The following is a 244,500-nucleotide window of genomic DNA, read 5'->3' as shown; positions in this document are numbered from 1 at the left end:
GTAATTTATCAGAGTCAAAATAGTTTAGGCAGTGGATGAAAGCATAATGTTATAGGACAACTGGAGGAAAAATAACAGTTTAATGGCAGCTATTTTTATCCTCTTTATCCTATTTCCCAGTACAATTATTTCTGGATCAGTGTCCTCCTTTCTGCATGCAGGCTTCTGTGAATATACTAATTCTTTTTTTTCCTTTGCTGTAATGTATCCTTTTACTTTGTTTTTTTCCCAGTTTTTATAGCTACCCTTTCTCCATTTCTCACAAAAGCATTCACAGCATTTTTAAACAGTCTTGCTTAATGCTTATATTATTTTGTAAGCACATTATTTCCATTTAGACATGTCAGCCTTTTCTTTCTGACAGTATTGGTATTTCTAATTGAATCTTAAACATGATTTCTTTATGCAAGCATTACAGTTGTAAATAATAAGATACAGATGTTATTCCTCTCCTTTTAATCAGTGTGTTGGCTCTTACTGGCCTTAAGGTCCTGACATAAATTCAGCCTTCTGAAGTCTGAGTGCTTGATTATTTGGGGAGAAGGATATTGATTCCCTTTGAATTGCTTTGAGATCGAAGGATGAAACTGATGATCAGTGGATGAAAATTGTTGTGTATAATTTGTGATCTGATGAAACTGTAATACTGTGTTTGTTATATGCTATGTATGGAAGCTAGATTGGAGAAAGAACAGCTTCTGCCCTATAAATTTTCATCAGGGGAGTCAATTCCACTATCTGTACAGCATATTACGGTGCTTAGTTTTTGCATAATTGCTACTCAAAGTTTAAGTGAATAGAATTCTCTGTTACCAAGCTCTTTTATTCCAGGTAGCCTTTGCTTTAAAAATAGTGTTTGAAAAATACTATAGCAGTAGTTTTTGATTAACTGACTGTTAACTTTTGCCAACTTTCATTGTGTCCAATGAGTTCTGTCCCCCTTTATATGCCAAGCAAATGTCAAGTCTCTCTGCAGACTCATGATCATTTTACATCTGTGAAGCCTCAGCTACCCCAAAATCTGCAATTCATTAGTAGTGCCCTTACCTGCATGTACTATTCTAATTAGAATGCTTTTGAGTGTGAGCCTACAAGCACATGTTTAAGCTCACATAAAAGCAAGAATACTGGTACATGAGGGAGAATTAGCATGTATAAATCTTGCCTTTGGAGAAGGCTATAGCAAAGAAGAAGATGGGGATAGTCTCATAAAGGCTCAGGTCTAAGTAAAATTTGTTTGTGTGTACAGCTTACTGTAAAAGTCCACACTTATGATGGACAAATTATAGTAATAGCCTGTAGGAACTCTTAAGTTTTACCTTGGCTACAGAGAACTTCTGGCTTCCTCCTATGGGGAATGTCTGTAGGCTTTTGAAGTGTTTGCGACCTAGGTCCCAGCAATCATGCTGTTTGCTAAATAGAGGAGCAAGATCTAAACCTTTGGGCTTGTCCTTCCAATAGCAGCTCTAGTGAGAGTGGCCACTTTACATGTCTTATTATCTGGGCTCCCATTAGCCACAGATCAGGAAAGCCCTCTTGGAAAGCTGCAGTAAAGTGGAAGTTTTGCAGAGAATGTCCATGTTTCTGGGTTTTGCTGTCCAGAATAAATTTAAATGTCAAAATCCATTGCAAAAAACCTTTGCTTTTTCTTAGGTCATGATGGTACTGCCTTCCTTATCCTTTCTTTCTCTTATGTGTCTGCCTTACTGATTTAGATTAATTAGCTTGCAGAGGTCTGTTGATAATCTTAGCTTCTACAATGCCTAGTACAATTCAATCTTGTGGTGCTACTGCAGGACAGCCTTTATTGACAGGGTAACATTTATCTACTGAAGCTTTGGAAATTATTCATCAAATACTTCGTGGGAATTGCTAGCTTTCCTCAATAATGTGATTTTATAAGTCAATGGCAGATTTCACAGCTAAATTTCAGTCAAAAATTCTTTCTGTGGGAGTACTGTTGAATGTCTGTCAGTTTCAGCCACCAGAGACTACCAAATAATTCCAGTTATCTTTGTCTGACAAGTAGCGTTTTATCAACAGCCAAAAATACTACTTTGACTAGCATTTCTTCTCAAGTAAAATACCTTCAGACCTTGGTTCTCTTTGTTCTGATTATTTCCTATTACGTCCTAAATATACAGAGTTGCTTTTTCCTTTTGTTAAAAGCATGATATAAATACTTTTTTGTTTCGTATATCTGAAGTAAGAAAAGGAGAAATATACTTTCATAAAATCATAAAATAATTTAAGCTGGAAGGCACCTCTGAAGGTCATCTGTTCTAGCTTTCTTCTCAAAGTTTGGATCCAATTCCAAACTCAAATCAATTCGCTTCAGGTCAAATCCACCTCAGTTTTGAATGTTTGTTTCACAGCTTTTCTGGCTAGTTTGTTCCAGTGTTTGACCTGTCTGCTTGTGAGTTTTCATTCCTGTTTATCTAGCTGGAATTTCCATTCTTGCAGTTTGCATCTCTTCTCTGTTTTCTTCATGGGTTGTATTAGTGCATTAATACAGTTTACCAGAAGTAAAGAAATCAAAATCTTTTCAATGTGTAACATAAAACCTATCTAGAAGTGGGAGGAAACATGCAATTTTGACTAGTCTTCCTGCACTGCATTGAAGGTTAGTCCTGCCATCAGTGAAACTTACTGTGTTTGAAACTTAACCTTCCTGCCCCCCTCTTCTGATCTACCTCATGCATATTGCTGCTGACAGTCTGCACAAGTTAGCTGAAAAGCCAGAAAGCAGTATAACTACTTAATCAGCACTTGGCACTGCTTGTGAACAACAGGAAATAATAATGGCCTACATCACAGAGTATAACAGAGAATGTGAAATTGTAGATGAAAATGGGAAAGAAAAGCAAAGGGTGTAATAATGGGAGAGTAGCAACGAGCTTCCTTTCACCCACAGTGCTCTATCACAATGCAGTTTCAAAAGTATTCCTATTGAATGTACTCTGAACACCTGAGAGACAGAAAACATTCTTAGAAACAACATTAATAAAAGAAAACACTGATCTAGCAAGGTTTTGCAATGGTTTTGACGAATGCAGATACCTAATAAAACAACTGAGTTCAACAAAAGCTGAACAGAAGTTGGTTGCTGTCCACGAACTTCATTTGTTTTCCTATCTCCATCTGCTGGGAGGAGGCTACATTACACCATGGCCTGTAATGACATGTGCGGTTACCTAGACTTTAAGACTAGTTCAGCACTCAGCTAAATTTTCATGCTATACATGACATTAAATGGCTGCAACAACCAATTATAATATGTATGAGGATCAGATTTATTTTTTTTTTCTTGAAGCTATTGTTAGCAATCCTATTTTCAGCTTCCTCTGCCCTATAATTCATAGGCGCAATGAGGTTTTGGAAAGTAGCAATAGAAATGGAATATATTGATCGTGAGTATTAAGGCATTACTGATTTTTATTAATTTGGGCTTGGTTAACAGTACTAATTAATTGTATTAGTAGTAATATGCATTCCGTAAAGCTTTTACAAAAATATTTAGTTTCTTGCAGCAACAGTCTTTAAAGTTTAACAGTTTGGTTATGATCACAGTACCTGATCTTGTGGAATTCCACTGGTAAATTCTCTAAAAGTTGAGGCATTAGTGCTGAAAAATTGCCACAGTAAAATGTGGTTTATTTTCCATACCCTTAACAAAGTTACTTATTATGGCCATTATATATTTCCACAGCAGTGGAAATTTTGATCATGTTCTCTCTTTTCGTTATCCACAATGTACTGAATTCCCTTTTTGTAAGGAAAGAGAAAAGTAGGGTTTGACATCTTTAGTTCACTGGACCAGTTGAGATTTACATGACTGTTCTGCATGATAATTGCTAACCATGTGTTCCAGAGGCACTAGAAACTCCTAGCAGGGCAACTGCTAGTCCTGAAGTTTTTGTGGCACACCAGAAGCCCAATTTGGCTTTATGTAGAGTACTATTTAAGAAAAATAGCTTAATGTGCAGGCTTTGCTCTGTGCCAACTCTTACTTAAATATTTTTATCTGATGTTCATTCAACCACGTGAATCCAACCGGTGATCTGGCTTAACTCTTGTTTGAACTTCCCAGCTTATTTTTACTTCTATCTGAATGTATTTTCTTCTATCTAAACAATGATCAAACTGAAGTTTTGATGTGCATTCATTCAAATATGATAATTTTGATCCAAAGTCAGTAACAATGATGTAAAGATGGTTGTGATGTGAAGAGCATTATATTGGTCTCACATTGCCTTGTGCTGAATTTTGCAGTTTATTTTTATTTGAACAATCAAGTAAGATGGATGTTATATAACAAGCTGAAATGCAGATTGTCTTGGTGTAGATGTATTTCTTGATGTACTCGGCAATAAAGCCTTGGTTTCAAGGCCAAAAATTTCCATATGCATTAAAGTTGAGTCTAGAATTCTATTGTATTTCAAGAACTCATACCAAATATTACAACTTACCTCAGCTGGCCTTAGAGAAATACTAAAATATGGCTACATATGGAAGTGCTACGAAGCCTGTAGGTTTTGCTCTTTGAAGTTATGGATACCCTTTCCTAAGGAAAAGGTACCCATGCCTTAACATTTGAGTTGCACATCTACTGACTAAGCAGGAACATTAAAATGAGGCTTTCCTTTGAAAGGACAATGACTTCAGGTATGACAAATGATTTCTTTCTATATGATGTTACAGATTCTCATTCATGCAAATATAGAAGACAACAAAGTACGAAGTGGCCAATCAGTATTCCAAATGCAAATATTTGTGGTATAATACAAAATAACTGGTAGTCAACAGCTGAGAAATATGATTGAATTATGACAGCTTTTCTCTAGAACTGTATGTTTTGTTCAGGAAATCATTCATGAAGGACAGCTCATCCCTTCGCTAATGCAAAGCATGATCTGTGGTTTGAAATCTAGTTATGATCTGTTATATATTTTTTACAAAACTTACGATAATCCTCTTGAGATCTGACCCCTATGCAAATCAGCAAGTTATGAAAGGATAACACCTGCATGGTACTCCTGTTCTCCAAGGTACTTTTTATAGACTGATTTTTGGGTTTGCAGAGTGGTGTAATTTATGCATGTTATGTTGAAAGTCCTACTTGAAATTATTGACAGCTTGAACTTCTGACTGGGTCAATCAACAGCCACATTTAAGTACATAGCTGAGTTGTATACACTGGGGAAAGTGATTTTATTTTTAGCAGATACCTATCTTCATGCAGAAGTCTCAAGCCAGAATCCTAATAAAAACCTGTTCTATATTTCTAGGACCTATTCAGTGTGTACTACAGGTGTGGGCAATGTTCTTTCTGTCTGCAAAACTTGCCCCATTTAAACCTGAAACTGTCTTTGTGTAACACCTGGAATCCTGCAGTGTCATTCAGCAAGCAAAGCCTCAATTCTGTGATTACCTTGCAACATTTAAATAATCTAATAAAAATGTTTTAGTAAGCTTTTCTGATTTTTCCACTTCTTCTAAATCTTATTACCATCTCTAATTTTTTCAGTAAGAAATAGGCCTTTTTTTTTTTTTTTTCCCAGGATCATAGCACAAATAAATCATCCAATTTAATGAAACATTAAACATGGAGCTTAAATGCAGTTCAGTAAAATCATTAGCTGATCTACAGCAGAGATAGAACATGGTAATGATTTAACTTGGAATCCATTTAGGAACTACCTTGTCGTTTTCAGTACATCTCTACCTAAATAATTGGGGTATAAAGGAGATGGTGGTGTTTGGTTTTGGGTTTTTTTTTTTGTTGTTGGTTTGGTTTTTTTCTTTGTTTAGTTTTTGTTTTGTTTTCTTTTGTTTTCCCTTAATCTTTCAGTTATTCACATAGGGCATAAAGTCACTACCTTTCCTGGATAATGCCAGTGATGACCGAGGAAGAAAATCAGATATTTTGGAATAGATCTTAATGCATAAAAATATAATTAAAACTAAGGGAAGGCTGCAGGTGAGTTAAAAGAAAAGCATATTACTTTTTTGGCATATCTTCCACAGTTGTGTACAGTTACACCTACGCACAATGAATAATTCAGTCCCTTTAAAGACAGTTGTTTCTCTCAGCACACTGGTACATTTATCTTCAATACTGGTGAAGACACTTGTATGTACCTAATTAACTGATTTTTCTTAGCTTCAGTATCTCAGGCTTAGGGTTTTTTCTTGTTTCTTACAGGTGATAAATTCGTTGGCTTTGTCAGAAAATACAGTTTAGGTACTGAAATCTTATTTTTGAGTTAAATGAGAGTGATTTTAACTCCTAAAACTGTGTAAATGGGGCAAGAGGAGACTTGAAAACTTACATTAACTATTCCTTATTTAAAGAACACCTCCATTATGTGAGAAGACTTAGAATTCAGAAGGCTTTGCAACATAAGCAAACTCTTCTAACAAATCTCTCTTCCTCATTCCTAAAAACAATCACTATCCAACCTAGGAGAGAACTCGTTAGGGTGAAAAAACAATCATTGGGTATTAGCGCTGCTTTTATTTTGTAACTCAGTGATATAGTCACCAGAATTATCAAACTGGCTTCTGCTTTGAAATGTCCAAACTAAAAGCTAAAATGGTCTGGGGTTTTTAGAGAACATCCAGTCACTTTCAGAAAAGTGTTCTAGCTTAACTCAGTATCTTCAGAAACTCATGTTTTCATGTGAAGATGCTGCAACAAACAGCTTTGAGGGTGATGTACACAAGTTCAGTACTCTAGAATTTTTCTAACAATAGGTGAAAACTAAAATCACAGAATCACAGAATCCCAAGGGTTGGAAGGGACCTCAAAAGATCATCTAGTCCAACCCCCCTGCAAGAGCAGGGTAACCTAGAGTACATCACACAGGAACTTGTTCAGGCGGGCCTTGAATATCTCCAACGTAGGAGACTCCACAACCTCCCTGGGTTTGTGTCTGCAGCTTTTCTGAGGCTACAAGCAAGCTTCTAAACTATTATAAAATATTTGTAAAGTAATGAACTCTTTGATACGACTTTTACAAGAGAAAGCAGGAAGCTGGGGAAAGGTTTTAGGGAAAGTTTCTGAGGTTTTGGATTTTGTATTTTAGAAAGGGTAATTGGCACCCTAAAATCTGAATAAGAGACTGCAATTCTGCTTAATAATTAAAAAATGTCAGATCTGATATGTGATCTGATTCTCATTTATCTTTTAGAGTTAGTGTAGAAGGTGGTGAGGTAAATTCTTATTGTTTGCTGTTATATAAAAAGTTTAATCCCAAATTCTTAAGGGGAAGAAAGAAGAAATCCAGATAGGTAGTGGAAGATTTTCTTTAACTTTATTTTTTTTTAAATTCCATATCTTTTCACACTACCAATTTAGCCTCCAAATAAAAGAAGCATTTCCATAATCCATCACAAATAATTAATATTAAAATATTAATTGTTTAGACTTATAGAAAAATTCCTCCTTATCACAGTGTTCTCATCTCCGACTGAGTGTAGGAGAGGAACTCATTTGCAAACTTATTAGCACAGTAATAAAAACAATTTTCCAGGAACTAAGGTTGTTAGAAAGTTCAGTAGTCCATGGCCTGATTTGAAGCCCATTGAAATGTTTCCCTTTTGAGAATATGGATCAATCCTTAATATATCTATGGAAGTCATTTCCCAAAAGAGCCATTTCCTTTTACTGCAAACAAGCTTAAAGTCTTGTGCTTTGTTCCCAGACAAAACAGCTTTGTTGAGCTTAAGTCCCCGAGTTAAAGCATAGTGAAGTGGGAATTTAAGTAAATATTTTACATAAACTAATTTATCTATATGAATAAATATCCAGGTTTTGCTAATTCATGGGTTTGCCCTCCAAATTGCATACATAATGCTACTACATTAAAGGAACTAAAACTGATTATTTTGTATGTAAGATATGCTGCCCTGACCACAGGAGTCTTTCACTGTTAAAACTAGAAAGCTGTGGTGTCTTCAGGTATCCTGAATACTAATGGCAATATTTTGAGTGCCTTCAGGTTTCAAAAATATTTTAATTAATACACGTTTGTAAGTATTTAAGGGTATTTGGATGTGAAAATTAAATTTAAATATCACCTATCTCTTAGATGCCAGTCAACCATTTATTCACATTGAGTGCTAGCAAATACTTTGGCCCAAGAGAAGAAAATAGCCTTAACAACTAGGCACATTGTCCAGCAATGCTGAAGCCCAAGAGATGGGTTTATTAGGGGAAGATCTATTTAGGTGTTTGAAGATACAGTCAGATGTTTAACAGAATTATTTAAAAGCATTTAGGCAGCAGTATCTACTTCCCACTGAATTTCACTTAGTTCTGTAAATCTCATATATATCTTCTACATCTGTAGGCACTTTAAATATCTGGCCGAAAAGCAGTTGTACAGCTGAAATCTGTTAAAACTGTGAGCAGACTTCTCTTTTCCACTAATGGAAGAGAATCACATGTCCTTCAAGACTATTGTTCAATGGGGTTATTAAAAATGTCTGTGACATTTAGTCAGTGTGACCTGTTGGAAACATCTGCATGTATTACTTTCTAACATAATTAATTTTGTAAGAAATGTGACCACAACTGCATTACATTTACCAGCTTTCCTTTTTCTCCTTTCTTTTCCCTCTCATTCAGAGATTGAACTATTAAAGATTCCTGGCCGAATACCACTTCTAGTATTTTGTAAAATTAACAAATCATAATTCAACAGAATTATGTTAATAAGTAACCAACAGAATTTTGTTAATTTTCTAAGCAACAAACTCTTACACAATAGGAGACACAAATTATAGTGCTTGGTGTTGGGTTTTGGTTGTTTTTTGGTTGGTTGATTGGCTTGGTTGGTTTGCTTTTGTGGTTTTGGGGGTTTGGTTTCTTTTTATTTTTTTTTTGGAGGGGGTTTTTGGTTTTGGTTTTTTTTGTGGGGGGCTTGGGGGAGGTTTTTTTGGGTTTTTTTGGGGAGGTGGTTTTGCTTGTGCTTTTGTTGTGTTTTTTTTTTTTTTTTCTCCTTTTTTTAATATATCTCTATATACTAAGCTTTTCTGCTTTTTTAAGCTTACGCAGTAATATAGACTAGGAATGAGTAAAGCCCCCAGTCCTGATGGGGGCTTCGATTTTGAGACAAGTATCCAGATCCTTTGATGGTTTATTTAACAGATGATTCATATAACCAACATAATGGCAAGCATTTCTTCCTATACAACCTGCTATGATGCATCTGTTATGATGCTGTGCCAGAACCCAAAAGGGTAGAATGGACAGTGCTTTTCTAGTCTCAATTGACATTACCATTTTTATTTCTTGATATTATCTGACAATGCATGGAAGAGGGTTCCAAATACATCATCTAATATGTTAAATCTGTGCACAAAATATGCATGGCTTCATGACAAATATAAATCTTCATTCTAAAAAAGATAGATATGACTGAATGATAAGATTAGGGAGAGTGTTAGTATGGTCTCAAGCCAGTGTTATTTATTCTTTTTTTAAGCACATATTCTTATAATGAATCAATTCATATAAGAACCAAAAGCTTATAACCCACAAAAAAGTATTCATACTTTAATGTTGAGTTCTCAGGCTAAAGAGGTTTTTTATTATTAATCATTAAGTGTGTCTGAAGATATAAATTCTACAACACTATCTCTGGCCTATTGGTACTTGCATCCTAGTGAGGAAATGCTGTTTCCAAGATTATTAATGAAAAGATAGCACATAAATTTACAGGTTAGTATGCCTGGTAACTACTTGCATGCTTCCTCATAGTTTTTGGGATAATCTAGTCAGGCAATTAAAGAAATATCAGACAACGTAAGTGATGTACCTAAATTAGGTGAAAGGTATGAAGAGTGAACACATAAAGCAAAAGCATGTACTAGTCATAAGTGAGCCAATAGCATTATTTTTGCATACAAATATATAAAACAATAGGTGATCAAATAGTTGACTTGCAAAAACCATTTTATTAGAGTAAATAGCAATATATAGGTCATGCTCACATAAATATAGAGTTGTAAATTGTTTATAGTTTACAGGTGATACATACAGAGATGGTGAGTGACCTTATTAACTCTCTAAGTTGCTATTGGATGCTTAAGCCCAGATGAGGATCTCTCTATTTGTTTTGTTTCTTCTTCTGCTATATTTTTCTAACATGAATTGAATAACCATTTTGTGGTTTATCAACTGATTCTGTAGCTCTATGAAACATTCTGGAGATCATTATTTATAAAGATGACACTCAACTCTTTATCTAACCCAGATCTTACAGTTTTGCTGCTCTTTTGTTAGCTAATTATTAGAAGACTGTGTATAAAAGTGAAATAGCTGTAATTTACTGAGACTGAAATAGGCTTATAGAGATGCATTTAAATTAAAACATAAATGACGAATGGTTAAAAAAAACCCAATAAGGTGCAATACAGCAAGTTGCATCATCTTTGTTAGAGCAGACTTCAACATGTTTCAGGTTTAATGTCTTCATAGATTTGAAAGCTTTGGTGTCTTTGGTACCCAGGGGCTCCTCATATGCAAGATGAAATGTAAGCACTGCAGTGGTTTTCAGAGCAAAGGACTTGTCCTACCTTTTGTAATCTACAGCACAACTATATTACCTTAAATCTACAAGAATGAGCTGCTTTACTCTAATGCTCAGTGGTGATTTGACCAGATGTAAAGAACTCTAGACTGGTCTATCAGAGAATGCTGTTGATCATAGCAACTGTCTACCTGCTAATCTTAATGGTAATGACTTGAGAGGACTGCCTGAAACTGCTTGGTTTATTTTGGTAGTATACCAGGAGTGATAAATAAAACTCAGTGTTGAAAGAAGCTGATTACAAGAATAGCATTTCTAGGAGGGTTGTATTCTATGCTTATAGTGGAAAGCAAGGTATTTTAACGTATTTATTTTACAGACTTGAAAAAGAATTTGATTTATCCTGCATCAGGATGTATATATATATGAGTTGACATTTTCATAAGGCTGTTGCTGATTGCATGGAAGCAACACACTCCATTCTTGCTAATATAATCTATTTTGGTAACAGACATTTGGGTCAATCTGTTCTCATACAAATTCTTAATAAACACATTCTTACCTCTGCCCCCCCATATGCAGCTGAATAGATGGGAAAATGTAAAGCAAATGGGCAAGCTAGAAGAATTGCATTTTTATATTTCCAAGAAATGTTTTTATTGTTTACTACTATATAGTATGAGGACTATAAAAATAAATCTTATTTTTTATTGTATTCTATAAAATTTGAGAGTACAATTTCACAACTGTATTTTCTGAGTCTAAGAATAAAAGCTGGTATTTGTGCAGACAGATGGCTAAGCATGTAGTTATCCTGTCTGCATGTGCAAACAAAGATCATTGCAGTCTCATTGCCTGCATCTTGCTTTAAAACTTTGGCCTTCGTTTTATTTACAGAGCTGTTCATTAAAATATGTAGGAAGTTGACTCGACTGTGCCTCTGTTGCAGGGGTTGTAGAAGATAAATGACTTAGGGTTATGCCCTGAAACCATTTTATCTTACAGCAAGATTTAATATGAAGTACATGTAATTAAAATTAGAACTTGATTGCCAATTTCTGATCTACTCTAATGCTTATATATTTGGTTATCCTAAAGAGTGTTAACATTAAATTTTTTAATAATTCAAAAGTATTATTGCATTTCAAATTATTTAGCTACTACTGCACAGTTATTAAATTTAATAATCTAAACAGTTTGACTAAAATCATTAGAAATCATTAAAAAATCATTTGAGTCTTTAGTACATTTTGAACCACTCAGATCAATCTGTGAGCTTGAAGAGTCAGTTTCATAAGCATCATCAAACAGCGTGTGTCATCCAGCACTTTATAAAACAGAAGATAGTTAAACGCCTATGAAGGATTTGTCTTCATGAACATGAAATATTTCTTTCTAACCACCAAAGAATTGCCCTGTAAGATATTGTAATTGGAGGGCAGAGAGAAGTAGTTCCAGTGACTGGGGTCAGTGGGGGTGTGTGGGTTGGTTGGTTTTTTAAAGGCAGCCTCGCAGACAAAGCAGCTTTTTCCTGATGCAGAAAGCATTCCTCTTTTCTGGAGATCAAAGACTGAGTTTTTGATGAATTCACAAGAAAACCCAAGCCTTGGGATCATATTAGATTCTGAGAAATGTGATATCTAGCCTCTGTATGGCTTTGTACTAAGAAACTTGACTAACAATCTCTGATCAGGAACACTTCTAAATTGGGAAAGCTGTCTCAAGATGTCTCTCAGGAATACCTTCCTGTATCAGAGCCCATTATCAGGTCTAAGCACCTTATTTTTAATAATAACTATTGAAAAAATATTTCAGAACCTGTGTATCGCTTAATCCCAATTTTGAGCCATTCAGTAATAGAAGCTCAGTTTGTCTCTTGAAGATTCATTTTGCTAAGATCATGATTTTCAGAGATATTTTAGGAAAAAGAAACTAGTACCTGAAATTCTGGTGTCAGCACAATGGGTTTGTGGTGGGAAATCCCAACATTTCTTCTCCTGTATATTTAGTTTTGAATGATGGTGCGATGAGAAAAGGGAGGTGAGGGAGTGCTTTTCTAATGGGTAATTTGATAACTCCTTTACATGGAAGTATTATTGACCTTTTTTGTTTGGGGTTGGGCTTTTTTTTTGGTCTAACAACTTAAAGTTCTAGCATAAATCCATGTCAGTATCAGTGTCTTATACTGCATCATGGCAAAGGCAGTTCTCTTGTGCATGGATCACTGACAAACAAGTACCAATTTAATGAAGTATGTACAGGGACAAACAAGAGAAGGTGTTCTAATCATGATAAGTTGCCGCTCTCATTTTCCATGGTTCACCAGAGAAGGGAGGGGACCATACTGTGGCTTCAAGAAGGCTCCGTAGCCCTTCTGAGTCACTGAAGACTAAACTGCTTCATCACTGTCTTTTAATACTGCTTTGGTTTTTTGCAACTGGTTTTGTCAATACTGAGTTAGGGTTTGTAGCATTTTATAATACAAAATCCAAAGTATTGAAAAGAGTGGAAATGCGGCAGCGGTTTTTGTGCAGTTTTCCCACTGTGTGCAGCCCGTGTGGGTATCCTTGTCGGTTACCTTGGAAACTATCGTGGAGAGACAGTTGATTGGCTGCATTCTCCATTGATCATTAAAGTCGTGGGCAGTTACAAGTGGCAGACATCTTATAGGCTGCATAAAATAAGTAGCTCTAAATGATTCACAATTTAAGATTCTTTTATTTTGAAGTAAGCCATGTGAAACAGTACATCTGTAATGCCTTGAAAGTTTGACTGGAATGAGTAATGGATTAAAAATGGCATTGTTTTTAAAGCTGTAGTGCCTTTGGGTTCTCCTTCCCTGATGCTTCTAACTCTTTATTTCATGTCTACAGCGATTCCCTGATTTTTAGTTTGTTTTTGTTTGTTTGTTTGTTTGTTTGTTTTCCTGGCAGTATCTGCTATGGCAAATGCTTCTGGAACTAAGAGGGAGGGTTAAAAAACCCACAAAACCCTAAACAAAAAAAGCTCCTAAACGATCCCAAAACCCCATACTGAAAACTGAACAGATCTTTGTACAAACTTTACTGTTACAAAATATGACCTTATATTTTATATTGTAAGAGGAATTAAGAGCATTTTACATCCTTTGAGCTGCTTATAGTCTTACTTAAGATTTTACATTAAAATTATTTACTAGCCTGTCCTCTTCACATCACTAACTTCATGAATACTGATAGGCTACAAAGTGGTGCATTCAATATCCTTAATTCTGTTTTGCTTATATTTTTTTCAACAATGTAGGAACACATTTTTTTTGTTTTCAACCAAAAATTTGCTAGTGACTAAGGCCTCCTTATGTTAAATTGTCTTAGTAACTTTTGAAAAGGAAAATTGTATGGCATAAAGCTAAAATTCTTTAGAAAGTCATGGGTGATAATGTAGTTCCCGTGTACTGCGGCGCTGTCTGCAGTATCTAATGTTACTTGATCGTCGCTGTCTACCAAAAAGTCAAATATCTGGTCTTAGTGAAGAGTTTATATCACATTGCAAAGAGTTTATGTCCCACATTACTTTAGGATGCTTATATGACTGTATTAGGAGGAAAGAATGAGCATAAAGTAAAATTACTATATCATTTAAAGATATACTTACCATCTTTATTTTTCAGCTCGTACTATCTTAGGAACAGTTTCATTTTTATTCTTGAATGACTCCAATACTTTTTTTCATAATTGTAGACGCTTGGTTAATGCAGGAAAATAATGTGTAGCTAAAGCACATCTTTGCCTTTATGCTCAACCCTGATAGTAGTTAATAGCAATGGAACAGGTTGCCCAAGGAGACTTTGAGGTCTTCATATTTGTAAGTTTTAAAGACCTGAATGGATATTGCCCTGAGAGAATCTCCCTGACATCAGAGCTGACACTGCTTTTAGTAGGAGATTGGACAAAAGAACCATTGAAGTCTCTTCCAGCCTGAATTTATCCTATGCTAGGAACCATCTCCATGATAACTCCGGGTTTTGTTGTTGCTGGTTGGTTGGTTTGGGGGTTTTTTTTGGTCTTTTGTTTGTTTGGTTGGTTGGTTTTGCTACTGTTGATCTGGCTGTAGCTTTTAGCTCCTGGTTTCCATTACTCTGCACTTAGAGACTTGCTTATTGTGAGTGAATACTTAAATAAAACAAGCAAGCTGCCTCTCAGTCTATTTCAAGACAAGCAGCTAAACATACACTTAATTTCTTTATCCCGCAAGTAATTTGCCCTATTTTTCTCTGGACAGGATAGGGGAAAAATATTTAAAGATTTTTGTAATGCATATATTGAGGCTGAATGCAGAGTTACCCTTCTGGATTTTTCAGTGATGCTTGCAGAAGACTTCCGGTTTCAATTTGGTCAAAAATATTCTGAGCAAAGCTCTGAATGGGAAATATTCTGTTCAAATAGCTTTCTATGCATTTTTAAAAATTATTATTTATTTTGTGAAAAAGGGATCTGAAGCAAGCTCCTGTCTTATTTCTTACAAGTTTGTACACCAGCTGGACAGTCAGATGTTAAGCATAGACAGCCAGACACAGGTATCTGCAGGGCTGTTCCCATCTCTCAGCTCCGCTACAGCTCTATCACTTCTTGTTTTAAAGCAGAAAACCCAGGAATTCAAGGACTAACTCTCCAGAGCAATCAGATCCTTTTTTTTTTTTCTGCATGGATGGAGTACAATACTGAATTGTACTGATTTCTGATGCCCTGAAAAAATGAAGTTTATTACATGTAGACAGTTATCTTCATCAATCAAATTTGTAATCTTTTGAAATAATAAAATCCAGCATGTTGTCCGTACCAATTGTTTCTACAATTATGTAGCTGGGAATTAAGTGTTGTCCTACACTTTAATTTGTCAGACTGTTGCAGCAGCTTTCTGATATTTTTGCCAAGATCTGAAGTTGGGCATCTGGCCTGTGGTTACCTGATTGATCCCTCTTGGCATTTTTAGTATGGGCACAACATTGCTTCTCTTCTAATCTTCTGGAGTGTCTCCAGTTTTCCATGATTTATTAGAAAATTAACACTAGCAGACGAGATTTCCACTGCCTCCTCTCCTTTGGTGTTCTTTGGGGGTTCTTGTTAGTTTGTGGGTTTGGGGGTTTTTTTTGTTTGTTTGCTTGTTTTTTCTTCTAAGTTTTCTGATTTTTATAACATTTACCCTTGGTAAGCTTTCCTTAGCATCCTTCCTTGTCAACAAATCACTTTATTTTCCTCTGCAACAACTTGTCCTGTTTTGTGGTTTGTTTGCTCCCCATATAAAGCATTACTGTTGGTGGTTTTTATAGTATCTCTAATTACTATGCTATGAATTGTATAATTTGTTATATATATATTGATCTATATATTTGTTATATATATTATGAAATATATATTGTATGTATATTGCAGCTGTGTTCTTTTCTCCCTCTAGAAAAAATAGAAACTCTATGGAGTTTCTACTTTTCCTGAACCTATAATGAATTATGTAGAACAGCATGCTAAAGGTGATTGCACCTAGGAGGAAAAAAAATCCAATTCTTTTTCCAAATTAAAAATGACAGAATTGACTTAACCTTAGCAATTAAACTGTCTGGAAGAGGATCCTAAATTAAAATCGAGACAAAATAGATTGAGTTGGCTACATTTCTTATCAAAGCATGAAAAACAGAACTTATTAAAGTTTTTTGTACCACTAATCCTAAAATAGCTGAAAAATAAGAATATGCTTAAATATCTTTGGTTTTAGTGGGCAAAAGTCAGTATCCCTACTTTATCTGATCAATTTTCCATGCTTCATAACTTCTAATTTATGTTAGTATGTCCTTTTTCTATTAATCCAATTTCCACTTTCCTTCACCTGATCACTGAAATGGAGCTGTTTCTAGTGTTAATATAAATTTGGAATATTTAATATTCTGGTCTTTAGAAAACTTTGCTTTTTCAATCTTATTTTTCTAAGCTTTTCTTGGTGACCAATAGATTTCTTATTTTGAGGGAAAGAGACCCTTCTTAAGCACTGAAGATGGAGTGCTGCCTGTTTGCCCATTTTGAAAGAAACTGGCCAGATTGGTCTCTAAATGGTCACTGAAGTCCTGAATATCATCAGTTGCAGTGTTTTCTGTGTTTTGAGAACTTAGTAACAATTTAGTACTCTGGCTGCATGAGACTGTGAGAATGAACTTCTGTAATGCACTATTGAGCCCATACCTTCCAGATGTGTGTTGAGGAAATGGCTTTTCCTGTTCCATAGGCTGCTATAGGGATGAGCCTTCTTGGCCTTGATGGAGCATAAAATACGGTTTTATAACTATGATTTCCTTTCAGGTTCAGGTTAGATATAAGGAAGAAGTTCTTACTGTAAGGGTGGTGAGGCACTGGAACAGGTTACCGGAAGAAGTGGTAAATGCTCCATCCCTGGCGGTGTTCAAGGCCAGGTTGGACATAGCTTTGGGCAACATGGTCTAGTGTGAGGCATCCCTGCCCATGGCAGAGGGGTTGGAGTTAGATGGTCTTAATGTCCTTTCCAACCCAAACCATTCTATAGTTCTATGATTTTGAGGTTCCTGGTCCTCTGAAACAAGTGATGAGCTTCCAACTGCGTGCTCAAGGGTCAGTACTGGGACCAGTATTATTTAATATATTCATCAATGATTTAGATGAGGGAATTGAGTGTACTGTCAGCAAGTTTGCTGATGACACTAAGCTGGGAGGAGTGGCTGACACGCCAGAAGGCTGTGCTGCCATCCAGCGAGACCTGGACAGGCTGGAGAGTTGGGCAGGGAGTAACTTGATGAAATATAACAAGGGAAAGTGTAGAGTCCTGCATGTGGGCAGGAACAACCCCAGGTTCCAATATAGGCTGGGGAACGACCTGTTAGAGAGTAGTGTAGAGGAGAGGGACCTGGGGGTCCTAGTGGACAGCAGGATGACCATGAGCCAACACTGTGCCCTTGTGGCCAAGAAGGCCAATGGCATCCTGGGGTGTATTAGAAGGGGGGTGGTCAGTAGGTCGAGAGAGGTCCTCCTTCCCCTCTACTCTGCCCTGGTGAGACCGCATCTGGAATATTGTGTCCAGTTCTGGACCCCTCAGTTCAAGAAGGACAGGGACCTGCTGGAGAGAGTCCAGCGCAGGGCAACTAAGATGATTAAGGGAGTGGAGCATCTCCCTTATGAGGAAAGGCTGAGGGAGCTGGGTCTCTATAGTTTGGAGAAGAGGAGACTGCGGGGTGACCTTATTAGTGTATATAAATATATAAAGGGGGAGTGTCACGAGGATGGAGCCAGGCTCTTCTCAGTGGCAAACAATGATAGGACAAGGGGTAATGGGTATAAACTGGAACACAAGAGGTTCCACTTAAACTTGAGAAGAAACTTCTTCTCAGTGAGGGTGACGGAACACTGGAACAGGCTGCCCAGGGGGGTTGTGGAGTCTCCTTCTCTGGAGACATTCAAAACCTGCCTGGACACATTCCTGTGTAACCTTATCTAGGTGTTCCTGCTCTGGGAGGGGGATTGGACTAGATGATCTTTTGAGGTCCCTTCCAATCTCTGGCATACTGTGATACTGTGATACTCACTTAAATGGATTATAATCAGTTATTTCAATTCTAATAAGCATCAGCATCAATAACACCAATTAGATGTGTGTGTTTCTCATCAATGAGAATTTCCAAATTACCTTTCACGTTAGCCAGTCTTTATCATGGACATAAAAATAAATGAAGCATTCTTTCACTTGTTCTTTATTTATATTTGATATCTTAGTATCTCAGTTACTGTTATATTACATAATACTTTATTAATGATTTTCTAGTCCTAAGAAAGTTAGCCTCTTTGTATATAAAGGTTCATGCTGCTCCATTCAGTCTTTCTTTCTCATGGAACCTTTATTCAATGTTATACAAATCAATACCATTTGCTTTACACCAACCATCCAACAGAGTTTCCTTCATTTTTAAGAGCTATGAAAATGTTACTTGCACTTTTCTCCCTCACTCCTTCCATTCCACCTCAAGTTCTGACTGAAAATGGCATTTCTATATGTTAAATTTAGCAAACTGAACAAGTACTTTACTCATTTTTGCAGTATTACCTTTGTATCCTTTGTTTTGTAAATTTTTAACTTGATGAAATCCTGATGCTTATGGACAATTCTCTAATTGTATCTCAAGGGCCTGGAATGTTGCTTAGTGCTTTCTCTGATGGATATTTAAATGTTTCAAGTCAAATTCTGTACCTGTAGTTTGAGAGGAAATCTTAGCATAGCACATCATGGCAGGAACTGTTGCTGCTTGCTTTGCTTCTATCAAGCTGTTCCATTCATTCTGTTTCTTCTGTCCTGGACAGTCTCTAGACCTCCCTCTTCACTGCTTCTTGCTCTCTTGCTTCAGCTTTTCTTTCTGTTCCTGTTGTTCTCTGTTTCTAAGATTTAGTGGTGCTACTAACTGTGCTCCCATTGCAGATAGGACGGGGCATACCCTAGTAGAACTGTCTGGTCTATATTCTGTGGCAACTTACTAGGGGCCAGTTTATAAATGTATTTATGCTTTTAACTCATTTTGCCATCAATGGGATTTGGACAGCAGAAAGTTATTTTCTTAAAAACAGTTATATGCCTAAATATAGTTAAAACCACTTTTCCTTTGTTTCAGTAGCTTATTCATACCTCAAAGTTTTACACGTGAAGGTTAAGCACCAGAGATTTGGGAGGCACTGAAACACATACCCCAGACAAAAAGTTGCAGTGCCATGCAGCTCTTGAACAACATGCTTGTGCACCAAATGATTCCATGGGATATTAGGTGGTGCTTGTTGGGACAAGTCCCTGTGGCTTTTGTGTGAAGCAGTGAGAATGAAAAAATGCTTTAGGTGGTGTTCTGAATATATAGACTGGGAAATTGTTTCCCGTAACATCTTTTTATCACCAGTTTGCAAGAATGAGTTGACTTAGGAATAGTGCTAACTTGCAGGTTATGCCTGCCTTCAGTTGTGATTTCCCCATTATGTCAGCTGTAAAAATCTCAGTCTGATCATACTTGTATCGGTTCATATTTGCCTCCTACAAAACATCACTGTGATGAACTGGTAGATACAGAGCAGCTGTAACAGCTGTAATGACAAAAAAACAATCCAAAATGAAAAACCACCTTCAAACCCATGAATGTCTATCCATGTTTTGTTTGTGTTCAGGCTGCTTACAGATGCAGCTCAATGAAACACAGTCTTTGCCTGACTGGATTTATGTAAGAAAGGGCAGGGTTGCTTCTTGTAGTCCCAACTTGGTGATAGGCATTGTTAGAATGCAAATGTATGGTGACTGGCTCCATTTAGCAGTACTTTTTCCAGATGAAATAGGTGAATAAAATTGGAAATACTGTTCTGTGTCATGGGGATTCTGAGATGAAGCACGATTTTATCTTTCTCTTACCTGAAATTAGGCAAATTCCTTTACTGAAATATATTTCAGCTACTGAAATAGTTCTGTAGCTGCTTCCTACTTGTTTCTTACCTTTCTGACAAGTAAGCCACTCTGAAGCCTGCTTTCAGTTTATTGTATCTGTGCTATATATATTGTTCCAGACAGCATGTTATATTTGTGATATAGGAAAAATCCAGCCCTCTAGACTTTCTAGAATTAGCTTTCTGTTTGGAACTGCTTTGTCTAATTACTATTACTCACACTCCCAGGCAAGCACGATTGGTCAGGCCTTTGTGTGGGGGGGTTATTTTTTTGTGGTTGTTGTTTTATGGCTTTTTATTTCCCTGCAAACACACACACTTAATTGCTAGATTAATGTTCAACAGAATATTTGATTCAAATTGTGTAAATACTTCTTGAATATGTTATTAAAACCTATTGAAGTTTTAATCTTGCAGAATCTTGCTAATAGAATGGAAAAGGATACTTGCCTTCCCCCCCTCCCCTATTTCTTTCCCAAGTTATACTCAGATTAGTAATAATCTACGGTGGCTTAAAATTCAGAGAACTATTTGTGCTTAAGAAATGTAATTAGATATTTTTATCTGAAACTCATAGCTTAGCGTAATGAGCAGGCACGGTTTTATAGGAAGGCCACACAATTCCAACTTCTGTAAGTTCTTATGGCTATTCTGACTGAAATTGGTCTCATGCTGGGTTTTGAGGGTCAGTTTGAGGATGTCTCTGACTGACTTAGGCATAGTCAAGCAGTACAGAGTGAGGGAATTCAGGAGCTTCCTTCAATCCATTGATGCATATTCCTAGAGCTCACTTAAAAATTCCATCTGCAGATACTGTATCATATCATGTCCCTTTCTACCTTTTTAGAAAGGAGGCAAGACAAAAAGTGGGCAGGCAATGGCCAGTTGTTCAGATTGTAATTCTTTGCACCCTTTGCAAGTTAAAAAACCCCCAAACAAATAGACTCCTGCCGAAAGCTCCCCTGTCTGCTTACTGCATCTTCTATCTGGTCTGGCTAATACAGGGGTTTTCTAAAGCAAAAGCTAACTTTACCATCTAGATTTGACACACTGACTTTTTGCTGGAGTGAACCTAAAGACAAGAAATTCAGAGCAAGTACTTCAGAACTTAGTCAAAGTTTGGGTTTTGTGGGATGCCTATTGTTTCAATGTGGAAATAGTTGTACTTTTGCTACTGTGTTGAAGAATAATGAATGCCTTCTGTAAATTGAACCCAAAGTCAACCCTATCTGAAATTTTAGTTTATCACTACTCTTGAAATCTGTTCATTCTCCAAAGCACTGGATAGTCTTTGCCATTAAGAATATGTGTATAGTCCCAGTGGAAGACAGATTTGTTTTCTTTTTCTTTTTTTTTTTTTTTTGTCTTGTGCTTAATAAAAAACTGTCAGCAGATTTAACCTTGGATGCTGCAGATTAAGCCTGATGTACTGCATTGAATATTAAGTAATTGTCACACATTATATTTGTGATAGTGTCAAAGCCAAAGTTATACATATGAGCTTGGAAGAGATTCTTAACATATAGCTCTTATCAGTTAATGTACTTGTTGTTGATATATGACATCTTTCTATCCATCTTTCTTAACCTGAAGTGTTGAAATATCCTCATAGAAACTGATAAAAAAACCACCCTAATTTGAATTCAAAGGTGTCAGTTAATGCAACTATAATGCTCATTCTGTGATAGACTAGAGCACAAGGATGATAATGGGCAGATGAGCCATTACTTATCTGGCTGGGCTCACTTAGCAATCACTGGAGGCTTCCCACTTTGGATTGCTTTTCCATTGCCCTAACAAGGCAGATTACCTAACGTTATAGTTCTACTTTAAGGGCAGGAGAAGAAAGAGATAGATAAAAATAGGTATGCAGATGGAAACTGTTTCTTTTTTCCATATGCTAATAGCAAACTACTAGGCCTCTTAATCATCCTTCTCATTAGTGGCTGCATTTTCAAAATGGTCTCAAAAGGATCTTTAAATGTGAATAGCCAAAAAGAGATCTGCATACATAAAAATGAGAAAAATTTTGAGGAAGAAAAAATTAGATGCAAACTGTTAGTGGTGTCATGGACTAGCTGGAATGTAATTTAGAGTGTGCAAGTAGCTTGCGTATAATAAAACAAATTTTTAATCTAAAAATATCTTTAAATACCAATATCTTTGAACAGTATAATGGGAAGTCTTTTAAATTATTGTCTATTGTTAATGGTGATAACTTTCTTTAAAAGTTTGAATAAGATTTTTCTTACTTAGGAAATTTTGAGTATTGAAGAAAGGACCAGTCTTAAGGCCAGAGACCCACTGATGGCAAAGAAAGCAAGTTTAAGGAGGTGATCCTGCACCTCTACTCTGCTCTTGTGAGACTTCACTTCGAGTATTGTATACAGTTCTGGTGTCCTCAACATAAAAAGGACATGGAACTGTTGGAACAAGCCCACAGGAGGGCCATGAGGATGATCAAGGGACTGGAGCACCTCTCATGTGAAGATAGGCTGAGAAAGTTGGGGCTGTTTAGCCTGGAGAAGAGAAGGCTGTGTGGAGACCTCATAGCAGCCTTCCAGCATCTGAAGAGGGCCTACAAGGATGCTGGGGAGGGGGTCTTCATTAGGGACAGTAATGATAGGACAAGGGGTAATGGGTTCAAGCTTGAAGAGGGGAAGTTTAGATTGGAAGAAATTCTTTACTGAGTGGTGAGGCACTGGAATGGGTTGCCCAAGGTCACTGGGAATGCTCTATCCCTGGCGGTTTTCAAGGCCAGGTTGGACAGAGCCTTGGGTGACATGGTTTAGTGTGAGGTGTCCCTGCCCATGGCAGGGGGTTGGAACTAGATGATCTTAAGGTCCTTTCCAACCCTTACTATTCTATGATTCTAAGTTATACCACAATGCTGGTGGCAGACAAATGTGATCTCGGTATATCAGTGAATATATGGGACAAAAATTGTAAGTGATGTGTATTAAGACCCTACGTATAGGTGGAGGATTACTGAAAGGAGTATAATACTCAGCAGAATTATCTGTATAAGTACAATGAAAGCCTCAGAATCAAATGCCCAAGTGCATATTGTTCTGAGGAGCAGAAAGCCACTGATTAAAGGTGGGGAAGGAAAAAAAAAACCAAACAACTCCCCAGCATCACACTTTATTGTTGATGCTATCAGTGGTCACTGCACACTTTGTTATTATACATTATTTTAGATCAACAAAAGCTTGTTTGTTTAGAATTTAAGTCAAGATAAAATGTGTTGCATATTTTGTGAGGTGTTATGAATATACAATGAGACAGCTCCATTTTTTCTGTGATTTATAACATGGTTGGATTTCTAAGAGCTATGATATTATGGCAGGCATCACTGACAAGTTTTAGCTGAAATTTTCCTTAGAGTCCCATTACCATAACATGCAATGTCTTAACTTTTCCTTTACTTTGCAAAAAAAATTTATACTGAGGCTTTTAAATGTTAAAATCTTCTTAACACAGATCCCATCTTTTCTGCATTGTGTGTGATAGATTTTAATGGCTTCTGTGGAGCACAGTGAAAACAAATTGTATCTGCCCAGTGAATATTCACCAGTTCTCTGATTTATCTATCCTATTTGTAGATGGACTTTTCTGCTTATGTTTTGAAACAGCCATTTGTAAAAAGGTTCTGTATTAAAAATGAGGTTTTTTCATACTGTAAAAGATTTATTATATCACATAATATGCTATCATCTGAGTGTGTCCATTTCCAAGTACACAGTTCTTTTTTTTTTTTTTATTTTTCCCTTTATTATCTCTGCCCATTGGACTCAATGAAACTTGCCAATTCATAGAATTGGTTTTACGAGCACATCTCAGGACAGTTAGTAATTAGGATGTCACTGACTGCAAAAGTTCAGATAAAACAGAACAAAGTATTTTGGGACCCATCACTGAACATAGCAATATTAAGCACTAGAACATTTTTTCTCAAATCCAAGCAGTTCTCAGAAGATCCAGGGGCTGTGTAGTTAGAAACTCCAGTTCCCCAAGTTATTGGGAAAAGTGTTCCTACTCACTTTAAGTTTAGGAAGCAAATAGGCAACACACAAACTTGTGTTTCTAAAGCTCACACTAAAGATATGCAGAACTTGGAGATATTTGTCTATTTAAATTTTAAGAAAGCTGTTCAAAGTACTGAAACAAATCACCTGTTTTCAATCAACTGATACCTCTTCAGTTATCAAACAGTTTCTAACAGTAATTGCTAATGTTTCAACTCTTGAATTTCTAATCTCGGTTATCACCTGTAGATGTAATTTATTTCTACTTTACCTTTATAAGTTTCCTTCAACTCAGTTCATCTTTATTATTTTTAATAACATACACATACCCCTTAAAATATGTTAATATACTTTTATATAAATAATATTTCTTCTTCCCATATTCTCTACCTCTCATCTCCTTATAATTAATAGTTCCTTATTCTTTGGGTATTTGGAGAGCATTACAAGTCTCTTTTTAGGAAAAAAGCATTGTACCCAATTTGTTGCACAACTTTATAGAACAGCATGGAAAATTTACAATGTAAATGTCAATTTTAGTATATTATTTAAAATTTGTGACTTATTCGTAACTTATTAATTATTTGAACTCTTCAGGCTTCTTTATACAGCCTTATACATAACAAAAGGGTAAAAATCACTATTTTTCAATCCACATTTAGGTTAACCTCAAAACAGTTTATGATTTCCCTGAATCTATGTCATGCTTTCTTTAAATTTATAACTCTTATCTGTAGTACCTCATCCAAATAAATACTGTTAATATACTTCATGCGTCATGGAGCATCTCTTCAGGTCTTTAAGCTTTGGTTTTCACACATCGTTGAGGCCATAGCTTGGAAAAGAATGGGACATTGGATGGAATTACTCCAGAAAGTAAAAGACAGCACCACAATTTTTAAAGTATGTATCTGTTTCCAGAATTCACTGGTCCCTTTTGGTTTTTTTGGGGTTTTTTTGTGTGGGTTTTTTGTTGTTGTTGTTGTTGTTGTTTTGTTTTGGTTTTTTTAATGAGCAAAGCCTATTCTTTAGTAATTACACATTTTTAATGTATCAGAATCAATTTGCCAAGAATCGGCAAGTTGTCTTGTCAGTTTAGTGACACATAGGAACATATTTAGAAGGCATATGGTTGAGAAAGCAGGGTGTGCTGCACCCTGGGAGATCTCTTCCTATCTTCCTGCAGTACTTCACTGAGTAGAGCACATTCATTTAAGGCTATCTTGAATGTGTATTAATTGAATAAAAGAGACCATTTCCTAATGATGAAATATTTTTGCTATGCTCATTTAGATATTTTTTTCCTTGTTTACAAAAGTAACGCCCTAGAACAGTCAGTGTATAGTAACTGCTGGTCTCTTCTAAGAGAATTAAATATCATGCTTTTGTTACTCATGATTCAGTTGGTTTGTGCATGACATACTTTGAGCTGAAGCAAAACCAGGAGTATACGCAGTATTATAGGTGTATGTTTTCTATATCCTCATATAGATATAATGAAGACATAATGTAACATAGTATATGTGTATACCCTGTATTCATCCTCAACTGCCTGACGTCTTGTTTTCAAGCACATTGACACCTGCAATCAAGGGCAAAATGCATCTTTTTGCAGGGTCTCCTATACTGCAGTTGCAACAAGACTAAGCCAGCTTTCTAGGCTAGTACATATTTTCAATACCAGCAATAAGCTGCAGCATCGCAGAGCTCGGTGTGTCCCGCAAGTGCTTTCTGAGAAGCCTGACTAATTAGTGCATGCTGAGTTTCATGCTGCTATAGCTGAGCTCCTGATACCTAGGCTAAATATAGTTCCACAGGAAGCCCCCTCAAAGATATGCTAGTGTGGATGTGTTTTTTGAAAGGTACAAATTCAGAGGCAATGCACTATAGTCTTTCCTGAAGGATTAAATAGAGCTTTGATGGGGTAGGTGTAACAGACCTTTCTGTAGCCCACTAAACATTTCAGTTTGTCTGTTATTCAGTGGAAATCCATCGTGAGGAAAGTAAGCCATGGACTGACTCCAAAGCTAGCAGGAACTAAAAGCAGCATGAGCACTCTGTATACTGCATCTAGACATGAATGACGCAAAGCAATGGTTTTATTGTATGTATTCTATTCTGAACTTATAATAGTAGTCTATCCACTTTAATAGTCAACAACAGAATTTAAAAGGAAGGTGTGAAACCACATGATGCAACTAATTTGGAAGTTTTATCCTATGATTGCATATGACTTGCATTCCAGATTTCATAGCAGGAAAGAAGGCAATAAGTATTCCCCTTTCTACTTTTGACTAGTTGTTTATTCTTGAGAAAGTCTTAGTCTTTCACAGGTGTTTCTGCTGACAGATGGAGATAGTTTGAACTAGTAATAGATGTTATTTTTTATTCATCTTACTAAACATGATGTCCTGGGTTCAGCAGTAGCAGTCATTTTTCTCCTTAGTAGCTGGTGCAGTGCTGTGTTTTTGACTCTCAGCCTGGGAACAGCACTGATAACACTGACATTTTTAGTTGTTGCTAAGTAATGTTTAGTCTGACCAAGGACTTTGTGAGTCTCATGTTCTGCCAGGGAGGAGGGGAAGCCGGGAGGAAGCAGAGACAGGACACCTGACCCAAACTGACCAAAGAGGTATTCCATACCACAGCACATCATGCCCAGGATGTAAAACTGGGAGCAGTTACCTGGAAGGGTTAGATCACTGCTCAGGTCGGGCTGGGTATCGGTCAGTGGGTCGTGAGCGGTTGTATTCTCTTCCCTTGTTATATCCTTTGTCATTATTGTTATGGTGGTAGCAGCAGTGATTTGTGTTATACCTGAGTTACTGGACTGTTTTTATCTCAACCCGTGGGAGTTACATTCTTTCGATTCTCCTCCCCATCCCTCTGGGAGCAGAGGGAGGAAGCGGGGGCGGAGGGGAGTGAGAGAGAGACTGCGCAGTGGCTGAGTTGCTGACTGGGCTTAAACCACGACACATGGTATAAGATTTTACTACAATGTTAGCATACCTTAGAGCCCTTAATTAAAATCCATATAATAAAACATATATGTGTCACTTCAGACTTAACCTGAAAGAACATTCATACTCTGAGGAGTTCTACAGATATTTTCTACCAATTTTCCAAAGAACTCTGAGAAGTTAGAGACATAAAATTCTCTCAAAACCTGGTTTGGTGCATACACATCATGAGGATATCAACTCTGAGTGTCATAGTTTCATAGATAGTCTGAAAAGTGCTTGTTACCACAGTTGTCAGTTCTTTCAAAACTCTTGGATCAAGTAATGTAATTCTTATAACAATTTGATCCCTCCTCTTCCTTCATCCACTGCTCTTGCACTTTTTTATATCGCTATCTTTGGAAATGCTTCAAAAGCTGTTTTCTATTTCACTTCTATATACAGATATCTCATATTCACAATTTCTAAAGAAGTAAGTAAAAAAGATTGTCTCACTGCAAGATCTTTGGGGGTTCCGACGTCCCACGTGGATTCTGCTAGGCTTCCAAATTTTGGGGGTTTTACCATATTTTGCTCCTATTTTTGGAAATCATATTGGAATATGAACTGTTTGGAATCTTTCATTCAGAATCTTTTCCATTCAGAAAAATTGAAGGCCTACAAACATTATATTTAAATCACTTCAGTACCTGCCTTGTTCACTTAATTTTTATTGCTTTGGTATATGAATTTTCAGCTCTCTGCCCTGATTGTCTAACAGAATGGTGTCCAGGCTGCTGCCTATGGATTTTATTTTTCTATTATTTTTACTTCATTGTCTTTTAAACTGCTGTAGCCTACTCATTTAAAAAGAATCTGGCTCCTGAATTTCAGTGTTGCAAACTACCACTTAGTTTGATCTCACGAAACATGTCAAATTGAATTATATTATGCTTTTTCTTTAGCAGTTCAATCATATTTTACTTGCATATTTATTTCAGAAAGTTACTTAAAGCAACATCAAGAATAGCCTATTCTCTTGTATCCTTCAGAATGAGTTGTTCCAAGATGCAACTGTTTATTACTTCCAAAATTGTCTTTCTGATTTACATTGTGATGTGACATCCAACTCATTTATATCTGGTATGATAATTGTCCTAACAGACTTTATTACAGATTGTCCTAATCTCTCTGAAGACCAGCACACACTCTCAACTGTGAGAGTATTCTACACCCTCGATCACGCAGTAGTGTGGACCTACCTAGATTCTGATGTATGACCTACATATACAACATAGTGTACTTAAAAATCTCTGTAAATTGGTCCAAGAAAGACCATCTGGGCAACTTAATCTGGTTCAAGATGTCCTTGCTCATTACAAGGGGTTGGATTAGATGAACTTTGAAGGTCCCTTCCGACCCAAGCTGCTCTATGACTCTATGATCTTAGAATGAGAGTTATACCTCAGGTGCACAGAACCAGAAGTTTCATGTACCATTCCAGTGCCCATCTAGTGGAGGGGAAAAAAAGACAGTAATGTTGGGGTGGGGAGGGTAGACATGACACACTTTTCTCATCACATTGATGCTAAACCATGTATTCAATGCAGTGTGAAAAGCCAACAAATAGGTGTGATCTTCAAAATATTTTAGTGCTGGATTGGATGTATACAGTCATCAACAGTCATGATCATCAGGGCAATGCAAAGAGCCACAGGTAACATTAATAAACAATCTTTGACTTGTAATTTGCAATTTTCTCTTCAGGATACACATCCAACTATGAATATACAATGTAACCACACTACATTCCCAAATGTTTATACAGACCCTGATTTTCTTGGTAGACATGTTTTATGTATTTGTGTCTTTTGTTACTGGCTGAAACTACTTATCTTGTCATGTTTCAGAAGTTCAAACTTTCTCCCAAACCCTGTGAAGCTTATCTTAAATCTTCCCAAATTTGCAGATTTTGGCATTTATTGTACTAATGCTTTTATTTCAAATGGATTTGTTATACTATGCACCATTTTTCTGTTCTGGTATAGGCTGTAGGAATGAGGATTTAAAATCATTTTCTTAAAAGAAAGGCAGGGTTACTAATGAGGATAATCAAAGCAATGACATTGGAAAGCTTGTGTCCCTTGCAAGTGCTAAGTTTATCGTTGCAAATAAATTTATTATGAGAGTGCTAGAAGGTGATGAAAGAGGAGAATGAAATAAAAGGTAGCTGATGGGCTTTGTTTGCCTTTTTTTTTCTCCTCAAAACAATATCTGAAATGAAGGAATGGTGAAAGAATCACTTGGATTTTAGAGGCAGTATAAATTAGAATCATAATGAAATTTATTATTGCAATAACCTGAAGAAAAAAGGTCCTTCATGCAGAATTATATGTGGCGGTAATGGACAAATCTCCTGTGCGTATGGCATGTTTCCCTTTGGGGCTATGAACTCATGCAGCAGCATCAGAAAACTGATAGGTTCAGAAAAAACTTGCAAGTGAATGACAGCAACACCCACCAGCTTTGCCATAAAGAGAAGAATCCTTACCCATAGCCTCAACAGTAAGTTGTGATAGTGTCACCTGTATCTTTTATTTAGTGTAAAATGTCATAATAGGGACAAAGGTGGGAAGAGGCTGCTCAAACCACAAAAAAATTATATTGGACTTAAACTTCAAGAAACTAGAGAAGTGCTTAATTCTTAATTTCTTGACACATTCAAATGGCCCTTGATGCTTATGGTGATGTGAATTATCTATATTTATGAAGTGTGACTGAAGAAATTAAAAGATATTTGAAAGGAAGTCCAGCTGGTTTTGAACTTGAACTCTGAGGCATGCTGGACATACAAGTTATTCATATATAGAGTTAGGATTATTGGTCTTGTTTTGGGAATTTATATAAAGCATACTTAATATTTCAGAGTGAGTTAAACAGCTGTAAATAAAGTAAAGCTAAATACGTAAATAAAGTAAAGCTAAGTACATAAATAAAGATGCATAATTATTTTAATGTACAGAGAAGGTCTTACTCTAAACTCTACTTTTGGGAATTTTTTTTTTGTAATTATGTCAGTTTTGTAGTTACTCCTGATTTACACTGGCATGCGATGTCCAAAATTGCCATTGTAAGACATGAAATGCAGAGTCTACTGTGTAACAACATCAAATCTGGGTATCACTTACATGCTTTTTTCACCTGTGAGAATAAATTTACAAGGTTAATACCATAATTAGCATTACTACCCAGAGCCTCTGTTCTGTTTCCAGTGACAGACTCTTGGTCTGACTGGTTATTTCACAGTTCTTCAAGGCAGCTCTGAAGACAGTTTTACTGCCATGTAAGATCTCACTGAACTGTCCATGTCTGGAAGAGTGATCGAGAATACGAGTTGCTAAAGTGACCTTACTTTGGCATAGGAGAGATGGACACGATATGTTCCTAGACATTAGGAAGAGGTCACCCAAACCAAATTCAGAATGGTAGTTTACTGTCACTTCAGACTCTCTCTGGGTTCCCTCTACCACTGCTTGAGGACTAAGCGTGCCCATAACAAACTTAGACCTCTCTTAAATTAAGATGCATCCTTTTGAAAGCTCTAGCTTCAAAAAATATAAGAACCTGGGGATGTTTGAATTTCCATTTCATGCTTCATTAGATAAAAATTACTAAGTTGTGGGTTTTTTGGGGGTTTGTTTGTTTGTTTGTTTGTTTTGGTTTTCTTTGGTGTTTTTTTTTTTTTTTTTTTTTTCCCTGTGAATGTGGTACAGACCATATTGGTAAGAAGTTAATGGAGAATTGTGACTCTTGGGCACTGTTCCACTTTTCTACCATTTAGTGCTTTGTACAATGGGCCTTGATGCTGCTGTTCCTCAGCTGTATGTGGATTTTGCCATTAATTTCAGTAGGAATTGGCTTGAGTGCTTAGCCAGTGTGTGCTTTGACTACCTCATCTGTGAAATTGGTGTAATAATATTGTAGAAACTTACTTATTTGCATAAATGAAATCTCTTCTAGACCATAGCTGTTTGTAAATTAGAGAGTATGATCACAAAAGAGGGTGGGAGGAGAGAAGGAAAGATAAGTATCTACAGAAATGTTGAGGTACTTTAGAGAGATATTTAGATGTGAAGTGATAAATGCTGACAGTTATTACTAAGTTCTGTTCTGTATATAGTTTATTGAGAGGGATTATTCCACAGTTTTATCATTGGTTTGGGTGGTTTGGTTTGTTTGCTTGTCTGTTTCCCTGTACTGGCATTCTGAATTGCTTTCTCAGGATTATTGTAATTTCCTCTAGGACTGGTGTGCAACAGTGTACTCCATATGAAGTTAATGCTAGCTTTTGTTTTCAAATTCCACTTTTGCGCCTCATTTACTCATCTGGTCTTACCTATTTTGCACTGCTTCAGATGTGTTTTGATGCATAAATACCCGTAAAGTGGAAGTTGCTTCTTCAAGTGCTGTCTATGATGAGCAGAAGCAGTGTTTTTGCATTTGCTGATCAAATGCCTTGCCATCTTCACTGGCCTTCTAGTCCACTTCCACATTACCCTTTGAGTAATAATACCACTTCCGTAGAGAGTAATGCAGCTCTATAAAAACATCCAGACTTAGTAATTGTTGCTGAGCAGAAACATGCCTGTGAAATTTCTACCTTCCAGCATCTGTATATAAGGGCAGATCACATGAAATGAAAGTATTGGTTCAATGAAACTTTTTGGCCTGTATGCACAAGGTTAGAAAGGATCAGTTGGGGGCAAAATGTGTTACAAAATATTTATGCTTACTGCAGCACTGTGGAACATACCACAGCACTACAGAATTGTTAGGGTTGGAAGGGACCTCTGTGGTATCTCTTAAACATGTAAAATACTTTGCATTATTCAAATAGAATCCACTGATTATACTTTGGCTGTTATACACTTGTTACAATTGGTTTTTTTGGCTTTTGTTTTGTCGTGGTTTAAGCCCCGGCTGTAAACTAGAACCACGCAGTCTACTTCCCCCCCACGACTCCCCAGAGGGATGGGGAGGAGAATCGAAAGAATGTAACTCCCACGGGTTGAGATAAGAACAGTCCAGTAACTCAGGTATAACACAAATCACTACTGCTGCCACCAATAATAATAATGATAAGAGAAATAACAAGGGAAGAAAATACGATACCGCTCGCCGGAAAAGAGCCCGACCGAAAAGAGGGTGTGCCCTTCCGGGTAGCTCCCAGTTACATCCCCGGGCATGACGTGCTGTGGTATGGAATACCTCTTTGGCTAGTTTGGGTCAGGCGTCCTGTCCCTGCTTCTTCCCGGCCCCTCCTCCTCCCTGGCAGAGCATGAGACTCACAAAGTCCTTGGTCAGTCTAAACATCAGTATTATCAGCTGTTCCCAGGCCAAAAGTCAGAAACACAGTGCTGCAACAGCTACTAAGAAGGAGAAAAACTGACTGCTACTGCTGAACCCAGGACATGTTTACTTTTATTAAGATAGTTTTCATGTGAAAATACATTTTATAGCTACAAATAGCGTTAGATTAAAAATATCCTGTGAAGTATCCTGATCTACAGGAAAAATAAATTTTAAGTCTCAAAATATTTTATCTGGATCAAAACACTTTTCATAGTTGCTATCACACAACAATTACCTTTCAGTAATCTCCCTTTGTCTACAGAATAAAGAACTGATGTAGGAACTGTCTTTGATTTCTGAGATAGGACTGTTTCATATTTCACATGTTAGTTTAAAGGAGCAGTATTTATTTATTTATTTATTTATTCATTTATTCATTTATTTTAGTCCCTGCTAAATAAACAGCTCTTTTCTCTTCAAACCTCATGTACCATAGTATAACACTTGCCTCCACTAGCCTACCTTCTTTCCTCCTTCACTGCTTGTTCATATGCCCTTTTAATTTACTTATTTAATTTTCCTGTTTCTGTTCCTACTTCTCTTTTTCCCTCTGGTTGTCCCCTCACACAATCAAGTTGGTGGTTAATATGAGGAGGGGTTTTCTGAAGCAGTGAGGTCCTTCCAGTTAAGCAAAATCCAGCTAAAACTACACAGATTTCAATTTTAGTCTTAAAACCTGCATACAGTTATACCAGACCCAAGACTGATGTTTGAAGCTAAATGGCTTTAAAAAGAAAGCAATTTTCATTTTTTCATCAAAAGCTTCCAACCTAACAGTTTTAGAACCCTCACATATTGTTTATAGTAGTATTCTGGAATGTATTACACAGTATAAAAAATTCAGGAAACCAACTCTCTGTTCAAGAGAGCTTAGAAAGAAAGACCAAATCCTGCAATCAATTGATGCAGACAAATGCCACTCCATTAATTTAATAACAGTTTTCTGCAATCTGCTTTCAGAGCTGAATTTTACACAAACAGGATGGAGGAGATTTAGACGCAGAGTGATATAATCTTGGGTACGTTTTGTACTGTCTTAAAAAAGTGTTTTACTATCACTACCCTATGCCCTGCCCTGCTCAGCTTTCTTATCAAAGGAGGCATATACTGTAGATATTACCCAGCTATCTATGTGCCAATGTAGCTAAAATTGAGGAATTCAAAAATTGCTATCTATATAGCTGTTAAACTAATTCCACCATTTTGAAGGAAATAGGGCTTTTTGTGGTGCTTTCATGATTTGATAAAAGGACTGTAGATTTCATTCCATCATAATTCAGACATTTTGTATTTCACTCCAGTCCGCACTGGGTTGCTAACAATTGTCTGCAATCAAAGCACTTGTGGATGTCTCGCACAACCTTTTACTTCCAGTTTGATTTAATCTGTAATTCAATTTCACATTCAAAGACTTTCCTCAACATACATCTAAGATCCATTGATCCCAAGCTATATAGCAGGTCTATAACTTATGAAGTACAGGCTAGGTCATGATCCACAGCAAGTTCTTATCTATAGTGTCTTTAACCCTGTTGGGATGTCGTGCAGAGAGTCACAGAATGAACAAACAAGAGCTCCAGCAAGTAAAGCCTTATATAAGGATACAAACCAATTAGAAACTATTACTTGTCTCTCCCATTTGCTCTTCTCTTGCAGTTAAGTGGAATCCATGCCATATCAAGTGGTACTTGTTTCCTAATTGACTTATCAGCCTCAGTTCCGTACAGTACTGATAATTTCATATTTTTTAAGGGCCAAAACGAGTATAATTGGCAGTCATAGACTATTACTTTTGCATTTTACCACTGGATTTTTTTAGATATACCATAGTTAAAACTTGATATGAACCTAAATTCCTAATGATTGTCACTATGCAAACATAAATTCCATTGCCCATGAAAAGCAGAATCAAGGTACACCTGCATGAATAATAGTTTTTCTGTTTGTGATGTAAAAGGGATCTTTATGCTGACAGACTTACTGCTAATGGGATGGTGTGTGGTGCATGGGCTGTGATGTACTAGATCTGAAGACCTAAAATGACAACTAAAACCAAGATAAAGTATACTTTGTTCAGGAAATGTCTGCAAGAGTTGACTGTATTTTGATGTATTTCACATCAATTTCTAGCTTTATAGGTGTTGGAAATAGAAGACATGTATCAAAATAAATTATTACTAACATTCTCCTGTAAGTTAGAGAATAAAATCTTACCTGATACATGGAAATGACTCTCATCTGAGTGTTTCTGATGCTAGTGCTTCTTACTCAAATGATCAAAACCTCAGGGAGCATCACTGTGATAGAACTATATTCATACCAGGCTGTCCAGGTGCAGTAAAAGAAAACATTGAGTAAGATATTGCCATTGTTACATTACTTGTGATAGAGGATTACTGTTCTTGGCTAGCAAAAATCAGCATCCCTTCTGTCTCAATTGACTTAGTTTCTTGAGTGATCCAGTCACTCTATTTTGAAATTCTTACTCTACCTGAAAGCTTATTTTGCATAATCTATACATTCACAACAAACCATCTGAAAACCACTTTAGAGCAGTTCCCAGTACATGGCCTGAGATACTGTTTGTGGTGACAGGAATACACTGCTACAGTCAAGGATTGACAAGACAAGCAAAGTATGATGCTGCTTATAGCCCATTTCTTGCATAGTATCACATGCTAGTCAGCAAGGATTGTCGGCCATTAATTTAGAGTATTTTGGGGGAGGTGGGGGGTGGGGAGGGGGGATTCTTTTGCACTCCTCAGACTTGGAAGCTAAGAATAACCATAACCTGCATTTGGCATTTAAAATATTACCATCTTTGCTGGCTTCTCTGCAAGATTACGGAACTTGCAATCCAATTGAGATATTTTTGGAGCTAGAAGTATCATATCCAGCTGTGAACCACGCTGTTTCCCCCATTATAAGACACCCAAAATCTTGGATAGCAATCCTTACACATTACGTGAACAGTTCTGCAGTTGCCAGTGCTGGTGTTCACACTAGTTATTGCCTCTCCTTTTCGATCAAACACACAGACACAAGTGAGAAAAAAGAGGAACAATTTTTTTGGCAAGTTGCTTGAAATAAATAGGAGATTTTGAAGGTGCTGAGAAATTCTGAATGACAGAGATAGACCAGAACCCTATGGTCAGAGAAGAAGTGGTACTGTCAAAAGTGCAGAGCAAAGCATGAATCAACTTGCAAAAGGACCAGTCTTGTATGACATTGTACTCTATATCAATATATAGTAATGATGTCTGTGCCACGTAGATTTCTTTGGGCACACAGAGAATAGCTGCAGGGAAGTGTTACTGGTACCGACTTAGACAGTATTGCATGTACAGATAGCAAAAATAAAGTTATGCAGATCATCCCAAGCATGGCTCAGTAGAGCCTGTACACTTCCAAAACCCAAGGATATATATTAATTTCCCATACCTAATGCACCATGATACCCATATGTATTTAATTCTTTGAGGTATGTTCCATTCCTTTTTGTTGAAGTAGCCAGACTGAGAGTAGGTTTGCCTACACATGGCACAGTGGTACTATGGGCCCAGAACAAGTGTTCCCTGATTATTAGTGCATACACCAGATCTCAGAACAAATGCTAGATGTACTGGCATCACTTGAATTCTTTGGGTGTGCTATTCTAACATTCCCATGGAAATAGAGTAGTTTTCTGCTTCTGATTTTATGTTGATATGTCAATCAAAAACTCTTGTCAGTCCAGCACTGAACGTTACTAGCCTTCAGCCCCAGGTTGTTGTTGATACCTGGTTAATCATGGTGAGGAAAACTTTTCTGTGGTATAATGGTAATTTACAGCAGAGACTCAGAAAGAACTCGGAAAGCAGCAGTGTCAGATGTAGTCCCAAGTTGGCACTTGCAGGTGAGTGTCATACTGAAGAATTAGTGTTTTACCTCAAGACCTCCTGTTCTTATCATATGACTGCAGAAGAAAAAAAGTCTTTATCATAGATCTAAAGTAAAATGATTCACTGCACAGAGTAGCCACCATCTTCCTTTCAGGGCTGTATTTCAAGAGGTTTGTCAGTGAGGCAGACTAGCTGTGTGAGAACAGAAACCTCCACTGGTGAACAGGGAGAGTGGCCCTGTATTATTGGCCGTGAAATACAAAGCTGCAAAATAGGGGGGGGGGCGGAGGGAGGGAAGTGGAGCTTGAATTTTAACTGATGCTTAAACATTCTTTAACTTAGTTGTTCGGTTTGGGTTTTTTGGTGTTTTTTTTTTCTCTTTTGAATACAGAAATTAGACATTTTAGGTTCGCCACAGGCATTAAATCTTTTCTGCTTCATCTGGAAAAGTGTATTTTCTCCTGCTGTGTAATTCCAATCGGTACAAATGGGAGAAGGTGGTGAAAATGTCATGGTGAATTCCCCCAGCCTTTTCCTTATGTATTTTTTGTCCTTCTAGAAGCAAACCCCAAGCAGATACTTACTTGGTCGCCAAGGCAGAGAGGGGTGTTTGGAGGCGGTAGCATTGGGGTGGAAGGGGCAGCACAATTTAGCCGCGCTGCTGGGGCAGGGCGTGAGCGGCTCCTTGCCGGAGGGACGCGCAGCCGGGGGGGGGCACCTGGCGGGCGGTGGACGCAGCGGCAGGTGGATGCTGCGGTGCTCGGCGTGGGGCTTCCGCGCTCTTCCGCGCTCCAGACAAGGCAGCTGCCGGGCCGTATTAAATGGCTGCCTGCTTTTCGGTGCTGCCGGCTGCTTTACGGTTTGGCTGTTCATTATCTTAGCAGCCCTGCCGTCTCTCGAGCAGCGCCCCCCCCGGCTCCGCTCCCCCAGGTGAGGCTTCGTCCCACCGCCTCCCTGCACGCCTCCTCCTCAGCCCTTCCCGGGGAGCAGCCGCCGCTTCTCTCCGTGCAGCCGGCCCGGGCCCCTCCCGACTGCACCTGCTGCTCCTGCTCCCGGGTCAGAGCGCGGCCAGGAGCCAGGGCTGGGGCCGCGCACCACCTGGCCCCGACTGCAAGAGGCGGCTCCTTCCGACAACCGCGGAGGGCAGGCGGTGGGGCAGAGCCGAGAGCTCCGGAGCTCCCCAGCCCAGTGTGAGCAACACTTAACAGTGTCAGAGAGGGAGCCAGCTCTCCAGCCCATCCTGCTCCCTGTGCAACAGCCTCACCCTTGTCCCTCCCCTTCCCCCCCCCCCCGCACAGCGAGTTGAGTGTTTCTTTTGTTAATTGATGCCCCAAGTATTCCAAATCCCTTCCCCGCGCAGCCCCGGCCGGCCGAGGACGTGTGCACGCCCAGATCCGCTCCGCCAAGCAGCACAGATCCGCGGGGCCGAGTGGGTATGTGCGGGAGGAGGAGGTGTAAAAGGAGCTACGAGCACAAAGCAGATTTGCGAGGAATAATTTAGCTCCGGTGTTTGTTGTTTTTCTGGGTTTTGTTTTTCCTTCTCTCTCTCCTTTCTGTCTTTTTTTTTTTTTTTTTTTTTTTTCTCTGCTCAGGGTTTAAATGTCACTCAAAGCATCCCCAAATCAGCTTTCCGCTCGTCTCCGGTGTACCCCGAGGCATTAATTGGATCCTACGCTGCCTTTGAAGAGCTTGGGTGTTTTACCCACAAAGGTAAGTGGGCACTGGGTCTGGATGGTCACTGAGAGCGCGACTGCATTTCACGGGGGTGTTTTTCTGCCCCCCACCTCCCCCAGCCGCGTGGTTTAGCTCTGAGGAACTTGCATCCCTGTTTAAACACCGGTCGATATGTGGTAGACGAGCCGCCGGGCTGGGCCGGAGCGGGGCCGCGGGGGCTACGCGCCCGCCCGTCGGGCACCAATAGACGCCCCACAGGAGCCGGCGCCCCCCCGCTCCCTCCCCAAGCCCAGTGCCTGGGTCCTTGGAACAGCGCAGAGCAGCGCAGTGAGGAAGAAGGCAGCCTAAATCCCCTCTTGCGAGAAAATATTCGTCATCATTTTTTTTCTCCCCCGTGAGAAATACCGTAGGCGCCCATCTCCCTTCCTCCCCCCGCCCGCCAGCGCTGCGAGCGCCGGCTCCTTCGCCCGCGCCTCGCCTCGGGCGGCTCTTTCCAGGGACCACAAAGTTGAGCTGCCCCCGTTCGCCCCCACCTGCCCCCGGCACCTTGCGCACGCTGTGCATCCCCTTTTTAACCTGTTCCCCCTCTGGCTCATCCACGTCCGTCCCCTCACCCCCCTTTTAAACTAGGCTGCAAAGCCTCCGCGCCCTGCAACTCCTAAAACTTCTTGCTGCAATTTATATTGTATTCTAACAAAAACGACAACAAAAACACACTCGAGCTTCTTGTGGATGACCTTTTTTTGATTATATTATTATTTTAAATAATGCATTTCCTTCTTCCCCTTTAATTTTTTCTCTCTCTCTCTTTTTTTTTTTTTTTTTTTTTTTTTTTTTTGGCAAGGAAATTTGCTCCATCTCCAGCAGCAACCACTGCTCCTTTTGATGTTGTGGTACGCCGTGCGCATGCGCTTCACATTAGAATTACTGCACTGGCCAGAATAAGTTGGATCTCTTCTTCTCTTCACTGAAACCCTAAATCATATCAAAAACTAAAGGGATGCTGAGAGTCCGGAAAAAGGGTTACTTCGGGATTTGGTCATTCCCTTTAATAATAGCCGTGGTGTGTGCACAGAGGTAAGTGATGAAGGTATCTCTTTTGCTTTACTTTGAATTACATGTATGCTGCCGCTGAGAGGAATGTGCAGCTTGGGTCTGAGAAATAAGAAATAAGAAAGTGTTACTCTCTCTTTTTCTGTAGTGTCAATGACCCTAGTAATATGTCACTGGTAAAAGAGACCGTGGATAGACTGCTGAAGGGCTATGACATTCGCCTGAGGCCAGATTTTGGAGGTAATTTGCCTGCTTTTGAATAGGAGCGATTACATCTCCGGGCTGGGCACCTTTGGCGTGTGGGGTTTTAAACGTGTGGTGGGTGCTGTTGCTTTGGGTTGCGCGTGTGTTGCCATTTTCTTAAGCTGATCCAAAGTTAAGCCCGTTGTTACTCAATTTTCTCAGCACAGGATGCTCTTAATGCGATCACTTAAATCTGGCATATTTGCAGTCGGTCCCTCATTTTGTGTGTGCGCTGATACTTCATTAACCTGTAATTAAACCCTTGGTTAACTGGGTTTATCGAGATGCAAATCTCTTAAGTTTACCCAGCTCTTGCTGCCCTCAGCCTAATGTGCCTGTGATCACAGTTACTATTTTTGAGTACAAGATATGCTGTTAACTGATACAAAAATGTCATTTAACCCCCGGCGCGCTCCTACTTCGAACTACTTTGTTTATTTCGGACGTGTTGGCTGTGGGTGTCCCCTGACACCCCCGCTCCCCCTCCTCCCCCCCCCTCCGCAGCATTCCCCTTCCCCGGGAGCTCGTTGGCCGCCGTCCCCCGGGCTACCCCCTCCGTTGAAGGTGGGGGTGATGAGGACCCGGGTAGCAGCCGCGGAGGCCAGGGCCGCGCTCCACGGCTGGTTCGGGCGGGGGGGGGGGGGAATGTCCCACGCCGCAGGGTTCGATGGGGGGGGTCCCAACGCCGTGGGCCTGGGCGGCCGCGGGCAGCACGTGTGCGCGTTACATAAAGCCCGGCCCCGCTGGCGGGGGGCGCGCTCCCGGTGCAGCTGCTCGGTGGGCGCCTGCTGCGGGGTGGGCGGGGGAGCGTTCTCCCTTCCCCCTGACTTTGTGGGTTTCGTTTGTACGCTGTGAACTCCGGTAAGAACGAGTTAAGTTCTCGGGAGATCACAGTGCGGACCGTCTCGTTGGTTTGCAGGTCCCCCGGTGGCTGTGGGCATGAACATAGACATCGCCAGCATCGACATGGTCTCGGAAGTCAATATGGTGAGTCCTCAGGGCTGGAGCTGGTGGCTCTCTTGAGGGGGCGGCTGTCGCTTCCCCCGCCCCTGCCAAGGCAGAGCGGTGCCGCGGGCGTGCGGGGACCCGGCGCGGCCTCGTGCCCCGGGGTGGAGCACATCGCCTCCCGCGGGGTCGGCAGCGGCGAGCGGGCGGGCGGAGGGTTCAGGTTCCGCCTCGCCGGAGCTGAAGCCGGGGCGGCGAGAGTCGCGTGGCCGGGTCCTGCGGCGGCGCTCCCTAGGCTCGGCCCGCTTTGTTGCGAGCAACGGCGCCCCCTGCCGGCCGCGCTCCCGCACAGCACTCCGCCGCTAGCCGGGCGCGCTGCCGCGCGGAGGGGCCGCGTCCGCGCACCGAGGCCGCGGGGTCACGGAGACGAGGTGTCGGCGGCCGCCCCTGTTCTGCGCCTTTATTGGTTTCGGTTTCTGTTCTGATATTATAAAGGAATTTGCAGTTTTGTCTTAGCAGTGCACTTACGATTAAAAAAAAATTTAAAAAGTTGTGGTTTTTTTGTAGCTTAAATACGATTTTGGATGGTTGTGACAGAGTTAATGATTTAAGAAGTTTTAATTATTCAAGATGTTTGTTTCTCTTAGCTGGTTTGCCCTGACTGTGCTCAAATGCTGAACTTGTTCATGGTGTAATAACTCAATGCTTTCTATGTTTCACTCTCGTTACCTGGGAGACTAATGAAGTGTGGAGAGAATTGGAGAAGTCTCAGATCCATGCTGTAGAAGAAGCTGTTCCTGGCTTACACTAAACTTTCTAACATTTCCTTTTTTTTTTTCTTTCCTTTTTTTTTTTTAATTTTTATAAAAACATTTTTTACTTGGAGATGTTTGGGATCGAGTTTTGAAGTTTTTCTCTTGGTTAAGGACACAGAATTTGGCCTGGTGTTCTAAGGCTTTAAACAAGAAGAACAAAATAAAAACATTGAAACATGGTAGCAGCAAGTGATACAAAATTAATGTGGTTTCATGAAATATTTGTTACTGGTGACAGAAGCTTGTTGTTTGAAGCCAACTCTATTATTCTTGAACATGTTGTAAGGAAGCATCTTTTAAATACAAATATGGTTATAAGGATAGTGCTGAAGCTGCAATGAAGCATTTGAATATAATATTTTGAAAGTTATGGGTTGTATTAATATTACTTTACTACTAAAATATTTTAATTCCTCAGTGGCACCTTTGGGTTCTCAGACATGTTGCACTGAATGAGTTGGCAAACATCTGGTCTCAAACTGGATGCACTGTATGAAATAAAGGAGTTTTCTCATAATGTGAAGTATAGCCTTTGGCTTGATTTGAGGGTGACATTACTAGTGGTTGTGCTGTGAGACTGGGAGGTCTTGATGAGAAAGCTTGGTATTTCTCTTTTTCAAGATACCAGGAAAATACTGAAAAATTTTACCTTGAGCAAAATTACTTGGAAAGTATTTCCAAGTGGCTAAAACGGGCTTCCAAACTGTGTTTTGCCAATCTTGTAATTTAGTTTTCTACCTTCAAGAGCTTTAAGGGCAAAGAAAAAAGATGGCATTGTATTTTAAATTGCTTCATTAAAAGAATTATGGGTAGCAGCGATAAGGATGTACTGGTTATTTCTTAGACAGCCATGAGCAGTGTGGGAATGGTGAGGGTTTTCTTGATGGATTGATGGAACTGCCATCTACTAGGTCAGTGTTATATCCTCACATCTCTTTGAAACTGGAAGGTGGTGACAAATGTTTTCTTCTCTTGTGAAAAGATTGTGAAGATACTTGTGAGTCTTTTCTTCTTTTAATGATTTCTAGAATGTTGGTCTCCAATTAAAGGTGAGAGTGCACTTCCTCTTTTAATGATTTCTAGAATGTTGGTCTCCAATTAAAGGTGAGAGTGCACCAAAATACTGTGATCTGACACTTGCAAACTTACTAAAAAAGTGTATTATATTTAGTGTTCTGTAGTCAGTTTATTGTGTTTCCATAACGGAATGTGACCTTTGCGTGAAAGGTCTTTTCAGGCTATCTGCAGAACTCCAGGGGGAGGGAGGAGGAAATGTATAGGCAATTTTGTCCCACGCATTTGCCTAAAGTGTTTCAGCTCTGGGCTTATTTTACTCTTAAGCTCCCTATTTCTGTAAACCAGGCATTCATTTTACATAGTTTTTGGTGAGGGTTTTTGGGTTTGTTTTGTTTTGTTTTTTTAACTTATAGTTTCAGAGGAGATTCCACAACAAGTTTTTTTCAATCTGCTTATCTGCAAAATGTAACTTGTAACAGTTAATTTTACGATGGTCTGTGTAGCCTAACAAGTGCTAACATACCCTGATAGGCCTGAAAGAAATGAGACATGTATATCAGGTATTTTGTTGTCTACTTGCAAGGTCTTGACTTTGCCTTGCAAAGTCATCAGAATTTGGGGTAGAAACCAGGAGGAATGCCATGGAATGCTAGGTGATGCAAAGCCTTCCGAGATAATAAGAGATGCAGAAAGGATGTTTCGAGTTTACAGACCTGCTTTTCTGAGCCATGGGTTTGCTGTTGCTCTGCTTGTAGTCATGGCAAACACCACTGACTTGAGATGCAGTCAAATCATTGCCTGGGATAATGTATTAACATTAATGAGATCACAACTTGCCTTGAGAGGAAGGCTAAAGAATCATAGTTATTTGGCTTCAGATTGTTTTTGTTAACTCCAGTGTTAACAAACTTGAATATTATCATTCTTGCATTTCTCTTCCAGTCTTGGCATATTCCAACTGCCATATACATTTTTGCTGCTCTGCAGGCAGAAGGCTTGTCTCCAGTGTCATGAAGTAAATCATAAACATTTTACTTTGCTGAACAGGAGAATTTAGATTTACTGTCATAGAAAATGAATGTGTGTTTAGGATGCTCAATAATATTATTGTTGACTTGTATTCTTAAAGAGGTGATAGATACTTCATGTCATGACAAACTCATAGTGTAAGAGGCTTTACAACTGCCTTCCAAATAAGTTGAAGCTGTAAGATGTTTAACCTTTTGTCATCAGAAACGTGAACTGTCATATATCTGAGTTTTCAAAAATGATTTCTAAGTACGGGTACTTGTGACTATAATTCTTTTCAGCTCTGGAGAATGCACTGAACACCCCTAAGAAAAGTGAGAGCTTCAGGCACATGTAGCTGCTGGCAAGTGTCGTGACTTGACTTATTTTTTTGTATTTTGCAAAATAAAAATATCCGTGTGGTAAAATTTTATGCAGTACAATAATGACTATGGCTAATTTCACTTACCTGTCTGGACCAGGCCCTGCAGTAGTGTTGATTGCATGGTTTATGCTAGTGATACTGTAGATTTTCTTAAGGTTTCCCTTATTCAGATAGCAATGGAAAACAAAACATGGAGGGCATGAAAGATACTGAAATGGTTTTCCTGGGCTGATGAATTTGGTCTTACATAAGATTAGCTGTGTTGCAGCAAGTCTAATGCAATGTTCTTAAGATAATTTTCAGGTGTTTCTTACTGTACTTGAATTTTATTTTTAGTGTCTTTTTCCTTAATACTTAGTATTAAGGAAATAATTTATTGAAAAAATGATACTTTCAGAAGGCTTCATAATTTCTTTTTTCCTTTTTTTCTTTCTTTTTTTTTTTTTTTTTTTTTTCCCCCTCTTAATAACTACTGCTAGCTGGGCTGTCACTTTTCCACGTTGTCATCTCCTTATTTAATTATTGAAGTAAAACCCTTGACAACACAACAACTTAGACTCTTCTCCATTCTTATTTTCTCCCTTTTCCTCCCAGCAGTTCCCTCCCTCTGTTTGAAAAAAATTGGTACAGGTTCATTGAGAAAAACACAAATACATTTTCTTCCCTAGACACCACTGAAGATTCTACTTAGCATGTTGTGCATTTGATCTATCTAGATAAGACATGAGGATTTCTATGGATAATGTTGGTCATGTGGTGACTTTCAGCATCTTGGCTTATTCCCTATTAAATAGGTCAACACTTTTTCTTTGCTTTTTTTTAAAATTTATTTATTTTATTTTCTCTTTTTCCCCTTCTTGGTCTGTGGCTATTCTGGGATTATAGCACAGGATGTCTTGAAAAGAGAGAAAAATGTTCTGTGGATATATTTTTTCACCCAGGAAATGTACACATTTTAAGATAAAAGGGTTGTATATTTAAATAAATATAACTATTCATACTATGGGTCATTGGGGGTTTGCAGAGAGGAACTTGAACAGTGTATTTAATTTAAAGTATTTGCTTGCTTATCGTTTTACAGATTTTGGCACGTGAACTCAGTATGTGCACATGGAGTTAAACAGATACAATAGATTGGTTTGTCTTAGTGAGAGCCATTAGGGTTGATTGAGTGCATAATCCTTCCATCAAGTGGGAGTTGGAGAAACAGAGGAGCTGTTATCATCTATCAGGGAAAGGTTTACTTGTTAGTGTATGCCAAGTTCTACACAACAGAATGTAGTAACCTCAGAGCTCTTAAAAAATATAGATTTTAATATTATATTTCATTTCTATATTTGAGATATGCCAAAGCTTCATAAAATAATGTGTAATACTCACAGGTCAGAATATTCTCAGTCCAACAAAGTACAGGCACAGCTATAATTTGCTGATAGACCTCTCTGACTTTCGGATGCTTTTGATGAGACTCACTACTGGTTTTCTTAAAATCTCTGATGTTTTCTGAAGCTATTTTCAGGATGGGGCATTGGCAAAGCTCAAGAGACATATTTAGATTATGAGAACTATGTGTGGCTGCCTCTCAAGTCGCAGCAATTATCCCTATGTGTGTAAAGGGAAGGGCTTGTGGAATGGGGGTTAAGTGGTAAGGAAATAGGGTGGAGCTGTTCCAAAGCAGAGAACTTCAAAAAAGTTATGGGCAGGGGGGAAGCATAAAACAGTAAAAAGCATCCTATAGCCACTGGGACAGAAAGAGGTGTAGAAAATGGTTCCTGTCAACAAGATTTTCTTCTGTCAATCTATTCAAGTTGTACATGTAGCTGTACACAATTCATAGAGAGAATAAGGAGAGGACAGGACTGAAAATGCATTGAAAATGAAACATTAGAAATATCAGGAAGTTGTTGCTTCGATAACCCTAAGTACTTCCTGCTGCTAGACACTGTTGGGTTTATTATTTCCCCTGTTTCGTTGATGCATATGTTTCTTCACTCAAAATTGCATTTCTCAGCAGACAGTTTGGATTTGGCTCTTGCCAAATTATCATGCTTATTACACTTCTGACTCATCCTGAAGTATCTACAGATACTCCTGTGAATGCAGAGCAGGTGATGCGTATCTCAGAAGTGAGAACTTCTTTTACTGCAATCCTTGTATCACCTGTTCCTTCAGTTATTGACTGGGATAAAATCACAAAACCTTTTCTTTTGAACTGGAGTGTATTACATTAGTATGGATTTCCAATTCTTGTTACTACATGTCTCTAATTGAGGCATTTTCTTTTCTTAGCTCTAAGGTATGTAAAAAATAGGTAGGAACTCCCATGTTCAAGTAACATGTTTATTCTTGGGGACCAAAGTGAAATTATTTATCTAGAACATACATGAAGGAATGTAGTGAGTTTGTAGCTGCTTTTATAAGCTAGTTCAGAAGTGATAATGCATATTTATAATATGTGTATCTATATTATATATATTTAGAAGCCTGATGTAATCCTTTTTTCTTTTTAAGGTCAATACAAATGGTTTGTTAATTGGATTGCCCTTTCAATGTGCTACAGTGTTGCAAAACTTAAATCAGTAGAAAATCTTGTTTCTTTGGTGGTCCTGATGCTTGAAAGTGATCACTTGCGTCAGTAGACCAGGGCATGGTTGTCAGTGATTTTAGAGATTGCCTTGGAGGTGGTTTGTGTAACTGAGCTAATCATTAGTGCTGCCTTGTTTTGAGAAAGCCTTGACCTATAAATATTTAAATGATTTGGCTGCTGCCATTGAACAAAAGATATACTCATGTTTAATATGTTTCATGGGTGGTGCTAAAGCATGGGAATGAGCATGAAGCGTACTCTGTTAGCTCCTACTATAGCCTGTTTTATTTCATGACTTCTCTATTGAAAAATCACATAAAATCATTGTAGATGAGCCATGTAGTAGAATGAAAGATTTTTATCTTGTGCTGTACAAACTTGTTACAAGTTTAAGCTGTTCCAATGGTCATGTTTGTGCTTCTTAGTGACTCTAAAAGTCTGTCAGTGCAACATGACTAAATCCTTATTATTCCTTCCTCCTCTTTTGTCCTCATATCTGGTGCAGTTCTCTGCAAGGTTTATAGTACAGCCTTTAGTGTTCCACAGTGTTGAAGCACAGACTTATATAGTAATAATTCTTTAATTTTTCTAGAAGTTATCCAGATTTCTTGTAGGCTTTTAGTGGTTAATGCTGTAGGTCTCTGCAAGTGCATGTATGAATTACGTAAGCAAGATTTAGTCCCTTCATTTCAAAGGAGGGTGTTAATCCATGAGGTAACTTTTGAAAGGTCTCCTTTAAGTAACAGAAGAAAGCATCTTGATTGCCCTTAGAGTTAACTTCAGAAATAGTCAAATGATTAGAGTTATTAATACTGAAAAATTGCCTACTATGGGTGGATCCAATCTGTAATTTAACAATAAATGAATGTGCATAATATTAAAGTTGCAGGCACACTGTGGGTTGTCAAAAAAGATGAACAGGACAGGAGCAGCCTTGATGCTTTGTTGTTAATCACTCCTTTTACTATGCTTCTACAGAGATTCCCACCCAGCTCATGTTTCTTGACAGCAGTGCTATGTACAGCGGACATATCATGGCTGAAATAACACAAGCCTTATAGGAATAGTGACATAGTGGGCATATTCAGTTAGTCTTAACTGCATGAAGGCCAGGTTGTGAAGTATCAGTGCTGTCTGTTTATAGGTTTTGCCTAGGAAGATCTTTGCATGCAAATTGTCTGGCTAAGTATTTTCAAACTAGCTAATCAATGCAAAGATTCTCCCAGCCTTGGAATCACATCTACTGCATATGTCATTTCTGTATGGGTTTTATAAGTAAGCATGTAATTACCTCCCAATCAAAACTAAAATTTCTGTTCTAAATATGAAAAGACATTTAACAGTCAGGAAGTTGAAATGCATGCAACTGAATATAGATTTTGTAGGTCATATTTAACATAGGTTATCGCAGGCCAGATGAAGCATTTAGAGTATGAGCTTTTCCCGTGTCCCCAGACTTAAAGAACAAGGGGACGATTTCTGTTTATTTTGAGCTGCTTTTTGCATATCTCTACCAAGGTTAAATCCTATTAATTTTTATTCTGTAAATACTGACAAGGAGGGATTAGTTCATTAGTTTTGAGGTAATAAGAATTTAACTATGTGAAGAAAAAAAAAAAAGAAACCCTTCAGCGAGATGCGTTTTTGCATTTCAAGTATGTGCTGTTGTAGTAGACACTGTAGCAGTTCAGAGTATGTCCACTGATTTTATTATAGGCAAACTACTGGTTCGCTGTGATTGTGCTGAAAGGCAAATTCAACTCTATAAATTTCAAACAAGTAAAAGGAAAAAAATTACATGGCTTTGGATGGGGTAAATATAATAAATTACCCTAATGAATGAATATTAGAAAATTCATCTGCTTGAAGTGGAAAGTCTTTGTTCCAGTGCCTGCTCTGTGGACCATTTCCTCTTGCTTTCTTTCTGTAATAAATAGGAATTTCTGTTAACTAAGCAACTCTGTGAAAATGGGATAAACCCCAGAATTTTCCTTCACAGTTGAGTGTCCTGCTTGCTGCTCCTGAATGTCTCTTTCCTGTGGTCATGTTTTGAATTCCCTGCTGCATAGCAGCCTGGATGTGGTAAACCTTTATTCTAGATAGCTTACTAGCCACTGATGATTGTGAGTGGAAGTATTCAGCTTGCAGAGGACCAGGAGCAGAGGTCTTCCATGTTCTGAAATAACCTATGAAAGGCTGCCAACATATCCTTTGCTTTCTTCTCTGTTGGAGGAGTAGCCATGACTTGCTACTGTTAGATATGATTTAAGCATACCAGTTTTATCTGTTTTTTTTTTCATGAGATTTAAAAAAACCAGTTTGAATCGGCTTAGGCAGGAACAACCTGTCTGCTCTGCGTGCTCACCTGGAACAGCTCCATCCTGAGTAGAAGTGCACATCTTAAGAATTAGGAAACTAAATAGTCAAAAGGGCAGAATCTTGTGAATGTAACTTTTCAGAGAAAAGTCATCCCAGACAATTCTCTTGAAAAGGTGTTTTGGATTGACATAGGGTGAAGGGCTCTAATGTGCAAATTGTTGTTGTGTGGTGGTTTGTTTTTTTGTTTTTGATGGGTGTTTTTTGGTGGTGCTGTGAGTTTTTTTGTGGGTTTTTTTCTTTGTTTATTTAGTTGTGTTTTGTTGTTGTTGTTGTTGTGGTTTTGCTTTGTTTTTTGGTTGGTTGTTTTTCTAAATGTAACCCTTGGAGAAAAACGTGCAGAAAGTGTAGAGATAGATAAAGGTGATGCTAAACCCATTTGAAATGAGAAGAAAGTCTTTCAGAGAAGTTAGTGACTTTTCGTATACTTGGGTGTCTGAGAACTGGGATTTTTGTGATTTATCTTTTTGGAAGTGATTCTCATTTAATTTTTTCCATTGCATATGGCTGTGAAGTAGCCACAAGTTCCTATTGCTTTCAAGGATTGGAATGCATTTTTTTTCTTGGTGAGACCTGCCTATTAAAGTTAAGTATCTGAGTAAGATACTGAAGCATTTTGAAAACCTAATTGCTGCCATGTTTGAGTGAATAGACCCTGCAGCTCCAAAGGAGTTGTAGAGTGTTGTGGAAATTTTTTCTCTCTCAAGGAATGCTGACCCAGTAGGCTCTGTTGGCTCCCTCAAGGGTGTCACAGTAACAATGTGAATCCATGTCTGACAAGATGTGCACTGAAGGAGTCACAAAATTGAAGTATAAAAAATTAGTTTGAAGACCCAGTAGACCAAGTTTCTAAATTAAATAATTTAGGAGTGTAACTCTCTGATTATTCCTTGTTATGAGGTGATGTATTCTTTTCAGATAATATACAGGGAAGAAGGAAATAGGATTAAACAAATATGCATGTTACTTGCAAATGAAAAGCAGCGTTTTGCAACTAATTGCATCATTGTTTCACTAATCAGATAAGTCCAGAAATGACCAAAGAAACCTTTTAATCAGTCTGAAATTTTCTTAAAATGTATGTGACTGTTCAATCCATTCTACTGTCCTGGTGCTCTTTTTTCACTGATGTCTTGTGATCTGAGATGTTTTTGAGAATTCCATCACTAAGGTAGCATATGCCACCTGAGGGTGCTCAGGATAAAATGCTAACAACTTCAGTAGACAGAAAAATAACTTGCAAAATTACTCTTTTTTTTCAATTCTGAAGGAAGCCTTTCAAAGGTGTAGGATCGTTCACTGAGTTAAGCATAGCTGAGAGCTGTTTTATCAAATTTCAGTCCAAAATATATTATTATAGCTGATGTATAAGTCCCTGAAAAATAGATTTGTAATGGAAATGCCAGGAGACTCTTAACTATAATCATTCTTGTTAGTGTAAATGCCTAGAAATGAATACAGTTTTCATTAATCTGCTATTATGTGAGACAAGTGACCACTTATAGAGAAATCCATAATAATTCAGTTTAACTGGCTGCATTCAAAAATGCACTTAAATGTATCCACCTCTGTGCATAGGCTTTGCAGAATGCTTTTGTGAGCTCAAGTCCCACCTGAGACTTGCTTTGAAGTTTTAAAATGTGTAAATCTGATGCTGATTTTTCCACTGAGGCTATTTCTGCCTGGTTTTCACAGAAGATTTGTAGGTACTTAAATGACTTGAAATACCATACAAGATGCCTCCTATGTCTCAGACATTAAGTGTGAATAGGGACAGTATAGTAGTCTCCAAAATTGTTGCTGTGCAGGTGCTCTTTTGAAGTGAATGGATGTGCTTGGTAGTTTTTATTGGTCAGAAAGTCATAAGAACTTGCTGACGACTTTGATGTAAGGATATGTAAAAGCTGATGAGTTCAATCATACAGATAATGTACCTTTTTATTCTTAGTCTTGTGTCTGTACCATAACCGAATGCATTAGTGAGGCAGCATTAGGAGGCTCGTGTGGTTCCTGCTAAGGCCAATCTTTGCCTGTTCATAAATGGAAGACATCAGTTTACTTCAATATCGTTCTGGCATCATTTTTTGCTTTCACTAAAATGAATGAAAAGGAACCTTTTTGTTCTGAACCATAAAATCATCTTGGGTGAGGAAGATAATAATGCAAAGTCTTAAGTGTAGAATTAAATTTTGACTCTTTGAGAACACAGTGATGTATGAACTTTTGATTCGTAGCATTTGATGCTGTGGAGATAGACATGTATGACACAATAATATGCTGACTAGATAAGTTTTGTAAATGCATGAAGGCAGCAATTCTTTAGTAAAGATACAGAAAGGTTTTGGTTTAGTCAGTTTTATGAGGACACAATTGTTTTTGTAAGGAAGTATCTCATATTTTAGGCAAGTTAGATTATCTCAAGTTAAACTCTGAAAACAAAAAATGTGCATATGTGTTTTTTCATTAAGTAATTCATGCCAAGGAATATTTTCAAATGGAGTATGTAGTACTGCTGGCAGGCAAAATGGTTATTCTTTTGTAATTTTAAATAGTTTGTATTTATTCCTTTCGGTATCTGTTTGGAAATTATATTGGAAAATGCATATATTTTTTTTTTTAACTGGATATCTTGTCATTTTAGGTAAATAATATATTGACTGCAATGTACACAACCTTTTTATCTTTGTAGGTGGTAGGAACTGAAATATTATTTAGCTGTGGAGATTAATATTGCCACTTTCCTCAGGTTCCGTGTAGTAAGATACCACAGCTCTTGAGGTTGGTTGGTTGGTTGGTTTGTTTTTCCTTTTCTGTCCATACTTTACTGTGCCTTTCTTGGTGAACAGCATACAACCACCCTTCTTACATCACCATCGTAGAAGTGAATCCCTGTGTATTTGTGGCTGTTTGTAACTCAGTAAAATTACTGTTTGGCTTTTGAAAAATGATTCTCAGAATTCTGTGCTTGGGGAGAGATTTGCCGTCAAAAGAAACTTGTCTTGGTTTTGGGCTGGTGTGAAGCCTGTGTCTATCAATGCCATTTTGAGATTTAGTATTCAGGACTGCAGGATGTAATATAAGAAGTAATGTGTTGAAATCACACCAAGGTTCAGGTCCAATATGAGTCAAAACTTTCAGTAGTGCAAATACTTGTGGGCTGAAATTGATGATTTAGGTAACTCTTAAAGAACTGCTATGGTTTCATTTGAAAGGTGGTAGGTCTCATCCTGTTTTGAGAGAAAAGGAAGGGGTCAGAAATGCACAGCAGGAGTTCTACATCATAAATACAAGATTTCATTATGTTTGTTTATTTTGAATGATATCTTAAATGGGAAGGAACTGGGTCTGGTAGCCTTAATTACGAAATAAAGGGGTGAGCGAATACCTACATTTCATTAGCTAATGGGGAAATGAATATTAAATAGATTTTTATCGATTAATATTATTAATGCACTGTTAATACATAAATTAATGCTCCTTCATAGCTCTGACGATAAATGACAGACTGCTGTTTTCCACAAATTGAAAAAATAATACTGTATATCTGATGGGCAGATCAGGAAAATAGTGTTGTAACGTATCAGCAGAACAGCCAAACTGAATTGGTTTTGTCTGGCTTCAATTTTTACCTTAAATTTTGATATATTTTTTTCCCCCTAAATTTTTCTGCCTCAAAAAGTATTTTCTTAACATTTCCTTACCTCTTTTATTACCTTTAAGATAAGGAAAAATACAGTTGAGCTTAAGTAACAACAGCCATTAAAAAAACCCAGCAGACATTCTTCTCTATGTAGACATATAGCAAGATCACATTTCTTTAATTGCTGTTTTTTATTTCCTTAGGCCTTGTTAAAAAACGGGTGTCCAGGAGGGAAAGCTTGGTTTGAGAAGGTAGAAAAGCAGACTCTTGAACAAGGGGACCTGAGAGGAATTATATTAGAAGATTATATTAGATTGAAAAAAATGGCTTAGAGTAGTTTTTTTGGCAATAGAGAGCCTATACTGTAGCCTGAAATGGGAGACAGTAATGTTGTTACTAACAGTGATTCTTCTCTTTTGTTTCAGGTTATAACTTAATTGATTTATACTTTATTTTTAAAAACTATTGAAGGATAAATGTTGTTTTGGTCTGGTACCTTTGCCAGATACTGTGGTGGGTACGTTAAAGAAGACCACATAAATTTAGCCATTTGCATATGTTAACGTGTATACTATACCTTACAATTTGAGCCTTGCTTTCAGTGTGTATTTGAGATGTCTACCATTTAGCTTTCCAGCATATATCTCTGCTACAGTCAAGTGATTCTAGTGGTTATTGGGCAGTTATCATGAACATGGTGGTTGCATGTTTGAATACCTACTGATTTTACCAATCATCTTTGCAAGAATACTTTTGTGAGAAAATTTTTGAAATGCATGTGCTGTGGTTATTTGAAAGCATCACTTCATGCTTCCTTATTTTCATGAAATAATGAAGTGTCTTTAAACCTGAGTGGTTCTAGTTGGAATGAGTGTCCCATGGGTCAAATTCACTGAGATCAGAATTGTAAGGGTGACTCTGGTTTTGTTGGAGTTAATATTTATGTTGTATATCTTTTTTCTGGGAGAAAGAAGCTTCCTGCCTTGAAATGTTGTGGGTTTTATGTTGATTTGTATTTTTGGCTGGAGTTTCTGGGGTCAGTCATTATTCCTTTTGCAGACATGCTGACATAGAGGTTTTGCTGTTTTGTTGGTTTTAATGCTAATGTCAGAGTGAGCAATTGTCTGAGGTATGTTCCATGGCCAGCATTGGGTGTGTTGAGACTAATATTTGTGGGAGAGGTAATTTTTTCTTTTTAAAATCATTTTACGGACACAGGCAGTCTGTGAGGTGAGGCTGCGTTTGCAGCATTGGCAATTTGTCTTTTATGAATGACACTGGGACTGGATCTATTGAGGACAGAAGGACTTTGCTACTGTTGCAGTTAATTACAGTAAATAAGTGGTGTGTTGAAGGCAGTCTTGTTCCTGGAATCTTCTTACATCTCATCTACTTATGTTTCAGGAGAATGTTCATTGAGACTGCCTTCTGAGTTGCTACTGATCTTCAGGTTTTAGTGCAATATATATGTATTATATTAGGGACATCTCTTTCCAGATTTTTGAGTTACTTTTGTATTGTTCAATAATAAATTCTTTATATAAATTCTTTAAATATATTTTTGAAACTTGCATTTCAGAACAGGAAGTTAGAACATAATGTTAAAATCTGAGTGGAATTGAATATACTCAGCATCCAGACATATTTTTGATAGATACTGGAATTTGATACATGCATAGTGTTCCGAAGAGCTTGATATATTGTATAAATAATGACTATTTATATTTGAAATCCTCCATTTTGATATATTTAGTTACAAAACCTTAGAATACAGGAACAGACAGTAAGTGATAAAGTGAGAGTGTGTCCAAAGTAACCATGGAAGATATTTCAATCTATGTGTTATGGCTTTGGAAACCCATATTGTAAGTTTATTTAGGATCACTTCCATTTGGTAAGAATAACACAACATCATTTCTACCAACAGAATAGGATCCTAGGTGAAGTCATGATCAAATATTTACAAGAAGCACTCTGGTAAAATCTGAGCTTGTAGAGAAGAGAGAATGAAGTATAGCCATTGTGAAGTAACAGCAGGCAACTTACCAGACTTAGGAAAGTAAGTAAATTATATAAACCAGTTTAACCCACAAATAAACACAAGCTATAACCACAAACCTTGAAAGTCTTTAGTAGTATCATATTCAGATGTGTGCAAGACACCTTTCTAATGCAAGTTTAACATTAGTTTTTAAATGTTTTGTCCTGCTTGGGAGAGAAGTATATTACTCAAATTGGCTTGCAAAGAGAAACGGTTGATCTGTTTTTATTTGGTTTTTGAAGAAACACAATACTATAGAAAAAAGCACTAAAACATGGTGGAAAAATATTCTGTAAAAGATGATTGACTTGTGTGAAGTCATTGACAGAGAAGCATGGAAAAAGATCCCGATGCGTGTGAGAGGCAGAAGGTTTAAACTACTATTAAGAGTATTGTGGAAGGTCAAGGATCTTCTTTATGGCTCACTGAAATATTTTGCCGAGTCATTTATAAATATTTTATTAAAAGTATAACAAATCAATATTTTGTGCCTTTTTTGGCTTTTTTCTTTTTTTTTTCTTTTTTCTCAATACATCACAGAAGCATAATAGAAAAGAGAAATAGCCAAAAAATTGAAGGAACCCAATTTTGTGTTTTTCATCAAGCAGCCCCTTCTGTCCCATGTTGGTGAACTCCTTTGATTCTCCTTATTTCTCCTGTTGGGTATTTCCATTATACTGCTGTTGAAGAAAGAAGCAAGGAGACAAATGCTGAGTGCCATCTGTGATGGCATATCTGTGATGGCATATCTGTGATGGCATATCTGTGATGGCAGCCTTTCTGCTCTGCAAGAAGCAGGATTTAGGGGCTAAATTGGTATGTTCAATAAAGATCTGTTGACTAGTTAGCTGGACAAAGACTGATTTACTTTTTCTCTCTTTTTTTTAACTGCTAGACTTAAACAATCCTAGACTACCCTGGTAATAAACTGTGAACTGGTAATTCTTGGGGTCAGTGTTTCTTAGTGTAGCCGAAGACAATTTACAGGCTGTGCTTATTTTTGTTATTACTCACTGGGCCTGTGGGTGGGAATTGTTGAGGGTGGTTTTGAATGCAGCTTTCCATCTATTATTTTTGAAGATCAGTGTCTCCTGGAGGAGGAGTGTAAGGCTAGGATTGGAGCAGTTCTTCACATATGTGTATCTTTTGTGCCAAAAGCTGAATCTACTTCGCAGAAGTTGGTAATAATCAGGATGTTTTCTGTTCTTTTCTCCAAATAAAGTCCAAGGTTATTAGACTTGTGGGTCTTTTACTGCTAAGGTTAAGACAACCTTTCCTTTTTGAGGAGGTTTCTTACTTGGGAATCCTAAGGTAGGTGATGAACAGCAATTTGCAATTTGCAAAGGTCTGTGAGAAGGATTACAAATACAAGAACAATGTCTATTTATACAAAGATAGAAAAGGGGTTAATAGTTAAGCAGGCACATCTCTGTGTGTAGGGAGGCAGAAGAGAAGAATCATGCTGGCTTTGAAATTTGCAACCCTGGGATGTAGACTGCCACACGCTAGGAAACTGGAAACCAGTGAAGTGGTAGTGAAAGGAAGCAATTGTCCAACTTCAGATTTTTTGTTCCTTTTAGAACTTACGCCAAATAACTGAATAGTAATCAAGACAAATAACAAACCGCAGTAGTTTAACCTCTTGTAATGGAAGGTAAAGTTAAATGATGGCTCCTGTAACAACTTCTAGGATCTAGGGCAAAGTCTGGAACAGTGCTATCAGGTACTATGGAAAAAATAAGGTCTCTTCAATCCTGTGGTCATCTCTCCTTAATAACTGAATTATGGATGAACTGATACTTAAAAGATGGAGTTTTGGAGGCAATGAAAGACAGCCGTAGTAAAAGCAGCAAGAAATTTATAAAGAATAAATATAATAAGTAGCTTTTAGTTAAATTTGTTCTGAATGTTGATATATTGATGTATCTTCCAAACTCAAAATAGAGAAGAGATAAAGTAGTTTTGTATGTATATCTGTATGTATTTGTAGGTTGGAGGAATTTGCTTGATTTTGAAGTTCTAGAATAGAATGCCAGTGTGCATGGCTATCTTTGGATATATACTATGTCATTTTGTAATTAGAGAAACCACATGCTATTACTGCTGTTGTATGTGCTATATAACTAGAATATGTACTTGAATTTTCCCCTCGTCTTCCTTTTGTAAGTAAGAGGTAAGTGAAAGCTTAACTAAGATATTTGAAGGTAGCTTATGAATGGGGTTTTGTGAATTGGCATTTCTGTGATTTAATACAGTCCTACTTGATACAGATCTTGTGTGTCTTTAAAGAGGGAAAATATACAGTTCTGTTTTAAATATGCCACTTACAACTTCCATCCTATGTTAACATAATCATCAATCTGCTTTTGAAATGTCAGTAATATCAATTCTATGAAACATATAGATGGTTTTGAATTTGAAACATTAATTTGCTTTGTAATGCCTGCTATGTAACTGGCAGCTTATTTAAATTTGTCTTAGAAAGGTTCATCTGAGATTTTACTTTAACTGGTATATGCCACTCTTGCAGCGTGCCCTTGTTTTGTATAAAGAGTTACATAACATTTTCTTGAGAACTGTGGCCTTTGGGTTTTTTCTCCTTGTGCAATAGTCTAGTTGTTAGGTTCCCCCCTCTTGACTGTTTTCTGATGATAGTGTATCCTTTTACTGTGGGATGGTAAACCATAACCCAATTTGTTCCTTTCACAGACTCTAGTTGTTGGATCCACATTGTTGGGTCCAGCATGTCTGGGAGGCCTTTCCACATCTGGGTAACAGCCCTTTTTTATTACTAATTACAGAATGAATCTAGGGAGTGGTAGTCTCCTGGAATAAAGTCAGCCCTTGTGACTTTCATAAATTTTCCTGTGATATTTCCTGCTTGCAGTTTGACTGCAGCAATGTTGGGTAATACCTGCACACAAAAAATGCATGTGTGAAAGTTGAAATGCATTCATGAACTTCTTTGCATTGAACGTCAGCTAAGGTGCAAACCTGCCTTCATTGTATCTGCTCTGTGTCTGCACTGTTTCCTCTGGTTCTTACTGCTAATTTTTCATTGATTTCTGACAGTTTGGCCTGACTCTGCAGTGCTTGTTTCACTCTCTTCCCCTTGTATGTGTGTGTAACAGTTCCCATTCTTGCAGTTCCCTGGATCTGTTATGTTTATTCTTGCTGATACAGTAAAATGGTTGAACATCAGTGGTTCAGCGAGTGTAAGCATATTTACAAACAAAAATGTGAAGTTGAATTTGTAGTGTGTGTCTGACCTATGGCCTTAATCCAGGTGGCACTGCTGTTATACCGTGACACTGACTGCAGCAATAACAGCAACCTATGTGCTTACCAAGACAGAGAAAGAAATTCCGTATGTTCTGCCCTTACATCTCCATTTGCTGAGGACAGATATCTGTAAGACATAAGCATGTGCTAGAAGTTAAGCTTGTGTTTTGCTGAACAGTGTCCTTTTGGTCATACTGGCTTCAATCTGCAAAACCGAACAGAGTTGGGAGGTGGAGGAGTTTTACACTGTAACTAATGGTAACGTCATGAACAGGATTATTTCCTGAGTTGTAAGTGGCAGATTAGACAGCCATCGAGAGAAAGTCTGTTTTCCAGCAACTCTTCTCAGTGATAAAGAACCTTAGGAGGGGAAGATAAAATGTGATATTCTGCATAGAAACAATTCTACCTATATATTTTTTCGAGATTTCCCTAGAGGCATCAGCTGTTCTCTGAAGAAGTTCGTTGTGCTTCTGATCAGCTTCCCACACATTCTCACCCACACCACTTTGCTGTGTCATCTTAATGTCATTTTTAAATACTAACAAAAGAAGCATTTTGTTTATAACTCAGAAATAAAAATCTTGAGAGGGGGAAAAAAAATGTCTTTTGTGTTATTTTAGCAGATCAAAGCTGACTCATGAGTAGCAAATATGAAATGCAGTAACAAATGCATTTAAAATTCACAATTCCTGAGTTAAGGATTTGTTTAAGTAGTACTTTGATTATAGTCATCAGATTTCATACACTTTTTTCATATATGAATTGCTATTATTTTTAGAAAGTTTACCTTGCTGTAAAGTATTAAATTTAGACTATATAACAGTATACTAATTTGTAAAACTAGATATAACTGGTGCTTTAAATAGTGTGCTAAATGGAACAGTGGGCAGGTATACTGAGGGCTAAGTGGGGAAACTGGAAAAACAACCTTCCTCTGGGGGTGGTGGTGGGGTGAAGCTATGATATGATTTACGTAGCATGGGAAGTTTTAGTCAACCCTTGTCATTTACAGCCTTTGTGCTGGCCTGATATAGCAAGTTCCTATTAAAACCAGAAATAGTTACTGGCATCATTGCAGGCAAGCACTCGTGCAAACTTTTACACCAAAACTAGACATTTTCAAGACTACTGAACTCTCACTGTGTAGTCTCTTGAAACTGCAAAGTGAAAAAAATATTACTCCTTTAAAAGTCACTGAAGCTTGAACAAGTTTCCTCCTAGGGATAGGAAAAAGCATGTTGATTTTGGAGTATTCCACATACTTTCCAGTTGTATGTGGAAATAACTGGCAGTATATGAATAGCAATGGGAGAAACATTTTTTGTATTAACTGTATCACGTTTTATCAGTAGAACAAGTGCTCTATCGCATCTCTCCTGTCCATTTCTAGACAAGTATCAGTCTAGTTTTAAATTGCAAATTTTTATTATTCTGGTCATCGAAATACTTATCTCCATATTTTGTTGGCTACTGAGAAACTTAATTGGGATTTTGATTGAGCTAGGGTGGTCTTGAGACCAAGGAAGTTAAATCTTCCATAACTATCTGGACAAAAAGAATGTTTAAATTTGAATTAAGATTTGATTCCCTTTATGTAGAAGTTGACTTCAGCTTTTAATTTTTGTTTGACTCTATCATGAGTTTCTTCACACATGTTGTAATAAGAGCTTTCAAATTGTGGGGTGCACAGTGCTGCAGTTGCTGTTTATTTTGCAGCAGCAGCTACCAGCCCTTGCAATGACCCTGTTCTAATAAAGACAAAGATCTTGTGCTTGAAGGAGGTGAAGTGCAATTTTTGTCTCAAAGTGTAACCAATGATTTATCTCCCCTGTTGTCTGAAAAGTTTCTTTTAAAAATACGTGTATAAGCTTACTGGTGAGGAAAGGGCTTCCAGCACCACAGTAGTGTTCTAACTATCCACTGTAGGAACATGTCCTCTAGAGGGGCCAAGGTTTAGCTCACTTGGATTGTCTTTCTGTATTTAAAAGCAAACAAACCAACCCAACAAGGAATCCAGAAAAAAACCCCACTTATTTTCCAGTAACCTTAGAGCACAGTTAAGCCTATGACTTACAAAAGTAAGATAGTTGGAGCTGCTGTTATGGGCAGAGTTTTATTGGCGTGTGCTAGATTTTATTTCTTTTCCCTTTCTCTCTGCTTGTGTAGTTACACTCCTGCTATTAAGAGAACCTGAGACTTAAATGCACTATGTGAAAAGCAATGGTGTGATAGAGAATTAAGGTTTTGATTAATTCCTTCTGTCTGAAGACCTCAAAGGTCATTCTTTTTGAACCCGAGTGTGCTGTTAAGCCTTTCAATTCTGTTTTGAGTTAAACTGATGTTACAGTAGTTTGTTGTTTCCCAGTTTCAAATGCATCCACTTCAAATCTGTCTTACTAAATACTGATTGACTTTCTGCAGCTGGCTATGGTGGGAGAGGGCAGTGGCTTTTTGTTTCCTCTCATTTTACCTTTATATCTACTCACTGGAAAGAACTGGAGAGAGAATGAAGCTGAGTAGTCACTTTAACTGAATGGGCGTTAACTGTAATGTGTGTTGCCTTTTGTTTGTTTTACTATGATGGCAATTGTTGCTTATCATTATCATTAAGATATGATGAAAACTTGCATTTCTTAAGGACACAGCTTTTGGGAAGGTCTCTCAATCCTACCAAGCTTACCAATCCTATTTTATGGAAGGTTGCATGACCACCTTTGTTACACTTTTAGCAAGACAACTGTGTTAATCATCTGATAGTAGTAAGCTTATGTGAGAGTAGACTTTGCATCCCAAGATGCTATTTATATATATTTTTAAGTGGTGTGGAACAGTGGTGCTGTTCACTGTATCACCTCTATACACCTCTGACACAGCATTTTATACAAGTGGCTACATTATAAATGAGACTTCAATTTCATGGCTGCATACCATTATTACTGACTTGAGACAATTTTCCCTTCCTTTAGCACCTAAGTTACAGGAATTAACATTAACAAATATTTTTATTCTAAAAATATTGGTTTCTAATTCATAGCTGGAATTTACATAGATCTTTATTCATGAAGGTGAGAACAATTGTGATGCTGCTTTTGGTTCAAATGAAGCCTTCCTCAGCGGAAAGAAATTGCCATGTTGGGCTGTTTTCCCTCATGTTTTCTAAATATAACTCAACAGCAGTTTGGTTCCCTAAGCCATCTGCATTAATATCTCTAGAGAAAATAAAATGTCATATTAGTAATTTATTTTATAAGTGAGCATAACTTTGCAAAAAAATGAAAATAATTCTTTGTAAGGAAATACCCTTTTAAGTAAAGACAGAGTTCTTAATGTGCTACAGCATAGAGGTTGCATGAGACTACTGATTGTGTTTGTCTCCTGTTTATAGGCACCCAACCGTGGAGGCACTTTCAAAATGTTTTTTTAAGGCCTGGTTTTCAGTGAGTAGTAATTATTCACCTTCCTCTGAGATTTTCACTTCTTCTGTTTTAGCCTAAAGCACTGTATAGTAGGAAAAGGGTAATGATTTCTTTAAAGGTGAACCAGAGCAGCACAAGGGAAGGTTTAAAGTGAACAGGTGGAATTCAGGTAAGCCAATGGTTCCAGCATAACAGCGGTATCAGTTTACTGTAATCATCTTTATGAAAATAGTCTTACAGTGACACAAGCAAAGTAAAATAACCAGCAAGTTATGTTCTCTGTATAGTTGCTAATGTTTTTCTTTATACTCTTTTCTTTTTTTTTTTCCTGTCCTTTCTTTGGTTTGTCGCCTTCATTTGTTTGCTTGTATTGATAAATCACATTCAAATCTTTCTTATCGTTCAGACATGCAAAGATATTCTCAGAATTGAACCATTTAAGAGCAGCATTTGTTGAGTTACCATCACTAGGATTTTACAGGCACATTATTCAGTATTTCTCTTTTCTATTAGGAACAGTTATGCTGTCATTACATTGCAAACCAAAAAACTGGGCTGCAATTCTCCCAGGAATCCATCTGCCTGACAGTGTCATACTAAATCCTCAGTACAGAATCATAGAATAGTTAGGGTTGGAAAGGACCTTAAGATCATCCAGTTCCAAACCCCCTGCCATGGGCAGGGACACCTCACACTAAGCCATGCCACCCAAGGCTCTGTCCAACCTCGCCTTGAACACTGCCAGAGATGGAGCATTCACAACCTCCCTGGGCAACCCATTCCAGTGCCTCACCACCCTCTCACTAAAGAATTTCTTCCTTATATCCAATCTAAACTTCCCCTGTTCAAGTTTGAACCCGTTACCCCTTGTCCTGTCACTACAGTCCCTAATGAAGAGTCCTTCCCCAGCATCCTTGTAGGCCCCCTTCAGATACTGGAAGGCTGCTCTGAGGTCTCCACGCAGCCTTCTCTTCTCCAGGCTGAACAGCCCCAACTTTCTCAGCCTGTCTCCATACAGGAGGTGCTCCAGTCCCCTGATCATCCTTGTGGCCTCCTCTGGACTTGCTCCAACAGTTCCATGTCCTTTTTATGTTGAGGACACCAGAACTGCACACAATACTCCAAGTGAGGTGTCACGAGAGCAGAGTAGAGGGACAGGATCCCCTGATCTCTTTGCCCCATCATTCATGCATTGCTTTTATTTTTCTGCATTCCTTTATATTTCTGTGGTATTTTTTCTGTTTGATTTTAGCTCCACTTTACCTATAGCCTTCTGATTTAAGGTGTGGCAAAAGCAGCAGGGGACTTACTGCAATTTATGATTAAGCACTGGGAGGAAGAAGCTTTGTTGTTACATTTGTTGTTTTCTTGTTTGATAGGTTTTTTTCTTTGGTTTTGTTTGGGTTTTTCTAAACCCAAGTACTTTCCTGGAGGTAATTGTAGTATATATATAATGGTGGGAAATATTTCCTTATGAACCTGTATGTTTTCTATAGTAAATAATGCTACAATGGAGATGGTTTGACTTAGAAAAGCGTTGAGACTGTCAATGCCTTCCTCTTTGGGATTCTGTTGGCACTTACCAGCTTTCTCTCGAGACTGTGTGGTCTGGCTGCATATGTCTCCTTTTGATTAAAACTTAAGATTTTCATTCAGACATCAAATAGCTGTATCAGCCTTCAGACAGTAGATAAGACCTTTAGCTCTATGTGTGTTTTGACATTTTGATTATTTTAAAAGATTTGAAATAACTTGAAGATTTGAAATAACAGTGACTGCCTTTAGAAAGTCCTCATTTTCTAGTGACATCCATACAATAGTAATTGAGCTAGAACTTTTGTGTACTTGGAAGTAGCAACTCTAAAATATCAAGCACCAACTCTAGGTAAATGCTGCCTTTTCCATTTATGGCACTTCTGATGCACACATTTCTATATATTCTATGTAAATAAAGTTTTACAGTGTTTTCATTAATTGCACACTGTTCATGCTATTAGTTTATTTCTTGTACCTTTGTAAAACTTCTTTCAAAAGGATGTCAGTGTGTGGCCTAGGGAAGAAGGAAATAAGGCTGGATTACATCAAGCAATCCTGTGGGCTGACAATATAACCTATGAAGAGTGATTTTAGTGCATTGTATTGGAGCATCTCAGCACTGTCCTGGGGTTCCTCTCAGTTTGCTTAAAAATAAAATAAAATTAAAAAAAAAATAAATGAAACAAAATCCTTTGAATACAGGAGCTGATCCCTGGCTGCTTTTAGCCATATTCCTGCTGTCAATCCCGTGTAGTTTAAATGGCAAATGAGTGGTCTACTTACCTTTAAACATCTAATTATGAACTTCTGTCCTGGCTCTAGTCTGCCTGTAGCACAGAGGGAATCATTGTGGTAATACTTGTTTTGTTAACTAAGAAGTAGTCACAGTAGCACTTAAGTTAGAGGCTACGGTGAGTGTTCTCTAGTCAGCATTCACCAAACAAGGGATGATTTATTAAGTACTACTGATGCATAATTATTTGTTAACAGTTCCTCCAGGTACTGTTAACCCATTTTTCTTAAAAGCTTTTTTAATTTGGTTTTTTAACTTAACACTTCCCAAACCTTTATTACTGAACAAAAACCAAAACAAAACTGTAGGATATGAGCATTAAGAAAGAAGGTGAAAAACATTTGTTTATTCCTATACCTATTCAGTGCTTTGAGAATTTTAATGGAGTACCCATTCATGCTGCCTGTAAGAAACAAAATCCATCAGCAAAGAATATGAGAACATCTGGAGTCCAAGCCAAGTATTTAGGTCAACAAATGACAGTTGCTAAAAAATGGTACAAGTTAAGGCTAGCGGTTGAGCCTTACTTCTGCAGGATTATCTTAAAGTAGTATTTTTTTGTTGTTGTTGTTCAGTGATTTAATTTGTCTTTCCAGTTGCTGGGAGGACATAGTTTTCAGCTTCAGCAGCTTTCCATATGCTGCTATCCTTTGGCTAAGGTAATTTTATTGATCTTATTACTAATGTGCATCAGAAATTATGATGCAACAAACCTTGTCACAAGGGAGCAATGTCTTGAGACACACTTGCTATAAAGGACCATGTGCATTTGATGTCTGAAGAATATTTCTTCAGAGAAGAGGGTTTTTATTTAAATCTTTATAAAGCTCTTAATATGAGATGTTTAAATTGTTTATACCCATAATCCATAGACTTTTTCTTCAGTGCATTCTGGGGTTATTCTCATGTGACTACAGTGCAAGTCAGAGTGGTCTAGATGAGTGGTCTAGATGTATGTGTCATAGGTTAGGTACTTTATACGTAAGTGTGTCAGGTTATACAAAAAGAGAAACAGTGAAGTGAATGAGGGAATCCAGCCAAGTAATAATGGACATGTAAAAGTAATTTGACAAACATGGCAGTCTTTTGATATTAATATTCTACAGTTGTACAGTTTAGACAAATGCCAAGTTGATTTCAGGAGGCTGCCTAAGAGTACTTTTAAAAATTGAAGTGAATATGGTAAAATGTTGCATCCAGTAGAATCTTACCTGAATTTCATAAGTATATTGAAAAAAGAATTGCTATTATCTTAGCTTTATTCCCCAAATAGAATATATGGTGGTTATTTTAAAGTAATTCCAGTTTGGGTTTTATTAAGGCACTTTAATCATATATACATACCATAAGTAGGCCTTTAGAGTTATTACAATCTGGTAGGGAAAGAATTAGTGCAGGAACATGGGTAAGAAAATTAGAACTACAAAATGTTTCTTAAAACTGTGCACTGTAGCTGTCCTCATATTGAGAAGTACCTTCATGTAAAATTCTACTTATATGAGTAAGCTTTTTCTTTTCAGAAGTAAATTATATCAAATTCTGATTTCAAGATATAGTATGTTTCCCTTATTCCCATCAAACACATTAAAGTAATCCACAGCATTTTTACTGAGCTAAGGAACACATTTCTTTCTTTGAATATTTTCTAGCCAGTTGATTAACTGTGATGTAGAAAAGATTGCATGGCACATATTTTAATATGTAGAAAACAATGCAGGAAATAAGTCAGCAGTGAAGCTGTTCTCCACCTAACAAAAAAGAAAAAACTCATTCTTTAAGTATTTGTAAATTATTAGAAAAAAGCCTCTTGAAAATTTTTAATTTTTTTTTTATTTTTTGTATAACAGTAAATAAGGAAAAAACTACAAAAAAAAAAAAAAAAGGCAAAAAGGAATAGAACAAGCTACAATTAGTAACCAGTTATTAATGGCGTGTTTGTTGTTTAGGGCAATGAGCAGCTGACAGTGATGCAATGTGCAGTGATGTGATGACAGACAGCAGGCAATTTCCATTAATACTCCAAACAAAAAGAAACTTTATTTGGTTTCTGTATTGTGGAAACCTCAGTATAACATACATAATCTCCAGAGAAGTTCTTGCACTCCAAACCTCTTCTGGCTCGGTAGGGTTGTTAAATAATTTCATGTTTATTCTCCTGATGATACTGGATGATATTGTCATTTTCACTGAGAGCTGACTTGGTTTTGTCAATCTGTGTTTTCAGTCTCTTGGTTTTTTTCAGGACTAAGTGCTGTGTGGCATCCTTATGGCATGTACTCTAGCAAGGTTCTGGTTCTCCGTTTGTTCTCGCTACCCTTTAGCCAACCTTCCTGAAACACGAAGAGCTGGCTTTCAGCTTTAAACTTTTGGCTTAAGCTGCTTCTGCAGCTCACCCACCTTTGCTACCCCCGTTTTCTGTATGGATCTGTTACCTGATTACTGCTTCCTTCTATTTGCAGGTGCTTCAGTTTGCTTTCCTGCATCTTCCCTGTTTGTTACTCATGGCTCCTCGCAACTTTGCATAGATAGATTGTTAAGGATTTTCTGATAGGAAATGAGAGTTGTGATTTCAGAAACATGTATGTTTTCAAATTAGCAATATTCTTTGAAGCAGATAAGTAGGTATTTGTGTGTCAGAACCACATAGAGCTTGAAGGTTGGTTTCTTTTGAATTGTGTGTTCTCTTGTCTACCTGGCATGTTCTGAACCTTGTTGCGTAAAGGGCATGTTGAGACAAAAGACAAAATGTTGATTTTAAAATGTAAAATGTTTCTGCTTTTGACTGAGGGAAATGATAATTTCTGGGTCATTGTCTTGTGCACATAATGGCACACGTTCCTGTATGTGACTTTACGTTTTAATTCTGGTGCACTACGCTAAGTAGAAAGCCATCTGACCAATGCTGCATAGTGGTCCTATTGGTTTAAAGAAGTAATTTGACTGAAGCGGAACCTATTTTAGAAGGTACGGATGGGTACTTAACTGAGGATCACAACATAAAGCAGAGGACAAAGATGGCATACGGGGAGTCATCCAGAACTGATGGTTTTGTTCAGTGGAGAAAGGCAGTTGTATGTGAAGAGAATATTTCTGTTGTTTGAGATGAAAGTCACTGTGAAGATGCAGCTTTGGCATCTCTGAAGAGCTGAAAGGTGCCATCTTCAACTGTTTTTTTCTGAGGCAGAGACCATTATTTTGTCATGTGTTTGGCCAGTGCCAAACCTACTGGGGCTTTAATTTGTTGCCAGAGCTTTTGAGTGCTAACCACAGGCAACAACATTTGTGCAGATATTGCTGTCAGGCTAAGAATCTGAGGCAAGTGGACTTCAGGAAAAGGCATGAGCATATAAATATATGGATAAAGCAATTAATTACAATCAGATTTATTTGCAGAGCTATCATTATATACCACAATTTAACTTGTAACATTAAGGTGTTTAAATCTACACAGATACATTTAAATGCAATCATTAGTAACAGCAAAGAGGTGTTAGATTGCTAGAAGTTACAGGGTAACAACTGCAAGTCACCTTGCTATAAGATTCAAGTGGCTGCGTAGATATGAATGGAACTATATAGGTCTGAAATGAAGAGAACTTGAAGAAGAGAAAATAGATATTTGATGGAGTCTTTTGGTAAAGGGATGAAGGGACCAATAATTACCATGAAGGAAGAGAATAGTAGTAGAGGAAGAACACAACTATCAAATTTGTGTTGAAAGATTTGGCACTATAATGATGTCACCCAAGTGAAATCTGATGGGAAATTTATACAAGCTTATTTACCGTTTGCTTTCAGTTTACAATGTCTGTAAGTTTTATATTTCATAATTGTTTTTTTCTGGACATGTGAAAGTTTTTTGCCTAGCCCAGCACTGAGTAGTTTAGCAGTGTTAGGTCTAATTGCTGAAAAAAGAGATGCGTTTTTGTGCAACTTCTCACTGTAATGTTCTTTCTTCTCTCATGTCAGATCTCAGATGAGCTAAGCTGCTGCTTGTCTAGAGGGGTACTTAGGTTACAAATTTTAGAGTAACCAATATGAGTCTTCCATGCTTTTGGAGGTATTAAGATACTGAATAGCAATAGTTACAAATCCAAAGCCTCAGATAAAAGCAAACCAATTTTTCACCTCAGTAGCAATAAAGATGCTTTTACATCCCTCCCTTCTGCATCACCCTCACTTCCTCACCCAATCAACAGAGTGAGAAACTCGTAGTAACTTTAACCTGCAACCCTGAGAAGGCTCAGTGTAGAAATAAATGCAGTTAGGAAAATCTGTTTCATTCAGAGGTATGCTTTTAAAGCAAAACAGTTTATATAATAGATGCCAAGGGATGGCTTATGGGAGGTCTTGTTCATAGGGCAGAAAAAGACTGGGGAAGACAAATGTCCTGTCAAGTCAAAGCAGCACCCATTAGCCGCACCATTCTTGTGTGGAATTAAATCCATAATCTTTATCTTCAGGATAAAGAGGTTTGGTTCTTAAGAGTTACTTCAGCATCATCTTGAAAGGGTTTGGGTTTCTTTATTTTTTTTGTGGGTTTGGTGTTTTTTTTTTAATTAGTCCTATGGTGCACATTTCTCAGAGCACATTTGCAGTTAGGTTAACTAGAGTGAAAATTAGGTATCGACGAGTCCTTTAGCTTCAAGGCAGTATCTGCATTAGCATCTGGTTTTGGAAAGAGCGAAAGAATGATGTTCAGAGACTCACATCTTCCTGCAAGGCTTTTGTTAGAAGGAAACACTAACTGAAAGACTGTTGCCTAAACAGGTAGAAGATTTCTTTTTTTTTTTTTTTCTGTTTCTTTTTTTTTTTTTTTTTTTTTTTACCACTCTTTTTCTATAACTACTTTGGAGTCTGCTTGTCTTGGGAAATTGGGTTTGTTCATGCATTGCGCTAGAGGTAACTCACTTTCAAAGACAGCTTTTAAGGATGTTACAGAAATAATTTTCACATTTTATGAATTACTGAGGACATAGGAGAACGCTTCTCTATTCACCTGCATGCATTTTCAGTGGCCAAATTACCATGTATATAGTATGCGCTAATTTCACACCTAATCTGAAGCAGGAGGAATCCAGTCTCCTGTACTCTGAGAAATACGTGTGTATCATGATAGGAGTTGAGAGAATGGTTAGAAATGATCAAAATAGAAGAGGGAAATATATGTGGTTTCAGAGCAATTTTAGCAGAGAATTGGTTGTACTGCAGCTTCTCCGTGTTAGGGGTCTCTTCCAGTTCATTATCCTGCTCTATTTCATGCTTGTAAGTTCATTTGCATTGAGTTAAAATTAAATGAGCCTATTTATGACTACATAAATATGGTCAACTATTTCATTTTAAGTGTCTTCTGATTTTTTTTTTTTCCCTCTGGTATATGGCAAGGCACAAGTACATACATTTGGAGTTTATGATAATACCTTATTAATATACCACCATGTTTTAAAATTAAACAGTTAATACTGCCTCTGTACATTTATTTACTATGACATACTATTAATATTGTGGGATTTCTTTCTGTATACCGGTAACATCACTTAAACATTTCTGCGTCAACGACAGGTTTTAAGTCATTCTCATCATAAGTGCTTTGGACTTTTTAAAATGCATGAGACAGAAAAATGAAAAAAAAGGTAGTGTGTTCCATTTTTGGAAAAATGAGCAAGTTCTGTTCATGTCAATGCTCTCTTCTCATAAAAAAAAAATGTGTTTAAGAAAATAATTCTGGTAAGCATTGCCTTAGTTACAGTCATTCAAGTAGTAACATTATGATAATTTTCTTCCTCCCTATTCTTACAGAGATCTTTATTGTACTTGACTATAATACAACTGCTTAGTTTGTTTAATTCCTTCTGTTTTATTCCTTTAATATCCAAATGCCAAAAATATTAATGTCACAGAACCTATCTGGATAGTAGGCATGTTTGAAAAACCAATGCCATTACATTTATGCTGTGGATGCCTCTGTTCTGTGCCAAGTATGATTTTGGCTTACAGTAGGATAATGGTACCCCTTAATTAAAGGAAGCTATGTTATTATCTTGCTTAAAGCAACATACCTTTTTAGACGGCAAATCAAATGATGATAAAATGTTGCCTGCATGTATTTCTTTATATATAATTCTAATGATGAAAAGCACAATGGTGTGTTGGGGTTATTGCTGCCACATACCTTGTAATGTGGAATGGAAAAAGAGCCATATTCTTCAGATTTCATTGTACAAGTTGTGTCAGAAGTTTTCAAATCAAACATTTGAATAATTGTTATGGCTTCATATGAACATGTTACTCATGGTTATATAGAACATGCTTCTGCTAAATACTGAGGGACTAAAAAGAGCAGATACCCTCAAAATGTAACTTTTTTTATTAATTGTTGTCTTGCACATGAAGATTAATAACAATATATGTAAGTTGCTGGTCAGACAGGGATTTTTAAGAGTCTCATTTGCCTTCTATTTGGATAAGGTTTTATTGTGTACAAAAATTATCACTTCTTAATTTAGTCATGAGACTGTGGATTTACTATAGGTATACAACTATTCCACTGCAAGTGTGATGTCTTCAGAAAATTATTATGCTTATTGAAGGGCTGTGTGGTTTGGGGTTGTTTTGGGTTTTCTTTGTTTTTCTTAGAATCTGAAGCTAACATCCAGGATGTTAGATAACCCCAATCCATTATGAATAAATATTGCTAATGACTGAAGTACTTGAAAGTTTCTTGCTCACACCATCTGCAAAATTTAATGCAGAAGTGGAAATTCTTCTCTATGTGAGATCATTTGGATTTCACAAAAATGAAAAGAGAATTTTGCACTTCCTTAGCATTTATTATTTTCTGACATTAGTAATGCAGCATTTTTCTGTAGATAATCAGGTCAGCTTTTTAGGAGGCAGGCAAAAATTGCCAAGAAAAATTGCACACAGCACTTGGAAACCAAAAAGGTAGCTAGACAATGGGTTTGCAATTAAATAAAGATGTTACCGGCTGTTTTATAGATTGGTCACTGAGGCTCTAATGTGCGATAATTAACTCTACCTTACGTAAGGTAAATTATGCTTTCACTCTTTGGATGCTACTAATGAAAGGACCTTTAGGAAAATGTAAAATGAACTGTAAGATCAAATTTTAAGTCTGCTTTGTGCTGTTTACTTTAGCTACCGCATTACCTTATGCCACAGGGGTATGAGGAAGCAAATAACAATCCTTTATTCAGACATGTATAAACACAAACATGTAGCACATGCAATTTTAGTCTACCTCCAGAGCATTGATGGTTTCTTAGTGTCTGCTGAGATAAGTTTAAGAATCTGTAGATTTCTGTCAAATTGTAGTAAATTTTGGCATGTCCAGGTCTATTTTTAATATATGTGGGACACTTCCCCCAAAAGGAAAATATAGCTTTATTTACCAGATGTCTTAAATAGTTTGTTCCTGATTACAAAAGAAGTTTGGAGAAGGCAGAGGAAGTTAACTGAGGTTTATTGCCCAAATTGCTGGATGATCACTAGACCATCAAATGAGGAATGGAAACTGCATAAAAAATGAGGAGGAGGGTCAAAATACCCTTGGCCTAGCCTGGCCTCCCAGATTAAAAACCAGGGAGGGGGGAGAAATCAATGCTTTCATAAAGATTTTACTGTAGAACTCCTGTAGCTGTTGCTAAAACAAACATGATTATTATTAGAAGAGTCTTGTTTCTTCTTCCAGTGATTGTTACACATGTAACACTGTGGATATGTATGTGTTTCAAGCTCCCAAATTGCAAGATATTTTTAGTAGCTTCAATGTGAAATGGGTGTTTTGTTGCGCCTTTGTTGTTCTTAAGTGCATGCTGTCTGAATTATAGGCAAGTTTAGTCTTGTACTGTATTCATCTGGACCACAGGGGAATCCTCACTTTAATTAGCAAATTGCTTTCCAGTTATGTGTTTCCATAAACTAATCATGGTTGAGTTTTCATTGTGTTGTGGTGCTTATCCACTCTGTCAAGTTTGTGTTAGGAGATCAGCTCACCAGCTGTGAAGGAAGGAAGGAAACCAACGAGTAGGTAGTACTTAAATCCAGAGGTGTTTATTCATCACTGAAACACCAAGCTATGAATTAATGTACAGAAAGTTTCAGATTCTTCAGCTTTCATCTCCTGATACTAGAAACTCGGAAGAGTCTCTTGGCCACAGCTTTGTCACCTGTGTGCAAGCCATCATGTGTCTCAGAAGGGATGCTGTTAACCCTCACTTGTGTGCCATAAACCAGCCAATAGCACTGAGCTAGTTCTTCACTAGCAGTCGTTTTTGGAAGTTGCTACTGCTGTTGCTGAGGATTTTAGCCCCTAAAGCTTTGGACTCCCTGCTGGGTTTCCATTTTATTTTGAAGAGTCTTTGCACTGTCTTCAAATATTGTGTAAGCATTTTTGTTTTCTTCAACATCATTATCAAAGAGTTAGGCAACTTCCTTGCTTCTTATACAATTTGGGATGGTGCTTTGCTGAAGTGGTGGTTTGCTGAGGCAGTGCTTTGGCTACAGTAGTTCTATCAACTGGTTTTATATGGTCTTAGTAAGAGCTATGGACAAGGCAACGAGGCACTCAACAATAAGCCCTGCCATCCCAATTCTTTCTTTTACATTAGACTGCCCACAGGCCATGGCAAAATCTCCATCCTCCTAAAGAAAATGGAAAACCTTTCTGAAGATACAACCAGTCCATGGATACATAAAACTTGCTTAAATCATCTGCTTTTCCTTCAGGTGAAGAAGGATTGCAGGGCCTTTTCAGGGTGTTGCTTTTTTGTCTGTTTTCTGATTTTCTGCACCGAAATATTTTAGTAGTAGTGATTGAGTCATGCTTCTGAGACATTGAACAAATCTCAGAGTTAAGTTATCATTGCTTTGAGGCCCCTACTGTGCAGGAATGGTGCATGAACAATGAGTCAATGGAAGAGAACAGTCTGCTCTCTTTAGGTACCTGAAATTTTTGAAATATGATGCCCACATGCTCTCCAAACCCTCTTTCTTGACATACAGCATACCTCATTCTGAAGGTTGAAAGGACACCAACTCTTCATGCTGCTGGGATAAAACATACCCAAGTTTTTATGTTCTAGTGAGTGGTTGCAAACCCAAATAGAAAAACATTCCTCTCTCTTAGGGTAAATATTTCTCCATTTATGCTTCTGGTCATTCTGCTAAGCTTTACTGTCAGGTAGGGAAAGTCTTAGTTTCTCTATTTATAAAATGGCCATAAAAATATATATATGATCTTATTTAATACTTAGGTGAGGTTTATATGCTTGGATTAAAGGTTGCAAATGCTGCAGGATTCTGTAGGGGGTCATTTCAAATGTTGAAAGTTCAGAGCAACACATTTGAACAATTGTTGCTTTGTCTCAATATCAGCTTTCAAATCAAATGATGTAATGAACATATCCTATTCAGTATAATAGAAATATCATTTGTAGTAGAATATTGTCATACGATTAATCTCCCTTGCTTTGCAAATAAATGGCTTAGCTGTGCCATGGCATTTAATAGCAGCAGGAGACCATTATCCTCTAACAATACACAATGCTTTGACATTATCTCTTAAGTAACACAGTATTGCAGAAAGAAATTGTCTAGGCGTGTTTCCTTCTACACTGAAAATAAAATGTAAATGTAAAGTATGTTAGTTCATGCAGCTAATTTCTGTTGATCTGCGTCTTTGTTGAGATAGGGTTGTGAGCAGGGACAGTTCTTGACGTGTTTTATTGCTAGGAAACATCTAAGATTTTCTCATATTTTAAACAAAATGAAGAAGGGCAATCTTTTTTTGATGATGCTTTTGTGGGGGTGGAAATAATCTTGAAACTTTAATTAAAAACCACACAAGCTAACTTTTGACTTCTTTCAAAGACAGATTATGATATGTGGTTGTTGGGGTTTGTTGACCTTTTTTTGTTGGTGTGGTTGTTTTTTTTTTGTTGTTGTGTTGGTGTTTTGTTGGTTTTGTTTTGGGGTTTTTTTTTTGACTTCAGCATTGGTAACAAACACGTTTTTTTGGTGGAGGTGGTGTTCCTTGCTATGCAAGGTCCTGGATTCTGCCATGTGCTATATGTGCATACATTTCTCCATTTCTGCAGCAACTTTCTTGGCTCTTTGTCTCTATATTTCACCAAACTAAGTGGTCACTGCCATATCATCTACTAGACTTTAAAATAAATAAATAAATATAAAGCCACTAAGTTAAAACAGGTTGGGAATAAGTTACTCCTGACCTATACTCTCAAAAGCCATAATTTGCTGTCTTTTCCTCCTGTTCTTGTCTTGCTGGCATTTTCCTTCACGGAATTTACAAATAGGTGATTTGTTTTTGTGAAACTAATACTGATAATGTCCTGTTAATTTCATATTTTGTCCAGTTTTGGGGTATGCTTAGCTAGTTGCCAAAAATTGCGAATTTTCTTGGTACAAGAAAATTACATCTCTAAGGATCAGGGATACAGAACATGAGATGTTAACTGCAATGCAGCCACTAAAGTTTGTATGTGAAAGGCTGGAATCAGTCTGCCAAAGGGAGGACGTATCTAAGCTTTCTGAAAGCTTAGTTATGTCTGCATGTAGGCTTCTTGTTCCTGTATGATGATGGCACCTGTGGCTTTCAAAGTGGTCTTTTACTGAGTTTTATGTATGATATATGGTTCTTTTTTTATAAGACATAACAAGGTGTTATAACTGAAATTTGAAACTTACTGTTAAGTTGCTTCAGGGCATTGCTAGACTCCAGACTCTGTTCTATCTTGTAGTCTGGACATTTTCTCATTTTTCTCGTACTGATTTCACATACATGCTGTGGGATATTGTAAGCTGGGTTTGGATAACCTGTTCTGCTGGAGTAGGATGTAGTCATTGAAATCCCATTTTATGGGAAGAAAGAAAAAGGAACAAGAGATTATGTAGACAAATGATCACTGCAAGAAGAAAGAGAAAATCAAAACGCGAACAGCTCTTTAAAATGAATATGTAGAAATATTCAGACACCAGTGTGTGTGGAGGAATTGCTTAATATCCTTGGATCCCTCTAGGTGGAAAAATGAACCATGGTTTGATTTCCCTAGATATTAAAAGCTATCTGTTACAGTTGCTTTATCTCAAGGAAATTTCAGTGACTTAGATTTGATGTAGGTGCTCCACTTAAATGTGTTCAATGCATAATAACGTTATTCTTTATCTAGAACAGTTCTTGGAAAATGCTGTCTTGCGGAACCAGAAACTCGTAAAATTTGGATGCTTTTACAGACAAGTAATTTGTTGTTAAACGCTTGTATCTAGAGGCTTCTTCTGCACATTTGAAAAGGCTTTCTGGCTCTATATGAGAAGATGTGCAGTTCATGTTACATTCCTTTCAACTTCCTGAGCCCTTGAGTCTACCTATTGTGAAATTGTGGTGCATTATGGTATTTAGGCTATGCTGTTGCTCTTATCTTTGATACCAAATGCCATTGCTTGCATAAAACAAAAAAAGACTGAAGTCTTATTATATGGTAATACAGACATCACAGAAAAGAAGGGAGCACTTTTCAGGGGTTTCTTTAGCATTGCTATAGTTAGAGATTTTCCCAGGTACTTCTATATTCATAAGATGTAACATAGAGGTAGGGTAAAAGGTTAATTTTTACAGCAGCTGACATGTGAATGTAGCTGCTGTAATGTGGAAGAAGACCAAATCAAAGCTCTTCTAATCAGTTAGACCCTTGACCTGTTTGGCCGCAGCCTTGCAAACCTGTATTGAGCTTGTACTTTTCTGTAAGAGATCTTAAAATATTTGCAGTAAAACTCTGGCCCTATTAACAACTAAACAGATGGACATTTTAGAAATATATAAGAATAATCCTGTAATGTATAAACCTGTTGAGAAGACAGATACATGAACTGAAGAAATCCAAGAGAATTAAAGTCAACGTACCTTTTCCTTTGAAATGCCAGATGAGGTTATCCCATAGCCCCTGACAATGGGCTGTGGAAAATTTCTCAATGTTTTGAGAATTAATACTAGTTAGCTTTATGGGAAGAAAGAATGGTATATTTAGATAGTATGAGAATATAAACTGAAAGGCTGCATTAACCTCCCAAAATAGGCCTACTGTGCCCAGGTTGACCAGGTATACATGAAGGAAATTCTATCAGTGTTCCAAAACATTGCATGAAAATGCAGAAAAAGTATTTAAGAACAAGTCTGGTTTTGTCAAGAATTTTTTGTAGGTGTGAAGCTATCAGTTCTTTCAGTGCTCAATTTTTGTGTCAGTGAATATATTGCCAATACTGGGGGATTTAAGTAGGTATATTTTTCTACAGTTAACACTGTCTGGTGTAAAAGGATGCAAAAAAATATATTTATCTTCAAAGAAGCAAGAGAATTCTCTATTACCATTTCTAAATGTGAATTTTTGAATGTCATCTGACAGGTCTATGCCATGGCAGGACTGAGTGAAGTCCAGTCCTTAGGGATAACCTGCCTCATCTAACAGTGTATGATAACAGGAAGCAATAATATTCTTTTGGCAGTGTATTTTTTTCAATTTGAGAATAAAATGAGAAAGTTCTTTGGGCAAAATCAGACCATTAGTATCACTTGTGCAGGTTAATACAGTTTTGTGTTAATGCATAAAATTTCAATAATAGGACTGAGGAAAATAAATACAAAATTAAAGTTTATTCTTGGGATTCTCCATTCTAGTTTTTAACATGAAGTACAACTCAGTGGTTGGTTATTTTGAAGCAAAATGATGGCAGCTGTTATCACATTGCATTTATATTCCGTCTCCAAACAATAGAATCATAGAATAGTTAGGCTTGGAAAAGACCTTAAGATCATCTAGTTCCAACCCCCACTGAGGAGCAAATTTGTCCTATGTTAATAGCAATAATAAACTTAAATGGTCAGTATGGAAGAGGATACCCAATACGCAGGCTGCCTTTACAGGCCTTTTAAAATACTTACTGATAGTTAATAGAAGATAGAGACTAATTTACTCAAATTCTCAGTGAACCCTTCCGTATGTGACATGATTATCAAATTTAATAAGTACCTATGAATAGTACTATGGCTATGAGAGATTCAGAATGGGACCTAGAAGAGTATGTACTATGAAGAGATAGTAACACTTAGCTGTCTATTTTATATCAGAAATTCCATAGAGGAATTAAGATGTGCTTTCCGTGCTAACTCCAGTTATAAGTTGTTGTTTACCTCCAGATTAACACAGTTTATATGTGCGTGTTTGCGTGCACACAACCCTAGCACAGGTTAAACTCAAGTTGTCTGTTCTGTCAAAAGACCCAGGTTAAAGCATGAGTACTGTTGGCAGTAAAATAGAAGGGTACCTATTGTCTGCTGCTGAAAGACCACAACAAGCCACTTAAGTCTTGTTCTGCACCATCTGCTCCTACTGCAGCAGTTCTGGCTTCCGCACTGCCTGGAAATAATGCATATTAATGTTAGAGTGGAGAGAACCCTTGAGTGCATAATGAAAGTGTGGGCCTATATAGTGGAACAAAAACCACTGAAGGATCATCTGTAAAGTAGCTGCATTTTTTGTGACATGACATTAGGAAAACAATGAGAAGTTAGCTTGTGTATTTTAAATTATTAGATATTTAGCTATAGATGGAAATACTCACTTAATGTTTCAAGTCAGATGAAACAACGTAAGTTTGGATAGATCGTTTGCTTTTATTTCATTTTTTCTAGAAGTAGATGGAGACTTAATAAACCTTTTGTCAAGGTTGCTTACAACAAGGTGAGTTAACTTCACCAATTTCACCACTTACATTCCACTTTTCCCACGTTCTGTTGAACTGACTTTAAGAGTGGATTACCATTTTGTGACAGTGTAAATACCCCTAAAACTACAAATTAATTGAATTTTTGTGATCTGTGACATTTCTGATAGTACCCTGTATTTTTGAGGTGGAAAGCTAAGACACAAGTCACAGAAGTTCAGGAGAAGTGAACAAGTTTTGCCCTTTTTCTTCTTTCTTAGTTTATTTCCTTTTCTCTTTATATTAGGGGTCTCAGTTCAGATAACTCTTTGCTGGTTGTGTGATGGCACATTGTCCTAAGAAGAACGTTTTTCTATAAAATTTGTTGCATAAGTAATTTTAACTAATGTCAAATACTTATGAATCATCCTCTTATCACTTACAAAAAGAACTTTTAGTCTTCCATCTGCTTCTCCTTAATTTTCGGCTTTATTACACATGCAATTACAATTTTCCTCTTCTAAATAATTCACTACACAGTTCATTTCACACAGAAGGTAAATGAATAAAAATTTGTTTCCTTTAGCACTAGCCTGTTTTCTGTGCATGCCTGGCAGCCAGGAATATTAGATTTCAACATCCAATTTTTAAAAGTGTGAGTTTTGTGTTAATAATAGATAATATGTATGGGTATTGTGTAAATTATCCACTGGTTGGAATCTGAATCATCTTTTGCCTGATTTTGCCCCTTCACTTTGTTGTCTATTCTGTTCTAAGCAGAAAGGCAAATTATACTGAACCAAGATGTAAAAAGTTGTTATTGTACTATAAAGAAGCACAAAGTAATGAATACACTGAGGTTTCTTTATCAACTGGAAAGTTCCTGTGAGATTGCACTGTTCTTGAACACAATTGAAAAACAGGAGTTAAAAAATAAAACATAAATACCACTTCTCTCTCCTGCCCCCAAAAAATCCTGAACAGAAAGACAACCAAGCAAACAAAACACTGACACTGACAGGAGCGGAAAGATGTTTTCTCACAAAATCCAGACTATGACACCTGGAAAGGGTTAAGAAGGGATTTAGAAGTTATCAGCAGATTTCTTAATGCAGTGGATTTAAGGTTCTTTCACTTTGTTTGAAACATCTGCCTGAGGTGTTGGGGGGGAAGAACTCACATTTTTATTATCATGCAGAAGGATCATGTCTGAATGATGACAGAGGAGTCATGTCCTGATTGTGCATCAACAATAATTTTAAAATCTACCAAAATATATAGAGCACCCTCTAAGAAATTCATTCTAAGTAACAGATTAGACCTAACTCATTGAGTTGGCAGTTGACGTACTGCCAAGTTCCAAAGCAATGAAAATCCATACGTTGTGGTACTAAAGCGTCATGGTGTACTTAAGAAATATACTTAGTAATTCAGTACTTCTGTCTGTTTTGTCATAACTTCATTGGGGTAGAAGGGAAGGGGAAAACTCAATTAAATCAATGAGATGGAATGTCATCATAGAAGCTGCGGCCTATGGTATGGAGTTGTACTTTCTTGATTAAGTCATTTAAAAAGTTACTTTACAATTATGCATATATAATATTGAGAAATTTATGGCAGTGGTGTGGGGTTTTTTTTTGTTGGTGTTTTTTGTTTGTTTTTCTTAAGGAATCACACTCATGTAAGGGTTTAGAATAAACTTATACTAGGGAAGAGATTTACTGTTTATTTAACTGCTTAATGGTTATTTTTCTTACAAAGTATGACAGCAATGTAAATAAAATGCAAGTGACATAAAGTTACCAGAAATTGAAAGGGTACATGGAGGCTTTCCTTACACCCAGATTAGAGAAATAATAATCTAAATTGAATCTCAGAATTAAACAGAATCTTAAGAAGCATCTGTTTATAAATATCTCTCATCACGCAGATTTCATTTGAGTTCCCAGTTCAGGAAAGCTCAGAATTGTGACTGTCTGCATTCATAGTCCATAGAATGAAGTTTTTTTTCACAGTCTACCCTGAAGTTGGGCCCTGATTTAAGTGGGTGCAGGTTTACCAGACCTACGTGAAGTTTTGTGCCTAAAATTTCTGGTTCTTCATGAAATAACAAAAGTGAACTATTTTTTGCCTGTGAATTTACCTGGTGGTGTGGTGGGTTTTTTTGTTGGCTTTGGTGGTGGTGTTTTTTGTTTGGAGGTTTTTTGTTTGTTTTTTTTAAGGCCCTTCTCAGTATTTTTTTAGTAAAGTGCTCAAAGCATCCTTGGAAAGCACTGAAAGACATGCTTAGTTTTAAGCACTTAATGTTTTCCTCAGGAGAGCTGCTTTTATGAAGTATTGAGTATGTATTTGCCTTCTGTTTGTGCAAACTTTGCTGTAATTTCCTCCCTATATCATATAAACAGTATTTAATTCTTAAAGGTTCTGAGAGCATCTTCAGTTTTTAATTTTCCTTGCTGAATAGCTCAAACAGCAGATACTAAGATTCAGATTTCAGCGAGTTCCTAGATAAGGGGGTTTGAGAGTGCATGCAGCATAACTCTAAGTCATTAATATGAACTGTTAGAGATAATCATGTTATCCTGTAAGCCAGTTGAGGTCTAGCTTGACTTTTTGAACACTGCAGAGATGAGGAGATAAGAGGAGTACTTAATTGTTATATTTAGTGACATTAATAATAAGTTGCCTAATACAAGAAATTAAGCAATTAATTTTAGGGTGTACTTGTCTCAAAATGTTCACAGAACAGCTCAAGCTGGAAGGGACCTTGAAAGAACAAACATTCTTGCTACCATTCCCTGTTCTTCCTCCACCCCTGCTGAACTCCCTCTCCTCCCTCCCTCCCTCTCTTCTGTTCTGTAGATAAGACCACGAGTTAAAACACCAGCCTCTGTTCCTGGGCTATCAGGCATAGTGTTTTCAGTAGAGATACCAGCGCAATTACAATATATCCAAGCAGTCATAGTATACTGTAGTAAAGAGACGAAAAACTTTAGTACAGGTAGTGAAGAAATATTATATCAAGTAACGAAGCAAAAAGCAAACAGTGAAGAATTTGCATTAGAATTAGAAATCAAAACTTTGAACCACATTGTATGCAAGCAGTCAATGACAATAACTAAGCCACTTGGAGTAAAATCAATAAAGACATTTCCAGGAAGAGCATGTAAGTGATTTTGAACTACTGTTTGAAAATAGTTAGTTACTGTTTGTTTCTTTGGAAAACTTATGTTTGACATATTAGGATTGACTTAGATACTGGGATAGTCATGCCATGGATCAATATAAATGCCTGTTTAAAATAGCAAGATCTATTGAATAGGATTTTGAAAATCCTTTACATGTTTATGATTCTGAAATGGTGCTTGAAAACATTTGATGTGTTCTCATAATATATTTTAGATTTTAAGTCAAACAATAAAATCTAGTCTATGGTAATGATGTGAGATATATCAATTGATCTTATGTACTTTAACTGACTTTTAGACATTTGCAAAGAAGGAGTATTGCTATGGGGAACACCAGTACTTTTCACTAGCATAATGCCTTTTAAAAGGTCTTTAACTAATATACTGTATATGTTATTTATAATAATGATTTTAGATACAGTGATTCTCCTAGGAAAGAAATATAAAAAAGTATAAAACTGCATGTAGAATCCTCATATTTGCCAAGTCGCATTTGCCAGTCCAACTTTCAGCTAAATTTATACCTTAAATTTAAATAATCTAAGATACGTCACTTTTGTCTCAAAACAATTGTTTTATCATCTCCTCTATAATAGCACAGTGCATATAGTTTACTACACATAAATTTACTTTTTTGTTTCTTTTCAGTTTTAATTCCTTTCTTTTGTAATTATTTCACAACAAAGAAAGTATTGAGAGTTTTAGTAGGTAGCTAGGAATCAGCTGGAAATAGTATTTTGAAATACCCTGTCCATAATGGAACTCAGTCATGCTGGTATCAAATGCTGGTTCTGTTGTGTTTCCTTACAAATATGAATTTGAATGCTTTCTCATTTTCACTGTGACTTTCTGGCAAAGATGATGATCAGAATTCAAGAGTAGAGGGTTGATAAGCAAAGCCCAGTAGGAACAAATTTATAGGGTATAAGTACTGCTAAAGGTTTTGTCCTTTCTTGCTTTCTTGTTTGCTTAATGGCGGGGGGGAGGGGGAAATGGGTAAGAGAATGAGATCACTGGCATGTTAGTGAAACAGTTTGTCAAATGCATTACTACTTATGATTTCACTTTTTCAAATCGGACAAATTTATTCTTGAAAGGAAATTTTTAGAGAACTTCTGTATCGTTTAGACATGGTTGAGAATGCACCTCAGAGGTTCTTTAAAAAAAGTCTTAAATTTTAGCTACTTTGTAGCAGTATAAGAATATGTTGTAACATATTTTTGTGACTCTTGAGCGAGAAACAATGCCCTTCTTTTCAAAGAATAGATGTGTCACAAATCAAGCCAGTGAACTGATGTATAAATGCATTTCATGCATGAATTAACCAGCTACTAACTAGCAGATCTCAAATCAATGTGTTGTGCTTGCAGACTAACATGTAGCGTGCTCAGGCAGAAATCCTGTATAAAGCACATGAGTTCATGGTTAGAAATATATGAGCTGCTTGAGATTTTGCTGGTCTAACACCTGCTACAGCCATGTACTTACTGTGATGGCTTAGAGTCTAGTATTTGAAAGAAAAAAACAAAACACTTCAGCTACAGTCTTTTTGAGCCTGTTCAGAAGAAAACATTAAACAAGGTCTTTATGTCAATGATGCAAAAATGAATTTAGAAATCCAGCATTGCAATTTGATCAGGACTGACCAAGCTGTCAGGAGATGGGTCATTATTTTCAGAACAATCTCAGTGGAGTCATCCAGAGCTTTTTCATAATTCTTGTGTGTGTATATGTGTGCTTGAATTGTTCAAAATTGATACTTTTAGTAATGCGTATGCATTCAAACATATTTATACTTACCATGAATTATAGAACTACATACCTGTATTCAACATGTATTATGGAACTGTAATTTTTACAGTGCAGTGGCAGTTTATTTGGTGGGAGAACAGTGAACATCCATAGGGGCATTAGTGACTAAAATCCTATTATGAGTTTTTCTTATCTGTATTTAAATTTTGAAAATGACAGGCAGACATAAGTTAAAGATGAAGGTTTTTTTATTGTGGAAATACAAACATTTCCCTGGAAAAAACAAACAAAACAAAACCCCAACCAAAAAGCAAACAACAAAATATGTTTGACATTCACTGACTGTGGGAAGGCAAGTTCATAATGGCTTTTTCATAAATTTCCGTCTTGGAACTCTTTGGTTAAGTAATCTGGGAAATTAAAACATGTTTTGAGTAAGTTTTGAGGATTCCTGCTCCTACAATCTCAGTCTTTCTTTCTGATCCTTGGATTAATTTGTTTTCCACACATTTCTTTGATTTCTGACAGAGCTCTTAATTTCTTTTTTTTTTTTTTTTGGCAGGAACTGAAACAACAGATTTCATTGGTGGATCTATGGCACAGGCCAGATATTCTCTTATGAACTGTAGAGAAACATTTTGCCATATCTGACTAAATGAAATTCATTTTGAGTTACAGTTTCTGCTCTTTTGTGTTGGTTATTACATCTACCAATTTGTATTGTGTCCAGTTGTGTTTCCTGGGTGAGAGCAGTTCAGGTTTTGGCACTATGGCTGGAAGCAAGTCAGTCCGTTGGTTTGCTGTTCAATGAACCAACAGATACTTGTTTTCTTGAAATGGTGAAAGTGTAATATAAACCAACTCCCTTTAGCTGAATTGATGTTGATACTGCTTCATTGAGCATATATAGCAAATCAGTCTTAATATCTTTTATGATGTGATTAAGTGAAATCTTGTCTGTTTTTTAGCTTTACTTAAAGCTATTTAATTAGGTGAAACATTAATGCTTTGATCCAGTTCTTAATGTGAAAATGGAGGGATTAAGTGGAATGTGTCCTTGAGACTTCTTTCTAACAGAGTACATTGACTGGTTAAGTTTTAATTTTTCCAAATACATGAAGATGTGAGAATGATACTGCAATTCCGTTTGTCAAACAGGAAGCAGGTGCATTGCTTTCTGTTACCCGTGGAAGAAGAACGCTGCTCTTGCAAACTCTGGATTAGCATTCCTTCAGGGGTGAAGAAAAATCAAAACTCAGTTCTCAGTTACTTTTTAAGTATTTGTAGAGTTCATTATTTCCTAGGCACTTCTTCCTGCAGAAATGTCAACAAATATCATGTGAATAAAATACAAAGAAGGCAGAACAGATTGGATCCAGACTGCTGGTTTTGATGCCCAGATAGAAGGAATAATATAAAATGAAGAGTCCCAACAAGTTCTATAAATACCTTCCGTAAGAGTGGTTGGAGGGAATTGCTGGGGAAGTTTGAAGTTCACTCTGCAAGATCTGAAAACTGCTTAAAAACTATCCATGTTTTCAGAAGTGTCTGCTAAATCAAATACATTCAAAGCACGAATATAATGAAGCTCCTTGCTTAGAAGTGGGATCGATTTTTCCTGAATAATTTCCTGCTGCACTTATCTCTGAATTTGTGAGAAAGGATGAAAGTCTGGAACCTTTAATACTTTTATTACCATTTCCACAAAAAGCAGACTGATACTTGTTGTGGAGATTTAGGTATGCTTATTCTTTTAAAATATACTAGATTCCTGTTAATGCCAAGTAAGAAATTCTTTTCATGCCATTCCATTAACCATTTACCTTTCATGTCTTGAAAAAGGTAAGCTTCTGTCTTTTTCTTTGTGTTTCCAGCTGTCAAAGCAGTTATTTCTGTTTGGTCACTGAAGTATAAGCCTGACTCTGGGAGAAATAGTGAACCACAAACAAGGAGGCAAGTTTTGAAGGTTGATAAGATGAGACATTTTAATCTAGTAAGAGACATACAAATAAATCCACTCAGTAATGAAGGCTGCCCATGTATAGAGTATGTTTCTGAGAATTGATAGTTACAGGTGTAATGACGTTAAATTAGTAGGTCTTAATGATAGCTTCAATCTGACAAAGTACAATCAGGATTGTTTACAAAGTAACTATTAGCTATTGTGGCAAATGGAAATGAATTATTTAACTGCATAGCAAGTTCTCTGGCACAGGTAGGAAGCCATTAAGATTGAGAGAGGGAGAACAAAAAAAAAGCTGTCAAAATATATCTACTGTATAGGACCAGGGAATAACTTTATGGGAAGTGAAGTTTGTTGGTGACAGTTGAAGAGCACAGGAAGTACTGAACAATCTATGTATTCAAAAACTCAATGCTAAATGAATTCTGTTGATTTCAAAGTGGCTCAGATAGTTGTGAGACTAAAGAGTAGAGGGAATTATTGAGCAAATGGCACAAAAAGACTGGGCTAATAGTATACTAAACAAAAATGTTTAGAGGTGATGTTTAGTGTGCGATGGTTCTAAGATACGACAACAGTGCTTTTAAATCAAACTGAAATTAAATTTAAATCAAACTGAAATTAAATTAGAACCATTGCTAAAATAGGGTGTTAATCCTGATTTTTCGTTTTTGATGAATAGGGAGTTTCTTTCTAAATGCAAACATCAATTTCATTGTTATTAAAATGTTGTTCTAATCCATATTGAAAGTATGTCTCAATTTTTCAGATTTTTCAAGAGCAGGTTGGGTAAAGCCTGGAGCAATTTGGTCTCACCTCACAGCTGCTTATGCTTTAAGCAGAAGGTTGGACTAGAGACCTCCTGAAGTTTCTTCTAGCCTAGGTTTCCTATGATCTTATGAAAATACTAATGCAGCATTGTCCATGCAAATCTTTCCAGTATCAATCTCCTGTTGATTTTTTTTTAGATAAAATATGCAGATTGTTTGTGGAAAACTAGTGGTGTTCTGTTGTTGTGGGCATTGCAGTTGTTCTTTCCCATAAAGTCTTATGAGCCTGCCAAGGAAAACATACCTTCATAATAGAGGCACTCAAAATGGAGATTCTTCCCTGCGAGATATTCCAATAGGCTTTCGCTTTGCTGAACCATGACCAATTTAAGGTATAATTAATGCAGGTGCAATAACTGTTAACGATGCAGTATTTTCCCAACTGACTCCAGCCCCCTGCCCCTTATTTTTTTGCTTCCTCAGATATAATTATTTTTTTGCCTGCATCACTTATAAATGCTCTACTGTTTTCTCTTTGCTGAAGTGTTGGACTGTCATGCAAATTGGACTTTCTGTCAGTTTCCACAGGCTTGTCATCACTGTGAAAGAAATTATATGTACTAGTTAAAATTGTCCTTTTACTTCAGTGCTGCAGTGCCTGACATTTCTGAGAGAAGGAGCCTGGCGCATCTTGGGTTACAGGGAGGAGAGTGTTTAAAATACAGAAAAAGATCTACATGACAAGATGCCTCTTTTCTTTTTTTTCATCCTCACACTCTTCACTGTTCAAACCCCATGAAATCTGTACATAAGGTTATGGGATTCAAGCGATTATTGGCCAAGGAAGGCAGCTAAATCAAATTATTTGGTCTATTCCCATGAGATTTACATGTAAACAGGCAAAACCCACATTAGTCTGAAGTGCTGCATGTAGCCCCTGGTGTATTAGACCACGGTATATAAATGCTTATAGGAATGTATCTGTGGGAGATTTACACCCTCCAAAGTACGTTGCTTATTTCGAGACATCGGTTTGTCACTAACAGATTAATGAACTGTTTTAGAGAACTTGGGATCAGCAGAGCAGAGAGACGAGGTGTTGCAGGATCTGCGGTGACAGTTCTTCACAGAAGTGAATTGCTGCTGATGCTTCCTATGGGAGTGGAGAATGGCGTTAAAAATACCTGCAGATTACAGTTGCCTAGAATCATTTCTATTTGTTTCCAAAGTGGATGCATTTATACAAATAGTGTGAGGTATCTAGGGTTTCCACCTAAACTTTGTTTCTTTTTTTAGTTACACCTAAAAAAACCACACAAAAATTAGCAAGAAAACAGCATAGAAATGTAGCATTAGTAGTGGTGTGTGAAAAAATGTGTACATAGAGGCAGAGGAAAAAGGACTCTCGAGTTCATTTAGGAGAAAAATAGAGCAAAAATAAGAACAGGAATAATCATGCACATGCCTGGCTGTTTTTCTGCTGTAAATTCCTATGAAGTATCAGCAGTTCTTGGATACCATAATAAGCTAACAAAATCAATTAGTTTAAGTTTAGTTCAGTTACATGGTACATTATTAAAGGAAAAGTTAAGCATCTTCTCATTTCTATAATTCTGAAATGAACTCTGTATTGTGGAGAAAACGTTTGAGTTTTTTCTTGTAGAGAACTTTTTCCTCAAATTCACTTTCTTGCTCTTACTCACTGTCTCTCTTACATCAATATTCTCTGTGAGATTGTTGTTTAATGGGTGTAAAACGTTGCTTTGTGAGCTGACCTTAAAGTTTCCTTAAAAGTTTAAATTTATTATAAAATATGTACCTGGTGGTTTATTTTTAGAACTGGTTACAAATATTAGACAATCAGACTTCTTCTGACAAAATCGTATAATAACTGAATCTGTATCTGGCTAAGGGATACTCCAAGTCAGAACAAGAATATATGGCAGTGATCAGTGTCCAGAAGCACTGAAGAAAGCAATCATTTAATGAATTACTGAGCTATCTGTATTGTATTATCAGACACTTTGTTTAGGGCAGCATTTAGAAAGCACTCTGATTTTGTCCCCTCTTCCAATGCTAATATAACAGGGTTTTCTTGGTTGTTGACTACCTACAATTTCAGTTGAATTCTGAAAAAATTATACGGCTGCCCAACTTGATCAGGAATTTCACTTAGAAGCCCCCTAAAATCTGTCTGACAGAATATGCCAGTCTAAGCTTCTTGTCTCTGTCTTTGTTTTTTTTGTCTTTAGAATAGAAGTGATGTTTAGTAATGGCATAATGCAGATACTGATGAAAATATTGCCTTAGTATTGATTAATATTCATATTTACTCCATCTTTTTTTTAAGAATTCTTATAGTAAGGCTATCTGAAATGTTTTGGCTGTCTCAATGAAAAAGAGCATTTTCACATAGGTTAGTAAGACTTTATTTATCTCTAGCTCACAGATATTACATCACAGGAAGAGCAAAAATTGATAGTGTTTTCACCTGTGAAAGAATTCATAGGAGAAAAATCTTGAAAGACAGAAAATTTATCTGAAAGTCACTTGAAGTGTTTTGCTATTCTGTGATACAGAGGGACTATGAGGTAGGTTTGACAGAGGGTAGCAGTAAACACCAGCACAGCAGAACAGAAAAATTACTTGAGCATATTTAGGAAAATGAAGAATATACATATGCGTGCCTTCTTTAGTGTGTCTGTTGTAGAAATTATCTTGTGGAAACTTCTCTATTGCTGAACTGAGGAGACAGCTAGCTTTTTAACTGAAAGGAAATATGAGCAAAATAATCTGTTCAGTAAAACAAACTAAATAGAGCAAAGTAAATTCCTTTGCCTATAAAAATGATCCAATAAAATATTCATAGAGTATTTTTCTTTTTCTAGAAGTGCATCCTCAGGCAGCCCAATTAAATGGGATCACGGAAAGGATGGATCTTTGTTAGAATATTGCATTTCTCAGTAGCACTAAGTGTACAAATTCTGTCTGAAGATCAGATAATCAGTTTTGTCAGCTTTCTGTTTTTAATATTAAAATTAAATTTGTACTTTTTTCATTGAGATAACTTTGTGTCTTGTTTTAGTATTTCTGAAAGGAGGATTGTGTCATCACTGATAGTGTAGTGACAGGAGTGTTACTACTGCTGTTTTCAATAGGCTTTGCAAGCATTTATGCGATTCCTGTTACTTCATGGCTCCGGAAAGCTCGGAGGTTCACTGTGTCACCCTGAAGCACAAACATACTACCATTTCTTGCAAAACTAAAACAGCAGAAGTGACTCCTTAGTGAGGTAAATCAGGAATTTGCTTGTGGTTTAGTTTGGACTCTAGGGAATTACCATTATTGTAACGTTTCAAAGTTTTGACCTAGTATCTAAAATGATCTGCTTACAGCACTTCTTGAGGCTGGAATATTTTGCATTGTTCATAATTGTTTAACAGTTCAGGGAAAATGAACACTGATGGGTAAGGTTAAGTGAGTTGAGGCAGGACTTCTTAAAATATCAGCAAGTTGTATGTTTAAGGGAAAAACTGTAACTGTTCATGAGGGCTAGACAGGTTTTGTAATGGGCAACTGAATTCTCCAGCAGCCTCAGATTGCAGCAAACTATGAAGGATGTAAACAAGCAACCTGTTCTAGTAGTAAAATGCTGAGTGCATCTCAAACTGTTTCTACTGGACCAAAGCCTGAAGCTGAGAATTTAGGGATTGTTTTACATTATTTTAGATGTGAAAAGGCAGAAAGAGCTAGCTAGCTTATCAACAGCCATGTTAATGGCACTTTTGTCATTGGACTTTCCTTGTCTTGACGACGTGACAACATCTTAATTGAAGGGAGCAAGACCATGTTTGAAAATAGATAGATAAATTCTGGGAATGTTTATTCATTTCAGTATTCTCCTTGAAAGAATATTGCAAAATACTGATTCTAAAAATAAATGCGCTTTACCTGAACATCTATTCATTTTATTATTAAATATTTAAGATGTTCAGAAGTTAACTGCAGTGATAAGGAGCAGCTGCATTAACCTGGCAATTCATTCAGTTTCTAACTATATTCTTTAGGCTTTGTTTATGTGTTAGCAACTCTGGAAATTATAAAGCATCCCAAAAAAGAGGACTCATCCAAATGTTCTGCACCAAAGCAACACCAGAATTCTCAAGTTGCAGTCATATTTAATCTCACTATCAATGACTGTATTCTTATCCTTGTATGTTTTTTGGTTTGGATTGGTTTTTTTTCTTCATTAAAGGTATCAGTAAGACATGTAGGTTTCTGTTACCTGTTCCTGTTTCTTTTAGCATTTGGGTCTTGTCTGTAAAACAATAGCTTAGGCCACCATCTACTCATCAACCTTTCCAATTGAATCCTCAGTTCTGCTTAATCACCAGTTTATTTCCACTGTATTTAAGAAATTATAATTTTGTTGTTGCTCTTCTTTAGCATTTTCAATCATATTTTTAACTCAGTATTATTAATAATAGCCTATGATAAGGGAAGCCTAGTAATAAAAGCAATTTCAATATGATTTCTATTATAGGTATTTACCTTTCTGGAGATCAGTGGGATTGTACGATTGCATAGGAAATGATCTGTGAACTCAGAATCATTTCCCTGTTCTGTCAAATGGCTTGTGATACAAAAGTAAAGAAAAATTTGAAAATCAAATACAAATAAATCTTTTTGATATTTTTGTAGCTTAAAATATTTTATTCTACTTTGAATGCATGACTAAATAACTCTGCACATAATTTTGAGGCAGAAAGTTTCCATAACTTGTCTTGAAAGTGAGTATTGATCACATTTATTAATCTTTGCATTTGCTTTGCTCCTCTGAGAATCCTGCAATGCTGTATAAAGAGGACTAGATCTTTTCCCAAAAGAAAAATCTGAAGCTATCAAGATACATGACTCTCTTGAGCAAATAGCAGTTAGATTACAGTTTTCAGTGCAAGTTCAGTTTAATCAATCTTCCTCTTATCAAAAGGCAGCAAATCAGAAGAGCTAAAAGACACATGGTAGATGCTCTTTGATTGGAATGACACACAGATTGCTGGCTCAGTAAAAGTGCAATATCATGGTTCAGACTGTGTGACATGTCAGAAATTAAAACCGAGTGTCATAGTGGCTTGCTAAATTAATTGACGTTACAAGAAACATATCAAACTGTAACTGCTTTAATTTCAGTGCGTGAAATGTAACGACGCTGCATCACAGTACAATGTATAAATCACTGCATAGAAACAATAATAATACTGGCTACTGTCAGTAGTACCAAGTAGACACGAATTCATGATCTGTCACTGAAATGGTAAACAGTCTCTTACTACAGATTTCGTATAATCAGTGGTTTTATGTCTAGGAGTCAAGCTCTGCTGACAGCTGTTTGGCTTTCATGCACAAGTCTTGCTTGATTCAATTATACTGTCTTTTTCTAAGAACTGTTGTGGGAGATAAACAGCCCTTCTTTGATTATTTGTTCAGCTGAGAAATGAGAATTGCTGATGAATAATTCTGGGGTAGCTGCTGCAGAATAGATGGTAAGCTTACTTGTTAGGATCTTTTCCTTTTTGGAAATATCACAGACTTTAGATCATACAATTCCTGACAAGAAAAACTACCTGGTAACATTTAGGAGACAGAATTAGCTAGAAGTGTTTCATGGATTTGAAGCCAGTCTGGGAAGTAGAACTTGATAGATCAAGAGAGTTCAACTTGAACTCTGTGTAGAGCTCTTGATGTCATTGTAATTTATTTTTTTTTTTGAAGTAAAGATTTGCAGAATGTAAAAAATACTTTTTTGAAAGAGCATATGACAGAATTTATTTTGACACTTCTTTGGTATCCCCCATTCTTTCTACAGTTCATTCAGCTCTTATGTAAGTCACTTTAGTGTCTCCAGTATTAACAGAGCAGACTTCTTGTGTTAACTTTCTTGATGTGTGAGATAGGTAATTATGAATCAAACATTGTAGTGATTGGTTGGTTTTAAATGAAATGAATATTGAAAGGATTGTCAGTCGGCACTCGGGGAAACACATAGCTTTTGAAATAAATCAACTGAAGCTCCTTTAGCCCAAAATACTTTGTTTTGGATTGTTATATAAAACATCAGAGTAGTGAAGTGTGTGCTTCCCACTGTGGAAACTGCACACATCTGTGATAATTCTACTCCTCAGACAAAAAGTTAACATTTGCTTTTTGTTCTTATGTTATAATAGCTTTTAATATATCAAAATAGGTTTTGCAGTGTAGATGTATGCGTTTAATAATTTACTTAATGGCACTTTTAAATATGTTATCAACAGACAGCTTTTTAAATGTACATGGTAAGTAAATACAGTATTCAGGCAAAATCTTTACCATCAAGTGCTTTCAGAAGGAAATGATTTAGCTTTAAAAATGTCAAACTGGGAAACGTAGTGAAGTATTTTTACAATTTAGGAATAACCAGGAAAGTGATGAGAAGCAGATTTAAGCCAAACCACAAATGAGTTCTCCGTTCATTACTGATGAGTAAATAACTTCTTCAGCTCCATGCTGCTATCTGTTACAATATACAGAATATTCGTTCTATTTCTTGTTATCTCCTCCATCGTTTCCTGATTTTAATACCCAAAGTGTTTCAGTAGCTGTGTTATATCCCTGTTACTACAAATGGTGGTGTTCTTTTTTTAATCTGCACTGTCAAATCAGCCCTGTTTTGTGTAACATAGAAGAGTTATATTTTAAATCTTGTTTTTCTCACATTGCACCTTATCCTCATGCTTAGAAAAATTCTACATCTGGTTTTGTATTAGACTCCCACTGTCATTGTGGAAGTTCATGTCGTGGAAGTTCAATCTCTTTCCTTTTTTGCCTTGATCCTTTTTCCAATATAAAAAGAGGACCAGCAATATACATCTGACAGTAACTGGCCCATGGATCAGTTTAGACTTGTGTTCTCATCTTTTTAAACCAGCAACAGTCCCAAACTACTATTTCTTTTTCGGCTTAAAAAACCTTTTATTTGAAAGTATTAATGAAATGAAAGACTATAGAAGTGTGGGCTTTCAGATCTGATGCTTTCCTGCATAGTATCTTTCCTTGGATTGTTAAGTTGATGGTCCTTAACTTACAGCTTGGCTGTCTGTAACAATTCTAACAACTCTATATACCACAATTGAAGGTGAAATCTCCCAGTTTATTTACATTTTCATCAGCTGAAAGTGTTTGCAGACCACCACTGCACAAAGATAAGGTTCAGGAAAAAAGTTACTCATAAATATGCTAATACAAACAAAACCGTTTGTTACTTTTTTTATTCACATAAGAAAAATTGCATTAATATTAACTTTCTCTAATATTTGCTGCTCTTATGTTCATTGTGTGAAGTAAGAAAATTGTGAAACTGAACTTTAACTGATAAGGAAAAGAAAAGAGATCTTTTTGATCAGGACAGAATAGGAGTAACCATGCATTTTCTGTTGCTTCAATTTCTGTGTCTGGGGAAAAAAAATCTATGTGAACAATGCAGTAATGAAGGGTATACAAATGAAAATATTTGTGTATTTACAGAAAATACGGTATTTATTTATAGTCTATGTTTTGCTTAACTTTGGCAATTCTGATAAAATATTGTACACATTCCAAGCTTCAGGTGCTCAGAGTGACTGATGAAACTGTTTAATTCTATTTGTACAATGTGTCTCTTTATTATGCCTGTATTGTAAATAGTCTGTACCTTTGTAGTTTATATATGTGTATTGATATACAATGACAGAATCATCGTGAGGTTTGGTACTTCTTTCAACTCATTAATTACTGCCCTGTGGTAGGCTTTTTAAATGAATTAACTGTTTCATCTTCATACTTAGAGTAAGTTTCTAACAGTCCCGTCCTGTGATTTGTTAGGATGTGAAGACCTTAACAAAATAAAATCATCCTTTATTAGTCAATTCTACTCATCTATTTTTGTTTGCTTGTTTTCCTCTTGACAAGATGTTTGCATGTTTGTTTTGATGTTTATCCTTAGAATAGACAGGGATTCCCATATTTAATGTGAGTTTAACAGACTCTTTTTGTTGTTGTATTTCTGCTAGATGACAATATTCTTAATCTCAAAGTATAGTCTTGGGATCCTTCAGAGACACTTTGTACCTCCACATCATCTTTTTGAATTACTGTTTCATTTGGGATTTTGAAAACAAATGCCTCCCTGCTTTGTAAGGAATGAATTGCACCTACGTGACAGGTTTTCCTTTTTTCTGACTACTCACTTATACTTTGAAATATGTAGCTTGGAACACATTTATTTTTAATAATAATTAAAAACCAAACCAAAACAACCAAAGCAATCAAGGTTGTGAGAGTTTTATAAAAACATTATTTAAGGCATCCTGTTTTGATGATCAGAAACTCTGGTCACATCTGAAAAACTAGGGCCAACGGATGACAAATGATTTTGAGTTGGAACACCAGCTCTGTCTCTGGAACACAGTGTATTTGATTCTGAACTTGAGCCGGGTGGCTTGGCTTTTCTTTCAGCTATACCACTGTTCCAATTTTACAGTTTTATGTAATTCATTTTTATGCACTGAACCATGCATGTTTAGTTTTCTTCCTCCTCCTCTTTTCCGCTTTTACTGAGGTGTAAAGAGGGAAGCATGTTCTATATAAAGGCGATATACTAATACATGTAGATTACTCCTTAGAATAGGAATAAAAAGCAACATTCCAAGGATAACAGGGGAGCAATTGCTACAGCTAATCTACTTTATGTTGTGATATATTAGTATAATGAAGATTAATATATTTTCTTACTGGCAATATATTACTGAACATTTCCTGGTATCTGGTTGTGAATCAGAACAGTGATGAAGCGTAACAGTAAAATTCTTCAGATGTAGGTGGAACGTTCTTGAAAGCAGACTCATCCTGATCCTGAGGGGGTGGGAAGGGAAAGAGATTTCAAATAGTGAAAATTGGTCAGATTAGCATAGTTACCGGGTAAATATATTTGGTAGTAAAATAATTGGAAGAACTTATTTGGTGTAACTTGTAATTATGCAGTTTTGTTAATGTTTGTGACATTCTACCATATATTTTTTAAAATGAAAATGCTTGTAAAATACAGTTATTGCAGATGCTTTTAAAGTATTTAGGCAGGAAGATTAATATTTCTTTGCTAACTGTAATAAAACCAGCTTAAATAGTGGTCTCTCCTTTAAAATATCCAGTAGCTAATGAGAACTAATATTGCAATTTATACATTAAAATGTCCGTCTCTTGCGTACTTTTCTTTGTTATGCACTGCTAGAAATTGGTTTGTGGGATATAGTCACCCTGGTTTATTATTTGTTCTAAATTAGGTGGGATTTCTTGTTTTCAGGTGCATCAGCCTGATGTGTAGATACAGACTTTTATACTCTTACATAGCTGAATCCTGGGGTTGGTTGCTGATAATAACAGCAGCTTTTGTTGGCTTTCTCTTGAAAGCAATCTTTTGTAAGCTAACAGTTCCCACTATTTGATCAAGTACATGTGAAATATGAGTTCTGAATTAAAGTAGGCTGGGGCCTGATCATGATTACTGTAGAACAAGCAAAATAAAAAAATGGGGTTTAGAATTTCCTCCTTTTGGTATTTCTTAAGTAATGTTTTACAGTCTCCAATGGTCTGTGATCAGATATACAACTCCTTTGTATATTATTTATGGCTGTTTTTCTAATATAGGCTAATAGATAATATTCTGCCTCTGCATAACATATCTTAAAAATATAATTTTTGTAATTATATTGTTCTCTAAAATACTACAAGGTCAAACATCTCCAAAGTACTGTATGTTAGACAAAGCAAGTCTCATAATACTGCAGATATTTACCCAAATGCTTAATTGTGCTCTCTGAATTGCTCCACTGAAGTAACCAGAGTTACTTCATCTGTAAAATTAAGTAGAATACTAAGGCTCTGTTGCATAGAAATCTCAGAGACTTCCCATTGATTTCAGTGCCCAGGGGAAAGTTAACAGACTTTGAAGAGATTTTAATTTAGAGAAGTGTTTGGGTGGTAACTGCAACTTCAGAGATACAAGACCTGATCCAGAGCTCTACTGAATACAGTGGAGACCCTGAGATGAAATTCAGATCTGTGAATGTTTCGTTTCTTAGAACTCCAGGCTTCTGCAGTGCTACAGGAATTGCCGACTGCTAAGCATCTACAACACTTTTCCTGTTTTATTTTTAAATACTGAAATAAGAGCTCCCAAGTCATTCATAATATGTAAATACCCCATCTTTTCTGTGTTCTAGTTTCTCCTATTAAGTATTACACAAGATGTTCAGTACTGTAAAAATAAATAAATCAATCCACTTATAGAAATTCTGAATGCCAATGTTTGCCTTTAAAAACAGTTGCAATGAATAGATGTGCATTTGCATAATTTGGTGGGGTTTTTTTTGCATATGTATGCTGTCTGTTTCAATGCAAACTTTTTCTTGTTTTTTATAATCACAGGATTATACCTTGACAATGTACTTTCAGCAAGCGTGGAGAGATAAGAGGCTGTCCTATAATGTAATACCTCTAAACCTTACTCTGGACAACAGAGTAGCTGATCAGCTGTGGGTTCCTGATACCTATTTTCTGAACGACAAGAAGTCATTTGTACATGGTGTCACCGTGAAGAACAGAATGATCCGATTGCATCCAGATGGGACAGTCCTTTATGGACTCAGGTCAGTATGAATCATTTCTGACTCTTCTCTCTTGTTATTTTTAGTCTGTATATCATAGCTTCAAATTAAAATGTATTCTTTACCTTTTTTGTTGCTATTCTTTTTATCGCTGTATTCTGTATAATTTACTATATTCCAGATGCAATTTTAATTTAAGTATGCTAGGAGTGGACAAAGGTTTTTATTCTTATTTTATGTAAATTGTGTTGTTAAACTGCCATTTTTAGTGCAGCTGAGACACTTGTATTAAGGACAGATAAGACTGTAAATATAATTTTAAAAACTCATTCTGGATTAAAAGCCAGGTTTAAAGCTGTTTCCTCATAGGAACTGAAATAAGAAATACAAAATGAGGATTAGAGGTAAAAAGGGAAGATGTATGACAGCTGAATTGATAGTCTAACTAAATGATACATTTCTGTAAACATTTTTGATTGAATAGTAGATTGGTTTGTATGCTACACAGATGAATCAGTTTTCTGATTTTCACTGAGATGAGGCATGACTCAAAAAGCTTTTCAGCCTGGTGGTATTATTGTGTATGACTGTAGGGAGAGTGGTAACTGAAGAAATCAGCAGAACAACTTCACTCTGAAAATTCTGGAAACTGGAGGAACTGTTTATTTAGCAATGGTTATAGAAAAAATAATTTCCAAGACAGTGATTTGCAAATATTGCTGCAAAAGTTGACTGATAAAATGGTGTGAGCAGGTAACAAAATAGAAAGAAAACATTGACCGGGTTAAAAAAAAAACAAACAAACAAAAAAAAAAAAACAAAAACAAAAACAAAAAAAAAAAAAAAAAAAAAAAGAAAAGACAATGCTGCAGAATTTAAATCTAGAATGCCTCTTATTTTGATATTGAGAAAAATATGCAATAATAATTTTGAGTAACATTATTCTTAAAACTTCTGTAAGTGTATTTATTTCATTTTCAGTTGAAATTTCTATTGGCTGTCTGTAACTCTTATGTCAAGAAGCATGCATTATTAACATGGTTATTTTCTACCCAGCTGTAAAGGAAAGTGGCAGAGTCTTCTAGCTCTTAGGTAGAAACTAGTCTCCCTGATACTGAGAGAGCATAGATGAGTGCTGTCACCACTATGCTGGAGGCAGGCTTCAAGTGCCTCCTGTCTGGATGAGACCTGCACTCTTACAGTCTGTGCCAGATCATAGAATCATAGAATAGTTAGGGTTGGAAAGGACCTTAAGATCATCTAGTTCCAACCCCCCTGCCATGGGCAGGGACACCCCACACTAAAGCATGCCACCCAAGGCCTCATCCAACCTGGCCTTGGACACTGCCAAGGATGGAACATTCACAACCTCCCTGGACAACCCATGCCAGTGCCTCACCACCCTAACAGTAAAGAATTTCTTATATCCAGTCTAAACTTCCCCTGTTTAAGTTTGAACCCGTTACCCCTTGTCCTGTCACTACAGTCCCCGATGAAGAGTCCATCCCCAGCATCCTTGTAGGCCCCCTTCAGATACTGGAAGGCTGCTCTGAGGTCTCCACGCAGCCTTCTCTTCTCCAGGCTGAACAGCCCCAACTTTCTCAGCCTATCTTCACACAGGAGGTGCTCCACTCCCCTGATCATCCTCATGGCCACCTCTGGACTTGTTCCAACAGTTCCATGTCCTTTTTATGTTGAGGACACCAGAACTGCACACAATGCTCCAAGTGAGGTCTCACGAGAGCAGAGTAGAGGGGCAGGATCACCTCCTTCAACCTGCTGGTCATGCTCCTCTTGATGCAGCCCAGGATACGGTTGGCTTTCTGGGCTGCGAGCGCACACTGAAGCTGGCTCATGTTCATTTTCTCATCGACCAACACCCCCAAGTCCTTCTCTGCAGGGCTGCTCTGAATCTCTTCTCTGCCCAACCTGTAGCTGTGCCTGGGATTGCTCCGACCCAGGTGTAGGACCTTGCACTTGTCATGGTTAAACTTCATAAGGTTGGCATCAGCCCACCTCACAAGCGTGTCGAGGTCCCTCTGGATGGCATCCTTTCCCTCCGGCGTATCAACCGAACCACACAGCTTGGTGTCATCAGCAATCTTGCTGAGGGCGCACTCAATCCCACTGTCCATGTCACCGACAAAGATGTTGAACAAGACCGGTCCCAGCAGCAATCCCTGAGGGACACCACTCATTACTGGTCTCCAGCTGGACATCGAGCCATTGACCACAACTCTTTGCATGCGGCCATCCAGCCAGTTCTTTATCCACTGAGTGGTCCACCCATCAAATTGATGTCTCTCCAATTTAGAGACAAGGATGTCATGTGGGACAGTGTCAAACGCTTTGCACAAGTCCAGGTAGATGACATCAACTGCTCTGCCCCTGTCCATCAGTTCCATAGCCCCATCATAGAAGGCCACCAAAGTGGTTAGGCAGGATTTCCCCTTAGTGAAGCCATGCTGGCTGTCACCAACCACCTCCTTGTTTTTCATGTGCCTTAGCATGCCTCCCAGGAGAATCTGCTCCAAGATTTTGCCAGACACAGAGGTGAGACTGATTGGTCTGTAATTCCTCGGGTCATCCATTTTCCCCTTCTTGAAAATGGGGGTTATATTTCCCTTTTTCCACTCATCAGGAACTTCACCTGACTGCCATGATTTTTCAAATATGATGGCCAGTGGCTTAGCAACTTCATTCGCCAGCTCCTTCAGGACCCGTGGATGGATTTCATCAGGTCCCATGGACTTGTGTACGTTCAGGTTCTTAAGATGGTCTCAAACCAGATCCTCTCCTACAGTGGGCCCAACGTCTTCATTGTCTCAGTCCCTGCATCTGCCTTCCAAGACTTGGGTGGTGCGGTCAGAGCCTTTGCCAGTGAAGACTGAGACAAAGAAGTCATTAAGAACCTCAGCCTTCTCCAAATCCAGGGTAGCCAGTTCTCCTGATAGCTTCCGGAGGGGGCCTACCTTGTCCCTAGTCTGTCTTTTACTCGCTACGTACCTATAGAATCCCTTCCTGTTATCTTTAACATCCCTAGCCAAGTTTAATTGTAACTGGGCCTTAGCTTTCCTAACCTGGTCCCTAGCTTCCCGGACAACATCCCTGTAATCTTCCCGGGCCGCCTGTCCGTGCTTCCACCTTCTATAAGCCTCTTTTTTCCTTTGAATTTTCCTGAGCAGCTCCTTAGATGGTGATTCACCTCCAGAAAAAGGGAGTGAAAAGTGTGAAAATGTTCAGTTGATAGATACTTTGGTTTTGAGGCACTCTCCTAATGTGCACGATGCCGATTTCATCCTTCATTGTAGAATATTTTGCACTTGGTGGAAAAAAAATTGGTCTTTCCCTGGCTCCTCAGTTTCCTCTATGTTTAAGGAATAGCACTGCCTTTTATAGCTGACAGATTATTTTTCTACTTAAAAAAGTAAAATAAGAAAAATAAAGGGCTGTTATAGCTACTAACAGAAATAAAATTAACTGGATACATTTGGTACACAGCAAAAGTATGCCTTCTTGAAGTGTGACCACAATAGCAAAGTACCTAAGTGCATTTGTGGGCAGCAGCATGACTGTTTTTATGCAGCTTGAGACCAAGTAGAGCATTTTATTAAAAATTGCAAAATTTATTTATTTATTTAGTTAGTTATTGGCAGAAACTGAAACAACAGATTTCATTGTTAGATCTATGGCACAGGCCAGATATTCTCTTATGAACTGTAGAGAAACATTTTGCAATATCTGACTAAATGAATTCATTTTGAGTTACAGTTTCTGCTCTTTTGTTGCTGGTTATTACATCTACCAATTTGTATTGTGTCCAGTTGTGTTTCCTGGGTGAGAGCAGTTCAGGTTTTGGCACTATGGCTGGAAGCAAGTCAGTCCATTGGTTTGCTGTTCAATGAACCAACAGATGCTTGTTTCCTTGAAATGGTGAAAGTGAATTATAAACCAACCCCCTTTAGCTGGATTGGTGTTGATACTGCTTCATTGAGCATATATAGCAAATCAGTCTTAATATCTTTTATGATGTGATTAAGTGAAATCTTGTCTGTTTTTTAGCTTTACTTAAAGCTATTTAATTAGATGAAACATTAATGCTTTGATCCTTTACTTCTCAAAGTTATTTTTTTCAATACTTGCTATCACTGTATGGTATCCAAAATGGTTTTATAATAATTCTGTATGTTGTTCCTATTGCAGAATTTGCACACAGCTCAAAATAAAGCTATATAGAAGAATTTTTTCTTAGGTCAATAGTTTCAGATCAGAAAATAATTTTCTAATGTTCCAGTATACCTGGCAGCCTTGTATTCATGATTATAAATTCTTGCATCACTTTTAAGACTCTGCTTGGTACATTTCAAGTGTTCTCTTTGCCCTGTGAGCTTGTACAAGATGCATGATGGATGTGAATTCTGCCTCTGTTTCCTTTTTGTGCTGGAATGACTTGTATGCTGAGGGCAGTAGCAAGATGACTGTCACCCTGTACTCCCCCTACCTGTCACAAAAGATTAGGGGCTGCAATTGTCATGGATCCAGCTGCAACTATGTACTTGAACAGCAAAAGAGGAAAGGACACCTCTTTTTTCTTGGAGAGGCAGTGTATTCTGGTGTAGAGGCTGTGCAACATGAATTGAAACCTAATAGATGAGTCCATGGCAAGAAGAGGTCTACCTTTTGACCATAAGATATTTATAAAGTCCATTTTGTTTTCTAGTTCAAGAATAAGGAGTCTCTAGTCCTGGCAGGACTATCTGATTAAAGTTTATTAGCTACTGTTAGAAATAAAACAATTATTATTCTTACTTGCATGGAAATGGGGATCTAGTAATGTCAGTTCAGTAATAAAAATCTTTCTTTTCATCATTGTACCTTGTGCTGTAAAAGAAGACTCTCCCTCCTCCTCCTACTTAGACTCAGCCGAGTAGGTCTTGGAAAGGCTTTCTGGCTCAAGTGGCTCTCAAATACTGGTGTGAATGTAGCAAATACACTTGCTGGTAACACAGCAGAATAGTATGATTGGCCATATTCAGCTTTTGCCTTTGCTGGACCATGTAGCAATCAATGACGTGATTCTAATGGTAGGGTTTCAGTTTTATAGCTTTTAAAAGCTTTAACTATTTAATCTAAGATTAATTCAAAATTAATATGATTTAAAGTGTCCAGAATAGTGGTATTTTTAATGCCCGCTTAGTATTAATTTCAACATATCATCTAAAAAAAAACCTTGTGTACTGTTACTGTTCTGAAAATCATTACTGTTATGGATGTGTTAATTTACCTAAGCTTATACTTGCAGTGGTATATCCTGACTTTGAAATGCATGCTACTACATTGAAATTCCTTTAAACCAGTTTTAAGCTTTCATTTTTGCCTCCCCAAACATCTATTTATAAGCATGTATAAATGTATACACATGCACACACAGACATACGTATGTTTCTGTTAATTCGGTTTCATTTACTTTGATTGCTGTAATCAAATTCGTTGAACTCCAAATCATCTTATTACCAAAATGTTAATGTAGAGATGTAACCATCTCATTCTTTTATGCTCCTGTAGTTCAGTTTCTATTTTAGATGTAAGAAGCGGTGATCCCTTAACATTGTTTTTTTGTTTTTCCTAACAGAACCCATGCAGCACATGGTGTCAGATCTGGTTAGGTTAAACATTAAGAAAGTAAATTTCAGGAAGGCAATTTTGTAAGCACCTGCCTTATACTGTCAGCGAAAGAGGAGAGAGAGAAATTGGTACTAATGAACGCAGACATCTATATGGTAGTTATGATGTCCTTGTAGCCTGCCCTATTTACTGCTACAGGGCATAGGTAAGGGTGTAACTGAACCGTGACCAGTTTCTTATAGAGAACATGACGTACTGGTTACTTTTAGGTTTAGAGGGATTTTTATTTCTGAGGGATAGCTGCCAGCTATTTATGTTTTGGGAAAATGCTTTTTTTCTGTATTCCAGTTGCAGTATGGTATTTACAAATACAACCGAACTTTTTTTTTTTTAACCCAATTAAAAGTAAATGTTTTATTTCATATTATTTTCATATTCCATCTGGCAAGAAAATTCTTTGCTGCCAAGACCAGGACATTCAACATATGATATATTTAAATCACTAAAATGATAGAAAATTGCAACATATAGTCTTAAATGAAGAGTCATTTCAGGGAAAATTGCTATCTGTTGGTAGGTAAGATGACTTGCAATAGGATATTAGTGATTTGACAATGTATATATGGAAAAGTCAACTTGGAGGATCAAGATTCAAATCTAGGATAATGATCAGTGTACAGTAGGTTGAGCAAAGCTTGAATGACATATGCAGCCAGAACTCAGGAAAAGACATGGCTTTAACTAAATTTCTGTATCCTGAAATATGTGGTTTATATAATACACACAGCAGAAATAGTTGCTATGATAGATAAGATTTGGTGTTTCTTAAATTTATTTTTGTAGATATGTACATATATATAAAAAAAAAATCCCCTGACTTTTGACATCAAATCTGGTCTGAAATGCAGAGAGAAAATTCAGCTGTCTTCTGGTTTATTCTGTGTTGTTCTGGGGAAGAATTGCTTTTCTGATTTTTGCTGTCTGTGGAAGCACTGGAAGTTTTCCAGGGTTGGAATGCACCTCTTTGCTGGAACAGACCATCTGGGAGTTGTGTGTCAGAATAAGGAGGAAAATAAGTTTAGAATACTATGATTAAATGTAGTTGAATAAGTGGCTGAAGACAAAGGTGTTATATGTGGGTTTGCACCTTTAATAGGCTGGGTTTAGAGATATTTACTCTTGCGTACACTTATTGTAGCTGTCCTCAAAAGTGAACTCTGCAACACTGGGTTAGACAATTAGGAATGATGATTGAATGGCAAAGAGTGCTGTATACTTCTGTACCTATTCAGTTGGCTGTTTTTATGTGTTCTGTAACTGAAGCTTGTGGGTCTTTTTTACTGAAAAATAGAACATACACAAGTTCTGATAGTGTCCACATCCTGTGAAGTGATGACATTTCCATCCTTTTTAGCCAAAAGAAAAACATAAAGAAGTAGAACTGAGTAGTTTTGCTGGAAATGAAAGACTTGTCCCACTTGAAAGCCAAAAACTTTTATTTGCTGAGATTTATTTAATATATTGCAAGCTATAAGTTTCTAACCCAACTAGCAATAATTTGTATTTGACTGATATGATCTAGCAATCTCTTGTAAATGAGTGAATTATATGTACATTGGTCTTGCTTTATCCTGTCTTTATTTCTTGCTACCAGCATTGTGTCATGTGAATTCAAAACAGTCCTGGATGCTTGGATTTAGTGTTCTCAGCTGTGCCTTCTGCTGCCTGCTCATTCAGCTTCAGCTGCTTGAAAATTTTCAGTGTTGCAAGTGAAATAGATTCTCCCACACTTTGCTCTATTAAAATAGCCTTGGGCATTTTTGTTGCATTAATAGACTTGTTCAGCAATTTAACTTCTCATTTGCAGCTTATTATCTACAAAATCTGATGGACAGTTTACAGAGCAATTGCCTTTCTAAATGCCTTTAGTTCTTAGAACATACTGTTTGAGAGATGAATTTTTCACATCAGACATCCTTCAGTAAATCATCTGATCTTTATTTTCGTATTTTTTGCTGCTTCTGACACCACCCCCAGCCTGCTTGATAGGGCTTATTTTTTAAGCATAATTTAGAGGTAACTTTTCATTTTTCAGTTTCAGGACCCTAAAATCATTTGTGCTAGCTGGAATTAAAATGCTGCCTTTGGGCCATGCAGAATATTTCAAATATCCTTGTAATTCCCAAGCTTCCTCGGCAAGAGGGATCTATCCTGCCTTTTTGTGACAAAAATATGTTTCCAGATGGTGGACAGAAGTTATTTAAAGACTTTAAATGTGCTTCCATGCTAAACAAAAATTTTCTCAGAAATCGAGCATTTGCATCTTTCTCAATTTGGGGATTTTGGAAAGGATAAGAAAGACCCAGGCTTCTTTTCTGGGGAGGAAGATGCTATTTTGGACTCTGTGTTCCTGATCATGGTAACTGTCCAGGAGCAGGTGCTTCTGATTTCATCATCTTGCTGCTGCTCTTGGCTGTGCAGCCCTTCACTCAAACTTGTCTAATCTCAGGAAGAAAATGAAAGAAACATTATAACGAGGTACTCTGGAGTGACTTAAAAGAAAGCCCTGCAGTGAGATGCTGTTCTGTCACTCTTGTTTCTCAGTTTGAGCACCAGCTTCCTCTTTCAATAGTATCTCAAAGGAGTGTTGCCGTGTGTAAAAAGAAACATTATTATAAACCAGACATAGCTTCATGAGGGTGTTTAAAAGTGTCATGCCAGGGACATGAAATCATCAGTAAATTGTAATGTAAATTTGAGGGCCAAAAATTTATATGTTAAATGCTTTTTTGAAAAATATGTTAATGATCCTTAGACACTAGGCCCTTTTACTGTCTCTGCCCCAGTCATTTTGGCCTAGCAAGAAGACAAGGTGTCATGCAGTGACACAGAACTTCAGATTGAAAATGTTTTCTTGAATAAAAAGATTCAGACATTTATCCTACAATAAGAAATGTAATGGTATAGTAGCTTTCTGTTGCCCCACTTAAACATACAAGTTTTCTTAATTTTGGATATCACTTCTTGTTATTCTTCTTATTTTATATAAATATATAACACTAAATTTCTTGATATGACAATAAGGGCATATACAAACATTGCAAAGAGTGAGTGAAAAGTGATTTATTTAAGACTTGTTTGAGCATGAGACTCAGTACTGTGAGCAAGTGTTTCCATTATGGTAACTGGATAGTTTTGTGTGCTAGTGCTTACGCTCTCAGGTACAATTACTGAATTTTCAATTGCCAACAATACTGGAAGTCAGTTCACAGTCTGTCATGCAGTTGCTTAGATTTTCACAAGAAATGAAGTGAATTGGATTCCTGTGTCCAAATTGTCAAGACTGTTAGAGTATACATGCACATACATAAGCACCTTTAAATATTGCACACAAGTGTTCAGAGCAGGAGCTTTTTGAAAACAGGCAGAAACAAATGTGAATGTAGTAAAACAGTGCCTTGAGTTGAAGTCATGTAGCTGTTGTGAAGACACAACAGAAAAACTGTGAAGAATGCTGCACAGTTATGCAGAATTTTGAGCACAAAGCATCATCTGCATTAACAAGGAAGCATTCCCCTCATCCAGTCTCATTGTTTGGAAATCCAAATAGGGAAAGTCAGATATGAGTTCTTGTCATGCACGGTGCATATAGATCCAGCATAAGGAAAGAAACTTGAATCCCAGTGTGTTGCTTAAGTAAAATAATTTTTGTTTTAGCCATACAAGGTATCATCAACTCTCACGCAAAGTACTTGCCAGATTCTGTTTTCTTAGTCAGGAACTCAGCACAGAAACAGAACTACTGTTATTTTAAATGATACATAAACTGAAGACCTGGATTGCCTCTGTGACATGAAACAAGTCATACAGCTCCTCTGCCTCAGTTATTCCATTTATTAAATTGGAACGCTAAAATCTGCCTTCTCACAGGGGTGTTGTGAAGATTAATTAATTAGTTTCTGAAATGCTTTGATCCCATAAAACACTACATAAGTGTCAAGCATTATCATGAAGAATTATAAAATGCCAGCCTTCATATGCACCTTGGGATAGCTGTTTTATAGATACAATTCTGTTCCATTCTCCTTAGAATCATGTTGTTCAACTTTTCCTACATAGCACGAAATGAGCTAAGTTTAGGAAAGATGCAATTTTTGGAATAAAGAGGAGATCACTTGATGGTCATAAATATCTTTTTCCATTAAGGACTCGTAGATTAAAGATGCATTTTGCTATAGGATTTGGAATGGTATAATTTCAGAACACCTCCATCCACAGCAGGAGGGAGGGTAGTTGAATTTTAAATACCTCCCTTATCTGAAAGAAAACAAAGATATCTTTCTACTTGGGTTCCTTTATTAGATCTTAAGTATGGGATAAGTATTCAAGAGGGTCTTTTGCTTTTATTTTATATGAAATGGCTTTTAAATCATTAGTATGTGAATAATTAATTCAATTAAGCTTAATAAGGAAAAAGCTTTAAGTCACAGGAATCTTTCCATTAAAAGCCTTATTATCCAAGATTATTACATTGCAATGAAGTGAAAAAAAAATCTGAGTTTTATTGCCTAACAGACAGACTGTGGCATTTAGTCTGTATTAGCAAGAAAAACTCCATCAGCTATAGAACCATGTTAACAGCTTAAGTTGCTCCAAGGGTATTGCATATTCCAAAACCAAATAAAGGTCATCAAACATTTAATCTTGAATTAAAATTTAAATATTAACATTATTTAGAATTACAGCGATCTATCCAATTTCCCCTCTGTAATGTCTTTTATCGTATCATTTTAGCTGGTAGTTGGTAGTCCTGGCAATGGAAATTTCACATAGAAAGGACATACCTAAAATCCAGAAAAGACTGATCAAGACTCAGCTCTTGAGATGGATGTTAAATATGTGTATACACACGTATGTTTAAATACATAATATATATTCGATATGTAAATACAGTGCATGTATATATGCATAAAGTTCTACTTGCACTTATTTTTTGTCTAAAATTGGTAAAATCTGAGATGGATGTCATAAGTAGGGGCAGGCTCATAGAGCTTTATGAGTGAAACTTTAAGGCCTTGCATTTGTAAGGAAAATAAATGTTATGACACTATTTAGAGCTAATACCTCACAGTCACTTTCTACTTTTATAAACATTACTGTAAGACATTGTTGAATACTGTTTATTAAATGGAAGGAGCTTTACATTTTTTTTTCCTAGCAAGTGTTTTATCTGAAGGTGCAAGTACTTGGGCTTACTTCTCATTCCAGTTAAATACCTAGTTTTAGTAGTGTTTTGTTTTGTTTCAAAAGGTTATCCTTTATTCTTGAATGGAATCTCTGTGAAGAAAATAGCTCTTTTGTTCATCCATTGTTTTATCATATTTTGTTATTGAGCTCTAAAAAAATTATGAAATGGTTTCTGAAAAATAAGAATTGCCTGAACTAAAATCTGAGTCTTTATTTTTAAAATATTTTTCTCATATTTCCTGGGTATTATCTCTTCTTTATTCCTGTGAAAATTTAAATTTCTTATGGCCCTCAGTGTGCAAAGCAACTGAGGAAACCTTTTATTGGAACAATATTTAGTCATGTTTAGGAGAGAAATTAGGATAAGTTACAAGAAATTCCAGGGGTTTGTTTTTCTTTTTTTTGCTTCCTGATGAGTTCTCCAGGCTCCACTCATGTGTGTAAACATCTGCAGAAAAGCACTTTTAAGCCATGCTTATCTCTGATCTTTAGGCTGTAATGCAGGCATTTTTGCATCAGCCATCAGAGAATAGGTTTTTTCTCTTCTAAATAACTTGTGTAAGAAAGCAGTATTTTTTTTCCATAGTTCTTCTTTCTTTCTAAGCATCCCTAGAACACTCCCTGCTTCTGCTACTCAAGAATCATGCGATTTGAGGAGAGAGGGAACAGAAAAAGTTTGGAAAACCACTCTTTGAAGTTCACATGAATGTGCCATCTGTATGAGCAGATGGGAAAAATGTCTCAGGGCCAGGAGGAGACTGTGAGATCAAATCAGAAGGAAAGAACTACAGACAGATATGTTCCTTGTGAACAAAAAGGACCTTAGTGATTCCTTCAGTGACATGATGTGGAGCCTAGTCTCTCAGAAATTGGTGTCTCTGTGGCAGAAGAAGTTTTGAGGGGCTGTAATCAATACCATATAGATTCCCATGGCATGTAATCTGTGGACACTCTGTTTTCTGGGAGACTGCCAGAAAAGAACAAATGCTCAGGTCTCCAAATTATTCTCACATACGAACTGTGAATACACACTGTGCATTTCACAGGGAGGGTTCACCAAAGTGCCTTATCCTCTTTAGTTTCTAAATTGAGAAATCATTGTTTTCTCCATCTTTATACGGTACATCATTCTTGAGGACATTCTTTAAAGAATGAAATAAATTGCAATAAATGCAGACTATCAAATATACATGACCTCCTTCAACAGGTTACAATTTCTGTTGCATGATGGCTATTGCTGACATTGGATGTCAATTCACAAATGCTGTGAAATAGAATCACAGAATCATTTGGATTGGAAAAGACCTTTAAGATCATTGAGTTCAACCATTAAACCAGCACTGCCAAGTCCACCACTAAACCATGTCCCTCTGTGCCATGTCTATATGTTTTAAGTTACCTCCAGGAATGGTGACTCTACCACTTCCCTGGGCAGCCTGTTCCAGTGCTCGACAACCCTTTTGGTGAAGACATTTTTCCTAATATCCAATCTAAACCTCCCCTGGTGCAACATCAGGCCATTTTCTCTTGTCTTATTGCTTGTTACTTGGGAGAAGAGACTGACCCCCGTGTCACTACAACCTCCTTTCAGGGAGCTGTAGAGAGCTATATGGTTTCCTCTGAGCCTCCAGGCTAAACACCTACAGTTCCCCCAGGGATTCCTTATCAGACTTGCTCCCTAGACCTTTCACCAGCTTCATTGGTCTTCTTTGAAGCCACTCCAGCACCTCAGGGTCTGTCTTGTAATGAGGGGCCCAAAACTGAGCACAGTATTCAAGGTACAGCATTACCTGTGCTGAGTACAGGGAGGTGATAACTGTCCCTGTCCTGCTGACCACACTTTTTCTGGCCCTTCTGATTTTCTCATGACATCCTTTTAGTTCTCCTCAGTTGCCTGCACCTTCTTCCAAAGGTCATAAACTCTCCTTTTTTTCCCCGGAGTTCCAGCCAATTCTTTCTGTTCAGCTGTGTCAGCCTTTTGCTCTGCCAGCTTGTCTTTCACCACATGGGCATGGCCTGCTCTTGCACCTTTAACATTTCCTTCTTGAAGAATGTCCATTCTTCCTGCACTGCTTTGCCCTTCACAGCTGCTTCCCAAGGTACTCTTTCAGTTAGGCTCCTAAACAGGCCAAACTCTGTCCTCTGGAATTTTAAGGTAGGAGTTCTGCTGATCCCCCTCTTTACTTCTCTGAGAATCATAAACTATCATTTTGTCATTACTGTACCCGAGGTGGCCTTCAGCCATCTCAGCATCTACTAGTTCTTTGTTCACAAACAACGGATCCAGTGGGGCACTTTCCCTATCTGGCTCACTCACCAACTGTTTCAGGAACTTCTCTTCCACACGTTGCAGGGACCTCCTAGACAGTTTCTCCTCTGCTGTTTTCTATTTCTAGCAGATATCTGGTAGGTTGATGTCCCCTACGAGAGCAAGGGATAGCAATTTTGAGCATTCATATCTGCTTACAGAATATTCTGTTTGCTTCTTCATCCTGGTTGGGTGGTCTATAACAGACTCCCACCATACCTGCCTTTCTGGCCATCTCCCTGATTCTTGCCCATAAACACTCAACCCTAACATTACCATCATTAAGCTCTAGATAATCGAAACACTCCCTGACATACAGGGCTCCCCACTGCCTTTCCTGCCTTGTCTGTACCTTCCGAAGGGTTTGTAGCCATCCATTGCAGCGCTCCAGTTGTGTGAATCAACCTACCAGGTTCTCATAATGGCAACTATATCATAATTTCCTGCTGCACAAAGGCTTCCATCTTCTCATGTTTGTTGCCCAAACAGAGAGTTAAAGCTTGTATGTTATCAGTTACTGACAAGTGTTTATCTTGGGACTGTATTTTAAAACTCTGACATTTAAAAATATTTGCTCCAACAATTTATCTTGAAAAGTGAAGGGGATATAAAAGCACATGAACTTTTTATGCAAAAATATCCACTTCTCCCAAAGCCCTGTGCAGGATTGTAAAGGCACTGGGGATTATAAAGCTAACATTTGCTTCCACTTAGAAAACGTAGTGATTGACTTTAACAATCATTGCAAGACAAAGTTAGTTTTACTGTAGAAGGCATTGCATGCCAGTGCTTTGCTTATTTAAAGTGCTTATGGAAAATGTATTCAGTATATATTGAAAATGTTATGGTGCATTCTCTTCAGAATGCAAAGAAACAAAAAGGATGAGTAGCTGTTGGGGAAACACTGAAATCTCTGTTTCATCTGCATTAACTGAAACCGGTGCAGTGTGGTTAGGACCAAATGTTAGAGCGTTTATTTTTCAGGCTTCTGTCTCATGTGCCACAGATTTTTTAGCCTACTTTAGTGTGTTGCTTCTATCAGTCCTGATCCTATCCCCACTGGGAAGTCTCTGGGTAAACACTGGAAATGTTGGAGGTAGAAGAAAAAATTTCTTTATTACAATATTGACATGCACAATTTCTGTCCCCTTTCTTGACATTTGTGACTCATTTGTCATGCCAGTTTTATGGCAGTTGTTACTGGTGGGAATGTTAGCAAAAATTAGCTAACAATCATTTGCCTTTGCATAGGGTTTGGCTTTTGGCTTTGGTTAGTGATTTTTGGTTTGGTTTGGTTTTTATAACCTAAAAGCAAGATGTGTGTTTGAGAACAGCCATGTAACTTAACAAGGTAGTATAGCTGATTCTGTGTAGGAAGAAACACTGCAACAAAGTTCTGAGTACTTCTGCTTCTGTGGAAGAGCAACAAGACATTAATTTACCATGGTCATAAGGCTTCTCACAATCTACTTCATAGATATTTTTACTGAAATATTAAAAATTCCAGCCAATGAAAACCACTCGAAAAGAGCTTAGAAATCCCCTGAACTCAGATGCCTACAGAATGTTTGGATATGGTCAGCGGAGGAGGTAAATTATTTTTAGGCCTTGCTGATAAGTTCTATCCTTTCAGCGAGATATCATCATCTGTGTTTTCATCTTATCGTTCTCTCCCTAGAAGATGGCTCATATCTGCTCCATTTGTTTCTGTATGTAAAAAGCAGAGATGATGATCAGTGCACAAGATGGGAAAAAAGACAAAGGCAAGGGGGTGCATACTGAATATTCATCCCCCTCTCCTTTTAATTATACACATTAGAAGCTTATTTCATAATTACATCCCAGACTACATTTTATTCTTGGCTAACAACTGAGAATAAAGCACTGTACGTCTTTAAACATAAGTCTGTGGGCTGTTTCTACAACAAGACAGTCTCCAAAATGCATTTAATTCTAACATAGAAATACTGCATTATGGTTATCCTGAAATGCCTTTGAATATTGTTTCATAGTGTTAGTGTGGCTGAATAAATGGCACGTACAGCACAGAGCAGATAACTTTTGTTGCTATTGGATTTTTAAAGAAGTAATAGAGTAGTCATAAGACAGACATGCCATTAGTCATTTTCTTATAACTTTGGTATGCCTTCAAGAAAATACATTTAAGAGCTGAAATATTTATCTGAAAAAGATTTGTGCAAGAGCATTGCTGTGTTAAACACACACACACACACCCTGCCCCCCAACCAGACTGAGTAGTGTATTTCCTTTTGAAGGAAAACATACTGTAGATACAGTCAAGATAATTATTTGTTTTTCATAGGTTTCTGTGTTCAGCTTCTGATGCAAAATGTTTTTATGTCATAAAGAAGGCACAGTATAATTTCAGGGCAATTATTTGCATGTCATTAAAATTGAAGGATGCTGATAAAATGTTGGGCGCTGGTGTCCATGAAGGTCATCTTAGTTTTCAGTTAAATGTCTTTAATAATAGAAATAGATAAAACTTAACCTGGTTCTGAAGGGTCCTAAAGTCTTTTCCAGACACTTATCCTGCAGGATTCAGAGTTATGATGTTTTAAAAATATTTAGCTAACATAAAAAAAGAGAAAAAAAACCAACTCTGAGAAATCTGAGGAAGCATGAATGCAAGCTAAGTTCCAGAAGAGATTAAAATCCTGTTTAAGAGTATAAAGATCTTGGTATGCAAGGATCAGGAAGAAACTTTTTTTCTGCACAGGTAGTTCTATAGTTACCCACTGATGTTGCATGTGGGTTCCCACTCATGTAAATCATCAGCAACTGCAGTTTGCTGTTTATGTCAGGCTTCCTGTTATCATCTTTTTTCCTGCTCCTCCTTTGATTTAGCTTTACAGATCAAAAACTTATAATGCATTTACATATCATGACATTCTTTGTTATATTGAACATTTGACATTATTTCAAAAAACATCTAAAAACATTATATGCAGGGATAGCTCAGTATCTGATACTGTAGTGTTATGATGCTATGCTTTTGGTTTTTTTTTTTTTCTGTGTTAATATTTTTTTCCACAAGTACTGAAGGTATTTTTCATGTAAAAGGATAGACTCCTGTTCTAGTTGTCTCGCCTGGTAACATCTTGTCTGCTTCACCTTATTTAATCTTCTTTAAGGTTCATCTTTTCATTTTATTTCTATACAGCTTTATTTTCAATGCAATCTGTATCTGTGGCCTATGGGATTTCTAGGAAGATATGCTGTGTCCTGGTCATAGAAATAATGGTAAGACTGAATAAAAACACCGAGATTGTTAGCAGTGGGAATACTACCCCATGGCACTGAACACAAAAAAAAAGACATGGAGAGTAATATTTATTTAATATCAAGAATGAAAGCTAGTAGTAAGTGTTACGTCTGGTAATCATTATACCTATTACAGAATCTTAGCAATTTGTTCAGAGGAAGTAATAGATATCAGATCAATGTAAGGCAGTTGAAAAATACAGGACTAACAGATGCAATGCCTGAACTATATAGCTTCAAGAAGGAAAAGGTAATTATGACTTAAGCTTATGAAAGAAAAAAAAAGTATCAACAAAGCAGTTTTTCTCGCTTAGATTTATTTTTTTATGTTGCATTTGTCAGTGCAATAAGTAACAAAAAGTCTTCTAGTTTTGCTTTGTTAGGTAATGGATCTGTGTTTTGCATTTTGTCTTATGCTAGATATGTTACTGATGGCCAAGCTGATAAACCTGGAGAGTTTGTTGAGCCTTAGCAAGTAGCTCAAGATACCACTGCTATATTCCTGATTTTTTCACACCTGAAAAATGGGGTGGGAATGTGGCAAACTAAATACTGTGCCCATGGCAGAAGAAAAAATCTGTTAAAAGAAATAAGGTGTCTTCATACTTTCAGACTTTTAAAATTCCGTTTCAGTTGAGAGAAATGAGCAGGAAATGCAGGTTCATTTGTGTTCATTAGCTTTGACAGGCATGAGCAAGTGAAGTGTCTTGCTCAGTTATTTGTTATGCAGTAGTTCTTACCAGCCCTGGAAAATACAATGTTCAAAGTGCTTTTTAAAAGATATTGATCGTTCAGGCCTAGTGTGATGCATAATCTTTTGCCCTCCTTACTGAAAGTAGGATATCAGTTAAGAGAGCAAGGCATCAGCTCTGCATCAGAGGATTTATCTACTAAAAAAGTTTTAGTGAAGCCATTTTGTAGCTAGGAACATTGGAGATAGTGGTAACTTATATCTGGTCAAGAAGTAACAAATCCCCCTTATGGATTATTAGTTATCAGTGGAGGGTCTCCATTTAGATAAATCAGTGCTTCTCAATGTTGGCTAAAAGGGTCAGTGTTAGCAAAACCAGTTCTCTTCCTCTTCTCCATTTCAAGCATTACGTTTGTATTATATTCAATATTGAGTAGTAATGAAAATAAGCTACATAGGTAAGTTGAGATCTTTGAATGGCAGTGCCAGAGGCTGTGTCATTGTCATCCCAGTCCTGTCCCCTCTGTCCTTGATTTGTAATTCATCAAATATATTCCTAGCACTGATGAGGTTATCCCTCTTCCTTGTGTTTGCTTTGAAAATGCATTATCCTCTCCCCTTCTGGCTTTGCCTGACACTACTATCCTGCCTTATCACTGTGTGCTCATCCAGGCTTTCTGTTCAGCAATTTCCTAATGTAAAGTCTGTACAATCTCTAAATCTTTTGGAAAGCCAGTTGTGCTTTTTTATGATCAGTTTTTCATTCAATTACAGACCTGTTTTTATCCCCTGAGTCATCATTTTCTTCTAAAATTTGCAATGTTCTCTATTTTCTTTTCCTCCTTATTGCAAAAATTGGTTGAACTGCTTGAGGGGAGGGAGGAGGGTTGCCTTAGATTAATAGCATTAGATTGCCACTTTATCTTGATGTCATGCTTCTGCTTACTAACTACTACTTAAAAATGCATCGTTTTCATCCAACTCCAGTCAGACCTTTTTTAGAGTATTGTTTTGAAGCCACTGTGACAGTTTCAGTAAATGGTGAGTTTTAATTTGTTTGTCTAATGAAGATTAGGAACTTGGCTAATGACTACATAGTCATAAGTGATGATGATTTTCCCACCTACTCCCTCATTGCTTAGAACATATATTAATCGTGCAGATGGTAGTGGCTTAGCTATGTGATAGTTCGCTTTCCATCTCCTCCTCTCATGACATTTACACCATGCAGAGAGGGTGTATTGCCATCTCCTTATTTATGAAAACTTGTGATTCATCACCTGCCTTTTAAACCAAATACTAAGATTACATCTTGTTGCTAAGAGGCAGAATTTAGATGTGTGCTTTCTTCTTTTAAACACACCTGTGCCAAGCTTTGCCTGAAATGTTCAAACAAATCGCAGCCAGGAGCTCTGAATTTTCATTTTCATTCCTACTGACAGCATGGGAAACTTGCAGTGCCTGTTTTATGTGGGTAACTGCAAGTCATTCCGTATGTATTCAAATGATTCACAGATTTTTTTCAGTGTGTAACCTAGCCAAAACTTAAGCCAAGATTTACAGGTATTTAAGTTTCACTGCAAACATTTTTTCGCATTACTGGAATACAGGTGTGATTTATATGTGGCAGATAGAAAGTAAACAATTTTACCTCTTTTTTTTGATTGTTTTGCTTTTCTTTCCTACTCATGCATTGATTCATTCTTATGGTTTGCAAGAAACAACAGGAAAAATCATAATTTGGGCACAACTAATGAAGAAATTCCTTAAAATTTCATTTCTTCTTCAATGTCATCTGTCTCTCATTGCCATCTTACCTACCAGATTGTCTACTATTGCTTCTTTCACATGAAAGTATTGCTGGCTTTGTGTTCAAACAGTTTTCTGGATTTGTTCTTCATAAAATTGACTGGTTTACTCATAACTTAAAGGCCTTTTTACTTTTAAGTATCACTCCTGGGTTCCTGATCCTTATTTGGAAATACTAGTGCAGTTGGGTTTGCTCTTTGTTTGCATAGGAAAGAGCCTGTGTTGCAGGTACAATCAAAGGAAGTTCAGGATTACTCTCTGAAAGTTATGATTGCAAAGAATAATTGTTTTCTGTCAATTTGAGTTCTACCTTTGGTATCTTTTTATATATATATTGTCTTTGGCAAGATAGGGATTAAAATACGTCTTACTTGAAGTTGCTAGCAAGGGAGGGGGTAATGGCATAATGAGCCTTTGAGTCACAGAGGGTGATGCTGAGAGAGAGAGGAGTGGATCTGGTGTCAAGGTTCCTGATATATAGAAGGTCAAAAATGTAATTGGAGAAGTGACCTCAAAAAGAGTAGAAAGGACCTGGAAAGAATTTGGTTTTCGTACATAGAGTTGTAGGCCTACACCCAGTGTATGGTTTCTGTTACCTAACACAGAAGATGAAAGGTTTTGCATCGTGTGTAGTATTCTGAATTTAGGAGACTTTCTGCTATTTCTGCTATGAGAAGAGATAAGTTAGTAAGACCTTCTTAAGGCACTGAAGTAATGATTGAACCAGTTGACTAGAAAATGAGTAAATGAAAAGCTGAGATAGATCCACTACAATTTGAGATTGCTGACTGGTGAAAATTCTGACAAGTACAGCATGTTTGAGCAAATCACCTCGGTGTCTGTATTGCTAGGAAATGTGGATTACAATACAAGCAGACTCTATCTGACTTCACAGCCTCTTCCCTTAGTGACCTACTGATGTTCATATGATTAGTCTTATTTGTCAGGATACAGAAACATACAACCTTAAGAAAGTTATTAAACTGATGACATAGATGTATGGTCTGTAGTTAGAAATGAGTTTGACTACCGGTAAGAGAGATTTTGCAGAGTCACTAGCTCTAGCATTAGGTTACATAAACATATGTAATGCATGACAGTAGTAATGAATTTGGTCAGTGCTTTGAAATATCTGCAAATAAGTTTATATGTGAAATACTGAAATGTTGTGACAATTAAAACAACCAAACCAAACTAAAACCAAACAGATGGATATTTCTCCCTGTGCAGCGCTTAACTAGATACTTCGGAATATGTACTGTGCAATGCAAAAGATGCTTGGCCTGGCTTATACAGAACTATCTTACCCCTTCAAGACATGGCAGCAAATTTTCATGTACCTTTCCATATTTCTCACTTGAGAAACCTTCTTGCCCATAAAACTGTGGCTGTTTCATTATACAGCCTTCTCTCCTACTGTCCCATGTTGCAGGCAGTGCTGACTTGAAGTCCACATCCCTGCTAAGACTTTTCTGTTGAGTTACTATTTTTAAAAAGCTCTTCAACCATCTTTCCCGTAAGTATTAAGCCTCATGGAGGGAGTGGTGCAAACTCTTATTATCCTTGTACATTAAGAGAATTAAAAGGTATTCTTGCCAGGTGGTTAATGGAAATGATCATGTCCTCTTACCATTATTTCGTATCAGATAATAGTGTTGATCTGTGGACATTCTTAATGTGAAAAATAACAAACAGACAGTTTGTTATATAACAAAATAACAAAATAACAAAAGACAGTGCTCAAATTCCTCTGATAAACACCAGTTTTTACATAAAGGAACAAACTCAAACTTGAATATTGAAATTCCTGCTTTATAAATATAAATCCTAGGAAATATTTGTTTTGCTGCTGGAAATTCTCTCCTCTGAAGCCTATTAAACAGGTTGATTTTGTGAGTTGTCATCCACATTTTGCCAAACGGCTGTGGCTGGATGGCCACTGCTCCCATGCCTGGGAGTAGGTGAGGATATGTATAAGAGGACACAGCAGCCATCAAACTCACTGTTGTGCCTCTTGGATAGTTATGTAGCTCAACCTGCTAAGCAAGTGATGCTTTCACCTTGTGGGTTTATGCTAGTGTTTTCAGTAACCTCAATGTACCTGTGCATTTAATCAAGTAAATGACTTCCTGATACTCTGAATTTAATTTACTGAGTTTAAGCATGTGTTGTCCTATTGTTTATGTATAAAAGACGTTTGAGTAAAACATGGGAATAATTTCAGCGATTGTTTAAAAAAAACCCTCCAAACTGAAGATGCACCTTCTACAGTAAAATCATCACCTTAAAGAATCCCTGAACACAGGGAACAGTTCCAGGATAGGTCTGACATCTCTGAGGAGCACTTGTTTTCTCATCAAGTGTATATTTGAAGTATTCAAGGTAGAACTGATATTTTGCAGCTAAGTCTTCATTCACCTCAAATATGAACTAGTTCTAATTAATTTCTTGGAGAAAAGAAGGTCTCATGTATAGCCAAGGTAATATGAAAAGCAATAGGGGACATGTTTTGTAAATTACATTATAAAAGTGCACAATACAATATCCAGTTCTGAATATACATAATGTTGAAAGCGATACCCTCTGTGTAAGTAGAGACCTGATTAAACTGATTAGAGTCAGTTGAACTCTTCTAATTGTCTTAGAGACTGTATGACCTAAGACTGATAGCAGCACTGTGTACAGAATCATTTTGGGCTGTTAGGCAGGTCAGAGTCAAGTAGAGTCTTCAAAATCTAATAGCTTTAGTGATCATAAATGCAAATAACTGACTATAGAAACTGATGGAACTTACTAGCATTAAAATGGAAAAGAAGGGACCTTGGTAAGATTGCTGAAACTTGTTTTAAGTGAATTTTATTTATTTATTCAAAAATGTACTCTGGAGCAAAATATGGTAATTAGGAGGAAACTTACTTGTCCTCCCTCCCCCAAAGTGTATGGATTAGTGTTCTAGTCCCTGGAATCTGGTCACTGAGAAGTTTCAAGGGTCACATTTCAGCAACAGGAAAGGGCCAACTGAATATCAAAAAGCAGCCTCTATGTAGCTTTTCTATTTAGATTTCTCGTTTCTGTTTTTTATATAGCTCATCAACCTTTCAGTTCTTCTTGCTAGTATGATGCAGTGAGTGTGTCAGAAAGTTTTGGGGTGTTTGTCCTGCTTCTGTTTGGTACAGAATTATCAATGTTCTGAAATAAAGATGAGGAAGAGAAAGGTCATAACTGAACATTCTAACTTTGTCACAGGAGGAGATACAGCCTTGAGAAATTGTGTGAATTTCAGCAGGATGGCTGGAGTTAACTTAGATGCATGTTAATTGTAGTCATGAGGTTTGACTCATTTTAAAATGAAAAAAAGCCCTATATGCTTCTCTCATGCATCCAATAAACTCTTAACTAAAGTTGAATTGGTCTGAAACGTAGATACTGATTGGGAAATGTTGAAGAGCATAGCTTCCCGTTCTCAAAATAATATTGCTACTACTTTTATAATAAATTAAAGCAATAAGTGTATTTGTCTAAAATGGACCAGATAGGAAATGGAGGATTGAGTGCATAAGCCTAGCACAGCAGATGAGAAGAGCACTGAAGCCAGACCTGACATCTGGAATGCAATAGGAGACAGTTTTAAGTAATTTATTTATTCATTGTAAAAAAAATAAATAAATAAATAAATTGCAGGCTTAGGTATCATGTCAGTGGACCTGTCTGTCAGGGGAGGTAAAAGAAGGAGCATGACCGGATATATGCAAAACAGGTTTTCTCCACCGATGTCCACTTGCAGATAAGCCAGAGTAGGGAAAACATCAGTGTTTAGGAATAAAATGTGCAGAATAAACTGTTCATATTTTGTCCAAGTCAGATCTGTCTTAAAGCTTTTATATGAAAAAGAAGCATCCTTTGTTTCCCAACTCCCCATTGTAGTGTTTTATATAAAAAATCATCTCTATGTATCTTTTTCTCCCACCCTGCAGGGGTGGGACATTAATAAGGTCAGTTGACATTAATAAGAATCAGCCACTTGAAATATGTGTGCTATGAATTAGACCTAAAAATATCTTCTAAATCTTTATTAATTGTCCTCAATTAAATACTGTTCACATGGGAATAGTTGTTCAGATGGAGTACGTAGCTACTGCAAACTGGTGATTTATTAGAGACAGCTTAAATGGCCCCAGATCTGGCTGTTAATTGGGGTGGAGAAGCCCCACTAACACTGGACCTTCAAGGCTAAAGTTCTGCAGCTTTATATCTCTAGGGGTTAGTTATTACTCTACACATATGGGATGCTTTACATAATGTGTCTTATTCTTCTGTGCTTTATAGAAAGTGCTTTAATACAAATCATGATTAGCAAAAACTGGAATAAATGGTAGTCATTTTAGGTTAGTGATTTCTATAATTTCAAAATACTGTTTTGGAATGGAAAAATGTATACTAGTATATTTTTTTCACATTTGCATACTCACTATCTGTATTTTCGTTGCCCATCTTTGTCAGACGTTACATCTTATTTGCTCAGTACAGGATCTGATGTCCTGTTTGTGCCCCTCTGCTTAGATAACTAAAAGTAAATATGAATTTATATAAAGTAATATTAATTAATTTATGTAAAATAATATTATATGTCATAAATACTTTAAAAAATAATAAATGCTGTGATTTGCTTAATAAAACCAGAAAAATCTTTTGGAAATAAACACATCACTGAAGCAAAACAAAGCAATTCAAAACCAATCAGGAGCTTCATTGCTTGTCCTTCTCTGTTTCATGATACTGCCTTCCACCCACTTACCAGTGCAGAGTCAGCCTCTTTTGATAGATCATGGTGAGTATGTGAAGAGGAGTGTTCCTACGAAAAGTTAAAAACAAGAGAAGTAGTTGGAAGTAGGCTGTGATTAGCCACAGACTAAAGACTTTGACTGTTCAATCCTTCAATTTGTTGAATCTTTCAGAATGAACTGAAAGAGTTCAGTCTGCCTTAAGAATGTTTCTAAGCCTATCCCTCTGCACTGTTGTGAGGTTTCAGTAGTTGATGCTTTTAATGTATGAAGATACTTGGATGTACAGGTCTTGCAGATCTGTGTTTGCACAAATAGATTAGTGTGAAGTGCTTGCTATGTGGTGCATGATTAACATCAGTATCAAAACTATATTTTATTATAGATGCATCATTTGGGTGAGTAGAGTGTCTGTATTTTTTGGTATCTAATTTCTTTGAGTGTTTTTGACCCATTAAATTTCTCCCTATTCTAGAGAAGAACTTTCTCACTCACAAATTGAAAACTTGACCCTGTTCAGTAATAACTAGTCTATGGACATGACAGTTGCTGCAGAAAGAACTGTTAAATCCTTCCTCAAGGACTTACCTGTAATTTCACAATGCCCCCTTTAATTCTGTGAGACCTTCCAGGTTACTATGTGTTAATGTATGTGAGTTGTACCACTGCATTATCTTGAAACAGGCCCTCAGTACTGCAGTGCCTCCACTCTTCAGTGCATGAGTTAAAGCAGTTTTGAGAGCTGGCCAATGATAAGTTATCATGCAGTGTATATGATGTGCTGACATCAGAGCTGTCAAAGAAAAGAAAAAATATAATTCAGTCTAATTATTCTTTTTACTTTTTTTCCAGTCATATAATGCTAACTTTTTGCTGTAAAAACTAAAACCTGAAAAACTTCTAGATCTGTTGTTAATGTGTGAGTTATAGGAATTAGTAAGTCAGAGTGTAACGAAATTAGATAAAAATAATGGTTAAAAAAATTATTAGAAATGAAATGGTATAGATCAGTGCTAGGTATTAATTAGGGTCTCATGGTATTAATATTTTGGTCAGCTTTTATTTCCTGTGTTAAATCTATAAATTGATTTAAGTGTTGCAGCAGTGAAGTACAGTTCATGAATTATTGATTATAAAGATTTGTTTAACCTCAAGGATAACAAACTAGATGATATGTAATATTTCTCAAGCACTGAAACCCAGTTCTTGTTAGTCTGTTTGTCAGGGATTGAAAACAAAGTTTGGCTGGATAAAAGGGAAAATACAACTGCAGGGACAAACCCTACAAATCAGTAACAGGATGTATCAAGGAAGGATGATTAAGGAGCATATATTATTCATATAGTTATGTGTATGTATGTGTGTGTGTGAGAATGTATTTAGGTTGCTTGTCATTGTGATAAGGTGAGGGTACTCAAGCAATTAGTATTGCATGCACGATACTGTAGATATGTTAATGGCAGTATGGATAGTCTCAACCACACTGAAATATAATATCCCTTTACTTTTTGTTTTACCAGTAGCAGTGATATTTGCGTCTCTGAGCCTTGCAAAATCTGTCATGGACTTCTCTATCTATTGCATAGACTTCACCCCTCCACACTTCCGCCCCTCTTTATTGCCATGGGGGAGTGAAGCATTACCACCTACTAACGTGCAAATAATGATCATTCAGCAAAATTAAAAATGAAATGGTACATTAGTGTCAATGTGGTCATCTAGCTGTAGTGTTAATATGTTAGCATAAGCAGGCGTAAAATCTGAGGGCAGTACTTCAGATGTTTTGGAGCCTTAAGATCATCTGTGTCGGTTGTTTGCTTTCTCTTCATTGGCAGTTGATATTACAGTGATGTTTGAGAGGATGTCAGTAGAGTGGATTTACATATTTGGATATGCTTCTTAATGTTCCCTATATACCAGAGTGAAACTGAAATGTGTATTTGCAAAATGAGATACTGATCTTATGACAATAATCAATTACAGGGTTATTTTGTTTATTGTACTGTTCAGTAGTAGTACGAAAAGGGGCAGTCCCTTGTTCTCTTTTTTTGCTTGTTGAATTGTGTTAAGCTTAGAAGAAGCATGAGGAGAGAGGGAAGGTGGGGACAGCAGATTTCAGCTACATCAACATGAAGGCCTTTCTGATGTGCTTTGCTGCCTGTGCTCTTCAGCTGTCATCAGAAATAAAAAAAAATAATAAATTAATGTTTTGTACAGCAGTTTTGCTGTCTGAGCTCTCTCAGGTACAGAATAAAAGAGGTATCTGTTATCAGAGGTAAGGAGATCCAAAAGGCAAGAGTACTTCAGGCATGCAAAGCATATCATAGCTGCAGTAGGTGAGGCAACTGTGCTGTAGTGGGTTGAGCTGGTTGGAATGAGCTCCATTGTGACAGAGGGGATCTGTGACTTTTATTTTTGGGGATCGCTCAGTGTGCTTTGTTTTCTGTGTCTGAGTATCTGCTGAAAGGCACTTTGGTTTTTAGATGTATGCAGGGAGGAACTAGGAATTGGGAGAACATCCTCTTTGTCATCAGTAAAAGCAGAAGAGAAAGAAAACCTAAATTTGTTTAAGACTTGGTCATAGCTAGAGGCAGCCTAAAGTAATGCTGTATGTAAAGTTTATGTAAAGTTTATGTAAAGGGGGCAGTAGAATAGCCTGGAAAATAGTTTTTACTCAAAGGAACCGGTGTTAGCACACAGTGGTGTGGTTACAGTTCTGCTCAGAGGAGAACTTTTACCCTTACCCATTGCTCTTGTGGTGAGCAAGTCACCCATGGTTGGTTGTACCAGACACTTTGGCATGCTACTGAAAACAGTTCTGGTGCATTTTGGGGAATGTCAGGTTCTCTATAGACAGAAGGTAGAAGAAGAAATGAAGAGAAGGTGATTAAATCCATCATTCCTAGCAGTGGTGAAGTTCTGTTAGAGGAGAGTGGAAAGGAGAGAAATTATGTGTTAATGAGCTTTTCTTGCTAGAAATAGAAAGGTGTAACATAGATCGTTTAATGGGGAGGAATGCATACAGTCACATAGGCTATGCAACTCTCCTTGTATTCCAGTCCTTGTAGATGAAAATTTCTAATCGTAATGGAATTAAGAAGTAATAACCTGTGCCCGTTATTCTACTCTGCTTTACACAGTTTGCCTTCATCCTGACTGTTAATTCTCTCCCTGATTGATTGCTTTTAAATTGTGTCTCCTGCTTTAGGACAAGGAGAGTTCATTTTACTTTTGTCTCAGAATTTTGTCAGAGTTAGAATTTTATGAGTTACTGCTTTGTTGTAAAGGTGCTTGAAAGAAACTGAAAAATTTCAGGTGTGTGCTAGAGGGTTTTATTGACTTTTTCCCTGCCTTTTTGGATCTGAGAGTAATACTGCTTATGAAAAATCCACTTAAATTTATTATTTTTATCGACATTTCTGTGTGGAAAATGAGCCTGCTTATTCTGACTCACAAAAGTCAGAGGAATAGGAGCTTTGGCTCTTATCTTACTTCTTCTGTAAGAATTACTAAATAAGCTGCAATCATAAAACTGAATGTGTCTTTTCTACTGAAGATTGGTTTGACATTCACGTTAATTTTTAACTTGGGTAGATTGTCCTTTCTCCAGAATGGTGAAAATACCTTCCACTTGGATGTCTTCCTGAATAGCAAGTAATTGGTAATATTCTTGGTGGCATTTTATGAGAAGATTTTGTGGGATAGACTCTGTAACAGAAAGTATAGAATAAGACCGTAAGGAAGAAGTGACCACATTTTCTTCATGAGCTCATCATCCAGAGCACCAGCTCTTCACTAATATAGGAAGGTGCAGGAGCTGCAGGTTGTGCAAACACCACTGACATCCGCCTTAAAGGTGGTTTCCATGAGGAGCTGTGTCTAGCAGTTGTTGGAGGTCGACTACTGGAGACATTTCAGAGATGGGGAAGATAACGCACCTTTAGGTAAAAAATAGTAACACGCTATTTTCTAAACCCCATGATTTAACATTCAGACACAGGCTTCTGAGAGAAACAAGATAGTGCTCTTCCAAAGATAAGGGTTGCACTAGAGGATGGTAGTGCTGCTGTAGTTGCTAGCCTCTTAAGGCATAAAAAGCCTGTGGGCAAAGTTCATACTGTTTTACCTATGATAATCTGTACTTCTCTATTTTCACTTTTTAGCAGCAGTATTATTTGTGCGCTGAGGCAGTGCATGTTTTGTGGAGAAGATACTAGTATTTTCCCTTAGATCTTCAATTATTTAATTAAATATTGTATCTTTATCACCCTGGAAAAATAAATATTAATGTAGGGTACATTTACAGTCCAATATATTCACTAGAACTAAGCATTGGTTATTTTAGGTGCTGAGAACTGATTAAAAAGCCTCAAAATCCATGTGTCTCGTTGGGAAGTTCTAGCTTTCTTCCATAGTATTAAGAGAGTCTATATTAAATGGAATGTAATAGTGGAATTTTAAGTTGGCTGTTTATAAAGACAATGCAATTACTTCTGATCTTTTTATGCTGTCATGTGTAAACTTGAATTGCTAGCGCACCTCCCAAAAAAGATTGTGAGGAAGGTGTTTTATATGTTCCGAAATGCATTAAGTTATATGATTTTCTTTGAGAAATTTATGAATGATAATTTTTTTGTTGTTTTTGAAGAGGCTTCAGCATTAAAGATGTTATATATACAAATACATGATTTATTTGTAGTATGCAACATGTCTTGGGTGGTAGCAATATAAATTTTTAAGAAAAAGAGTTTGAAATGATGCACTGTTTGTTTCAATGCTGACATTATCTGAGTGAAACAGACACACAATTCTCACAATCAGAATAAGAAACCTGTTTTGCAAAATATTTGAAAGTAAAACTTTCAGTTTCCCAGTGATGGTTATAAAGCAGAAGGACTATGAACTCTGTAGAAGTGGAGGAGTGGCAGTAGTTACTAGCTTTTTATTTCAAGGTTGTTTGCTGTAGACTGAGTCACTCAGCCATCGTGCTCATATTGTTTCGTTGCTCTGTACCCTGAAGTGTTTTAGTATTCTCCCATTTATCTATTTTTATTTCTTGTGCAAAGGAGAAGTGAAGTGAATGCTGAAAGACAAGGATACATTTCCCAGTAATAAAATATTAAAATTATGAAGTGCTCCTCTGAGCTCTTCTGTCACAGCTGCTGCATTGTGGTATATGGCTGTTATCTTCTAGAAGAGCACGTATAACTTCTGAGAATGGCTTGAATGATTTTGGTCTAAAGCTGAGGTTATTGTACTGGAAGATTTTGTCATGGAATGAGGTGTGCTTTTTGCAGGGATTTAAATTATGAACATGATGTTGTGGCTGGGTTTTGAACTGAGTGACAGGATAGTAGGCAAATCTACCTAATTGCAACAACAATTTAGAGGTACATGCAGAAAGATGTAGCAGAAAATTTGGCATCATTAAATGGAAATCTATAGCAAAATTCTCATTCTTCTGAGTCATAATTCCTTTACCATGAAATAGTAGCAGAATTCTCCGGTTTTCCATGACTGCTCAGCTGACATGCAGATGGCCCAACAGGCTATCTTTCAGCAGAGAAATACAGAGCTTCTTCCTGAGAAAGATCAGAGACATATATTAGATTTTTCTTAGAAATCTTGCATGTTTCTTTTACCAGCAGTATAAACAACAAGAAAATTTAATGAGGTTGAGGTTTTTTTCCCTGTTTCTTATTGCATTTAGAAAATGCTTTAGCATCGTATACTCATCCTTGAGTTGCTTTATGGTTGTGCCTTCTAGCTTCAACAAATACACTTAGAGCTTTCAGAGAGTACCTATCTATTCAAGGATAGCACACAACAGAAACAAGGGAAAGATATCTGCATGTTGTTAAATAGTGAGTCCCAACTGGAGTGAGAAAAATGAGCCAAGTTGGAACTTAGGGTGGGACTATTCAGGAAATGTTGAGAAGTGGTATTAGAAGAGAGCATGTTACAGATTCTGGGTAGCCTGACTACATTATTTCATCCCAAACCAAGACAGCAACAAAACAATTGTTATTTTTTTCCTATAAAACCATACTGAGAAACTCGATATACAATTTACAGTTAAAGGATTATAGCAGTCAGTAGCTGAAAGTTCAGATTTAATGATGGACATGTAGAAATGTCGCTATTGTTCATGATTTGCTTAAAGCCAACTCTTAACCCAAGGTAATACAAGGGAAGCTTATCTTTCATGTGACTAAGCAGGAGGAAGGATTCTGCGAACTCTATTATTAGTAATAAATCTATTTTAATTTAAAAGTATATCTGTTAGTATGTCTAACAACCTTGACATATATGTCTAAATCAAATATTGCTCAGGAGAGAGATTTATCACACTACAGTTTTGCTCCCAGATTTCCACGTATTTGAAATTGGTTCTGCTGGCTATTGCTGCCACCAACATTTCCAGCAGTCACGCAGCAGGGCTGTTTCCAAGAAGCGGAAGTGAAGAGTGGGTTTAGCTGCAGTACATGGTTTCAGTAACTAATTCAGGGAGTTTGTGACTCCCAGTCTTGAGTGTGCAGAGGATTCTTATGAAGTCTGTGATAAAGATGCAGTCTGTTATAGAACATGGTATCCTTGCAAGCTCTTTGGATTGCTCCAGATATTGCTCATGGGGAGTCATATTCTGCCTTCAGATACACAAATCTGAAGCAGAATCTCACACTGCTTTTGACATTATGTATGTGCATACATTTAAAGTAAATATTGGTCTTTGTATTTTCCTGGGTTTCAACTCTGTCTGACTCAATAGATCCCAATCTGTCAGTGCTGGAGTTAAGAGAGTGTTATATAGTTCTCATACGACCACTCAGAGGACCTATCTGAAATTGTCACCTTCTTGCTCATCATTTCTGTTGTGTCTGTAATCCTGTAATTACAGGTCAGGGCTGCTTCCTTCCAGGGCAGAGATAAGTTTCTGTTGCTGCTTATTCCACATAGCTTTACACAGCCACTTTTACTCCAAGAGAGAAATGGGTTCTGTCCATCTCCACCTATCATTAGCATTGCTCTCCTGTCTTTCAGTGCTGTTTTCTCTTCACTAGTGATGTCAGAATTGTTTAAGTTGTTATTTTGAATTTCAAATCCCACCTGAACTTGTCAGAAGAGCAAAATCAATGGGATTTTGAAAAACTGTTCCCTGTGTAATACTGAAAAAACCCAAGTATTATCACTGCTGGGATAGTATTTGTTAAGGGTATTATTTTCTGCATCACTTTGAGTTTGGAAGTGTTATAAAAAAGATTTTTATGGCTTTCAACTTTGGCCTGTGAAAGGAGCAGTGCCTATTTCCAGCTCTTATTTGAGTCATAAAACCTCGTCAAAGGTTTGGAGACAAGGGCAGATTTTCAGCTTTCTCAGAAAGAAAAGTTTATCTGAATTATTTTGTATTACCAAGAGCAAACTTTACTTTCCCTTCAAGTTATTTGTGGTGCAGGATTCTTCGCACTGTAGCTGTGCTTACTTTGACACACAAAGTTTTCTTTAGGTCTAGTTCATAATACTTTAGTAAGTTCGGTGCTTCAGGGTTTGCCTTTTTTTTTTGGCTGGAGGGGTGAGGAGAGGCTCCATAATCAGCCTACATTCAAAATACAGATTATGAAAGAGGAAGCTAAAGTCTGGTTTGCATTGTTATGAGTCTCAAAATAAAATATCACAAGGTTTTTCTTTCTTTAATAGTAGATGAAAGATTAGTCTATGAGACAGTTCTGTGCTGTGTTTCATTTCATACAGTGTTTCTCAGACAGCAGTGTTATTCTGTTATTATCCCTAATGACTGCAATGTGATGAGTTGCAGTGCTGGGTTTTAAAAGGTTTCACTTTTCTTTTCTTTTTTTTCTCCCATTTTTGCTCCCATTTTGTAACCATCAAGGTTACATTATGCAAAGTGCGATGGCACATTTTGTGCACCAGTCCAGGCTGTATACAAATAGTTTTAATCCTTTAACGAAAATTGGAATAGCTCTGGTGCAGGAAAGAGGCTTTCGGCCTGTTTCAAATACTCCTATTTGCTGTAATGAACTGCTGTTTCTTACGCTGTCTGAAGAGGTATAGGTCATGTGGCTTGACTTTAAAATAGTCTGAGTTGGTCATTTTTGCATGCATTAGTAATTTGGTTTAGATATTCACCATGAATTGCAAAGCACTAAGAATTTAAACAAAGGTAGGTTGGTTGTTGAAATAATTTTGAAGATGAGAGAGAGCTTTTGCTACTTTACCCTAAGTGTGAGAAAAGTCAGGATAAAAATGAGGGAGGTACAAAGAGAGGAAAGGACAGACTCCTTATTTTATTACAATGGATTTGCATTATAGATAAGAATGAACAAGCAAGTTGAATTAAATGCATTATTCCAAACTGCTGTTTTGGCTTGATTAAAACTCTGCTCTACCAATCACTGTCATTATTGTGCCACTTCTTTTTTTTTTGCCCCCCCCCTTATTTTCTGCTGAGGTAAGGCACTGTGTATTGCAATGATTTCATAATGTTCCCTGCAGAGCTTTTATCCTGTCTGGCTGCAGCCTTTGGTCCCTTTTGGGTTATTTGCTGCACCCAAAAATCCTACTGAAGATATGTCAGAATTGAGAATGCTCAGCTCCACCATCAGTGTGAAAAGACACTTTGTGGAGGATAGCACAGGAGTGGCTTTTTCTCTGTTGAACCCCCTAGTCTGAAGAATGTGTTTAGTGCAGAGAAAGGTATTAGAAGACTTAGTAGTCAGCCAGGTTAGTATTTACCACTGTTCTTTGTGCACTTAAACCTTGGTTGTGTATCTCTGCTCCTGCCTTTTCATCTGTGAAGTACTAAAATTCTTCTAAAACTCATGACTATAATATACACATAGATATGCAAATAATGAGGGTATTAAACAGAACAACAAACCTCCCCACCAAAAAACACAACCAATCAAAAACCATGAGCTATAATTTTTTTTTCTGGTCTCACTCTGCCTTTGCTGATGTTTTCCCCAAAATAATCAATCTTGCATTGATACTGGAATAGGGCAAAATTGCTTTGATTTTCCTCCAAATTTTAAGGCGCTGTATATGGACTGCCAAGAGATTCTTATTGTTTTGTTTTTTGGTGGTTTTGTTTTTTCTCTGGTTTTGTTTTTTCTCTTTTAACAATATATGCTTCTGCTGCTTGCTCCATTTGCATTTGCTATCAGCAAACGTATATTCCTCAGCAGGTTTTGTTAAAAGCGGGAAGGCTTTCATTGAGGGATCCAAAGGATTCTTTTCCCCTGTTTTCTTTTGAAGTATCCGTAGTGAACTCACACTGAAAACAATATGTTTTCAAAAGCAATTCTGTGGGTACCCATGTCGTGACTGAAGAAAGAACTTAGTACCAAAACTTAGTTCTTTTTCTCTGACAGCCCAATATATATGAACGGTCAAAATGTGAAATTAAAGGATCTTGTCTGGATTGACCAGGAAGAGGTAGGACTTCCTTAGTGCTTATAGGAGTAACTTGCCCCTACTTTTTTTCTTTGAAGATATTTACAGGGATTTTTTTTTCTAGAAATGACAGTAAAGCGTTATTAGATAGGGCAGTAAGCATACTAGAGAGAAGACTGTGTAACTTCGGTGTTTCCTAAATGTTTTGTGGAAGGGATTGCTGCAGTCAATTCTGAGTGAATTTTGAGCCTCTCTCATGCAATTGTAGTTTTCTGCTACTAATGAGCTCTTATTTAAGATATTTTAGGAGAAAGAATGAGGTCTGTCAAATGAAAGAGTTCTCTGTCTTGTCAGACAGAAGAATGTATAAGGAGTTTTTCAAACACTTACTGACAGTCTAAAAATCAACTATGAAAGGCCAGTGACCCTCATACAGGGGAACAGGATTTTGAGAACGTTGCTCAGCCAGGCTCTCTTGAATACCCTGGAAAGATGTAGCTGCTGATGTTGTCAGGTCATGCGCTGTCTGCTTGTGCTGTAGGCACTCCATCTATCAGCTTGGGTCTCATTTTGGAGTTGCATCCACTCCGTCTTGGGTTTTATGATTTGAGCTAAACAATCTAAATCATTTGAGTTTATGAGCTAAATCATTTGGTCAAACTTTCAGCTTGAAGAAAGCTTGTACAGTTGGATATGGTGCGGCGGCCTCATTTTTCTACTGGTGTGGAAGCAGGCTCTCCACATGCAGCTGGCCAGTCAGCTATACTTAACACTCAGGGGAAAATCCTTGTTTCCCTGAGGAGTCCATATAAATCACCAGGCTCTAGCAGGGGCAGGGGAAGGGCTCTTGCCAGGTAGAGAGGGAGACAAGAAAGGCTAGAAACCTCTCAGCTGGTGCACTAAATCCACACCTGGCTCTATGTGGAGTGTATGCAGGGCATATTTGTTTGACTGTTGATAGATTCCAAATTGTCATACTTTTCTAAATTACTACAGAGTTGCTTGGGATTGGGAGGAGATTAAAAATTGGGGTTTTTTCTACACATTTAGGTGGCGTGGTGGGAACACAGTTAATAAAATGCTGCTGAGAACTGTGCTTCCATTTGTATTCAGCTCAGGGTCATATCATTCTGTGAGATTTATCAGCAAAAGATTTATTGATGGTACAGATGTTTCAACATCTAAAAGACATTCTTGACATGTTAATTTTACTCAGCTTGGTGAAATCTGGAGGCACAGATAAGGTTCTAAATGTTTTTTTTGAAAGTGGTCCTGAAAATGTTTGTGTTTTCACATGAAGATAAAATAATATTTTATTTATAAAGCATTATTGAACAGAAGAAAGAATTAAGTTTCACAAAGGGATTAAGATGTTAATGCAGGATATAGAATATGTGTCTTCGTTTCTCTTTAGATTTCTGCTGCTACCATTCATTGAGCCTGTCCTGTTTGGTTTTAAGTCCTCCACTAGAAAATGAAATACTGCTGCCCTAATTCATGCTTCACTTTTTTAGGATAAATTGGTTGATGATTATTAAAGCTTGCAGTACCGTGTAATGGTGTGTAAAGGGGAAGCTCTCTGCTCGCCCACCAGGCTGGCATAACCTTCTTAGAACAGCATTAGTTACAAGCAAGCAGCAGACACAGTATTTCAGCAAAAATAGACAAGAACGTCAGTTATGTAGAAATATATTTTCTTCTATCAACTGTGTGCAATCAAGGAAAGATTGGAACAAGACAAATTAACGAGCTCTTCTGTTTCCTTCCTAGAATTACAACAACAGCTGCTTGTATGATGGACCTACGGAGATATCCGCTGGATGAGCAGAACTGCACACTGGAGATTGAAAGCTGTAAGTACTTCTGCAAATCCTACTTATTCGGCGGTCAACTGCTTCAGAGTTTTTTATTTCTGTCATACTTTTTTTTTTCCTTTTTTAACATGCTACTAACCCAGTTCTTTCTGATGACATTTAGATCCTTGTAAACACATGCAACAAAATAGCTTTCCAGATGGATTAGTAATTTGTGGCGCAGGGATTAGCAAAAGTTATTCTGTATTTTGATGGACAATTTACAGCTTTAAAAGTCTCATTTAAATACCTTGTTCGAGTTCATGTGAGGAGTACAAGGGTTACTATCAGTTCTTTATCCTTTTTTACCTCTGAACTGTGTGGCAGCTCGTTTCCATTTAAAAATGACGGTAAGAGTTAGAATTGTTCTTGAAATAAGTGGTTTGTGGTTAGTTCATTTTCTTTTTCTAGATCCTATGCTATAGTTAAACTTTCAGTGCACACAACAGTGTTATATAGACTGATTTAATAGCTGGTGTCTCTGTACAACTTTCTGTGTAGATAAAACCCGTGAAATAAAATTTCAAATCTCTTTTCACTGAAAAGCTTCAGAGAATCTAAGTACATCTGAGAAAAAGCAATTCATGATGACTTTTTTGAAGACAGTATGCTAAGCATGCATTATTTGGCACTCTAATTAAGATTGTATCAGCACTTTCAAGATGTATTTCCTTTTTCAGGACAACCATAAGTAGTTCAGCTAGGGTGTATTATTATGTTGAATGTAGCAAGCAAAATGGAAATTAATGGCATGTTTTAAGATCCAGAACACAAAAGTATGTGTATTTTTAAAGTAACTTCTGTATTATAAAAGATTATGTGGGATTTCAGTGTGCACTGAAGTACAAAATGACAGTAGCTTGTGCTGGTAAGAACTTGGTACGGCTTAGCTTCTATTCTAGAAAGCATTTAAGAATATGCTTTAAATTTGTGTCCAGGTTTCATTTTAGAGTAATTTAAAGATATGACAAAATCCCTTCCTGAATTAAACTTGTGACACTGCTGTCTGAAATAATTTGCATGCATAAAATAAGAAAACTGTGTCTTTATCACTGAAGTTCACCCCTTTGGTATGCCAAAATACACAAGCAGAAAATGTGGACTTAGCTCTTTGAAGAATTGATAAAATCCTGGTTGGTTGTTGGTTTGATGTTTTTCTGTTTGTTTAAGGGCTTTTTTTGGCTTTGTTTTTTTTGTTTGTTTTTCCACAGTTAATTTTTGAAATTCTATTGATAGCATTTGATTCAAATTTCTTACCTGCAGTCTTTTACCGGTATAGTTGGCTCATTTTAATGTGGGAGAAGGCTATTGGCATAACTGTATTTGGGTTTACAGAGAATTTCACTAAGAATGTTTGCTTCCTATGCTAGTGCCTTTTAACTGTTGTTGTTGCAAGGAAATTTGTCTGTTTTCCAATTTTGTGTGAAAGATGGAAAGCTGGAGAATCATCCTTTCTATTTACAGCATTGTTTAAACAGTCAACGAAGTCTTGCTGTATCTCTGCATTGTTGAGATGCCTGAATCTTCTTGGGATTCGCAAACTAGATATCCCCCACCTGTCATGCTTGTAGGACACAGTCTGGGAAATATTCCCAGGAAATACCTCCCAGGTCAGTCCTTATGCAAACCTGACAATGAAATTATGTCCCTGCTATTCAATGAGAACACCTTTTCTCCTTCAGACTTAGAATGTGGGGACCTCTAGTTTGACATTTCCCTTTGATCTGATTTGGAGTAGAAGTTTGAAGCCACATTAAGTTCTCTTTCATGAAATGATCCTGGTAAACAGGATATTGAGCTCTTGAAATTGTTGTTGCACTTGGCATGAAGAGCACAGTACTCATTGTATGATAGAAGAGTAGGAGTTTAATTTACCATAATGGTCAGGATGCTCGTAGGAGGGCTCCTTTATGGCTCTATCAGCTCTGTTGCAGCATCACAAATGTAAAATGGGTTAAGATCAGGATACTGTATGTAGTTAGTCTGGCTTTCATTGCAGTAAGAAAAGCCATTAAAGAATGTAGATAGAAGTAATACTTGAACTGTGTTTTGAAACACTTTCATGCTGCTTTAGGGAATTATTGCTCTTTATATATGTCATTCTTTTCAGGTAAAAAACTGAGTCTGTCTGTATAAACCACTTCAGACAAAAATGCTGGCAAGTAGATAGGCAGAGTGAATGAGATTGAAAGTGACTTTGAGTTGCTCAATGCAGGTACTCCAGTCACAATCACTTCTTTAAACTGGTTAAGCTGCATGCTAAAAGTAGGTTGGTTTCTTGCCCTACTGATCTGTTTGGATGTCTGCTTCACCACTGCTCTCTTGTGGTGATTTGAAATTGTTCTACCCCAAGTGTTTTCATGGCTATGAAGGCATGAAATTATACTCACTGCTTGTGTCAATAATTCATTTTTTTTAGTTTGTTGTCTTCCCCAGCTCTGCTGGGACCCTCATAGTACATTTAAAGAAAGCCGTCATAGTTTCTTATAGGCTTAATTTCATGAACATGAATATGCCAGTTTCTTTTAGCTTCCCCATACAAGAATGTGTTAAGAGAAATGCAGAATTAACTAATGTTAGTTCTTCACTAGGAATACTAGTATCATAAACCGTGTCCCAGGTGAAATCTTTATTACATTGTGCCTTTTTCCAAGAGCCACCTTTGCCTTTCTTCACAACTACATAACTTTCACAGATGATAGTCTTTCCTGGAACACTACAATAACGTATTTCTCTTACTCATTTTCCAGCAGTGGATTCTAGGTTTTGGTAGAGTGCGTTTTTTTCCATAGTACTAAAAAAACATGACTTGGCATTTTATAACACTGTTCTTAATATTGCTACACTCCTCACGGTTATCCAGTTCTTGTTATATTTGTTTTGATCACTGTCTTAACAATGGCTGCAGATGTTGTTTCATTAGAAATTCTATTAACACATAAATACTAAAGAATATTAATGCCAAGAAGGAATAGCTTTGCTTATAATTGTTCTCTGCATTGAGCATGATCTATTCTTTCAGTGCACTACAATTTCCTACACACATTTTATATGTCTTTACTAATTGTCTGTTCTTGTCCTATAGCAAATGTTTTTACTAAAGTCCAGGTTAGATATACTTTGTTTAAAAAAGGAGTTATTGTCATACCAGATACTTTGAGTTAAGTCATGATAGATTTTTATCATAACTCCATACATATTAATGTCTTAAATGTCCTTCTGCTCTCCTTCTTCCTGCCTTTCCACGTACCCCTACCCCCATTACTGATGCCAGAATTGGTTGCCTTCTTAGCTGCCTGGGTTACTTTTTCCATGTGTCATTGTGTTTATTGAAGTTTTTGTTAATGTAGGTTTGCATCAATCTAGATTAATTAATTTACAAATTAGAAATTATGATGGAAAAGGGTTGTATGTAAAATATAAAAAATGAAGTGTGGGAGATGGTATCATCTATTAAGATACAAGAAGCTGCCTTTTCCTATTTCAGTTTAAGTTAGTATTAGTGAGATCAGATGCTGGAAGTGTGAGATGACTATTCCCCCTTTGTTCAAAGGGTATCAGCTTTGGAGAACTGAAATCCTATTTTTTCTGGTATGCCTAGTTACATCTCTGTGATCATTTTTTGCTTTGCTCATCCTTAAAGGGCAGAAACGTGTAAAATGTTCAGTTTTGCTATAATGCTTCTAAACCTGTAGGCCATCTTTTCCAAGGGGTCTAATCTGAGCTATTCTACTCCTTTTCTTTTGTTATTTCCCAACACACTGAATAGCAGGGTTATAATACTGAAGGGAAATCAATTTTCCTATGTATTCATTTCTTAGTTTCCCAACTTGCAGGCAACAGAGAGCTTTTTCCTTTTTAGCTGAATATTGACTTGACTCAGTAAAATACCTCTACTTTCTGCTCCCTACCTCTGCCACTGCTGTTTCCTGCCTCTCTGGAGTTGTAACTGTTGAAAGGAATGTCTTAGCTAATCAACCATGAGACTCAGGGGAGCTCAAAGGCACGAAGAAGAACAAGGGAGTTTGAAGAATACTTCCAATTCCTATAAACAAATAACAATCATACTGTGTATCCTCTAGCATAGCAGAGAGAAGTGATTGCGGTTCTTTCAAATATTTTTAAATGTAATCCTACAAGATTCATCTGGTAGGTTTGGACCTTTGTCCATTTCAATTACATGATGCCACATAAAGATAAAACAGTTACTTCAGTTCCGTCTTATATCATAATGTGTTTGGCATAGTTATATTTGTGTTATACTGAGGTATAATTCAGAAACTGACTGCCTTATAGCAGTGATGGCGTTTTTTTTCTCCTCCAATTTTTTTCTCCTCCATTTCTTTTGTCCTGGGTTCAGCAGTAGCAGTCATTTTAGCTCCTTCTTAGTAGCTGTTGCAGCACTGTGTTTTTGACTTTCAGCCTGGGAACAGGGCTGATAACACCGATGTTTAGACTGACCAAGGACTTTGTGAGTCTCATGCTCTGCCAGGGAGGAGGAGAAGGTGGGAGGAAGCAGGGACAGGACACCTGACCCAAACTAGCCAAAGAGGTATTCCATACCATAGCACGTCATGCCCAGGATGTAGAACTGAGAGTTCCCGGAAGGGCTAGATCACTGTGGGGTGGGGGCGAGGTACCAGTTGGTGAGCGGTTGTATTCTCTTCCTTGTTATTTCCTTTATCATTATTACTATTAGTGGTAGCAGTAGTGATTTGTGTTATACCTTAGTTATTAAACTGTTCTTATCTCAACCCGTGGGAGTTGCATTCTTTTGATTCTCCTCCCCGTTCCTTCAGAAGCGGAGGGAAGAAAGGTGGGGGGGGAAGTGGACTTCGTGGTTCTGATTTACGGCCTGGGCTTAAACCACGACAGTTGCTGTGGAACAAACAAGAGCACACTGAGTTTCTTCTTAGAAGCATATTCTCAAAAATGTTTTCCATAGTGTATTAAAGATGTAGCATAAAAAAAAAGTGCTAAAGCCCTGCTGTCTGAAGCTTTAGCAAGCAGGAGCTTGCCACCCAGATGTACTGTCCAGGGAAAAAGGGCAGTCAGAACAGCATGCACAGGCGTGGAGGAAGGACTGCTCTGCTGATGAATGAGAAATAATTGTTTTCAGAACATGTCATTTATATAACTGCCTGGGGTGTTTGCATCAGAAACCATTAGATTTTTTTTTTTTCATGATGGAAAGGCCACAGAAGCACACTAAGTTAAAAGGTTCCATGAGATAACAGAATCTAGAAAAAGACAGAAAGAACAGATGCAAAAGTGTATCATTCCTCCCAGTAGCAGTGCAGCTCCGTATCAAATGCTTTCTAATCAGATCATCTGAGAGCTCATCAACAAGAGAAGCAGAAGTCATCTTTGTGTGCTCAAGGTGACTTTACAGGCGCATTTAAGGCAGTGAAAAGAAATCAAAGATTCCTTTTGCTGAAGCCCTGAGTACTTTGCAGATGGCTGCTCTGGCCATTGATCAAAGCTATAATCAGGTCACACGGGACAAATGGTAGAACTCCAGGAGCCAGCAAGGCAAGGCTCTTCTGGGTTAGAGGCAAATGTGCTTGATGCCAGGAAAGAGGCTCTGCCAATCCCCTGGGAATGGGTGTTCAGCAGAGGGTACTACGGGAACATGTCACTTCCAACAACTGCACAGGAAGTGGAAAGCTAAATGCATGACTTGTGAGCCACTGGTTAACAGTGATTCATTGGTTTTTTAGCATTTTTTTTGTTTCCCCTTGTCAAGTTTGGTATGCGTCCTGTCCCCCTTGTCCCTTCAGCTAAGGCTGTTTTGCATAGTGGCACTTGTGCAGAGAGGATAATCCTCTAGCAGCAGAAGTTGACTTTACCAAAGTACCCCTTTTTTCATCCTTGTTCATCATCTATATGTTCAAATGTCTTAATGTGGATTCTATGTCAATTCAACCTCTACAGCACATTGTGGGGTGAAAAAACATAGATTATTTAGCAAACAGTGATGAACTCTCCCTCGGTACCCACACAACTTATTAGTGGCTCTGGGACAGGTACTTCGTTCTTTATTTGTTCTTAGTAATTTCATCTCACGTATATCGAGAAGAGGTATAATTTCAGTGACAGAAAGCGCACTGGCAATGAACAGGAAATCCTTGACTTCTCTTAAGTGTGTAGATAGGATGATTCAGTAAAAGCTAAAAAAAAAAACCCCAACAGTAAATGATTCTTCTCGCTAGTCTGAAGAGGGGAGGAAAATTTAGACTAACCATCAGTGCATATGATCAGGGTGGGTTGTGTACAAGTGAACTAGTGTTTGTGAGGTTTTCATACACACACATAACTCCAATAGGGGGCTTGTGTCAGACTTTCAAGTAACATGCAAGGTATGTTGCCCTACAGGTAGGCAAGAAGGAAAGCTAAAGCCCAATTAGAATTAAACTTGGCTATGGATGTTAAAGATAACAGGAAGGGATTCTATAGGTACATAGTGAATAAAAGACAGACTAGGGACAAGGTAGGCCCCCTCCGGAAGCTATCGGGAGAACTGGCTGCCCGGGATTTGGAGAAGGCTGAGGTTCTTAATGACTTCTTTGTCTCAGTCTTCACTGGCAAAGTCTCTGACCGCACCACCCAAGTCTTGGAAGGCAGATGCAGGGACTGAGAGAATGAAGACGTTGGGCCCACTGTAGGAGAGGATCTGGTTTGAGACCATCTTAAGAACCTGAACATGCACAAGTCCATGGGACCTGATGAAATCCATCCGCGGGTCCTGAAGGAGCTGGCGAATGAAGTTGCTAAGCCACTGTCCATCATATTTGAAAAATCATGGCAGTCAGGTGAAGTTCACGACGACTGGAAAAAGGGAGATATAGCCCCCATTTTCAAGAAGGGGAAAATGGATGACCCAAGGAATTACAGACCAATCAGTCTCACCTCTGTGTCTGGCAAAATCTTGGAGCAGATTCTCCTGGAAGGCATGCTAAGGCACATGAAAAACAAGGAGGTGGTTGGTGACAGCCAGCATGGCTTCACTAAGGGGAAATCCTGCCTGACCACTTTGGTGACCTTCTATGATGGGGCTACGGAACTGATGGACAGGGGCAGAGCAGTTGACGTCATCTACCTGGACTTGTGCAAAGCGTTTGACACTGTCCCACATGACATCCTTGTCTCTAAATTGGAGAGACATCAATTTGATGGGTGGACCACTCAGTGGGTAAAGAACTGGCTGGATGGCCGCACGCAAAGAGTTGTGGTCAATGGCTCGATGTCCGGCTGGAGACCAGTAATGAGTGGTGTCCCTCAGGGACTGGTGTTGGGACCAGTCTTGTTCAACATCTTTATCGGTGACATGGACAGTGGGATTGAGTGCGCCCTCAGCAAGATATCCGATGACACCGAGCTGTGTGGTTCGGTTGATACGCCGGAGGGAAAGGATGCCATCCAGAGGGACCTCGACACGCTTGTGAGGTGGGCTGATGCCAACCTTATGAAGTTTAACCATGACAAGTGCAAGGTCCTACACCTGGGTCAGAGCAATCCCAGGCACAGCTACAGGTTGGGCAGAGAAGAGATTCAGAGCAGCCCTGCAGAGAAGGACTTGGGGGGTGTTGGTTGATGAGAAATTGAACATGAGCCGGCTTCAGTGTGCGCTCGCAGCCCAGAAAGCCAACCGTATCCTGGGCTGCATCAAGAGGAGCGTGACCAGCAGGTCAAAGGAGGTGATCCTGCCCCTCTACTCTGCCCTTGTGAGACCTCACTTGGAGTATTGGGTGCAGTTCTGGTGTCCTCATCATAAAAAGGACATGGAACTGTTGGAACAAGTCCAGAGGAGGCCACGAGGATGATCAGGGGACTGGAGCACCTCCCATATGAAGATGGAATGAGAAAGTTGGGGCTGTTCAGCCTGGAGAAGAGAAGGCTGCGTGGAGACCTCATAGCAGCCTTCCAGTGTCTGAAAGGGGGCTATAGGGATGCTGGGGATGGACTCTTCATTAGGGACTGTAGTGATAGGACAAGGGGTAACGGGTTCAAGCTTAAACAGGGGAAGTTTAGATTGGATATAAGGAAGAAATTTTTTACTGTGAGGGTGGTGAGGCACTGGAATGGGTTGCCTAGGGAGGTTGTGAATGCTTCATCCCTGGTGGTGTTCAAGGCCAGGTTGGACAGAGCCTTGGGTGGCATGGTTTAGTGTGAGGTGTCCCTGCCCATGGCAGGGGGATGGAACTAGATGATCTTAAGGTCCTTTCCAACCCTAAATATTCCATGATTCTATATTTCCTACTTTGTGTATATCTCAGTGCATCTTTGCAGCAGCCTACACCTTGGAAATTCTCATAACACAAACAAGATGATGTACAGTTTACAAATGAGCAAAGAATTATACCGAAGTTCTGCAACAGCTTCTTAATACTTTGAAGCAACCTGGAGTTAAATTTCGAAGGGAATCCAAGAAACTAATATCCAATCTCTGCTTATCAGCACCAGACAATATAGACAGTGTAGGTTTTTCACAGACAAATTCATACCTTGAAGCTCATTTTTATCATTCTAGAACTGAATATGGAGAATATATAAAATCATAAAGATACACAGGCAAAATGCAAATAGTTTTTAAACTTCTAAAGCATTTTGCCATTTATATCCAGTCTTCACTAGAGTACATTTGTCGTTATTACCCATAACCCTGCCTTTTATCAAGGGATTATTGGAAACATAAGAAAGCACTATATTCATTTGCTAAGGGTTTGGGGAAAGCTAGATGTCCACTGATGCTGTAGAAAGATGCCCTCCAAAAGAAAATAATATATTTCTAAGAGATACTCTCATAATCTTACATGCAATAAACTGCATGGAAGTGTGGAAAGCTGACGGTTTGGCACTTAACAGTCCTGTTTCCCAAAGGCATGAATGTTATAAGTTAAATATTCGCTTTTTTTTTTTCTTTTTAGTAAACTGAATAGCAGGACCTCTGTTATAACTTCTCATACTTTAAGTAAATGTTTTTATGTAGGTCTAGTATTCTTTTCTAACATCTTGTAACTGGTGATTTCCTCAAGAGAAAGAATATTTATAAATGCTCTTGGAAAAGACATCGATACTGTTACATATCTACGTCTATGTAGTGTGTGATCTGAGATTATAGCTTATTTTTTTCCTTGGAGCACATCTATTTTTATTCTTATTATTTTTTATTATAATTTTGCTGTGCTTAAAATGGTTTAAAGCTTTGATTCAGTCAGTAGGCAATTCAGGCAGAATCTTAGGTGTATGTTGACTCTTCTGCAATATTCATTATTCTGCCAAGTTCTCCTATTTTGGTTTGTGCACAAAAGACATTGCTTTTAGTTGAGCTGTAGCTTGCTCACCTGTGATTTTTCAGTTGTTGCCTGGTGCTTGTAAGTGCTGGACATGATCATTATTAGCTGTAGAATATTAGTTAAAAATATACAGATCTCCTAAAGGGGCAGGAAAAACATGCTCCGTGCTGGCACGCATTGTATTCCTGCCAACCAGGGATCACGTTACGTCAAAGGCCGTTGTTCCTGGTAATAAGTAGTCAATGATTTGAAGTGGCAATGCCAGCAGTTTTCTGATCACTCGGTTAGGATGGCAGTGCTTCTTGAGTTTGGCCTAGTGACACACTAATTTGTCATGCTTTTTTCTATCATTGTGACAGCTGTAGGTTCTGATACAGTTTTTATGGGCTATTATGAAGTTTATTTGCATTAAGTTCATAGCAGCTACCATACCTGACCTTGCGTGGGATGTGAGAATAATCCTTTCCCTCCCTCCTCTTCTTTTTTAACCAGCAAACCCATTATTGACATACATTACATATTTGTAAATAATGCACTTAATCCAATCTCTCTCAAAAAAACCTTATATGTGGCAGTTGTATCTTACTTGAAGACAGAAATGATAATGTGTGATTGCTACTTTATTTTTCATGGAAGAGTGAAATACCTCAGCATTCATATGTACTGCTAAGCCAACTTCTGGTTTTTAAGCCTTTTTTCTTTTGGATATGTTCAGTTCATGATGAACTGAGAATATCCATTGAGCTTTCTGTGAGGAACAGTGTTCAAATATATAAATATGGAAAATGATCTAAGAATTTTCATTATTGTGTTTGGCTCAGTAACAAGTTTCTTGTTATACACATCCAAAAGGCCGCTCTTTGTAACTGCAAAATGTATACATTGTCTTTGGACATTATGCTGTTTGTACTGTTATTATACTGTTGTGTATGGAGCACAGGTATGAATAGTCAGCCATACAAGAATATGCTGGAAATGCATTCATTGAGGTTATACCTTTAGATCTTGCAGTATGTCATATTTCTGCTCTTCAGCTACAGAGCAAACTACTACTTGATTTGCTATCACACAAGCTTGTTTCATCTTCTGATTGATGTGTTACTCGAGCCAGGATTTGAAATGCTACCTCAGCCCAGGCAACAATCTAATTTAATAAGAGGGTAACATAACAGAAAAACCAAGGAAATGATGGAAGTCACCATTCAGACGTATGTCTAAGAACACACCTTTCCACTTTGACATTATGTGTACAGTTACTGTGCTGCAGAGAAGACTGCGTGATGCTGTAAATAACAACTTGTAGCAGTAGTAATCTGCAATTATCATGAATGGAATAAAGTGCTGAATCCAAGTACTTTATTGATGTGTGAAAGATGATTATCTGAAGTATTTGATGTTTTTTGCATAACCTCATACAACAGTTTCCTTGTAAAATCACTGGTTTTACCTTATTTTCTGAAACTGTTAATTGATAATCAACGTATATTAGAAGCTAGTATGTGTTCAGTGGCAGACACAGCTTTGTTCAAGGCAAAGACGTGTTGTGGGCTGCTACAAGAGGTAGTTTCATAAAAGCAGTGCACACATCTGCATTTTACTGTGTGAAAGCTCATCTGTGCACATCAGGGGCTCTTCAAGGAAGTGGCCACAGCCTGGAACAGTCTCTTCAACAGCTTACTTCTGGAAGACTGATCTGTTCCAAAATGTTACACAGACAGCCTGAGTGACACTGAAATTCTGGTAAGTTTTGCTTTCGCTTGTGGATTTTGATTTTATTGCTTTGTAACCTGTTACCTATTTTGGGGAAATTACAGAAAAGGGCAAAGAATACAACAATGTTTTCTTTTTACCTGTGTTCCCTCTTTATATTCTTTTCTTTACAGAGCCAAAGTGAATAATATAAACATTTACATTGGTGACTCCTATTCTGTTAGAATTACTTTCCTAGGGATGGTATCCATGCCAAGGAACTTCTCACTCTTCACATACAGCTCACGTGAATGTGGAGGGGAGGAGATGAGCATCAAAGTGCTGCACGTGCAATGCTTTATACTGTAAGTTGCTTATGTTGCTATAGCATACTTTGTTTTGGTGGTGCTGTATACATGTACTAACCAGAGTGTCATTTCCCTTTCAGGTTTCAAGAACAACTTTCTGCAAGTCCAGAAAGAGCCACAATCTTATTAGATAAATACATGATTTATTTACCTGTGAAACCAGTCTGATTTCCTATTAAAGATTGTTCTCTTATTGTCCAAGAAGAACTAACATTTGCTTATCTCTATTTTTATTAATTTATGGGAAGATGGGATCAGAGATGTAGGGTTTGCATTTTGCTATGAGGGCTGACAAACCTGTTCCTCACTGTGTCCAAAACTTGCATTTTACCGTATAATGTGTTATGTTGTAATGTGTTGCGCCTTCTCTCTTTCTTTTACAATGATTCTTCATGTGCTGCTGAAAATACTGTGGAACTGGTTGTATGGGTGTGGAAACTTCCTTTCATTATAAAATCACAAGTTCTTTGCTAAAATGTTAGCTTTCTTCAAGAAATAAAACAGGTTTTTTTGGCTGTTGTATCTGTGTGTTTCATTATGAGTATAAAGAAATTCGGAATACAATAAAACGTGGGAAGCAGTCTGCTGAAAGATAACTACAAGATTGTAATGTCTGACAGATGATTTTTCTATTTTTACATTAAAAAATTATAAATGAGAGTACTCATAAAATTATATATAAAAATATTAGGTGTTTAAAAATAATTGTATTTTGGATGGGAGATCTTGAAAGCAATGTAAAAGTAAGTGGCATTTATACTGTGCATGTTCTTGTCAATTTGTATACTGACTACAAGCTTTGTCATTTTTTGTTTGTTTTTCTTGAAGATACATCTTGTTGCAACTGAACAGTAAACTCCTATTTTCACATGTTTACATATGTATTAGCTCTTTTTTGGCCTTGAAACTGTACTCAGGGACACTTTGTTCTGTGTCTGGATGCCAACTTGCTTTTGACTTTAAGGAATTTAAAAAACAAAAAAGATATTTGATCAATTAGGTAATTATGCTTCTTACAGATGGTATGACCATAATTTTACCAAACAACAAGTTGTAAATATATAAATGTATTGATGCAAGTATCATGTAAGTATGATTTTTGTAGTCTTAATGGCCATATGAACAGGCAACTTAACATGTTCTCAGACTTTAAAGTGTATGTTAAAATGACTTGCTTTCACAGGGAGCTCTAGCCTGATTCAAACTTGAGCTTTGGGCTTCTGGACTACTCAATCAAAGCTCAAAGCTGGAGCCAGGATAAACAACAATGACATAAAGATTTTTAGCTTCATCTAAATAATATTTTAACAACTTAATAAAATAGTGTCTGTAACTGCTATTGTAGGAAAAGAACTGTAGATGCTCTTTATGTTAATCTCTTACATCATTGCCATAGCACTATCCTTTAGAGGAAAAATGAGCTATATAGATTCTTGAAACATTGTAGTTTCGTCAGCACAGAAGAATAGGAATAGTTGTTTAACTTGCACCTTTCCCCACAGAAGCACTTATGGGAACAGCAGCATTAATTTCAGGAGGTTTTACAGCTGCCATTCAGCAAAACTAAGTTTGTGTCACAGGACTAATCTTCAGGTGAAATACCCAGAGGGGAGCAGTATCTGTTAGACACAGCCTTTGAAACATAAAACTCATTTGACGTTTTGTCTTGGAAGCAAAAGAAATCAGCTGTAATATCTCTTGGTCAGTATGCTTAATGAAAACCAGGTCAGCTTGGTATTAAATGTCTAGAGAGAGATTCTTTCTTGAGAAAAAACAGAGGAGAGGTGGGCACATAATGTAGGTATATACCATCCTATGATATGATTTTTTCATGGACTCTGGCATGGTAAAAATAATTTGATCTGAGTATTATCCATTGATTTGAGAGTATGTTTATGACAGTAGGGAAATAGATACTCTCATTGCACAGAAGTACTCAAGGTTCTCATCAGGTGTTAGCTATATTTCTCTTAAGTAACTCCAGTGTAGTACTTTTCACAAACCTGGCTGCGAACATACAACAGAGTTAATATCTGGTTTAGTACTGTAGCATGAGGTGATCTTAGCCTTGCATTTAGGTAAGTTTTGATGACTTGTACACTTGTCTTTCCTGCTTGAGCATAAGCCAGCATCTCCCACCAAGTTAAACTCCTGTGACTACTTCCTTAATTTTATTTCTTCTTGGAATAGAAAAGCATTATCTTGAATTAATACTGTGATCTTAACATGACTGGAGATGAGAAGGATCTCGGGGTATATAGAAACAATATAATTTTATGGTATCACTTGCTTCCACTGGGAAAATATCATGGGTTTGAAAGCAGCACATTTTCCTTAAATACAGGAATTCAAGGCAACCTGGAGCAGCTGCTTGGTTTGTGTGTTTTTGTGTTTGAGTTTGTTTGTTTTTTAAAATCCTTTTTGCCTTCAGGGATTTGGATGATTGTGGCAAGTATTTTGGCCAGAAGGTAGAATAAAGCTCACTAGGGAGGCTCCAGATGGGACTGAAAATTCAGTGTTGTTGCTTCCACATGTTCATGAGTTAACACATGAGGCCACTTGACCAGCCGAAAATGAACTCAGTCTGTTAAAAAGAATATACCTTCTTTTAAGTGCTGTTATTAAGGTCCTATCATTCTGTTATGACAAATATATCTCCAAAATCCTGAATTTGCTTGTGAATACTGGCTATTCTGTGAGTGTCTGACCTTCGAAGAAGTGAGCTCAGCTATCAGCTCAAACACTATCCTCCCTGGCAAGTTATCCAGAATAGATTACAAGCTGCTTCCAAAGGAAGGATAAATGTAAGCCTTAAATAATTATGAGGATGATGAGTAGGCAAGCCTTTTAGTTAGATCTTTCCTTATCTAAATTGTTTTTCCAAACATGATAAAAATATCAAAGTATGCAGTAAAAATATCTGAGCAAAATATCAGAATCAGTTGCACAGAGGAAGATAATTAGCAGATAGCATGCATCTGTTCTTACAGACTCAAAGAAGGGCAGATGAGCTGATGTGGAGCTCTGTGTACTTTAACCTGGACTATTTTCAGCCCCTTGGTTATCTCAGTATCTGTCCACTGCATTGCAGCTGTCTGCAAAAAGTATTTATCTAACAATAATTCTGTGTTATTTTCTACAGTGTATCCTACAGTGAATGTTGAACTCCAAAGTTCCGATTTTGCTCGTGATGGGAATGGCTGATGCCAGTGGAGTTTCCTGGGCATTATGGACAGGGGAGTTCATGACATAAATAGTTGCAGAGTCCTTATCTCTCTGACTCAATAAATGTGGACTAAAAGCTGTCCCCATTTAAACACTTTTGTATGAGATGTTCTCATCTAAAGGCATCGTTGTTGCAACTGGAACACGTGGTCTGAAAGTGTGTGTGTACCTCTTCTGAGCTGAATCTTGTTGGTCTCTCATAATACTTGTTGTTGTGTGCTGATACCTAGAGCCTTCAATATTTATTTGCATTTCTGATTATTGTATGAAAATAGGAAGATATCATCAGTGTACTGAGTTTTACTCAGTATAATAGAGTGGCTAAAAGAGACTTTTACTGCTCAGAGAGTAACTTGTTCAGTCTCTTCTTGATGGCTATGTTAGATGTCAAAAGTTGTGAGGCTGATCTGCTCTGAATCACCATTTGGACCAGGCAGGTTTTGGTGCTTTGCATTGTCATCAAGGGGAACCTGTCTCCTTTCACTATCTGAGTAGTTGCTTAACTACTGCCTTGATTTACACAGCATGAAATCCTTCTTGACTGACATTTCTGGATTGATCAACATAGCTACAATTGACAAACAGTATTAAAATTTAGGAAAGAAACACAAAACTAATTACTAATTTATAAACCTCTTTTGTCTGGTTTTGAGAATAAATGTAACAATTCAAACACATTTAAATATAATTTTAGTTCTCTTTATTTGTAACTTTATTTTTGATGAGGAAATTATTGGGTGTTATTTACTGGATGTCTGCAGCTCAGTTACGTTTTTTTTGCATTTTAATTTGTTCAAGCTGGTACAAAAAGACCTTGGGATATCTCAGAAATTCTTGTTTTGCAAGGATAGATCTGCTATTTTATGAAAGCATGATTGTGCTTCCATAGATCTTGTTAATGGTTGAATATTTCATCTATAGGACAGGGTTATTGTTCATTCCTCATCCATTTTTTACTTATCTGTATGTTCTGTATGACTTCTCTGAAAATTGATGATAGTAAAGAATAAGGGGAAAAGTTCCTTAACTTTGAGGCTATTTTAAGAAAAAAAAGGTAGCTGTTGGAGTTGATGCCTTGCACAGTATTCCCTTTTCTGAACATGAAGAAAAGATAGCATCTTTGTGAAAACTAGCCCAGCCAGTTCAAATGTTATGCATACTTGATGTTGATGTGAATTTTCAGGTTTTCAGAATCACATATAAGGTGGAAATTTATATATTAAAACAAATTATTTAAATGTGGGGTGTGGGTATTTGTGTGTTCAACTTGAATTAAAAATAGAAGTTTTCTTGTTTCCCCTTTGGAATATTAAAGGGGAAAAAAAGCTCATGAAGCAGGTTGTGTAAACAAGAGCAGAGCCCTGTGTCAGCACTCTGTCTTAATTTGCAACAAGTAGAGATTTCAATTCATCAGTTCTTGTCATATACTTAATGCTTCATTGCTGTGCTCTTTACACATAGAAGATGCTTTTTAAGATCGTACTGCAGATTATGGAGTTTCCCTGATTCAGTGGCCTGCGTCAGTTTTGCCTCCACTGTAGCTGCTTTTTGTTTGGTTCTTTTTGTTTGTTTGGTTTGGCTTTTTGTTTGTTGTTTTATAGGGTTTATTTTCCTCCTGGTTTGCTTTTTAAAGTCAGTTTTCATTCTCATTCTTTTTACATGGTCAGTCTTAATTCTTCCATCTTCCCTGTTAAATGGAAATGCACACTATCTGCTAGTTATCTTCCTATTGAATTACTTGTGATCTCTGTCATAACTCCAGACATGTTAAATGCCCTCTGAAGTATGTCCATACTCTTGTCTTAACCTGAAACCTTTTCTTGGGCATTTTCTTGAAGGATTCTGACTATAGAAAATTGTCAAGTTGCCTTTTTGGACATCAAAGCAATTCTAAACTGTTTGGATTTTTTTTGTTGTCCTGGTGTTTTCTGTTACCATTTTCCTGTCTCGGAGTAAATGCGTGCATGTCCTTCCCTCTGTGCGTCTGTTAAGTGGATTAGTAATGCACCCCCACTCAGAATAAGATATTTCTAGATTTTTCCTTACTGTCTTTAATGGTGAATCCTGCTCAGTAGCACTGAAGCAAATGTTGAGAGTTAATGCAGTCTGTGCCACATTATGGGGAGTATTATCTATCTCACTACTGATGGCTTCATGCTGAGCCTATGATTATTTGTTTTCTGAGTTCCTGTGTTGGAATTGTCAACAAGGGATTGCTCTCCTTATTCTAAACCTTCTTTAATAAAACATGCACCAGAGTATTTGCAAAGCTGGCAGCTCAGTGGGACCTTGTACCCTCTGCTGTCAGCTGAGGAGCCCTCTAGGCTGCTGCCAGCCCATGGCACCATTACAGGCACAGTCTCCAGAGAAAAATCACCTCTAGGCAGTCACAGTAAGAGTTAGAAATGTTAACGATTTTAAATGAGCCACAGAATTTTTTGCTCAGTTATTTTTTTTTGATCTCTAGTCTGCAAAGTTGGTCAGCTGTATGTATCCTCCCCCCTACTCCATACAAATATTTGAACTAAACACTGCTTTTCATGAGTGAATCCCATGTGGTGGTGCCTGGACCATTTCTGAACAGCAGAGTCATTTGCTGCAGGCAATGCATGTCCTATATTTTGACTTTAATAGAGTTCCTGACATTGTATTGAATGATATTCTTATAAACAAGGATGGGAAACGCAGACTAGAGAAAACCATCTTTGGAAAATAACATGAAGAACATGATTATTGAGCTTACTGGAAGGAAACAATTTTGAATCAAGTCAGTCTTAACTGCTTTCATTTAATGATCTGCAAATCATTAAACTTGCCTAAATATTTGAGTAGCTTGAAAGGTTAGGGTTAAGTTTTGAAGGTTTTCATCTTAGCTAGAGGGGGGTGGCTTGAAAAATGAAATTCCAAATTTTACACCTCAGAACTGGGAAATAACATGGTAAATGGCAGCCCAGGGGAGGGCTGTGGGAATCAAAATTAAAGAAAACCCCAGCCCTGGAGAGGTGTCATGGATTTCAGTGTGACACTGATTCCTTATCAGTGTGTGGTGAGAGTGGTAAGGCTGACGACAGGGTCTGTTTCCAAAAAAACTGAAGAAGTTTTTCTGTTCTATTCCATAGTGGCAAGTACTCAGAGGTCAGGCTATGTCCTTCCAAGGGCTGCACCTCAAGGGAAATCTGTGTTGATTAGAGAATATCTAAGAGGTACTCATGAAATTAACCCAAGACCTGTAAAACATGATTTAGAAGAGAGATTGAGGGGGGATTATTCTGGTAAAGAGGAATGTAAGGGAGAGATGGGCTAAGTCTTCTATAGAAAAATATATGAATATATATAAAAAATACATAAATATATATAAAAAGTACTGTAAAGAGGAAGAGGATAGTCTGTTCGCTATGATGTTGGATAGCACAAGATGTAATGAACTTGAATTGCAGTAGTGAAAGGTCAAAGTGAAGATGGTGGGCATGGAAAGAATAATGAAAACCATAATAAGATGCAGGGATAGAGCATGGGTCTTTCACCTGCTATAGCCCAAGCACAGTGGGGCTTTCAAGAAGAGCAAAAAACCCTGTTTGATGGAATTGTGGAGCAACTGTTGCCCCTAACCTTGCAGATAGTTTCTTCATGAATGGCAGATGGATACACCAGCATGAAGTTGTCATTGTATAAACAGTTGATTGAAAACTGAAGGTTAGGCTTAACAAATGGTTCAAGAAGTCAACATGTCTTACTCAAGGACTATGTTTGCATTTCCCTCCTACCACTGTAAGAGCATATGGCCAGAATAAGTATCTCTGAGTATAACCTGTAGCATTGCTCTCTTCTTCCTTTTCAGATCTCAAGAAAGTAAAGATTCTTTTGATTTACCTTCTAGTAGAAGGTTGTCCGTCCTTTCTGCATATGCTGGCATACAGCACTTCAGATGCATGCAAGGATCAGTAAATAAGTATATTGCTCTTGATATTGGGTAGTATTTATGTATGCATAAAAAAGACATCTTTCAGTATTTGCAGCTGCAGACCTTTATAGGCTGCAGAGCTTTATGGGCTCCAACTTTCTAAATTTGTCTTGTCTTTCTCTAGAATAGCCCTGGGAAGTAGGTATCATGTCTCAATTACCTTGTGAGTGTAATTTTTGTACTATGAAAAAAGCTTACAAGAGAATGGATACTAGTGGTTTTGGTTGGTTGGGTTCTTTTTCTGAGGGAGAAATTGCTGCCTGCAGACATGATCTGGCTTCAGATCTGTGTGAGTTTTATTCATTGTTTCTATTGCTTATGGCAGTGAAATAAAAAACCCATGAAGACGTGATGATATAATCCAGGAACCTTGGACTTGTTGGAAGGCTGTTGTTTAATGTCCTTTGGAACTAACAGTGGCATTGCTGGGTTTTGGGCAATATCAGTTTGTCAATGTGCCTGGCTGTTGGGTGCTTATGAAGTTGGCAAGGTTCTGGATTGCTCTTTAGGAATGAATATATTTCTGTTAAGCCTGTTTTGCTTCCAGTATTTTTTCTCTGGAAATTAGGGTTTGGTTTTTTTTTTCCTTTTATGTTCCTTTAATGTTTTCTGATACTAATGCTTGCCAGGCATCATTCCTTTGAGAACTTGGTATTAGTTATAGCTGGTCCTAATGTCCCAAGGGTGTGAAGAAGAAATGGTAATGTTATGGTTCCCCTTCTCTCCACAAAATAGACTCAGCAGGGGAGTCCATCAGGTTGTCATGCTGCATCATTTAAAGGTGCCAGATTGCACGAAATATTTCAAGGAGTTTTTTAGATGAACATGTAGGAATGAAACTAAAATCTGCTTTTGGACTTTTCATACCATGTGGTTTATCATTATCTGTTGCCTCAAATCTGGGAGCATCTTTCTTAACCTAAGATTTTTCAAGAAAACAATTTTGACCCTCAGCAAGAAGGCACAATAATGTAACTTCTTCAATGTGGACATGCCGGGGACATTCCCTGGCAGTGCACGTGTGTGATGTGTGATTTATGGTCTATGCCCAGAAAGTGGAAAGAGGCTGTCCATTTTCTGTCTTCATACATCACCATTTTATTCCTCTCTGCTACGTGTTGTACTCTGTCCTGCGCCTTAGTTATAAGGAGTTGTCTTTCCTGTGATTAACCTTAGCAGATCCCTGTTATGATAATGAAAGATAGGGATGGCATATTTAAACAGTTAATGAGTTCCATATTATTAGCATGTTCTACCTAAATGATTGTGATAAAAGCTACAAAACATGTGGAAGTGAAGTCACATGCTTATAAAGTATTATTTAACTTAGTGCTTTTTAAACAATGTGTAGTATCAGTGCAAAATATTTTTCTTGCCAAGAGATGTAAATCAAAGAGCAGCATCTACTGCGTTGTAACATATGCTACTGCTTATGGCAGAAAGCATGTCAAACAACGGTGCTTAGAGTATTAAAGTTTTAACAAAATGTCAGAGAAAACTGGAAACTGGTTAATCCACAGAAATCTGTCATAAAGATTGCATTCTAAGGTGGTTTCAACATGAATTCTAGTGACATATGGGAGCTTAAAATATAATCTAATGATATATCTCTGTCTGTGAGATGTTTATGTAACAACAACAGAGATGTCTTTTCTTATTAATTTATTAGGATAATGAAAGTTGCAGTCTTTTCAGAAAAATGGAAAGGACAAGTTTTACTCAAAAACAATCTCAGTGCAGGAACTGAGATTGTTCTTCTGTATACATTTATGGAAACAGAAATGATGCATCTAGGTTGGAGCATGCTGGAGACTGGCAGCCTGCTGTATGGGAATCTGTGTTGCTGCTGTCTTCTGTTACTGCGGATTGCAGCTCTGGGCATTAGTGCATGTAGCCCAGCAAAGAGACATAATAGAAATACAATATAAACCATGGAATTGATTTGCTGAAGGGGAAGACAAAACTTCGTTCAGAGGCAGCTCTCAGGGAAAGAATTTCATACAGGAGTAATCAAGTCAAGGTCTTTTCCAATGGAACTGGAATTTAAAATGCTCTGTCTGTAATGCTGAAGAAAAATCCTAAATTATTTCCATGTGCTGCAGTTTATAAACCAGGGGTTTGATTAATCTGCTGCTTGGTTTTATAGGAATGTTAATACGTGGCAAAAAATGTTTGAGTCACAGTGAGTTTCTAGTATTCATATTGGTCCAAAGTGTAAATATTTTTCTGTGTTGTGGAAGGTTTTAAAATTCAGCTGTTTCTTCTATTAACGTGGTTGATAATGTGATAACTATAATGTATCACTGCTGCATAAAAGTGTGTCTGATTTTGTTAAAATTCCATATATGATGCAGTTAAGATACTTGTTAGTGTAGTTTATGCCAAGGGCTATACTTACACTGCTAATCAAACACTGGGACAGAAGAGCAGAAATCTCTTTACTGGATTTTTTCCTCAGAAGGTAAATTTGTGCTAAACATTGTGGCAGAGGACTTTTGCTGTGCTTGCTGCTACAGCAAGGCTGTGTCTGCAGGTGATGGTGAGGAGGCTTTTCCCCGCGGGTCCCCTGGGTGACCAGGTGTGAAGCATTCAGAGGGATGGCATGTCCCAGCCATCTCATGCTCTCTGGGGAGGCCTGGGATCTATTTTACTGCACTGTGCTCTCCCAGCACCTGGGAAGTGCCAGTGCCTGAGCAGGAAGGTTGTCATCAGTTTGATGGTGTCAGGGTGAAGAGCTGATAGGGCTGAGCTCTTCACAAATGATCAAGTGCTTGTCGTTCTGGCCACTCTTAAAGCTAAATGGGCATATTCCAGCCTGGTTTTAAAAGTTAGGTTTTGCTTTTCATAATTATTTCAAATAGTCTGCAAAAAGACTGAGGAAATTCTCTCTGATAAACTGCTATAGAGGATAGTTCTTTTAAATAAGAATGGAAGTTTTTAATATATATGTGTTCAGATCACATTTGTTCTGAGCAATTTTCTAGTTACCCTGGAAGACGTGTGCACCTTATTTTATACTTCTTTCGTATAGTCTTTTTTTTTTTTTTTAATTAACTAATGATAGTGGGAGAGAAATCAGTGCCCAGTGTGGTAGATTCTGTAATATGAAAGGACAAGGTTTCAGCAAAAGATAGCCATCTACATAATTGCTTTTAGCTGTTGAAATATTTTCTGTGACTGGGAGAACAATGTTTATACATCACTGTTGGTTTGCTTTGTGTGGTGGAGAGAGGTGTGTGGGAAAAATGCCGTATGATTGCCTTATTACAGACTATCATAATGCAATTATACAGTACAGTGAATTAAGGTAACAAAGTTCAACTACAGGCATCTACTGTTGGATTTAGGATCTCTATGTTATATTCTTGTGCACTTCGGAGAAGAGAGCTGTTTGAGGCTATTAGTCCTTTTAATATTGTTCAGGTATGTGCCAGCAGCATAGCCCATATATCTATGATGCTTTACATTTCTTGAGACCATTAGTATCCACAGTTTACAGTAGATATAGAAATGGCATGGTTTCACAGGAAAATTGAACACACTGCTTCATGACTTGTTTGTCTGTAGCTGCATAATATTTTGTGTCAATTTTTTCTCTATAGTATGAGACCAGCTTTAAAAGCAACTACATCCTTCAATTCAGGAGAGTGTCATTTTCTAGGTGCTGAGAAAAATAACAAAACAGCCTCAGAGTACCATCTGTTGTCTGACTTAGGGTTTAGCTCACCTAAGGATAATGATCTAAAAGTCAGGCATCTAGCTAAATAAACTGTTGGATCTCCCTGCATTGCAAGGAAAAGTTGTTATATCCCCAAGAAATCAGGACATCACACTTAAGAGGAGGCTAATACTCTTCTGGAAGTTATTAATTCTTTCCAGTTTCTGCAGATGAAGTCTAGTTGTCTAGTCTGAGTTTCAAGATTAGGAATCTGAAGTCAGGGATGCTAAACCTTTCTGCAGCCAAAAAATGTACTGATGATATCCCCAGAATTCTCAGTATGCTGATTTTGTGCTTTTGCAGTATCATCACTTAATGTATATTCTGTCTTGTTTATCCTGCTAGTGAAACTGGAAAATTCCTCATATCCTCATTTTCTGTGTCTATGGAATGTATGTTTCATATCCGAACAGAAACCCTGTAATCTGGACAATTGACTGTGGGTCCTGATGCTTGCCCATAAGAACCTGTCTTTATATAAATATATTTGAATCCTGAGAGGATTGAATCATGGTAGTTTCACAGAATCACAGAACATTAGGAATTGGAAGGGACCTCAAAAGATCATCTAGTCCAATCCCCCCTGCCGTAGCAGGAACACCTAGATGAGGTTACACAGGAATGTGTCCAGGTGAGTTTTGAATGTGTCCAGAGAAGGAGATTCCACAATCTCCCTGGGCAGCCTGTTCCAGTGTTCCGTCACCCTCACTGAGAAGAAGTTTCTTCTCAAATTTAAGTGGAACCTCTTGTGTTCCAATTTGAGCCCATTACCCCTCGTCTTACCATTGGTTGCCACCGAGAAGAGCCTGGCTCCATCCTCGTGACACTCACCCTTTATATATTTATAAACATTAATGAGGTCACCCCGCAGTCTCCTCTTCTCCAAACTATAGAGACCCAGCTCCCTCAGCCTTTCCTCATAAGGGAGATGCTCCACTCCCTTAATCATCTTTGTCGCCCTGCGCTGGACTCTCTCCAGCAGGTCCCTGTCCTTCTTGAACTGAGGGGCCCAGAACTGGACACAATATTCCAGACGCGGTCTCACCAGGGCAGAGTAGAGGGGAAGGAGGACCTCTCTTGACCTACTAACCACCCCTCTTCTAATACACCCCAGGATGCCATTGGCCTTCCTGGCCACAAGGGCACAATGCTGGCTCATGTCATCCTCCTATCCACCAGGACCCCCAGGTCCCATTCCCCTTCACTGCTCTCTAATAGATTATTCTCCAACCTGTACTGGAACCTGGGGTTATTCAAAAAGAGTTTATTCAAAAAGAGAAGGATTTCAGGTTAGTTATAATCATGAATTGAAAGACTGTACCTCTTCAGCCACCTTCTTGTATTGCAGGAAGAAAACCCTCTTATATGACTCAAGTATTTAGATTCTCTCAGATAAAATGTCTTTATTACAAAGTTATCTTCAAAATGATGGGTTGTCCAGGTTAGAGATGTTAATACTGGAAGCAAGGCTTAGCGTCACTAACATTCCATGCACTTTCCCCTCAATATTTTTTTAATTTCCAGGCCATTTAAACACAGCCCATCACTCAGCACTGTTGTTATGTTTTGAGGAGGGCCTTTGCTCCTGTGTGGTTTGTGGATTAAAAGCCAGCCTGGTGACCTCATGCCATACTAGTATGAGTGGTATTGCTTTGGCCAAATTCATATCTTGAAGATGAAATCAGTGACTAAATGCTAATTGATATGTAAGTGCAATTGTTACAACAAAAAGGAGCAGGAAATATCCCAGGTAAGTAATCCACTTCAAAGTGGTGCACACTAGCACCAGCCCCTGGAGACCATACCTGGTGAAAGTTTCCGTTCAGTGAGTGGTGTTGTAAGGTTTAAGAGAGGACACATGTCTTTTTATGTATCAAGTCACTAAATTTTCTTACTAGGTTGCCAAAATATTGCACCTCTCAAAGAAAACTCACGAGAGTTGTGTCTCAGTAAGGGTGAGCATCTCATGTGGGACAGCACCAGACTGGGAAACAGATTTCTGATTTTACATTTACTATTAATTTGGTCATTTCTGTGACCTGTGGTGACATCTATCTGTGCTATACTTTTTTTTTCCCCTACTTAATTAATATTTCTTTTGCTAACAAACCCACTGTAAGAGTTGAAGTTGTAATTTAGAATGATATTGTTGTTAGTATAGAATGTTAGGAAGAAGCTTATTATAGGACGAGAAGTATAAGTGAAATATAACTTAGCTTCTGATAGAGAACAGTACTACTGTGGAGCAACTGCTGAAGTCTGTTGTATTTTAAGTTTATCAGCAATAATTCCTATCGGCATTATGCCATTTACATCTAATTACCTCCTTATACAAAGCTGTTTTTGTAAAGCTTTTTCTCTTCTCCCACATAACATTACATGATTCAGGCATGTAATGAATCCCCAAGAGAAAGCATACCATATACAGATTGGTCCCATTAGTGCAAACCACGTAATAAGATAATGCTATAGTCTGTTACACTTAATTTTTCAATTATTGTTTCTTACCTTTCTTACAGATTCCAAGCAGAAATTGATAGCATTAGTCAGTATGTAAGAGCACTCTAATCTGATTTGTCTCTCCCTGAAGACTGCTAGCTATACACTGTCTGTCCTGCTTGAACACAGTTAACAGATTATAATTTTGATACATTTATTTATATATTCTATCAGTGTTCACATATAACATTTTAAAAAGGGGAATTCAGTATTATTTATCTTAGTATTTTCAAGGCAAGTATATTATTTCAGGTAGTCAATAGATTTTTCAATATGAGCAAGGTTTGAAAAATAGAGCAGATATTTTGAAATCCAGAGGATTAAATGCACTTCACCTGATTGCATTTATGTAACATATGCATGAATTCCCGATTTGTTCCCCTTTACTTCTTTGGCTGTATACTTCTATTTCCCTTCACCCCATGTCTCCCCCCTTACCCCCCTTAAAAACAGAGAAATACTCTGAATTTAGCCAGTTAAGAGAGTGTAATTTTCAAAACCACTCAAGGCAGCCTTCTTTCTGAAATGGTTCAGATAGTATATTTTATTTTTTACTGTAGAGGAAGTTGGCATTGAGTAAAACTAAACATTTTGAATGTGAGTGGAGTGAAGAAAAAAATGTTGCTTTTGTGTCACAATAAATCAATGTTCAACAAGGACATAGAATTTTATGTCTTTTCTTTTTAAATTGTAGAGTATCCAGTATGAGAATAAATGTTTGTCACAGGAAACAGACATTCCTTTGTAGAACTTGAAAAAAGCCATAAAAAAGCCCCAAACCAAAATAAAAACCCAAAACTGAGACCATGTTATTAATAGTAGCAGAGATCAAGGAGACATCAGGATCTGGAATATTTCAGTCATAACCCTCAGGTCAGAGTTTTCAGCAAGATTTGAGCGACAAGGTCATGCTGGTTCAGATACTGCAATTACTTTGTCAGCCAGGACTTTCATCTGGTTTGTAGGAATGGTTTGAGAGCTGTTTGTTGGGCCTTTGTTTTGTTTTGGTTGGTTGGTTTTAGGTTTTGGTGTTTGGTTGGTTTGGGGTTTTTGTGTGTGTGTGGTTGTTATTCGTGGGGGTTTGTTTGTGGGTTTTGTTGGGTTTTTTTGTTGTTGTTGTTTTGTATTCCTGTGTTCATTTTATGTTTTAAGAAAACAAGAAGAATTGTAAATATTCCATGAGAAAGAACTATACATAGAAGTAGAAATCCTTTAAATTAGTCTGTGTTAAAGATATGTGGAGCATATATATCTACATATATGTTTATAAAGTAACATGAGGTAGCATTTTTTTCTTCTAAAGCATCAGTTGCCTGTTTAAAGTACTAGGTGAATGATAGGTGCACTAATATAGAAATCTGGGTTTTAGTTATGAAGAGGTAGAATAGCTGTCTTTAAAGGCTCAGTTATAAAGTAGTGCCTTGTATCTAAATCAAGTTGTGAATGATCTCTGTGTGCGACTGAAAATGATACTCTGAGGCTGTTTTGTTCCCACAGAATCATTTATGTGCTGTTTAAACTGTTACCAGCCCAAGTGAGCTGCTGACATTGTTTTACCATTTTGCTGTTGTTGCTACATTCAATTAAAAGCATAAAAAGTTCACTGTCAGGTAGCATCAACAACAGCCACCTTCAACAAATGGAAAAAGCATTCAGGAAACACGTACTGAATTAAAGTAAGAAAGATGAACTAGATGAGAGAGGATTTTCCAGGAATTTTCATTTTATATTTATTAAACTTAGATGAAAGGAAAGATGGAGAAAGCACGTTCTTGCTGTTCCCCTTGAAATTACTTTTCACTTAATAATATATATATATATATAATGTTTCTCTCTGGTTATACCTGTATCAACTTGTAGATATGCTTCACACAGCAAAATGTATAAATGATTTCATGTGACTGTGAGTCCCAGCCTGAGCACCATAAACATGTTTCTTCCATGTCATCTATATATGTTCCTAGTTACATTAACTCCCAGTAACACAGTGGTGCATTGCACACACCAAATTTTCTCATACCTTTTACCAGTAGTAGAATTAGTCTTGTTTCACTATCATAGTGTTTGTGATCCAGGTGGCTACAGAGTGGGAGCACAGTGAAAAGGATAACAACGATCAGCATAACATAGACTTAAATCTTGTGTTGTGGGAGAAAAGGCAATAATGGAAATTGGAGATTCAAGTTCATGCTGTAATTCATTATTGTGTCTTTTGTCAGGCAGATTTGGAGCAAACTTGGACTTAAAATTGTACCTTGCAAAAGCGCAACTGGAGTAGACAAATGGCAGATAAGTCTAAAGAGAAGCTTTTCAGAATAAGGAGTACCAGTGATGCATACTTGTCTTTACTCAAAACCTGGCAGTGCTTCACTCAATCTTCATTCATTGCTTGCTTATTTTAGATGGCAGATACACTTTTACTGTGACTGATGGCAACTGAAAGGGTTTCAGGATGGAAGCATTGTCTGAAGGACTATGCTTCTCAGACTATACCCTGCAGAACTTTCGAGATACCATCTTGGACACCACCTGTTTTTCAGAAATTCCTTGGCAATTAAGCCTTTAAAACTGAAACTCCCTCTAAGATATCTTAAGTCACATTTTAATCTCTTAAAAATGTTGATGCCTACATGCTACAGATTTAAAAGCACTGCTGTTGTGGGAAGAATGAAAAAGCCTAATGTTATAGATGCAGGTTATAAGTGATTCTAGGTGCACACCACAGGAACTGAGTAATTTCTTTAATCAACAGCTCACAGCCACTTTACAGTGGATAATTAATGTCACTTGCTGACTGAGAGCTGAGCTAGGGTAACCAAATGATGGAGGTGAGAAGTGGGTTTGGAAAGAGAATCCATGGTGCACAAACAAGTAGCATTCACACAGCACACATCATGCCCTGGAGACTTTCTTGCCAAAGCAACTTTAAAAAAGCGTATGTGTTTACAGAATAAATCAGATTCATTAAAGCTGTATATGTTCAATAAACCCACTACAGAAAATGTAGCAAATTCCTTTGTTTTGATGGGTTTGTGAGATGGGCTTCCAAAACATTCTTGTTTTCACTCAGGAATATCCAGTGATGGCTTGTATTCCAGCCAAGCTGTGTATGTTACATTTCCCTTGATGATTGCCTGGTCATTTGTGTACTTTCTCCCCTCTGCGAGATCCTGCTACATTATTTCTCCCTATTTATGCCACCAAGAAAAATGGTTAAGAAAATTGTTAATAGTGTCATATTGCAGACAGTAGGGCAGAGATTTGCCATAGACTTATCCATGCATGTCCAAGCCATAGCATGCCACGGGCTTTTCTTTATTCATTCCTACTCCACTTTGATGCTGTATCCACCTTTTCTCACTAAAACATCAGACCACAATGCATTTTGCAGAAGTTTATATAAGGCAAAGCAGAGAAGTTTGATATCTTCAGTATCATTTTCTTTTCTAGAGGAATATAAAGCGCCTCAAGTTTTCTCATTGCACTGAATAATTATGGAACTTGTTTCTACAGATGTTCACTGAATTTTCTCACTGTCATAATGAACATGTGGGACTTCGTACATTTCAGCTGAAGGATTAACTACTTCTACTCTTCCTCATGATATACAGTATGATCATCACCTTCTATTTCAACAGTGCTCTTCTGTGCAGCAAGAATGTTTTAGTTAAAACAGCAAGTTATCTTGTACTAGATATTTCTACCTTTACATTTTTCAAAAGACAGCTTAGTAATCTGGCAATGCCATGTTCAACTGTACACAGCTGAACTAGTCACATAATTTCTCAATTTTGTTTTTTTTTTGTCTTTCAATACATATATATATTCAATATTAAAGCCTTATGTTGTAACTGTTGATCTGGGGAATTGGTAATACATAGACTTAATTAACAATTTTCCAAATCACAGGATTTTATTTTCCTTTCAATAAAAATAATAGCAAGAAATACAGAGCATACACCTACATTTTATAATGAAAAGTTATATTTTCAATATTGAATTAAAAATGTTAAATGGTGTTCTGTATTTCTGTTGTTCAAAGAACAGCCTCGAGGCAAAGAGGAACATTTTTGAAACACTCTTTGCATTTCTATTTAGAAAGACATCGCCAGAATTTCTAAATGAGGTTTTCAAAATTATTTTCTCTCTCATTATTTATGTAATTACCAAAGCTCACAGCTTTAATCTTGATGCTTTATTTGTCCTGCACTGCAGCTACATGTGGATTTACTAACAGTAGGGTTCATTAATGCTGGTTTTCTGGTATCTGTTCCTTTCCTTTCATCATTAATAGAATAGGATTTTAACTCGTAAGTATAATGCTGATGGAAATAATGAATAGCTTAATCAGCGACTTCATCTTTTCATCAGTGAGGTAGTCTAGTGACTTGCTGTTAATGCTAATGAAGTTGCCAGCGAATCTAGAGACAAAACATTAACCGCAATCATTTAAGATAGTAGAATTGAATTTGAATTTTAATTCACAACATTAGTAACTCTAGCAACTTACCAGATGTAGAAAATGCTCTTACTAGTATTTGCAAGATGTCACTTCTAGAACTGTGAATGAAGGGTATATTTCTATGGAAGTTTTTCATATGTATCAAAGCAAATACTAACTTGCTCCTAAGCAAGTAAAAAATGCCAGAAGAATTGAGATTATTCAGTTCATGATTTTTTTTCAGTTCATTGTTAATATTTCTACTGTTGGGTACACTCAAAAAAATTAATGATCTGCATTTTGGAATGTGTTCTAATACCTTTAAGTAAATCCATGTTCTCATTTCTACATTGGGCACGCAAGAGAGAAATAGTGGGATTTAAGAAAATCTCAGACCAAATGAACATTAAAAGTACTATGAAACTGAGTCTTCTTGGTTCTGCATATGTTGCTAAGAAGGTGCTTTTGACCATCCACACAAATGGGCATTCCAGTTGTATCTCAGTGAGAACCAGTCTCATTCAGTGATCATCCTCCCTGCCTGTTTGATCTTGTTTTCTGCCAAAGGGAGCAAGACCTCAGGACGGTTCACACCACTTCCTTGCACATTTGCCTTGTGGTGCAAGCACAACCATTGTATCCCTGTGTCCACTCACAACAGCTTATAAGGATCATTGTAGCTAGTTACAGAGAGTAGGTAAAAGATGCTTATAAGTTGGATTTAAACTGTGTGCAGAAATATGAAAATAAGCATATTTCACTGTTCCAACAGTATTGCTTGAGTTGGATTAGGATTTTGGAGTAAGCCAGAGACTTCCGTAGGCAGCACTAGTAGCTGAGAAAGCAATGATTCTGTCAGTCTGAGGGACAGAAGGATCTAAATGTGACTAGAGGAGCTGTCTAGCAAATGTAACATAAATTATGACCCAAATGTTTGTTACTACAATTCTTTGTCACTTTGCACTTCAGAACAGGTGTTAGCCACAGTCTCTTGGCAAAATTGTACCTTTGCTAATTAAATTCTGCCCTGCTAAATTCCCCCTGAAATTTTAGTTGGATTTTGTATTCCTTACTGTTGCCATAAATTGTTTTGTCAAGCTGGTTTGTGCTATTAAATGGTTGCATTTAATTGGTAGGTGACATACTCCTCATGCCCTAATAAAGTGGTTTATCTTTTGTGAAGTTATTTAAAATGTATTAATACTGGTAGCTACAATCCATGAAATGTTCATCAAACAAAGCTCACTCTTGTTTTCCCCAGTCTTCTCAGATTTTATTTGACTAAAAACTATGTTGGAGAATTGTCTCAAGGGAATGTACAGGTAGAAGTGTAAAGTGTTTCCTTCTTCAAAAAAAACAAACCCCAACCTCATCCATGCTGAAGTCTGATTTACAGAGAGTATAGTATAAAAACAGACTGTAAAATGAACTAAGCTGAAGCATTGTTCTCATGAGGCAGATGTGTTTTGGAAGTATGCTTACTAAAAACTGTTTTTCTCTGTGCTTTGGACCATCACAAGTTAGTACCTCATAACACATTATGGATTGATTTGCACATATCTTAAATATATACTCAAACTGGATTTAGGTAGCAATAAAGTCATAAACATTTTATAGTCTACCAAAGCTGATATTAAGGCAGACAGCTTGAAAACAGAATTGTTTCTTTTGGTTTTTTTTTTCCTGTTCCGCTTCTAATTAATTTTCCTTTTTAAGAAAGGCTTTTTGTTGCTGCAATACTTTTATTGTGGTTTTTTTCTTTTCTTTTCCAAAGCTGATTTGATTTTTTTGCCTTCCTGTAGTTTAAGTGCTAAAATACTTCTAGTCTTTCTAAATTGGAATTATTTTTCTCTTGATAATGTTTTTTTTTCATATGATTGAGTTTCTAATGCTGTCTAATGCTGCAGTGATGGTAAGACTGATAACAAGTACCCAATTCTAGCCTGACGTTCTTTCCCTTCACCTTTCTGGGCTGCAAAATGTCTTATTGGCAGATACTCAATAGATGTAAACCTTCATGACTCTATTGACAATCAACGCCAGCTGAGCATCTGCCACTGTATTGTTATCTTTTCTCAGAAATAAAATTCTTACTGCAGTTTCTGAGTTACCAGTGACTCTGAAATATTGACATATGGTAACTACAGAACACAGATGATGTAAGTACAACTTCTGGTGTGTCTGCTTATGGTAAAACAGCACAGACTTGAAAGATTATTCTCCAAAAAGTAAGTGGAAATTCTCTTTCAAAGAAGGTGTCATTCCTGAATATGCAGCTCACATGTAAGTCCTGAGGAATTTTGCCATTATCATATACAACAAATATGATGGCTTGGTGTTTTCATATTTTTCTTGATATTCATTGTTATTTGTATGGGATATTTCTTGGTATACTTGATGTTCAAGGTGTGTAGAGAATGCGTTTGCTAGATGTATGTTTATATACAAGTTTTATGCATTAGACTGTGTTTTCATACACTGCTATTTAGAGTGGTTAAACTGTTCAAAATCTGGGTATTTAAAAAGAAATTTAGCATATTTTTATGTATGCTTTCAGAAAAAAAAAATCTTCATTTCTTCTTCTTTTTTTTTTTTTTGCTCCCGTGTATTTTGCTGGTTTTTAGTGGATTGCTTGCTGGTTTGCCAGTAGGCTGTTTAGATGGTTGGTATTACATTAATTCCATAACTTCAAGTGTCGATCTTATTCCAAGCACTGATGATCCTACAGAAATGTTAATATAGTGCTGTTTCCTTTATCTAATGATGCGGCAAATAGTTATAATGAACAAGGTCATGAATACATTTGTGTTAGTGAAGAGAGCAATAGTTTGATCAGTGCACCATATTTTCTGATTTCATTTATTCTAATTAAGCTGGCAGGCTGCCCTCTATGTGTATGATTTCGTCCAGAGCCAATCCAACCAACCAAGAAAAAACCAACTTGGAAGGAATGTTATGTTTTAATGACTGTCCACTTAGCGTTTAATATTCTTAGGCCCTTTTCAGCCCTTTGTCCTACAGATGTTGATCTGTTTTACAGTTGTGGTTCTGATGTTGGAAGGTTTTTTAATGAGTGATCTCCAGCTATATGTACAGTAAGAGCAGAGAGAGAATTTGAGGTGTGCCCAGGGAGATGCAGAGGTTGAGCATACAGCTTAAAGCTCAGTGGTGAATCCTCTCAAAGAGCTACTGCTTGCCATACTGCTCCTGGGCTTCTGTTATTTACTATGCTTATGACCACAGGAATATGGGTGCTTTGGTTTTTAATGGGGTTGGGGATGACCCCTCTCCTTTATGTTCACAAGCATTTATATTTATGGTACTTATAGTATGGTACTGTTAATGGCTAAACAGTTCCATCAAAACAAAGAGTCTAGTCTGTGTGGTCCTCCAATTAGGGCTGTTTCACTTCAACTCTTTTAGTTTGGGGTTTTTTTTATGTAGGTTTACTGACAATTTTTTCAACAGTGCTGCATGATTTTGCAGACCTGCTGGATAGTTTTTGATTTCCTTGAAGAAAAATGTCCTATGTCTTCCCTTTTGACTCAGCAACAATTTTTTTCCAAGTAATTCTTTCCAATAACTTCACAGAGCAAGAATCAGACTCAGTCTGTGTTTCTATATGAGTGCTTGGTCCAGGGAAGATAATAAAGTATTTCTTAGCTATTTCACCTCTGTACACACAAGTTGAATGTAATTACAGACCTTGTGCCCTGGAAAACATTGGTTTTGCAGCCTTTCCACACATCTAGCAGCTCTGTGAGATGTTCCAAATCAAAGTGGCTGTTAAAAGCCACTTGGGATAGCCTGGTTCTTCAATGTTCCCACTAACTTATGACAGAATGACATGATAAAACTCTAATGAGAGAGATCAGTATCTTCAACTTAATGCTTTCCAATGGTATGTTTTGCATATTGCCATTTATTCTTTGCCACAATAAGAGCCTCTAGACAATTACCTTATACAATATTAGTAATAAAATATTTCCTAAAAAACCCCTGCAGCATATATCTGTGTGTAACATGAACTGACTGCCACATGAATTCAAACACTGTACAAAGTTGGGAGCACCACAGATAGAGGGACAATGGCTTAAAAACATGTTGACAAGGTGGCTGTCAGATACTTGCAGCACTGATGTGTTTCTGAGCCATGACAGCCTCCTGGAGACTGAGGATGCTACAGAGCAGGGGGGGAATTCAATTTTCATGTTTATGGTAACAGAGCTCACTGTGCTTTCAGCTTCTTGCTTCTACACAGAAGCAATGTGTTCCCTGCAAATAATTTTCTGATTTGTGAATCCCACAGACATGCACAGGATAACACTTTCCTAAGGAAACACAGTTAGAAAATAAGAATGTAAATGTAGACACTGACACGTGATGCAAGTAAGCCTTGGGTTGTAAGGCTATGCTAGGAACACGAGTGTACAAGGGAAAAGGCAGTTTAAATAGGGAACACACAAGCACAGGTATGGAATTCTGTAGGGTCATGTAAAAATATTGTCAAATTGCTTGATTTTTTTTCTTTTGTAATTTTGAACAGAATTTGAGTCATGATTCCTTCAAGAAGTAAGCCGTGCAGTTGTGTCAGAAAAATATAGTGATTATGAAGTACTAATAATAGCATTTTCCATTGCTGCATTGTGTAATATACATTCTTGTATTATTCATGTGGTTTTCTCTTAGTTTTTCAGAAGAAGGGTATTTATTTCAAAGGCACGAGAGAGGTGCAGTCCACATGGGGCTTTCAGCATAAAGATAAAGTGCTTTAACTGTTTTATTTGAGACTGATTCTCTTTTATGTATGTTAAAATATTATACTGGATTCTTTTTAATGAACATCTACATGCAGATATCCTGCTTTTGCAGCCCAAGAGGCAACCTTATGTAATGCATATTTGCATATTGACATAGTTATGATACTAGAGCTAGAGGAAAACAGAATAAAAGTCAGCAGAGTGTGTTAAAATCTACTTGCAGGGAAAAGTTCCTTTAAGGGTTAGCATTATCTTGTCTATGTCACATCTACTTCAGGAAATAAGCATAGCCTCGAGCAATGCCTGGAGTTGTTACTCAGAAGGAAAGTGAATGTTAGAAAAGTTATAGACAATTTCATTAACTTAAAAACTTCTAAAATGAGAAATGTGGTGATGAAGTCTTCTTTGTATGGTACCTGGGAGCGTCTATGCAAACCAGAGGAGAATAAAGGATACCATTTAAACCAGGATATTACTTATAGAGCAGGATTTATCATGGCTGTATGGTGCATAAAAGCCCAAACTTTAAACTGAACTAGAGTAAGTCAGCTCTTCTAGGGAGAAAATGTGAAATGAGGTTGCTTGTGCCATGGGTTTCACAGATGGTAGCTCTTAATGGTGGTTTTGGGGCTCTTCAGGGTTACTGCCTTCTGTGCCAGTTAAATCCTGAAGTACATTTGTTTCTCCTTCTTTGGCCTTGTCCCATCTCCTGTTAAAATGCTTCCACTTCCTGTTACCTTGTGCATACCTATCCGCAAACATTAGCATCTTGTTATCCAGCAAATAACTTTTCTTTGTGTACTATTTTTACAACCTGGAGGCTTGGGTGTCAAAAAAATTTATTCTTGCCTCTTTCAGCATCCTAAGCAAGTGGTTGGGATACTGTCAACAAGCCTGTGCTGTCATTTTTAATATAGGTGCCACACCACAGTTTCCTACAGGAAAGTCCTCTAGACTTTGAGGTACACAGCTCCCACTGGAATATTTTGAGAAGGCAACAATGTGGTTTCTGACTCCAACCAGGCTGTCTGAAGGACATGTAGGAATGTTACAGGTCTATTGCAATTTTTAGGAAATATTGATGTAGTTCTGATTATATCGGGGTCTATAATTAACATTCCTATAAACTTCATTCACATGATACTGTATAAATAGTTCTCTACAGCAAAGGTGCATGTGATTATCCTTGAAAAAGCTTTTAGAAGACAGAGGACTTACCAAGATAGGAAATTATATTAAGAAAAGGTTCCCAAATCCATATGGATGACTTTAGAAAAAGTATTCATTATAACTTGCTCATTACTAAAAGCAAATTATTTTTTGCAGTCTCAGTTAAGTGTCCAAAACCAAACTTTATTCTACATGTGTAAAACCATGTGGTTTTCTAATGTTCTAATGATGTTTAGCTTTTATCAGTAAGAGTTTTTAGCATTTTGTGTTGGACAGTTGGACAGAGAGCAATGTTCCTCCTCTTTCATTCTTCCATAACCAGATCTTAAAATTAGAAGTGTTTTAGGTATTATGGTGTCCTTCATACTGCAGGTAAAGGCAGAATAACACTGCAGAGCATTGTCTCACACAGCGCTGCAAGCTATGATATCTTAATGAATAAATATTTTTCTAAATTGAACAAATGGAACAGGCACTAGACAGCAGGGCTTTCTTCTACCAATTACATTTTTTCTCCTTGTGGCCTTGGATTATTAATACAGCTATGGAATAATTAAGCAGAGTGGAATATTAATGTAGTTTTATAAATAATTTTAAGGTTGTGGATGTGGCTCATCTTTCCTATCTCTTTTTTAATGTATATCAGCATTCAAAATGTAGGCTGATAGTGGGGAAACTTGGATATATGAGAACAAATGTGTTGTAAGCTATTAAGAATTGAGCTTATGTAGATGGTGCTTTACTGGTTCATTTGTTTGACTATATTCCAGTTTTGAAAAGACCAACTCTTAAATCAGATCAAAGGACAAAAGTCCAACATATACAGTCATTCAATTAAGTCTTGAGTAAGAACATTAGAAGATTTATTTACCTGATAGATAACAATATTCAATATCTGAGCCCCATCATCATTTCCAGACCATGTGCAGTAGATTTGACACCAATTTTCCTATTTCGTAAATTAAGGGTAAGGTAGCCAAATGAGGTAATGCTATAGGGATCAGCTCAAGACATGAGGATGAGTACAGGTTGCAATGATGGTAGGGTGCAAATGTAAATGTTTGTTTACGATCTTTGCCCTTAAGAAAGGGTGGGAGGAGAAAATAATTTGTTATTTACACCCACTTAGTATATATAGATGTATGTTTTGCTATGAAAATTCTGCTTCTGGAAACATGACCTACTCAAGAGCAGAAAACAGTTGCTAATAATTGTTTCCAAACATCAGAAAGAGTCTTCAGTTTTATGTGAAAAGTTGGGGTTTAGAGGATTTCCATCAATCTTCAAAACTATCTTTTTGGAATACAGTTGAGAAACTCAGTGTATGTGTGCATCAAACTACAAAAAATTGTTCCCTCTGCTCCCAAGTTGGATCTCTAATGTCATGCAAAAATATAACAGTACTTTCAAATTGAATCGTTACTTATACGTATGCCTCATTTGAAAACATGTAAGAGATTTCACATGTGACTCTGGTTGATGAGACTACCTATGCAAAATCTGTTCAATTTTTAGCCATTTTGTGGGTATGTCCTTATTAGTACGCATATTTCCTAAAATCTGTGTTAGAAACCACCAAATTAATTTGCTCAGATGCACCCAAGCATGGCACAAGAAAGGTGCTGAGTGAAGACTGAGCAGAGGCTGAAAGAGGCTGATTAGGTTCAAGATACTGTCGGGTCTTCAAAATAGTGTAAGACCAAAATGATGGCATTTACTGCCTCAGGTGTTTGTGGCTTCCTTCCACTCATTTAAAACAGCTCTGATTGACTTCTCACAGGTAATGTTGCCCTTGCTATGTTCAGTTAGATTATCCAATTGTTATGGGCTGCTTGTGCAAAAAAAAAAAAAAAAGAAAAAAAGTACCAGAGATCTTTTAAAAGATATATAAAGTTGATTTATTTTATTTTATTTTTTTAATATAATATACGTGCTTAATTACTCAGTCCCTTAGGGAATAAATTAACAGAACACTGCACAAATCCACTGGAAATATCACAAACAGAGCTCTCATCCACCTGTTTGTTTATGTATGGATCTAATTAATATTTAAGAGATGCATGGTTCATATACTAATTTTGTTCAAGTGAAAATTTTAGCCGTGTGTATTAAATATGTGCACTTATTTACTGTCCTTTTTACACTTGAGTATTTTGGGTATGATAGAAGGTTCAAGTAGGCCTTGAGTAATCTCTTGGCATTTTGAATTAGTCCTTCAATGCGTACAGTACAGTTTAGCTTCCTGGGAGAGCTACTTATATTCTTATTAAAATTAAATAGCTTGAGCTGGGAGAAACAAACATTTTTCTGCAAGCAGTTTTCAATGCCAAAGCGTGGTATTAAAGATATGTATTCTTTTTATTTAACTTTGACTTGGTTTCATTGGCTTAAGTGTGGAAGAAAATAGTTATGAATGATGCAGTAACATTTTCTTAAGTCTTGAAATGTAGTAAATACATTATATTTTCACTGCCTGCTTATACCTGATTGCACTTGTCTTTTCAAAATGATTATTTTCACTTTGGTTCTGTTCATTTTGTGATTTAATGACATTGAAATAGATCGCTTAAGAATTGATGCATTCATTTTTATCATATTTACATCAGCTGCAATTCACATTTAAAAAGCAATTTGTTATTTTTGCCTAAATGTTGCTTTCCTTGGCAATGATTGATCTCATCCTTATGCTTATATATTGCAATTTCCTGTTACGTCTTTGAAGGTCTGCTCTTATGAGAAGTGAAAGTAAATTTCTTGGTTCTTCTGTATAGCTGGTAATCAAATTGAGCTTCAAGAAAATTGACCATTATCTCGAGCTTCTCAATACTCAGCTTCCCAGTATTCTACTATAGTCTATTTCTAATTGCAAATTAAACTAAGATCTTTCCCCACCCCCCAGTAAAAAGTCTCTTGCATGTATGTCATGTTTAATGTTGCTACCTATGTGTTCAGGAGCTCCTTTTTTATATGATATGTTTAATAGGGAATTTATAAACTTTACTGCAGAATTTTATACAAATCTGCTTTTTAAAACATATATTAAGGGATTTTTTTTTCCTGTATAATTTTATTATTGTTGGAAATGAGAAATAAGTATCTTTAATGCTATCTTTGTGTCGGCAACAGTTACCACGCGTTTTATTCACAGTGACTGAAGTCATTACAGTAACATTTCCTTAATGTCACCCGTGCTACGCTAACAACTCTTTCAAACATGATCCAGACTTAATCAGTGCTCAAAACTGACATATTGTCAACCTTATCCTCAGAAGAGATCCTCTGCTAAACAAAGTCAGGTAATAAGAAACTGTGGCACAACTACGGGGTAGGATGTTTCTAGGTACTGTATAAACAGTGCATGGTTATCTAACATTTGTTTGCCTACAGAAATCAGACATGTAATCTCAATAATGATGCAAACTCCTGAACTATAGACATTTAAATAAATAAAAGTGGACCAGATGTATTATACATTAGTGTGTTCTGAGCTATGCTTAATACACAAACATAGCACTCTGTACTTGCAGTAAACAGCAAGCACAAATAAATGATAGAGATAAGAAGAAAAAGATGAAGAGCATTCTTGCGTGTGATTTGTGAATTCTGCACAGTGCCAGTGTTACAGCAGTGCAGAGATTAGCTCTGGACAGTGTGGTGCCCAGGTGTTGCTGAAGTCTCAGAAACAATGCAGTTCTGATGACGTAGCACCTGCTTTGGGCTGATTAGACATTGTTAGTTTCATATCACCAGGCACCACGCTGCTGCATATACTCCCCTCTGTTATGTGAAGGACATTCAGACTTGCAGGATCTTCATGGTATTGAGTCCAATAACTTTTTAGATCATTCCTACTGGTGGGAGTAACTGAGCTTAGGGAAGCAGAAAGATTGCAAAAAATTGCCAATTCCTAGGAGCTAGGAGGTTTTTGAGTATCATTGCACTGATACAGTTCTCCATGTTTCTGATCTCTCTTTCTTTTCCTAGAAGTATTGTAATAGTAGAAATGTACTTATGAAAGCATCTTGCAGCAAGTACCTTACAGTACAAATCATTTTCATTGAAATAATTAGAAAAAAAAACCCCAGCAATGATGTTTTAATGGGTTGTGCCAGGACACTTATTCTGTAAGTTACCAGGCTTACCATAAGCAAGAATCAGCCTGAAGTGCCTACATGAAAATTAAACTTGGTTCTGCTATTGCCATGAGAAGGCTCCTCTGAGCCCTGGAATCAATTTTGTAATTTCACTGGTTCATAAAATCACCTTTTTTTTTTTTTTTAATTGCTGTATACTGTCCTACAGTAATAATGGAGTCACATTTCATGCTTCCATTCTTCTCCCCACCCCACCCTCTCCAGTAAGGAACCATTTGTACAACTTGAACATAGTTGGTTTTTTGAGAATGTTACAATTTAGTCTAAAAATCAATTGAGTTTTATTGTAGGCAGAAAATCGTACATCCCCTTTTGTATCCAGATCTTTAGAGCCTTAGGGAAAAAGTCTTTGAAGTGAAATGTAAAAAGGAATTTTCATGTTTTATGCAGGAAAGACAGAATTCAGGGGGTGTGACAAAGAGGAGAAACAAGTACAATGTGTTTTTTCCAGCTTCTCAGATGCCAGATGTGTTCAGCAGTACAGAAACTCTGACTTTCCTTTTCCCCTTTGTATCACTCCATTGATTTCAGTGTATGGTGACTTGCATTCTCCTTGGCTTTGAAGATATCTGCAAATCCAAAGAAACAGTTCTAGCTTATTCTTTCTGGCTATGTTTTTGAATAAGTGGAGGTGAAGAATGAAGTGATGCAGTGAACCAAGTCTGAGTGTTCTGAAGGGTTTCAGAATTTCAAAATATGCTTTGCATGTTACTGATGATTTTTATAAGTAATTTCGCTGTTTGCTCTGTGCAAATGCAAATGCGGAACTGCTGAAGGAATTCTTGAAAAATGAGAAAATGGTGGTTCTATGTTTAAAAATAAATAAAATGCATAGGTATTGCTGCTAAAGGTGTTCCATGATCTGTTGTGTAAACAGGATTAACCATTTATTTAGTATGCCTCTATAGCATTCATCTCATGCTACAGGACTTGTAGGTGTCATGTTCCTCAATGAGTCTGTGCCTTCATTTAAATAAATTAATATGTTTTAAGACTGTCAGCAAAGAATATTTTGTATATTCTTAATTAAAACAGTCTGGTATAGGTATCATCCGTCAGTTCTCTCCATTTTATTTTGGGAAGCTACTGTGTTGTGAGTGGCTAAGCAAAGAATAGCAGAGATAAGTAGTTTCATATTCATTCCCTACTTGTAAGTCTACAGATTTCTGTTTATTGTAAAATAATTTCATGGAGTTGGGGTTTTTTTGTTTGTTTTTGTAAGGTTTTTGTTTATGGGTTTTTTTCAGGGTGTTTTTTTTTTTGTTTTGTTTTGTTTTTTTTTGTTTGTTTGTTTGTTTTGTTTGTTGTTTTTTTTTTTTTGGAGGGGGAGTGTTGGTTTAGGGGTTTTTTTCTTTTTTTTTCCCCTGAAATACCATATGTAAATGCAACTGCTACTCTCCACAACATATCTGCTATTCTTGTGAATGGTTGCTTTATAATACTGTTTAATTCCAGAACCAGCTGTAAGCTGAGTTCTCCTGTAGTTTATATTGTGAGCAAAAGACAAATACCTCAGGCGAGCAGGACTGTGTAATGCCAGCTTTCACTGAGCCTCCAGACCTGCTGGGCAAAAACATTCTTGAAATGGCCCAATTGTGCTTTATTGTAATTCCATGCTGACAATGTCTAGAACTGCTGATAGAAGATGTAACTAGAGGAATTCTTTATCCAAAAAACTTTAGCAGATGGAGTTAGGATTAAGACTGTTCCCAGCAGGATCCTGTTGTCTCATTGTTAATGCTCAAGTATTTCTTCTTGGCTCAGATGTGACGCTGGATGTTTGCATGTATTGCTCAATGCTGTTCCAGCCATGCTAGACAATTTGCTGATGGTTCAGAGCAGAGTGATGTTAATGCACAGTCTCAGAATCCTCTCTATGTTTTAGCCCCATTTTCACTGGTTTGCATGTTTGTGTCATTTTTTTTTCCCCCCACAAATTAACAAATGTCTTATCTGTAGTCTCCAGGTGCTACCATAGTGTTTGTAATATGGACCACTTGAATTCCTACACAATGGGTACACTGTAGGTGTGTATTTGTATCCATTAATCTAAAATATTACCCAGCTTTCATGTACAAACAAAAGCATTGTGAGGCAGTGAATCCTGCTGATAAATCCTGAGGTTTTTAGGAAAGCTGGATTTCTTTTTTTCCATTGTGTGGTGTTTCTGATTATTGTTTTGCATGTAAATACTGTCATGCTCTGCCAATAATGCTGCAACTTTTGTTTTAGGTTGGTTGTAGTTAAACAAGTTCCAAATTTTGACTTCTCTTAAATAGATTGGAAAAAACTTAGGTGGTTTTGTAGTTTCTGTATGAAAAGGTTTTTATTTTATGTTCTAGTAGTTGTTTGTTTTTCTTCTACAGTACTTCTTCATCTGTCATTCCTTGGAAGTACAGGCAATGATAAACGCCCTGTCCGTGTTAATGGGAGTCGAGAATGCTTTGCTTCTCTCAGGATTGGTGCCATATTACCAGGACAATATATGATTTGGTTGACTGCAGATGTGTGATGCATGACAGAAGTGAGAAATTGAACTTTCTGAATGTGAAGTAAATCGTGCTGCTGCTGATATATAAATGATACAGGAAAAAGCAATCAATCAGATTCTCTGTGCTAGTAGCAGTGCTATATAAAATGTAATACGTAGTAAAACAACAGTTCTTTTACAGTCTAAATCAAACAGACAGTATTCTGTGCTAAACTCAGATTCTTGCAAAAATGACTTGCAGCATTTTTGGTTTTAGTATGCTTTACTTTCTACGTTACTAGCATGTGATCAGGTAGTTTAGAACTATTGAGCTGATATAAATTCTGCCTTTTTCTTGTCAAGAGCCACTGATTATTCTTCTAGACTGCTTATTACTATTTTTAATTGGTTTGTCATTAAATAATTTTAACTTGTAAGTACAGTTGGGTAAGTCTCAAATATCTGCAGATGAAATTAAGGGTTTTGCACAGATAATTGAACTTTAATATCTGTAAAACATCCACTATAAACATGAATAGGCCTATTCTCTCTTCTGGTAGATGTTTTGCAGATATTAGACTTACACCAAATTATCTTTGGCTACTTTAGCAGTACACAATAGCCTTCATGTGCAGATGACTATGATATTCTTTGCTCTGCTTTTCCATGATATGAAATGAATGGGATAATTTATCCTTCTTGGACAGAGAGAGAAGAACTGTAATGAAAGCTTTATGAGACTTCCTGAAATTCTTCCTGCTGATATCTACTAACAAGTCTTGTCATTCAGTGTCAAAGTCTCAGCTTAGCATTTCTCCAGCATAAGTACCTTCAGCAGTAGGGAATTCTGCACAGTCCTCCTAGAGCTTTGTGTATTTTGGAAACTGATCTGAACTTTTGGGTGAGATTTTCAGAGGAATTCAGGTCTCCTTAGGAAGTAGTTGTCAATATTTGCTTAATATTAAGGTTGTGAGAATACAGGAAGAAGCTTGATCACATCTTCCTGGTAGAAGGGGAATATTGAAGCATTTCACAGCCTGCTGGAACATAAATCCTGGAGTACTCCTTTGTGAACTTGTATGATTAGATGGTTCTACTAGCAGATGTTAATAGAAAAAAAAGCCATTTCATAAACATATTTTCTCTTACATAAAAAAGTTGGTTTTTTTCCTGCTGTAACTTATTTCAGTATTTCTTTTGTCAGAAAGAAAAATAAAAGATTCACTTATGAGTCATGAAGTTTAACAGTTAAATTACCTCAAAATCAAACAAATTACCTTGTTTAATTAAACAAATTAATCCCACCAATTCAGTAAATGGTATTAGAATCTGGAATTTACTGTTGGAAAGCAGGGTTTGAGGTGGACTAAAACTCAGCAGTATCACAAAGGAAAAGTGAATCCTCATGACAAGGTATGTAATATTATTCTTTCTAAACTCATCAAGGATGTTATTTTATATTTTTCATAACATATACTTGCCAAGCATCCAAGCATCCAATTTATTACTTTATTTCATTGTGGATCTTATTATAGTTTTTTTCTCTTTGAAAGCCTGGAGTGAGACTTTACATATGAACTGGTGACAGACAAGGAAGCCTAAGTAAGCTGTCTGCCTTTTTCCTGAAGATAGACTTGTGTCCAAAGATATCATGACAACCTGATAAATTTCAGGTCTGCAGGATCTGAGTAAGCTGTGTGCTTATGCCACATAGCACTTGGAAAAGTGAAGAAAGAACTTCGTGCACTGAATGAAGGATTTGTGCTTCACACAAATACCGAAACAAATGTGTTTCCTTCAGCTCTTACTGAAGTGGGTCTGTCTTGCCATAAACACAATCATTAATGACCTCCATCCGTGTACCATTGATCTTCGTGGAAAATTACCTTTTAAAGCAAATGAAGCAGATCTAGCGATACTTAAAATCTAGCATCCTGCAGAGAGTGGAATCAGCTTGTCAACAGCCAATGCCCCAGTGCTAACAGTAATTTTCCTTCCTGTCAGACAAAACAACTGCTTCTCCACTGGGAGAAGGTACACGAACAAGTGTAATGTCCAATGTACATTATAGAAAGGACAGAATGCCTTCATTCCATGCAAGTAATTTTCAGGAATACAACTTTTACAGGTATCCACTGGAGAAATAGATGATGGGGCTGTGCAGGATGAGACATTCACACCCACAACCCCAGAAGAAGAGGGAGTTACCCAAGTTTTACATTCACAGTGTCAGAGCCAGAACATGGTATAAAATTATACCACAAGAATTTATGAACGTCAGAAATCTAAATTGAAGGTTGCAACATATTGTCAAAGCTTTCCAAGTTGCTTTTCACAGCTCATGTCTTTTAGTTCAGAAACTATGGTAATCTCAATTATATGGCAAAGTACAAGTATTCCTAATTTCTTGAAATGTTCAATAATTAAAAGTGCCTTAGTATTTCAGGTCATTTTTGAAGGAAGGAAATTTTAAAGCATTGTGCTCATCCTTTGAGTACCCTTTGCTGTCTTTTTATGCGGTGGAAATAGAACAAGTTTAATTGAAGAAATAAGGGATGGGGGAGAGTCTCTCATATAATTAGTCAGTCTTAGAAAATAATAACCAAGCAGCAAAATACCTTATTTCCTCGTGAGAACAAAACAATTCCAGTCTCCCAGTGAGTCTGTAATTTGACTTTTTAAAATAATTCTACAGATGCTATATAGAAAATTCAAAACCAGTTCTAACAACAGTCTTGGCTGAACTAAGGATGCCTTGCATAGCTATTGGAAATCATTATGCTGAAGCTATTCTTATCTCTACATACAGTATCTCTTGGCAACAGGCAACAATTTTGTGCTGTAAATTTCATCTGCGACAATTCTATGTGGGGTGCATAGATGCAGTAAGCAAAAAGTTCAATCACATGTTGGTCTTCCTGAGACAACTTCAGCTGATGAGTTCTGATGATGAAAAATGCAGATTTGAACATACTTTGTATCACAAAGTGTGTAAGAAGCATTGGTATGATGGTGGAGTCATAGGTAGCGTTTGTTTGATTACAGAGGATAGACCTGATGACAAATACCAGTAATCTTGGCTCCTTTTTAAACTTGTCATGTTTTAGGCTCTAAACCAGTCACATAATATCTATGAAGTTCTTTTGATTGCTCTGTCCAAACAGAGTAGGGAAGCTAAATATTGTGCTTCCAGATTATGTTCAATTATTCTTTTGATGATTCTCCTCGTGGTGAAACAAGAGAAGGTATGAGGGGAAACTCATCAGTGACCACTGATGTAAGCTATTTGTTGATGTAATTTAAATTCTGTTTCTTAAGGAGTTCTGGATATGGCAAAAGCATACCATGTTCCCCATTCCACTTTTTCTCCCTTATTTATAAGATACAAGCTTCTTTATTTCTTTGGTTGTTGTCATCAGCCAGAACTAGTCAACTTTGGAGTAAATGGAAACATTCAGGAATAACTTATTTGACAAAAATTTAAAAAATCTCTTCTCTCATCATTTTTATTGTCAGTGTCAGCACCTTTGAAAGCAGAGCAGGTTCCATCTTGAATTCTTGATGTTGACAAGCTGTTCAAAATCTGTCCTGTATGAATGAGATGGCTCTTATTCCTGAAATCACTTTTCCATTTTCTGCCCTCAGACGACTTTTGGTTTGCTGCTGGCCCCATAAAAAACAGAATGAAAGTATTACACAAAAACTGCAAGTGCTATCAGTATGCTGTAAGAATGTAACTACCAAAATATGTTAAAATTTGCTCTATGTTGGATAGATTTTGATGGTTATTTCAGTGTTTTTGAAGATTATTGGCTTCGTATCTTCAGACTTGCCTGTCTTCTGCCACTGCTGTATGCCTGGATTATGTTTGGGTTATCAAAAACTAATGATGCATGGAAACAGTTTTATAGTTTCTAGGTTATCACAAAGTGCATAATTGCATTATTCCTTGAAATTAAGTGCTATTTGAGCAGTCTAAAATCGTTTTAGTATATCATTTTGTCCTTTGCCTGTGGGTGAGGAATCAAGGTCATAGATAATAATTTACTATGTCCATTTCCCAAAAAGTCATAGCCATTATTCCATCTCTGAGTTGTTCTTTTTGTTTACAGTTTTCAGCAACAAAAATCTTTAAATGACTACAAACCTTTGAGAATATTTTATTCCCTGGTTTTCAAACAGATCTGTTTCTGATATCTACTGATCAGTTCTGCGTACCAACTCCGGAGTATGCAAGTTAGCTAAGCTGCCATTTGGCAAACCCAGATTCATATTTCATGCATATGTTTTATGACTGTGTGAACATGTTCTGTCTTCTGTTTTCTTTCGTGGGTGGTAAGTTTTTTTGGTTGGTTGGTTGGTGTTTTTGTGGGTGTTTTTTTGCGGGTGGTGTTTTGCCATCCAGAGTGATGGCTGTTGCATCTGCTACAGTTGCTTCCGGCCTCACTGAATGTGGCTGGCTTTTATTGCGTTCGAGCCATTTTCAGAAAAAGAATGATGCTGAGTTTACAAGGGAAGTCTAAATGGGTTTGAACTAGAGTTTGTCCTTTGCATCCATAGTCAGAGTATAAACTACATAGCATACAGAGTAAATATCATGAGATAACTGTACACTGAACTTCTCTCTTACCTGTATAACTCTCACTGTCCTCTTTCCATTGCTGATCATGATGCACAAGACAGAAAAGCATCTCTTTCAGGCAACTCTCGATGACCTGGTTATTTTTCTGGTACCAGTGCTGATGTTTCAGCCTAGGGGCTGAAATTACAGCAAACCTATGCCTTGGAATTAGAAGTTACTTTGAGCCAAATCTACAGCTGCTATCTATATATGGGATGTGTGTAGCCCTAATTTGTTTTTAAAGGTTTGCTTTATTAACATATTAGCATAATATATTTTTAAAAGGATTTCCATTCAAAATTGGATTTCTAATTAGCTGTCTCTGAATACTTTGATCTATTATGTTATAAATGGTTTATTTTGAGAAGTATATTTGAAGTTATTTAATGATTTCAGAAGATATGTATATCTTAACTGTTTACTCCTGTTTTTATAGATGGCTATACAACAGATGACATTGAATTTTACTGGCGTGGGGGTGATAATGCAGTCACAGGAGTGACAAAGATTGAACTGCCACAGTTCTCCATTGTAGACTACAAGCTTATCACCAAGAATGTTGTTTTCTCTACAGGTTTGTGGAGGGGAAGCTAAAAGGGGAATTGACTGGGAAGACTTTCAGAAATGGGTTAATTATTAACATGAAGTTCAGGATCTGAGAAAAAAAATCTTAGAAACAGAAATAAATTAGGGCAGCAACTGTGAATTTTGAAAGGAGCAGTTTTTATTACAGCTTTCATACTGTAAGGCATCACCATTAACATATGAAGAGGATACAGTAGTCTGTCATGTTAGGCTCAGTCAAGTAAGTTGTATTTTCTGTTTTCCTATGAAAGCTAATTAAGCCTCTTAAACACTTCAGTGCCCTAACCCCAACAAGAAGTGACCCAGCCTATAGGAAATTTAAGAACGTATCTCTTAATATTTCTAGGTGTTGCTTGTGCCAAGCTGTGGATGTATTAGACTGATTATTTGTCTTTACTGTAAACCCTTTAAAATCTTTTTTTGACAGGATTTGTAGTTTAGCTTAGGCAAGCAAGCATCCGACTTTCTGAAGGCTGAAAAGATGCTTTGTGAGGAGGAGTAGAAAATAAGATTGGATTTCATCAAAACAAAGCAAAATAATAAACAAAAAAACCCCAACAAAAACAACAAAACCACAAAACAAAAAAACACAAAAACCAGCAAAACAAGCAACAAGAACAAGTGGAACTTTTCAGTGACATGAGAAATCATTCAAGGGAGACAAGAGCTGGGTCGGGCTGTTATTATGTAATGTTCTCTACCTCCTTGAGAAAGATGCTAGGTGTGTTTAAAAAAATATAAATCTTCAAAACTCACTTTCTAGGTATAGTTAAAAATCATCTTTGAAGGGAGTATAGGAGGATCCCAAATTCTTGAAAACCAAGCGGAAAGGGGACTTGGATAGTGATCTTTAGGTACTCATTTCAACAAGAGTTTCATACACCAAAATATTTCCGGTGTTCAGTGACAAAGGGCAAGTGTTGTGTTGCTTGGAGAGAAGGCTGGAATGAGGGTTACGCTGAAGTAGGCATACTGCTGCTTGGCACTGGAAAACACTGGTATGCTTTGATGCTCCAAAATGTATTTTGATTGTTGTTGAATATTATGGTTACCAGCAGAAACACATCTGGAGCACACTTGTACCCTTAGAATGAAAGATTATTTAATCCCAGTTCTAGCTAGAAATTATGCAGCTGATTATCCTGGATTTTTCAACTCTCTGTGTACTCTTATGTTGCATGAAACAATCAAACCAAAATGACAGAAGAATGTTTTCAGGCTTTATACAAGTAAATTATGGCTATACCAAATATTCTCTTTTAGGTGCCTACCCAAGGCTGTCTCTGAGCTTTAAACTTAAGAGAAACATTGGTTACTTCATTCTGCAGACCTACATGCCTTCTATTCTGATCACTATCTTGTCCTGGGTTTCCTTCTGGATTAATTATGATGCTTCAGCTGCAAGAGTTGCTTTAGGTAGGCATTTTTACACGTCATGAAGTGTGCATTAACTGAATGCTTTTTCTTGCTTCTGGCTTAGTGGATAGTACATGATTTGAAAAGTAAATCTTAGGTCTTTTTATGTCTGGCTTATTAAGCTTTGTCTTATTTGAATCAGGATTTAAATCATCACAATTTAAGTAAAAATTAAAGTGGTTTCATGTCTGAATTAGCTAACTGTGTAATCCTTGTAACCAGAATTAGCCTAATTGTCTCAGTGTTTTTTGTTGTTTTACTGCTTGTTTTTTCTCTGAAGAGAATGCATTTAGTTTGCTTTTGCCCATGGCAGTGCAGAATACACATTCAGCACTGTGTTATGGGTTATAAATTGCTTTTCCTCTCAGGTATGAATTAAATAAAGTTTTACTAGGGTTGTATAGCTAATTTCTCCTCAAGTTGAGGGCTTTTTTTCCCCTTACTGTTACCTTACATTCCAAAAGGAAACCATTTCCCTAATTAAACTCTAGAGTACTCATATCTCACCACCTAATCCCATGTGTGCTTGTTTATATCCTCATCAGAGGATCTAAGCATGTTCTAAAACTAAATGAGTACCTATTACCAAATTTTGTATAAATCAGACTGATTCCTGCCAGTACAGCTCTCATATAACATAAATATACCATAAATATAACTTAAATAAATCACTTTAAAAGATAAAATTGATAATTTGACATTTTAACTTTATAGAACGCTGCCTGAGTTTTACCAGTCCTGTGTAAATTTTCCTATAAGAATTCAGGATTACAGACATTCTGAAAATGCTGGAGGAAAGCAAGATAACAGTGACTCCAGGCTGGTAATTCATAACAGAGACTCATTAAAGCTTACAGTTTAGCTGGTTAAAAACATACTCATAGAATCCAACTACCGTTTGTTTGATTGAACACAATTATTTAGAGCTGTAATTTTCTTTGCTGTACAAAATATTAAAGACAAAGATAAGGAACACAGAGGTTGGGGGTGGGCTTTTGTCTAGCAGAAAAAAAAAAAGTTGTAGACTTTTTCAGCTTAAGCATTTGAATATTATGAACTATTGTACTAGAAAACTAAAATTAACTCAATTAATAGACATGTCCATTTTTTTTTTCCAGGAATCACAACTGTGCTCACAATGACAACAATTAACACCCATCTTCGAGAGACTCTTCCCAAAATTCCATATGTGAAAGCCATTGACATGTATCTTATGGGATGTTTTGTCTTCGTTTTCATGGCTCTGCTGGAGTATGCATTGGTCAACTACATCTTCTTTGGCAGGGGACCACAGCGCCAAAAGAAAGCTGCAGAAAAAGCTGCCAGTGCCAACAATGAGAAGCTGAGGATGGATGTCAATAAGGTAAACTGAAACAGGGATATGTTTTTAGCATTGCCCCGGGAAGGCAGCCTTTCACTTCTGCCAGACAGAGCCTTAAAATATAATTTCTTGTAGAAAATGAATGGAGTGGGATTATTATCTTGGTTTAGCTCTGCTGAGCAGTGTACTTAGCCACCTCAGCAATGAATGCTGCCCTCTAGCCTGGAAAACAGAATTACTTTTTTTCTAAAGCATGAACTCAGTTAAGCTTTATTGTGAGATTTTTTTTTTCAGTCAGGATGTACAGTTAAATATGTCTAATCTGTTTCCAGAGGAACAAATCCAAAATGATGGCTATAGCTGATATTCTAGTAAGAGCTGTATGGAACATTGGAAATAAAACTTAAATTTAACCTACTTCATAAATCTTTCAGATGACCCGGATAAGAAATATTTGCTACAGAAGTGTTTAAAGCTTGAAAAGTCTGCATATTTTCAATGTATATTGGCCCAGGATACTATTGACTAAATGAGAAACTGCTCAGAAATAAAACATCAATGTGTTGTGCACTTAATTTTAAATCTAAAAATGGTTCCCTGGGGATTGAGAATTGAGGCAGAAAATACATTTGCCAAGAAACACACTTTTGGAAAAAGTATCCATTATGCTTAATGACAATGGAGCACTTATAAAGCACTTGTCGTTTTTCACTGTGACCATCTTGGATGAGTTGCACAGTGGCAAATCTGGGCTGACTGCTAAAATGTACTCAGTGTGAAATGTATTAACTTTCACATACAGGCAAAATTGGAGATTTAAATAAAGTCAATTTATTTTGTTTGTTTTGTTGGGGTTTTTTGGCATGGAAAGTTTTTTGAATTTATAATTCAATGTGATTACTCCAATGGGAACAAAACAACTCAGAATTAAAAGAAAATATCTAAATCGGAAAGAAACCAAGTGATTACAAGTAATTATTTGTGAAGTGGAAACCTAAGTTTCATACAGCTCTACTAGTGGAATTTCTCATGTTTTTTCAAGAACTTCTACATTACCACAGTGTGCCTGCAGACAGAAACATTTTGTTCCATTTTTGCTGGAACAGCAATAATCCATCACATGTTGATAGCATAAAACAGTTTTATAGGTTATAATTTATAGTCTTTTGAGATGAAGGATTATATTGTCATGGCTCACATCTCACTCATCCATTAATTTATTTTGTTTTTAATTTGAGAGAAACATGTTTTAATGAATGAAGGTAAATGCATAATGATGAGATTAATTTTGATGTTCTGGTACCATAGATCATCATTTACCCTTATAAAGTTCATGAAGACACTGTAAAATTTTTTCTGTCTGTTGGTGATTTTTCAGCAATGTAAAAAATGCTGCAAGCTTTAATTTAATTTGTAAAATTTATTTTTTTGAAGCAATATTCCTTTTAAAAAAACCAAGGCTATTAAGTAAGAAACTTTGTAGGTAGTTTTATGAAACTAGATCTGCATTTACCTGAAGTCTTTACCCTAACATCAATGGAAATTTAAGGTCCACAGGTGTCAGGGTGTCACCAGTAGCTGAAGTACATTTTTGCATACCATTTCGTTTATGATATTTTCTATATACTTTTTCATACAATAGATCTTTCAGCCATGTAACAGAATAGCCAAAGCCTAGTGGCAAGTCACTAATCATGAACTAGAATTTGGAAGCACTAACTAGTGCACTAACCCAATCCAGTCAGCAGAGTAAAATAATTCCAATAACTGTTGCAAAAACTCACCAGCCTACAGGGTTAACCCAAAGTGTTCTTGGAACAACTTTACATCGTTTGAATTTTTTTTATACTGAGCTGTTTGTTTGTATACCAGGCCAGCATGGTTCATAGTCTAGGGCAGTTCTGCTCTGATATCCAGACAGACTCTGATCTAATAATCAGGTTTGTAATCCCTTAAACAATAGATAGAGAATCAAATAGGAGAGGATGAGAGAACAGCAGTGATCAGAGAACCTGTCCTACTGTGCATAGACTGCTCTGGGGAGGAGGCAAGGAGCTGATAGCTGTTCTTACTGTTTGACCAGCAGCAAGAAAACAGATTCATATTTAATGGACCTGAATCTTTTGTCTGTGAAAGGGGGACAAATATTATATAATTATTTTAATGTACAAGAACCAGAAATGGGGCTGAAATGCTGAATTTGGTTCAGATGCAGGTTTGCATAAAACCCCAAGTACTTTAGAAATGGGACCAACCAAATACTTCATCTCTAATTAAGATCTAACACTGAAGGATTAATTTTATGAAGTATGAGTGGTTTTTTGTGATATTACTAGATTCCTCTTATATCACTACATGGAATTTTATGAATTTTTTGGAATCAAATGCAGTGTGAGAAAAGATTAATGACATGAGTAATAAACCTCAAAACATGAGGATGAAAACTTCTATACAGCTCTGTTATTGCATTCTGCATAGACATTGTAAAAGGTGGATAAATAGTTATTGGAACTGCTGCTTATAATGCAACATACTTGTTTATACATTATAGGTCAGCAAATCTGTAATAGATTTCTTCAGATTCCAACATCTTTGTTTTGTAATGGCCTCTTACAACTTCTTGAACAAAAGGTGGTGAGAAGTGCTGGTTAGTCCTTGCATCCACAGGTACTTGCAAAATTGAACTAGAAGTTAATACAGACTCCATTTATGCTGTCGACTTCTCTGGTATTGAGAGATTTCAGGGCAGGCACAGACATTGGTAATCTCTCTGTTTTTGCTCAGTGTTATTCAGAAGATACTAAGGAGCCTATAAAACAGAACAGAAGCACAACAAACAGAAGCTGTTCTTCCATGACTGTGGTATCTGCTGAATTCAGTGTAATCCCTTGGAAATCTGGTGATGCAAGAGGAGAATGTCCTGTTTCTTCCATTTGAGCAAATACCGCCATGCTGACTGCAGAACTTCCCCTGAGTTATTCCAGATGAAACTGTGATCAAATTTTTCTTTAGATTTCATATATCATATGCGCAGTATAGTCATTTTGGTTTTGTTTTGGGTTTTTTTTTTAATCATAGTATGGTTTGGATTGGAAGGGATTTTTAAGGTCATCTTGACCAATCTCCCTGCAGTAAGCAGGGACATTTTCAACTAGCTCAGGTCACTCAGATCCCCATCCAACCTGACCTTGACAGGGATGGGACATCTACCACCTCCCTGGGCAATGTGTTCCACCATTTCACCACTCTTACAGTAAAAAATTTCTTCCTTGTATCTGGTGTGAATCATCACAGAAGATTGTAACTTCATATACTCCCTCATTTTCAAATATTGTTGGCTCTGTTTGGAATAATGGAAGGAAGAGAAAGGATTTGGCCTATATCTTGTTTTGCTTCTTGAATTCTGAAACACGAGTAATAGAATCATGGAGAAATTTAAGGACACAAAACTCAAGGAAGTTTCAGACTCAATTATGAGCAGATACGTTATCACAGACTTGTTAAATCAAAACGGACTTGCTTAATTTCTTTGCAGTGACTTCAGGTTAAAATGGCTCTGTGTGTGACCGTTTCACTCTTGAAGCTTCCAAGGCTGCATTCAGCAGTTCATTCCTTTAGTCTAACTCAGTGTCTTTTGCCTCTTCTCTCTGTAAACAGATGTATTGTTTACAGATAAATCACTGGCTTTCTTCCTACTCTAGACATCAGTCATGTATTTGATATAGCATTCACATAATTTCTTCACCTCTCTTTTCAAGCATACTATTGTCTCACCTTACACTTTTTCTTCAAATGCCTTTATTGTCTTTATAGTCTCAAGACTTTAAATTTCTTCTGTTCTAAATGGCATAGCACTGCAAGCATATAGATAAGGACAGGTAAACTAGGACTGTTGTATGTGTAGTATATATTGTTATGCAGTTTTATTCTGTCAACTTTTCTATTTTAAATAGGAATGTTGATGGTTGTCAGCATCCTTTTGATCATTTGTAGGCACATTTCATGCTATCTTTTCCTGTGCTTAGGACACTAATATATTGTCTGTTCTTCTTCCAGCTGTTAAAAAACAGGGCCAAATTCTAACCTCTGGTTTCACCATATCATTCAGCTAGCTAACTTCCTGTTAGTAATTGTAGTAATTAGTAGTAGTAAATGTATGTAGTAATTAGTCTTCCTGTGAGTAATTGTACATATATCTGGGACATATCATCTCAATAGTTTTAAGATAATGTGTCAAAGGCTTTACTGAGATGCATAGCTTTCATCTGTTAATTCTGTACTTACATAAAAATGGTCTGGAAGGATTTGGTCTAGAAGCCTCTATGAAGCTTCTTCTAATTGTGATTTTGGTTTCTGTTTCTCTTTGGGAAACAAGAGGGTAGGGGGAAAGAAGCAAGCTACTGTGGTATAGCCTTGCAAGTTTTCTCTTTTATGAAGCCTGGCTTTGTGTTCAAGGAGATGATTATCCTAACCAGGATCTCAATCTAGAGGCTGGTACAACTGCAAATAATTTCTGAGGTAAACCCCTAGCCATTTCAATATACTTAATTTCTGTTATCACAGTTCAAATATGGAGCTTCTTGGTGCTCTCTCAGTACTCATTTATTCCCTGTAAGTTTCATCCAGAATCCGGTAGCCAAAATATTTTTGTTTGATTTTTACATTTTCTCTTACATTGTTGGATCTAGTAATTTTACCTTGGATGTTTTCATCTTGGAACTGTGGCTTAGATGGGCTTGCTGATGCTGATTGCTGTGATGTGTCTGGTGTATCTTCTAGTCTTTGTGTTGTCTCAGATTTTCAGGCAGATTACCTCTCAAGCTCTGAATTCTCTTTATATTTTCCTGTATTACTAAATTCCCAGTCTCCCTGCTGCTTGTGCTGCTGTTACATCTTTTGGATTCTTTGGCTGTTTTTTCCCACAGTTGCTTGTCTAACTCATTTGATCCAGACTACTACATACATTAATTGCCTTCTTTGGAGAAGTAAGTAAGGTGGAAATCCTTTTCAATATCAATGATATCTGTGTATTTGTTATTCTGGATAGATCAGAAAACCTCCATTACAGCTATGTGCTAATTTAATGGAAAATATAACTGTCACTGTAAAGACCATGGTAAATGTACTGGGCTTTATGAAAGCCTGATTATTCCTCTGTAAAGAAGTAATTCTTGCATCTTGCCATTTGTACATTTGAAAAGGGTGATCATAATGGAAAAGCATTATTATTATACCATCCTCTTCCAAAGCGACACAGACTGAAAGTGTGTCAGGTAACAGAGATAATAATCACTGTAAGTATTGATCAGTTCCTATATCAAGGCTCTTGTTAAAAGAAGAGCTGTAGATCCATCCCTTGATGGAGCACCTTGTCAGTCTTTTCTGAGACATCGCTAAGGTTTCCTTAGCAGGTTATTGGCTAGAAACAGGATGTAATACTTGCATTTTTTCAACCCAGATATCAGATCTTATAGAAGCATTACCATATAATGATTTCCTGCATCTTGCCTTCCAATTCCCGTCCTAACTTTCTGACTCTTACGTGCATGTTATTTAGGTGCGTTTAAATTATTTCAAAATTATTTTCTTTATAGTTAGGTCATCCAAGTTTAAAACAGTTAATTATTGCAAATTAATATTTCTTACATACAGCATGTTTGTTATATTCTTCAGAAATAATTTGATTTACGACTTCACAGAAGTAGCATTGTGTTTTGCATAATGTAAATGCATCAGTGAATATATTTTTAGAATGCATACAGTTGTAGTAATAATTAATAATAAATAAAGCCTTGACATTTCCAACCTATCTTAACGCACAGAGACACTGTAAGTGCACAGCCTATATACCTGGAGTATATGGTAACATAAGTCATATAAATAAAGCTCTCTAATTTTGCAATCATGCTGTTGTTACTGTGAGCATTAATAAAGCAATTTCCCTCTGGAAAAGAGGGGAAAAATGTCAGTATATTATGCAACACTTCATAAAACTGGTTATACAGATTTATGCAGTCTTTTTTTTTTAAATAAATGTGAACTGACATTGCTAACCTCTGCGTGTTCAGATAAGGTTTTTTTTCTGAACATAGACTTTCTAAATATACTGAGTGTATTTTTAAAACACTGGGCAATTCTTTACTCAGTAGTCTAAGTATTACGTAAGGTGTTCAGACAGCGCACCTGAAAGTTACAATGCATTGCTATTACAGTGTCAAGTCACAAACAAGTCAAATTGTCAGACTAACAATGTTTTTCTATGAGAAATTTGGGTGCCAAGCAAAGAACATGGAACTTCAACATGATGATGAGATTAAATGGCACAGTAATAGGTTTGAATAACAATAGAAATGTTCTTATGAAGAATGAATGTGGGGCTTAGAGAGCTAAGAAGGTTTAAATAAATACAGGCTTACAATTCATTGCCCTCCTGACCCACTGTTATACCCAAGTTAGCACACAGCTGCTAACGGAGATGAGATGGCAAGGAAAGAGCAAGTAGAAGTTCCACCTGCCCTCAGTTGCACTTAATGTAGTAACTTTCTTCTCCTTGAAGTTGTCCCTGCTGAGTCTTTTCCTTACAAATTTTTGACCAAGGAAAAGTCTGACCAAGTTTAATCAGGAAAGTTTAATAGTTGTCCTCAGAGCTTTCTTTTTCGGAAAATTCCACTGCATTATCAGAGTTTTAAGACAAACAAGACTGTGCAGTTCACTATTTCACACTTCATTGTGCCTAATTATTGTGCCAGTTGCTGGCACAACTGGGCCGGCTGAGGATGGACAGTTTCTGGCCACTGTATAATCCAGCAAGGAAATGGGGCTACCACCGCGTCTTCCTACTCCAAATGCCCATTTTCAGGTTCACTGGCTCATGTACGTGTGTTGTTTGAACACGAACACTGAATACTGTTTCATTGTGCCAACAGTGACATCCATTACAGTAGCACACTTGTAAAGGGCACAGAGCCAATTCAGGTATTGCTTTGATAGCTGCCATTTCCACGACAGCTTCCAGCCTTACTTTCATCACTCTATTAGTGAATAAGTGGAAGAGTGTGCTGTGGAAGAGCCTGTGCATTTTTTCGCTATCATAAACATAGATGTTGCTTTTTCAAAAAAGGGGTGAAATTAGATGGAGTGTGGTCACCTAAGCCAGTGTGAATCCATGGATATATACATGTGGCCCGTTACAGGCCAACCTATAATAGTTTTTGTGCTGTAAACAGACAAGGTCGCTCTCCTCAATTTTCAGACTAAGGTGTAAAGATGCATTAACAGGGCTGCAGGCCTGAAATAATGTACCTCGCTCTGAAGCAATGCTCATTAGCTTAGGCTTGGCTAATGCCTTTATTTCCCCTCTGATTTGCTGCTGGCTTGCCTCTGGCTTTTTCTGTTCAGAGCAATATTTGCTCATTTTTTTCTGAAGAAATCATGTAATGCACCTCTAGTGAGGAAGAATTATTGCAAAGGTACCTAAAACCAGGCAGTATTTGTTACACAGAACTGCATCTTTTACCCTATGCAGTAGAGGTACTTCTAGTATAAAACATGACTAAGCACGTAAAATATATTTAAAACAAGATGTAAAAACTTATAGGAAAAAAGAGGATTTTTAAAATGTTTATATGCAAAGAATCAGTTACTAAGCTGAACAGGATATTAAAACACTAAGGAAATATGAAGGTTTTAAAATTTCAGTCTAAAATCTCAGATCCTCACTGCTCTGTATTGCTGGAGCTAATACTGCCACTGTCCAGATTTCAGTGAAAGGATTCATCAAGGAGAGTTTTCCCTTCGTTTGCACTACAGGACTGATTCTCTTGATTCAGGGTCAGTAGGTGTTCCTTACACAGAAGTTTGTTGAAGGACATGTAATAAAAATAGGCATGGATTATAAAAGCTCAGCCTTTCTCCTAAATTTACATTCATACATTATCAGGGAACACCTAGCATATGAAAGAATCAGCAATGCACAGAGCACTTGGCCAGCCTTTTTGGGTTTTGTTGAAACCAGACCTTTGATAGGAGTGAAATCTGAGGAAGTTCCAGTTTTAGCCTGCAGCATTTTGCAGAAGCAGTCAGAAGGTGATTTATTTCCACGATCCGTAGTGGGATTCCGCATGACATCTGAATAAAGGTCAAGTCTACTGCGTGAGGTTTTTCTTTCTGCAGCTGTGTTCCTTTGAATGCCATGTTTAATTAATGTAAGACCAGTGTGTGTGCACTCTGTTTCTTTAAAGCACATTATCCCTTTTGCTTTTGTAGTGCATCAATAAACCTGCCATCCACCTGTGACCCCGAATTAAATACACTTTTGGTTACAGGAAAAAAATCCATTAAAGCAGTTTATATCATTATTTCAAATTGTGGGGAAGTAAGGCAAATCATGTACAGTGAAGTAGAAGAAATGTATGTAGCTCCAGTCCAGAAGGCATCTGGCTGGTGAATTTGGTGAATTGATTTCCCAAAGCAGATAAGCTCTAACGAGTTTGCCAAGGTTTAATTGAATGGCCATGAGTCAGCCAATTTCCATGCAAAAAATAATTTGTAACTCTAAATTTTATGTGCTAGATGTAACCTAGTTGTGCTCCTGAATCTTGAGGTCCCTGGGTTGTGCACGCTAGGGTGGCACTAAGTGGTAAAAATATTATTATAATGTAGAAGATGACTGGTTTTCAACCTCTACTTTATTTATAGTGTCTAAAATGATCGTGTTTGGTTTCTTTTTGCAATTTAGAAGTGATTTCAGGTGATCCAAAATTCATAGCAGAAGGGTTTAGATAACCAGAATTATAGTATCCCAAACTGGTAAGAAGGAGGATACAGATTTCAAGTCTCTCTTTTATAGTTTTTGCCCATCTTTAGAGTATTGGTAACTATTAAATATAATGCTTTACCTTTGTTGTTGTTTGGTCTTTAGGCTGTAAGCTTATCTAGACTGAATCAAGTTAATACTTTCAACAACCCCCCAAACTGTTGTGTTAGATCATATTTAAAGAATCTTTGCCTGTATTTCAGAAATATTTTTTTCTCAGAATCTTTCTTCCACCAACAGTGGAAACATTCTAATTCCCAAGAGAGACATGGTGCATGCTACAGAGACTGCTTGTCCTGCATGAAGGTAAAGATTGAGCAAGGTTAATGAGCAGAACAGCCCAAATGACCCAGGAATAACCTATCTAGCAGTATTCAAAACAAAATATCACGAATGTAGCATAAGAACTGGGAATCCATTTAGACATGTACACATTGAATACTTTCTTATATGTGTATAAGTCAGCCTAAATTTACTGTCTTTTAACTGCACATTTTACAGTCTGACCCAAATCTTAGGTGTATAATGAAATCCAAACCAATGCATGCTAACATGGATTCATAAACAGTTACTGCAATGCTGGCAATAAATTCAATTTTGTACTACAGACAATGGAAACATTCTTAAGGGCATTGCTTCACTTATGGATGTTTTGAAGTGTTAGACACTTGTGCTTTATGAGTTCATACAGCTTCATCTCAGCAGACTCTCTTATTACGTCAAAAATGTCTATATAGCTTTAGACAGGTGCCATTTGAAAACTATTAATTCTTTTTTCTTCCAGAGTGAACTTAGCATCAGCTTTTACAGGACTATCTACCTATGACACATTACCCTGTGTAGTCAGTGCAACCCCTGGACATAAGTGGTTTCTAATCAATAAGTCAAACTTGCTGATGAGGTGGCAGATCCCTATTACATGCACTTTGTACTTTCACCTAAGCTTGCTGTAGCTACTGTGATTAGTCAGGAATGGGATGTTACTGGTTTTCCAAACAAAGCTCAGCTGCTAAGAGGTAGGAAATTATGCTATAGATGGTACTGAGGTGTTTATATCTTAACAAATTAAATTACATGTCTAGGCATGTCATGTTGGTCTTCATTGTGAGAGGAATCTCTGTTTCCATCTTCAGTTCTTAAGAATTTCTGTTCACAGGACCTATAAATGATGAGACCTAAGCTCGGGTGTTATTCTTTGTCATAAACTGTCTACTTCTGTTCTCTCTTATGGATTAGCTCACTATATTTTGCTTTTGGCTAATGACAGCACTACTTAACAAAAGGGTATTTGTTTTGAATTTACAACTGTTTTGTTTCACAAGGTTTTTCTATCAGAAATTCCAGCACTTCTGCCTGTTTTATCCATGGTTTCTGAGCCATTCTAACATAATATGAGCCATCAGTACCTGCCTGTAGTTGAAGGTTATAGGTGAAAATGAATGGTATATGAAGAAGGAAAAGTGTCAATAATGTGTCTTTTCATCAGTATAAATTTCCCTCATACTATAAAGCTGTTTGGGTATAATAGTAAAGCATAATCACCAAGATACTGGTTTACTCCATGTTAATAGTTTCAGAGATCTGCTCATCCTTGGAGGATTTCTAATGTACATGTATATTGTGCATGTATGTGTGTGTGAGCTATAATTGCCTTGTATTTTACAGTTTCTAATGTATTAGTGTAAGAGGAATTCCTCAAGAAAGCCATCATTTTGGAGTTTCTAGGTAGCAGGAAGAATGTATTATGGTAACATTTCTACGCTTTCTTCTGTGTTCCCTTTGTTTGAGGCCATCAAAAAGGTCATGGCCCCTTTCAAGGCTCCAGAGTCAGCTTTTCTTCCAGTAGACCTGGACCTGGAAGTGAATATCATTTCCACCGTATATTTTGTCATCCACCTATAAGATTGATTTTAAAAAAAACCACCACCCTCTTGCATGGTTATTGAACTCTGGTCATTTTTCCTTCACTTCTGCTTCCACTTTTTATTTCCATGGTACTTGCTGCTGCTTTTTCTTCATTTCATCTTCATCTTCATCCTCTCATCCTTTCTTGTCCCTGGGAATTTCTCCATTGAGTTTGAACTCTCCTGTTCACCATAAAGAGTCTAGTTCTATGGTTGAACAATCCTTCAGCACCAGGAGATCTTTTTAACCTTCTTCCACCTCCTTTTAAAACCACTTTTACACTTACTTTTCCCCCAGAATAATTTTGACAATTGTTTTCATATCATCATATCTTCCTTGGTCAAGTGACCAGTTGGAAAAAATACATTTACATCACAACGTTATGTTACCTTGAGGAGCAGAGCAAGGCAGTAATAGCACCTCTGAAGCCAGAATATACTTAGGCTAATTATTGGCTTAGAGGTCCTTATATCTTTTAATTAGTTGTCCTATTATTACCCTAGAGTGCTTTAATTTTAAATGAAAGATAATAGCTGCCTTATCTCTAAGGAAACTGGTCTTGATTTTATTAACTTACAGGACAGAAGAATAATTGGCACATATCATTGTCCAGAAATGTATTCAACAAAGGTATCTTTCATTGTTTTCTAATGTTTTTATCCTCAGAGACTTAAAATTCAGGTCCTGACCACTTATGGTCATTAAAGATCCCATGGCACTTTTTTAATAGTGTGGTCATCTCAACCCCAAGCACCTGGCCAAATATCAATTTCTGTAACTGTTTTGCTTACCTAACATTCCCCACCACCACTCACCCACCCCATAGTTTCAATTGGCTACAGCATTCTCCATTTCCTTGACTAAAATACAGTGTACTGTTCTGCACTGTCAGTCACCACATTTCACCTGAGAGGTGATGTGCTTCACTGGGAAGTGGCTCTTCTTTCTAATGGTTGTAAAGCGCTTTGGGATCCTTTTGAATGGGCGGTGCTGTGTACAATTAGCATAATTCAGTATCATTCTATCTCAGGCTTCATTTAGTTACAAAAGCATGTTTTATTTAGAGTTGGGCGAACCTACTTGGTGCAAATAACACTCCCAGCTCTCTCTAATCTGAAAAGGAACCTTTTGTCACAGATTGACAAGTTAGGTTAATTTCTCTCTGGGTTTTTTTGTTGTTGTTTGTTTCTTTCTCTCTTTTCATATTCATTTGTATTTCTGGATTGGAACCTTGGGAGTCCTTCACACTGGGAATTCAAAATACCATGAAAATGCTGTTGTTATGGTTAATCCACTGTTCCAGGTACAAAAGGGTTAAATTAGTGCTTGAGAAGCACCTGAACTTTGTGGTACTTGCCTGACTATTCTAACACTTGAAGGTTCGCCCATCACTAATTTTTACTGTATTTTGCATTGTTCTGAAAAATTCTTGGAATATTGAAAAATGCTGTGCTCCAACTCTGTTATCAGTGTGATATATGCAGAAGAGGACACTTTGCCCTAGAAGACAGTTTAGAATATTTCTAAATGGGTTTTTTGCCCAGCATCGTTAATCTTACTAACTACTGCCAAGGTTACCAGATACCTGTAACAGTTTGCTGTGTGAAGAAATATACTAGAATGAGAACAGAAATGACAAAAGAATCAAAACAAAAAGTTAAATGGAGGAGTAATACCATGTCACTAAAACATGCCTGGATCTAACTCTAGTAGACTAAAATAACTTGTATTGCATTTGTATAATATATATATAAAAAGTATAAAAAGCACTAAAATTTCTAGCATCATTGCAGATCAAAAGGATAAAACGCTCCAAGTAGATTCAGCCTAAGAAGATTTAAGATGTGAACAAATTTGTTGGCACTAAAATCTTACCCAAAATAGTATCATAGAATGCACAACATTGAGGTGAAAATAACCCAGGCTGTGGGCTATAGGATAAAACCACTGCATTAGTGGATGGTATGTCAAACTTCCCCTGATGTCATTGGAACTGAAGTTTCTATTCATTTCTTAAGGCTTTGTGAAACTATGGAAAATGTATTTTCCAAATGGCTTTGCACCCCTCTTGTAAAACACTTACCTGTTGTTTTTAGATGTTCTTGGGATGAATGAATGTCAAATGCCTGTAATTGCTTTTCTTTTCAGGATACTGAAAGTCTTATTATTTGTCTGAGATTGTATAACAAAACTGAAAGCCAGTTTTGTCTTACCCCAAAAACACATAAGAATTTTCTAAATAACTACACTTACTAGAAGGGAATGTTCAAAAGTTCTCTTTAGAATTTTTATAGATGCATTTGAAAAATTTTGCGTGTGTTTGCTTTGGTTTGTATTAAAATAGCAAAATACTGGTTTTGCCTTAGTTTTGTCTAAGGCAGAGGAGAAATGATTTGATGGCCTTCCTGGCTAGAACACAGTGTTTCCTCACCATGCTTAATATTGTGCTACAAAGTTGTTAAAGGAATTTTTCTTGAGTTCCAGCTCAACTTTCCCATTTTTCCAATGCTTCTCAGAAAAGATTGATTTCCCTAACACCATAGAAAATTCAAAGATTTCATATGGCTTTGACGGAAAGCATGCAAAAATAGATGATTTGGGCTGCTTCACATTGAGCCACTTAATTTAATCTGAACCTAAAATATAATGATACTAGAGGGGTGCAAACTCACATATATTGAGGAGAAAAAACAAGAAAGGGGGAAATCTGGCATCTGGGCAATGCTAGTTTTTATGCGTGACTTGAACAGATGTAATCACTCAAATGGCAGTGTTTCAGTAGGTTCAAAGAACTTTTGTAAATATCTGACTTTCCTATTCATAATACCGTGCAGTGGATGCTACTAAAACCTGTATTCAACCAAGTTCTCTTATAGTGCCATGTAAAATATTAGAAAGGGTTTTTTTCTTAAAATAATGGCAAATGCAGTGCTATATTGGGTAGTGCAGCGGGGTACCTGCTGCTGCCTTCTAAATATTGCAGAATAGACTGATGCTATATTATTGTTTAGAAATCCACAAAACTCACAGTTTGTGCAATTTCAATAATAACCATTGTATGTATTATGTACATGATAAATTAATAATGTGGCAGAGTTATTCTTAAAGAAGCTCTGGAACAGTTTCATCTCTTACTTGGCCTGGAGTATATCTGCACTACCATCACTAAATCAGTGTACTTGTTTAGCTGCTCATTAGCTATTATTTTTTCTAAAGTACTTTAATTTTGCCCTGTAATCACACAATTTAAAATGCATACGTAGACAAAAGTGGGAGTAGAATTAGAATTTCCTAAATAACCTTACTTTTGTTTTCTAGAAATGGATTATTTTGAAGTTCTCCTACCATACTTCAGATCTACTCCAGGTTGCCTCAGAGTAGAAATTAGTTCCTCATCTTTGAAATCCTCTTGTTTGTCTGAAAGGTTTCTTTACAACCTCATATTAATATTTTTATCTCACTCAACTGCCTTTAAAAATAAATATACAGTAGCTAAAACTACCCATTGAAACAACTGTTCAATGTACATCTGACGTGATTACACTCTGTATGTTATTTTCTTTGCTTGAAATTGCAGATCTCTGCTATTCCAGCTTTCAGATTTCCACAGCATGCACTATATTTATGAAATTCATTAGCACTGGGGAATGGAATTTCCTCATAGGTATAGTTCAGCTGAGTTGGTGCATTTCCCCAAGTAACCGGCAGTCCTGTTTGGGATATAGGGTCTGAAAATTTGCATTCTTTAGTGCAGTGCTCAGAGCCTCATTTTACAGAGGCAGAGACCTTGTGAATACCTGAAGTTTTTGTCAGAGCAGAAGCTTTGGTTTGAAAGAAGAAAAGCCAAAACAGGGCAGACCCTTTTCCATTTGATTTCCCTCTGACGTTCCCCAAAAGTTCAATATTTGCCCAAGATTTCCTATCCAGTGGCAGAATCCCACTTTCAAGCTGAGCATTATACTTCTTTTCCAGGTATTACTCCTACTCACTGGGAAATACTATTTATTCCATTATGCTATACTGGCCTTATTGTTTCTTGGGTTCACAAATAAATATAAGCAATAAATATAGTCACAGCTATGCTTAAAGTCTTCCAGTCAGGCTGACATCCAATTAATTAGTAATGTTAGGTCTAGCTCTTGTCAGCATGGCTTCAGTTTGCAGCTGATTTGGCTTCCTTTCTCTCTTGCTAAATCTTCTTTTTTATTTTTTACAGATGGATCCACATGAAAATATTTTGTTGAGCACACTTGAAATTAAAAATGAGATGGCTGCCTCCGAGGCGGTGATGGGGCTTGGGGACCCTAGAAGCACTATGCTGGCGTATGACACTTCAAGCATCCAGTACCGGAAAGCTGGCTTACCCAGACACAGCTTTGGTCGCAATGCCCTGGAGCGACATGTGGCACAGAAGAAAAGTAGGCTACGGAGACGTGCATCTCAACTGAAAATTACCATCCCTGACTTGACTGATGTAAATGCCATAGATCGATGGTCACGCATATTCTTCCCTGTTGTTTTTTCCTTCTTCAATATTGTCTATTGGCTTTACTATGTGAACTAAGAAACAAAGCCACACAGGAAGCAAGAACTGGATTTCTCTTCAAATCGGTTGTACAGCCAAAAGTGGGACTTAGAAAAATTCTATTCAGGACAAAAAGTTATTTTAAAACACCTTAGTTGCTGGCCCACTCTATGGTCTGTTTTTATAATGTTTTGGTTGTATCTGCTAAATCTTAAATATGTCAAGTTGAAGTATGGACATACCCCTTATCAAAATATAAGTGCATTGTGAGTGTGAAGGCAGATTGGATTTTGACAATCACTTCTGTCTCATTGTCCCTCACTCCTTTTTTTTCCTTCTTTTTTTTTATGGCCATTTGAGTTTAGAGGTAAAAATTATAGAGCGGCATTTGAGAAACAAGTTCTAGTTTCAACAGAAGTACATACCATTCCCTGGGAAACTGCATATCCAAGTCATACATCTACACTAAAGAGAGTGTACTAAGTTGTTATAATGCTTATGAAACATATACACTTTACCTTTTAAATGTGTAAACTTGAAAACAAGTAGTGCCTATCATCTTTCCAAGATGATGATGGTCAGAGGTTTCCCAACCCTATTCAGGTATTTCCTGATATTTATTGAAAGAACTAAGCCTTTGACTGGTAATATTAGGGTTGGGTATTTGCACAGAAGCTGAAGCAAAAAGCACTAGTTTTGTTAGGATTTTTAAAGAGAGAACATATGTTCACAGTCACAACAGCTGCAGTTGTGATGAGTAGAGGAATGTAGCAATGTTGCAAAAATGCATCAAGTTCGAACGGGTAGATATGCTGCTGGTTTGTGTTGGGGAAAGGAGATCATCGGTCCAAAGTGCCAAAATCAGTTCTCTAGGTGGCTGCAATTGTGCCCTACTTTTCTAGGGTGAGGGGAGCTGGAGAGCAGTATAAAATACAGCACCCAGGAGAGGGAAGGCTACATGTATGTAAAAGTCTGTGTGTGTGCGTATATGTATGCACACATATCTGTACTGTGCAAATGAATGTTGTTGGTTATAGTACATACCTTAGTCTGAAATACGTGGAGTTGTGTGATTTCTTGCAAGTTTGCAATCTTTCCAGTGTTGTGCTTGCTGCTGTTGTTATGCTTAACACCTTATGTCCAGTTTGATTAAAGGTATCATACCTCTTTCAACAGTAAAGCATATATATTTCAGTACAAGAAGCTGTCAGGGTGTATTCTTAGACTGGATTAGGCAGTACCATTTCACTTTTTATTTTGTTTTCATTAATGCAGTGTTTTAAATGGGGAAAAAAAAAAAGGTAGCCATTACTTTAGGAGTTTAATTACACTCTTGAATGTTTCCTGCTTTAGGGTGATTTCCATTGAAAAACAAACAAGATTTCAGGTTTGCTTTAGAAAACTTTCTGAAATAAAAGTGAGAAGTCTTTTTCGCTCCATACAGCTTTACTCTTTTAAGGCAAAATAGACAAAAAGTAGAATTTTACAGGTAAAGGGGAGTTTGTCACTTACTCTATTGTGGAAGTTTTTTCTGTAATGAAAAAAAAAATTGTAAGAAAAGTATAAAAAGACTAAAATTCTGATGACTTTTTCTTAAGTCAGATTCCCAGCATTGTTTGGCACAAGGTATTTCATGAAGTAAAAGCCACATCTGTTGTATCTATGCTACCTCGCACCTGCATATCTCTACAAATCTCTGAAAGAAACTAGAATTCAAGGATCTTCCAAATAGTAAAGGATTTCTTCAGGCAGGTACTTTTTCCCCATTTAAGTATTCCTTTGGCAATATTTTAAGATAGTTCTTAAGGATATTTTTATGAAAGATTTTCTATAGTTTTTTGTTCTTCCTTTCAAAAAGTAACTTTTTTTTTTACAAGTTTCTGTGGGGTTTTTTTCCCTGTTTGACAGTGAATGACAGTGATAGAAGGAAACCAGTTCTGGGAACGAATAGGCAAATTTTTTTACTTCATTTTGAGCATATATTATGCTTATTTCTGCTTCAAATGGGAGAGAATAGTCCTGAGCCTGCAATGGGATTTGCCAGGCATACACACTACCTTGTTGTTTTTCAGGGAGTTGTGTGTGTGTTCACGTACTGCCTCCAGGTTCAGACTCTGCGGTATGTAGAGACAGGCTTTCATCATGCGATTGACTCTTCAAGTCAAAATGTTGCTTTTTATTCACATACTTAATTTCTGACTGCATTTCATGCACAATGCAATAAGCTTTGCAGATGCATTTGAAATTTCAACTGATAGGTATGAATCTTGTTGGATTTTTTTTCCCACTTTTAAGAAAAGGAGTCACATCAAAATTCAGTATTTCCCTTCAAAGTCTGTTCTTTAAAAGCACTATTATCACAAATAAAGAGCGTTACGGTATTCTTCTGTACAAACTTTTATTTCACAAATTGCTGCCAACTCCTTTTTTATTTCACACTAGTGTGAATACGGGGAGCTCACAGCCTGTTTGTGGATGATAGACATCAAATATAAAACCTTATGGAGAATATATTAACTCTCTGGTTTACTGCATCAGCTATTACAAAACCCACAGAGGTTGAATCCTAGAACTGCACACTAATTTATCTGAAGTTACAGTACAAGCCATAATACTCTGATGTCACTATTCAGAGAGTGAAAGAAAATGTCTGGTTTCTGCCCAGGTATCACTAGGAAAGATATATTACGTGTGGGGAAGGAGCACTTTTTGCTTTTACTATGTCCTTCTGGCTATTAACGTGATGTATAAAATTAGTGAAAGAGAAGGATTCTATCATTTTGTACTAAGGCTTAACACTGTGATATAAAAAGATGGGGGTGAAAAAGACTGGCGAGGCACTGTCAAAGGAAAAGTATAACTCAAGCCCAAGGTGAGCACTTTCTCCTCTTCCAAGATACTTGAGTGAAAGTGAGAAGTTATGCCAACATATAGGAGATCCTGGGTTTGCTATATGTGCTACCCTCCAGGTGAACTAGAATAAATTTGCTTTCACTTTAGAATTGACCGAAAATGAATATTCTAGGTCTTTTAATCATGTTAATTGTTGTGTAAGCAAAGTATCAAAGTTAATAATTTAGGTAAACCTTGTCATATAGTTTCACATTTGTTTGTTCTATTAGACATAATAGCCAGCAATTAAGGTGTTTTTCGTCTTTGTGAAATTCATGGGCAAATTATGACAAAAACATGGCACAGTTTTAATGAAATCTTTGAGATCAATCTGTAAATATATACTGTACATGACTGCTAGTAACTATGATACACATTTTCAGAACTGAAAATTCATGCAACATTTTTCTGTGTTTGCATAAGGAATGTTATGTTTCTATCCTATCACAGTTTAATGACTGGGAAGAAAGACTCAAGCAATGACATTGTCACCATTTCTTTTCTCATTCCCAGGGGAGGAAACCAAAGTCTTAGATAACAGCATGCCGCAGAGTTCTTCAGAGAGTTTTTACACTCAGATAAAAAGGACTTAAAATCTGTAAGGTACAAAAGCACAATGCATGGAGAAAAGGAGTGGTGGTCTTACACCTGGGGGAAAATTTATTTCAGACAAATATGCATTAAAATTAAACCTCAGTTAATTTTCACTATAATTATTAGACTGTGTTCCAATTCTATACTATAACACAGTACTAAACATAAGTGAACAGATGTTTAACATAATCAAACTATATGTACATATGGACATGTACCTAGATGTCTATATGGACATATGTGTGTATATATACACGTTCTGAGTATATATCTGCACACACATTCATATGTTGGTGTGTTAAAGGAATAAGCCAATAATAGTTTTGTTTCTACCATCAAGCAGTGTATGAATATATTTTTGAGAAAAAAAAAAGATTAATGTATTTAATAAAAAACCAACTTACTATACAGGGTAACTGGGTATTTCTATATCAGTCAATCAATGCTTATAATTCGTATGGAGCATTGCACTGTTTGACATGATGATAGTACTGTACCTCCTAGCATCTGAAATTAGACTAGTCCTCACATTGCTTGCCTATTTCTTCTCTCTCTTTTTATAACAACATTGTCCACTAGTAAGTTTTCAAAACCAACAAATCCTTAGGGAACCAAGAAAAAAGGCAAAAATATTAACTATTTCTAGAAAATAATCTAGGGTGGGATGGCCAGGGTACAATACATCAGTAGTGATCATAACATTTTGCTATGTGTACATAGAACATACAATGTGAGCAACCATAACTTAAGCTGAACGTGTGTAAATATTATCAGATTTCTTAAACATTTTTAACTTCTAATTTGTACTTTATGGTAAGGCAAAAAGCTAATTCTACTTATGGTTTAGGTTCATGTGTCCTAAAATTATGTAAATAATTAAATAAGCTGTAAATGAGCAGTCAATAGATACAGTAATTGTTTAGTGACTTTTTTTTACTAAGTACAATAATTGCAGTGCTCTAGCAGAGTAATTTAAACACCCTTTTGCATAAACAAATTTGGATTCCAGATATAAAAAAAGTCCAGAAAGTACTGTAGTGTAAAATAACCACTGCAGCCACTGCTAGCGCGGTTGAATCTCTTGTATGGTTAAAATGTTTGGGCAACAGAAGGTTGTAACTTGGCATTCAGTCCTCAGATTAGCATATACAAACAGGGCCTGGCTTTCACTTACAATAAGGCACCTTTATGTCGCTCCAGTGAGTGGAGAGGTGAAGGAATCCAGTGTAAGTGAGAATTTGGCTGTTGATTTCATTACAGAAAGCCTGCATATTGCGTCTGTCTGTTTCTGAAATCTGTACCTCTTACGGTATCTAATAGTAGACATATTTTTCTTTACAAAAAAAAAAGAAAAAAAAGGATGTTTGACTGTCATTAGATAGCATAGTCCCCCAAAGCCAAAGAATCTTCACTCCAGAAATTGTTTAAAAGGGAAATCTAATAAGTCATTGCTTAACACCAAAGGTAAAGCTTAATAAAATGCACTAGGAACTTTGTCAAAATTTTTAAGAAGCAAATCGAATGTTGATCAAAAAGACTGCCCTATTCTACTTTGTAAAGATAGTAATAACTTAAATACAGATTAATATAAAATTGAAATAGATCATCTCTACAAGAATATGCAACACTAACATTTCATAAGTATAAAATTATTTTCTTTGTAAGCGCTTTGAGAAAAAATGAAACTTAACTGATGAAAAATCTCGCCTCTACTTTCATACTAAGGGTTGTATTTTTTTAATGTTTTTCAGACATGAGGTCATCTATTCCAATTTGATAGCATTTTGTATGTTTTCACTGTTGCTGTCATTTGACAGATACTCACCAGGCTGTATTGTTCATGGTCTGTCCTGTTCCTTTCAGTTGAAGACAAAAAGAACATTTGAAACATGATTAATTCTAACAAACTGACTATGATTTGACTTCTATCACGTTTTTATTTGCATGGGTGTTTAAATGGTTCTGTTAGTACTGTCTTTGCACAGTTCTGATTTATCTTTTTTTACTTAGTACTATTTACTTCATAATGTAGTAATCATCAGCCTTACTAATGACCTTGTAGCCTTTCTTATATGCACATAATGCACATTTTCCAATGGCTAGAAAATGCAAAATACTAGTGGATATCATTGCATCAGATCTTCATGTCTTTCTCAAAAGGACTGCTAACCTCTGGGATATATGAGGTAGTAAAATGATGATTGTAAATGAGTAGCACATAAGAGATATTTTCTTGAATTTAAAATTATTGCAGCCAGTTTCAGCATGTAAATATATAATAATGTTGGCTAGTGTGTAATTCTTGAACTAAAAAAATATAAATAAAGAAAACCAAAAAGATGTATATGTAGTTGTGTTATGTTGGGCAGGCTCTTTTCTTAAAACTGCAGAAATTACAGTTCTCATCTGAAGTGAGTATCTATGAATATGGGACAGAAAGGGACACCAGGAAGCTGGGCATTGAGGCATCTGAAGTGTAGGCTTAATATGTGTTGAGGCATCTCAAGTCTAGGCTTATTATGCGAAGAGGGAGCTGTAACTCAGTGTTAATTTACCTATGCAGCAGTCAGGGGGACTTGAGTGTCTGGAGAATATAGGCAATGTACAGTGAGATGCTCAGTGCTAGTCACTAAAAAAATGCTGAGAGGAGAACAGCACAGAAAATCTCACAAGTTCACTAACACCTTCTCTTGGGAATGTGTTACTGATGATACGTTGCTGGTGTCCTCCTTATAGAAATATGGTAGCTGGGGGGGGGGGGGGATGGTATTTCCTTTTACTGAAAAAGGTCTAAACAGTCTTAAGTCTGTCTGTATGGGCTTAAGATATGGAATACCCAAGTTCCATGCCTTCCTCTTCCTACTTAACATCTAACAGGAGAGATCCTGGATGACCAAATTATTGACACTTTCAGGATAGTGGATTTAGCAGCTTTTTGTTTTGGGGGGTTCTGTTGCATTATAAAAAAGATTAACAGATGAGCAGGAGAGAGCACTCAAGCACGGTCATGAGAGGCATCTGTACCGCTCTATTCCATCTGCTGACTGGTACAAAACTTTATTGGCAGTAGCAGGGGCTAGAAAATGGATCTTGTCTCGTGCTCCCAAGATGTAAAATGTTCACTAATACAGATCTTCCTTCTAGTAGATCCTGATCATTAAATAGGCTTCAGAAATAGACTTGTTTGTTTGCTGTACTTAGGGAACAGTACACATCTATTAGTTGTTCTATGCCAGCCAAGCTCTAATAAAAAAGGAATTCATAGTTGTGTTTCAGAACCCCAAGTATCACTACGTGGGGGAGACTGCAGGGTTTTTATTGGTAGTCTTGGCTGTACATACCCGTTGTTTCTACCACAACTTGATTTTTCGGTTGATCCAACCAGGGGGAGCAGATGGAGCACCAGAAAAGAGAACAAATTGTTGTCAGGCCAAAGCTGCCAAAGGCTAAAACTGCCAAAGGCTAAAACTGCCAAATCCTTATTCTTGTCTGGAAATGCAGACAGCAGTTGGTAATTCCTTTTGAAGTTATCCACCTGGCTACACACTGTTCCTAGCCCTTCAGCAGCACTTCTTTAATGACTGATCTCTTCTGCCTCTCTTTTTTGTGGATAAAAAGCACCAGTTCTTCAGAGAAAGAGCAGAGACTGAAGACAGGAAGATCTGTGAGTCTCATGGCTGGTACTGAGGTGATGAGCTGCTGATTGCAGGATTCTGGCTCTGTATCAGGAGACATAGAACATGAGAAGTAAAATATTCCAGACTCAAGTATGACTTCATCTCTTCACTGTTTAAAATATATCACATCTTCCTCTGAAGCTTCTGAACAGTAGATATAAGTTCTGAAAAAAGACTAAAATGGCAGCACAGTTGCCTTGTTACAAGTATGTGATGTACTGTTGGCCCTTATTTTCAGGGATGATAACAAGCTTGAATGCGAAGTATTTCATCTTTCAGACTGGTTCGTGATTTTAGGGTCTAAAAATACTTATACTTATTGGTGAGTATCATTTCCAAATCAAAACGTTTCTGTCTACCTTTTTTGTCTGTAGGTATCTATAAATGCATGTAATGTTATCACATCCTAATAGGTGTTATATCAAATCCACTGGCACAAAAATAAGACTTGTGCTGCGGAGTGTTTGTATAATTTATTCTCTTTATTCTATTCTGAGTTTTAACACTTACTTCATGACTTGTGTAACATGGCTTTTCCTCTATTAATTTGCTTGACTGCAAATAAGAAACATTAATATTGGTTTCTTATTGGTAAATCATGCTGTTGGATATATCTTGATAATCTAAAATTGACAAAATATGTTAGAAATGATCTAGCATCACAGTTCTCAACTTACTAAAGGAAAGTGTTCAAAAACTGTGTAGATGAGGCCCTCAGTGATATGGTTTAGTGGTAGTCTTGGCAGTCCTGGGTAGTGATTGGACATGATGATCTTAAAGGTCTTTTACAACCTAGTTGATTCTATGATTCTATGATCCTAAAGAATGAAATTGCACATCTGTCAAATATTGAACAGCTGTGAAAGAATGGGAACTGGCTTCTAACACCTTGTAACTGCTGCATATAAAATAAATGTAACATTAACAACTACATAGCGAGTATGTTCACTAATGCAAATTCTTTGGTTATCAAAATTAATGACCAGCATGACATTATTAATTTGTAATGCTTGTTATTCTTGAAGGATATTTGGAGTGACTGATTTATTATGATGTTCATATGAGCCTAGGCAAGCAATAAATAAAAAAAATTATGGTTATATACAGAAATGGGGGTTGCTATTCAGGTGATGTAAATTGCTTATGTAAATGGAGATATGTTTGCCTTGACTGAGTCGCAGGCACAGGGAGGTCCGTGTGTGTGTGTGTGTTTAATTTCAAGGCAAAACTTTTGAATGCATTTGATTCTTGGAATAGAAGTGTTTTTTCCCCTCTTTCTGACAGATTGTCAGAGCTGACATCCTGAATTCATTTTGGCATTTAATGGCTAAGGGCACGCTTCCAGCTGAGGCCACTTTTTTTAAACTTTCTCTTTTTTACAAAGAATATAGCCAAGGAAAAAAGCTTACTCACGTTTCCTTACAAACACTTTAAAAACTAAATCATTTAAACTGCACACATTTTCTGTTTCTGTGCTATTTATTTTTCAAATGGTGTTTGAGTAGAGATATGTTTATATCTACGGATATGTAGAGTCACACATGTTCACATTTCTAAGCTTGGTTGATATGTCTAAAGACTGATGCTTTCTAAGCCCACGTGAAACTAGTCTGTGGCCTTTGAGATCTTCATGCTTAATGTTTCCATACACCTTTTCTGAAGGGTCCGGTTGATCATGTCAGTCTTTAATCCTAAACTTTTTGTTTTATGGCACTGATGTTTGTGATGATAGTGCAAAGAGTGACCACGGACAGGCACAGGAGTATAATATCATGCATCTTACAGTGAGTTAAGTCCTGTCATATGCTCTTTGACAGCAGCAAAAAAGGGAAAAAGTTCAGTGATAAAGTCATAGAACAAAAGCTAATTTGGCATAGGAATAATCAGTGCAGTTCCATTATTGAGGATGATATTTCCCCTTCCGTGTTGATGTCATGTAAAGAAATTGTATTTTCAGGTGAGAGGACATTGACAGGAGAAGCAATATGGATAATAGATCGAAACCTACGCTTCAGAACAGCAAGATTTATCTTCAAGATTTGCAGAGAAATTGGATTGGTTTTCACTGTTCTTTTGTATTTTATGTTATGACAGATTGAGGCATTTTTATTATTGTTGTTGTTAGCCACCATTCAAAAAATATCTGCAGTAGAAATATGGGCCAGACAGGTGGGAAATCACTGGGGAGAAAAAGGAGAAGTGAAAAAAGGAGAAAGAAAAAAAGAAGAAAAACCAAACCAGCATGGTGAAATCCAGCTCACACTCTCCCAGCCTCCCAAGCTGCAACAAAGTATAATCTGCGCTGCCTAATTTATATTATTTTCTTCAACTCATAACATACTTTAAAATTAGAAGGTTTTCAGACTGTGTGTAGTGAAAAATTCTTTCTCACCCTGCCTCCTTTATACAAGTTTGGAAACTTATCATGAAACTTATCATGAAGACCTTGGCTAATTCCAGTGAATGTGACAAGTCTTAATTGGTTTTGGAAGGGTCTCCAGATCTCTCTAAGAAAGGTTAAGAATTATTTATTTGCTTTCATTACTACCCAAAGCAATGTGGTTACCGAACAGGTTTGACATTCAAACTAATTAAGGCTGAGAGAAAAAAAATAGAAAAAGCCTTTATATGAAATCCAAACTAAAATTTACAAAAGGAAGAAACAAAAAACCAGAAAGGTCAGGCAGATGAAACGTAAAGGATGTTTTCTCACTCATGCTATAAGATTTTAAAGTAAATACAAGCTGCTTCTCTGGCATAGCATGTTTCTCTGTCTTTTAACTGCAGCCTAGCCATCCATCACCTGGTTTTCCTATTTCAGATTTCTTACAGGAGAACCATATGAGGTAATATCTCCTGGTGTTCATGAAAGGAAAAGATGTCCAACATGTTCTTCCCTAGGGGTGTATTTTACATCTGTCAATGTTTGAAAACAAATATCAAATCCCTACTCCCCTTACTCTGGTGAGCAACTTTGGGCCCAAAGGATTTCATAAGTTGTTAAGCACCTCCTCGAAAAACAAGCACTTCCTTTTACTGTGCACATCCTGAGTGGTTAAATCAGGGGAGGAAGGGAGGGAAGACCTTTGTCCTTTAATGACTGAGATAACAAGACAAATCTATTGGACTCTTAAGTGCGAATGTTTTGCTTGGATTTTGCAAGGATTCATGCATATTACTGAACTGGAGACCACATTGTATGCAAAACCTGTACAGCACTGGGAACAGAGTTGGCTTTGCTCATTTGTCCCAGAATTAAAGGGGATTATTTAATTCTAAGGAAACAGAGTGATAGGGGCATTTGAAAATACAGAAAGTCATATTGTAATGCCCTGTACCGTTCTTCTTTCACAGAGAAGATACAGAGAATGCCGCTTGCTAGTTTCTTGTTTGAGATCCATCTCTGGAAGAGGACAAGAACTGTGGGCCAGTACTTGTCTAGCTTAAAAGCACATGGTAAGTATGTCTTTGTCAGCAACTCATAATGCATGCAGTAATAGATTAGTTTTGATTTCATGTCATTAAATTTGACCTTTCCAGATCCTTTTCTGCTTTTTGAAAACATGAAATTATTTTCTTTTATATCCCCATAGATAGTTGAACTGCTCAGTTATGATTGCATGGAGAAAACAGAAGTTCTTTTCAGTATTAGATGAAATTCGTTCTATCAAAAATATGTATGGGAAAAAGTATACGCATTTTGGGTATTTACTCATGAAAACGTGGTATTTGTTTTATATGGATAATTTATATGATTGTAAATTCTTGTAATATATTTGGATTTAAATTTGTGCAAAATATTTATTTTAAGAAAATTTTCAAACCCCAAAATTTTCCACAATGCAAAAGGGATGCTACCATGTTAGGACATTATTTAACACTTTTTTTAAATTCTATTATTTTAATATCCTAGAGGAAATGGTTTTCTGGGAGATTTCATTCTTCCTTTCAGCTAAAATATTTTTTTATTTTTCATGACAAATATTGGGAGTTGATTTGAAAATTTGTTTGTTTTTTGCTTTTTCCATCAAGATATCTGGAAAAATTAAATCTAAACAGACCAGCAATCAGCTTACCTCTAAAATACTTAGATTTGGCATGAGGAGGAATCAGGATTGTAGGACAAGAAAACCGTAGGATTGACTTGACAGATTTTTAGACTTTCAAAGCTTGCATGCTTTGATGATCATACCTTTAAAATTTCTGATTGGTTATAAATCATTTATGATTGATTTAGCTGATGTTTCATTTAAAAGCTTAAAATTCGCATGTGAGGTGTGTTGAAGGCATAGCTCTGAGACCGACCTGATAAAGTGGGAGTATGAGACTCCTGCATGGTGATGTCTCTGCAGACTTGGCCTCCTCAACTGTGCTTGCTGTAACAGGTAGGACCCATGAATATGCATGTCTATGAAACAGTTAATTGATTTGCACTTTGTTTGTTGCACTCATGTCATTTTGCTTTAAGGAATTAAATTCAGATTACCATAGCTTTTGCATATTTTGAATTTAGATGGATGCTTTGGAATGTCTGAAAACATTTGCCACATAGACAATAAGCCGACTGTCAGACAGGGATTTGTCTCAGGTTTGCATCCCCTGTATCATCCTCCCTCCTCCTGGAGAGAGAAGTGCCCCTCTTCTGTCCCAGAATGGTTGGGTGTTATGTAGCACAGTGAAGGCAGCGAACTGTGTAGTCACATGCTGGGACATGGCAGTGCTTAGGTCACTGACACCTCCTAACAGTTTACAACAGAAAGGTCCTACAAGATTTACTGTGACCTTTTGCCTCTCAACTATTGTTACTTAGATGTGAAAGAAAGGGAGAACGTTAAATGCTGCTTTCTCTTCAGACATCCAAGCTAATAATGTCCTTCATAGGTTCTCAGGTCGTCAAAGGCTGTAAGAACTTAGGATCTAGAATTAAAGATTACAGGCCTTAAATAGCAATGGATTAACCTAATTTTTTCACTGAATGCACACTGCATAGATCCCTGCACTAGGTGGACGTGCTAAATAAACCTGTGTTTTGAAAATGAGCACCTTTAATCTGCTTATCATTCCTCACATTTCTGTGCTTGTTGTTAGGTATCAGTCCTCGGTAGCTATGAACAGGGCAAACAAACACCCACAGTCTGTCTACCTGCAAGCACTGTGTGAAACAATGAAGTAACAGATATATCAAAAATAAAGAGTGTCTTTGTAGGCACCTGGTGCCTGATTAGTTTGCATCAAAGCTCAGGAAGGCAGTTCTCATGGCCCTGCAGGTATCGCTGGATTTTCTTACTGCACCCGTTACGATAAAGCATTACCAGCACAAAAACCAGTCAGGCACTTGCTGTGCACTTAGAGGAAAGGGTTGCTAGTTATTAGTCAACTGAAGAAGTGTACTGCTATCCTTTGTATTTGTTTTCTTTCTTTTAATTTCTTGCTCTCAGACAAGGAAGGAGAGCTTCCATTTTGGCATACCATTTTTTTACCAACCAGCCAACTTCCCTGTTTCTATCTGATCTCAGATAAGTTAGTTCTTCAACAGGACATTCCTATTAAGACAAATAGACCAACATACCTTATTTCATTGGAACCAGCTCCTTTTCTGACTGCTGCAGTTTATTATGGTTAGTCCATTGTAAATTACATGCTGTCTCCAGGGACCTGTTCTGTACTTGAAATATCACAAGACTGCTGTCATGCATAGTGCTGCAGAGAGCTGCTAAATTTACATCAACTAAAAATGTGCTTTACATTGCAGTGTGACCCACTTTAGCTTTGATGCATAAATTGGTTGCTTTTTCTTTTAAGTATTATCCATTATTTTCTGTTTGTCCACGGTTTTAACTTGCTCAGAAAAGGCCCTTGGACACTCTGTTATTTGTGCTTGGTGTACAGTGTGATTATAATTATTTTATAAATCTTGGACATACTTCCAAATTCCCCTAGAGACAAAGCATGCAAAGGGCACTTTTGTCTGCCAGCCCATGTAAATTCTATCAGACTACATAAACAGACAACACTGGCAGGTTGGCTCCTGGAGCTTATGGTTTCTTCTGCTTCTAAGCAGTTGGCACAGCAAGTAGAGAGGAAAGACTGTGAAGCACAACTTACACTAACAGATAGATAATGGCAGTTCACTTGTTAGTTTCAAAATGTGTCCTATGAGACAGTTTTAAAAGCTTTGGGTTTTTTTTCGTGTACATGAGAATAAAAATCTTTCCAATTCCAGTCTTTTTTTAACAAAATTTTAAAAACAAAGCATAACTCTCTAATTCTGTATTCAAGTTGTTCTTCTCCTTCTTAGGGGACAGAAAGAGAAAAAGCTTAAGCTTGAAATGCCTCCAGGACACTATATACCATAAATCACCATAAAGAAGTACATCCACAGGAATTCTGCCAAAAAGCATTAGTGTATAATAAGAAAAATATATGGCAAGACTGTTAGTCTACTAATTAATTGGTTTCCTGACATGCTTAAATAGACGATAATATATTCTACTGAGTAGACATTTATAAGTGAACCTAGAGGAAGAAGAGAGACAAGTAAATATTGAAAAGATTTTTTGATTCTTTTTTTTTCTAAATCATCTTAAGATGGTCAAAATTGGTCACCACCAGTTATGTTCCTTTCAGGCAAGAAATATCTCCTTGGTCATAAGTGATTCCACACAATCTAGGCAGTTGGGCTAGATGAATGTTGTAGGTTCCTTCCAGCTGAAATATTCTGCTCCACTCTGCTCTGTTCTGCTTCATTCTGTTATAATTTTTGTCCTGAGAAAACAGCACAGTATCCACTGGACCCAAAAGCTGTGGTACTGAAGGGATGTAGAGTGATAATGGACTTTTCTGGGCCAGAAGCTTAAATCCCTGTCTTGGACAGGCATAGATGGGGTGTGAAAGTATGTCTTCTTCCTGCAGATGTCTTGGCACCACATGTTATTATTAGCCAAATGTTTGACTGGGATTATGTAACAGTGAATGTCTTTGCAATAGTAAATATTAAGCTGTGGCTGTGCCTACCCCTTCTTTCATGGGAGTCTTTCTTAAGAAAATGTTCCTCTCTCTGAACAGAAGAGGACTGGGGAGTTACTTAAGAAACCCAAGGGGAGGAAACCTCACTATCTCTGAATGCTCCTTCTCTTTGGCCATTCAAAAGACTGCAGAGGTCTATCTATCTATCTCAATGTCTTTATTTAAGATTTCAATCTCAGAATGATTATGCTGATCTTTTTACAACATCGTGGGTCCAATCCCCTTATTTTTCAAAGAGACTTAAGTTAGGCACATGTGTTACCAACAATGCACAGAAAAAGTTGCATTCCAATTGAACTTGCAACACTTTAAAGACATTTTCAGAATGAAAGGTCTAAATAAATTTTGGTCATCTGAAGACTTGAAGGGGTACTAAATACATACCAAACTGAATTCTGTAGCAGATACTTTCCTTAAGCAATTTGCTAAACATGTCTTTCTGTGCATAAAAATACCCCAGTTTATGTGCAAGTGTTTGCAACTTTTGGCCTCAGAGTGTTGCATTGAAAAGATATACCCAAATGTGACTCAGAAAAATGTAGAATATAAATATCACTATTTCAAATGAAGGTAGTGAAAATGTCAACAGTTTGGGGCAAAAAAAGTTCGAGTCAAAATTTGAACCATTCTTTGCAGGCTGAGTGAAGTCTGGAAGCTAATAAGCTCCTCTTGATCAGCTGGACATCAGGAAAGTTCATGCATAACCTGAAGGTTCATAAATAATGAAAAAGGTGTTTCTTAAGCTGATTTTTAATGAAGAAACAGAGCTTTCATAGATCAGCTTTTGAATGGAAAAAGGTTAATGTAGACTGTAATTACTGATCTATGAAGACAACCGGAAATGTAGCACCATTTTGATTCCTTGTTTGGGCTACTCCTGGGTAGGAAAATAGTTCAACAATTTAATGAAGAGCCTTGTCAACTCAAAAGCACAGGCATTTCTTGGCTAGATCTGATGATTACAGATCTGATCATATACAGGAGGTACTTAAAATAATCCAGAAGAATGCTAAAATGGGCTTTTTTTCAGCGTTCATAACTATCAATACTGTAAAAGGGGATAACAATATGAAAACAGGTTTACCAAGATCCTTTTGCTGTTAGTAGTAGTTTTCTACCATCAGAAAGCATCAACTTCTCAGAAGAGGCCCTGGGAGACTGTGGGGACAATCAGCTGACTGCAGGTCTGTAGTGTGCCCTTGCAACAATGAGGCTAACTGTATCTTGGGCACTATTAGCAAGACTACAGCCAGCAGCTAAAGGGAAAAGTCTCTTTTGACATATGATGGCAATGTTTAAATAACACATGTGGGTCAAAGAGTAATCTTAAAAAAAAAGTAATCTGTTTATAGATTGTTGCTCCAAAGGCAAGTTGTTCATTTTGCCTCATTTATCCTTTTTTCATTTCATTGAAAATAGTATAGAAAATTCAGTGGAACTGAGATTACTTTGAGTGCAACGTACGCATCGTCATTAAGTTCTTGTTCATACAAGTACTTCCCAAAATTCAGAGTATGTTCTATATTTACAGTGTCACATTACTGTGGTGTAATTGGAGGAATAATTAAAAGAGAAAACTTTTAATTTTTACCAGGCTATCTTTTTACTCATCTTTGTGGAAATCTAAAATGAATGTAAGCTCAATGTTAAGAAAATGAGTATCTAGAAGAATTCATATTACTTGAAGCAGTAAGCCGCATTTAAGAAAAAAGCATTTAGTTCCATTACACGAAACCACAGCCTACTTACTGCAAAAGTGTGATTCAAATCCTTAAGCACTGTACGTTTCCTGGGAATTTTTTGGTTTTAAAATTCAAGGTAGCCTTTTTCTTGCAAGCCATGCATTGCCATGTGGTTTGCCATTCTTTTGGCAAAAGCTGCATGTAAGTATCAATTGTTTTGTCAGTCAGCTGCTGTTCTGCATCTTAATAGCTGCTGCCTTTAGTACCTCTCAGGTGTCTTTTCCAGCAATATTATGTTGTGCATTTGTTACTTTTTAAGGACAGTAAAGACTGTACTACTCTCAGTTTTCAATCTAAGCCCTACGATTTTTAGGATGGAAAAAAAAGTTTTATTTGTATTACTATACAGATATACTATAGCAGCCTGTTTTCTCATTTGTGTTTTAGTTGGCTTGCTTAGGACTTTTATGCATATGTCATTAAATGTTTAGATAAAAAATGTTACACAAGAAACAGCATAGAATTGTGCTATCTGATCACCATAGCTACTCATAAGGTAAAATTAGATAATGAAGCTTGCGTGTAGGTGGTAAGAAACAGGGACTCAAAGCAGGGTGTTACTGGCTTAGGTGTGTACCTCAGTCCTAAAAAGCACTGATACAATCTGAGGGCTTCATTCGCCATGATCTCCCTGTCCCAGGATCATCTGAGGTTGAGTCTACAGGTGAAGTTTTGGCACCCCAAGTGTTCTTCTAGGGTTAGAAGTAGAGGCAGCCCGGGGCACAGGGAGATGACCCCTGCAGGAGCCAACACAGTGCACTGACCTACAGCTGGAGCTGCAGCAGCTGCAGGGACCTGATTCTAACCTCAGATAGATGGATCAGACTTCTCAGCAGCTTCATGAAAGGTGCTTGGAGGCTATCTCAAGCTGGCACTGCTATACCAGCAGCAGCATCTCTGCCCTCTACAAGTGTGGTGTTAACAAAAGCTGTCTCAGTGGAGGAGTGCTTTATTCTACCTCTGGTAGGTGCCATGAGCTGGTTTCAGGGAAAATAGGAAAGTGCAATTGTAGAGTAGTAGTTGCTAGCTTCTTGAGTTGTGGCTCAGGAATTCCTTCAATCAAAGATGGTATTCTCTTCTTAAGATACCTAGAGGATTCTCCTTCCATAAATTAGTATATGTACTTTTTGAATCCATATAAACTTCTGAATCTATGCCATGCATTAGCTATAATGCCTATAGTTTAGTTTGTGTGAGGTTGTTTCTCCTTTTGGTTTGAATTTGGCTTCTAGCCATTTTATTACAGCAAACAATGAATGTTGCTTTTAAGCTTTTCCCTAGCACACACAGGTTTATAGATCTCTATTATAACTCTCTTTCATGTCTCTATCCCACTGGGCTAATGATGCCAGTGAAGTTTTAAAGTACAAGAGAAAAGATCACTGACTCTCTGCTGTACGTCAAGTATTTGGATGTGTTAGAAGTGTGATAGAAGTATCATAAAAGCTTTCAGTTGTAAGAGTGCTCTCTTAATAGAGCTAATATTTAGGAAGCTGAAAACAAAAAGCAAATAACCTAGTGGTAGACATAATGTTTAGCAGCAGCCTTATTTGTGTTAGCTTTAAAGTATTTGCTTTAGAAAGTGGTTTGATAATATTTGATGGTGTGAGTCACCATTCATATGAAATTCTGTTGATACAAATAAGCACTGAAGAAACTATGGTCATGTGAATATTCTGATAATTAAGAAAGAGAAGACAGAAATAGCTAGATGGCTAAGTCCAGCCTGTGCTATTCCAACTGGGGTGACAATTTTGACTTGAGGGAGGAACCATTTTGTATGTAATGCTTTCAGCTAATTTATTCCGACTATTTTTTTTTTTTTAAACCTGCATCCTAGATGTGCCGCCAATTCAGTTGCACTTGAGTTAACACAGAAGAGTAACTACTTACTTTTACTTAGTACTAATAAGTATGGGGTTTATGATAGCGAATGGAGGAGAGGATGAAAACCACAAGAGAAAGGGGCAGAATGATAGCAACTGCACTTTCCCTGCCTTAAACTTACCAGTGAGGGAGAGAAAACATACACCCTCAGAGGAAAACAAATGTAAGGAAATCAAAAGGTGACAGAATAGAGACAATACAAAAATTCCTTTTATGGGAGAGACTTGAGAGAAGCAGCTGTGGTGTGGTGGTGAAGGGCAAGTGTCAAAAGAGGTGAGGTCATGGGCTGAAACTCTATGGGCATTTCTGGGAAGACCCCTGCTTTGACACTGTAATAGTTGTTCCCCCTGGCCAGTGACGTTCTCCGAACTTTCTCCATTACCATTCTCAATGCCTTAAAGGTGCCATCTTTAGCTCCTTGGCTAGGGTTTAGAAGGCTTTTTGGAAATACAGGGTCTTGGTTTGGTCCAGAAGGCCCATTGTGCTCATCTGCAAGTCATTCCTTGCCTGGAGCTGATCTTGTTTGAGCTCCCTTCATCTACAGAGAGAAGTTTAACTAGTGTTTAGACAAATTGCTTGCCTGTTTATCCTAGTTGGAGGAAACCTATACTCCGTGGAGCTGTGCCTGAGTCTTGTCTCTCACAATGTGACTCCTCTCCTTTTCTGCCTGAAAAATAGAAGCTCTGTTTAAATTTCAGGGGTTTGACATTTATTCTTTATTCTGCACTGAAACAAATTGAGACCGTGCAAATTAAGTTTGTGAAAACATCAGAGAGATCAACAATGGAATAGCTGCTGGGAGTTCAAGATTTGAGATGTTGTTCTTCCCGATTCGTTTACGTCATGGACAATGTTCCAAATCACCCTTCATTAATTTGATGAATATTTAAAGAAGTATGAGAAGTGGCACAGAATACCAATATCTCAGCAATTAGGACTTCAACCACAGGTACAAAAGAGATGGATATTTGTCCCTGTTCTATGTAAATCCTTGCTCTGACTAGAAGTCCCCACTATTTTAGTGCAGTTTTGTTCTGAATAACTCTTCTTAATTATATATCTCTGTGCAAAAATGCTTCAGGGGATCTTCGTATATGAAAAACATTTCTTTTGAAAATTTATCCATGTATTCTAATATTGAAGAGCAATATAGCTTCCTGTGAATGCTTTGGAATGCTTCACAGAGAGACACTGAATGTTTCAATAGAAAGACAACATTCTGTAGTGAAACTGTATTGGAAATGAGTTTTATCACACTGTACTTCATCTCAAAGAAATGCAGTGCCTTTTGCATACTGGGGTAGCATAAATTAATATCTTGATTTGCAGCATATTAAAAGATAAATGGTAGGTTTTTATGCATTCAGTATCAAAAGAACACCTTCCTCAGATTTATGGCAAATATATTTAAAAAGAAAAAACACAGAAAACCTGACGTGCTTGCAAATGCATGTTTGGAAGGCAAGAATAATGATTTCAATTCAATTCCATGGACTGTAGACATAACTGTATCTTCTGAGAAATTAAATATACAGACACTGACTTCTAAAAATCTGGATGGATTTGCTTGAATCAAGCCAGCAGTATGCAAGAAACAGCAATATTTTAAGGCAGAGTGACAGGAAGGGAATCTGATCCTATAAGATAGTACGAGTGATTTTTTTATTATCTTTATTTTTTTAGATCAAGCTTCTGTATTTTTCCAAATTTTTATTTCCCTAAAGCATTTCCTATAAGTTGTCCCACCATGACTAGGTGGGCTAATCTTGAAGTAAGATGTTACTCAGTGTGCACTGTGAGAAGATCAAAATATAGTCCAAATGAAAATGGCAGTTTCTCATTTAGCTGATATTTGGAGACAGGGAAAGTTAAATGTCAATGTATAGAGACTTCACAGATACAATCTTGAATCGGTTCATCCTTTCTGAATTTTTGCAGTCTGGGGGACATAAATTTTTCATTTTTGTTTAAGTACCATACTGAACGACATTAGAAACTACAAGCAGAAGGTATGATTAAATACTTCTCTAAACATAGATTTTCAAATCACTGCAAACTGACATATGCAATCACTTAAGTACCAGTCAGTACAAGGCATGATTATTACATGAGTATATATCTACTGTCACTTCATTTCACAACCCATGAAGTAGGCGTAATAGTGGCTCTCCCAAAAGCATTCTGTTGACAACAACACTCAGAACCCTGATTTTGTAGTAACCCACAGATCTTTATTATGTGAATTAAGAATTGATGATGTGAAATACTAAAGTCTTCTTGGATTTTATTTGGTTTACATGGTGTTCACTGAAAAAGGCCACATGCAAGGTGCAAGTCTAACATGCTGTGACACTGGATGCTTATTTTCACATGTGTTTGATACTGGCCTTTCTTTTATTTTTATTTTTTTTTATTTTCAGTGGTGAAGTATTCAATAAACTCTAGACAAAGAGGTTTTAAATGCTTAGGAAAGCCTATACCATATATTAAATTATATATTCATACAGTATTATAGTACTCAAGAATATATCATTATTGTACAAGACACAAGTTTATGGATGAAATCACAGTGATCAACTTTAACAAATAAACTTGATATACTCAAGCATTTTTCTTTCATTAAATCCAAGGAAGGAGTCTGACTGCAGTATTTAAATTCAACCTACATTAGTGCTGACAGGAGAGGAATGAAAACTCCATTACATGTGCATTTCTGGAATATTCAATTTAACCCTTGAAAACATCTTGCGAAAAAGAAAGAAAACCTTAGTTATTCCCATTTCCTTTGTGGTTTTGGTTTGGTTTTTGGGTTGGGTTTTTTATATATACATGTAACTTCCTGATTTTCATCAAAGAATAATTTGGTAAAAATAATTAAACACCAGAAGACCAACAACTTCACATTCAAGGCTAGAGCTTTCATGGCATCAGTATTTGAATAATGTTGATCCTAATGGCTACTTGGTGCTTTTGGATAGAGTGATTAAACTTCACAGGGAGAGGAAGGAGCGCTGCCAAAACATTTTAAGTGCTATCTCAGCAACGTGGAAGACTTGGCATTTCCCACTGTCATTTTTCATTCTTGAAGTACCATAAACATATGCTGAAGAAGCATTTCAACTACCTTGGAATAGTAGCATAATATACTATCAGCTCAACTGCTCTGGACGTTCTTATTTATTTTTCTAAATTAAGACACTATACTTCATGAAAAATTAGCCCTGACCCAGGTAGTCATCACAGAAAGACATACTATCCCTTCCATTACGGTTACACAGGTGTATTTGCATCCTTCCATCATCTCTTTTCTAGTAATCAGAATAGGCGTAATCCTCCTGCTCTCTCCCATATTATACTGCAGATACCATGCAAACTGTTGTATTCCCAAAGACAATCTTTAAAGTCTAGTCTTCCGTTTTCAGATTTCTTAATTTATTCTTCTATTTAATCCAGGAAACAGCACCAGGAAAGGAATGAGTATATTACTGCAGTTTAGCACCAATGTTTCCATTGACTCAGTAAGTTACTGAATTCCTGGAAGAGATGTGGTTTGCATTTATCCTCCACCATTTGGAGTGTGGGTGGAAGGCATGCTGGAACTAAAAGTGTTAAAATGACGCTATTAATGGCTTTGGATGATGCTTCTCCTATGAGAACAAAATAACTTCAGCCAGTTAATGATTTGTCTGCAAAAAAGTAACAAAAGGACTTACTAGTTTCCTTGAAAAGGCAGGAGTGTGTGTGTCTCTGAACAGATACATATCCACATGTTTATACAGACACACAGAGAAAGAATAGTTCATTACAGTGAGAACAGGGGTGATTTAAATTATTTTATTAATTATTATTAAATCACAGGGGTGATTTTAATTATTTCTGTAGTATCCTTATTTGTTTTTCCATGCTTGGTTAGAGGTACTCTGAGTCCTAAGCTAGTTAATACAAATGGGAGGAGGAGAGAGATCCTTCTGCCTCCTGTTTGCCATCCTAATAGTTTCTAGCTCTGTGAATAGGAAACCTCCTTTGCACACATGTTTATAAACTGTACAGGCTGTTGAATCTACTTTGCCTTGTAAGAATAGTGCACAGGACAGTCAATGTGGCAATACTTAGCGCTTCCTTTTCTCTTTCTCCTCATTAGCTAATTTGGGCTGCTGAAATGGCACATTAATGATTCTGATAGAAGGCCCAGAAAAAGCAAAACTGGAAAAAAAAAAAAAGCTGAATCTATCACTAGAGCACTCCTTCCATTTGTTTGTTATAAAAATTGTATTTCCTGTATGTTTTCCATGACAAAAACTATGCTAAGCTGCCTGCATGGCCCTGCTGTCAGAGAGAAATCAGAGGTCCAGGTAAGCAGAAGGCAAGGGTTTTGGTATGAAACAGTGAATAAACCAAGTTTTGTATCCTATGCAAAGAGCTCAAATATGTATTTCTGAAAAAGAAGATCAGTGTGCTTTTACTGAGGATGAAACTGTCACTGATTTAACAGCAGTATCTCATGGTGTCACAGCTTCTCAGAGCTGCCCTTCTGGAGCCATCTGTGAAAGGACTTTGTGGTTTATAATCTCTTCCTTTTATAATGATTTTCTTTAGAAATTATTTTTAAAATACTGATGAGTTATTTTTAACAAATGTTTTCTGAAGCCGAATTCTAAAGCATAGTGTGGATTCAGCAACAAATGCCCTGACAAACTGGAGCTGAGAAGAGAAAATACCAGTGATAGACAACTTCCTGTACCAGACTCAGTGCCAGTACTCCACAGGCACAAAGACATCTATCTCCAGCTTCATGCTTATGATTCAAAACACACTTATTGACGTATATCAACAATTTATCCTCCAAACAGTGGTAAAACCAACTTTAGATACATTTTCAATTACTTTATTTTTCTTTTAGTCTTACTTGAAGCGACAGCAGCATCGAATCTTTTGCTCATTCTCTCCTTTTTCCTTCAGGTTCGTTTTGTTGTTATTAGTTTTTTGTTTTTCTCTCTTCACACCATACTGCAGGTTTGAGTGTCTCAGAGCCTAAGAGAAATTGATACTAAGACGTGCTGAGAATGCATTGTAGTTACCAAGGAAGTGGTTTCCCAAGCAACAGTAACCACATGAAATTTGACAGAATTTCTTCCCCCGTAACTGTATCATGTTTGCAGCATTGGAGGAGGCAGAGTGTGGGTAGCATAAGTGATTTTCTCCTTGTTAACCTCACTTTTTGAAGCATTTATGGTGATATTTCTGCCTTTGTTAAAGAAAGAGTTAACTTCAGTTAGAGCTGAACCCTTGTATTTGCGTGTGTGTTGTGGGTTAGATTTTTGTGTTCCTTCTCGCAGACAGATTGTGGATGTGCCAGATAATCCTGCAGCATGTGGGCAGATGCTAGAGGCAACATTCTCAGCTGTTACACACTCAGTGATGATATTTACCATTCAAGAAAGCCTTGCCAGCACCTTGGTTTGCTCCAGTAAATCGGATGAGACAGTTGCCAGCTTGATGATGTCAAAAAGTGTAGGAAATATGTACGTGTTCAGTATTAGTAGAGTGATATGAACCAAGGGAAATAGAGGGGCAGAAGTCCCAACTCCTCTACGGTGGGGCAAGCAAATGACTGTATGTCAGCTGGGCCACAGTCAAATAAGACAGTATTATAGTTCTTCTATCTTTATCAAGAAATGACAATAACACAATGAATGTAGCTCTCTGAAGACTGACTTGGTTAATCCTTGTTCCCAGAAGGAAACAGAAATTAACAGATCCAACATCTTAACAAGCAGTGCAATTTAGTGTATTTTCTTAACAGAAATGTAACTGATGTTTGCTAAGTGGCAAGTCACTGCAAAGATGCTGCTCTGAAGGGCTCAATCCTGCATGACAAAGAAACAGAGGACTTGTACTTCAGTGAGTTTTAGGTATTAAGAAAATCTAATTTTATTTCAATAATTTGTCTTAAATTCAGGAATGTCTCTTTATATCCACTTCACATGCATGGCAAAATCTAAAAGAGAAAATGGGATGGTATTTACATGACCAGAATCCTGAAGGAAGGTGTGTATTTGAAGTAGGAGGTATATTACTGTAATACTTAGGTTCATGTTGTGTTTGTTCCCTTGCATCTTTTCTGAAAACTTAGATTTTTGCTTTGACTAGGATGAAAAGATTTTTTTTTTTATAGCTCTTAGAGATTATTTTTTAACTCTCACTAGTCCTCTGGATTGCAGGTCGCCACAGATAATGAAACATTTGAGCTACAAAAGCTCTTAAAGTATATGAAGAAACCATTAAGTATATCGTGAATCTGTTAAGCTTCATGGATCTGAGCCAGCTTTATGCATACCCAGGGTAATGAACCTACTTTTTGCCCATAATTGTAAGTTTCCAAGCAGACGCACTGGAGTGAATGAGCAAGGGGATAGTTGAGCTTCATTGGCTCTGGATTTGTACCAGCCCCAGCAGGTGAAAGACGGCTCATAAAAAGCCTTATTCTTTTTCATATTTTTTTTTCCTACCTTCCTGAGCTATTTCATACAAAGAACTGCCTTTTAAACCCATCTCTCAACCCTTCTTCAAGTTCCAGAACTGAGATATTTCTCAGCTAAGTATCATGTTCTTTTTAGAGAAAGCTACCTCTATCCAAGCAAGCCTCTCACTTTACTAGAAAATACACAGCGGACACAGACCTGATCAGTTTGCACTTTCAGTTTCAAGTTGTGAAAGTACAATCAAAATATTTTCAGATTTAGTGGATGAAATATTTGAGATCTAGTATTGTTTATTTAAAAGGTTGGGATTCATTCATAGTGTGATGTTATGTGTGGGATAATCCCCACGTGGACTTAGTGTCAAAGATCACTATAGTGCCATTACACTAGATGAAATGAAGTATTTTCTCCATGAAAAAGTCATAGAGATCCAAGCCTGCTGCTGTAACCGGACTGAATTAAAAATTCTTCCCTCCATAAAGAGGAGGAGCTCCTCTTTCTCCTCAGCTTCTGGAATGGCAATACTAACTTACTGCCTGAAATGTGAGCTGTTAGAAAAAGTCTAATGTCTGGAGCAATGAGAGGAAGTTAAAGAAAACAGACCAGAAAGCTCCAGCTTTCTCATGAGCTAAGTATAAAGGGCTTGTAACTGTGTTTCAGAATATTTTCTTCCAGTTGTAAATATATACCTATGGATAACAAAGTTTTGTCAGAGGCCAGATGCAAAGGTTGATTTAAAATTTATAATTCAGAGAGCTTTTAAAACTTGCACTCAAGAATTATTTAACTAACCTGCCTATTCAATCTGCTAGCCATCTATCACTTTATCTTCTCCTTCCCCCTTGACTCTGTTCTTTTATACACTACTCATTTGCCTCTTTGCATGAAATGATTTATCACCTGCTCTTCCTATTCTTATCTATCAATAGACAAGTTGCCTCTTGCTTCTCTTCATTCAACATAATTCACACTCCTTCAGCTCCACAAATTATGATCCACATTCCTTCCACCTCACTATCCCTTTCTCCCTCCCTTTAACATTTATGCTGCAAATACACTTCAGGCATTTCTTCCATGTCCCTTCTGCTTCACATCCACCAACTTGTCCTACAATCAGATTTATTCCATATTTTTCCTTCTTTCTTTCCTAGTTCTAACAATTATTTTTTCATGGAAATGGAATAACACTCAGGTCACATGGTGTAGACTGCTCACCCTGAATGCCTGATGTTGAACTAGTATTTTTATGAACTATCTAATGTAGTGCCAAAACCTGCTGATTTGAGTGCATCATGGGAACAGGTGGCCCAGGCATAAGCAGCAGTGGGAAGACTTTAACTAGGTATTAAAAATGGACACTTGGCTGGAGGACAAATCCCGAGCACAAGGGTTCATTTAACCCCTCTTTTTCAAATTTGTCCATTCCCCTTAAGATTAGTATATTTTGTAGTTGATATGCTACAAGAATATTGATTTAGTTACTTTTCGCTTAGAATAAGGAAACTGCTGTCTCCTGGCAACATCAAATGTAAACATAAATACGGAATCAAATGCAGTGGTAAAATGTCAGAGATTCAAGTGGCACCCTGCAGTGAAAGGCTGACAGATTTGCTTTAAAGTAGTTTATGTTTTCTTTTTTGCTTTTGGGTTTTTTCTTTCTTTTTTCTTTTTTAATGAAACTTTACTCACATCATTAATCCCTAATTTAAAAAATTCGATTTCCTTCCAGGTGAATCTTTTATTAGAACAAAACCAGGGTATAGGACACAGGAAACAGGGCAGATTGGCTCTCCCAAAATCAGTCACACCCAGCCCACCACAACACTTGATTATTTGAAAAACTATTTTATTCTGGTTTATGTTGCTATAATAAAACCTGCCTTCAGAGACTGGAATTCAGGGTAGGAAGCATATTTATGATGAAGAAATGCAGGGCAGACCCACCTTAAGGCTCTGGCTATCGCAAGTTCCTGCTATGTAATGTTTAATATTTTACGTTGAGGTTTTTTTTCTCCCTCCATCTGCTGCCAGTGTTTAGGAGGATATTGAGATAGACTGTGCTCTGCCCAGCTTGGCAATTCCCTAAGTTTTGTCGTAATAATCAAAACATTGTACCAGAACGCAGTGATAACCAAAACCAGGAACATGTGCCTCTTCACTGTAGTCAGCTGATTTAGAGGTCTGTAATTAATTACAGAGAGTTAAAGCCCTTTTCTAGGCCATGAACCCATTCCATTGCATCCTCAACTTTTTCCTGCACCATTCTATCATATATCTCTTTGAATTTAATCTGAGACAGATGAACACTTCTCACACTATGTCCAGTAGATTTCCTAGATGTTTTCAGAAGTATCACATATGTTGCTGCTGATGAAGCTGGGGCTGTTCAGAAGAGAAGGCTGCGTGGAGACCTCATAGCAGCATTCCAGTATCTGAAGGGGGCCTACAAAGATGCTGGGAAGGGACTCTTGATCAGGGACTGTAGCAAGAGGACAAGGGGTGATGGGCTTAAAGTGAAGCGGAGGTAGTTCAGGTTAGCTAGAAGGAAGAAATTCTTCACTGTCTGGGTGGTGAGGCACTGGAATGGGTTGCCCAAGGGAATTGTGAATGTTCCATCCCTGGCAGTGTTCAAGGCCAGGTTGGACAGAGCCTTGAGTAACATGGTCTAGTGCCAGGTTCCCTGCCTGTGGCAGAGAGGTTGGAACTAGATGATCTTAAGGTCCTTTCCAACCCTAGCTATTCTATGATTCTTTGATTCTATATCACCAGATTGCTGAGATCTGTGAAATCTAACCCTAAACTTTCTGCCATGCCAAATTGCTTGATTCTTTCTATGGCTAGCAGTCATAAGGAGCTACATATATTATTTTATACCTGATTCTTTAGCTGATTGCATACATGTGGTTTTAAGCTTCTAAAGAGCAGGGGTGCACACTAAGTGTGCAGCTCTGCAGGACTGTAAGTTAGTGTTACTGAAGTTCTACCATATATCCCTGTCTCTGGGCAAGCAGTCCTTCCCTTTATGCTGTCTGTATATTGTATCAGATAAGAATTAAAATTGCTAAGAAATATCCCACCCCCATGTATCTTCTGAATTTTTCCACCTCACAATTCATCAATTATGACTGCTGGCATCCAGGAAGAATCAGGAATATACAGCCAGAGCAAGACAGAATTATGGCAGTACTGATACAGATCAAACTTAACTGCTATGGAAAAACATCATAAGGTTTCATATCAGTACTGCAGAGACAGCAGTAAGTTCTGTTTTGCTCTGGAGATGACTGTCTAGTAATTCTAAAAGGTTGTACTATATTTAAAGTTGGGAAGAGGCAGACCATAGTCCTGTTTCAGTGTTAAAACCTGTACTTTGAAGTAATTTTCAAGTTGATTAATTTCAATATCTCCTTGTGGGGTCAACTTTGAGACCTCTAGCAGAGAGCAGCTATCTGCAAATACTTGTGTGTCCTCATCAAGATTTTGGGTTTGTGAAAAAGGACAGGAGGATATAATTTAATGGGTTTTCTGCATATTCATAACATTAGCCGTTAACCATTTTCTTGGTTTTTAAAATTCCACACTATTCAGTAGTAAAATAATACGCTTATTTTTGCTTTTCATTGAATTCCTTAGGTGTGTTTCAATGTTTTCCTTGCTAGTTAGAGGAGTGGTTGACTATTGATGAGGATTTTTATAGCCATGGGTATCATGGGTTCATTGCTAGAGATGGGACTTGAGTTTAGGTTTTGTTCAGCCTGTACAGGCAGCCAGAATAGTTGAAACTGTTTCGAATTGCACATTTGCCAAAATGTCAAACGACTTCTATATGCATATTGACCTGAATTATTACATTCACCCACTTCTTTTATTTCGTATTGGAATAATAGTAACATTGTTTGTTGAATGCCCTTATTTCAGAAAACCCTAAATTCCACCAGCCCACTTTTCAATGACTCCCTAGATGGAAACACCATCTTTCATCCAGCCCATTAAGACAGTTTTGCTTTCAAATGATGAGGTACTGAAAGGAAACTACTGATAATGTCTTAACACGTTAAAAACCTTGCTTGTTGAAGCTATGGTGGGATAATACGGCTATATATAATAGCCATAATAATATATAATAATTCATAAATAATCTGTGACATTCTTTCATTGCATCTGAAAAAGAAAAAAAAAGTTACGAACGCATTCAGAGATTTCAGGGTTTAAAAATAGAATTTGTCACTGAAGACAGAAAAAAAAGTTGCTAAGAAGGTTGCGGGGCTTTAATGCAATAATGTGTATATAGTTATACTGGTAGAAAATAAGAAGTTTCTACAGGAATAAGACTTCAGTACAGTCAGTTACCAAAGTCTTCATGTTATCATCTCAGGTGAGGAAAAAGAAATTGTTGTCTGAGCATTTACAGCTGTGATTTCTGATCTTTCTGGTATGTTTGAGAGAACTCCTTTAAACTGTATTTGCACTGAAGTCAGTAGGCTAACCTGATTTATATAAGGTGAAGATGTAGGCAGGGGGTAGCTTTTTTAATATAGTTTTAAAACTATGCTGGGAGAAAATGTCTCCATTTTCACTTCATGAGCAGTCCTTTAAAGCTGTAGAGGTGGGAAAAATATGAAAATTTGAAAAGTCGCCATTTCTGCATATATTTTATAACAGAAACAAGACTTGCCAGCTTTCAGATCCAAATACCTGGGCAGCTAACAACTCTTCATGTTTCCTATAGACTTGTCCAAAGCCTCTACAATATTTTGGGAAACACACCATTGTGTATTTTCATAATCATAGAATCATAGAATAGTTAGGGTTGGAAAGGACCTTAAGATAATCAAGTTCCAACCCCCCTGCCATGGGCAGAGACACCCCACACTAAACCATGCCACCCAAGGCCTCATCCAACCTGGCCTTGAACACCGCCAAGGATGGAGCATTCACAACCTCCCTGGGCAACCCATTCCAGTGCCTCACCACCCTCACAGTAAAGAATTTCTTCCTTATATCCAATCTAAACTTCCCCTGTTAAAGTTTGAACCCGTTACCCCTTGTCCTGTCACTACAGTCCCTGATGAAGAGTCCATCCCCAGCATCCTTGTAGGCCCCCTTCAGATACTGGAAGGCTGCTATGAGGTCTCCATGCAGCCTTCTCTTCTTCAGGCTGAACAGTCCCAACTTTCTCAGCCTGTCTTCATACGGCAAATACATATGCAAATACTTTTTGTTTACTTATTTTCCTCTAAGTTTACATAAAGCCAGGAAGCTGAAGAGCATTACTCTGTCATCGGTATGTACAAATCCTTTACATATGCAAGGTATGGAGTAACCTTGACACTTGTGGAGAATAGTACAGTTTTAAAAGATCCTGTTTTGCCAGTTTTAGCTGCTTCTGTCCTAGGCACACTGACATCTTGTTGAATCATTTCTAGAAGCCAACTATGATAAACAACTATGACAATCTTCTGTTCTTGGACTACCTATAAACAACTTAGCTTTTTTTACAGATGTATCTGTTCACATTTACTTTGTGTATACTGTGTGTGTACAGCAAATGTTAGCCTTCAAAAAATTATGTCCATTTCTGCAAATGTTTCTTCAGGCATTATCATAGGCCTTCTGCCATGACAATGCTGTGCGGGTTTAAAGGATCACAGTGGAAGTCATGAGACAAACATTTGCACAGGTGCTCGGTTTACAAGCATAAATATTTCATCATTCTGTAAATATTTCAATACGAGGAAAGGGAAAAGATCACCTTCCTCACCACCACCTTTTTGAGGGAGGGGGAAGGTGTGGTGGTAATATTTCCAAGATGTGAGTAAATCAGTTTTTATTTCAGAACAATAATGTGGATTTAGAGCATTTTGAGCCCTATACTGGTGGAGATATGTGGTCCTGAGGGCCAGACTGAATCCTGTCTAAAATAAAACTCACACCATGTCTGATGTAAAAGCTGAGGCATCAGCACTAATTGTTTTTTTTTCTGTTGGTCTGTTACTATTTTTCCAAATTGTTCATTGATGTGAATGAGGAAAACATTCCTTTCAAATTACCATTTAAGTTTTCTAACTTCAGTGATCCTTTTTTAGCAAGTTGTCTGGGGTTTTTTTTGGTAAATTCCCAGTTTGCTTCATTGAAGAGACACAACTATACACTGAAAATCCATTTGAGGTTGTTTTACCAAAATAACAGCAAAAATAACACTGAATTTATTAAAAAATTGCATAAGACAAATGATACTTCAGAATTTATGGCTTGATAATCTTAAGAGATGAGCCTAAGTTGTACAGGACCATTTTTCTCTTTTTTAGTTTGCGTTGTCTCCTACCACGCCATGTGATGTGATTTACTACAGTCAGTCAAGATTTTGCTGAGTTTGCTACTGGGACAAATACTGAGAATACTGACCAGTACTAAATGAGGGGATAAGAGAGAGAAGCAGGTGTGTGCATAAGGGCTGGAGAAGGAGTTTACATGTGTGGAATGTGCAAGAAGTGAGACTGATAGGAATTACTGAGATGAAAGAAAGGTGCTTGAGAGGTGTTGAAAACATAAACATTTACTGATCTGTGAAAACAGGAAGGATGTTGAAGAAAAATGCTTTATATGACATTTCTCATAGTTTTTCTTGTGAGGTTGGAAGACAATTAAAAAAGGTCTTTTTTTAGCCAAGCTAAAAGCTTGTCACCAATTTCACTTACATCTCACTTCAAGTGAAATAACTTCCCAGTTCCTTTTCTTTTAACAATTAGAACCAATTATCTGTTCAGAAAGATTTTGACATGCTTTCCTAACAAATCCTTTGTTGCATTACATGTTTTGGCTCAATTGTTCTTTTGCAGAAAGTTAGAGCTTAATTTTAAAATAATGTTGTTTCCATATCCAAGGAGCAGGTAGCATCACAGCTGTTTTCCCTTTTTTCGCTTCCTGATCTTCCTTGATTCTATTACACCCAATATGGAACCTATAATGTAAAAAAAATGCCCTTCTATGTATATGAGGGATGGCTATGCTTTCAAGTAGTGCTAAGTCATGCTCTTTAAATAGTATTATCTTGTTAATTCCACATGTTTTCTTTGTGACAAATTAATCCTCTTCAAAGTACCTTCATTCAAGAATTGTTCAAACAATAATTTATGAATGGAGCTTTTATCTTGAGGATCCAAGAAATAATACAGACACCTTCTGGCAACAGCAACTGCTTTAGTGCATATTTTCTCAGAAAGATTATTTCTGAAGTTTGAATTGTAAACTTAAGTTTAGATTTAGCCATTTAACATTGACATTTTTTATTGGTATGTTTACTGGCAATTTTCTACAAAGTGATCTTCTATCTAGTTCATAATGTATCTAAGAATTGGTGGGTACGTTTGCTTTGGTTACTATTTAATATATTTTCTAAAATATTTGCCTATATTTCATCCTTTATGCTGGCTCTGAACTGTCTGTATTACATTTCATACTTATGTTACTTAGCATCTCTAACATTAATGAAGATACAGAATCTTCCAGAACAAGCACTTATTATTATTGTATTTATTATTCATATTTTAAAAAGGGAAAAAATCATAGAGCTTTTGGAAACACATTTAATTAGGACGCATTTCCTTAAATAAACTGATGAGAATAGATAGGGCAACAAAGGCAATTCCCAAGAATAACTATTTGCAGTAAGTCTTCAAATAATAAAGCATTTTCTTCATGGGCTTCTATGTCTATCATCCTGTATGGATAACACACATCCCTCTCAGAAAAACCACGTAATCTAGTTTTGAGGTACTCAGTGCTGACAGATCATGAATTTTCATTGGCTGAGGATTGAGGTTTATTTTTATTTAACATAAACTCACATTTCAAAGTTACTGTAAGGACCTGTTAAATTCAGAAAGCATTAACCTACATCTGGTAAAGAATGTAGAATAGGAAGATAACAGTGTCCTTAAAGTATTAACATGCTGTTCCCATATACAAGAGTTACCTTTTCTTGCTGTATCCTGTATTTCTTCTTATTTTTAAGGTGAAGCAAATGAAGTCTTACAGAAGCATAGAGCTGGGACTTGATTCAGAGTTGTCTTTCTGAAGAGTTAAGTTCTGCAGAACAAATGGGCATATCCTGGGGCTCTTTCTCTACTTTGTCTTGTTGCTGGATACTGAACTATAAGAAAGGAAATATTAATGATTTCTGGTACAAAATACTTGAAGGTTTTAAGCATATATAACAGGTTCTGAAGTAATTTCTTGAACATGAATTGCACAAGGAGAATTAATTATGCTTTAGAGACTGTCATGTGGCAATGTACGTTCATATCCTTTGTAAAATCACCTTTAATGATTGCAATATCTATTAGAGAAATTCTGAATCCTTCCTCTCTGATTTTCTGATCTTTCTCAGAATAATGAGGACAAGCTTTACCTCTGTTCACACAGTTTCAGAATCCTAGCTCTTTTTATCTTAAACATTCATGACCCAACCAATTTCCAAAGTGTGTTTCTTCTACAGATTTTTTCCAGTAGATGTTTTTATTTTCTTATGTTATTTTTAGTATTTATCTTTGGACACTAAGAAAAAAAATAATTTTTGCTTCCACATCTGTTGAATTGTTCTTGGGTTTTCTTTCTTTTTTCCTTACTGAGTTTCATTCTTGACAAAAATTCTAAGAACAGAATTTCCAAATGGCATTAATAGGATACCAATAGCATAGTGAATTGTGGAAGTTAGTTCAAAAAAAGGCAGAATTTTGAAGAAAATATTGCTACTCAGCCTTGCTGCTTCTGCTTTGTCTTCTAAACTCTATTGAAAAGAAAAAATCCAGAAATGTGCATTAGATTGAAGGAGCATATGTATGGCCACATCAATGTAATTTTCCTATCTAGTACTTAATTTTCAGTACCAATATGAGTTGTTAATTATGAATTGTTAATAGAGCTAGCAGTTGTGTATTTCCAAGTGGAGAATGCACAGGTATTAGCACATAAATTCCCACATATAGGTTTTGAAAGCTTTTCTCAAATCTTTGGCTTTTATTTCCTGCTGTGCTCAATTACTACTCCCATTCTTCAGGCTCTAGTCAATCTTTAAAAATCATCTCTCTTACTGTTTGTATGAGGGTAACTGTACTAAATTTATTATAACACTCTATTCCCATTTCTTATCTTCAAATCTAAAGCACTCTAAGATTCTTTGTATGGAGGCCATAAGATAAAGTTAAAATAAATGAAACTGAATTCAGCTGAATCTATCTGACTAGGCTAACAACTTTTAAACTTAACAAAAGAAGCTAAGATATCCAGTTAAAGTGATATATGAGACAAGAAGACACTGTCCTAAATACTACCTTTTGTACAAAATCTTCAGGGGAGAACAGATCCTTAAGAAGAATTTCCTGGATTATCTTTGATTTGCTGCTGATATTCTTGCTGCTACTAAAATCTCAGAAAGAGCTTTTGGCAGTTATCATAATCTTCACCTGGAGACTCAGGAGGATCTGTAGAGCACTAAGATCTCACTTAAACTGACAATAAAGGAAAAAATTACTCAAGTGAACACAAAAGAAGTTAGAATGTATTATAGAGAAAAATGACACACTATTTAAATCTAAAAGGAAAAAATGATTTAGAGAGAGGGAAAATTAATCCCAGTTTATTTATACTGAGAGTTATGCTATTTATGGTTGGACCTTGAACTGAGAGATTTATTTTACACCGAGTTATTTTATTACACCAATAACTTGGTATTATTGCAAAGAAGAGCAATTACCCTGGTAGATAACTTATAAATCCTGGTAGACAATATATAAACAGAATTTATTTTCTGAAGCCTAGTAGCTCTGCATTAAATACAGTGTGGAACTTGTCTTCTATATCCAAACTATGTTAAACACAGCATGACCAAATAAATTCAGCAATTATGAATCTTTTCTTTCAGGAGCCTGTGACAATACCTGATCAAAAAGGATTCAAAAACTTTTTCAAATCAAACATAGCTTTTTTTTTTTTTTTTTTTTTTTTTTCCTCTACAGAAAAGAAGATGATGTGAAAGGACTAAAATTGGTGAGGATAGTAGTAGAGTGCATTCTCCTACACAGAGGAAGAGTCAGGGTGAATTCTCTCAGCCCTGTGAACTCCCAATTACCCTCCTGCTCTCTTTCATCACTACCAGATTATCACAGATTCAAAAGTTTCTTAGAATGTCTTAGCTTTAAGGAGAGAAAACTTTGTCAGCCATGCTGCCCCTAACAGAACCAGTAATTAATTGCACATGCATGTATGAAAGGTCCTTCTTCATTGTGAAGGCTTTATCTTTGTAATTGTCTAACTCCTTTTGCTTTCTCAGAAATAGCTTTCTCTGACTTAGTTCTGGAATTCTAGACAGTTTCTGCCAAGCAGAAAATCCAAGAGCTATGTGCTATTTATAATAAATAGGTATATCACACATATTTCCTAAAGATAATAAGGAAAGGCCACATCTTCAAATGTGTGATAGTGTGATCTCATATCCTGAAGACAGATTACACCAATTTACAGACACTGATGTCTTCTCTGCTTTTTTTATTACTTGGAAGTGAGGCTAAACTGATTTGATTTGGGGTTGTTTTTTATGGAGTATTTTAAGGCACAGGCATTGAGTTCACATATTATCATAAGACTTAACTGATTGTTGACATTAAATTTATATTTGACAATGGGAATTAATACAATTTGTGTTAATCCATGACAACACATCCCTTGGAATGTCTGACTTGGCTTGAAAGTCCATTTTTGTAGTTGCTTTTATGTATTGACTTCAAAATTGTGCGAAACCTTTGTCATACACAGCTGTACTTTTTTACTCTTTCTTTTTTTTTTTTGTTAGTTTATGCTTCTTAATGGGATTACTTTTCAGGGTTTATGAAATGTTTTGTCATAAAGTGGTCATTTAATTCTTGCCTTTTAATTGTAACGGACCATTATTGCTTCTGATTTATCCTCTTACAAGCAAATTTAATCACGGGAGCTCTGTTTCCCTCTAATCTTTATTAGAATAGTGGAGAGAACACTCTGCACATATATTTAGCAAATAACCTTCAAATAATAATTTTCAAAAAAGACAACAATTCCTGAAAATTAATGGAACAAAATTAAGGTCTTGTTAAAGTGAGGAGTAATATGCAAGTATCTGAATGGCTAAAGAGAAATGTTTAGAAAGAGAATATAGCAATGTTCATATCTCAACATCAGGTAATAATCTGAATATCTGCTTACATTCTAAAAGAACAAATGTTCCAGTAAGTTACCTGAATAACATTATCTCTGCTATTATATCTAGGCAATCTTACCTCACTAATATTTCAATTAGTTTAAGTAACTTTCTTCATAACCATTTAGAATTTGTCATAGTTTTTTGTAAACTTAAAAAGAAAAAAAAAAATCTTGGTTGCTTTACTTTTCTCAGGAAATAGTGAAGGATGATGCCAAAAATATTTAATTTACATTGCCAGAATTAAAGTGAAGATATCTCCTCTTCTTCTCTCATGTGCCTCAATTTTGCATTATGCTGAATTTTCTAAAGAAAATAGTATAAATATCAGTTCTTAAAAATCAAGCTGTGTGGATTTGAGATGGGGGCTATTTTTAGTTACAAAAATGGATTGCTTCAGCTGACTTCATTTTACTTAGGAAAGATTTTTTTTGATCTTTTCCTGTTATTATGAGCCAACAAAGCAAACACTTGTATATTACGAGACACCATTGCCACAGTATTATTGTGCAGGCTTCTCCCACCTGCTTTTTGAAATGTAATAAAATATGAAGCCATGAAAAAAAAGGCTTTTTAGCAGTACTAGAGGCATATGCTCTGCCATATTTTTTACTGGGTAGTAGTTTAAGAACTAATTACTAAAACCAGAGTCATCTAGTGTTTAACACTCAGGGAATAAATAGCAGGTACTATTTTTATGCAAGCTTGTCCAAGCTTTTCTCTTCAAAACAAATGCAGTTTCAAAAAGTTTAGAACAAGGAAAGTCACCAGATTCAGACAACTCTGTAAAGCCCTCAATTTATTTTCTAAAACTTTTCAGTGACTTACATGGGAAATCCAAGTTTTTAAGTACTAAATAAAATGAAATGAAGAAAACATCAAGAAATAACCCTGGAGAGACAATATCCTTATTTCAACAAAGGGATTATATAAGTGTGTTCTCCTTACATTTTTGCAGTTATTCCAATGTACAGAGCTAACAAATCTATTTACTTTTCTTCATTTTTCCACTACATTCTTGATTTCTCTTATTAATAGTGATGTGTGTTGCATTCTTCTGAGCGGGGCAGCCAACTGTTTGGTCTGGTAGCATGCTCCCAGAGAGCTGCAATAGCAGCTCTTAAGCTTTTGTTTCCTGTTTAGAGTTTGATGTAAATATGGCTTCGTGAAATAAAATGCACAAGACAGACGCTGTGTATGCTTTAACCTCTGCTCATAAAATAACATGAGGATTTTAAAATCCTAGCTTATTTTAAAGTAGCCAAGTATTCATCTTTCATTAACACAGACAAATACTTAAAAAAAACCAGAAAGAAGTTCCTACATGCTTTGTTATTGCCCATTATGTCAGAAGTGACTGGTGTCTTGACACGATCAGTAAAATTCAACTATGTTTCAATCATTTCTAGCCAAATTCTGGACTTTTAATTAAAGTTACAGGTAAATGTGTGTTTAAATTCGAAGGCTGAGGGCTGGGCACACATTCTGTGCTCACTTTGTAAGGAGAGGGCATCTTCTACAGCAGAAGGATGAATATCAGGATATCACTCGTTCTGTGCCACCTTAAACCATGATAGCTACTCTCATGAAAGTGCTGGTTGATGCTTTTGATCCAACTGATTCTTGCAGGTTTAGCAACTCTAGATGTTAAGAGATGTACGTAGCTGTGTTCACTTATCTATGTTTTTTCATCTGTTGCTATTCTAATGTAAAAGTAAGGTGTTGTATCATATTTTGCCATCTGGATTGCTTGTGTTTGGCCCTGAGAACTGTGAATTTTGAGTTTATAGTTAGAAGAAAATAAATTCTGAACACTGAATCAGAGAAATGAGCAATGCTGAATTCTAAATTGAATTGAGAATCTATGAGTTTCATTTAAAAACCAAACATCTGAATTACTTAGTAAAAGTTCCTTAGATATCTGTTCAGAGAAAATCTTATGCCTTCAAAATAAACAGTACAAAAAAGTAAAGGCTGTAATTTAAGCACTGTGTTTTTCAAGATAAAATGCAAACAGAATAATTAATAGAAATGCAAATACAATACTAGTTTCTAGAAGAGCTTTATCTTGTGAAACAAATCATTTAATTATAGTGACAAAGCTTGCAACTGAAAAAAAGGAATAAATAAAGGAATTTTTCTCTTAGAGGTGAGTAGGAATCTTCTCCTTATATTTCTTTTTTTCCATCAAGACACATAAAAAACTTATAAAACCTGAAAATTTCTACTAGAATACATGTTCTGTCTTTTTCTTTCTTCAGGAAAAAGATTGATTCTGAGCATCCAAATAATAGGTATAGATATAGCTTTGGTCTTTTTTCCTCATCACCCCTCTTTCCTTTGTGGTGAAAAGCTTTGAGAGTGCTTTAGTTTGTTGCAATATATGGTGGGAATATCCTGAAATCTCAGAAGTCTGCAGCAATACAATTGTTGCCTAGCTCCTTTTTGCATAGTGTAATCATCAGCTGTTCCCTTTTCAGAGTTTACTCAAACCAGATTGATATTGGTACTTGATAATAGTCTTGTTCCTAATGTCTGCATCATATATGTGGATCACAAGACTAATACAGATTAGGACAAAACACTCTTTGATAGACTGCAAATGGTTTTGAATTTTTAAAATATTAGAGATCATTCATCAGTGAGAAAAAATAATACAATCTGGTTTTGAAGGCCTGATTACAAGTAAGTGTTTAACCTGAAATGGATCTTACTCAATTTCTTGCATTCATATTGTTTTGAATCACCTTGAACTTAGTGCAGGCATCTTACCCATCCCATTTACTCTTGCAATATGTATTGGGCTGCCTGTCAGTGCAAGAGGGTTGCAGTCTTGTCTCTGATAACAAATGTAAAATGGCATCACAAACACATATAAGAATGGGAGACTGCAAGGCCAGACACAAGAAACTTGACTTTTGACTGCATTCTAAAATGTAGGGTTGTGGGGAGTGAAGGTGATAAGATTTGCATGAAAAACAGTTTGGGAATGAGCTCTGAGGCCTTAATGCTTAAGAAGCCCTGGGGCGATAAGTTGCAACTTGAAGGACAAGAAAGGACAAAAAACAAGCCTTGGGGGGGTGGGCCAGGATGTTGCTGTGGTGGGAGTCTCAGTTGGAGCCAGATGATGTGGTTGTTGCGAGAGGGTCTGAGACAGCGGGGTGAAGACGTCACTGTCTAGACAACATGTACTCAGTATTGTGACTGGATTATTTACCTGGAGATTTTTACTGGGGTTAATGAGATTGAACATGGCATGCTTGCACAGGTTGGGAAAGTACTGAACAAGGGGATAAAAAGGGCTTGATTGTAATAAAGTTGGATTTGAGTCTCCTCATCAACTTGAGTCCATGTCGTGTTACGGCACATAGGGTCTATCCCAGGTTACCCAGGTGTGTTCCTCAGTGTGGTGTAGGAGGTAAGTTTCGTAACAAAGTGATTTCATCAGCTGTAGGCTTAGCTCTGAGGGTCCACTGACACAGGGATAATCCTATGGACAAACAGAAAATCTGTGACAGTCGTAGCACTTTCACATAGTTATCTCTAAGATTACTGTGTTCTATATCTCCTGCTGTGAATGTGTCTTTTTCATTTGAGGTTTCAAATTGATGTTTTGTTAAGGAATTAAATACAGTCCTTCCATTTCTGCTATTTTACCTAAGCTTTCCATTAAGTTAAGGTTCAGCATGAAACAGCAGGCTATGCAACAATTCAAACCCACATATTCAAGCATGTTTCCTTTCACTTTATTTCCAGTAATTTATACTGCTGAAGACAGAAACGAGACATTTACTAAAATCACATGTACACATAGAACTTGCACTAAAACTATAGCTTATTAATTTTATCTTATGAGCATGTAGGGGACCCATGAAATTTACCCAATAGATGTCTGAGTTATGAACTTGAGTTACTGACAGCAGTAATGGCTATGGTTGGTGCTTATTAGCACTAAATGCAATGAAGGATCAGCATGGCTGATATTTTTTTCATATCCTAGCTGTCAGAACTGTAAGTGCCAGGAATCTCAGCTTCTGTGAGGACTCCAAAGAGTTTCCTCTCACAGCCAAATACTTTCCTGCTCACCCTTGCCAAGCTTCTTGTCTGTTTTGTCCTTCTTCCAATGCTAGATTAATATCTTCTCTACCTCAGCTTGTTTTGCTTCATTTTCTTTACCTACATACTTACAGGCTCTAAGGCTTCTTGACTCCTTTGTAGACTCATTGTTCAGGTTGTGGTATGGTCAGCCCACCAATTTGTATTTTCTTCTTACTATTTGATTACAATCTCCTTGGAGGCTTATGCACTATGTATTCATTCTTCCTTTCCTGCTGGCTTCAGGTCACAACACATCCTCTCCATCTCCACATTTCAATCTTAGTTCCTCCCTGCTTTCTTACTGCAGTAACCCTGATTCATTTGATCCTGTCTTTGAGTATATTTTATATGTAGGATGCACAATGAGCAGCTGGTCTTGCTTCCTTCAGTACACAACTACACTGGATTTTAATTCAGACCAAGTTGGAACCAAGACTCAGTGAAAACTCTGCAAGATTGGTCAGCACTCAGGGATACAGTGCCTGCTTGGGGAAGACAAATCTTTGGGATTTTAGCTGCTATGCTGTACTTAAGGAGTTAGGGAGAGGAGAAAAATTCCTTAGCATTTGAAAATGAAAGATAAAGTAGATTTGATTGGTCTGAATTACGGTTTGCACATATTTTGCTTGCTTGTGATTCAATTCACTGTAGTGAAGGTCTGTGCTAGAAAATCCATTACTGTGAATGACTGGCAATATAATGCAAAACCAAGTAGATTTCAAAGTTTTATCTTGCATTGAAGCATATGAATTTTTAAACTTTGAACCTCAACAGGACTCAGCTTATTATTAGTAGTTCCTTTTAACTTGTGTTCTCCATTTCAAAGTCTGTGAGGTGCTTAGAGCAAGGTCATCAGAACTGAGGCTGAGTTTGTAAAAAATTTTGCAAGCTTTTTTTGTCTTCAGCATTTAAAGTATCTTGCTCTATACATTGAAAAAAAGAAACATTACGGCCTAAAGTTACTTGGCTATCCTGGTGGAAACCATGATTTCAAACTTTTTATTTATCATGGAAGAAACAAGTGACAGAATAGATAGCACTTTTTTAAAAACAGAATTTCCTTTCTGGCTGTATCCTAATTGGTTTTATTGTTTGTACTTCACTGAAAGCTATGACTTTCATGGATAACTTTTACTATTATTAAATAAAAATCTTGCCCCTCAGTTTCTTTCTCTGACTTTCTGTAAACTACTCAGTTAACCCTGAAACAAACCATTCTCCTTGCCATAGATACGGAGTGAAAAAAAATTTATGCAGTTCTCTAGAGTCTGTGAACTTATAAAAATGAGTAATTAATTCAAAAAGTCTTCTGAAAATGTAAATATCATCCAAGATATGTAAGGATTAATTTTGGAATTTTATAAACTGCCGTAAATTATAGCAGTTTTTCAAGCATCAGTGGTTTGATTTTTTTTTTCAGATGCAGATGAAAATGTTTCTGATGTATTCCTACTAACTGTTCTATTTTCTAAGATCACTGGAACAAGTTCTGTTACAAGGCTAAGTGCATGTCTAATTTTTCTTTCTCTAGATCTGCTCGTGAGGTATCTGACATGTATCTGTGCAATTGCAATTCCATGATCTTCCTACTATTGACCATCACTAGGGCTGCAATTTTTTGGCTGTCAGCTGTCCCTGCAAATCTGCCTGCAGGTTTGGTAATTCTTTCCTTTGGGGACCTGTTTTGGAGAAGGAAAGGAATCTCCTTTAAAATTCACATATTTGAGTTTTAGAATGAACCTTTGATTTGATTTGGAAACCAACTATATGAGTAGTAGAAAGATACTTTCCTGTGTGTAAGGATGTCAGGAAAGAACTTTGATAAAGCAATTTACATGCATATTTAAGTTGCTTAAGGTATCAACATAACCTGGTGGTAACTAGGCCTGACCTAGGTTCTTAGATGACTTCTGAAGTCTGTCTTTGTCTCAGCCTACTCACTGCGGTATTGAGCATTAAACCTTTCAAATTTAGTGCTTTTATTCTTCTGGTTTTCAGGATGTAAGCCTCTCTGTTTATGAAGCAGATCCAATCTTAAATGTAATTGAGGTATTTAAACGGGGCAAGTTTAGGTTAGATATAAGGAAGAAGTTCTTTAATGCGTGTGGTGAGGCTGTGGCACAGGTTGCCCAAGGAAGTTATGAATGCTCTATCCCTGGCAGTGTTCAAGGCCAGGTTGGACGAAGTCTTGGGTGACATGGTTTATGGTGTCCTTGCCTATGGCAGAGAGGTTGGAACTAGATGATCTTAAGGTCCTTTCCAACCCTAATTGTTCTATGATTCTATGATTGAAGGAATTCTTGAGCCACAACTCACTAGAAGCTGGCAAATAAAACTCTACATTTGCCGTCTCATATGTTTTTACAGCTGCACATGTGCAGAGGAAAAGAATTCTGCGAGGTGCATCCCAGTGCCTGGGGTGTACCAGCAATTTGGTTTCATCTGGAAATAGAAGGCTTTGTGTTGTCCTGTGATAGTGGGGCCACTTTTTACAAGTAGGAGGCACTTTATGGTGGAATATGGCCCATGAATCAGGCACCACTAGAGGACACAGACCTTGTGCTGGCCCATACAGCCTGAGGGGGAGGTAGCCTGTCTCCTCCAATGCCTTGAGGGGAGGCAAGCCCAGCACAGCAGAGGTAGAAAGAGAAGCCCTGCAGGGGGCAGCACAAGGGACTGCTGCTGGGAGGGTGATCGGGGCCATTGCTGAGGGCCTGAGGTAAAAACGGCTCCACAGCCTGGGGCAATAGCACAGGGAGGGTTCCCACATCTCTTCCTCACAGGGGGTCTCCTGGCAGCCTGGTCCTCAAGGCTTACAAGCCCAGCTTTATCTTTAGGGTTAGGCTACAGAGGTGTTCAGGGTTTCAGGGGTTCTAGGCTTGAAGTTTGTTTTTTAACAAGGGAGCACAACAAATGCAGACTCCGACACAGTTTCCCTCAAAGTACTTGGTTGTTGCTAGTCCACAAAATGCTAGCGAATGATGCTAAACCAAGCAAAATAATGCACAAACAAACCCTGGTTTTCTGTGTCCAAAACCTCTTGGTTTAATTTCTTTTAGGTACATCTTTGTGGTTGACTTTATGGAGACATTTCAAGGCTGTGCATCTGATTAAATTCCCAAAAGTAAAAAAGGAGATCCTGATACTATCCATACTCTTGCAACTGTAAGTGTATATAATACTTACTGCAAAGTATTATTTAGTGTAACCAGTAATTTATTTCATTCTGCTATGAATGAAAAAATTGATTCTCAATCTACTGTTCACTTCTATGTTCAAAGACTGCATACTTACAATACCAGTGTATGATGCTAGCCCCAGTCTTATAGCCCTCCTTCACCACAGAAGTTTAGGAGCTTCTATCACTGGCATTAGTTGATTGAATATAACATTTTATAGTACCAAATTGTAATAAACATCTTATTTGAAGCAGTAGCTGCAGACTATTATTCTAAGCAGCCTTAAACTTCCTTATCTGTAACCAATTATTTAGAGTTATTCAGGGTAAAATATATAGGTGAGATGTTAATAGAGAACCTGTTAGCCCAAAATACTGTTTTAATCAAGAATTTGAAATGCGGGCTAGAGTAGAATTTGATACTGTAATAATACCTTTCATATTGAAGGCATTCTAAAGCAATATTCAGTAATGAGCTAGGTAGATAGTGTGGGTGCTCTTACTGTGTGTGGAATACAAATACCAATAGCCACAATTTGTTCAACATGAGCTTTCTTACACATAGATTTGAGTATGGAAATATGTTTGACTGGAATGAAGAAAATTGCTTAGGACACCGCACACCTGCCAACATAATAATTTAAAAAGAGTGCCAGCCTTTTCACCTCAGCAGAAAGAGGAATTAAACAGATATGTTCAAGTTTTTTGTGTTTTCAGTGGTGGTTCCCAGGGCTCCATGTCCCTTCCCCTCAGTACCTCAAGCCTCAAAAATAGCACATACACGCTCACTGCAAACAATCTGGGAAAACAAGCATCAATACAGCTAAAAGCCCAACAGTATCAAAACAGGGAAACCTGCAGTGCGAGAGTGTTAAATTTCTTTGGTTTCAGTAAATATTCTACTCTTCAACCAGCCATGTGAAAGGCTTCTAGAGTCCCCCTGTGTCCAAGTTAGTATGTGGATTGCAGCCAGAAACTCTCGTAAGGTGAATAAAAATGCTTTTGTGCTAAGAAGAAGGAGAAAAGAAAGATTCTGTCTTCTTGTACCTGGAAATCAATAGCCATACAGTAAAGATTTACATAATGAATTACATTAGGGAATAGGAGAGAAAAACAATACATTTTTCTTACTTATGTATTAAATGCACTGAATGCTTTGTATATTAGTGCTTTGTAGCAACTCTTTAGCAATTAAGTTTTTAACCTGGTGATTTATGTATTGCAAGAAAGCATCCTTATAATTAAGGGAGAAACATGGACTTTTATATACTGTACAAATTTGCATTAGATTCACTAGAGAAAAATAATATGAATATCTGAAGAGAGAACAGTCTGTATTTGTTAAATACATAGTGGAAAGTTAAAAAAGTGATTTTACTCTGATTTAAAAGCTGAACTCAGATTCAGAAGGCAACATTAATACAAAAAAAAAAATCAGAAAAGACAATTTGAGTAATAGAGACAGGGATATGAAAATGTTTTGAAATTGTTACTCCTCAGGAAGTAGAAACCAAATCTTTGGCAAGTGGAGCAGAGATTTTGCTATTCCAAGGATCAAAGATTTCATTCTTACTTTTTAGGAAAGGTTAGTAAACTAACTATGGATTTGAGAAAACCAGTTTATTATATAGGATAAACCAGACTGACATCCAAATAGATGTGGAATAGCTACAGAATAAATATAACTTCCTCTGTACAAGGTCCTGGAAAACTGATTTCTTTTTTCAAAAAATACTTGTCTCATCAGCTCAAGCAAAATTCTGGAGCAATTAATCTTCAGTATGTTGGAATGAAAGATCCATAATTTTTTGTTTCCTTGGTTTCTATTTATAAAACATTCATGTCCAATCCCTTCCTGCATTTGCGTTTATAGAGTCATGAGTTTCAGACAACTAACGTGGGTGAGATGTTCAGATGTCGCTGTGGAAGCATCACTGACAGACATAGAAATTCAAATGCATATTTCTTCTGTGACATATTTATCATGTGAGTGAAACATTTAAGTTCTGATAGGATTTCTTCACATGTTTGGCTTTGATGACTCTCCATCTTAGCACATAACCTATCTAAAATTTATTTTTCTGCATGTTCTATGTTTTGAATTTTTATTTGTTGGTTAGCTCACTTGAGGAAGTGGCAAAATAATGCGGTACTTTTACATGTAATTGTTCTTCAGTGACATACCTCTCCAGATGAGCAAGGGAAAATTAATAACCTTTTAGATTTAAAAAGTTTCAAGAAGAAAATGCACTGTGGGAGTTATTTGCCAGTCTGAAGATTTTTGTAACAGGAAAACCAGTGGAAACTCCGAGTCTTTTTAGGGAATATTGTTTCCCTGGTTATCAAAACATTTGACAGGACATAGACCATCATACCTCAATGAAACAGACAGCCAGAGGCAAAAGGAGATCTGATCTTTGAGTAAAACGATAAAAAATTATCAGAGTTCATGACTCTCTGTTAATTCCTGCTTACTTAACTTTCAATGAACTAGAACCCCATTTGTCCATTAGCTACATGAGCATCTAGAAATGTCATGCTGCAGTCTTGAAGGATCTGAAATGCTTTCAAGTGGGGCATGAAAAAAGAAAAGTATCGTTCCCAGAGCAAAACTCTAAGATACCTCATGTTTATCTTTTCCCCCTATAACTCTATAACTTCATAAAATTTATGGGAAATTGTTTTCTGAATGTTTTTTAAGCTACTTACCTCTACTTATGTTGTTCTCATACTTACCTTTTTAATAACTAGAAGAATTATCTTGAAAATATGTTGTCGCTTTTAAACTGTTATTGTCTCTTTAAACTATGATTTTTAAACAATGATACGTATACTGAAGCATATTTTGAGCTGGCTGTCTTACTTAAAATTCATCCTATACACATAAACACTTTAGAATATATCAAATAGTATATTTCATTTGTTTCTGCTTGTTCTTCTTAATAATTTCTACAAATCTGCATTGAGGGAAGGGAGGATTGAGAAGCAGTGGTTCATCTCCAAGAATGGGATTTTGATGTTCACAAAATATATCAAAAGCTGCCATGCTGGATATTAAATCGTGTCCTCAGTACTTACTTATTATATAAGTTCTTCTTAAACATGCAGTACATTGCTGCCTGCTTTATTTGCTTTTGTCATGTTCCAGGGCTATTCCCTTATCAACATAATACCCTCTGCAGTTGTACTGCTTGCAATAAATTACTTCTGCTTTTTCTTTTGTTCTCGAGGTTATCCTAATCTCTCAAGAACACCTAAGGACACTAAGGCTATGAAGAAACAGAGAATGACAACTGAAGTTCCATTACAAGCTAGTAAGTTCAACTTTTTGACATTTGGCATTTACAGTGAAGAGTACAGAAAACATATGGAGACCTTGTACTATCATGCAACAAACTATCTCTCTCATTGCACTTTCTCAACTTGCACTGTGAACAAAACACTCCACAATAGTGACATGGAAAATTTGAATAATTTTAAGGAAATCACATGTTTATTTTTCAGGGATAATTCCTTTATTTGTAAAGAGTTGGGAGAGGGAGGGAAGGGGAAGAGATGCAGTTTATCTTATCTGATTATTAACAGTTAAAGATGCCTGCTCTTCAGTTATTAAAGGGATTGGGAGTGACTGGCTCAGGCTTACATGTTTAGCATTTAGGTATCTGAGTTAAGCCAGACCAGTTCAACATTGTGTGTCTAAGAATTGCTGAGCAGAAAAATCAAATTCCTAGCCCAGTTAACAGAGAAATGTAGCACAAGCAGCCTACAGAGAATTCAGCCTTTTGTCACATTCTATGCAGAGACAATAAATTCAGTACTACTTGAAAATGTCTTATTTACATAGGTACAAATAATTTTAAAATCACAAGGTATTTATAATTTGTGAAGTATGGAAAAGAATTAAGCTGACATGACTTTAGATATGATACAGGACAGACTAAATATCTTTCTTCTTAAAAGACAGGAAATTGCATGAGGAAATTGAGATAATAATTATGTTATATTTTATATTATTGTTACTTTAATTTCTTTGAATAGTATCCAACTTTTTATATACTCCTATATATACTATAGTTTTCAATGTCATGGCTAAATTTAAGGTCAATCAGTACTTCACTTTGAGAATTCCCGGAATGTTGAAAGTGTTAAAATGTCATTATTTCATTATTTTTACAAAATATATCCATCATCACTTTACTGTTATTGTTTCATTTCTTTGGCTATCATACTTGCCTATTGAGCATTCATTTCAAATAGATTACTATAATTTTTGATGCCTTATTAAACTACAGTACCACCATGGCTAACTTGTTCAGTCCTCCTTTTTCGTTCATCAAAACTGAGACAATATTGAAGGCCTCTTTAAATTTCATCACTGACATAACCAGTGTTTTTGAGGTACTACTTAACCAATTATTTTTTTGTAAACATGGTAGCACAACATAAGTTTCATCTCCTCCCCTCTGAAACATCTCAAAACGTAGTTCTTTATTCTGCTTCATAGTTGAATCCATTGTTGCTTAACACGCTACATCTAGAAACCAAGCTATATCTTGAAGAAAATATTATTACTTGCTCTGCTTTATGTCCAACTAAACATTTAGACAGTTTGTAATTGAGAGAAGGTTGGACAATGAAATAGTAATTTGGAGTCAGGAGTAAAAGCAAAATTAGTTGCTCTGGTGCAAGCCCTGGGCTTGTTATGGAAGAAGATGATTACTATAATTAGTGGTAGTGAAGATGTACAATTCTCTTTATAAAATGGCTGTGGATGATTCTCCAGAAAATTATTATGCTGTCTGTCTAGCCAGAAAAATATCAAAGGGGCACCTGTGTTCCAGATAGGAGCAGCTGTAAATGCATTGTTATATAAGCAGTCACTGCACTCTCAGTACTGTACTTGTTGCTAGAATCAGCCTGAGCTGGAGAGTTGGTTACATTCAAAGAGAAAGAAACAGGAGGGAGATAGACAACTTTTAAACAAAATCCCTTTTCCCTCAGTTTTCTGCCTAACTGATATATGTTATGTTTGTGGTTTTATTCTGGAGGTCAACCTAGGAATCCATCTTCCTAATTGCCTGCTGTAATTCTTAGGTCAGAGAATAATACTCTATCTTTCTTCTCTTCCTAACCTCTCAAAAAGTAGTTGTTTAATTCTCATATGGAAAATACCACAGCTTCCATAGGGAGCTTGAAAGCTTATCTGTCTTTGCATCTGTGCATTTTGGTTTAGGTGGTAGATACATAGGTTTGAAAACCACTTTAAAGAAGTGAAAAGAATGACCAGAATGGTCACTGGTTCAATTAATAAATTTTCATCTAAAAGGGGAAGGAAAATCTCACTCTTTTCCTGGTCATTTTGAAAAAGAAAACAATTTCTGAGTTTTTTTCTTTTTTCTTCTTTTTTTTTTTTTTTTTTTTTTTTTTTTTTTTTTAAGAAGGAATGAATTTGCAGCATGCTTTAAAGCTTACTGGCGAAAGATCTTTAGAAGAGTAGGCAGAGGAATACTTATGTTTGCCATCTACAGTGAGGTACATGACACTTAAGTCTTTCAGGACTTAATCATTTCTTATAATTTAGAATAGCTAAGATCTTTCTATCTAAAGAAATTTTATACTGAACTTCCTCTTCAGTTTCTATGTTACTTAGAGTCTATATAATCCAAGGACATAGTTTCAAGGTTATGTCTTTGCATCTGGGAGTTTAAATTCCATGTAATTTATTTATTAGGCAGGCATTTAAGTCCCTTTTCAAGCTGTGGTATCTTACCTGTTTTGGGGTGATTATACAATTTTAAATGTGCTGTATTTATTTGCTCAGTCAAACAAGAAGTGTTAGAATACAGCTGCATTTAAGTGCAGTTTCAGCCAAACTGCCTGTTATTCTGCTAGAGACATATATTAATAGTCCTATCTATCATCCGACTGTAACTTCCTATCCTCTACTGATGGCATATAGATTATTTTTCTCACTCTGTCAGTGCTGCCACCTATGGCTTAGAAAGAATAAGGGAATGCTTGTAACAATAATGCTACGTAAATAGTACTTTCAGGCCAGGGAGAGAAATACAGTGTATCCAAAAGAAGATTAAAGAGAATTTGCAGAGAGGGAGTCACCTGATTTGGAGTGAAGTCAGGAATCCTGTGGTTAATGAGCTCAGCCTTGAATAAAAAATAAAAACCAAGGCAAATTATTAACTCGGGCCTGAAAGTACAGGCCATCAAAAGTAGATCATTAATTCCACATATTTCATGAAATATCAAAAAACATTATTCAACAGCATCTGAAATTGTGACTTAAATGACAATGATAGTATAACATTTAAATCTAAAATAAATTTCTATGGACATTTTGCTACCCTTATAAAATGAGGAGAAAATCTCTCTCAAAAGATGACAGCAGAGTCCTCATGCTTTTTTTCTGTAATCTGTTTCAAAGGCCAACAGATATTTTGTAAGAGTGCCTTTCTTTCCCAAAGCAGACATCTGAGGAGACCTTGTATTTGATGCTCCATTTCCCAAACTAAAATCCCCTGCCCTGACATTGTTCAAGGTGAGCTTAAATAGGGCAAGACACATGCTG

At 36.9% G+C, this 244,500-nt stretch overlaps 1 protein-coding gene across 2 annotated transcripts; it reads left to right on the top strand.

Annotated features, from left to right (window-relative positions):
- Window positions 1-37,684: 37,684 nt before the first annotated feature.
- GABRB2 (gamma-aminobutyric acid type A receptor subunit beta2) lies at window positions 37,685-195,147 on the top strand (the record flags this gene model as incomplete). Of its 2 annotated transcripts, XM_080627301.1 has the most annotated exons (10): window positions 37,685-39,010; window positions 39,135-39,226; window positions 40,149-40,216; window positions 94,981-95,201; window positions 130,087-130,169; window positions 176,978-177,115; window positions 178,390-178,542; window positions 179,661-179,905; window positions 191,163-191,213; window positions 194,800-195,147. In XM_080627301.1, the coding sequence occupies exons 1-10, from the start codon at window positions 38,934-38,936 to the stop codon at window positions 195,145-195,147; spliced, it is 1,476 nt and encodes a 491-aa protein (XP_080483427.1). In that variant the 5' UTR covers window positions 37,685-38,933. The 2 variants fall into 2 exon arrangements, with proteins under 2 accessions (XP_080483427.1, XP_080483428.1); XM_080627302.1 differs by lacking the exon at window positions 191,163-191,213.
- Window positions 195,148-244,500: the final 49,353 nt, after the last annotated feature.

Source organism: Psittacula echo (assembly GCF_963264785.1).
Source record: "Psittacula echo genome assembly, chromosome: 11".
Lineage (NCBI taxonomy): Eukaryota > Metazoa > Chordata > Aves > Psittaciformes > Psittacidae > Psittacula > Psittacula echo.
This window is presented reverse-complemented; position numbering and strand designations above follow the sequence as displayed.